Below are 217,755 nucleotides of genomic sequence, written 5' to 3'. Positions count from 1 at the left end.
GCTTTTTAAGATGCTAACAAACTATAACTCCCACAATTCTTAGGTGGTGGAGGTGGGGAACCATGCCTGTTTAGAATTTATGGTGGATGTAGTTATGCCCACAGATTTCAGTGGGTCTGCTCTGAGTATGGCCAATGCAAAATAACAGCCGTAATGCCCAAAATTGTTTATAAAACAAAAGCAGGGTACGGTTTAATATTACTCTTATGTGAGAAGGAAAGTAGCACTGAATAGGGAAAGGTTAATTTGTAAACGTCAGAACAAGAAATTGGAAGGCCATCTGCCGTGTATGATCTAGTTGGGATTCCTGCCTTGTGGGGGGTTGGGTTAATAATAATAATAATAATAATAATAATAATAATAATAATTTATTAATACCCTGCCCATCTGGCTGGGCGCCTTCCAACTCATATGCTTGATTCTATGACTCTAAATAACATGGCTATCATAACAGCGAATGTTCTCTGCAAAACTCGGTTTTATTTTTATCTTATTTTCAAGGGTGGATATAGAAAACGTCGCATGCTGGGGAATTCGAAGGGGAAAGAACCAAGCCAGGCCCCAGGGCGGTGGTTGCCCATGGCAACCTGTTACCCACGCCCCACTCAGCGGAACTACAGCCCCCGAAAGCCCTTGCGCGAAAGAGGCGGGGCGCGCCTCCCCTGACGCCGCGCGAGGAAAGGAGAACGTAACGCTCCGCCCGCTCACGTTTTTTTCCCCTTGGAGCAGCGGCCGTTCCAAAGGGGCGTGTCCTTGCCTGCCTGTCTCCGTCCCTGAACTCCAACTCCCGTGAGGCATTGCAGCAAAGGCAGTTTTAGACTTACTGGCTGCCCTGGACTGCAATTCCCATGAAGCTCCGCGACGAGGATTTAGGCTCCAATTAATGAGTTATTAATAATTGAGATAATTAATTAACATGCAGTGCCTAATATTTATTTATTATCTATTAGCACATGGACAGGGAATTGCATTTCCCCCCCTTCTCCCTGATTTTGGATGTGACTTGCCCCAAATTGCAAATCTTGGATGAGATCTTCACGTCTCGCAGCTTGAAGAAGTCACACAATATCCTGAGAGATCCCACCCATCCTGCTCACAACCTCTTTGAACTGTTGCCTTCGGGCAGAAGATACAGGACAATGAAAACACGAACCACACGCCTTCTGAATAGTTTCTATCCAAGAGCTCTGATTGCACTAAATAATGATCTCAGGGCCAGTTGTAAGAAATAGCAAGCAGTGAGTAGTAAGGAATGAGATAGGTTTTAGGTTATGCTATGCTTCTAATAGGTTGTGTTATATTCTGGATTATGTATGTTTTAATAGATTATGTCTGAAAAGGATGAGAGTGTTGGAGATACGTGCAAATGTGTATGTGAATCCGGTCTTGGGTGTTTGATTTTCGTTGTTGTGTATACTGTGTATATACGGACAATGACAATAAATTTATCTAATCTAATATTTATTTATTATTTATTAGCACATGGACAGGGAATTGCATTTCCCCCCCCTTCTCCCTGATTTTGGATGTGACTTGCCCCAAATTGCAAATCCTGTAACATTTCCCCCCCTAGGGTTAAACTCCTATGAGGGTTGATGCACATTTCCCTCCAGCTCGGACAATAAAGTGATTTTAGACGCTGGACTTAATGGTCTTCTGGGCAGGGAGGCAATATGACACTAGATGGTAATGACTGTTGCTTCTAATGTTGCAAGTCTCTCCACCTTTTTATTGGATTTATTAGGATTTCTTTACGGCTTTCATGTCCCATCCTTTAGCCAAAAAAGACTCAAAGACTGTGTATACCTCACCAGCTTAAAACACAGATAGCCAGTCTTTTTCCCTGTTTGGTTCGAAGCTGTTTTTCCGGGGGAAATGCAGGATTTCATAGAATCGTGGCTAACCTTGGTAGTGCATTTGATGCAGAGTAAAACGCAGGTGGCGCTGTGGTCTAAACCACTGAGCCTAGGGCTTGCTGATTAAGTGGGCAGTGGGGTGAGCTCCCGTTGCTTGGTCCCAGCTCCTGCCAACCTAGGAGTTCAAAAGCACGTCAAAGTGCAAGTAGATAAATAGGTAAAACTCCGGCGGGAAAGTGTTATGTACTGAAGTTCTCACCCTGGGCCAGCAGGGGGATACTGTAGATAGTTATGCAAATGAAGGATCGAAAGTGACGTTCATTGATTGGATAGTTTTAGAAAGTTGCAACAGTTACAATTGTTCCGGAGCTCTATATAAGCAGGCTGACTGAGCTCCTCAGGCAGTTCTGTTCCAGCTTGCAAATAAAGAGCTGCTTTGGAGAAATCGCTGTGTCGTCTGCTATGTCAACCCATAACTTAACAGGAAGGTAAACGGCGTTTCCGTGCACTGCTCTGGTTTGCCAGAAGTGGCTTAGTCCTGCTGGCCACATGATCCAGAAGCTGTACGCCGGCTCCCTCGGCCAGTAAACCCCAGAGTCATCCGCAACTGGACCTAACGCTCAGGGGACCCTTTACCTTTACCTTTAAATGGGCGTCATGTACACAGCCTCAGAGCAGCAGTTCCTCACTGATGTCAGTGGCAGTTCTGGTCGTTTTCCTCTTCTTAAAAAGCATCCCCACTTGAATATTGCTTATGCTGTGAAGCGCGGAAGTGTCAAAGCATTTTGGTTCATTGTAAATTAACTAGGACCTGATTTTCATATTGCAGTTCAAATTGCCACAATCATCATCATCATCATCATCATCATCCACTCTGGGCGTCTCACAGCACTTAAAAAAGCATAGTAAAATGTCAAAGATTTAAAACTTTTGGCGAATTACTGCCTCGAGTCTAGACCAACCTACCACACAGGGTTGTTGTGAGAATTAAATGATGGAGGGGGAGAACAACGTATGCCACCTTGAGCGACTTGGAGAAGAAATGTGCAATTAATAATAATATTAATAACAACAATAACAATAATTTACTACTTGCACCCTGCATAACTGGGTTGCCCTAGATGCTCTGGACGGCTTGCTTCCAACAAAATATAAAAGGAAACACGATATATATACATATATATATGCAGGTTTTGGACACCAAAACCTGCATTCCTGTACCCGTGAAAATCTACGAAAGCATATATATATATATATATATATATATATATATATATATACACATACACATATATATATACACATATATATACATATATACATACATATATATACACAGACATACACATGCAATATTTTAATCTATTCTTTAGATGGTATATCTATCTGTTGGCCACCCTGGGCAGCTTCTAGCCTCCCAGAGAGGAACAGTGGGGGTGGGCTTTTCAGAGGCTGTTGGACTGCATCTCCCATCTCCCCTCAGCAGCCCGCCTGGTAGGCAATGATCACCTGGGCCGATGAGCATGATGGGAGCTGTAGTCCATCAACCCCTGGAAAAGCCGCCGCTACCATACAACCACCCTTCCTGGGACTACATCTCCCATGATCCCCGCCCTCCTCGCCTTTTCCCTTGGCTTGGCCAAGGGAACCACACAGGCTACTGCTGTTGTTTAGTTGCGTCCAACTCTTCATGACCCCCTGGACCTGAACACGCCAGGCACTCCTGTCTTCCACTGCCTCCCGCAGTTTGGTCAAACTCATGCTGGTCTCTTCGAGAACACTGTCCCACCATCTCGTCCTCTGGCGTCCCCTTCTCGTTGTGCCCTCCATCTTTCCCAGCATCAGGGTCTTTTCCAGGGAGTCTTCTCTTCTCAGGAGGTGGCCAAAGTCTTGGAGCCTCAGCTTCACGATCTGTCCTTCCAGTGAGCACTCAGGGCTGATTTCCTTCAGAATGGAGAGGTTAGATATTCTTGCAGTCCATGGGACTCTTAAGAATCTCCCCCAGTACCAGAATTCAAAAGCATTGATTCTTCGGCGATCAGCCTTCTTTATGGTCCAGCTCTCACTTCCATACATCACTACTGGGAAAACCATAGCTTTAACCTTTGTTGGCAAGGTGATGTCTCTGCTTTTTCAGATGCTGTCATCATTTTCTCCCAAGAAGCAGGTGTCTTTTAATATCATGACTGCTGTCACCATCTGCAGTGATCATGGAACCCAAGAAGGTAAAATCTCTCACTGCCTCCATTTCTTCCCCTTCTATTTGCCAGGAGGTGATGGGACCAGTGGCCATGATCTTGGTTTTTTTGATGTTGAGCTTCAGACCATATTTTGCGCTCTCTTCTTTCACCCTCATTAAAAGATTCTTTGATTCCTCCTCACTTTCTGCCATCAAAGTTGTGTCATCTGCATATCTGAGGTTGTTGATATTTCTTCCGGCAATCTTAATTCCGGCTTGGGAGTCATCCAGCCCAGCCTTTTGCATGATGAATTCCGCATATAAGTTAAATAAGCAGGGAGGCAATATACAGCCTTGTCGTACTCCTTTCCCAATTTTGAACCAATCAGTTTTTCCATATCCAGTTCGAACTGTAGCTTCTTGTCCCACATAGAGATTTCTCAGGAGACAGATGAGGTGATCAGGCACTCCCATTTCTTTAAGAACTTGCCATAGTTTGCTGTGGTCGACACAGTCAAACACTTTTGCATAGTCAATGAAGCAGAAATAGATTTCTTTGTGGAACTCTCTAGCTTTTTCCATAATCCAGCGCATGTTTGCAATTTGGTCTCTGGTTCCTCTGCCTCTTCTAAATCCAGCTTGCACTTCTGGGAGTTCTCGGTCCACATACTGCTTAAGCCTGCCTTGTAGAATTTTAAGCATAACCTTGCTAGCGTGTGAAATGAGTGCAATTGTGCGGTAGTTGGAGCATTCATTGGCGCTGCCCTTCTTTGGGATTGGGATGTAGACTGATCTTCTCCAGTCCTCTGGCCACTGCTGAGTTTTCCAAACTTGCTGGCATATTGAGTGTAACACCTTAACAGCATCATCTTTTAAAATTTTAAATAGTTCAGCTGGAATGTCATCACTTCCACTGGCCTTGTTATTTGCAGTGCTTTCTAAGGCCCATTTGACTTCACTCTAACTAGACCAGAGTTTTCCCAAACTTGGGTCTCCAGCTGTTTTTTTTTTTTTTGGACTACAACTCCCATCACCCCTAGCTACCGGGACCAGTGGTGAGGGATGATGGGAACTGTAGTCCTAAAAAAAAAAAAGCAGCTGGCGCCCGACGTTCGGGTGTAGGATGTGTGCGTGGAATCGGCTCGCCCGCTTCTGCGCATGCGTCCTCGTGCGTGCGTGCGTGCGTGCGGCGGCGCCTACGGAAGCCGGCGAGCCGGGAAGGAGGCGGCGGCCGAGGGCGGCCAGAGAGGGAGAAGGGGGCGTGGCCGGTCGCGTGACGGCGCTCGCTCGCGCTCTCCGGGGGGGGGGGCGGGGAGCCGCGGCGGCGTCTTGCTCGCGCCAAGATGGCGGACGAGGGGAGCGAGGGGCTGCCGCGCTCCGTCCTGCCGGGCCCGCTGAGGGGCGGCAGCTCCGGGGGAGGAGGCGGCGGAGGCGGCTCGGGCTCCTTGTCGTCGTCGTCGTCGTCGGCAGCAGCAGCGGCGGCGGCGCCGGCTCCCTCCTCCTCCTCCTCCGTCGCCACCCCCCCCACGGCTCCCCCCCCTCCGCCGCCTCCTCCTCCGCCGCCTCCCGGCCCCCCGGCGGGGCCCCGCGTGGTCCGCATCGTCAAGTCGGAATCCGGCTACGGGTTCAACGTGCGCGGGCAAGTGAGCGAGGGCGGGCAGCTGCGCAGCATCAACGGGGAGCTCTACGCGCCGCTGCAGCACGTCAGCGCCGTCCTGGGCGGGGGGGCGGCCGAGCGCGCCGGGGTGCGCAAAGGGGACCGCATCCTCGAGGTGTGAGTACGGGGGGGCGGGGACGGGGAGCGGAGGGAGGGAGGGAGCGGAGGGAGGGTCCCCCATCCCACCCACCCCCCAGAAACACACGCACCTGCAGCTCCCCCCTTTCCCCACACGCGTGTGCGTGGGTACACACCGACACGTGTGCTGCGTGAGGCTGGGCACCCCGGAGTTTTATTTGCGTGCGTGCATGCATCTGTATGTCCACCCATGCATGCATATGATTCAGAGCATCCTCTCCCCCCTTTCTCCACACGTACACACCGACACGTGTGCAGCATGAGGCTAGACACCCCGGAGTTTTATTTGCGTGCATGCGTGTGTGTGTATATGTATGCATCTGTATGTACACCCATGCATGCATATGATTCAGAGCATCCTCTCCCCCCTTTCTCCACACGTACACACCGACACGTGTGCAGCGTGAGGCTGGGCACCCCGGAGTTTTATTTGCATGCTTGTGTGGATATGCATATGTATATACACCCATGCAAAGGGGACAGCATCCTCGAGGTGTGAGTATGGGGGGGGCGGGCCCCCCAAAACACACACCTGCAGCTCCCCTCTTTCTCCACATGCGTGTGTGTGTGTGTACACACCAACACGTGTGCTACGTGAGGCTGTGCACCCCGGAGTTTTATTTGCGTGCGTGCATGCATCTGTATATACACCCATGCATGCATATGATTCAGAGCATCCTCTCCCCCCTTTCTCCACACGTACACACCAACACGTGTGCAGCGTGAGGCTAGACACCCCGGAGTTTTATTTGCGTGCATGCGTGTGTGTGTGTGTGTGTGTGTATATATGTATGCATCTGTATATACACCCATGCATGCATATAATTCAGAGCATCCTCTCCCCCCTTTCTCCACACGTACACACAAACACGTGTGCAGCGTGAGGCTGGGCACCCCAGAGTTTTATTTGCATGCTTGTGTGGATATGCATATGTATATACACCCATGCAAAGGGGACAGCATCCTCGAGGTGTGAGTATGGGGGGGGCGGGCCCCCCAAAACACACACCTGCAGCTCCCCTCTTTCTCCACATGCGTGTGTGTGTGTGTACACACCAACACGTGTGCTGCGTGAGGCTGTACACCCCGGAGTTTTATTTGCGTGCGTGCATGCATCTGTATGTCCACCCATGCATGCATATGATTCAGAGCATCCTCTCCCCCCTTTCTCCACACGTACACACCAACACGTGTGCAGCGTGAGGCTAGACACCCCGGAGTTTTATTTGCGTGCATGCGTGTGTGTGTGTGTGTGTGTGTATATATGTATGCATCTGTATATACACCCATGCATGCATATAATTCAGAGCATCCTCTCCCCCCTTTCTCCACACGTACACACAAACACGTGTGCAGCGTGAGGCTGGGCACCCCAGAGTTTTATTTGCATGCTTGTGTGGATATGCATATGTATATACACCCATGCAAAGGGGACAGCATCCTCGAGGTGTGAGTATGGGGGGGGCGGGCCCCCCAAAACACACACCTGCAGCTCCCCTCTTTCTCCACATGCGTGTGTGTGTGTGTACACACCAACACGTGTGCTGCGTGAGGCTGTACACCCCGGAGTTTTATTTGCGTGCGTGCATGCATCTGTATGTCCACCCATGCATGCATATGATTCAGAGCATCCTCTCCCCCCTTTCTCCACACGTACACACAAACACGTGTGCAGCGTGAGGCTGGGCACCCCAGAGTTTTATTTGCATGCTTGTGTGGATATGCATATGTATATACACCCATGCAAAGGGGACAGCATCCTCGAGGTGTGAGTATGGGGGGGGCGGCCCCCCAAACACACACCTGCAGCTCCCCTCTTTCTCCACATGCGTGTGTGTGTGTGTACACACCAACACATGTGCAGCGTGAGGCTGTACACCCCAGAGTTTTATTTGTGTGTGTATATAGATAGATAGATAGATCCACAGTATGCATCTGTATATACACCCATGCATGCATATAATTCAGAGCATCCTCTCCCCCCTTTCTCCACACACGTGTGCAGCGTGAGGTTGTATACCCCGGAATTTTATTTGCATATGTCTGTATGGATAGATAGATAGATAGATAGATACACAGTATGCATATGTATATACACCCATGCATGCATAGAATTCACTTCTCTTCTTCAAACTCATCAAATGCCACAGCTGATGCCTCTAACCCCAGCTACCTGCAAATCCCAATTTTAGATCTCTTCCCTGTTTTTTCCCTTTGGGTCTGTGGCTCCTGAGTTTATGCATAGGTTCTGTTGTGTTGATAAGACTCTGCCTTATCACTAGCACTGTCCTTTCGCAGCGCCCACACAAGCACACATGTGTAGAGGGAGTATATGTTTATGCCTGAGTTGATGTCTATATATTCATCTGTGTTTTGATGCTGAAGATGGTGCTGCTTCTTAGTATCACAGCCCCATTCAAGATTTGCACCACAGGTGAGGGGATGCATTTAGTGTTTGTAACCTGCCACCATTATTTATTGTTTGTTGATTTCACCAAATTTATATACTGCTTGGTTGTAATAAAATCTCCAAGTGGCTTATAGTTCTGTAGTCATGTTCTTCATATATCTATATATGTATCTGTGTGCATGTACTCCCAGAGCATATATATATATAATACATTTTACTTTATATATATATGTATGTTAGGGGTGTGTGCACTATGGCCCCCCCTCACACACAGTTGCATTTTGCTAAGTTATACGTAGAGTAGGCCCATTGAAATCATATGGACTCAAATTAGCATTGATGTCAGTAGGTTTGCACTGAGGATGACTTAGCCAGATACAGCCCATATACAGACATGCAGAAAGAGTCTTGTGAAACATTGAAGGCCAATAAATTTATTAAGACATAAGTCTTAATGGGCTTCATTAGGGGCATCTGATGCAGTGGACCGAAGCCTAGCAAAGCTTATACCGTACGTCCCAATAAGCCAGCTTTCAAATTCCACAATACTTTTTTTTTTTTTAAAAAACTTATTCTATAGGAAGCCAGCACAGCTAACCCTCTGGGAAACATATCTAGTTTCAGAGTAAATAATAGATCATACTACATTTGTTTTTTCACTACAGCTGAGATTTGTTGGGCAGGCGGTAGATTGTTCCCACCACATCATATGCACACTATTTTTATAACCCATTTCAAATTATGTAATCATATTCTCTCTTTTTCTGTTTTAAAAAATTACATTCTTGCAGTACACCATATAGCTCACACTCCTTCTTTATATTCAAGATTTCCTTTAAAGGTGAGGGGATATGTGGAGCTCCCCATCCTCTTGGGGGGCAACCCATCTACAATTATATAGAAATGTTCCTCACATATTGGAGGATACCATATTGTGCTGCTACTTGCACCCTGGCCTGTTCAAGGTTTTCACTATAGTTGAGGGGGTACTTGGGGGAAGGGACACCCACTCAGAAGTTTTATTGCATTATTCCCTCTTTAGAAATGAAAAAAGTGTGATAGAGTATTCTCAGATTATATCAGGCTGAGCAAAGGAATGTTTAGGTTGTGGGGGAAGAGTTCTCTACTTATGGTTTATGTAGCAATATTCTCCCTGTTAAAGGCAATGTGTAAGGGTTTTTTCAGGTTACATCATTGCTGCTTTAAACTTTCTTCTTCATTTCGCTTTGGTATAAACCACCCACAATTCTTATAGCAAAATTCTAAAGTTGCTTTATTACCTCCCCGGAGGACAGCATACAGCCCTCTCCCTTGTATATCTAGGATTTCCCTATAACTGCAAGGAGAGATATGGGGAGCCCCCCTCCCCATTCCTCCACCAACAGTTAACAATGTGATATCTTGCATCAGAGATAATGCTACTCTTTAGAATGGCTGGTTCAAGACTGGCTACAGCTGTAGGAGATGGTTATTATTAAGATACAGTATTATTATTTTGCTTAATTGTTTTTCATGGCCTATTCAAGGCTTTGTTTTAGCTTCAGGCTTTTAGTCATTTCCAGGTCCCTCTTTCCCTGCATGTTAATGAAAGAAAAGTGAGTGTAATGTTATAAAATGTAGGGAGTTGGTTTTTTTAAATCCCACCTTTCTTCCATCATGGAACCCAAGGCAATGGGGTGCATGGGGGTCCCAGGGAGTCTTCTGTTAAAAGACTGCTCCAACCCAGGCCTGGTTAGTGGTAGCCCCCTGTGCCTTCAGACCATACCCTATGTGGGATCCTCCACTTGGAGACACCTTACTCGCTCACCTGTTCTCATAAGCACCTCTCTTTTCTCTGTTAGACAGGTAAAAAGATTTGAAAGTCCGCAGGCAGGGTTGGAATATATGCCTGTGTGTGGCCTTCCTTCCCCAAAGGGATGATTGAGGGGGTATTGAATACAGATGAAAACTGGGAGTCCCTTATTATTTTCCCCCAGTTATAAGTTGGAGAAGCTTGGTTTTGATTTATTTATTTTTTAACCACCCTGTGTAACTGACTTTAGTTTCTGCTGAACGTAATGTTTTTTGTTCTGCTGTGGCTGATTCCCCTCCTCCTCTCCTAGAAGATGGTTTTGTTGCTACTGGGACTTTATGAAGCGTAAGCTGCCTTCAGAATTTCACGTTAATAAGATAAAATTTGGGGGGGTACAAGATTTTTGGGGGCCATGTCTTCTCTTAGAGGCAATGCCCCCCCCTAGGTATCATGGGCAATCTCTGCCTTCTTGAATATACTAGTATTGGTTGCTATTTTCATTAAGTAGGGTTGCTTTTTTAAAAATGAAAATAACCAATCTATTCTACTGACGTTGGCTGCCATACGTTCGGATTTTCCCAGACATTTCAGCGATTTCTGCCCGGACACTGCTTAAGGGGGCTGAATACCAGACATACGGCAACCCTACATTAAAAAGCTCTTAGTTCAGTCTATTCCTTCCCAAGCTGTCCCCTCAAACATCATCTCCATGAAGATGGAATAGAGAGGAGGACTTGTGTCCAGGAAGTGTCTTTATCTCCTAGCAGGTTATCCATGAAACTGTTGCATTGAAATGGTCCTGCTTCATAAAGCCTGATATTCCCTGACAAAAGAAGCAGAAAATGTTTCTCAGTATTCTTTGGATTGGAGACAGTTCTCCCAACCTGGTGGTTTTTTTTGGGTTGCAGCCAACCAAGTTCTACTTAGAGAAGACGAGTTGAAATTAGTGGACTTATGTTAGTTGTGTGGATTTCAATGAGAGTTTGTTCATGACTAGGAGTAGCACCTCTTCCAACACTTGGGAGCGGATTTATTGGGTGTGGGTGCAATAATTAGAAACAAGATGGAAGCACTTCTGTTGCTCTCTGACCAGTGTCTTGTTAGGACTGGTGTACAAGTCAGCTGGTCTTTTTCTGTTTCTTCCCCTGTTCAGAGCAAACCAGTTCCTAAGAACGTCTGTTTCATTTAAACGTTTTTTGTTGAACACCGACAAAGAGTGTCTATTTACTAGAAGAAAATGAAGAGTTTTGTAGCAGTTGGAAGGATGCATTGGACGTGCTGAGTTTGGATTCCCTTACTGGCTCCGTGAATTAAAATGTTTTGGTCCATGGGATGGCTAAAAAAATTGCCTACAGGGCCAGCTTCTCTGCAAGACCAGTTACCCTCCCTACTAGTGGGTGCTTTGAGTTTTCTGTGCTGAGTGAGTTTGGGAGATGTCAGCAGAAGGGGAAAAAATGTGTCCTCGTTTTAGTCTTGTTAGTTGGGCAATGTTCCCATGAGCTGGAGAAAAAGTCACTGGTTTTTCCATTGCATGAATGAAACCCAGCATGGACAACTTTCTTAGTCAACCCTGGGTGGGGATTTTCGTTTTGCATGCTGCTGGCTTGGCGGACGATTTGTTCCGGTGCTTGGCAGTGGCATAAGGTTGCAGTGTCTGCGTGGAATAGGGTCACTTCCATTTAAGAAGGAGAAGAGGTGGTTTGTGCTGTAAAATGAGGAATTAGGTCAATGCAAGGTTGCCACTAACGTGGCCTAGAACAGCAATCTAGCAACTTCTGGGATGGGGTTGTGGGGAAACGAAAAATGATATTGGACCCTTCATATCTTCCGGGATTCTGCACCAGACCAAACACATTTGGCATTTAAATTTCCGTGGACGCACAAATTGGGTCTTATTAAACTCACCATGGGGATCAAAACAGGACTCTTTCTTATGCGTTGGAAGTGTCGAATATACTCCCTATTTTGGTCATACTGGTAGTTTACAGACATTACTGAATCTTTCTGGGTAGAAAACCTTTTTTTTAACTTGTCATCCTTCTCTGAGGAACACCTTAGAAGGACTTTGTTGCTGTCTCTCTGAATATTTGCACATGCAACCGAGCATGTATGGCTTGAAAACATTTTGCTTGTTCTGTGGTTTATTCTGTGTAGCATTAATCCGTGTAGCATTAAAGATTGTGAACCCCTTGGCACAATGAGAGGTTGGTCATTTGCAGGACACCACCTGTTTGATACTCTTTAGGTTCTTGTGAATAAGCTCAGCAAGGGGTGTGCCTTGGCTGCAGCTCCTCCATTTTCTAGGCATGTGCAATCTCTTCCCATCCCCATGGAGAATTCTGTGAGTCCTATTTCATGTTGCAAGTCAACCCTGCCCTTAATTTTGCCCAATCCCTCTCCACGGTCTGTAATAGGAACATGCTACTGGTTCCCTACCTTAACAGTGTTGCTGGGTTAGGGCAGTGGCCTATCTAGTCTGACATTCTGTTCTCACAGTGGCCAACCAGATGCCCTTGGAAGGCCTGCAAGTAGGTCCTGAGCGCAACAGCACACTGCCCACCAGTGATTCCCAGCAAAGTGGTATTCAGAGGCATGCTGCCTCTGAGTCTAAACTGAATCACGCCATATAAATGCTCTTACAATGATGATTTAAGCTAGCCCTGGGAAAGATAAGACTCCGTTTACTGGTACTGAAAGGTGAATATGAGCCTTTTTGTGTATTTTAAAGTTGTACTTAAAATATCTAAAGCCTTCCCAGGAAATGTAGCCCTGATTTCTTATTATACAAGTGAAACAGCACAGAGTTGAAGCTGGCATACTTTTACACTGGATGTAATTTCGCCTCTCCTGGTATGCCCCACGGAGGACCTTGAGGTCCACAAATGACATCATTTTGGAGGTCCCAAGTCATAAGGTGCTTAGGTTAGTCTTAACTAGGGCCAGGGCCTTTTCAGTAATGGCCCCGACTTGGTGGAATTCTCTGTCACAAGAGATTAGGGCCCTGCGGGACTTGACATCTTTCCGCAGGGCCTGCAAGACAGAGCTGTTCCGCCTCGCCTTTGGTTTGGACTCAGTCTGACCCTTATGTTTCCCTCCCCTTTATGGTTTTGACTGCATTTTACATTGCATTTTAAGTTGTATTTTAAATTGTTCTTTTTCTTTTTTCTTATTATGTTTTTACTGAAATTTTATTGGTGTTATCTGCCCTGAGCCCGGCTCTGGCCAGGGAGTGTGGGGTATAAATAAAATTTATTATTATTCTTTAAATCACTGAGGTAGTGGTGGTCAGAGGGAGAATGGCTCCCCCTCTCACACCTTGCATGCCATGTTTAGAGGGCTGTGGGTAATGTGGCATGATCTTGACTTTGGAGGATGAAGCTTGTGAGCTGTACCCAATGCTAGTCCTACTGGTGGTCGACCCAATGAAAATGATGGTCTTGGGCCCATGAATTACAGTGGGTCTCCTCTAGAACTTAGTTGGAGACAAAGCCTGTGGATTTCACGAAGGGCCTCCAGCCTTTCCTGCCCACCTCCCATCCCATTTTGAATACTATTTAGGTCCAAATCCTTCAGGTATTATGGTCATGATCTGGCCCTATTCTTTAAGCTTGGGTGTGGGAGCGAGTCAAGCCCTTATTTCATGAGAGGAAGTGATGTAGGGCTCTGTGTGCAGGGCCAACCCACCCATGAGGCAAGATGGGATGACCGCCTCAGGCAGCAGGGTCCATCTGGCCTCCAGGGAATGCATCTCTTGCAGCTGTTGCAGCAGAGGTGGCTGGTGCATGCTCCTCAGAGGCTGGATCTGCCGCTTCCTCGGCAGCCCTCCCAGTGCCCCCTCCACAGTGGCCGCTTGGCAAACAGGCACTGCTGCTGGTCTCCTCCCACCCCTAGGGAGGAAATGGCAGGGGCTGCCCTCTGGAGTCCCCAGGGCTCTGCTCGGTGTGATTCAGGGCCCTCTCCTCCCTTGTTCTCGATGTAGATCTTGATTCCCCGCTTGTTCCCTGTGTAGATCTTCACTGACCCCTTCTTCCTCATCAGGCGGGGGACAGGATGGAACGAGATGCCCCTTTGTGGTTTGCCTCAGGTGCCAAACTGTCTTGGACCAAATTATGCGTTGTATCCAGCTAGGTTATCCTCTACGGATATCAGGGGCCCCAAGTTAGCCACGTCCTTTAATCTCAGTGGGTCCACACTGTGCTTGACTAACCCTAGGAGTCAGAGTCCAGGAAACTTAAATAAACACAAGAGTTTTAAAGATTGTTCCTGCTTCTGCCTCACAAATTCCTACCCAGTTGGGGAAGTCAGATGCTTGTGTGCCCTGTTTACAGGCTTGCTAAAGGTATCTGGCTGGCCACATCTGCAAGCAAGTAGGCAGGGCTAAGAGAGATCTTTGGCCTTGTCTACCAATGCATTTCTTGATATACACATTTTTAAAAATCAAAGTTTTAAATTTCCTGTCCTGGGAAATTTGCAGCAACAAATGTCATCTAATCCAGTGGCTGTCAACAAACAGTTTAGAGAATGAGTTGTTCTTTTTAGTAGTGTGTGGTGGAAAGTACTGGATATTTAGGATGCGCTTGAGAACAAGATAGTTTTTGTTTAGCAGCTTGGGATATGTCAGGATTAGGCAACCGATGTACAGACCAACAGGTGTTTCTTGGAGGAAACAAGAACAAACTTTCATGTTGACTAGTATTCATCGAAGAGGCACTATTCAGTGATCAAGACCTATATATTTTAGATCAGAGGTGGAAAATCTTCGGCCCCCCCTTGCAAATGTGGCCCTCAATGCCTCTCTGTCTGGTCCTCTGGACTTCCTCCAGGTCATGAATCTCCCTGACTTAGTGCCTTCCTCAAGTGCTTTTGCCTAGCTGGAATGCGTCCTTCAAAAGCTTGCCTGGATGAAAGACAGAAGTGTGTGGGAACTTCTGCTTTTCCATGGCCGGAATGCACCTTGCTGCACAAAGGTTAGAGTCACCTTGATTCCCTGTCTGGGGGAAAAGGTGAGAAACGAATGAATGAATGAATGAATGAATGATACAATAGGTTGCTTATGAGGTAATGTGACCCTGAGGCTGGAAAAAAGTTATTTGCTTTAGAGGAAAAACCCTGGAATTATGATTCACAATCAATATCCGTAAGCGTAGGAATGATTTCTTTTTTTACAACAAGCGTTATAATTTCAGCACCACTGATGGTGTTTTGCCACGTCAACAGGTGTCATTGTGCTATTAATTTCTGAGTTGCAGAAGTTAACAAAAGTTCACGCTACGTGACATAAAATCTACTGAGGACACTTTTCTTGCTTTCCTTTGCCCCAGTTTCATTCTGGTTATTGTGACCGTTCTGCTAGGTTCTGTGCCTCGTTCCCAAGAGCCATGTGCCCCACTTCTAAGAAACCAGACTGAGGAGTTTGCTTTCCCAGAAGTCTTGTTTCCAGCTGCTAAAGAGTCTGCTGCTCTTCTGTGTCTTCTAAGCTGAAGGTGGGATGGTGCTTTGCAGTGGGCCAGGAGGAAACAAGTCGTTTCCCCTGGTAGGGTGGAGACACATAGGGATGCAGTTAGGCAAGGTAAAGGTAAAGGGACCCCTGACCATTAGGTCCAGTCGTGGACGACTCTGGGGTTGCGGCGCTCATCTCGCTTAACTGGCCGAGGGAGCCGGCGTACAGCTTCCGGGTCATGTGGCCAGCAGGACTAAGCCGCTTCTGGCGAACCAGAGCAGCGCAAGGAAACGCCGTTTACCTTCCCGTGGGAGCGGTACCTATTTATCTACTTGCACTTTGACGTGCTTTCGAACTGCTAGGTTGGCAGGAGCAGGGACCGAGCAAGGGGAGCTCACCCCGTCGCGGGGATTTGAACCGCCGAGCTTCTGATTGGCAAATCCTAGGCTCTGTGGTTTAACCCACAGCACCGCCCGCGTCCCTACAGTTAGGCAAAGTGGTGAATAATTGTTACCTAGCATCGTAATCCTCATCCCCAAAATCCATAACTTGCAAAAGTGCCTAAAGTATTCTGGGCCCTGGACAGGAAGAAGACATACTGGTCCCTTCATACAGCAGAGAGAAAGTGCTGACTTAACCCAAGCCAGACCCTTGGTCCATCTAGCTTAGTTTTGTCTACACTGACTGGCAGCAGCTCTCTAGTGTTTCAGAGAGCTACACGGAGCTCACCCTACACGGAGATGCCTGGGATCAAACCTGGGTGCCACCTCTTTGTGCATTTGCAGTCTAAAAAAATAAAATTTAGAGAGAAGAGGGGATTTGGAGGGGGGGGACCTTTGCACTAGAGGGGGCAGAGTGTTTCTTTTAAAGTAGAACCTTTGTAATAATTAACCCGTGGGGAGGAAAAGGAATTGCCTCAGAAGGAAAAACAAAAGTTTTGAGTCACTTTGTAAAGCGGAGCAAAGGAGGTGAAGAGAGGGAAGGAGGCCAGGACAGGTGTGGGAGGAGCCTTGGCTGAACTACAACTCCCATCATCCCTGCTTGGTAGGGCCAATTGATGTTGTAGTCCACTAACAGTGGGGCGGAGACAAAGGCAGAGCAAAGTCTCCAGAGTTCACATTCTGCATGCAGGAAGTCCCCTGGCATCTCCAGGTTGTTGAAAGCCTTTGCCCTTGGACATTGGAGTAGATTACACATGCCAGGCCAGCCTTCCCCAGTAGCTGACTGGGGGCTGTTGGGAGTCATAGTCCAAGACATCTGGAGGGCACCAGGTTGGGGAACACAGGGCTAGGGGACCAGTGGCCTGCCTGATAAGACAGCTTCCCACCCCCATAAGCTTCCAGACAAGGAGCCTTCCTGCCCCCCCCCCTCCAGAGATGATTGAACTGCCCTGGCAGCCAGAATATTGAACCCTCCTGCTTGAAAGCCCCTTTGCTTCCCATCCCGTCCTTGATGCACACAGCGAATCATGAGGTCACCCGCTTGCCTGTGCAACAGAACAAAAGCTAAACTCTTTATCATGCAGTACAAAGATACCAGTCCTTTAAAGGCTGGTTTTTAATTTTGCCGGAGCTGCTGCCGGGAGCATACAAAGTGGAGGGTCTCTGTTCTTTCGGAGTCGCTTCTGATAACAGAACTTGCCCTTCGGTGCACTGTGGAGGGATCTAGTTAGGTTCCCCACTAGATAGAATGACGATATTCCCTCGCAGTCCTGCTCGGTGGCTCTGCCATTACTGGAGTGGCATTGGCAGCAGCAGCAGCAGCCCCCCTGCTCCCACACCCGTGCCAGTAAATGTGACTCGGCTCATAAATCCTGGCCGCTCTCCTCCTTCCCCTTCCTGGTCTCTCTTTCTTTTTTTACTGTTCCGCTATCAGCCGAAAGCCCTTGAGGGAGGATCGTAAACCATTCCTGCGTTCTGGGCATCACCTCCTTGTAGAGTGGATAGGTTACTTAATAGGAGGGTGTCAGGCACCTTGAAAAAGTTATTGCCTGGGCAAAGCTACTTGAGGCAAGATGACGCTTTCCTTTTCCTCCACCGCCAGTGCCCAAGACCTGGGAAACCTGGATCCTCGCCCCAGCAGAGGTCCCTTACTGTCCTATGTAGGATTTGTGACAGTGATTGCATCTTTAAGGCCACACCGCCCTGATTTGAGGAGGAGGAGGAGAAGGTTGAATAGTGCAGCTGCTCAGGCCCATATTAATAATAATAATAATAATAATAATAATAATACTACAGTGGTACCTCGGGTTAAGTACTTAATTCATTCCGGAGGTCCGTACTTAACCTGAAACTGTTCTTAACCTGAAGCACAACTTTAGCTGATGGGGCCTCCTGCTGCCGCCGTGCCGCCGGAGCGCGATTTCTTATCCTGAAGCAAAGTTCTTAACCTGAAGCACTATTTCTGGGTTAGCGGAGTCTGTAACCTGAAGTGTCTTTAACCTGAAGCGTATGTAACCCGAGGTACCACTGTAGTAATAATAATAATAATTAATTCATTATTTATACCCCGTCCATCTGGCTAGGTCTGCCCAGCCACCCTGGGCAGCTTCCAACAAAGTATTAAAATACAGTGGTCTGTTAAACATTAAAAGCTTCCCTAAACGGGGCTGCCTTCAGATGTCTTCTGAAGGTTCCCTGGGCATGGTTTTAGGATTGGGCGGAGAGGATTGGACAAAGTCGCAAGGGAGAAGGCTGTCAGTGGCTGCTAGCCACAGAGGCTATTCTCTGCCTCCACGGTCAGAGGCAGCTACGCTCCTGAACATCTGAATGCTTTGCAACATCTGCCTGATGCATTCAGCCGGACAGGAAGTGAGTGTTACTTGCAAGTAAAGCCTGCTGAGGATGGCAGCCTTTAGTTACCTGCTTTCTCCACGGTCTCAGTGAGCCGAGGGGAATGCAAAGCTTGGCGAAGGCATAGAATCGGTCTCTGAAAGCAAGGCGGTGTCCCATCTACGTTGGGATATATTCACAGTGCTCGAGCTTGGGAGAGGGTGCCAGAAAATGGCTTGGTGAAGGGATCGGCAGAGTGAGCAAGGCCAAAATATTTCTGTCTTGTGGGTTGTCTTAGCACTTAAAAAAACAACAACAGCTGCGGGATTCTGTGTTAGGATAGGGTGTTTTGTGGGTGCTTCTGTACTTGCTCAGGAAGCGGAGTGTTGGACTCTCTCCCCCCCCCCCCCCGCCCGAGAAGCTCACAAATAGTGTATGAAGGGTGGTAAAAGGTAAAGGGACCCCTGACCATTAGGTCCAGTTGTGACCGACTCTGGGGTTGCAGCGCTCATCTCGCTTTATTGGCCGAGGGAGCCGGCGTACAGCTTCCGGGTCATGTGGCCAGCAGGACTAAGCCGCTTCTGGCGAACCAGAGCAGCGCACGGAAACGCCATTTACCTTCCCGCCGGAGCAGTACCTATTTATCTACTTGCACTGGCGTGCTTTCGAACTGCTAGGTTGGCAGGAGCTGGGACTGAACATCGGGAGCTCACCCCATTGCAGGGATTCGAACTGCTGACCTTCTGATCGGCAAGCCCAAGTAGCTCAGTGGTTTAAACCACAGCGCCATCCGTGTCCCTATGAAGGGTGGTAGCCCTCCCTTATTGTTAATTCCCTGCATCTGGTAGTCAGAGATAGACTGTCCCTAAACCCAGAGGCTCTATAAAGTCATCACCTTTTTAGCTCTGCTGTCTAAATTTGTGGCCTTAGATAAATTTCACAGCTTAATTAATGGGTTTTAAGAAGTACCCTTCCTTTTGTGGACTTACTGCCATTCAGCTTCTTTGGGTGATCCACAACTCTCGTATTCAGTGAGGGAAAGACTGCTTCCTTATACTGTTTAATAATGATACGAACCTCTTTCCTACCTATCTAGCCGTTAGACGCTTTTATAAGAAAAAGAAAGAAACGGCCCCCAATGTTAGCCTTTCCCCAGTGGAGAAACGGCTCTGTCCTTTGATAATTTTTGTTACCCTTTTCTGCACCTCTTCTAGCTCTACTGTATCCTCTTTGGGATGAGGGGGGCGGTATGCTGAGTTCTGGCCAATCACGAAATGCCTTGGGTAGGGCTAGTTAGTCAAAGTGTTCTTTCCTGGCCTCCTACACCCCATCTGTGAAATGGGCATAATAGAGTCTGCCCTAAACGATTTGAGCCACAAGTATACGAAAGAGTGCCTCCTTCCGTACAGACTAGCCTGGGGGTTATGGTCGGTGAAAAAGACCCTCCTGGTGGTTCTGTTGCCCTCAGACATTTGAAGGGTGGGAGTGGCTCTTGAGAGGGCCTCCTCGGTGGTGGCCGCAAGAATGCAGAACTCGCCGCCCATAAAGATATGCCTGGCAGCATCTCTCTATAGTTTTGGTGGTTGATGCTTTCAAGTGCTTCAAAGCACTGGCTGTTTAAAATTAATATTTCAATACAAACCATCATATTAATGTTTTTAACACTCTTAAAACAGTTTCACAACTATGTTCTTTTGTTCTCATTTAATTTCCGAAACCACCTTCAGCATGACCCCATAACGTTTGCAGTGTGGTTTAGTGGCTGAAGCTCTTCCCAAAAGAGCAAAGACTGTGTTCCTTTGTTGCAGACTTCCTAATTGAAACAAAACAAATTACGCGAAAGCATGCGAGAGGAAAGCAGTGCGGGCAAATCCCTCGCGGGGCTCTTGCTCCATTACTTGGACTGCTTCCAGGCTGTTGCCCCAAAGGAAATAGCTGGCAGGGCTTGGCCTGCGCTGGAAGGGGCCTCGCCAGCACCAGGCGTCTTTAGGAGGCTTGTTAAATTGAAATTCCCCCGTGCTGAGAATTCTGGATCTGCCGGAGCCGAAGCAAATGTGCTTGTGTGAGATCTGGCTGGAGTGCAGTTTCTTTGGGAGCACATTTTTTGCTGTGCCTCAGTTTCCCCAGACAAGGCGCTGCATTGGGCGGCTGTGTGGGGAAGAGGAGATGTCTGGAGGGAACCATCTTTTCAGAGCATAGCTGCAGCTCTTAGCTCATTTGCCTTCCCGACCGGTGGTGGCTGGTGCCCACTGGGAGAGTTGGGTTTTGTCCCCCATCCTCCTGCTGCATTCAACAATATTGATGCTAAGGAGGAGACTTGCATGCCAGCCGTGTTAGCAAGAAGGCAGGCCGGTGGGCTTGGAGGAGGCTGGTGCGGCAGTGCCCCATTGGTGTCATAGACCAGCCTCCCCTGCTCCCCACAACCTTGAGAAGTACACCAGTGCACTTGAAAGAATTTATACCTGTGACAAAAGATTTGTGCTGGCTGTCTATTAGTTACTGAACCAAAGTCAGTGCTTTGCTGCTGCCATTCCTCCGCCTCCTCCTCCTTTTATTTATTTATTTTTATACATCCCACCTTCCCCCCGAGAACCAGGACTCAAGGCTGCTCACAGAAATGAAAACTGATAAAACACACTTTCTGCCTAAAATGCAGATGGGGGGAAAAAGGTACCACCTGCACAACTTGGCAGTGATGAAAGCTATGCCCATTGAAGGGAGCCTTTTTGTACATCGTGGCAGAGCCCGCCCGCTGTTTCCGTTCCTCAGCTCAGTCTCAGGGTGGGTCATGAACCAGTGACCTCAAGGGTGTTCGGCTGCCCAAAGGCCAGCCACCTTTCACCAAGGGGTGGGGAAATTTGCAGAGAGAAAAGAGAAGCGAGGGGCCCTTGGCTCCATAGGCCAAAGCAAATCGAGCGGCAGCCACCGGTCCGGCACTGGGCCTGCCTGATAGCCAGTGTCTTGGCGGTCGGTCGGTGGCTAATGTTCTGAACAGGAGAGCAAGCAAGCAGGATGTTCTGCTGTGCTGCAACCGGGCAAGGGCGGGCGGGAAAACAGAGCCTGCCAAATTCTCATTATTTATACCAGGCCTGTCCAGTCCACCTGCCTTACCCTCCTCGCTGATTGCAAGAGTTGATCTTGTGCACCTATGCCTGGGGAGGGATAGATAGAGCACCCCCCCATCCCCTGACAGCATGTATGTTTTAAACAGATGTCATATATTTAGATAATTTTAGTTCTACCAGTGTTTAATTGTATTTTTAACGATTGAAAAATTCTGTGTTTTTAGCAGTTCTTGTTTTTATCCGTAAGCTCCCTAGAGTCCTGCCAGGGGGAAAAAGGCGGGTTATAAATAAATATAATAACAATGATGATAATGTCCAAGCTCTGCTGATAGATAGATAGATAGATAGATAGATAGATAGATAGATAAAATAAATAAAGAAGAAATCCACAGATCTGCTTGGCTTGGCCTCAGTTTGGAATCGCTCTCCTTCTCCAAACAATCCTCCCTGGGGACAGGGCAGGTCTGCTGCAACAACAAGAGGTTCCTTGTGGGAAGGGACAGATTTCAGGTCCCAGGGGCCACAACCAGGAAATGTCCCCGAGATTCAGATCGTGGCAACTCCCTGGCGCTTGTTTTCCCTTTCTTCCATAAGAAGGAAGAGAATCGAAGCACAACAAAACCCGAACAATTAATTCATTCACTAAAAAAAGAGGCAGCGGTAGCACCAGCGGCCGCTGGCCATCTCTTCCCTCTGTGCTTCTCCGTTTTGCAGATCTGCAGCTTTTGGCTTTCGCTGCTGGTTGTTCCCAGCTGGGTTGCCATGGAGACCTGACTGCAAAAGGTCCTAGCCTTTCGGTCCCCTCTGGTGTGGCATGTGGAGATGCCATGGGAGGGTCGGGAGCCAAATTGGGGCCAGGGACCAGCAGCTTCATCCCCAGGGTCGAAGGTACAGTTGTACCTTCTTAATAGCCATGCATGCACCCAATGACTCTTTCATTCTGCCAAGGTGAGCTCCAGGGAACTGGTCCTGTGTTCATCTCTCCCTGCCTGGCCCAAGTGCTGTCCTGGGGGGGGGGCGGTCTTCCCTGCCCCTGGTTCTGACCCTCATCGTGGCTGCAGCTGACGTAGCAAAGGCACTGTTATGTAGTTAGTTCCTTCACTCTACAAAGTGTGACTTTGGTTGCTGCTCCCAGCTGACTGCTGCAGAGATTGGCTTTGCTCATGTTCGCCTCCACGTTTTAGCTGTGCATGTCAACGCAGGAACAAGGAGTTTAGCTGCAAAAAGGGAGAGAAAGGAGGGTACAGGTTGCATCTAGGTCCTAGCAGAGGCAGCCGGGAGTTTACAGACGGGCCGCATTCCCAGCAGTGCCCCATTGACGACCCTGATGGACCCATTGGCTCCCCTGCTGTCACCCACCATGCCTGCAGCAGCTTCGCTTCAGTACGGTTGCAAAAGCCCCATGTACCTTCAGACTGTAGCATAAAGGTTAAACTGTCTGCTTAGATAAATGGCAGCAAAACAAGGCAGAGCAATTTTTAAAAAAACTGACTACAGGTGGGAGTTGGAATCCTGCAACATTGGAAGGACCACGGAGTCCAATCTCCCCACTGCTGGCTAATCCAGCCTCCCTTAGAAGGCAATTGCGTCATCCTGGTGCTGCCACTGAGAGAGACCCATCTCCCACACAGCCTCCCCTGTCTCACCTGGAGCATGGTCTCCAGTCATGAGCTGAACTCACATTCTGCAATGGTTTTAGGTTTCCAAGTGCTCTTTAGGAGCAACCCTTGCTGAGTGTTGTTATAGTAGCCTAACGTGGCCATAACCTGGGGGATGAGCGACAGCTAAGTCATTTCAGTGGCAATTTGTTCAGATTGTAGGCTATTTTACTCTTTTGAAATGAACTTGCCCTGGCACGGCCCTTGAAGTAAAACACAAATTTGGATCTCTAGTTCATGGGCAGGCAGTTTTCCTTGTGATGGATGAGGCCTGGGATTGGCTCACACCTTGATTTTTATTTTAATTTTAATTTTATTTCAGCAGCAGATAATGTCCATTAAGCCGGGATGTTGCTGGCGTGGGAGCCAGGACACCCACCACTCTTTAAACTGTTGAATAAACTATTTTAGATGCCTTTAGCCAACAATCTTGCCAACCGAATAAACACTTCTAAATTTAGTTCTGTAGCGGGAAAAGAAAGCCAGTGCTCCTCCTTGGAGGTCTGTGAGGGAACTGTGGTCAGGGTGTGCGCCCAATGTGCTGGCAGACGTGAGCCTTTTGAAAACAGGCTCGCTTGTTGTGGTCAGTTTTCTCGGGCCTGTGTGGTCAAGACCAGATTTGACAGCCTCCTCCCCACTGCATCCTGCAGCTGTGACTTTAAAGGTGAAGATTCCTGCATTAATCCTACTACTACTACTGTACTAAGGGACGCGGGTGGCACTGTGGGTTAAACCACAGAACCTAGGGCTTGCCGATCAGAAGGTCGGCGGTTCGAATCCCCGCGACGGGGTGTGAGCTCCCATTGTTCGGTCCCTGCTCCTGCCAACCTAGCACTTCGAAAGCACGCCAAAGTACTGGTAGCAGATGTCCAAGAGAACAACAACTACCAGACTTTTAGAAGACATCTGAAGGCAGCCCTGTTTAGGGAAGCTTTTAATGTTTGATGTATTACAGTATTTTAATATTTTTTTGGAAGCCGCCCAGAGTGGCTGGGGAAGCCCAGCCAGATGGGCGGGGTATAAATAGTAATAATAATAATAACAACTAATAATAAATAATAATTATTATTATTTTGTGTGCATGATGCACAAAAGGGAGAATGTTATTCACTTTCCCTTCCAGTTGCAGACCCCTGTGCCTCAGGAGCCCATCCACAATCTTCCCAGGGGGCTGCCACTGCCACTGAAAAAGGAACATCCTATCCTCCTTCCTGCCCTCAAACCGCCCCCCCCCCCCGGCCGAAGGCAAAGCCTCTTCTGGACGACCATATATCCCCATTGTCTAGCAGATAACATAGGAAACTGCCTTTCGCTGAGCCAGACACTTGATCCCTCTTGTTCAGTGTTGTTTACACTGACTGGTAGCAGCTCCCCAGGGTTTCGGCTGGAGGGTCTCTCCCAGCCGAGCTTGGAGAGGGCGCCAGGGATTGAACCTTCTGCATGCAAAGCAGGTACTCTGCCACTGAGCCCATCGCCCCACCTTGTCCGCCTTTGAGATTGTGAGCCCTCTGGGGGCAAAGACTGTCAGTGCCATGTTCCGCACAGTGCCTGGCACAGTGCCAGTTCTTAACTACAGATCAGTGCTCTCCTTCCAAGCTGTTGGCGAGATAACAGTAGCATCTTCAGGATTCCCAGGGGTCTCTTTCATGCCTGTTCCACCCAGAGAGCAGCAGAGGTCAAGGTAGCCAATGGGGTATGTGGAGCAGTGGTAAAGGTAAATGGACCACTGACCTTTAGGTCCAATTGTGACCGACTCTGGGATTGTGGCGCTCATCTTGCTTTATTGGCCGAGGGAGCCGGCATACAGCTTCCGGGTCATGTGGCCAGCATGGCTAAGCCACTTCTGGCAAACCAGAGCAGTGCATGGAACCGCCGTTTACCTTCCCACCAGAGCGGTACCTATTTATCAACTTGCACTTGACGTGCTTTCGAACTGCTAGGTTGGCAGGAGCAGGGACCGAGCAACGGGAGCCCACCCCGTCGCGGGGATTCGAACCGCCGACCTTCTGATCGGCAAATCCTAGGCTCTGTGGTTTAACCCACAGCGCCATCCGTGTCCCATGGAGCAGTGGTACATGGACACTTCTGGCTCGGGGGGATCTAGGGAAGGCCCCTGAGATGCTGGCACCTACTGTCCACATCTTCTGCTCCTGTCCCCTCCAGTATTCTTAGTTGTGAACTGGGGAGGGGATGGAAGAAGATAAGCAGTAAAGCAGATGATTCCTCCCACGATGCTTTGCTGTCTTCCATACTGCCGTTCTCCAAGGGGGTTGAGAGATTCTGCCCCCCCCCCCCGCCATCTCACTTAGCAAGCCTTGGTGGTGGCGGTAGAGCAGCCTCTTAAGCATGCAAAGGCCTGGAGGAAATGTCTCTGCCTCCCCCCCTGTTGTTTATTTGGGTGGCCTTCACATCTTTAGAAACCTCCCTGCATTGTGGTTAATTAGTTAATCATTTGCATCCCACTTTTTTTCCGCCAAAGAGCTTGAGGCGGCATGCGTGAATCCCACCCTCATTTAATCCCCGCAACAGCCCTGAAAGGGAGCTTAGATGGAGAGGCAGTGACTGGCCAAAGGTCACTCCCAGTGGGCTTCATGTTCAAGTGGAGATTCGAACCCTGGTCTCTCCGAGGGTCTAGTCTGACTCCCTTTAACTGCCACACCACATTTGCTCTCTGACAATGGTTGTCTGTTTTCCTTGGAAGTCTCCCCCTTCCACACCTCCTGTTCTTCATTTGGCCTTGCATTGGTGAATTGGACTCTTAATATACAGAGCTGGGGAATGGCTCTCTTGCTATCCTGCAGATGACCCCCCCTCCACTGGCGAGGGGCACATGGACGACCTGTCTGTTCTCTTGGTCGCTCTGGAGGGAGACCAAGAGCCACAGATGTGCAGGGACTCAGTGCTTCTAATTAACAATTTTACGCACAGTCTAGTAGCTGCTGTAAGATACAGGCTTCTAATCTGCTTATTGCTTTGTTGTTGTTGTTGTTGTTGTTGTTGTTGTTGTTGTTGTTGTTTTGAAGATAAATGTCTCAGGCTCCCCGTGGGTGATTTTTCCCTCAAGCTTAATGTTCTCTCTGAATTCCGGCTCGCCCAAGCTCCTCTGGACTTTTGAGGCATTGTTCTCTGCAAGTAAAAGTCCCCCGAGAAGGAAATTCCTCTCTATTGGGGGAAGTGTGTGTGTGTGTGTTGCGTTTTCAAGAGCCAGAAAGTTGCCTTCCCCGCACGGCTCTGTTTACAAAACATTTCCTTCCCAAGTTCCCAAATGATTTTGCCCGCGTGCGCCTTAAACGGGATGTGACAGGCTCCTGTCGAGTTTGTAAATGGCATTGAACAGGGCGGCAGGGGGCAAGTTCTGCAGCCTTAGTAACTAGTCTGAGCTGCAAGGTGTCTGCTGAAGAATTGCTGCTCCCATCATTGTGTGTGTGTGTGTGTGTGTGTGTGTGTAAGAGAGAGAGAGAAGTCAGGTTGCTCTAAATGCACCTCCTCCCCATAGACATCACTTTCCAAATATTTCCACCAAATCGTCTTTACTGCATAGGTTTCTGGGCTAGTGTCTCAGTGGCTTAGAGAAGAAGTTAAGAATGAGAGCAAAGGACATCTAGCAGCCCTCAACGGGAGGCTTATTTATAATATTTGTTAGTTGCATTTCTCACGGAGTGCCACAGATCAACTTGCATTGAAACCAGTTACGAACATCCAGCAACAGTCTAAAAACACAGCTAAACAGATAAGACAGATCAGGACGTACTCATCCCACCCCACTCAGAGAGGCCACAGTACCACCATTCAAATCAAGGGCCGAAAGCCGAGGCAAAGAGAAAAGTCTTTGCTTGGAGCCTCCAAAAGATGGTGCCAGGCGAGACTTCCTGGGGAGAGCACCCCACAAGTATAGAAAGGCCTGATCTCATGTGGCCACCCTCCTTTTATTTCCTAGTGGAAGCTTGTAAAAAAGGAGTCTGCGCAGCTTGCAGACTCCTTGATCATCTTGAAATCCACACACCACCCAGGTTATTATTAAATGATGTTGGCAAGCAATAGCTAGGCACACTTCTTTTTTGTAATGGAGATTTTTATTAAAGTTTTTCATAATACGATAAAATAGCTGCTACAAAAAATAGAAATAGAATAGGTAGAATACGGAGTCTCTCTTAAAAGTAATTCTTATTCCTTACCACTCACAAAAGATAGTAGCTCATCCTAACTCTGGCCTGGGATTGTTCCTATCTCTTCCCAGCCTTTTACACGTCTTAAGAGGGGCCTGTTACACCAGACGTAAGGCAGCAGGGAAAGTCCTGAATTTTAACACCCCCTGTCCCTTTATTTTCCTCTGATTTTCAAATCCTAGAGCTGTTCTGTCGCTTCAGTTTCTGCACCCGTTTTTATTTGCTAATACTGACTCCAATAACGTTGGCGCCTGCCTCAAGCTTGTGGAACAACCGTCTCCCCCTTCTCCTCTGCCAGGAACGGCGTGAACGTCGAAGGGGCGACGCACAAGCAAGTGGTGGACCTGATCCGGGCGGGGGAGAAGGAGCTGATCCTGACGGTTCTTTCGGTGCCCCCCCACGAGGCTGACAACCTCGACCCGAGCGACGACTCTCTGGGCCAGTCGTTCTACGACTACACTGAGAAGCAGGCCGTGCCCATCTCCATCCCCACCTACAAGCATGTGGAACAGAATGGTGAGAAGTTTGTGGTGAGTACCAGCCCGGCTGGGGGGGTCCCTCTTGGATGCCTGTGCCTCGTGACGGAGGGCTTTGCAATGCTCTGGCATGTCTTTCTGCTCCCCGACTGTTATAGAGTCCGGCTAGCAAATGTTTGGGCAAAAGAGAGTGTTGGCCTTCAGTGTTTCCCCGTACGCAACTCTCCTGTCTGTCTCCCCCTCTTTGGGAGAGGAACGGGATTCCTCTTGTTTTCTAATGTGAAGGAGGGAAAAAAACAGCAGGAGTCCCCTTTTCTCCAAACTGCTTGTGCAAGTCTTTGGCAACTCCACGCCTCATCCCCGAGCTTTCCGGCAAGCAGAAAGAACTCAAAGACACCACACATGACTGTGATGTCATTTTTCAGCAGCCATGGCTTTGCTCCCTAAGGATTCTGGGTGCTGTAGTTTTTTAAGGGTGCTGTGACCTGTTAGGAGACACACACCCTTTTCCCTAGGAGCTACAATTCCCAGAGTTCCCTCTGAAAGATTGATTGTTTGTTAAACCACTACAGTGGTACCTCGGGTTACAAACACCTTGGGTTACAAATACTTCGAGTTACAAACTCCGCTAACCCGGAAGTAGTACCTTGGGTTAAGAATGTTGCCCCAGGGTGAGAACAGAAATCGTGTGGTGGTGGCAGCGGGAGGCCCCATTAGCTAAAGTGGTACCTCAGGCTAAGAACGGTGTCAGGTTAAGAACGGACCTCCAGAACGCATTAAGTTCGTAACCAGAGGTACCACTGTATAGGAATTGTGGCTATGGGAGGAGACTAGGGACCTCTTGACAACTCTCAACACTCCCAGACTCCCAGAATTGGCCTGGGTATGGCTCTTGCTGCATCTTCCGATGTCCAAGTCTCCATTCAAGCAAGGCCACTGTTGCTCAGTGGTAGACTTTGCACATGGCGAGTCCCAGGTTCAGTCCTTCAAGGCATCTCCAGCTAGGGCTGCACAGGTCCCCTGCCTGAAACCCTGGAGAGCCTCTTCCTGTTGGTGCAGACAACCCTAAGCAGGATGGATTGAGAGGCAGAGCCTCCTCTTGGCAGGCAGTGGTTCCAGGTTCAGCCCACAGCACAGGAACACCAGAAGAAGCTTGATGGGTCAATGCAGCGTCCTGCCCATGCAGCTGCCAACCAGGTGTCTCTGGGAAGCCCACAAGCAAGACCTGAGGGCAACGGCCATTCTCCCTGCATTCTGCCTCCGACAGGGGAGGGTAGAACATAGTCATTTTGGCTAGTAGCCACAGGTAGCCTTATCCTTCATGACTTTTTCTAAGGGTAAGGCTGGGAAATTGCCAACAAACAGATGAATCCAAAACGATAAAAAGGCTGTTTTGTTGTCGCTTGACAAAATGGCAACCGATTTCATCAGGATAAGAGCAGGCCGTGCGCGCACACTGGGCAAATGGTTTGCGAAAGGCATTCCACAACCCGTTTAGCTGCCATTGGCCTCACCTCTGAAGGAGAGGGCAGCTGGAGCAAATTCTACTCTGACCCGACCTGGTGAAGGAAGCTTGGTGATGCATGTTGCACCTCTGAGATTCCTCTTTTGGTGATGGAAAGGAAGTCAACCTCACTTTGGCCACATCCACAGAAAACATATTTAAAGCTTCCCCTGAAGAAGCCTGGGAACTGTAGTTTAAGGGTGCTGGGGATTGTGGCTTTGTGCAGGGGTAAACTATGCTCTTAAAAAGCATCTTAAAAAGTAGAGACATCACCTTGCCAACAAAGGTCCGTATAGTAAAAGCTATGGTTTTCCCAGTAGTGATGTATGGGAGTGAGAGCTGGACCATAAAGAAGGCTGATCGCCAAAGAATGGATGCTTTTGAATTCTGGTGCTGGAGGAGACTCTGGAGAGTCCCATGGACTGCAAGAAGATCCAACCTCTCCATTCTGAAGGAAATCAGCCCTGAGTGCTCACTGGAAGGACAGATCCTGAAGCTGAGGCTCCAATACTTTGGCCACCTCCTGAGAAGAGAAGACTCCCTGGAAAAGACCCTGATGTTGGGAAAGATGGAGGGCACAAGGAGAAGGGGACGACAGAGGAGAAGATGGTGGGACAGGTACTCATGTACCAGCATGAGTTTGACCAAACTACGGGAGGCAGTGAAAGACAGAAGTGCCTGGCGTGCTGTGGTCCAGGGGGTCACAAAGAGTCGGACACGACTAAACAACTAAACAACAACAACAAAATATGCTCCCAGGATTCTTTGGGGGAAGCGATGTCCTTTCAGTGTGTGGCATGAAGGCGACCTAGGTGCAGCAAAACGTGTTATCTGCATGGCCACTCCAGGGGGACTTCTTTGCCATTGGATTCCCCTCTGTGAAAACCACCGGCTGTCCTTATCCTGCTATGCACTGAGTAAAGTAGCCAGGATAAGGTGATTCTGTTGCAGAGGACACTCTGTCCGACTGCTTCTTCTGCCCAGGAGGAACCAAGGACGTCCCATCCCCATTCCAGAGCTGCTCCACGCCGCCTCTTTCAAACGTTCTCCAAAACATAGCTCACCCCTCGTGGGTCTTTCGGTAGCCATTGAAAAGCGGAGTTATTCCTGGTCGTGTGCCAGCCCTGCAGGAGTGGGGCGTGTGCCCATCTGCTGTGCCGGCCTGTTCCAAAGCAGCCTGCTGCCCACGAACTCCCAAAGGACCCAGTGAAGCCTTCAGATCCCATCTGGTCTTGTGGGGTTTGGGACCTTTTAGCCTGTGCCAGTTTGAAAGTGTGTGTGTGGCTATAAATTACTCATCAGTAACTGGAATGAGACAGCTTATTTACGGGCTCTGAGTACAGTGGGGAAGTTTGCTCACTGAACGGGCAAGACGGATGTTGCATTGATTTCCACCCTCTTCCTCTCCCCGCCCCCACTTGTGAAACAGGAACTATATTTCCAAGGAGAGGCAAAGTGCTTGTTTAGAAAGGATCATGTGCTAAATTGGAGTGTGTGTGTTGATGACTTAGGGGTCTCCACATTTTTTTTTATTTTTTTTTTTGCAAAATCTCAAAAAATATATATGAAGTTTTTGAACTCTTTTTAAGGAAATCTAGACTTCCAACATTGGTTGCCATAAATCTGGATTTTCCCGGACATTTCAGCGATTTCTGCCCGGGCACTCCTTCTGACTGCAGTATTCCGGCTGTGTCTAGAAAATTCTGGACGTATGGCAACCCTACCATATACAGTGGTGCCTCGCAAGACGAAATTAATTCGTTCCGCAAGTTTTTTCTTCTTGCGAGTTTTTCGTCTTGCGAAGCACGGTTTCCCATAGGAATGCATTGAAAATCAATCAATGCGTTCCTATGGAGACCGTCCGGGGACAGAGGGGAAGCGCCGCGCGCCTTCCCCTCTGTCCCCGGACCTGTTTTAAAGCAAGGGAAGGGGCAGCGGGGAGAATTGCTTCTCCCCGTTGCCGCCCCTTGGTTCAAAAGGGGTCCGGGGACAGCGGGGAAGGTGCGCACGCCTTCCCCTCTGTCCCCGGAGATTGCGGGGCAGGCAATGGGGAGAAGCAATCTTCTCCCCGCCGCCCCTTGCTTCAAAAGAGGTCCGGGGACAGCGAGGAAGACGCGCTGCGCTTCCCCGCTATCCCCGGAGCTTGCGGGGCAAGCTTCGTTTTGCGAAGCAAGCCCATAGGGAAATGCGTCTTGCGAAGTGGCTAAGAAAACGGAAAACTCCTTTGTCTAGCGAGTTTTTCGTCTTCCGAGGCGTTTGTCTTGTGGGGCACCACTGTAACGTACTGGAGGGAGATCTGATTTTCGGACAGAATTAGAGGTTTGTTTTCGGCAGTGGTTAATTGATGTTTTCTTTGTAACTGTTTTATGGTTTTATCATATGTTTGCAACACACGGACTCACCTTAACCTTGCTTCCCCCCCCCCCGCCCTTTTCCTGCCTCCCTCCCAGGTCTACAACGTTTACATGGCAGGCCGGCAGCTGTGTTCCAAGCGGTACCGCGAGTTCGCCATCCTGCACCAGAACTTGAAGCGGGAGTTTGCCAGCTTCACTTTCCCCCGCCTGCCGGGCAAGTGGCCCTTCTCCTTGTCAGAGCAGCAGCTGGATGCCAGGCGGCGGGGGCTGGAGGAATACCTTGAAAAGGGTATGCGGAGAAGAGCCTGTGTGTCAGGGAGGGGGCCGTTGGCATATTCTCCACCGACAGCCGATTCATCTGAACAAAGCACCGTTTGGTCAGCTCCTTCCTTAGAAGTGGAGCTGAAACAAAAGGTTTCAGAAAGGCTAATAATTTGATTTTTAAAAGTACCCCTGCAGTGAATTACGCCACAGATTTTGCATGCATTTATTTTATTATTTAGTTCCGAAACATTTATACAGTGGTACCTCGGGTTACATACGCTTCAGGTTACAGACTCCGCTAACCCAGAAATAGTGCTTCAGGTTAAGAACTTTGCTTCAGGATGACAACAGAAATCGGGCTCCCGCGGTGCAGCGGCAGCAGGAGGCCCCATTAGCTAAAGTGGTGCTTCAGGTTAAGAACAGTTTCAGGTTAAGAATGGACCTCCGGAACGAATTAAGTACTTAACCCGAGGTACCACTGTACACGACTTGATTGTATGAAGCAAACAAACCTACCCAGCCATTCTCAAAGAGGCTTATATATGTATAAAACCCAATAAAACTGTCAATAAGAGAAAACTAGCACCAGTAATTTAAGATTAAAAAATTTGAGCAACAGAACCTGTTTTCAGGGCAAGATAACAAGTCATGCTCTTAAAAGAGGCATTCTTTATAAGGCTTGGCGGGAGTTACGAGAATAAGCAGATACATGCAGATGCATTAAATCATGCAACTGGTTAAACCTCATTCAATCGATCACCTGGGAAATGTCGGTGGCCCCGCCCAGATGTGGCTGGACTCCAAGTCCCAGCAGCCGCAGAAGCCAGCATGGGCAAATGACGATAGGAGTTGTAGTCCCAAGAGCATCCAGAAGGCCTCTCAGGCTGCCCATCTCTGGCCCTGACAGTTCCTTAATCGAGCCTCAGGCTGCCCTGGAAGCTTTGAGAATTGAGGTCGACAGGAAACAGCCTTTGCCTCCTGTCCAGGCCTTCAGATTCCTCCTCTGGCATGGAAGTCTGGGTAAGGCAGAAGGTGCAAATATTATCCTGGGAGACCCAGTCCTGTAGCTAAGGAGGTGTGCATTTGATCAGTACTGGATGGGGGGGGCACTCCCTCCCTCTCCCTCCCCACATAAATTTCATTAGCAGCCCACCTGGCAAGCACATAATACAGTCCCCTCCCCAGTTTTTTACAGGCTAAATGTTCTGGGGTGGCCTTGGAATAAGCCGGTGGGGGTCTGTGCTTGGCAGTGGGGCAGACCCACCACTCTCCGAAGAGCCTTGAAAACGATCCAGGGACCGACACCTCCTCTTGTCCTGCCAATGCCCTCTTCCTGCCCGTTAACTTAAAAAAAATTTTTTAATTTTTTTTTACCAACAACCAAAACACAAACAGTGAAACCCCCCCAGGTGCCTGATACATTGGGTATAAATAATAAATAATAACATATTCAAATCAACCATATGTACAATTTTATATACGTTAACACTCCTCCATCCACAAGGTTTATTTAACTTTTAACATTTTAATTGCCCCAAATTGTTCAAACCTACCCAAATAATTCAATATCTTCTCAAGCCAATCCTCCTCTTTCTCACGGACCTTAAACCCTTTCATTCTGTGTATCTTCTCAGTTAGATATTATAATATTAGATATTATAGTTAGATATTATAATAAATTATAATATTATTCAGTTTTTTCCTCCATTGGTTCACCTCTAACTCTTCTGCATTTTTCCAATTTCTCGCTATAATCTGTCTGGCTGCAGTTACCATCAATTTTATCCATTTACATTCCTCTTTTGTTTTTATGTCGGTGCTACTCAGACTAATAAGAACCATTAATTTAGATATTCCCACCATCCTACCCACAGTTCCCGATATTTCTATACCAATCTGTTTCCAAAATTCATTAACTAACGGACAATCCCACCACATATGACTGTACTTTCCCATCACTCCACATTTCCTCCAACAATTCTTACTTCCAGATTCTGTAATACAGTGGTGCCTCACAAGACGAAATTAATCCGTTCCGCGAGTCTCTTCGTCTAGCGGTTTTTTCGTCTTGCGAAGCAAGCCCATTGACGGCTTAGCTGCTTAGCGCTATTAGCGGCTTTTAGCGGCTTATCGGCTTATCGGATAAGCAGATAAGCGGCTTAGCGGCTTAGAAAAAGGGGGGGGGGAAAGGAAAAAAACAACGCAGGAACTCGCAAGACATTTTCGTCTTGCGAAGCAAGCCCATAGGAAATTCGTTTTGCGAAGCACCTCCAAAACGGAAAACCCTTTCGTCTAGCGGGTTTTCCGTCTTGCGAGGCATTCGTCTTGCGGGGCACCACTGTATGATATAACCTTACAGATGTATAATACCATTTTTGTACCAACTTCCCTCCTGTTAACTGAGCCGTTCTCCTTCCCTCTGCAGTGTGTTCCATCCGGGTCATCGGGGAGAGCGACATCATGCAGGAGTTCTTGTCAGAGTCAGATGAGGTAGGCGAGCAAAAAACCGGACTCTTCAAGGGAGGTGCCAGAGCATGTGCAGTTGATGCTTAAAGTATGCCCTAGAGTGTTGGAGAGGGACCTGGGTGGCGCTGTGGTCTAAACCACTGAGCCTAGGACTTGCCGATCAGAAGGTCGGCGGTTCGAATCCCCGCAACGCGGTGAGCTCCCGTTGCTCTGTCCCTGCTCCTGCCAACCTAGCAGTTCGAAAGCACGTCAGAGTGCAAGTAGATAAATAGGTACCACTCTGGCGGGAAGGTAAACGCTGTTTCCGTGCACTGCTCTGGTTCGCCAGAAGCCGCTTAGTCCTGCTGGCCCCATGACCTGGAAGCTGTACGCCGACTCCAATAAAGCGAGATGAGCGCCGCAACCCCAGAGTCGGCCACGACTGGATCTCATGGTCAGGGGTCCCTTTACCTTTAGGGTGTTGGACTAAGTCCTTGGAGACCAGGGTTCAAATCCCCACTTGCCCATGAAACTCAGTGGGTGACCTTAGGCCAGTCGCTGCCTCTCAGCCTCACCTACTTCACAGGATTGTTATGGGGATTAAATGATGAGGGACAGAACCATGCGCACCATCTTGAGCTCTTTGCAGAAAATGGTGGGCTATCAGTGCAACCCCCCCCCCAATAAATAATTAACAAAAGTCTGTAGGTTCAATCCCTGGCTTCTCTCATCAAGTTGTTTAGAGCTCTGAGAAGCTCAGCAATGACTTTTCCTGCCAGGCATTTCAGGAGAGTTGGGAAATCATGTGTATTTTGAGTTCTTAGTTGTTGTTTTTCAAAAACTCACACCCACACTCCTGCTTTCTGTTTAAGTGGATTGGCCCGTCACATTTCATTTCATTTTTATGAGCGGCATACTTTGAGCCTCTTTGCGGAGGACATAGTTGGCAGAAGAGCGGGACATGCATCTCAACAAACGGGAAAGGCAGAACAAGGTGTCCTGGGGGAAAGGCCCCCCCCTGTACATGCATAGCTAGCCTCCTTTGTGGGTGTAGATAGAAGCTGCCCTTGGCCCTTCAGGCAAAGAGCCTTCTGAGCCATGGGGCTTGGGGACCCAGGCGTCTCAAAGAGCACCTTCCTCTGTATCAACCATCTCAGGTCCAGCCATCAGCAGGTGGGTGGTGCTACTGCCACGGGGGGCTGCCTGACCTGTCACAGGGGTTTTTTTTAGTGGTAGTTCCTCATTTGTGGGGAAGACACCCACCCACCCACCCCTGTTCATGCAGGCATTTGATAGCTGAAAGTTCCCTTCCTGGAAATTCTGAAATTATTTTAAGGACAAGTGATGGCTTTTATGAGTTTTAAATCATTTTTTTAGAAGGTTGTATTGAACCTGTTTAAATAAGTCTTAGTTGTATTAGTATCGATCCTTTTGCTGCCCCGGGCTCCTTTGGAGCAAGGTATACTTCTAAAAGTATAAGGGACGCGGGTGGTGCTGTGGGTTAAACCACAGAGCCTAGGACTTGCCAATCAGAAGGTCATGGTTCGAATCCCCGCGACGGGGTGAGCTCCCGTTGCTCGGTCCCTGCTCCTGCCAACCTAGCAGTTCGAAAGCACGTCAAAGTGCAAGTAGATTAATAGGTACCGCTCCGGCAGGAAGGTAAACGGCGTTTCCGTGCGCTGCTCTGGTTCGCCAGAAGCGGCTTAGTCCTGCTGGCCACATGACCCGGAAGCTGTACTCCGGCTCCCTCGGCCAAAGCTCTCCTCCCTCCCCCTAAACGGTCTCAGTCCAGTATATCTGAAGGAGCGTCTCCACCTCCATCGTTCTGCCTGGACACTGAGGTCCAATGCCGAGGGCCTTCTGGCAGTTCCCTCCCTGCGAGAAGCCAAGTTATAGGGAACCAGGCAGAGGGCCTTTTTGGTGGTGGCACCCGCCCTGTGGAACGCCCTCCCACCAGATGTCAAAGAGAACAACAACTACCAGACTTTTAGAAGACATCTGAAGGCAGCCCTGCTTAGGGAAGCTTTTAATGTTTGGTGTATTACTGTATTTTAATCTTTTGTTGGAAGCCGCCCAGAGTGGCTGGGGAAACCCAGCCGGATGGGCGGGGTATAAATAATAAATTACTATTATTATTATTGGCTCCCCTCTCTTTCCCTCTCTCTTTGCGACATCGCTCCTCATAGCTGAAGATCCTTTCCTTACGCCCTGGAAAAACCAGCCTTAAAAACCTGGGACTGGAGCGTGAGAGGCATACTTTAAACAAAAACAATAAATCCTGGCTTTATCTTCCTGCCCTTGTACCCTAGAACTACAACGGCGTGTCAGACGTGGAGCTCAGAGTGGCGCTTCCAGACATCACAACAGTGACCGTCAGGGTCAAAAAGAACAGCACCACGGACCAGGTGTATCAGGTGAGGAGGGCAGGGCGGCATCTAGGGATGTGATTCCTCACTGGCAACAGAGAAAGAAAGAAAGAAAGAAAGAAAGAAAGAAAGAAAGAGGCTCGGATTTCTTTACTCTATGCGCTGTTTTTAAGGAAGACTCTGTAGACTTTGAGAAATGTGAGAAGCTGCCTTATACCGAGCCCAGACTCTTGCTCCATCCAGCTCAGCATTGTCTGCACAGGCAGGCAGCAGCTGTCTCGGGTTTCAGACAGAGGGTATCTCCAGGCTTAACTTCACATTCTGCACGTGACACACTGAGTCGTTTCTGTGGGAAAACTCCACCCTGAGAGACACGAAAAGGGAAGTGTGGGGCACCCTTCGTGGCTGTCTGCACTGGGGTGTGCCATTATGAGTGGCTCTTTGCCTGCCTTCAGTAGCAGAATGAGGCCTTGGCAGGCTCTCCGCGCCAAGCAGAGGAAGCTAGAAGGCCAGGCCATTGTCGCCAGCCTTTCCCACCCCTGCTCAGTTCAGAGCCCCGGCCCTTTCCTCCTCCTCTCACACCTCCCCCACCGCCTTAATATTGGGAATTGAAACTGGCTGAATTGCAAAGAGCTGACCTAACTGTCTCCAAAGCCTGAATCACTTTGCAAGAAGAAGCTGCACTCAGTCCTTGCTCTAAAACAGCCTTTCTCAACCTGTGGGTCCCCAGATGTTGTTGGACTACAACTCCCATGACCCCTAGCTAGCAAGGCCAGAGCTCAGGGATGATGGGAGTTGTAGTCCAACAACATCTGGGGACCCACAGGTTGAGAACCGCTGCTCTAAAATAACAAGCAGATGTGGGGGTTGGGTCAGGCTTCATGCCTCTGGCCTCAGAGTCTGGCTTGAGAATTAGCAGCTCACCCACTTTTCATTATTATTATTATTATTATTATTATTATTATTATTATTATTATTACTGCTACTATTACTGTTGTAACATAAGAACCTTTACAAACAGCCCTAAGGTACAGTGGAACCTATTATGATTATTACTTAGAAACATAGAATCATAGAATCATAGAGTTGGAAGAGACCACAAGGGCCATCGAGTCCAACCCCCTGCCAAGCAGGAAACACCATCAGAGCACTCCTGACATATGGTTGTCAAGCCTCTGCTTAAAGACCTCCAAAGAAGGAGACTCCACCACACTACAACTCGCATCATCCCTAGCTAGCAGGACTAGTGGCCAGGGATGATGGGAATTGTAGTCCCAAAACAGCTGGAGACCCAAAGTTGGGAAACACTGCTCCAAGGTGCCAGGGTGGGCCACAGCATTAAAAGCAAATGAAAACATCTTGGCTAACAGAGTGAGCCCCTGTCTGCATTCAGCCCTGTCACTTGGTCAGCATGACAGAATGTAGAGAATTGACACATATAATGTAATCTACCAGTGTGTGTATATATATAGATAAATACTGACTTGAGAGGGGTTTTTTATTCATGTTTTTATTGTAACATAATGACCTTTACTAACAACCCAAAGGTGCAACAGCAGGGTATTTCATCACACTGTGTCCAAACCATAAGAAATAAAGTCCCACCAGCTGACATAAAAGCGTTCTGAGTCCTCTGTCCTTCTGGAGGTATGCAATTGATGTTATTTCCCCCTGCTATAGCCAAAGTCCATACGTTCGTATATGACACAAAGACAGAGGTAGATTTTCTGAAAGCTTTTCCACTGCTGGGCGGTTGAAATCCCAGCTGCAGCTAACGGCTGTAGACTGACTTGCTTTCACATTATCAGCCCGCGTACTCAGTGGCGACAGTTGTGGGAAGGCCTGAACAGGCGATTTGAGCTATTTGAGCTGTTTATTGATATAATTTGAGATATTTATTGATATGCTTGAGACCAGAATAACGAAACCCAAGGGCACGAAAGATGGAAGAATGTTCTGCAAGTGACAACCCTGCCAGCCGTTCTGTGTGTGTATTAGCATCCCTTGAAGGGATAGTCGTGTGCCCAGAGGCAGCCCTGCTGTGCCTTGCACTGTCCCAGGGATTAACCACTGCCCCCCCCCAGTTTGTCTGATGCTTATTCTTTCTCTTCTCCCTCTTCTTGCCCTCCAGGCTGTTGCTGCCAAAGTTGGGATGGACAGCACAACCGCCAACTACTTTGCCTTGTTTGAAGTGATCAATCACTCATTTGGTGAGGCCTGAAGCCGGGTGGGAGGTTCAGAGTGTGTGGGGTGTGTGTCTGTCTTCTGCATGTTCAGAGATTTCCTTGAGCCCCTTCCCTAGGAGGGAAAAGCTCAAGCAGCAGACAAAATCCAGAAAAAACGAGAAACTGCTAAGTGGGGGGAAATGCATGATACCTTTATAAGATTCTACGCGTTGCGGAGGAAGTACCATGTTTTTCGCTCCATAAGACGCACCTGACCATAAGACGCACCTAGTTTTTGGAGAAGGAAAACAAGAAAAAAAATATTCTGAATCCCAGAAGTCAGAACAGCAAGAGGGAGTGCTGCGCAGCGATCCCTCTTGCTGTTCTGGCTTCTGGGATAGCCGCACAGCCTGCATTTGCTCCATAAGACGCACACACATTTCCCCTTACTTTTTAGGAGGGAAAAAGTGCGTCTTACAGAGTGAAAAATACGGTAAATCAGCTTTTCTCTCTCCCCACAACCCAGAATATTGTAATTCAGGGCCACCCACTGGAATTAGGCAGTGAAATAGTTTAAAAGGATCTGGTTTGAGTTTAGGCATCTTTGTCTATGGGTCCGTGGGCGGAGCGGGGAGTTAAATGAGCACCCTCTGCATATGTGGTACCAATCCTTCACTTCCTCCTCCTCCTCCTCCCCTTCACATTTCTGCATTCCCCCACCACCACCACACAGTGCGGAAGCTGGCGCCCAACGAGTTTCCCCACAAGCTCTACGTGCAGAACTACACCTCGGCTGTGCCAGGGACCTGCCTGACGATCCGGAAGTGGCTCTTCACCACGGAGGAGGAGGTCCTTCTGAACGACAACGACCTGGCGGTCACCTATTTCTTCCACCAGGTGGGCGCCCTCGGGTGGTCTCTGTACTCACACGGTCTTTGTGTATGTGTGTCCGTCCGTCTCCTCGCAGGCTCTTCTTTTTGAAGGCGCCCCCAGATTGCAGAGGGTCTCACGCGCACAGTGCCTGTAGAGACACGAGAGGACCATATGTGACATGTCAGTTGCAATCTTTCCAGGGAGCGGGAGAAGGAGGTAAAAGGCAGCTGGGGTAGCATGAAGTGCTTAAAATTATACATGGCATAGTGACAGTGGGCAGAGAGGTTTTCCTCCCTCTTTCAGAATACAGTCAATACCTCGGGTTACAGACTCTTCAGGTTGCTTTTTTCCAGGTTATGGACGCGCCGAAACCTGGAAGTACCGGAACGGGTTACTTCTGGGTTTTGGCGGTCGCGCATGTGCAGAAGCGCTAAATTGCACTTTGCGCATGCGCAGAAGCGTCGAATCGCAACCCGTGTGTGTGCAGACGCAGCACTGCGGGTTGCGAACCCTGTGGGTTGCGAACGTGCCTCTTGCACGGATCACGTTCGCAACCCGAGCGTCCACTGTACTACAAGTGACTCGCATCTTACACAGGGGTTTATGTCCCTGCTTACTGCGCATATGAGCAAAATTGTGCAAAGCCAGGAACCCCTGGAACCGGGCCCACTCACTGCAAGGGTGCAGGGCTGCTTGCTTGCCTTTGGGGAGGAGGTGGCAGGGCCAGAAGTCCAGCACCTTGCTCACCTGGCTTTGGGAAGGTGGCATGGGGACTCGGGGTGCTGCCATTGCATATTAGTGCAGGTGTTTGTGTGTGTGTGTGTGTGTGTGTGTGTGTGTGTGTAATAAATAAATGCAGAGTGGATTTCCTCCACTCTCCATTTATTTATTTATTACGCCCCACCCCCACAAAGCTGCAATTGCAAACGTAAAATGTAAGTAAATTGCAAGTTACCTGAACTTCGCTTTCTTTACAGGCAGTCAGCAGACCATTAAAACATTCTATAACAATCAGCAGTTACCTTTGATAAAACTAATAACAGTGCAGATTAATAAAGCTGACAGACACAGAATCAAAATGCTAGACTGTATGTCAGGCGGTCGTAGGATGCCTGTTAAAAATACCTTTATATAATAATAATAATAATAGTAATAATTTATTATTTATACCCCACCCATCTGGCTGGGCTTCCCCAGCCACTCTGGGCAGCTTCCAACACAATATTAAAATACAGTAATGCATCAAACTGCCTTCAGATGCCTTCAGATGTTGTCTAGAAGTCTGGTAGTTGTTGTACTCTCTGACATCTGGTGGGAGGGCGTTCCACAGGGCAAGCGCCACCACCGAGAAGGCCCTCTGCCTGGTTCCCTGTAACTTGGCTTCTCGCAGGGAGGAAACCGCCAGAAGGCCCTTGAAGCTGGACCTCAGTGTCCGGGCAGAACGATGGGGGTGGATACGCTCCTTTAGATATACTGGACCAAGGCCGTTTAGGGCTTTAAGCATAAGGACTAGAAACTTGGAAGTCCTAATGACAGGACGTCAGGAGCTGGCGTGGCGTTTGAAGCAAAACACGGAGATCGACAGTGGAGTGGAATGGAGGGTGATCAAAACTGGTCTAGGCACACCCGGGTGATATTGTGGTAGCCGAGCCAAGGAGAAACAAAAAATACTGGCGTTGGCCCTAGTCGAAGAACCAGGCCGGTCTCTGAATGCTTCTTATGTCATCCAGGCTGTTGATGACGTGAAGAAGGGGTACATTAAAGCCGAGGAGAAGTCCTACCAGCTGCAGAAGCTCTGTGAGCAACGGAAGATGGTCATGGTAAGGGAAGGCCCCCTACCCCCCCCCATTCGGAGAAAGGCATTCTGGGATGTGGGCTTTGCTGTTCCTGGGCTGCTGGGCTGTAGCGCCTGGAAGCAGCGAAATGCCTTTCCTATATCGTATGCGGAATTTTGTAACTTGAGTTTTTAAGATCCTTTCCCTCTCCTTTGATTGGTATTTCATGTTTAGAATTGATCACATTGACTGCATCGAGTTAATAAAGTTTTAATCTTGGCGATGGATGGGATTGGATCGGAAATCAAAAGAGCGGCATCATCTGCAAATAAACTGATTTCATGTTGTGCGTTTCATAGCCCTTAATGTCTGAAAACCTCCCTCGCTGCTGTTCCCGGAGGTTCCCTAGTAATGAATAGCCAAGAGCAGCAGTGAGAGAGGACAGCCTCGTTTTGTGCCTTTACCAATTTTAACGTTGGCGTTTTCAAAGACGTTTAGTCTAATGCTGGTTATGCTTTCCTAATATAGTCTAACTTTTTATTGATTTTGATCTATTAAAAGAGAAGGGTAAGTAGGAAGCCGATAAAGGAAAAAGGGGGAGAGAACTGTACACAAAAAATTACTTTTAGATAGGAGAGTTAAAATTGAGTGAAATGAATTACAAGCCGATACGCCGTTAATTATTTTACTGTTCCAGTATTGGATGGGCAGGGTTGGGAAGCATTTTATCGAGGCTTTTAAATCCTCTTAAATGAGCAAATAAATGCGCAAGCGTCACTTTATAATTAACCCTAAGAAGCGGGATGTGGGAGCAGCGCTGACTGTGCTTGATTGGCTGGCCTTTCAGCCAATCAGATTAGAAAGCAGGGAGGGTGCATCATCCTCTATCCCCCCTCACTTCCTGCGGCCTCCTCCCCTGCAGTACCTGAACATGCTGCGGACCTGCGAGGGTTACAACGAGATCATCTTCCCGCACTGCTCCTGCGACTCGCGGCGGAAGGGTCACGTGATCACAGCCATCAGCATCAAGCACTTTAAACTCCATGCCTGCACCGAGGAGGGCCAGCTAGAGGTCAGCCGCCAGGGGTCCCTGGCTGGGGCGGTTGGGGTGGGTCTCCGCAGTGGGGCAAGAGCGGCTGAAAGGCCCCCACACCCATGGAGGTCTTCGTTCCTTCTCGATGACACCTCTGCCCGCTCTCCGCTCTCCCAGAACCAGGTAATAGCCTTCGAATGGGACGAGATGCAGCGATGGGACACCGACGAGGAAGGCATGGCGTTCTGCTTCGAATACGCGCGGGGGGAAAAGAAGCCACGCTGGGTGAAGATCTTCACCCCTTACGTGAGTGTGGGCCGACGGGGGAGACAGCGAGGCATCGGGGAGGCGGCAGGGGCACGGAATATCTAGCGATGCTTTTGGAGCTGCCACCAGGGGGCACCAGCCTCTGACCTTTTGGGGGGAAGAGGCGTCTGGTCGGTTCAGCTGCGGCTGGGATGGCGGAGCCGGATGAGAGGTGCAAACCCTCAGCCCTGAGAGATGGTTGTGTTTTCTCTTTCTCTCTCTCCCACCCCATTGCAGTTTAACTACATGCACGAATGTTTTGAGCGAGTGTTCTGCGAGCTCAAGTGGCGGAAAGAGGTGAGGAGTCCCGTTTGGCGTCATTTATGGTGATGCAAAGCGTGTTTTTGCCTTCCACAAGGAGATATCTTCCCTACGGTTCTCAGTGTGCAAGACTGGCAAAACTTGTCTGCCAGGTTGGGAAAGGGTTTTGCAAAGTGGTTCTGCAGCAGCCACTAAGAGATGCTCCTTTCGCAAGAGGGCAGAGACCCTGTTCATGTCTATCGCTGTCTTGTGCTTGGCTGGTTCCTGCTTGCAGGCTTCCTATTAGAGCAGCGGTTCTCCACTTGTGGGTCCCCAGATATTGTTGGACTACAACTCCCATCATCCCTGAGCTCTGGCCTTGCTAGCTAGGGGTGATGGGAGTTGTACTTCAACAACATCTGGGGACCTACAGGTTGAGAAAGGCTGTACTAGAGCATCTGGTTGGCTATTTTGCGAACAGGATGCTGGACTAGGTGGTCCCTCTTTGGCCTGATCCGGTAGGGCTTGTCTTATGAGTAACATTGTGGAGGGCTCTTGCCTTCATCATCATCATCATCATCAAAATATTTTTTTATTTATATCCTGCCCTTCCCAGTTCAAAAACCAGGCTCAGGGCGGCTAACAACAAATTTAAAACACTTAATTGTAAAAGCAGCATAAAATGCAGTATAAAAACATGAATAACAATAAAAATCCAAAATCAATTTAGGGGAAATAAGCACTGGATAATCCCCAGGGCTAGCTGGCTGAATTGGTCCTACTTGGGCCAGCGAGGAGGCCAGGGGAGAATTAGCTGTGGGGTCTCAGAGCGGATGATCTTCATAAAAGGGGAGGGGGAGGGAAGAGAAGGGAAATAAAAGATCAGGCTGAATTCAAATTAAAAGCTAGGTGGAATAGCTCTGTCTTACAGGCCCAACGGAAGGAGGTTAAATCCTGCAGGGCCCTGGTCTCATGGGACAGAGCATTCCACCAGGTCGGAGCCATCACTGAGAAGGCCCTGGCCCTGGGGGAGGATAGTCTGGCCTCCTTAGGGCCCGGGACCTCTAAGCTATGGTTATTCATGGACCTTAAGGTCCTTTGCGGGGCAGACCAGGAGAGGCAGTCCCGTAATTATGAGGGCCCTAAGCCCCACCTGTGGACTTGCTGGAAGAATCTGTTTCCCCCCCGTGAGAAAGAAGCTGTTGAATTAGAAGAGCCCGTTGGCCTCATCTAGCTTCAGGGCTCTTATGTGGCACGTGCAAGCCAAGAACTGGAAGAGCTGGCATTTTTATTATTGCTGGGAGCCAGTGGAATGCTGCCTCCAAATTCCTGGTTGCCTCCTTAGTCTTCCCACCCCACCTAGTGCACCTCCAGATGTTTCGGACTCCCACAATCCCCTGCTGACCTAGCCATGTGACGTTGGGGCTGGCAGGAACAGTGCAGGTGGTCAAAGCCCATTTGGAGGTGCACCTGGTTTGGGGAAGACAAGCGATCTGTCAAGGTGGACCTCAAGAGGTTTGATTGGAAGGGTGGAGGAAGAGGCGGGGCTGACACCTCTGCTCCTGGAGCTGATTGGCCACCGCTCGCTTCCATACCTCCTCTTAAAACAATCCTGTCCTTTCAAAGGTGGAGGAAGAGGCGACAGACAAGGATAACAAGAACTGCAGTAAAGACAACATGTGCAGCAAGGTAAGGGGATGAGGACCCTCCCAAGCCCCCAGTTTTCTAGCGCAAGTGCAGGATAAGAGCTCTGCTTCTTTTCCGTGTTGTGCGGAACGTGTTTGAGGTTGGGAAGAGCTAACCCCACTCTCTGGTCTGCTTCAAAGAGGCGCCCCGTTTCAAACTGGGCCGAGACGTCTTCCAAGACTTGATCTGGCTCAAAACAGCAGTTTCTGAGTGTTGCTAATAATATTAATAGGGACACGGGTGGCGCTGTGGTCTAAACCACAGAGCCTAGGGCTTGCTGATCAGAAGGTCGGCGGTTCGAATCCCCGCGACGCGGTGAGCTCCCGTTGCTCGGTCCCTGCTCCTGCCAACCTAGCAGTTTGAAAGCACGTCAAAGTGCAAGTAGATCAGTAGGTCTGGTGGGAAGGTAAACGGCGTTTCCGTGCGCTGCTCTGGTTCGCCAGAAGCGGCTTAGTTCTGCTGGCCACATGACCCGGAAGCTGTACGCCGGCTCCCTCGGCCAGTAAAGCGAGGTGAGCGCCGCAACCCCAGAGTCGGTCACGACTGGACCTAATAGTCAGGGGTCCCTTTACCTTTAATATTATTAATAAAGTTAAGCCTGCAGCTTACTGCGGGAGTTCGTTCCATTCTGGGGATTGCGCCTAAGGCCAAAACTGCAAACAGCCAAAGCAGGTTGGGTTCATTGGTGGGTGGGGTTGCCAAAGTCATTTCCCCCAGAACCCTGCTCTCTTTCCGCCCCCCTTTATTTATATATTTCCTGCCATACATGTCAAGCTGAATGCGCACGAGTTTCACGTGCATACATTGTGGGCTTAGCATAATAATAATTTGCAGTTGAAGTGGTAATTGGCGTGGCGCAGTGGTCAAGGATTTGGGAATCCCAACATCATCTGTGCACCACGGGTGGTCCTCCCCCAATCCCTGCTTTGAAAGTGCTCTTCTGAGCATGCCCAGTATCACTCTTCCTGCTTGAAATCTTGGGATTTGTAGTTTCTTTGCCTGGGGAAACTGACTTTCCATCACTCTAGGGCAAGGCGGTGTGTGCTTGAGCCCAAGGACCTTGGGTCTGCTGGCTGTCCGGCCAGCCAACCTCCTTTTATTAACTTTTGCCTCCTGCTGTTCCCCCGCCACTGAAGGTGCCCATGAAAGCCCCTTCCGAGGATTTTGTCAGCGTTCACCAGGAATGCTTTCGCAACCCTGGCAGCATTTAAGGCAGATTTTGTGGGGAGGGTCTGTGTCCGTAGATCACTTTTTCCATTGCTTCTCTTGGTATCTCAGCCGTCGTTCTCTCTCTTTTGGTCTCCCTTCCAGAACATCTTTCAGATGATGCGGACACAGCACAGAGACATTACGACTTAGCCTCGCGGCCGCCATGGACAAAAACAGACAACCACACACAGACACACACACACAGACGGACAAACCGAGAAGCAAAACGTATTATCCCTTTCCCCGCCCCTCCTTCCTGAAAATTAACACTTTTAAAAACGAAAAAGAGAGAGGGGAAAATGGTTTATTGTATTAAAGCCCTTAAAACTAAATATTAATAATACCATTTGTGAATTTCATGTTAAATCAACTGGGGGTGGGGGGGGCAGGCAGAGATCCAGCCAAGCTGTTGGAAGCAGGAAGGGTGGGAAGCGAGGGAGGTGGGAGCGGGGAATCCCGTTTCTTACCACCGAAAATTATGGGGGGGGGTCTTCTCCCCCCCATAGTTTGCCCCCCTTCCTGTTGTTCAAAGATGGACTCTGCTGGGGGTTTTTTTCCTGTTCTTTCCTTTTCCTTTTTTTTTTTAAACAAACTGGATATAGAAATGTACATCCATTTGCACTGTTTGGACATATATATGTATGTATGTAAAAAAAAAAAATTATATATACAAACTATCACACACGTATATACATATATATATAATTTCATCTCGGCGGCCATTTAACTTTTAGAACGCTTACACTTCTACACGGAGTTTTCCTTCCTCCGGAATTTGTCATGGTGGTGCTTCTTTTTCCTCTTGTAAAAAATAAATAAATCTGGAACCAGGAAGAGAGGGGGCGGGAATGGAAAACAGCATTAAAGGAGCTTCCTTTGCTCTCATTCATAGGAATTAACTGGAGCCGAAACAAATTTCAAATGCCATCATCGTCCAATCCCACATTCTGAAACCATGAAAGAAGTTTGAATTTCAATGCTTGAAGCCCCGTTTAAATGTGTGTGTGTAAGAGAGAGAATTTCTTCCCCCTGTTTTTGTGGCTGCGTTTTGGGATGTCGGCAGGGGAAGTGGGGGGAAGTCTCTGGACAAAGCATTTCAGGAAAAACACTTTTGGTTCCAACTGGATTGAAACATCCAAGTTGCGTTTGTAATTCTGGAATTTCAGCTTGAAGATTTTGTTGGGGTTTATTTGTGGGGGGCGGTGTTTAAATTTAATAATTGCATCTGGGTGCCTTGGATATTCCGGGCTTATAACACCTACTCCCTCTGTCACCCCCCACCCTTGTGGCATTTGAGATTTTGTCAGTGTCACTGTCATGCATTTAAAATTGAGCAAAGAGGGGCTGGATGAGAAGAGGAGGTGAAAGAAAATTCCACCCTCCCTCCTTACAAGATTAGAAGCCACCATCATGGAAACATGGTTGTTGCTTGAACTGCTATCCAGCACAGCCATGATCGGCAGCTGGAGAGTTCTGCCCTATTCCCCTCCCAGAACTACAATTTCCAGGGTGTTTTAACAGTCAGTCCCTCTTCCCAAGGCACTGCGGAAATCGCTGCTTCCCAGGATTCTTTGGGAGGGGGAACCGTGACTGTTTAAAGCATAGCTGTCAACGTTTCCCTTTTTCAAAGGGAAATTCCCTTATTCCGAATAGGATTCTTCGCAAGAAGAGGGGAAAGTTGACAGCTTTGGTTTAAAGTGGTATCATAGCGCTTTGAATGTGTGGTGCAAATGTGGCCAAGGCGAGGAGAAGCCGTGTCTTTCCCACCCCCTTTCTTTCAAAGCATTTGTGGCTCCAGATTTCCTGCAAGGAGGCGTACCAAGAGTGGTGGAGCTGGGTCAATTGCAGGCCAGTTTCCAGCCTCCAAAACAACATGGGAGATGATGGCCGAGCAAGCTGGAGTGGTGGCCCGTTCTCAGCCAGGCTTCCAGAGCAGGGAAAGCAGGGTGGTGTGTGTGCATTTGCCCAGTGTCTGGAGAAGTCTGGTCCTATGGTCACAGCTTTGAGGAGCATACTGTAGGCAGAGGAGCTACCCGTATTTTTTGCTCCATAAGACACACCTGACCATAAGACGCATCTAGTTTTTAGAGGAGGAAAGGAGGAAAGCCCCGTTTTTTGAGGATCAGCTCATAGTTGTGCAGCTTCTTTTGCAAAGGGGGAAAGCCCTGTTTTTTTAAGGATCAGCTCACAGTTGTGCAACTTCTTTAGGAAAGGAAAGGGAGCCGTTTTTACATCTTCCAGACAGATACCTGACCATAAGACACAACTAGTTTTTAGAGGAGGAAAGGAGGAAAGCTCCCTTTTTTAGGGGGATCAGCTCATAGTTGTACAACTTCTTTAGGCAAGGAAAGAGAGCCGTTTTTACAGTTTCCAGACAGATAATCTAATCAGCCAATCACATGTCGCTGTGGAAACAAATAGCCTCCATCTGCAGAACATTCAACAATGAAGGCCTGGGCAAGGGGCCGTGGCCGGAAAGGGAGCCAGCGATTGACCACACATCCGCTCCATAAGACGCACAGACATTTCCCCTTACTTTTTAGGAGGGAAAAAGTGCATCTTATGGAGCGAAAAATACGGTAAATCATTTGCCTACGTGTTAGAAGTAGGGGCTGCAGTTGGGCTTAATGGAAAAGTAGGGTGGGAGATCATGCCCAAGCAGGTGTTGACTTCACTGCCCCTGGACATACACTTGGATGCTTTTCCGAGGCTTTCCCCACAAGTTCAAGAGTCAACACCTGACTTGAGAGTGTAAGAAAAGCCCTTCAGAGCAGGGCTAAAGGCCCATCGAGCCCTGTATCTCGCTCTCCCACTGTGGCCAGCCAGGAGCAGCAGGGCAAGAAATCCTTAGTTGTAGTTTCCAAGTCACCTTCAAAGGTAGCCCCACATAGAGCGCATTGCAGTAGTCCAAGCAGGAGATAACTAGAGCATGCACCACTCTGGCGAGACAGTCCGCGGGCAGGGAGGGTCTCATCCTGCATACCAGATGGAGCTGGGAGACAGCTGCCCTGGACACAGAATTGGCCTGCGCCTCCATGGACATCTGTGAGTCCAGAGAGTAGGAAGCTACAGTGTATCTGCCAGGGAAGGATCTTTGCTCAAAGAGTGAGCATGTCAAAGGTCTCAGGTTCCATCCTCAACATCTCCAGATACGACTGGAAGAGATCCCTGCCTGAAACCCTGCAGAGCTGGTTGTTGTGGATGTCAGCATCGCCCTTGAGCCAGTGTACCAACTGGACTCATGCACTTCAGCCCTGACTGGGCTGGGCGAGCTGGGTAGCACTCCCAGAGACTACCTTCTGCACAGGAAACAGGTCAAAGTTCTGTGGACTCACAGCTTACAGTTGTGAGCACCGGATTCACTTCCACAAGAAGACAGTCGTTGCACAGCAGAGTATAGCAGAGTCTAGCAGTGTATAAACGACTCGGAGAGCAGCTCTGTAGAATATCTTCTTTTATTCTATAACTACTATAATACAAAACTATATACAGAGCTAAATAGGTCTAAGCATAAATGAATGCTGCACTGAGTGTCTGCAGCTGCTCTTAGCAGCAACCTTATCTCTACACACGATCTCTAACACTCAGTCTCTCTCTCTCTTTCCGACACACTGACTGACTTGGTGCTGGAGCTGAATAAATAGAAAGCAGAACACTGCTCCTCCTCTCTGGAGAATCAGCAGACTCATCAGGAGATTCTTGGATATGGGAGGGGTGAAATCTCCTCAGTGGACAGTCCTGAGCTACATTGTCCAGTGGCCTGTCTTGCTCTAAGGCAGCATCTTACATCCTTGCTTAAACTTGCCTTACTCAGAACCATGAGGACTGGAATGGTGTTCTGTTTCAAGGGCAAAGGCCGCAGCTCATATGGGAGAGCGGCCAGAAGGTCCCTGGTCTCCTTCCTGGTAGAGCTGAGAACGTCCTTTACCTGAAACTTGGAGGATCTCTGCAAGTCAGTGTGGGCTTTGCTGAGCTGGAGGGACCCCAATGGTTTGCCTTCCTTGGTTGCTAAGGCAGCAGCCTCAAGCTGTGACCTGGAGGAAACTGGGCAGGGAGGTGAAATTGTAGCCTTATTGGACTTTACCAATTGGTAGGGTGAGCGTTGCTCCTGGATGGGAGGAAGGAAGTCAAATGACACCGAGGGTTGGTTCAGAGAAAGAGTTTATTCTGCTCTCCGGATAGCAGAAGGCACTTGCGTGGTCCGCAAGTCCAAAGAAATGAGAAATTTCATGCAGTATATATATCCTCTAGGCACCCTCTCCCCACTTCCCCAGGAATCCAGCCACATCAGCTTATACATGCAGGTTGACATCACAGGTGTTCCTGCTCCGGTACTTTTAACCATAAAAGGTTGTTCCTCTTCCTGTACTCTTGACCATATAAGGGTATTCCTGTTCCGGCACTCTTATCTTGGGGTAAAAAGGTCACCAACTCTCCTGGCGCTGTTCCCGGACTAGGTCTATGTGTCAGAGTGTGGTCAGGATGTAAGATAAGACCCAGACGTGCCATCCCTGCTCCACTGGAACAGTCAAGGCCATACATTGCCGTCATGGACTGATAAAGGAGAGCGCTTTGTTTATACAGATGGGTTCCTGTTATGCATTTGCTCAACAGCACAAGTTAATGCATTTTAGAAATGCTCCCTTGCAGAAGGAAAAATGCGGATTTTGGGGCCCGTTCCAGACTGACTACACAGTCAGGTTTTTAGATTTGGGAAACCCATTCCTTCAAAATGACCCCCTCTAATGCCTCAAACATCTATGGGGTGTCTCTTCCTTCAGGCTTGAAGCAGAGTTTGGCTCCAACTTTTTCAGGGTGCAGACTGCAGCTGAAGGGAATCCTCCCATGTAGAATAAGAATTGCCTCCAAACTGTTGGCCCCGTAGGGTGGCCAGCGCTGGCAATGGGAAGATTGTGAGAAAGATCTTGTCTCTCTCTCTGTCTCTCTCTCTCTCCAGGTCTTAAGGTAAGGCTTCATCTGTGTTTGAGGCTAGGATTCCCTCCTGGGGCGGGCAGTGTGCCATGTGCCTTCTGAGCTGGCGCAGAGCGCTTTCCCTGGCCGAGTGACTCCAGGCAGCCTCTGTTCCCCTCTCTTTGTAGAAGAAGTTCAAACATGGAAGTCACGCAGAACTCTCTAGCCAGTCAACTTATTTCCTCAACTTATCGCATCATTCCAGGCAAGGTGGGCCTCACCTCTGCTTTTCAGTGGTTCCTCCTCTTCAAGAGAGTGCTTTCAGGAGCTGGTTCAAACCTGAGTAGCTGCAGGCACCAGCCGCAGCCAGAGAAGCGTTAGAAAGAAATTGAGTTCATCTTGTTTGCCGGAGCTTCAGGAAGTTCAAACTTCTTCTTTTTTTTTTTGTTTTTGGGGAGAGGGCATGTGAGTTTTCCAGGGGATTTTCCAGCTGGGGATTTCTGGTGGCCTGAAACATCCCTAGAGGAGCAGAAAGGAGTATTTATAATGGCTGATAAAATGGAACTATTGAGTGAATGTGCCTATTCCTGCATTGTCGGGGGCTGTGGAGACTTCTATTAACAACCCTGACCTTGGGTATGGGGAACCTCTGGCCCTCCAGGAGCCTCCGAGCCACAGCTCCCGTGACTGACCATGCAGAGGTTCAGCCAATGTTCCCCATCCCTCTCTTAACTTCTCAAACGTGTATCTCCCAAGACACAGTTATTACACGGAGGTTTGTTACAGTCTATTATGCATTCAGTTTATCAGTCGCACAACACAGAAGGGGTCTCTGAGCAGATTGCAAAATGTTTAAAACATGATGCGTGACATGAAATCGGGGAGTGAGGAGAGCAGTGCGTCGCAGTAGCTAGAGGTTGTCCTCTTGAGGAATTTGAAACAATCACATGTTCATTCAGAATCCAATTGAAGCTAGCTTAATTTGACAAAACCGAACTTGATCCGGTGATGTCAGCTTCTCAAAGTCTCGAGAGAGGCATCAACACCTCTGGCAACCCCCTCCTTGCCGCTTAGTGCCCCCTTCCAAAGCCACCCCACCATTCACTTTGGGAACCTCTAACAGTTGAAAACCTTATTCCACCCAGTGATCACAGGGTTGCAACAGGGGCATTTTCAACTTCCTCAAATGTCATAAAGATGGAGACAGATACATCGCACTGGGGGGACATTGTGCAACCAGGGGACCACCACCCAGAAGGCCCTGCCATGGGTCAGTGCCAACAAGGCATCACTGCTGTTATAAGCAGATATTTCTCCTCTCCATAGAAGTCCCTGCAATGTGCTCTTACATCTTCAACTTGATTCGCAGCAGTTTTGACCTTGGTTTTAAAACGTTGGCGTTTACCTTCGTTGATGTGGCTGTGGTTCTGATGTTGCTCTTTCCGGTAAGAACTTGCAGGAGAATTTGGGGCAGAGCCCCGTCAGGGTACCCAACTTGGCCTCGTCCGGGTGCTGTTGAACTCCCATCATCACCATCCTTGACCATCGGCCTTGCTGGCTGCAACTGGGAGCTGGACTCCGGGGACGTCCAGAGGGCGACCATGTTTGCTGCTCCTGCATTAGGGAGAAAAGTTTTTGGCGTGATGGTCTCAGCCCTGGGAATCGCCCCCTTTTGCCTGCCAGAGCAACTCGGGAGTCTTAGCAAAGGTCCATTGGCCACCAGGAAGCCCACGCTTGGGGTGTGAAAGCCCAGTGGGCCTGCTCCACCACTTGGCATTAGGAGGTAGACTGCCTCTGACACTGGAGGTTCTGTAACCGTTATGACCAGTTGTTACCAACACGCCTCCCCATTTAAAGCCATCTAAATTAGTGGCGCGCTCCGCACTTTATGGCCGCAGATTCACCAACACCTTGCAGGGTGTTGGTGTGTGAGAGGAAGGGGCCAGCGAGTTGTGTAGCCTTGCGCACATTCTGAAATCCAGAACCTTGCCACCTGCCGGCAGCTGGTCCCCACCCAGCCCAGAAACACGGCAGTAGGAGAACCATGAGGAATCCTGGGAGCGACTCGCAAGTAAAATGGAAAGGAGACAGTGTGCTGAGAGGTGAGAGTTTATGCTCTGAGCACAGATTCGTTCCTGGGCAAAGCTTCAACCCTCTGGGCCCTTGACAGCAAGAACCCAGAACTCATCAAAACCCAAGTGGCAAAGCTTGGACTGGGCTGCTTTAGGTGGCGGTGGGAGCTGTGTGATTGCTCTTCTAAAGAACATTACAATGAAACTTCCTGTATGTGGAAATCTAGCATGCAAGGCTGAAGCCTAGCTGTCTCCTTGACATGCTAGAATCCTCTGTTAGGGAATAATAAAAAAAACCCCCTATAAATCAGAGTAACTCGAGAGCCCCAAATAGACTGCCAAGTCGCCTTCTCCCTTTGCGCCCTGAATATAAGCTTGGTCGTTTCTTTGCAATTGGAAGATGTTATTTATTTTTATTTTTAGCTATGCACAGACCAGTTTTGCGGAAAAGCAAATATCTGTGGCCCCCAGGGGAAAGAACAGCCTGCCTCTCAATTCTCCTGAATTTATGAGCTGCATCACTTGAAAGTAGAACTCCGGTCCTTTGCCCTAGGCAAGATTCCCCCCCCCTCCCTCACTAATCGGCTCTCTGGCAATCCAGATTAAATCCGTCAAGTGCGTGGAAACATGAATGCCTTCCATATGCATTGCACCTGTTTTTCTCTTGCTTCTCACGCTCCACTCCTCCCTGACTTTCCCTCCTGCTTTGCAAGCGACATGTAGGTGTTTTTTTTTTTTTTAAAAAAAGGCATCCCTTCTGGCTTCCTTTAACGCATCTTCATTTTCTGAGCTGGTGACTTCTCTTCCTTTTTTTTTTTTTTTAAGGCATTACTCACAAAGCCATCCCTGGCGGCAACTCCAACGCGCCATGTAAGCTAAGCAGGAATTTATTTCCCCCCCTAAATGGGTCAGGGTGTTTGTGTTTTTGTACAACAGCTCGGTGCATTCCTAATTTGAATATTCAGGAGCTACATTTTCTTTTTTTTTTTGATGGAGAGGCTATTCTTAGCATCCGTAACAGGATAAAGCTCCCAAGCAGCCGTGAGGCTATGCCGGGTGATGTCAAAAGCAAATGTTTGTGGGGTACGTGTCGGCAACTGGCTGCTTCCAATTGGGGGCACAGTTTGGCCCCTGTGTTGCATCTGGGACCTGCATGGCCTTCGTGGGCTCGTGCCAAAGCCAGGAACAGCATCCTTAAGGAGAATTCGTTGGCTTATTGGTGCCTTTCTGGGATGCGGGTGGCGCTGTGGGTTAAACCACAGAGCCTAGGACTTGCCGATCAGAAGGTGGGCGGTTCGAATCCCTGTGACGGGGTGAGCTCCTGTTGCTCGGTCTCTGCTCCTGCCAACCTACCAGTTCGAAAGCACATCAAAGTGCAAGTAGATAAATAGGTACCACTCTGGCGGGAAGGTAAACGGCATTTCTGTGTGCTGCTCTGTTTCGCCAGAAGTGGCTTAGTCATGCTGGCCACATGACCTGGAAGCTATACGCCGGCTCCCTTGGCCAGTAAAGCGAGATGAGCGCCGCAACCCCAGAGTCGGCCACGACTGGACCTAACGGTCAGGGGTCCCTTTACCTTTTTTTACTGCAATTCCGTACTTAAGGAGTGGGGAACCTGAGGGCTGAATGTGGCCCTTCAGCTGTTTCCACCCGGCCCTCGGAGCTTTCATGAGTCTACGCCCCCCACCAGCCTTGCATTCATTGCTCCACCCACTTTTGGCCCCGCCCACACCTGACATGTGACCCCCCAGAAGAGTCACAAGAAGTCCGAACATCAGACTTCGCCAACCCCTGCTCCACCGAAGTAATTGGGGCTTGCTTCTGAGTCAGCCTGCCTCATCCTGCATTGCACACAACTTTTAAAAATTGAGTTTTAATAGGCAGGGGGTCTCCACTTTGTGCTGAAAGATCTCCAGCAAGGCAACACGAACCCTACAACTGCTTTTTGAACAAAGAAAAGCCTTTGGTTCCATTATCCTTGCAGTTCCCCGGGAGCATTCCATGCGTTACGTAACACAGGTTTCTAACACCTTTTGGGCATGAGAGAGAGAAAGAGAAAAAGCCTCTGAAAGTGACTGTTGTCGAACGCAAGAGCCTCAAGTTTTGGACAAATACCTAGATCACACACCCCCCCCTGAACAAAACACTAGAATGGCCAGAGTCCGTCACTATGCTTTAGCTAAGCCAGCATGTTGTTGTTTAGTCGTTTAGTCATGTCCACCTCTTCATGACCCCCTGGACGATCTCCCAGGTTAATCATTGCACCACACTCCCTCTGCTTTAAGGGAGCGGTGGGGGAACCTCAAATGCAGCCCCAAAGCATCAATTCTTTGGCGATCAGCCTTCTTTATGGTCCAGCTCTCACTTCCATACATCACTACTGGGAAAAGCAGAGCTTTTACTATATGGACCTTTGTTGGCAAGGCCAGCATGGTGCCCTGTTTTGCAGCTTGCCTTGTGCGCGCTCAGGGGTCCTGAGGTTAGATGCCCCCCCACAAAACCTGCTGGTGATTCTTGCCGCCATAGCTTCTGACATTTAATCAGGTGTTGGGCATTTTAACGCTTTCCCCCGAGCTTGAGGACTAGCACCTTATATTCAAAGGAAAAAGAAAAGCCCTGAGGTAGTCAGAACACCAAATTCTATGCCCAATTGCAGATTCAGTCATCTTGCACTCGCCCTGTGCCGCAAAAAGAGGATATCGGGCCAAGTAAATTAACCCTCTGCAAGGACCAAATGGAGAAACCGTTCTTTTTTTAGTAGCCTGACTCCCCCAGGCACAGACTCTTCAAACGGCTTTCTTCAGACTGCTTAACCTGTCAGCGAGAAGGAGGAAGCCAACAGTGGCGTATTAAGAGCATATTTCAGATTCTGGACTGCCAAAGCCTCTTCCCAACAGCTGTCAGTCTTTCTACACTCAGGGGCTGGGGGGGGGGGATGTCCTTCGGGGAGCAGAGCAGCCGCCTTTGCATGCAGAAAGAGTCCCAGGTTCATTCCCGACACCTTTTAAAAAGTACCATAGTTTTCACCCTATAGGACGCACTTTTCCCCCTCCAAAAATGAAGGGGAAATGGGGTCCTATGGGGTGAATGCAGGCTTTTGCTGAAGCCTGGAGAGCGAGAGGCGTAGGTGTGCACCGACCCCTCTCACCCCCACTTTAAATCCTGAACAGCTGCTGCCAGTCAGTGCAGACAGCACTGAGTCAGATGAACCAGTGGCCTGACTCTGCATAAGGCAGCTTCCTATATACCTGGAATTAGCCTAAACATCTGCCCCTGCTCCTCCCTGATGCTGCTTCTTAAAACAACAACAACAACAACTTTATTTATACCCCGCACTCCCCAGCCAGAGCCGGGCTCAGGGCAGCTAACACCCATAAAATCACAGTAAAAACATAAACAAAACACAGAAAAAACAGGAAAAAAAGGAGAAAAAGAGGGGGGGGGAGAAGGCAAAAAAAAAATACAGTTTAAAATGCGATTGTATTTTTTTGTTGCACTTTCAGGATGTGGAGGAGAAAACAGATTCTTTTTGTGGGGGTGGGGGTGGGGGTGGGGAAGCAAAGGGTAAAAAAAAGGAAAACACAAAATCGTTCTCCACTTTCCTGCAGTGTTTCATACTTCATTTTCTTTAGAGCTAACCACTCTTAAAATTTTGTTCGGTAAAAGTCAATTAGTGTAACTAATTGTAACATACTCTTTTGAATAAATAGATTCATTGATGAAATGTCTAAGCTTTCAGCTGGTCTTTTCTCGGGGCGGGGGCGCGGTGTGAAATTTATACTGGAGACACGTTTCTTAAACGAGTCTGTACATACTCAGAGTTTGCATTAAAACAAAAACACATCTTGTTGCAAGAGCACCTAGATCCTGCAACAGCTATAGCAGACGAAGGGAACCTCACGCCCAGAGGCGAAATGCAGCCCCCAGGACCTTTATATCTGGTCCTTGGAACCCTGTCCAGGCCACAAACCCTCCTGATAGATTCTGGCAATGCCTCCTGCTTGTTTGCTGGAGGATGGAGGGGTGTGGGTGTATTGAAACCACCCTCCAGCCCAACAACAACAACAACAACAACAACAACAATTTATTATTTATACCCTGCCCATCTGGCTGGGCTTCCCCAGCCACTCTGGGCGGCTTCCAACAGAATATTAAAATACAGGGACGTGGGTGGCACTGTGGGTTAAACCACAGAGCCTAGGGCTTGCCGATCAGAAGGTCGGCTGTTCGAATCCCCGTGACGGGGTGAGCTCCCGTTGCTCGGTCCCAGCTCCTGCCCACCTAGCAGTTCGAAAGAACGTCAAAGTGCAAGTAGATAAATAGGTACCGCTCCGGCGGGAAGGTAAACAGCGTTTCCGTGCACTGCTCTGGTTTGCCAGAAGCGGCTTAGTCCTGCTGGCCACATGACTGTACGCCGGCTCCCTCGGCCAGTAAAACAAGATGAGCGCCGCAACCCCAGAGTCGGCCACGACTGGACCTAATAGTCAGGGGTCCCTTTACATTTACCTTTACCTCCCCAAGTCCTAGCCTGATGCTCTTAACCACTACACCCCCCTGGCTCTCTTACTTGGGAGTTGTAAGCATGACCATTTCAAAGGCTTGAGATCTAGAAACCTGCTCAGTGCACCTCCCTGGAAACCTGGCCTCTTCAAAGTGGATGTGGGATTCTTGGGGAGCCAGATTCTGCTCCAAGACCCATTGCTGCCTTTGCCAGGAATGGCGTTTAGACTGCCTGCTCTGCTGGTGGCAAGATTTTTGCAAGCAGAACCACCTTCCCAGCTTTCCAAAAGCATCCTTTCTTTGGTGGCGCGATGGGGAGGCGTGGGAGAGATTATTTAGGGTGTCAGAACTCCCCGGGCTGCTTACAGATAGTCACCAAACGGAAATAAATTTCCCTTCCTCTCTCTAGAGATTTAGCGGCGCCACGGACGACTCCGACAGCTTTCAGCTACGACTATGTGGGTCAAATCAATAAATGTTCCCTAGGGGGAAATAGGTGGAAGAAAAGAGGAAGAATCTCTGCTAAATGCAGCCTGGGGTTGAAAAAAGAAGCAGCTTTGGAAGGAGGTGAAAACAAAAAGGCTTTTTAAGTATTTATGATCCTAGTACTGATGGCATCTTTTCTCAAGATGCAGGTTCCAGTGTTTTAAAGAGCCCGGCGGGGCTTGGAGCAATTCACCAACATCCCAGGGAGATTTCAAGGCCAGCGAGGAAAGATACTTGTTTGTTTATTTATTACCTTTTCTTCCAAGGAGCTCAAGGTGGTGAGTCTTGTTGTTGTTAGAATCATAGAATCATAGAATCATAGAATCCTTGAGTTGGAAGAGACCACAAGGGCCATCGAGTCCAACCCCCTGCCAAGCAGGAAACACCATCAGAGCACTCCTGACATATGGTTGTCAAGCCTCTGCTTAAAGACCTCCAAAGAAGGAGACTCCACCACACTCCTTGGCAGCAAATTCCACTGTCGAACAGCTCTTACTGTCTGGAAGTTCTTCCTAATGTTTAGGTGGAATCTTCTTTCTTGTAGTTTGGAACTATTGCTCCGTGTCCGCTTCTCTGGAGCAGCAGAAAACAACCTTTCTCCCTCCTCTATGTGACATCCTTTTATATATTTGAACATGGCTATCATATCACCCCTTAACCTCCTCTTCTCCAGGCTAAACATGCCCAGCTCCCTTAGCCGTTCCTCATAAGGCATCGTTTCCAGGCCTTGGACCATTTTGGTTGCCCTCCTCTGGACACGTTGTTGTTTAGTCATTTACTCGTGTCCGCCTCTTCATGACCCCCTGGACGAGAGCACGCCAGGCACTCCTGTCTTCCACTGCTTCCTGCAGTTTGATCAAACTCATGCTGGTAGCTTCGAGAACACTATCCAACCATCTCGTCCTCTGTCGTCCCCTTCTCCTTGCGCCCTCCATCTTTCCCAACATCAGGGTCTTTTCCAGGGAGTCTTCTCTTCTCATGAGGTAGCTAAAGTCTTGGAGCCTCAGCTTCAGGATCTGTCCTTCCAGTGAGCACTCAGGGCTGATTTCCTTCAGAAAGGATCGGTTTGATCTTCTTGCAGTCCATGGGACTCTCAAGGGTCTCCTCCAGCACCATAACTCAAAAGCATCAATTCTTTGGCGATCAGCCTTCTTGATGGTCCAGCTCTCACTTCCAGACATCACGACTGGGAAAACCAGAGCTTTAACTATACGGACCTTTGTTGGCAAGGTGGTATCTCTGCTTTTTAAGATGCTGCTGGTGAGTCTTGTTCTCCCTATTTTATCCTCCCAACAACCCTGTGAGGTAGGTTAGACTGAGAAGAGGTCACTGGCCCAAGGCTGCCCAGTGAGTTTTATACCCGAGTGAGGAGTCAGACCCAGATCTCCCAGGTTAATCATTGCACCACACTCCCTCTGCTTTAAGGGAGCGGTGGGGGAACCTCAAATGCAGCCCCTTGGCCCTCTTTCTCTGGCCCTCAGAACCTTCCCCAGGCCCCACCCCTCTCTGGTCCTGCTCTGCATCCTCTTGGCTGGGCTGCATCCCTGATGATGATGATGATGATGACGACGACGACAATAATAATAATAATAATAATAATAATAATAATAATAATAATAATATTTATACCCCACCCATCTGACTGGGCTCCCCCAGCCACTCTGGGCGGCTTCCAACAAAATATTAAAATACAGTAATGCTTCAAACATTAAAAGCTTCCCTAAACAGGGCTGCCTTCAGATGTCTTCTAAGCATCAGATAGTTGTTTATTTCCTTGACATCTGGTGGGAGGGTGTTCCACAGGGCAGATGCCACCACCGAGAAGGCCCTCTGCCTGGCTCCCTGTAACTTGGTTTCTCGTAATGAGGGAACCACCAGAAGGCCCTCGGAGCTGGACCTCAGCGTCCAGGCTGAACGATGGGGGTGGAGACGCTCCTTCAGGGATACTGGACTGAGGCCGTTTAGGGCTTTAAAGGTCAGCACCAACACTTTGAATTGTGCTCATGCCTGGATGGGGGATAGAGGGTTGTGTGTCTGTGCAAAGGTAAAAAGTTACCTTCATTGCTCTTCCCACTTTTCCTCTGCCCCCCCCCGACATGTGGCCCTTAAAACATTACCTGAAAGGAAATGGGGCCTTCAGGTTGGAACAATCTCCTGGTTCCTTGCCGAACCGGTTGCTGAGCAAGGACCAAGCCGGTCACATCCTAACAATCATCACTGGCGAAGCACAGATCACGCAGCTACCTCCTTTCAACTTTTTAATTTTTATCTTTTCCTCATTCTCCTCCTGCCCGCCCGCTGCAGGCTGCCAAGTTTCGGATGGCAAAATAAAGCCTGAGTCCTCATCTCTCCCCATTCCCAGCTTTGGGAAAAAGGAGACCTTTCTCTTCTTTTTGCTTACATGGGCATTTATATCGCGCACACCCCTCGCCCTCGTGCCAAGAGCCTGATTTCAATTAGAGCTTTGGCCCTGCTGGTTTTTGCAGTGGCGGCGGCAGCGGCACGATTTATGGCTCCCACCGCATTACAGGGCCTGGAGGTGGACCTAGATGCTGCAGAGCGGAGCTGCAACAGTGTGGCCAAGTAGAGATGCGGATGCTGCAGTTTGGGAGGCGAGATGGGGCCGGACCCTGGCAGGGCGAGGAGACGAGATCGGGACCATTGCTGCGAATGGTATACCAGGTGTGCATCTTCCTTTCCAAAAATGGAGCAAAGAGGGTGTGCGAGGGAGCGTGTGTCTAAACTAGCCCATGCCATGAAAGTAAATTTGATATTCATGTCTCCGACCCTTCCGCAGGAGAATTGACCGTGTTGTTCAGCAGCACACATCTGTTTCTCAACGGCCTGGCAGGCTAGGAAACCGTCCAGAGCAGCAAGGAAGCGCAACAGACTCTTTTCAGACTTCAGGATTCCCCAACACGGTGCCCTTGTGGTCTTCCCCTGGTGTCCTGAAAGCCTTTGAGATGCCCGCCTGCAACTCACTGCTTCCTTGGGCTGGAGGTTAAGAGGGTGATTGAAAGGAAAAACTCCAGCAGCATTGAAGAATAACAAAAGGGTGTTTATTGCTAGCAATAAAGGCTCAGTGGGATTACTCCCCAAAAGCTCAGCAAAGCCCCCAAAGGGTGGGGCCTCCTTAATATACATAAAGGTAAAGGGACCCCTGACTGTTAGGTCCAGTTGTGGCCGACTCTGGGGTTGTGGCGCTCATCTCGCTTTACTGGCCGAGGGAGCCGGCGTACAGCTTCCGGGTCATGTGGCCAGCAGGCAGGGACGCGGACTTATAAAAAATATTGGGGGGGCCCGGGAAAGCTCATGAATAATAAATAAGCTCATGAATATGCAAATAAAGTGGCGCTGCCTCCTCGTGAGCGAATAGGGGAGAGCGTGCTGCGCCTATTAATCAGCTCCAAAGGAAATTGGGTGGAGCTTTTGCTCGGGAGGGAGGGCAGGAGGCATGCAGCCCGCCCCTCCCTGTGCATTTTGGGCTGGGGGAGGGGCGGCGATGGCGCTCTGCTGGAGGGGCGCCGGAGATTATTGGGGGGGCGGAGCCCCCCCAAACGAATTTTTGAGGGGGCTCGGGCCCCCTCAAGCCCCATGGAGTCGGCGCCTATGCCAGCAGGACTAAGCCGCTTCTGGCGAACCAGAGCAGCGCACGGAAACGCCGTTTACCTTCCTGCCGGAGCGGTACCTATTTATCTACTTGCACTTTGACGTGCTTTCGAACTGCTAGGTTGGCAGGAGCAGGGACCGAGCAACGGGAACTCACCCCGTTGCGGGGATTCGAACCGCCGACCTTCTGATCAGCAAGCCCTAGGCTCTGTGGTTTAACCCACAGAACCACCTGTGTCCCATTTAATATACATAGCTATTATCTATTAAAGCAATACATATGCATGAACTTCCTCCAATCTAAAGTTACAACACAATACAGTGGTACCTCGGGTTAAGTATTTAATTCATCTCAGAGGTCTGTTTTTAACCCGAAACTGTTTTTAACCCGAAGCACCACTTTAGCCAATGGGGCCTCCTGCTGCTGCCGCACCGCTGGAACATGATTTCAGTTCTTATCCTGAAGCAAAGTTCTTAACCCGAGGTACTATTTCTGGGTTAGCGGAGTCTGTAACCTGAAGCGTATGTAACTTGAGGTACCACTGTACTAATTATACATGTATGGTCTTTCCTTTGTTACCTATTCATTGAGCACGTGATCTCTTTGCATTCCTTTCTGTCTGAGGGGGCTAGAACCAGAACCAGCCCATGAGCTGCCCCCGAACCTTGCTGACCGTTCGGCGAGTCCACGGTGCCAGAAATCGCGTCTGCACATGCTCAGATGCCGAAAATCGCTTCTGCGCAGATGCCAACGCCGGAAATCATGTCTGCACAGACGCCGGAAATCGCAGCCATGCACGAGATCCGGCCCACGGAGGGATCACAGACGCTTCAGGTTACAGACTCTACTAACCCAGAAATAGTACCTCGGGTTAAGAACTTTGCTTCAGGATGAGCAGTGGCGTAGCGTGGGTTGTCAGCACCCGGGGCAAGGCAAGTAATTTGCGCCCCCTAACCCGTGGATTTGCACCCCCTAACACTAACCCTCAGATGTTGCGCCCGGTGCGACCGGCCCCCCCTGCACCCCCCACGCTACGCCACTGAGGATGAGAACAGAAATTGTGTGGCGGCAGCAGGAGGCCCCATTAGCTAAAGTGGTACTCAGGTTAAGAACAGTTTCAGGATAAGAATGGACCTCCGGAACGAAAAAAACACCTGGATGTACATGTCCAGAATACAAAATACAGTGGTACTTCGGGTTACAGACACTTCAGGTTACAGACGCTTCAGGTTACAGACTCCGCTAACCCAGAAATAGTACCTCGGGTTAAGAACTTTGCTTCAGGATGAGCAGTGGCGTAGCGTGGGTTGTCAGCACCCGGGGCAAGGCAAGTAATTTGCGCCCCCTAACCCGTGGATTTGCACCCCCTAACACTAACCCTCAGATGTTGCGCCCGGTGCGACCGGCCCCCCCTGCACCCCCCACGCTACGCCACTGAGGATGAGAACAGAAATTGTGTGGCGGCAGCAGGAGGCCCCATTAGCTAAAGTGGTACTCAGGTTAAGAACAGTTTCAGGATAAGAATGGACCTCCGGAACGAAAAAAACACCTGGATGTACATGTCCAGAATACAAAATACAGTGGTACTTCGGGTTACAGACACTTCAGGTTACAGACGCTTCAGGTTACAGACTCCGCTAACCCAGAAATAGTACCTCGGGTTAAGAACTTTGCTTCAGGATGAGAACAGAAATCGTGCTCCAGTGGCGCGGTGGCAGCAGGAGGCCCGATTAGCTAAAGTGGTGCTTCAGGTTAAGAGCAGTTTCAGGTTAAGAACGGACCTCCAGAACGAATTAAGTTCTTAACCCGAGGTACCACTGTATTGCTCTTGTCAGCTCAATCTTTGACTCCCTCAGTCAAAGCCATGGCCCAGGGTGCGGTCGCTGTTATGCGCTGGTCCGAATCTTTCTCCCGGTGTCTAATCTGTCTTATCTCTCCAGGGTATCTGCTCATCAATCTGGCTCCCTTGCGTATCTATTAGTGACAAGGGGGATAAATTGAATTCAGTTCGTGCTTAAAGGCGAAATTGCCTGATTTTGCACTTTATGAAACAATGCACGAACCGAAACTCTGCCGTCCCTCGAAATTCGTACTTCCCCGAATTTTTGCAGCGCAGCCGTCCAGCCAAGTGCTGTGATTAAAAAATGCACCAACTGGGACTAAGTGTGCATAAAAACGTGTATATTGGTGAAGATAACATGCAGAAGTGCAGCAAATCCCTGGAAGTTGATTAGTAAAATAATAATAATAATAAAAATGTCCCTAATAGGAGAAGATGAGTATCGGCAAATGCACATATGGATAAATGAGCCCTGAAATGTTGATGTCTTTTTGCGAGGAATAAAACCAGGAGACCGTGTGAAAATGTGGAGAAACGAACTTGAGATAGGGGGAAAAAACTGAGCAACGCCGGAGAAACCGAAACGGACAGATTCATTCATCCCTGATACCCATCTGTAAGATTCTGTTGATTTAAGTTCACAATTATTGCCGGGAAATCAGCTCCTTTCTGAACTTCCTTTGGCGTATACATCTACACGACTGCACTGCAAATCTACTCTACCTGCCTCTCTCTTTCAATCTCTCCTTCATCTCCTGTTTGCCTAATCTCTAATGGTCTTTTAATGTGTGTGTGTGTGTGTGTGAGAGAGAGAGAGAGAGAGGGAGAGAGATGCCATGAAATTAATGCCCCTTCTAAGTCCCATTAACGCTGACCTTCTAAAGAGCTCATGTGGCTCTTAAAATCTCTCCAGCCAAAACAGCACTGAAATGATTGAATTAATGAGAGCTGAAAAGCGTCTAGTGGGCAATGATGATGCTTCATTCTCCTCTTTCCTTCCCCTCCCCAGCCTCTTCTAAATAAAGATTCTCGCTGTTTCCCTCGGTGAGTGAGCTGCGCGTCCTCCGCTGAGCCAGTACAGAGCGCGATGAGGAAAGCAGACTAGTTGGCACCAGCTTGGAGGGGGGGTCTCCCGTTGCCCCCTTTCCTTTCCGCGATCCGGTTGCGGACATGGAACCCTCTGCCCGGATTTGTGCCCTGAGCATCTTCCTTCTCTTCCAAGGTAACTTCCTCTCTTTATTTTCTGTGCCCCCATTTCTCTTCCCCCTCCACCGCTCCCCTGACCAGGTATGCCAAAAATACCCCTTATTTCTTTTCCCTGCCATGAAAGACAAGAAACCGAAAACCTCAGAAAAAGGCAGAGAGAAGCATATCTCCAGCTGTTTTCGAGAAGGATTTTGCAGGATGGATTGGATGAGAGATAAAAAGCAAGCCTGGAACATTTTCAAATCTCCCAGGGCTTTGAAACAGGTCTGGTGTTTTTCTAAAAGGAAAGCTTCTGTCTTCCCCCCTATAAACTGCGAGATCTTTTAGCGTTTTAGGACTAGATGATCTCCCAAGATGTCAGGAAAAAACCCACTTTCTGCCCTAAGATTTCGAGCCGGAGTCAGGACGAAACCCCTCTCTGCTTTCTGTCCTTACAGAGGGAGAAGAATTGGGGCCTGGGTTGGTTTTTCCCCTCCTATAAAACCTCCTTTTCCCCTTTTTCTCCTCGGCTTTTACGCTTTGCAGGAATAAAAGCAAATTGGACTGGGTCGTCTAGCTTTTCCAACTCCCCCCCTTCCCCTTTACCCCCACTACCACTGCTTAGCTTATTTCATGCTTGCTGAGTTTAATTTCATACATAGCCTCCGTTTCTTCTGAAGGTGGGAGAATGGACAGGCTGCCTTGTCAGTTTCGTTTAGGGTCTCAGGTTAAAAGGGGGGTCCATCTCCTCATCCTTTTTCCACCCGCCTCCCTCTGTCTTGTTCCAGGATGGATCTGGCCGGTTTGTGTGTGTGTGTGTGTGTTGTTGTTGTGTCAATAGTGGGTGTGTGGGAAACTGCACAGCAAGGCTGTTTCTTCCATCCCAACCTCTCACAAGACAGTGGTACCTCAGGTTACAGACACTTCAGGTTACAGATGCTTCAGGTTACAGACTCCGCTAACCCAGAAATAGTACCTCGGGTTAAGAACTTTGCTTAGCCTTAAGCAAAGTTAAGCAAAACACCTGGATGTACATTTCCAGAATACAAGATACAGTGGTACCTCAGGTTACATACGCTTCAGGTTACATATGCTTCAGGTTACAGACTCCTCTAACCCAGAAATATTACCTCGGGTTAAGAACTTTGCTTCAGGATGAGAATAGAAATTGTGCTCCGGCGGCACAGCAGCAGTGGGAGGCCCCATTAGCTAAAGTGGTACCTCAGTTTAAGAACAGTTTCAGGATATGAACGGACCTCCAGAATGAAAAAAACAGCTGGATGTACATTTCTAGAATACAAGATACAGTGGTACCTCAGGTTACAGACTCTTCAGGTTACAGACTCCGCGAACCCAGAAATATTACCTCGACTTAAGAACTTTGCTTCAGGATGAGAACAGAAATCTCGTAGCAGCGGCAGCAGGAGGCCCCATTAGCTAAAGTGGTACCTCGGGTTAAGAACAGTTTCAGGTTAAGAACAGACCTCCGGAACGAATTCAGTTCTTAACCCGAGGTACCACTGTACTGGAGGTTTGCGTTTTCTGAAATTGGCAGGAAGGTAGATTCCGAATGCAGGAGGAATGGAGATTGCTTCAGCCTCAGCGGCGCTTAATTTATTTATGGGATTTGCAGGTTCTGGCGGCCGAGGGACTGAGACGCCTTTCAGACGGGATCAGGGAAAGGCGTATGAAGAGGAAAGGGGCCTGTCAACACCTCTTTATCCCTGGAGCATCCATGTTCAGAGGCAGTGAACCCTCTGGCTCCCAGGGGTGCTGGAGGCAATCCACAGGGGGGAGACTGTCCCCTTCCTGGGATCATAAGCACATCGCAAGCCTTCCTTCTGTGTCCCGCTTCCTTGGGTGTCCGTGGGGCTGTGAGGGAAGGAGAGAAGCTTTACCCACTTTCTCTTTGATTTATTTATTTAGAATTTTATTTATTTATTAAAGTTCTTACGTCACATCGGTAAACATCATCATATTACATCACAAGGCTTATTTTACTATAATTTTCAACATGTATACAAAGTTTATATACTAAAAGAAGGGGAAAAAGGGCAAAAAACTATTCCAAAATCATATCTATACCAACACTTTGGACTTCCTGTCTATCAAATGAATGTAATCTTATTATTGCATATTTCTTTACATTTTATCTAATACATTCCTGTATCAATATGTACCCTTGGTCTTCTTTCTCAGCTCAGTCTCTCTCCAACGTCAGTCGAATGCCAGCGTAGATAGCAAACCTTACTGTATTTTTGAACATATATCTTATACCTATCCCACTTTTCCATAAATTTTTGTTTTGAATTGCCTCTCAGGCTATTTGTCAACTGCACCATTTCAGCAAATTTTTGTAGCTTGTACTGCCAGTCCGCTATTGTCGGGGCTTCTTCTTCCTTCCACCCCTTTGCCACCAAATTCTGAGCTGCAGCCGCTGCATATAAAAATACCTCCCTAAAGGCATTCGGGGTGTCCCTGCCAACAATACTTAACAGAATTGCCTTTGGTCTTTTTAGAAAGGTTATTCCAAACATTATTTTTTTAAATAACCTTTGGAATAACCTTTCTAGAAAGCTTTCCCACTTTCTCTGTGCCATGTGTAATTTTATATGCTTTTATCGTGCCACCACTTAACATTTTCTCTAAAAAGTTGGAAGGGTCCTTGAGGGTCATCTAGTCCAACCCTCCTTCAACACAGGAATCTCAAGTATTCCATCCGTGACAGACGGCCGCCCAACCTCTGTTTAAAAACTTCCAAGGAAGGAGTCTGCAGCTACCTGAGGGAGACCGTTTCCACACCCTCCAATATTTCTCCAATGAAAATAGGGACATTCCATTCCATAATGATAATTTTACTATTTATACCCCACACATCTTATTGGGTTGCCCCAGCCACTCTGGGCAGCTTCCAATATATTAAAAAACATAATAAAACATTAAACATTTTTTAAAAACTTCCCCACGGACGATTGCCTTCAGATAGCTCCGTGGTCAGATATCTCCATCCCCTCCAATATTTCTCCAAGGGAAATAGGGATGTCCTAAGGAAAAGCAGTGAACACCTCTTTATCCCTGGAGGCAGTGAGAGATTTTACTTTCTTGGGCTCCATGATCACTGCAGATGGTAACAGCAGTCACGAAATTAAAAGACGCCTGCTTCTTGGGAGAAAATGATGACAAACCTAGACAGCATCTTAAAAAGCAGAGACATCACCTTACCAACAAAGGTCCGTATAGTTAAAGCCATGGTTTTCCCAGTAGTGATGTATGGAAGTGAGAGCTGGACCATAAAGAAGGCTGATCACCGAAGAATGGATGCTTTTGAATTATGGTGCTGCGGGAGACTCTTGAGAGTCCCATGGACTGCAAGAAGATCCAACCTCTCCATTAGGAAGGAAATCAGCCCTGAGTGCTCACTGGAAGGACAGATCCTGAAGCTGAGGCTCCAAGACTTTGGCCACCTCATGAGAAGAGAAGACTCCCTGGAAAAGACCCTGGAAAAGACCCTGATGTTGGGAAAGATGGAGGGCACAAGGAGAAGGGGATGACAGAGGACGAGATGGTTGGATAGTGTTCTTGAAGCTACCAGCATGAGTTTGACCAAACTGCGGGAGGCAGTGGAAGACAGGAGTGCCTGGCGTGCTCTGGTCCAGGGGGTCATGAAGAGTCGGACACGACTAAATGACTAAACAACAACAACAAAAGGTAAAGGGACCCCTGCCCATTAGGTCCAGCCGTGTCCGACTCTGCAGCGCTTGTCTTGCTTTATTGGCCAAGGGAGCTGGCGTACAGCTTCTGGGTCATGTGGCCAGCAGGACTAAGCCGCTTCTGGCGAACCAGAGCAGTGCACGGAAACGCCGTTTACCTTCCCGCCTGAGCGGTACCTATTTATCTACTTGCACTTTTGATGTGCTTTCGAACTGCTAGGTTGGCAGGAGCAAGGACCAAGCAATGGGTGCTCACCCCGTTGCGGGGATTCGAACCGCCGACCTTCTGGTCAACAAGCCCTAGGCTCTGTGGTTTAACCCACAGCACCACCCGCGTCTAAGACACACATTTGAGAGTAATCCCCGCTTATTCCAGGTAACCATGTGTAGAGGGGTCACGGCTTTTGGAAAGCGAAATGAATAGTTGAATTAGAAACAAAACAATAACAGTGGCGACAACGATGGGATCGGAGGCGAGTTTTGAACCAGGGTCTTCCTGAGCTTCCGAGCTCATTGCCTGTTCTAAACGAAGCAGCAATCCAGGCTTTCAGCTCCACGGTTTTCGCAGCCTCCAATCTTTGGCTTCGTTTAAAGCTTCAGGCCCAAAGAGGCTCGTTCGCTGCTGCGGCAGCTTCAAGACTCTGCTAGCAGCGAATGACAAGCAGAGAAGCTCACGGAGGCGCTGCAGCCATCGCCCAAGGCAGTGAAAATTCGGAGCCAGGCGGAGATGGAAGAAGCAGCCCCGGGAGACAGGACTCACAACACCCCTGTCGCCCCAAGGAAGGAAGAAAAAACGTGAACCAGTAAAATGGACAAAACGACTTAACCAGACGCACACGAGAGGTGGAAACAGGAGCAGACTCGTGCGTTTGAAACACTCCTGTTTTCACAAGGGTCGCTGTCTCAGCATAAATGCTCGCTCTGCTGCATTTGGAACTGAAATAAAAAAATGAAGGTCTTATATATATAATAAATGTTCATAAATGTACCAAGCAAACACGTACATAAATATATAAACCGCATGTCTGAAGCAGCACAGGAAAAGAGCCCTGGAACCATTTTTGACTCCCAAACTGACCAAATGGAAGGAAAAGGAAAGCCTTTTCCTTCACAAATCCTGTCTTAAGGGTATGTCTGTATATGAATAGGGTGAGCCTGTGACCTGGCTCAGGAACTAAGTATTTATCATTACAAAGGACTGGCCAGGCTCCCCAGGGTATCCAATCAAGTAAGCAATAAGAGGTAACCTGCCAGACAGGAGATAAACAATGCACTCAGATTTCTGCTGTAGAACGCCCTTTCTGTTATGTAGGTGTGATGTATCTGAGGGGTGGTCTTGAGCTCTAGGGCAGGGAATTTAAAATGTCTATATAAGGTCGGGCACACCTTTGTTCTGGGTCCTCCTCCTTTCCTGCGTGTGAGGGGAGACCCTGTTGCAACAGTTCAATAAAGATCAGGCTTACTAGCTGCTTTGCTTCTCAATATTCTCTGGCTGGCCTCTATAATTTTCTCCTACCGATGGAGAACCTACAAAAGACTCTATAAGGGCTCTTGTGTCCCCCATAAGGGAATAAGGGCAGGATTTTTGTTTATTACAGTACATTTTTCAACAGCCTGTCCTACAATGAACTAACAGTGAAAGGGATCCTCTTCATTCTCTTTGGTTGAAGATATACCAGGTCCCCATCAGCGCCATGCATTTAAAACCACAACCGTACCCCTTTAAATAGTCATGGCTTCCCCCCCAAAGGATACTGGGATTTGTAGTTTAAGGGTGCTGAGAGTTATTAAGAGGCTTCTAGTTCCCTGGGAAGGAGGGATTGGCAAACCACTCTGGGAAGTGGAGAGGGCTGTCGATGCCTAACAGCCACCATGGCTGAGGTCTGTGTCCAAATGGGGCAGCAATGCTTCTAAAGGCCAGATGCTGGAAGGGAGAGTGGATGCTCAGGAAGGGAGAGTGGATCTTGTGTTCAAATCCTGCTTGCCGGTTTCCCACAGGCAATCTGGTTGGCCACTGTGAGAACAGGACACTGGACTGGACAGGCCTGAAAGATCGTCATTGGCTCCCAGTACGTTTCTGAGCACAATTCAAAGTGTTGGATTGGATTGGATTGGATTGGATTGGTATGAAACTGTCGTGTGATGGGCCAATGGCCGTAATAAAGATCAATCCAATTCAAAGTGTTGGTGCTGACCTTGAAAGCCCTAAACGGCCTCGGTCCAGTATATCTGAAGGAACATCTCCACCTCCATCGTTCTGCCCGGACGCTGAGGTCCAGCACCAAGGACCTTCTGGTGGTTCCCTCACTACAAGAAGCCAAGTTACAGGGAACCAGGCAGAGGGCCTTCTTGGTGGTGGCACCCGCCCTGTGGAACGCCCTCCCGCCAGATGTCAAAGAGAAAAACAACTACCAGACTTTTAGAAGACATCTGAAGGCAGCCCTGTTTCGGGAAGTTTTTCATGTTTAATAGACTATTGTATTTTAATATTCTGTTGGAAGCCGCCCAGAGTGGCAGGGGAAGCCCAGCCAGATGGGCGGGGTGTAAATAATAATAATAATAATAATAATCCTGTTGAAACCCACAAGTCGGATGTCAAGGCAATAAACAACTACCGTATTTTTCGCTCTATAAGACGCACCAGACCACAAGACACACGCAGGAGGAAAACAAGAAAAAATATATATTCTGAATCTCAGAAGCCAGAACAACAAGAGGGATCACTGCGCAGTGAAAGCAGCGATCCCTCTTGCTGTTCTGGCTTCTGGGATAGCTGCGCAGCCTGCATTCACTCCATAAGACGCACACACATTTCCCCTTACTTTTTTGGAGGGAAAAAGTGAGTCCTATAGAACAAACAATATGGTATTTTACTTTTAAAAGACAACTGCAGGCAGCCCTGTTTTTAATGTCTGGTGCTGTATTGTTTTTAATATTCGGTTGGATATTCAGTTGGAGGCCCAGCCAGATGGGAGGGGTATAAATAATAAATTATTATTATTATTATTTTCTCATGCCCCTGTGTGATTTGCAGGCTCTCAAGGAGGCGTCTACCAGCGGCAGCTACTGAAAGCCTTGATGGAGAATTATACCCCGCTGGAAAGGCCGGTGGGGGATGACGCACAGCCCATAACCGTCCACTTCACCCTGAGCCTCATGCAGATCATGGATGTGGTAAAATCCTGAGCCTGGGCAGGCTTATATGGAAACAATGCACTACGAATATATCACTTTCCCCTCCCCTGTCCATCTTGGGGTTTTCCGTGGGGACCTGTACATTATGCACTAGAAATCTTTCCCTCCTTATTTGCCCTCTGAAGTTCCTTAATGCCTCGTTCCTGAGCCTTTAACATTTCCCTCCCCCTTTTTTTTGCAGGATGAGAAAAACCAAGTTTTGACCACCAATGTCTGGCTCCAGATGGTAAGGTCATGGCTTACGGGGGGCAGAGAAACCAGACGTACCTGTTGTAGCGCGGCATCGACTGCGTTGTATCAGTAGCCCTGCTTCTGATCTTAGCAGCTGAGCTCTTGCAAAGCTCACTTTGCTTGCTACTTTTGTTTGTTGCAGCTGAGCTCTTGCAAAGCTCACTTTGCTTCCCTGCCAAGTAGTGGTAACTATTGCGATGCATCGTGTTGCTTCAGATGAAGCTCATCTGGGGTGGGAGGACAAACGGGCCCTTAAATATTGGCAACTTTGCCTTGAACAACAGCAGCAACACCCTAACCCTATCCCTAACCGAACTAAACATTGGCAGGGTCCCATCAACACTGCTTTTTCTCACCTCCCCAGTACTGGTACGACCATTACTTGCAGTGGAATGAATCGGAATACCCCGGCGTGAAGACCCTGCGGTTCGCCGCTAACCAAGTCTGGAAGCCCGACATCCTTTTGTACAACAGGTGGGAGAAGCTTGTAGCTGGGATATTTGGTGGTGTTCGCTGGGTGGGTAATAAGTTGGGCTTCTACAAGAGCCAGGTGGCCACGTCAACCAGTGGTCAAGGAACTCAGAAAGGCAGCTGGACCACAGCTCTGACCATCCCTGGCTGGGCTTGCTAGGGCCGCTGGGAGCTGCAGTTCAGCGTTTGGAGAGCACCATGTTGGCGACCCCTGAGCTAGAGAATGAAACCTTTGCAAGGACTTGTAAGGAGCAATCTCTTTTCGGAGCGCTCCCACCAACACAAACCTTCCTGGACTCACAGATGGATGCCCCCTTCTGAGGGAGGTCCAGAGGGTGGCACCAAGGTGGCAGGGCCTTTTTGGTGTTGGCTCCAGCTTTGCAGAACGCTCTCCCCAGTGAAGCCTGCCTGGTACCAGCTTATCCCTGGAAGGAGATGAAGAGAATTTCATTCCTCAAGAGGCTTTGTGCCTAGACTTCGGTCCTAGCACAGGACTGTCACACAAGCCTTTACGTCAGGGGTCAGCAAACTTTTTCCGCAGGGGGCCGGTCCACTGTCCCTCAGACCTTGTGGGGGGCCGGACTATGTTTTTTGGGGGGGAAATGAACGAATTCCTGTGCCCCACAAATAACCCGGAGATGCATTTTAAATAAAAGGACACATTCTACTCATGTAAAAACATGCTGATTCCCACGGGTCGGACTGAGAAGGCGATTGGGCTGGATCCGGCCCCCGGGCCTTAGTTCGCCTGCCCCTGCTTTACGTGCTCTGATGGGTCAGTTGAAGCAAAGAGAAAGAAATCTGATTTAACATGCTTAACATAGAAAATTGAAGGAAAACTACGTGAAGGTGATCTCTAGATGATACTTGATGCCAAGTAAACTAGCAAAAATGTATGTCAGAGTCAGGTACGTGCTGGAAATGTAAAGGAAATGTAAAAATGGGAAGGTAGATTTTATCACATGTTGTTGGACGTGTAGAGTAGCTAAGGGGTTTGGGGGCGATGATATATAAAGGAATGAAATCTGATTTCACTGAGCTTCTTCAGCTCTTCCCCTCCCCTTATCCTTTCCCTCCCCAGTGCCAATGAAGAGTTTGACTCCACGTTCCACACCAACATCTTGGTCAACTCCAGCGGCTACTGCCAGTGGCTCCCCCCAGGTGAGAGGCGGACGGAAAGATCCAGAGGCAGATTTGGTGCCACATAGCAGGAAAGTGGTGTCTTTTGCCAAAGGCAAGGTGGTTCTTTTAAAACGAGATTCAGAAGTCACACAAAACACAAGGGAGTGAGAAGATGAAGGATTTTATTCTAAACAGGAAGCAAATATATACATACCAAGCGAGCGCTTCAATCTGCTACTTGGAAGCCCCCCAAAAGCGGCAAAATGTAGCCTCAGTTTGTGGTCAATCAGTCCATGCAGGAACTTCAAATAAACACTTCCCACAACTATCCAATTTATGGCTAGCCAGCCCTTATGCATAGCTGTCAAGCGTCCCTTATTTGGCGGGGCAGTCCCTTATCCCAGCGCCATGTCCCGATGCTGTCCCTTATGGATGATGGGATGATGTCCCTTAAATAAGCTCCTGAAGGTAATGGGGCCCTTTATATGTCCAGCTGTCCTTAGTCAACAACAAATTGTTGCTGTTTTTTTTGTGTTGAATATGTGCTATATGGTAACTGATAGACCTAAAAGGTATCTAAAGCCATTTGCATGCAGCAAAGTATGTATTTTATCAAAGTAATTGTTGATCCCTTATTTTGGCTGCTGATCCCTTATTTTCAAATCTGTAAGTTGACAGCTATGCCCTTATAGCTTGCCCAACTGGCTACGTGCAGATCATTCAGGGCTGGATTTAGGCTGGATGAGGCCCTCAGCTTCTGACGGTAATGGGCCTTTTATATGTCCAGCTGTCCTTTGTCAACAACAAATGTCGCTTTTTTGTTTTGTTTTTTTGAATATATGCTATATGGTCATTTATGGATCTAATAGGTATCTAGAGCCATTTGCACATCACAAAATATGTATTTTATCAACATACCATGCTTTTCTGTGTATAAGACTATGTTTTTTTACTCTAAACTAATGTTCAAAATCTGGGCTCGTCTTATACACTGATAGTATCTCCCCCCATTTTCTTAAATGGGAGTCCCACAAAATAGGGGGCGTCTTATACATAGGGGTGTCTTATAGAGGGGAAAATATGGCAACTGTTGAACTGAAATACAATTAAAAAGAAGTATATTAATAGTGAAATAATTATTAAGCTCTAACTTAAAATGATTGGGGGCCCATGACTTACATCATAGGAGCCTATACAACACAAAACACTGTTGCTGTATGTAGGTTTTAGTTTATTTGTTTTTTAACTTATCATTTGGAAATGTACACCCAGCCCCTCCCCATTCCCGAGGGTCTGAATCCCTATTCAGAAATCTCCAAAATACTGGGGGGCTTTGAAGCATTTATGTCGCCGATTACAACAGTTACGGTAAATGTTAAATTAGAGCTCCCCCTGCTGACGACTTCTAGGTTTTTTGTAGCAGGTCAAAACCAGCATGTCAAAATTCCATTTTGGGGGCCTAATCTGGCCCGCCGGTCGATTTAATCCGGCCCCCGTGGCACTATATGTCCTGGGGTAAAATCCTAAAAAAACTCAGCAACTTTAATCCTTAAAAAAAGTTCAACAACTTTTGGGTGAAATTATAAAAAGTTTGGGCACCCTGTCATAAGTCCTTGTTTCAGCCTGTCTTTTCCGTTGCATTTTGGCTACGTATATAATTTCTGTTGGTAACAACAACAACAACAACAACAACAACAACAACAACAACAACAACAACCTTGGTGTGGCTCATTTGGCACCTTCCCCCTGCCCCAGGCATCTTGAAAAGCACCTGTCGAATCGACGTCCGCTGGTTCCCCTTCGACACCCAGAAGTGTGACCTCAAGTTTGGCTCCTGGACGTACGACGGCTGGCTGCTTGACCTGCGCATGCTGGAGACTGACACCTCTGGCTACGTGGCCAATGGCGAGTGGGACCTCATGGGTAAGGGGGAACCTCCAGCAAACCCAGCGCCAAGCTCCTAGCCCTCATGAGGTTGGGTTTATTATTATTTTAAACAATAGGGCTCCTGCGAAACCTGGGGGCATCTTAAGAAGAGAGCAATTCTGTAACTGTGTTTTGTTGTGGAATGTCATTTTTAAGTGCTTGTCAGAAACAAATGTATTTAAACAGTATGTATAGGCAATCGTTTGTTTTTAGGTTTGACTAGCTTGGACCAAGAACAGTGGTGGATTTTTATTTGCCTTACCTTTCATTTAATAATAATAATAATACTAATGGACTTCAAAAACATGTTTTGCTAAATTACCTGTGAACATGTAAAATATTATTATTTTTGTTTAGGACTTATTACACTAATGACAAATTTAAGAAATAAAATGCTTTATTTCTGCAAAAAATAAAAATAAAAAACAGGGAGCCTGCGGCTAGGGCTGGGGGAAGGAATTCAGCTTTGTTCTCATTTAAAGGCATACCTGCCTCATTCACACTTTTTGAAAAACAGTGCAAACTGGAACGCAGCTATCTTTCTGAATTTGCACTTAGCAGGGCAGTTTTACAGCCAAGTCGGGAGCACAAAATTGCATCTGCCTGCGTAAAACATGCACATAAATGCATATATATGAAACCTGGTGCAAAGGAAGTCGTGGGCCTTGCAGACTTGAGTGAATGAGAGGGGTGTCAGTTGGGACAGATTTCTTAGACTGGCACGACCAAATCATACTTGTGAAAATTCCCTGTAAAGGGTACCAGAGGCCAATGGACCTCATCCTGCACACAGATCTCTGGAATGCCGTTAGACCATCTACTGTTGCTCAGCAACTCCGAAATGGGGGGAGAAATTCAATTGATCTCTCATTTAAACCCAAACTGACCAAATCCACACTTTCCAAGCCAATACATGAATTAAACAAAGCCACCCTCCCAAATTCACACTTCTCTGAATTTTGAAATGCGCTTCTCCAGCTGAGCGATATTTATGATATTTATGCATATACTGCGGTGAAGCGTGCATAGAAACGCATATAATGTGGAAAAAAAATGTATTAGAAAATCGCTTTGTAAAAATGGTGTGCGGCAGGACTTCTGAAAATGCAAGTATGCAAACTGATGTGGGCATGTGGAGGAGAATGGGACCTCAGGCTGGGGGGCAAAAAAAACCAACCCCATGAGAAACAGGAAGAAACCAAAACGGATTGATTCTCTGGCGTACGCTGACTCCCTCTTCCTCCTCACCTGCTACAGGTGTGCCTGGCAGTCAGAACAAAGTGTTCTACGAATGCTGCCGGGAGCCCTACCTGGACGTCACCTTTGCGGTCACCATGAGGCGCCGAACGCTTTATTACGCCCTCAACATGCTGGTTCCTTGCCTTCTCCTCTCGGCCATGACCTTCCTGGTCTTTCTTCTGCCAGCCGATTCTGGAGAGAAGATTTCCCTGGGTAAGCAGAACAATTCAAGCCGAACAATTATGCTAACTATTGCCTGTGTGGTTCCCCCCTTCCGCTACCTAGCGCTTTTGTTGTTGTTAAAATTAAGCAGTGACAGATTAAAGATCAACATGTTGGGATTGTTGTTGTTGTTGTTTAGTCGTTTAGTCATGTCCGCCTCTTCGTGACCCCCTGGACCAGAGCACGCCAGGCACTCCTGTCTTCCACTGCCTCCCTCATGCTGGTAGTTTCGAGAACACTGTCCAACCGCCTCGTCTTCTGTGGTCCCCTTCTCCTTGCGCCCTCCATCTTTCCCAACATCAGGGTCTTTTCCAAGGAGTCTTCTCTTCTCATGAGGTGGCCAAAGTCTTGGAGCCTCAGCTTCAGGATCTGTCCTTCCAGTGAGCACTCAGGGCTGATTTCCTTCAGAATGGAGAGGTTGGATCTTCTTGCAGTCCATGGGACTCTCAAGAGTCTCCTCCAGCACCAGAATTCAAAAGCGTCAATTCTTTTGATTCTGGTTATCTCCCGCTTGGACTACTGCAATGTGCTCTATGTGGGGCTACCTTTGAAGGTGACCTGGAAACTACAACTAATTCAGAATGTGGCAGCTAGACTGGTGACTGGGAGCGGCCGCCGAGACCATATAACACCGGTCTTGAAAGGCCTACATTGGCTCCCAGTACGTTTCCGAGCACAATTCAAAGTGTTGGTGCTGACCTTGAAAGCCCTAAACGGCCTCGGCCCAGTATGCCTGAAGGAGCGTCTCCACCCCCATCGTTCTACCCGGACACTGAGGTCCAGCTCTGAGGGCCTTCTGGTGGTTCCCTCACTGCGAGAAGCCAAGTTACAGGGAACCAGGCAGAGGGCCTTCTTGGTGGTGGCACCCGCCCTGTGGAACGCCCTCCCACCAGATGTCAAAGAGAAAAACAACTACCAGACTTTTAGAAGACATCTGGAGGCAGCCCTGTTTAGGGAAGCTTTTAATGTTTGATGTATTACTGTATTTTTATATTTGGTTGGAAGCCGCCCAGAGTGGCTGGGGAAGCCCAGCCAGATAGGCAGGGTTTAAATAATAAATTATTATTATTATTATTATTATTATTATTATTATTATTATTATTTGGTGATCAGCCTTCTTTATGGTCCAGCTCTCACTTCCATACATCACTACTGGGAAAACCATAGCTTTAACTAGACGGACCTTTGTTTGCAAGGCGATGTCTCTAGGTTTGTCATTGCTTTTCTCCCAAGAAGCAGGCGTCTTTTAATTTCGTGGCTGCTGTCACCATCTGCAGTGATCATGGAGCCCAAGAAAGAAAAGTCTCTCACTGCCTCCATTTCTTCCCCTTCTATTTGCCAGGAGGTGATGGGCCCAGTGGCCAGGCACCCCCAAACTCGGCCTTCCAGCTGTTTTGGGACTACAATTCCCACCAACCCTGACCACTGGTCCTGTTAGCTAGGGATGATGGGAGTTGTAGTCCCAAAACAGCTGGAGGGCCGAGTTTGGGGGTGCCTGACCTAGCAGAAGCCCTGGCGTTCGAAGCCCTTTGCAGATATTATCTGAGTGGATTCTCACAACAGCCCCACGAGGAAGGTCGGTGTTTGTTGTACCCATATTGCAGAAGGAAGGACTGAGGCAGAGAAGTGTGGACAAGGCAGCTGAGCCTCCTGGCAGATTTTCCTTGGGTTGTTGTTGGTTTTTGCCTCTCTCACTTAGACGCTCCTCCAATCCCCGTGGAATAACAGCCTGTTTTCCCCCATGACAGGCATCACCGTTCTTCTCTCGCTCACTGTCTTCATGCTTCTCGTGGCGGAGGTTATGCCGGCCACCTCTGACTCCATTCCGCTCATAGGTATGTACGGGGGGGGGGGGAGATTGGGAGATGGATTGGTTTGCCCAGGGATGGGCCGACCTTAATTGTGCTCTCTGCTCCTAAATGTGACGGAGCCAAACAATTAAACCCCTGTGTTGCAAACAATTATCAGTAATACCCAAGGCAACCTGATGACCAAGTACGACAATGCAATATCAATATAAACTCTTTATATAATCTATACGGAACATAGAACAATATGAAAAACCAAATAAACAGAATCTCATAAATCTCTGAAAGTAAGTCTTATAAGTCTTGTTATGTTACATAACTGTATGACCACTGCTCTATAGATATTGTTGTTATACAATTCCATTCGCCATATATACCGTATTTTTTGCTGTATGACTCACTTTTTCCCTCCCAAAAAGTAAGGGGAAATGTGTGTGCGTCTTATGGAGCGAATGCAGGCTGCGCAGCTATCCCAGAAGCCAGAACAGCAAGAGGGATTGCTGCTTTTACTGCACAGCGATCCCTCTTGCTGTTCTGGCTTATGAGATTCAGAATATTTTTTTTCTTGTTTTCCTCCTCCAAAAACTAGGTGCGTCTTGTGGTCTGGTGCGTCTTATAGAGAGAAAAATACGGTAGATGGGTTTATGAAGCATTTCTGTATCCTTCTGCTGTGCTGAAGAAGAATTCTACAAAACATATCTGGAATTACTGTTCACTGCATCTGTTTGCGGACCACTTTGGCAGCGTTGGACGTCATAAAACAAAGCTATAACGGCTTGTTTTCATCAGATAAAAATCTGACCCATTGCTTCTCTCAGAGACTTGCATAGTCTACAAAGACTTTCACAGACTTATAAGACTTGCTTTCAGAGATTTATGAGATTCTGTTTATTTGGTTTTTCATATTGTTCTGTATTCCGCATAGGTTATATAAAGAGTTTATATTGATATTGCATTGTTGTACTTGGTCATCGTGTTGCCTTAGATATTACTGATTATTACTGCTCCTAACGTGGGTGGCGCTGTGGGTTAAACCACAGAGCCTAGGACTTGCCGATCAGAAGGTCGGCGGTTCGAATCCTCGCAACGGGATGAGCTCCCGTTGCTCGGTCCCTGCTCCTGCCAACCTAGCAGTTCGAAAGCACATCAAAGTGCAAGTAGATAAATAGGTACCGCTCCAGCGGGAAGGTAAACGGCATTTCCGTGCGCTGCTCTGGTTCGCCAGAAGCGGCTTAGTCCTGCTGGCCACATGACCGGAAGCTGTACGCCGGCTCCCTTGGCCAATTAAGCGAGATGAGCGCCGCAACCCCAGAGTTGGCCACGACTGGACCTAATGGTCAGGAGTCCCTTAACCTTTACCTTACTGCTCCTAAATGTGATGGAGACAGGTTGCCATGGGCACTTTGTACAGGTTTAGAGATCATATAATCATCAAACTGTAGAGTTGGAAGGGACCATGAGGGTTGACTCTACCCCTTTGCAATGCAAAAACCCCCTGATCCCTGAGATATACTGCTCCTGTACCTGGAAGTTCCATTTAAGCCTCACATCTGTCAATACACCTGTCCCCCCATGGACTTATTCATTCTTAGTTGCGTGCCAGCAGAAGGCAGGCAAATCTTATAGAAACAATAATTAGGATATCACTGCTAGGTAAAAAAGGTAAAGGGACTCCTGACCATTAGGTCCAGTCGTGGCCAACTCTGGGGTTGCGGCGCTCATCTTACTTTACTAACCAAGGGAGCCGGCGTACAGTTTCCGGGTCATGTGGCCAGCATGACTAAGCCGCTTCTGGTGAACCAGAGCAGCGCACGGAAACACCGTTTACCTTCCCGCCGGAGAGGTACCTATTTATCTACTTGCGCTTTGACGTGCTTTCGAACTGCTAGGTTGGCAGGAGCAGGGACCGAGCAACGGGAGCTCACCCCGTCGTGGGGATTCGAACCGCTGACCTTCTGATCGGCAAGTCCTAGGCTCTGTGGTTTAACCCACAGCGCCAAACCTGTCAATTCCAGTTTCTCATTTTCCAGTTTTCAGCTTTCCATTGTGTCGTTCTTGGTTTTTAAAAAGGAAGCACAAATCAATTTTTTTGCTGCGCATCTTTGAATATACGCAATTGTCAGGGGCTCAGGAGCAGAGACACAGGGGAGAGAGGAAACGGAGAGCGAAGGGGAGGAATCTGAGGGCAGCGTAGGGGAGTATGACAGTGGCCCGAGAGATTCCATGAGCTTCTCCAGCGATTCAGAAGATTCCCAGAGGGGGGCGCCGATGGCCAGGGCAAGGGGGGTCCCAGGGGGGACACACCAGAAGCAAGGGGTCAGCGGGGACTCCCAAAGCAGCAGCGGGAGATCAGGACCAGTTCCCCCACCAGAGCGTAGTGGGGGGGAAGAGTCCCATGAATCAGGGCCAGCGTCTTCTCCAGTAGGGAGAGAGGATGAGTCAGGGGTGGCCACGCCTCCATCGGAGAGTGAGGGAACGGAGGGGAAGTCAGGTCCAGCTACCCCCCCCCCGAGGGGGGAAGCAGTGACAGGAGCAGTGAAACGGTCAGAAGGAAGGTTGCCGGCTGGGCGCGCGCGCCAAGTTCAAATGTACAGGCGCGCGGGACAGCAGAAAACCCGGATTGGGAACCAGGTCCTAAAGCCCGCCGGAGGGAGGGGGAAGACTCAGGGGACTCAGCGTCAGAAGAGTCCAGAAAGGGCAAGACCCCAGCGGACAGGAGGACCCAGAGGAGGAAAGAGCAAAGGAAGAGGTGGAGCAAGGCTAGAGTCTTAAACTGGTGTCTGGGGGGAGGAGATTCAGACGGAGCTTCAGAGGTCTAGAATTGAGACGTAGAGCTGCGCGCCGCGGCTTTGAAATCGAAACTGAACTTCAATAAAGACTTTTGTATATAACAACGAACTGGCGTTGGTCCTTTGTGAGCTGGGACCTTGGGCAGCTCTGACAGCAATTTTGCAAGCAAATTCCCCCAACCCGTTGCATTTTTGTATGCTGTTCTGAGAAAAATGTATTCCTTTTCCTGCAACTTTTCCCCTAACATATGCATTTTCGTACATATTTTGTTTGCAAGAAGTTTCGGGCGATTTGCTGGTTAGCGTTTTGATTCAGGAAGTGTGAATCAGGCAGGGTGTGATCCTGCAAGATCTGCCCACCCTTCCTGATGTCAACTTCAGAATCCTCTGAGCCCTTTCTCTCTGCCTCTAGGACAATACTTTGCCAGTACGATGGGCATGGTAAGCCTCTCTGTGGTCGCGACAGTCTTTGTGCTCCAGTACCACCATCACGACCCAGACGGCGGCTGCATGCCGAGATGGGTAAGCGCTTTTAAAAATCCGTTTTCAGAATCGCTGCTTTGTTTATCACGTGGCGCCTTGTATCCAGCGTAGGCAAACATTCACAGCATTCCTTTTATGTTTGTTAAATCATTTTTATTAATTTTCTAATAAAAAACATCCAGTTAACATATCAAACCATAATCCAATAAAAATAAAGAACTAAAATAAAAAAAGACCAAATTATCATCCAAATTATAATTATTAATTTTTCGGGGATTCTCATAATCTGGACCAAACCTCAATCCTGCTTCTCCTCATTGTTTCCATATTTTCCACATCTCGATTTTAACACTTTAAACTTCTCCTTCTCTGGCTCTGCGGCATTCCTTTTAAAGCACTAGGATCCCACCATAAACACTGTCATGGCTTCCCCCAGAGAATCATGGGAGGGTCCACAAGGGAAGGGAAGGTCAACAACAACTCGGAAACCAATAAATGCTATTGGGCCAAGTTCCCACCATACCTCTGAAGCACTAGGATACCATTTGGCTTCTCCCAAAGAATTCTGGGAACTGTCCTTTGTTAACGGTGCTGTGAGTTGGTTGGATGAGCTACAGTTCCCAGAATCCCCTGGAAAGAGGGGTGGGTGGTTTCATTTTTTGTAATAAATTGCTATTAAATTTTCAAAAATTTGACATGCACGCTTCCATACGTAAGACATTTTTCCAGCTTCCCATCCCATATTCCATGGTGTTTTTATTTCTCCCCTTCTGCCTCACAAAACCTTTTCTCTTTTATACCATCCCATCCATACTGCATTCTCCAATTCCTCCCGTTGCTCATATTTCAAATCCTGCTTGTGAAGTTCATCATGAGTTAAATACAGTCATACCTTGGGTTGAAGTTGCTTCAGGTTGAGCGTTTTCGGGTTGCGCTCCATGGCGACACGGAAGTAACAAAACGTGTTACTTCCGGGTTTTGCCGCTCGTGCATGCACTCAAAATGACGTCAGACACATGTGCAGAAGTGACAAATCGCGACCCGCACAGATTCAGGTTGTGTTTATTTCAGGATGCGAACAGGGCTCCAGAACGGATTCCGTTCATATCCAGAGATACCACTGTAGTCCAAAAAGTGTTTCCGGCCTTCCACAAAGCGATCATCGCTAGATTCTCTTAATCTGTTCTACATCATCCATCACCTCACTTCCCCATTCTTTGGTGGGATCTTCCATTTTTGTGCGTAGTGAATCCTAGCCGCTGTTGTTACATACGTGAGAAAAGAGGGATGAATGATTAACCACTCTTGGAATTGTAGCTCTCTGAGGGGAATAGGGTCTCCTAGCAACCAGTCTCAGCACCCGTCACAAACTCTTAATCTGGCTGTTAAACTTGGCCAGCTCTTTCTTCCCTTCCCTTGTGGACCCTCCCTCCTTTCTTCGTCCTGTAATAAACGGGGTCCCTTTTTCCCCTCGCCTGTAAACTCCATTCCCTCTCCCTTATCGTCTTGCTGTTTCCACGCAGGTCCAGGTGGTGGTGCTGCAGTGGGGAGCCTGGCTTCTGCGCATGCGCCAACCCGGTGAGGACCCAGTGGGGCGGCCGCACTGCGCCCCCAGCCTGCTGAGTTGCAGCTCGGACAGCAGCGACGGCAGCGGCACGCCGACCCGGCAGGCCCGTCTCCCCGTGGCGCTGGCCAACGGCAACCTCGCCTACCCCGCGGCGCTGCTCCCGGCCAAGCCCCCCGATGTGCCACGCCCGTTCCTCCCATCACCGGAGCTGCCGTCCTCCAGCCCCGAGGAACTGCTTGCTGCCCCCGAGCTGGGCCACATCCTGGAGGAACTGCACTATGTGGCTCAGTGTTTTCGGGGCCGCGACGCCGCCCAGGCCGCCTGCAGCCAGTGGAAGTTTGCGGCGGCCGTCCTGGACCGGCTGTGCCTGGTTACCTTCGCTCTGGTCCACATCGTCTGCTCCATCGGCATCCTTATGGCCGCGCCCAACTTCCCCGAGGCCATCACAAAGGACTTCCTGTGACCTTAAGCCCACAAAATGGCAGGTTTTCCCGACGCCTAGGTTTTGGCGTCCTCCCCTGGCAGCAGGACAGGTGTTTCTAACATGGCTTCTCTCCCTAGCGGCAGGATGTTGCTAGGGGCTTCCGGCGAGGAGTATCCAGGACAATTGAGGACAACCGGCCAGGACTTCCGACCCACTTGTGAACTCTGTCCTGCCGAGTTCTGTGTGCTCATCAGGAGGACCAAACGGACACCGTACCGACACCCCTGTCCCACATGCCAAGTCCGTAACACTTACCCTGAAGGATTTCAGATCATAGCTGTCAACTTACAGATTTGAAAATAAGGGGCCAGCAGCCTCAAAAATAAGGGATCAGCAGCCAAAATAAGGGATTTTCCCAGCACAGGTATGTTCAGCTTCTGAGCCCTCCGAGCCAAAGGCAGAAAACCCAGCCAGAAGCCAAACGAAGCCTCAAGTGGTGGTTCCCACAGCGCAGCAACCCGGCAAAGGGGACGCAGCAAGGGAAACCACCGTCCCCTCTCCGCTGGGAAGCGCTGAGCAAAGGCAAGTCCCCAGGCAACGCGGCAGATTTGATCGGCACAAGGCATGCAAGCCTCACCCCCCAGTCGTTCTTAGACTCCTTATTGGGTGAGCAACGCAGCCAAGCAACACAGTTGGGGCCTCCCACCTCCCTGGCCGGCAGGGAGGGAGGGAGGGAGAGGAGCTGCTTCCTTTGAAACCTGGGAAATTTAAGGGACATCATCAATAAGGGACAGCAGAGGGACACAGCGCTGGGATAAGGGACTTTCCCGCCAAATAAGGGACGGTTGACAGCTATGTTTCAGATTCAAACTTCCTCTAGAATTTACCACTCATTGTTTTTCTGAGAGGGGCCTATTTGAGCCTGAACGCCACGGATGTCAAAAAGGCCTCATTCTCTGTCCTGCCCCATTGCTGCCGCACGCAGCGCCGTTTCCCTTCTGCTGCAGTTCGTCTTCCGCCAAAGAATTGGTTATCTGTCTCGCTGCCTGCTGTGGCGAAATTACATAATATATGTAATGAATTACCCCGGCGTTATGTTACGCAAAGCCCTGTGCATTTCGGTGAAAATGAAACACAGAGCAAATGGTGTGTTAATCGGTCTTGTGTCGTTTGCAGACCAAGAGCAGCAGCAGCAAATTCCAATTGCATTTGCTGTCTCCATTTCCCTTCCGTTCTTGGGACAACCAAGCAAACATGGGCCACTTCCTGGAACTCCCAAATCAGTTTGGGAGCCCTGGCCTGGTTTATAAACCCCGGAGGAGGTTTTCGTAGAGACCCTTTTATAGCAAAGGAAACTAAATCAATTCACATGTCTTTGTGTGTACACATCCTGCGCTGGATCGTGGCCAGGGATTCAAGCCCTGCCCCAGCAGCCTTGAGCCAAGGCCACATGGTCACTCTCTTTGCCTCAGTTTTCCTAGGCTGTAAAATGGGAACATGCCAAGCTACCCTCTTGCCAGGGTCTGCTATGAAGTCAAAGGATGCAATGAAGTTTATGAAAGTGTTTTTGCAACGGACGAGGTTCAGATTCACTGAATGTGGGAATGTTTTTATTGTGTCATACAGTACCAATCTTCTCACTTGGAAAGGCAATGCTATGAACATTCGCATGTTCACAGTTTTGTGTATGTTAACAAGACATTGCTAAATGTCGTGCCAAAAGGAAGAGGGGGGTATCTTTCCATTTTGATGGTTTATTTGTGATCTTTCTGACCCCCCCCCCCCCGTATAGTGTGTTACCATTTATGGTGGCAAATATATAAATGTATTTTTTTTTAACACTTGCCTTCCCAGGAGGACAGCGAATGTTAGCCAAATCTAGTACACCTTTTCTCTCCTCTTTTCACAACTTTTCGTAACTACTACAGTACCTCTAAGTGAGGGCAACATAGATTGGATTTGCTTTTCATTTAATTTTATTTAGACAGAAAAAATTAAATTATTAAAAGTGGCAATAAATAATCAATAACTTAAGCATTGATATTGTCTGAAACATATAATCCAACTCTTCGTTTTTCTTAAAATTCCTCATTACTAAAAGTTCTTCTGATTTTGGGGGTTCCCCCCTTCTTTATTTTTCCCCTCATTTTTTCCCTTTTCTCCTTCTAAATAAAATGTCCAAGTAGTAAACCCACCTCCCACCTCCCTAGAAGGGAAAAAGAAAAGAAAAAGAGAGAGGGACAGAGAGAGAAAGAGAAAGAAAGAAAGAAAGAAAGAAAGAAAGAAAGAAAGAAAGATTAAAAAATCCTCTAAAATCAGAAAAGTTAACATGGTGATGGATAGGAAACCCTTTTTTAAAATTTAATTGCAGCTAATCGCAATGGAATTATTTACAATTACTGGATCAGCAAAAGAGACTTGTAAACATATATTTCTTTTTTCTTCTCTTTCCTTCCTCATGGTATATAACCTTGATTTCAGAGCGCTTGTGAGCATGAGAGGTTTCTGAGCACGGAGGGAGAGAGAGAGATTATGGTTTGATATCCCCAGCCCTCCATCCTTAGGGGAGACATAGGTAAAAATAAAGACAAGGAGGGACAAAGACCTTCTGTTTTGCAGTGGGGGCAGGAGGAAGAGTCATGAGTAGGTTTTGGTCTCTGGGCTTGTTGGGTTAACTTTACACACACCAAACTACTCAAGAGGGGAGAGTGAGCGTGGGGTGTGTTTAAGCAGAAAGGGAAGAGAAGTATTTTGGGTCTGGGGTCTGATAGAGCAGAAAGATAAGGAATGGATAATTCAGTCAGTACCGAGAATGGGGAATTTCTGGTAAGCAAGGAGCTTAACTTAGGAAGAGACACCCTGTGTTTGGAGATCCAGCTTTGGTGAGAATCCTTTGACTTGCCCTCTTGGCGAGCATTGAGTCCGTTCCGTGCCCTCGGATCACCACCCAAACAAACAAGGTCTGGACAGCAGCTCTGTGTTACGGCCCTGCACGACAACCGGGTGTATAAAACTGCAGTTGGCCCTCCTCACATGTTTGGATATGGAGATACGAAGGCTAAGGTCTGGTTTCTCTAGAGATTTTTTATTTGCCTTTCTTTCGCCCTCTCCGAGAAACCAAAGAATGGATTCGCATGGCGGGAGGGGGATGAGCGGAAAGATTAGCTGTGAAACAGCTGGCAGAAAATGTGGTCAATCCAAAAGATCTCTTGGCCGAAATGGACGCAGGTGGCTTCAGGAATGCTGGGAAGTTTTGGCAGCAACCTCGCGGCTGATTTGGAGAGGTGGGGCTGATTTGGAGAGGTGGGCAAACCAGAGATCTTGCAGCCAGCCTCTTTATGGGGCATAGGCTGCATCCAGTCTGTCTCTGCTCATCTTGTGAGGGATATGCTGAATGACAACGGGAAGGAGTATCGCATTTTCATTGCCCTCCAGTTCTGGCTGGCCGGATACTCAAAGTCCAGGTGTTTCCATTTTCCCCACTGGGTGGTTTTTGGTGTCCTGCTTTGAAACGCTCTCCTACATCAGCCAGACTGTGTTGCCCAAAGGGAAGCTGGCAGGAAACGGTGGCCAAAAGAGTTCGGGTTTAATTTCAGGTTTGCATGTGGCTCTTCCTCCAGAAAGGCCCTCTCCTAACACAACCAGAAAAGCCTTCAAGTTTTTGTTTCTCTGTCTTAATCACTTCATCTGGGGTCCCCGGAGCCTCACATGCCATCTTAGGCTCAAAACAAAAAGTTTGCTCGTCCAGTTGTTGGGTTATTTTGACCCCCTCCTTCCTCTTTGAGGTTTCCTCCATCCTCGAAGCATTTCTGGATCCCTGAATGGCAATACCAAGATACTTGGGGGGTGGAGGAGAGGCACATTTCCCTTTGATATGAAAAAATATAAGTTTCTGCTCTGATCCATCCACCCCAAACGCCGATACGACGGGTGGTGATAAAGTTTCCAGGAGAAGAGAACAGGGAGAGCGGTTTTGGGGTTGTTGTTTCTGGGGGTGGGGGAATATAATGACATGCTCTTTCAAAGCCCGGTGGGGAGAGAGGGTCTGGACAGGCTGTTTCTTTAGGGTGAGGACGGCTGCATTTCCACCAGTGCTCCTGTGGCTTTAAACAGCAGCGTATCTGCAAAATACCGGCACTGACCCATTTAATCTGCATTGTATGATTAAAGGTTTCCACTCCTAAATGGTGGGCAGGTTGCTGATATTTGCAGCGGCAAGTATCCAACAGAACCCCCCACCTCTCCCAAAAAAGCTACTTGCAGGGGAGGCTGCCTTGTTGCACCCCTGTATGAGGCCCTGGTCTGAGATTTCCTGAGGAGGCACTCTCAGGGCAGCGACTTGTGCAGAGCTCCTTTGGGCTTGGGTTGTTTTACACTGGCCTGCGTGGTTCCAAAAAATCAAGCTCTCACCTCCTGAGAGGTTGCCTGGATTGGTGTAAGAAATTGGGTGGAGAGTGGATTATCGGAGGCCCACAAGCTGCCCGCAAACCCCTATATTGGCCCATTCCTTAGCCCCCCCAAGTCCCTAGGTTGCTGCACCCTAACAGTGCAAGAGCAAAAGGGCTGAGGATCCCAAAGGTGAGGCTGGGTTCCTCTCCGGTTTGGTCCTGAGTCCATCTGTCTTGGTGTTTCTTCTGTCCAAGCTTGCCTTGTCCTAAATTTCCTTCCGCCTTGAATCTTGCTTTTTAAATTATTATTCTAAGCAGGGCTTTCTTGAGCTGCATGTCTTGGTGACTTCGGTTCCCACAATGCAGTTCTTCTTGGCTGGGTTGGGGGGAGGGAGGGGGCAAGGATTGGAGTGGATGGAGTGGGGAGTGGGGAAAGCCCTGTGGCTGGCAGAAGGGGAGATATATATATAGAGAGAGAGATATATAGTGAGCCCGTCTCATCACTCATCCCATCCTCAAAGAGGGGCTTGGTTGGCGCAGCTGAAGGGGGATCTTCCGGGTCTCCGGCCAGTGAGGAAATCGGTGCCCCTCGATCTCAGAGAGCCAGTGGCTTTCCTATTATCTACGAGGAGGAAGAAGAGCAGAGGAAGAGAGGAAGGGGGCAGGAGGGAAGGGGGAGACATCAAGGGGGCTTTGTTCCTCCAGTAAGCTCCAGACCTGGAAAAAGAGAGAGAGAAGGGGAAACAAACAACAGAAAAAGAACAGAGATATATATATTAAACGTCTTTCTTTCCAGCTAAAGCCAGTGGGTCACAGAGAATCTGAGGTGCCCAGAAGCCTAGGACATGCAGACAGAGGAGGGTGGTTTGCGTGGAGTCCTGGGATCGAAATCTTCCCCTCGATTTCTGCCCAACCTGGGTGAGGCGGCCATGTTTGAATAGGCTGCGTCTTCTGCAGCTCCTTCCCACTTGGGGGGCCACAGAAGAGGCTCCCCTGGCCTCCAGAGTCCTCGTCCCCCCTTGACTGTGCCAGAGGATGTATGTCAATAAATCTCGTTTTGAGGGTGTGTCGTGATTCCTTCCCTGGCTGAACAACGCAGCCACGATTAAAACATCTAGTAAATTTTGAGCGGTCAAGTAAGGATGGATGGATCCGACCAATTATGCTCCATCACTTTCTCATTTCCCCCAGTCTTAAATTCAGTTATCCACGTGTTCCTCAGCAATTTGCAAATTCTTTATTTCTTTTAGAGAAAGCCTTGCAAAAATTCGTGTTGGGAGTGAATTTTTCATTGTGCACACATTGTTGTGCGAGGTTTGGAATAACAACGGGCACATCTTTGCAAGCGATTTCCACGAATCGGATGCATTTGTTTGTGTGTGATTCACACTAAAGTTTGCATCTTGGTGCACACTACTATCTAGTAATATATGCTTTTTTTGGACACGGCTGGAGAATTTTGCACTGTAAAGTTTGGAGAAGCACGAATTTTTGTAGGATTGCTGCGTTTCGGTTCGCGTCTCATTTCGGACGGTGCGAATTGGGTGGATTTGCATTCAAAAATGCCAACAAAACCCCCAGGGTGAAGGCAGCTGGTCTGCGCTCCGCAAATGTATATTAATAATAGTAATAAGAACCTTTTAGGAATAGCCACAGAAAAAACGCCTGTGGTTAGATTTGCAGGACGAGGCAATGGCGCTCATGGTGAGTCAGATCGTCTCTCTTACTCCTTTCTGTCTCTCTGCCTCCACCCCACAAAGCAGGGCAAATTTCCCTCTGTTCCCCGCCAACACCGTCCCAAGATTCCAGCAGACAGAGCCCCCTCTAGCACAAAGCACCCGCTTAGGACCATCCAATTAGCTCTGTTCTGCCATTTTGCCGTGTCTCCAAAGGCCACGGAGAATGGCAAGATGGCAGCCGACGAGGAACCTGATCCCATTAGGGGACTTTCCGGAGTTTTGGCTTTTTATGGAGAGTGGTGGGCCGAACCCTGCTCTCAGGTTGTCATATTCCACCCCTCCTGCATCTCTGGAGGAGACAGTTGGCTCCTATAAATTGTGGTCAGGGAAGATTCCCCCCTTTTCTTAACCTCTGCCCCGAACTCTGTTTTGGTCTTAAAGATAACCCTCGTGTTATTCTACCTTTCCCCCTGCCTTGGGCTTTAAAATAATAATAATAATAATAATATTTATACCCCGCCCATCTGGCTGAGTTTCCCCAGCCACTCTGGGGTGCTTCCAATCAAGTGTTAAAAACAATACAGCATTAAATATTATGGGGTTTTGACTCTCTTTGGCTTCCCCCCATCTTAAAACCCTGGGTTGTAGCCACGATAATCCACTCAAGAAAGTTCTTTAAAGAATGTTGCAGTCATGGGAGCGGTGGAAGCAGAAAACGACCCTCCTTTTTTGGGTGGGTGGGTCTGTCGTGTCTGGTGGTTTGAAATGACTGGGATGATGGGCCTCGCTCCCCACCCCCGTTGAGACGCCGCCCTGTGGAGCCCATCACTGGGGGGGTCCGGCCTCCACACAGCCTTGGCCACGAGCCCCACTCCACGATGCTTTATTTTTTAGCAACTAGAAATACAGACACACACACACACACACACACCAACGACGACGACAAAAAGAAAGAAAGCAAACACACGGGAAGAACCCACGACGACAATAAAGAACGACGACGAGAAAAGAAAAGGTAGAGGGCTTTTTTTGGAAGCTGGGGATTCTCATGGACAAGAACAGCCCGGCTGGCCAAGCACAACAACACATCGGGATGTGAGATTCCGCAGGCGGCAACGGTTGCCGTGGAACAGCCAATCAGGAATCTCCGGGATGGATGTATGGCAGTGGTACCCAATAGGTTTGCAGAAGGGAGTGATGAATAATAGGGGGCCAGGGGGGAGAGAAAGAAGTTCATGCAGCAGGTCAAAGAGATGGAGACGGGGTAGGGCGGTGGGTCAGGCAGGCAGGCAGTCTAAAGGGGGTCAGGATGGGGAAGAGGAACATGAGTGTTGAGGGGGTGGGTGAATTGTGAGCACAGCCCACAGGGTGTTTTTTTGGGGGGGGAGGGTTGGGGGAGAGAATCACCTTTGCCACACAAGAGTGTTGACTTGTGTCTGTTCCCTTTGCCCCAAACTAATGTATGCAATTTGGGGAGGGGCACGAACTTGTGGAATATGATGCAACCCCCCTTTTTCTGCTGTTCTCAGACCTGTGCTCCAAATCACTAGGGTTGCAAGCCCTCCTGCAAAACCCTTGTTTGTGATGGGAACAGCTCCTGACCTGTTTCACTGGGTACCGTATTTTTCGCTCTATAAGATGCATTTTTCCCCTCCTGGAAAGTAAGGGGAAATGTGTGTGCATCTTATGGAGCGAATGCAGGCTGCGCGGCTATCCCAGAAGCCAGAACAGCAAGAGGGATCGCTGCGCAGCGCTCCCTCTCGCTGTTCTAGCTTCTGGCTTAGCCCCTCAGTCCCTTCCCACACCTCCCGGAAAAGCCCCCAAGAGCCTGCAAGCGCCGCACACACGCTCCTCGCGGCTTGTAAAAGGGAGCGCTGAGCAGAACCTGGGATGCCTACAGGCTCTGCTCAGCGCTCCCTTTAAAGAATATTTTTTTCTTGCATTCCCCCTCTAAAAATAGGTGAGTCTTATGGTCTTATGGAGCGGAAAATACGGTACTTATTCTGCAGTCCTCAAATCGGCACTATGTACCTAAACCCAGTGGGCAAGGGTACCCAGTCTTGGCCTGCCTTGGGTGTGTGTGCCCAAGTTGGCCTCCAAAGTGGTTTTATTCAGACCACACCTGCCTGTCAACCAGCTGGTGTCACTGTGGGCAATACGCTGGCAAATCAGACCCCTGCAGCTGGCAGGATTGAACCCTGTTTGTCAGTTGGTGAGCAGAATGTTCCTGTTCAGATTGCAGGCGGCCAAAATACAGGGTGCGGTTTCTTTGCTTCCACGTAGCTCTGTGCTATGCTTTGCAGTCCCAACAAAACGCTTCAAAATGCAGCGTCTTGTAATGTCACTGCGATTAACCAAACAATTTAACCCCTGTGTTGCAAACAATAGTCAGTAACATTGAAGGCAACAGGATGACCAAATACAATGAGACGATATCAATATACACTCTTTGTATAATATGAAATATATGAAATCACATAAACAGAAAACTTATGAATCTCTGAAAGTCACAAAATATGCATTCTTAATGGATTTCAATGATACGATATCAATATACACTCTTTATATACCGTATTTTTCTCTCTATAAGACACACTTTCCCCCCTTCAAAAATTAAGGGGAAATGTGTGTGCATCTTATGGAGCGAATGCAGGCTCCATGGCTTCAGCAAAAGCAACGCGAAGCCTCCGAAGCGCAGCGGGAGCGCTTCCGCCGCACTCCGGAGGCTTCGCGTTGCTTTTGCTGAAGCCTGGAGAGCGAGAGGGGTCGGTGTGCACTGATTCCTCTTGCTCTCCTGGCTTCGCTTCGCTGGAGAGGCACTGCAAAGTTTTCCCTCTCTGCGCAGCGCCCCTTCAGCGAAGCGGGAGGAGAAATGGAAGGGGCTCCATTTCTCCTGCCGCTTCGCTGAAGGGGCGCTGAGCAGAGAGGGAGAGAATTTTTTTTTCTTGTTCTCCCCCTCTAAAACAAGGTGTGTCCTATGGTCAGGTGAGTCCTATAGAGCGAAAAATTCGGTGATATGAAATCACATAAACAGAAAACTTATGAATCTCTGAAAGTCACAAAATATGCACTCTTAATGGATTTCATATATTTCATATTATATAAAGAGTGTATATTGATATCGTATCATTGTATTTGGTCAGCCTGTTGCCTTGGATGTCACTGCAATTGACAGCTGTGTGGCCCCACCTTCCTATCCAATTTACACACCCCTGGGTGGGAAGGTTGGGATCTGGTCCGGTGGACCAGTTTACAGGTACAAAATGTGTGTCGAGTGCGCCTGAGACCCCATGTAGCAAAGGTGGAAGGTGGGGTTTTTTTTGGGGGGGGGAGAGAGAGACAGGATCAGGGAGTGGGTGGGAGAGGAAAGGAAAACTTTTTAATTTTTATTTTTTTTACATTCGCCCGCAGAACAAAAAGCACAAACCAATTGCACAGAGCCACCAGCCAAATGCGTCTGAGAGATTAAGAAACAACCGTACAGACAGGCAAAAAAAAACCAAAACAAAACAAAACAAAACACACACAGCACAGGCAAGAAAATCATAGAAAAGAACAGGCCACAGCGATATGGTGACGACAGCGGTAGAAAAGGTGACCGAAACCAAATACAGGTAAATTGGAGGGTGAGGCAGTGTTCTCAGGTGGGGCAGCTTGGAGTATTAAGGGATGGAAGGGGCAGAGGTGGTGCCCAGTTCAAAATCGAATTGAGACTCTCTTTTTGGAGTTTGGGGGCAGAGACGGGGGGACGTGTGGGTGCAGGGGGCCGTGTGTGTGTGTGTGTGTGTGTGTGTGTGGTGGAGGGGGTCTTGCTGTGCATGGGGAGGCATAGGGAGGGGGGGAAAGGAGGGAGGGGGAGATAAGTTCACCAAACGAAAACTACGTTCCAGAAACTCACGGCACATCCAGTAAACGCTAAACCACGCAGACGTCATGCAAAAAGAGTGCAGCTCGGATCACATGACGTTTTTGTTTGTTTGTTCTTTCCAAATAATAAAGAATAATAATAACAATCACTTTTCTTTTGTTCATTCCAGAGGATGCAACTTACAAGGGGGGGCGGAGCTACGTCTCTCGCGACAGGCGAAGGGGTTGGCTTAGCAACAGAGTCGTCTCAAGATATGATTGCAACACCCTGTCGGAGGGAGGGGGGAGGGAGGGGGTGGGTGTGGTTTCGAGCAGCAAAGAAAAAAAACGGGAATTTGGTTTTCTTTTTGTTTGTTTTTGTGTGTGTGTGTGCGCGCGTGGAAAAACGAACGGTTCTTTAAATTTGTTTTTTTGCAACTTCACCGATAAGAAAAGGGTTTTCTAAAAAATAAAATAAAAAGGACATTTAGTCAAAGGAAAACGACACTGCTTACTGACACATGGAAAGAAGACACGAGACAGGGAGGTTTCGACTCTTGTCACTTGTAAACTCCCAGCATGCATTGGGAAGAAAATGTACGAAATGCGTTGTCACAACTTTCATTTTTAAAGAAAAATTGTCCCTTGATTCTTTTAGGACAGGTGTGGGGGAACCAGTCCCAGTCCCTGCAAGGGAGATTAGACTCCCCCCCCCCCCTTGGCTTAAAAAAACCCCAAAGCACAACCCACAACTGACAATGGTCCTTAAGTGAGACTGGTGGCGAGGCACAATCTAATATGACTAATTATACAAATCCACTATTCAAAAAATAATGTTCTTTTCCACTGCACCTTTCTCAATTTCATCAAGCTGCCTGGCAAACAGATCTACAAATGTTTTTAATCTTTGTTTGTTCCCTTAAAAAAAACTAAACGAAAAAATGATCCCCACCTGTCCAAACTCGTTTCTGACAGTACAGTGGTGCCCCGCAAGACGAATGCCTCGCAAGACGGAAAACTTGCTAGACGAAAGAGTTTTCCGTTTTAGAGGCGCTTCGCAAAACGAATTTCCTATGGGCTTGCTTCGCAAGACGAAAATGTCTTGCGAGTTCCTGCGGATTTCCCCCCCTTTCCCGCCCTTTTTCTAAGCCGCTAAGCCGCTTATCCGCTAAGCCGCTAATAGCGCTAATCCGCTAAGCCGTCAATGGGCTTGCTTCGCAAGACGAAAAAACCGCTAGACGAAGAGAATCGCGGAACAGATTCATTTCGTCTTGCGAGACACCACTGTATTCTGAAACCCAACCACTGGAGATGATCCTTACTTGCCCTGGGCAACTAGGCCAAGATGGCTGTCTGCAATCCAGCTTACCAAAGCCTCTGTTGAACTTTTTGCCAATTCCTTGGGTTAAAAAGAATGAATTTGTAACACTCCAGAATGGAAAGTGGGCCATAACTGATTGAGGGTGGGTGTTGGAGGAGACAACATCCCAGAACTGACTTCTGAAATTTAAACATACCAGGGGGAGAAAACACGCGTGCTCACAAGATTTCCTTGATTTGAAAACAACCACCCAGAAGGGTCACCTGGGGCGATGCCCTGCAAAACAGGGAAACCCCCACCTGTCACACCTGACAAAGAAGCTTCACACCTGGAGAGATTTATCTGTAGGTGGGGAAATGTGAACGAGAGCAAAGGCATGGTGTGACAGGTTCTAATAATATTATTTTTTTATTTGTACCCCGCCCATCTGGCTGGGTTTCCCCAGCCACTCTGGGCGGCTTCCAACAAAGATTAAAAATACATTAAAATGTCACACATTAAAAGCTTCCCTAAGCAGGGCTGCCTTCAGATGTCTTCTAACCATCAGATAGTTGTTTATTTCCTTGACATCTGATGGGAGGGTGTTCCACAGGGCAGGCGCCACCACCGGGAAGGCCCTATACCTGGTTCCCTGTAGCTTTGCTTCTCGCAATGAGGGAACGGCCAGAAGACCCTCGGAGCTGGACCTCAGTGTCCGGGCTGAACGATGGGGGTGGATGTCATGCCACACCTAGACACTAGTGAGTCCTGTCCTCTCTCCCCGAACCCTCCTCACATGCAGGTCTCTATTGAGCCTCCACCCTAAAATATACATCCGCAACGGCTGGGATTGGACTGTCCAATTGCTCTTGATGCCTTTAGAGGAGGCTGTGCGTGGTCTCTCTTAGGGGCGCTGACTTGAGCCCCAGGTTATGGGTGCCCAATGGTGACATAACATGACATCATGGCGTCACGGCACTTCCGAGGGCTGCCAGGGTCTCCAACGTTGTCTGGTAGGAACCAGAAGTCGCGTCACAGTCCTGCACTGCGGGTGCTAAACACCCACGATTCTTTTTTGTGTGTGGGTGCCCTGTCACCCTGGGATCCCTAGACCTGGTGCCCAGACCAGGGACTCGTGCAGAATCACAACAGCAGCAGCAGGCCCAGCAGCCTCAGAGAAGGCACCCTGTGGCCAGCGCTGACCTCTTTCCCGAAAATTGCAAACCTTTGCAAAGGTGCAGAGCTCAGCCACAGCGAGGCAAAGAGAAGTATCACCAGAGGCATTCTGGGTAAATAAAGATGGCTCTGGCGACAGCCTCTTCAGCACTGTTAGCTGTTTCTGCTGCTGCCCCCCCCAGTGCCCCCACACTTGTCCAGGCTACCCCTTACTCTCAAATGCAAGAGCACAAATGCTTAATTTGAGATCTTGCCAACTCTGCTCTGCTAAGGCTGGCTGAACGTCACCCTGCTCTCTTCGTATTTAGAACTGGTTGAACATAGATTTAAAGATTGCCTTCTCTGCCCCCTCCACCTTGAAACATCTTCCACCCCCCCAAAAAAAATATGACCAGGACTGTGTCGCCCCCTAGTGGCTGGGTGGACACTGTGCAGAATAATGTCAGCCAGAACATACAGCACAGCGAAGGAGCAATCTGTGGCCCCCAAACTCAGATGTTGCTGGACTACAACTCCCAACAGCCCCAGCGGCCAGCGTGGCCCCCCCAATGGGCAGGGATGGTGATGGAAGTTGTAGCCCGGCTGTCTCTGGAGGTCGCAGGTTCCTCTCCCCAAGTCTTGGTGCTCTCCTGCAGACTAGGGCAAAACCCCCACTCCCCCAGCCAAAACATGACAGCGGATTGCAACATGGGCTTGCAGCAACTGGTGCAATTGTGTAAAGAGAGATATTTTGCATTTTGAGCTCTCTGGGCCTGTTGGGTCCTGCATCAACATGTCTCTCACAGAACGGGCAGAGGCTACTCCACCAGGAAGGCGTTGGGGTCAATGGGCCAGGAGTTAAGGAAAACAAGCTTTCTCGGAAGAGATTTCACGCTGCAATTTCCCTCTCGGATCCTTGCAACCGGCCAATCAATGCATTTCGAGGGACTTCCGGGGTGCGGGGGTCAGGTGTTGAGGCGCGGTGGTGCCCTCCCTCCAACCCTCCAATGATGCCCGATATGCCCATCTGCTCCAGCGGTGTCTCCTAATCTCCCTCGCTTTGGAAGGGGGGGCACCCACCTGATGGGCAGCCGGTTCAGTAGGGCCGGTTGGCGTCTTTAGGCCTCTTGAGCTGGACTTTGAGACGCTTCATCCCAATCTGGAAACCGTTCATGGCCTGGATGGCAGCCTGAGCGCTGGCAGGATTGTCAAAACTTACGAATCCTGCAAAAGGCAGAGGGGAAACGGACAAGGAGAAGGGAGGATGGGGTAGGCGAGGGCCTGCTGTGACCTCACAGCATGCAGACGGAGACCGTCCCCCCCTCCGTAGAACCCACCCCTTGCTTGGTTTGGTTTCTAAAGCAAAGGTTTAAGTTGATAGTCCCTATGAGGGAGGTGAAGAAGGCACGCTGGGGGGATGTTTCTCTCTCTGCGTGCCGAGTGCGAGGTTTTTAGCCTCTGCGGATTGCGGTCCCCCATGATTTAGGGGACCCTATTCTCTCCCCCCAGAACCCTGCTGGGCTATCCCTACCGAAACATTTGCTCTGATTGGTGGCCCGGTCCACAAAGACTTTGGCGGAGATGACGTTTCCGAAGGGAAGGAACATCTGCAAGATCTCGGAGTCTGTGAACTCCTGCGGCAGGTGGTAGATGAAGATGTTACAGCCCTCGGGACCTGGGAGAGGACGGCCATGTTTCGGGATAAAGTAAGGCGGGAGGGAGGGAGGAGAGAGAGAGAATTGTTTGTTGAGAACATGCTGGAACACAGAGGGAGCTGGCTGTGCAATCCACACACCCCGTAACATTTAGATGGAAGGAGGTACAGGGTTATAAAGAGCAGGACTAGCCGCCTGAGAAACAGTTTCTATCCAAATGCGATTTTGGTTTTAAATGCAGTGTAAGGAGTCTCTGGGACACGGGTGGCACTGTGGGTTAAACCACAGAGCCTAGGACTTGCTGATCAGAAGGTTGGCGGTTCGAATCCGCACGACGGGGTGAAATCCTGTTGCTCGGTCCCTGCTCCTGCCAACCTAGCAGTTTGAAAGCACGTCAAAATGCAAATAGATAAATAGGTACCACTCTGGTGGGAAGGTAAACGGCGTTTCCATGCGCTGCTCTGGTTCGCCAGAAGCGGCTCAGTCATGCTGGCCACATGACCCAGAAGCTGTACGCCGGCTCCCTCGGCCAGTAAAGCGAGATGAGCGCCGCAACCCCAGAGTCGGCCATGACTGGACCTAATGGTCAGGGGTCCCTTTACCTTTACCTAAGGACTCTCTATGGGAGTATATTGTATTTAATTGTCGGGTACCAGAGTTTTTAGGGGGCTAACCAGGCTGGGATAGCTGGGATAGCAGGCTTATTGATTTTTGAATGTCTGATGTAGATTTTTTCAATTTCGTTGTTCTGTATGGGACAATGACAATGAAGATTATCGTATCGAAAGCGAGACATTGCCGGTGCCTCAGGACCTCCGCTGAGGAAGCGGCGGACCGGATTCCAGAATGTTCCAATGGAAATAATGACTACAAGTCAACGGCAGCTGTGGGGTGGGTGGGGAAAGGGGCTTGGTGACCCACCTACCTTCCCGCTGTTGCTGCTGCTGCTGTTGTGGAGGCGGCTGCTGGGCGATGATGGTGGCTGGCTGTTGCGGGAAGGCCGGGCTGACCAGTCCGTAGGCAGCAGGGTAGGCGGCTGTGGGGGCAAGCGGGGCAGAGTGAAGCCTAAGCTCCTCACATTGGCCGAGCAACGGGCAGAGAGAGAGCGACAGGCCTGCAGTGTTGCCCAACCCGCGGAAGAACACGTTGCGGGCACTGCCCAGGCAGAAAGGCTTAAGGCGCAGAGCGGGCACTGTGCCCTTCTAGGAATGGACAAAACCACCAGCGTTCCTAATCTTGTGTATTTCTGAACCATTTTTTTGCTTGCCAGCATTTTATCCTAAGGTACACATTTTTACATACAGGTATCCTTAACACACATTTTTAAAAAACCAGCAGTTTACCCCATTCTTGGGAGAATTTCTGCATGTGGTTTTCACCAATACATGCATATACTGTATTTTTCTGTGTATAAGACGAGGTTTTCCCCCTAAAAAATAATGTGAAAAATTAGGGGGGAGCGTCTTATACATAGATATCTTTCCCTCCATTTTCTTAAATCTGAGTCCCCCAAAATAGGGGGCATCTTATACATGGGGGCGTCTTACAGATGGAAAAATATGGTATATTTTTTTTGAAAAACATGCACTTTCCTCTAATGTGCTGGGGGGGGGGGGTTGTGTTTGGAGAACTGCATGGTAAAATTTGAAGCGGTGCAAACTTTGAAGGACAGCTGTGTTTCAGTTCCCATCATTATTCCAAGAAGTAGGCATGAGGGAGCTTTGCGAACCAAACCAAATTCCTCTCTCCTCTCTGGACCCTTCCCAGATCTCGCTGGACCACAAACCCCGCAGTTCCTGAGCGCCACTAGCCTGTGGAGCGCCAGAGACATTCCCCATCCCCGACGTAATAGATGTGGCATTCTGGGAAAGCCAATGAGCCAACATCCCTGGCGCCATCTTGGCCATAGAGCAGGGACCAGGTCTCTGGTGTTGCCTGGGCAACGAGGCCTTGGCAAAAGGAGATATATGGTCCCAGAATCCTATAGATGCCCATTCCCCACCCCATACCTGTATAGTGTTGCATCCCAGCGTACGCCTGCTGCAATGGGTCCACGGGGGCTGCTGGGCTCTGTGCTGTGTCAGGGGACGAAGAGGAAAGAGTGCGCATTTATGAGACGATAATGGCCTGCTTCACACACACAAAGCAAAACAAAATCTCCAAGTCGGCATGCCAGTCCTGGTTTTGTTTCCTAAGAACCAACCACATCGTGCAGCCATGGTTTGTTGCTGAATAATTGGGTGCCCTCTTCCCACCTTGGATCAAATCTATGCTTCCAGGTGCCATAGGAAAGCTGCAGAGATAGTGCAGGATAGTGCGCACCCCGGAAATGATCTCTTTCAGCTTCTGCCTTCTGGAAGAAGGTAAAGGGTTTGATGTATTACAGTATGTCTGGTGTATTACAGTATTTTAATATTTTGTTCTAAGCCGCCCAGAGTGGCCAGGGAAGCCTAGCCAGATGGGTGGGGTATAAATAATAAATTATTATTATTACTATTATTATAAAGACCAGGACTAGCCGCCTGAGAAACAGTGTTTATCCAAATGCGATTTTGGTTTTAAACGCAGTGTAAGGTAGTCTCTGTGGGAGTATATTGTATTTAATTCTGGGGTATCAGAGTTTTAAGGGGGCTAACCAGGCTGGGATAGCTGGGATAGCAGGCTTGTTAGTTTTTGAATGTCTGATGTAGTTTTTTTCAATTTCATTGTTCTGTATGGGACACTGACAATAAAAATTATTGTATCGTATCGTGTTGTACGGTTTTTTAAAGCTGCGGTTTAGCATTGCGTCGGAATCCAACCATCCTTTTCTTTGGCTGCCTGGTCCCAGGCTCTATATCTGGGGCAGGGAGCCACGCTCTGCAGAAATGAGCAGTGCCATCTGGGACACAACTCGAGGCTTCTTAGGCAAACCATGGTTAAAGCAAACGGCAGCTGAGTGTTATGTGTACCGTATTTTTCGCCCTATAGGACGCACTTTTTCCCCTCCAAAAATGAAGGGGAAATGTGTGTGTGTCCTATGGGGTGAATGCAGGCTTCCGCTGAAGCCTGGAGAGCGAGGGGGGTCGGTGTGCACCGACCCCTCTCACTCTCCAGGCTTCAGGCAGCTATCCGCTAGCCGTGGGAGACCCAGCTCTCCCAGGGCTAGCGGAGAGGTTGCCTGCACCCAGAAGCTTGGGGCGCGCTGAGCTCAGCACGCCCCAAGCTTTGGGATTAGCGCAGCGCACCTGGGGGAAAATAATCCCCCCCCAAAAAAAACTGGGTGCGTCCTATGGGCCGGTGTGTCCTATGGGGTGAAAAATACGGTAAACACAGCCAATGCTATTTCAGATTCCTCAAGCTCCGGCAGCCATCAGATCTGGAGCCCAGGTAACCCTCCAGTGGGACATGAAGCAATTTCCCTCCACGCTTGTCTGCCCACAGTGCAGAATCCTGCTCCTGTACATGGAGGCTCCATCACTAGATACTCTGACAGCTAATAAGCGTACCAGAGGAGCCCTGGTGATTCAGGTGAAAGGTCTACAACTTAGAGCAGCAGTTCTCAACCTGTGGGTTGGCAAGCCCTAGGCTCTGTAGTTTAACCCACAGCACCACCCGCGTCCCTAATATAGGATTACAGGGGTGCATTTGTGTGTGCATTTGTGTGTGCGTGTGCGTGTAGATCTAGGTGGTCTCAAGGACTTGGGTGTCCAGGAAAGAAAGACCGAAAAACGGGGGACGGGGTTTGTGTGATCAGAGGGAGATGGAGACCCCGGGAAGCCTCAGATACCTGGGTATGGGTGGACGCCGTTTGTGTAGATGGCCTCGGAGGCCGGCTGCCCCGTGCTCTGCGTGGGAACGGGGCTGTAGCCGTTGACGCTGAGGGTGGCCGGGATGGCAGACACTGGCGTGGCGGCAATGGCAGGTGGCGTGCTGGTCCCTGTTGGAAGAAGGCAGCGGAAGGTTGGCGGGGCACCAGAAACCTCACCAGGCCTCCGTGGCGGAGCCGCTCGTCTCCATAAACTCCATAGCTCTGCCCTTCTTGAAATCACACATGCGCCAAAGTTTACTCCTCTAAGCATCTCAGGCTGTCAGATCCGCGTGCAAAGACTCAGTGGGAATAAACGGTGCCAGGCTTTGCATAATACATTGTGCGTATTTTCGGCTGCTTTGCATAAACTATTCTGGCTAGAATTTCACTGCTCACCAAGTTTCAAGGGTGTCATAAGGACCGGAAGCTGGATTTGGAAAAAGAACAAACCGGGACCCCCTCCTATTTTGGACTCTGGTTGAATTGTGCCCAGGTTTCTTCTCATAGCCCGATCTTAAGATGAGCTCTGACTACCCCCATTTGAACTTTCCTTCTTAATAACAAGAAGGTTGTGAGTGGATATGTGAGTGGAGGTTTGAGCAGGAAGTCAGGGGAACTGAATTCCCTTTTAAAAATCAAATACCATGTTTTTCGCTCTATAAGACGCACTTTTCCCTCCTAAAAAGTAAGGGGAAATGTGTGTGCGTCTTATGGAGCAAATGCAGGCTGCGCAGCTATCCCAGAAGCCAGAACAGCGAGAGGGATCGCTGCGCTGTCCTAGCTTAGCCGCACGAAGCCTCTTCACACCACGGGGAGCCTTCATCCCGCTGCGCTGAGGAGGCTTCGCGGGGCTATCAATGGCTTTTGCAGGAGGCGGGGGAAGGGACAAAGGGGCTGCCCTCTGTCCCTTCCCCCACCTCCCGGAAAAGCCCGCAAGAGCTGCGCTCCCTTTAAAGAGCCGTGCGGAGCATGTTTGCAGCTTTTGGGGGCTTTCCCCCGAGGAGGGCCGAGGGCAGCCCGTCGGGGAAAAGCCTGCAAGCGCCACACACACGATCCGTGTGGCTCATGTAAGGGAGCGCTAAGCAGAGCCTGCATGCATCCCAGAATATATTTTTTCTTGCATTCCCCCTCTAAAAACTAGGTGCGGCTTATGGTCAGGTGTGTCTTATGGAGCGAAAAATACGGTAATTAATATATTTTTTTTGTCTGGGGGGCTGGAATGGCTACGCCTGAGCCAAAAATCCACCTATATCTGTAATCAGTAAAGTTGTGGCCATTTCCAATGCAGATCATTGTCTGCTTGAGTTTATTAATCACGTCTTAAATTTAGCCACTGCCCGGGGGAGTGGCACTGTGACTTGGACCACAACAAACAAACAAACAAACAAACAAACAAACAAACAGACAAACAAGGAAACAAACAAACTTCTTGGTGAATCCCCCCCCCCACTTTTTCTCCCAGGAAAAAACAGCACATATTGGGAGTGGGAAACATTTCGGATGCCTTCCAGAAAACCCTGGTTGGTCATGGTGCCAATCGTGCGTTTGTGTGCCCTGTGAGGGAGGCAGAGCCCACGCCCCCCCCCATTTCCTGGCTGGGCCTCCTTGCCCCCCCCCTTACCTGAGGAGGTTGTGATGGGGGTGATGGGGGTGGCAATGAGGCCGTTGGGGTTGATGGTGGCCATTTGCTGCAGTTGCACGGCGGCCATCGTCGCCATGGGGTTGAGGTAGGCGGAGTGCGTGGCAACAAGAGCTGCCTGTTGCTGCATTAGCTGAGGGCAGAAAAGCGGGGAAAGGGGGCAGGAGAGAGAGGGGTCAATAATAATAATAATAACAACAATTTGTTATTTATACCCCGCCCATCTGGCTGGGCTTCCCCAGCCACTCTGGGCGGCTTCCAAAAAAATATTAAAATACCGTAATGCATCAAACATTAGAAGCTTCCCTAAACAGGGCTGCCTTCAGATGTCTTCTAAAAGTCTGGTAGTTGTTTTTCTCTTTGACGTCTGGTAGGAGGGTGTTCCACAGGGCGGGTGCCACCACCGAGAAGGCCCGCTGCCTGGTTCCCTGTAACTTGGCTTCTCGCAGGGAGGGAACTGCCAGAAGGCCCTCAGATCTGGACCTCAGTGTCCGGGCTGAACGATGGGGGTGGAGACGCTCCTTCAGTAAATATAAAGCACCATGGATTTCCACAGAGTCTGTCCCTACAGCCCCATCAGCATCCTGTTATGTGACTGTCCTGCATCTCCTTCCAAGCAGGGGCCAGAGTATTGTCTCGCCAGAGTGGCGCATGCTCTGGTTATCTCTCGCTTGGACTACTGCAATGTGCTCTATGTGGGGCCGCCTTTGAAGGCGACCTGGAAACTACAACTAATCCAGAATGAGGCAGCTAGACTGGTGACTGGGACCACATAACACCGGTCTTGAAAGACCTACACTGGCTCCCAGGACATTTCCGAGCACAATTCAAAGTGTTGGTGCTGACCTTGAAAGCCCTAAATGGCCTCGGCCCAGTAGATCTGAAGGAGCGTCTCCACCCCCATTGTTCTGCCCAGGCACTGAAGTCCAGTGCCGAGGGCCTTCTGGAGGTTCCTGCGAGAAGTGAGGTTACAGGGAACCAGACAGAGGGCCTTCTTGGTGGTGGCGCCCGCCCTGTAGAACGTCCTCCCGTCAGATGCCAAGGCTTCACCCCCCAAAAAAGGCCAACAACTTTAGCTTCCCAGCCCTCCCTTCATGGTTAGATCACTTCCAGAATTTTTATACTGGGAGTAGATCACAGTCTCTTGTGAGTTGGATGTGACTGCTCTCGGCTATCTGAAAACTCTGCGTCCACCTTCCCTTTCTCTGGAGGAGTGCTCGAAATGGGCTTCATACGAAGGCAAATCATTATTATTTTGGTGACGGCCACCTCAAAAAAGATCCGCCCTCATCCTGTTTTCAGCAGACTCCCAACAAAGCAAGAGATGGAAAGCTCATTTTTATTGCATTTTGTTGTTGTTTAGTCGTTTAGTCGTGTCCTACTCTTCGCGACCCCCTGGACCAGAGCATGCCAGGCCCTCCTGTCTTCCACTGCCTCCTGCAGTTTGGTCAAACTCATGCTGGTCGCTCTGAGAACACTGTCCCACCATCTCGTCCTCCGTTGTCCCCTTCTCCTTGTGCCCTCCACCTTTCCCAACATCAGGGTCTTTTCCAGGGAGTCTTCTCGTCTCATGAGGAGGCCAAAGTCTTGGAGCCTCAGCTTCAGGATCTGTCCTTCCAGTGAGCACTCAGGGCCGATTTCCTTCAGAATGGAGAGGTTTGATCTTCTTGCAGTCCATGGGACTCTCCAGAGTCTCCTCCAGCACCACAATTCAAAAGCATCCATTCTTTGGCAATCAGCCTTCTTTATGGCCCAGCTCTCACTTCCATACATCACTACTGGGAAAACCAGAGCTTTAACTATACGGACCTTTGTTGACAAGGTGATGTCTCTGCTTTTTAAGATGCTGTCTAGGTTTGTCGTTGCTTTTAAGGTTGCAAAATCTTAGAAGGGCATCGGGAGTGAGGCAGCATGGAATGGCTTTCACAAAAAGGAACCTCCACTTCTAAATTTACTCCCGCACATAAGGTAAGGCTCTTCCTTTTAAAAAATAAAATAAAATCCCTGCATGTAGAAGATTAGCATCTCAGGGTGAATAGTTCTTGTCCTTCCTTCTTCTTGGTGTGCCAGTTATCTATAATGCAGCTTTTTCGGGGGGTGTTAATGGAAAGCTAGCGTCTGAAGGATAAGGGCCATAGCCTAGCTTACACCCTGACATGCTAGCTTTCTAGATGCGGTGAGATGATCTTAAGGAAGTGTGTGCACACATCAGCGTTCCTGTTTGTGTACTGAGCCGGGAAACGCCTCCCCCCCCCCAAAAAAACCCCACAGCCGGCACCGTCCCCCTCCCCACAACTCCAGGCTCCTAGAGCGAAGGGGAGCCTCTTACTGCTTGGGTGTAGGCACTGTACACCCCAAACTGCAGGGCGATGGGGCTGAACATGCCCAGCTGGTTTGCCACTTTGCTGCATTCGGCGGAGACCCCTCTCCTTCTCCGTGTCGGCAAATTTCACCACGAGGCTGGACGAGGCGCCCTGGAAGGAAGAGGGAGAAATTGAGGTCTCCAAACAGAGCAACTTTGCTGAAACTCAGGAAGTCTTTCCCAAGCTGTTACCCTCCAGAGAGACAGTGTGGTGCAATGGTTAGCGTGCTGGGTTACAACCCGGGAGATAACAGGTTAATAATAATAATAATAATAATAATAATAATAATAATAATAATTTATTATTTATACCCCGCCCATCTGGCTGGGCTTCCCCAGCCGCTCTGGGCAGCTTACAACAGAATATTGAAATACAATAATCTATTAAACATTAAAAGCTTCCCTAAACAGGGCTGCCTTTAGAAGTCTTCTAAAAGTCTGGTAGTTGTTGCTCTCTTTGACGACTGGTGGGAGGGCGTTCCACAGGGTGGGTGCCACCACCAAGAAGGCCCCGAGATATCCCCACTCATACAGGGGTCAGTCACTCTCTCCCACCCTATCCTACACCACAAGGTTGCGAGATGTGAGGTTACAGGGAACCAGGCAGAGGGCCTTCTTGGTGTTGGCACCCGCCCTGTGGAACGCCCTCCCATCAGATGTCAGGGAGATAAACAACTATTTTACTTTTAAAAGACAAAGGCAGCCCTTTTTAGGGAAGTTTTTAATGCCTGATGCTGTATTGTTTTTAATATTCGGTTGGAAGCTGCCCCGAATGGCTGGGAAAACCCAGCCAGATGAGCGGGGTATAAATAATAATAATAATAATAATAATAATAATAATAATAATTATTATTATTATTATGGGTCAGTGGAATAGTGATGGCACTTGAAGACACCTGTTTAGATAAGTGTTTCTCCTGATCTCCTGTCTTCAACACCCAAATTCTTCTTTTAACTGTTATGCTCTGGTTAATGGGCTTTGCTCATGACATACTTCAATCTCAGATGTTTTCATATACAGTCGTATCTTGGAGTCGAACGGAATCCATTCCAGAAGTCCATTCGACTTCCAAAATGTTTGAAAAATAAAATCGCTGCTTCCGATTGGCTGCAGGAAGCTCCTGCAGCCAATCGGAAGCCACGAAAGCCCGTGAGACGTTCGGCTTCTAAAAGAACATTCAAAACCCGGAACATTCACTTCCGGGTTGCGATCGTTCAGGAGCCAAAACGTTCGAAAACTAGGCAGTTCGACTTCCAAGGTATGACTGTGGTTGTTTTGCTACGTGTTGTCAGACAACAGCTCATGTCAGCCCCTTATCCAGGGATGATGGAAATCATGTTAACTTGTGGACAGCACCAGCTTGCGGGAACGTCTAGAGTTTTCTCAAAAATGCATATTATTAGGGGGAAGTGTCAGTTAAATGCATACGTTTATGAAAGTACCATTAAAAACGCATTATTCTTTGGGAAATTTGCTTGCAAATACGGGTGCACAAGGGGGAATTGTGTACAAAGATTTGTACATTAAAGAGAAAATGAAGATTTATTTATTTATTTTTTTAAAAAATATAAACTGGTGCAGAAACGCGGAGAATTGAAGTTGAGATTGGAAAAACTAGAAACGGAGAAGAACCCAAAAAGGATTGATTTGTGCCCTATTTGCCGCCCCCTGATCGCTGCTATCTTAAGTCGTGCGTGAATGCATAGCATCGGAGGGTAGCTTGAGAAGTTGGCAACCCCCTGATTCAAACAGCTATTTAATTCACAAAGCAAATTGCTGGATCTCTTTTCTGGACCCTCGGCAAATCTTTTTTTTAAAAAGTTGACAAATGTATAGCCGGCAAATCTTTTGGACTACAGTGGTACCTTGGGTTAAGTACTTAATTCGTTCCGGAGGTCCGTACTTAGCCTGAAACTGTTCTTAACCTGAAGCACCACTTTAGCTAATGGGGCCTCTTGCTGCCGCCGCACGATTTCTGTTCTCATCCTGAAGCAAAGTTCTTAACCTGAAGCACTATTTCTGGGTTAGTGGAGTCTGTAACCTGAAGCATATGTAACCTGAAGTGTATGTAACCCGAGGTACCACTGTACACTTTTGGGAAAGCGGGACAGAGGACGTTTGTCCGCTAGGAGGTAGCAGAGCCCACTGAAGATTTCTCCCCTCTCCCTCCTCGCTCACTTGCTGAAGGCGGAGCCTCAAAATGAAAGGACTTAATGGAAGGCAGGAGGAATTTAGCAAGACAACCTTTTTCCTCCTCCTCCTCCTCTGGCCCCCCCACAGCCCCTGGCTCTCCCTGCCCCCCACCAAGGCAGAAGTTGTGGGTCTCACCGGTAACGTGCGGGCTTCCGTGCAACGTATTGATGGCAGCTTGTGCTTCTGCATGCGTCTGGAACTTCACAAAGGCGCAGCCTGGCAGAGGGGAGAGAAAGGGAAAGATTCAGAGGCAGAAAAAGGAAGAGCTTGGCCAATCTGATGCATCACTAGGAAGCTGTCAAATGCTGGTGGGGGTTGCTCGTGAGTAACCAGGCAGGACTCCGACCTGGCTTTTACAGGTTTTATTGTGCAAACTATTTACAGTGCAGAGCTAAAAAGTTCATGTCCGTCTCAGTCACTTGCAGAATCTGGTAGTGGCCCCTTCCGGCTTCTCCCCCAACATAAGAACTTTGGCACCCCAAGCCGCCTCCTCCTGCCCTCCTTGCGTTTCACCCTCCAGTGGCGTGCATCCCTCCTGGCCAGCCCATAGCTGTCAACTTACAGATTGAAAATAAGGGACCAGCAGCCAAAATAAGGGATCAACAATTACTTTGATAAAATACATATTTTGTTGCCTGCAAATGGCTTTAGATACCTATTAGGTCCATAAATTACCATATAGCATATATTCAACACAAAAAAACAGCAACAATTTGTTGTTGACAAAGGACAGCTGGACATAGAAAGGGCCCCTTTACCTTCAGTAGGAAAAATTTAAGGGACATCATCAATAAGGGACAGCAGTGGGACATGGCGCTGGGATAAGGGACAGTCCCGCCAAATAAGGGACGCTTGACAGCTATGGGCCAGCCTGGCCAGGTGAGGTGCTGGGGCTCTCAGCAGCATCCTTGAGCCCTTCCCTCGCTTGGCTGCCCCCTTCCCTCTCTTCTCCACTGGAGGTTTGGCTTTTCCCATCACTGGAAGAGGAACTGCTCCTCAGGAGTTTCGGAGGCTCTCTATATCACAACGACCCCCCTGCCTTCCTCCCCTGTTCTGATGGCAGCCCCCTGACAGAAGCCCACAAGCAGGAGCCCTCTGCTCTCCTGTGGTTTCCAGCGACGGGCATTCGGAAGCACCGCTGACTCTGACCGCAGAGGCATCTCCTCCACGAATTGGTCAAATTCTCTTCAAAAGCCGCCCGAGTCGCTGGCCATCGCTACATTTTGTTGCAGTAGCCATTCGCCAGCCGCCCCCTCCCCACCAAGCCGCCCTTGTTTCTCCCAGGTTGTGCTCAGGATCGCAAAACCAACTGTGTGTGTGTTTTGAGCTATGCCTAGCTCTGATTGGCTGGGACCTGTGCCGTCATGAACCCAGCTCACCCATTTTAAACCTCTGAAAGGCGGGCAGCCCATGGAGCTGGGGGTGTGGAGGAGGACCCACTGAAACAGGGTCTGATTGGCTGTTTGGTATGTCGGCTGCCTGCCTTCTAGATGCAGGAGGGAGCCAGAGCTAGGGCCGTCTTAAGCATATCCAGCGCCGTGGTGCAAAGCTTCCTCTGGCCAACCCCACCCCTCCGTTTTCCAGAGCTTTTTTAGGGAGGACAGCGCTGCCGGTGGGGCTGGAGGAGGCGGGCAGCGGCTGGAGGGCAGCTCCTCCGGTGGGGAAGAGGCGGAGGCCGGACGTGGTGCCTCCCGGTTCAGCTGGCTGCTTCGTGCCACGGTGGCCATGGCAGCAGAGACCCCAGGCGCTGCTTCAGCACGGCATGGTGGGCAAGGGTGGTGAGCTGATGACGGGCGGTGCCACGTCCAGCCTCTGCCTCTTCCCTGGCGCCCTCCAGAACTCGGTGCCCTGGCACCCTGCGCCACTAGCCTCTATGGGTAAGACGGCCCTGGACAAAGACACCTGTCTGATGACCAATGCTTTGTAAGGACGTAAGATCAGGCCAACGTTAGCTCGCTGTGCCTCATCGCTTTTTAAAACAGGCCTGCATGAATCAGGCCTGGCACACCCACGAGGCAAGGGGAAGCAGCTGCCTTGGATGGGCACTCTTCCACTCTTCCACCTCTGGCACTGGCAGAGAAGTGGTGCCAACTTCAGGGCCAATTCCCGGCGAGATCTTGCTGGAAATCACTAGTAATCTGCCACTGGTTTCTCCAGCAGTGGAAGTGGCAAAGCGAGGCAGCACTTCCTGTCTGGCATCGATCAGGCAGCAAAAAGTGATGTGCCCATTCCGCGCATGCGTACAAAATGTTCTTACATAAAAGGGCCCCCTTAGTCACTTCCCAGAGCAGCAACTCTCTCCAGATGTTGTTGGACTACGACTCCCCTCCCTAGCCGTTGGCCAAGCTGGTACTGATGGGAGTTATAGTCCGAGGGCACCTGCTCAGGGGCAACCTTCTGATGGCAGCAGTGGGTGGCCGCCCTCCCTTCTCCACTCACCTTTGCTCGTGCTGTCGGGACCCCGCAGTACCGTGCACTCGTCAATGTTCCCGAAGGGCTCAAACATTTTCCGGACGTCCTCGTCTGTCTGCTGCTTACCCAACATTCCCACAAAGAGCTTCCTGTCTTCTGGAAGGAGGAGAAAGGAGGTTGATCAGATAAAGGCCGTCCTGGGGGAGCCCAGACTGCGCCATAAATATGCCCCCCTCCGTTCAGAAAGCTGGCACGAGTTTTAATTTGTTTCCGGTCTACTTTAACTTTTTTGGATTATTGTTGCTATTTCTCTTAGTGGCGATTATGTCTTTTAGGGTTGTTTTTTTTGACAATCAAGCAGTATATAAATTCCACAAAATAAAAAATATACCATATTTTTCGCTCTATAGGACGCACCCGACCATAGGACGCACCTTGTTTTAGAGGGGGAGAATAATAAAAAAAATTTCTCCCCCTCTCTGCTCAGCGCCCCTTCAGCGAAGCGGCAGGAGAAATCTTGATTTCCTGGCTTCAGCGAAAGCAACCCAAAGCCTTCGGAGCGCAGCGCGAGTTCCCACTGTGCCCTTAAGGCTTCAGGTTCCTTTCGCTGAAGCCAGGAGAGTCTATCCCTGAAGCCTGGAGAGCGAGAGGGGTCGGTGCGCACCGAACCCTCTCGCTCTCCAGGCTTCAGCGAAAGCAACACAAAGCCTCCGGAGCGTGGAGGGAGCACTCCCTCTGCGCTTCGGAGGCTTCACGTTGCTATCGCTGAAGCCAAGGAGCCTGCATTTGCTCCATAAGATGCACACACATTTCCCCTTAACTTTTGGAGAGGAAAAGTACGTCCTATAGAGCAAAAAATATGGTACATACACACACATCCCCCCCAGGGAAAAAACCTGGGGGGATTGCACCGAAAAACAATGGAAGGATAACAACAAGAAGAATAAAATTTCCTCTTGCGTGCCAACATAATATGGATTTGTTAAGCACGATGGGAAAGTCCCACGTCAGTGACAGTGACGATAAGAAGGGGTTCACATTGGACCAATGATATTGGGAATAAACAACAGAGAAAAGGCCGGAACAAAAATAAAAGACTTTCTCCAGACCAGCCAGAACATGGGAAGTGCCAAAAAATTAATTAATTCAGAATGTATAAATGGCATATATATATATATATATATATATATATATATATATATATATATAAAATTGGATATGATGTGGCAAGATTAATGAAAAAATTAATAAAAAATTATTTTAAAAAAGGGGGGGGGAACCCTGGAACAGTGTATATGTGGGGGTGAAACTTATTAGCTCTCCACCACCTTCGCCAAAATGGACCCCTCCAGAAGCTTTGGACTACAACTCCCAGTTGGCTGGCACTGATGGGAGTTGTAGTCTAAAAGATCCGGGGTGTGTGTGTGTGTTTCAGGGTGGAGAAGGCTGTATAGTCATACCTCTTCTTACATTTGCTTCATGATACATTTTTCACGTTGTTTCCCACAGTGACGTGGAAGTACTGGAAAGGGTTACTTCCGGGTTTCGCTGCTCGCGCATGCGCAAAATGACGTCCAGCGCATGTGCAGAAGCGGCGACTTGCGCAGACGTGCCACTGTGGGTTGCGTTCCTTTCAGGTTGCGAACGGGGCTCCGGAATGGATCCCGTTTGCAACTAGAGGTACCACTGTATTATTAAGGGAATCAAACCTGTCCAGAATGTGGAGGCCAGCTCCTCCAAAGACACCAGGTGAGCAGGCAAGCTGCTCTCTGAACCGCCCAGCATCCCAGAGACAGACTTTACCTCCTCTGCTTTCGCTGTCCGCTGGCTTCACCTGGATTGGTCGGTTCATCTGGAACGAGAAGGAGACAGAGGCTGTGGATCCAGACCCAGAGGGGTGAGGTGGGGCAAAGGCCATCATCATCATCATCATCATCATCATTTATTATTTATACCCCGCCCATCTGACTGGGTCTCTCCAGCCACTCTGGGCGGCTTCCAACCGAATATTAAAAAGAATACAGCATCAGACATTAAAAACTTCCCTAAACAGGGCCGCCTTCAGGTGTCTTTTAAAAGTAAAATAGTTGTTTATTGCCTTGACATCTGCTGGGAGGGCGTTCCACAGGGCAGGTGTCACTACAGAGAAGGCCCTCTGCCTGGTTCCCTGTAACCTCACTTTCGCAGGGAGGGAACCGCCAGAAGGCCCTTGGCGCTGGACCTCAGTGTCCGGGCTGGACGATGGGGGTGGAGACGCTCCTTCGGGAATACTGGACCAAAGCCATTTAGGGCTTTAAAGGTCAACACCAACACTTTGAATTGTGCTCGGAAATGGACTGGGAGCCATTGCAGATCCCCTAGGACTGGTGTTATGTGGTCCCAGCAGCCACTCCCAGTCACCAATCTAGCTGCCGCATTCTGGGTTAATTGCAGTTTCTGGGTCACCTTCAAAGGTAGAGCACATTGCAGTAGTCCAAGTGGGAGATAACCAGAGCATGCACCACTCTGGCAAGACAGTCCGCGGGCAGGGAGGGTCTCATCCTGCGTACCAGGACACAGAATTGACCTGCGCCTCCATGGAGAGCTGTGAGTCCAAAATGACTCCCAGGCTGCGCACCTGGTCCTTCGGGGGCACAGTTGCCCCACTCAGGACCAGGAAGTCCTCCTTACCCACCCGCCCCTGCCCCCCAAGAACAGTACTTCCATCTTGTCATGATTCAATCTCAATCCATTAGCTGCCATCCATCCTCCAACCGCCTCCAGGCACTCACACAGGACCTTGATAGACTACAACTCCCATCCTCTCCCCTGAGTGTTTGCCATCCTGGCTAAAGCGATGACGGGAGCTGACAACATCTGCATATGTTCCCCTTCTGCCTGCTTCTCACATCCGGGGTTAGAAATTAGGAAATGCAATACTGGGGCAGGTGCAACTCCAGCTTCTTAGAAGAATAGTGTTTAAAAAACATTGCTGTTTCAATTTACAGATTGTTCCCTATTGAAGGAGAATTACATGAAGACGATGTACAGATGGTACACAACACCAGTGCGGTTAGGGAAAATGTACAAACCTAGTTCAAATATATGTTGGAAGTGTAAGGAAAAGGAGGGGACATTTTATCATATGTGGTGGGATTGTAAAGTAATTAAAAAAAATTGGGAAATGATTTACAACGAATTGAAGAAAATGTTCCCTTTACTGGTAACATTTGTTAAAAAACCCGAGGCATTTTTGTTGGGGATTGTAGGGAAAGACCTGCCCAAAAAGTTGAAAAACATCTTCATGTATGCGACAACGGCCGCGAGAGTTCTGGTAGCACAAGGATGGAATACTGAAGAAATCCCAACTAAAGAATCATGGCAAGAAAAATTGATGGACTATGCAGAAGTGGCAAAATTGACATATAAGCTACAGGACAAGGATAACTGTGACTTTAAGGATGAATGGGAACCCTTTACAAAGTATCTGAAGACGCAGCAAAGCAAACTGGACTCCTTGGCAGGTTTTGAATAAACATTCACAAACTTTTTATTGATAAGAGTCAGCTAAATAGTTTGAGGATCTATAGAACTTTCTAACATGCAGAAAACAGCATTTTTAGAGAAACCAAAGACTGGAACTGAGGGAAGTCGGGTGTGCGTGTGTGTGTGTGTGTGTGCAGGAGGTCGGGGGGAGGGAGGAAAAATGGGGGGGGGGAATAAGGATGATATGTTTCTGGATAATATGTCTTGTTATAATTTTGAATAAAAAAACCCCAAAAACCACATTGCTGTTTCATTCCTCTTTTGTATGGCTCCTTTCCTGCAAGGAGTTCAAGGCAGCATTTATCACCCCCCCAAACCACCTCCCCACTGCATCCTTGCGACAACTCTGCAAGGTAGCTTTAGGCTAAGAGCCCGGGGTCACACTCGCAGATCTTCGCCATGCCATTTTTAAACAGCCAGGGAATTCTGGGAGCTGTAGTTTGCGATGGGTGCCGAGAGACCCCCCCCCCCATAGAGTTAAAATTTCCCCACAGTTCCCCAGGAAGAGGGGTTGGTTGCTAAACCACTCTGGGAATTGTAGTTCCTCCGGGAGGGGAATGGGGGGGTCTCCTAACGACTCTCAGCGCCTTCAAACTACAGTTCCCAGGATTCTCCCACAACTGTTTTAAGATTATATAACCATGCTTTAATGGCAGATGTAGATGACGGACTATATGGAACTTGCCGAACTGACCGGGAGACTCCGAGACCAGAGAGAAGAGACGTTGGAAAAAGACTGGAAGAAGATTAAAGAATATTTGGGGGGGGATTAATATTTAAATCTCTGAATAGCTTTGGAAGTGGATATAGGCTGTAGGGTTAGAAGTAGAAGATAGTCTGTATTATTTTCAAGTGATAAAATGTGAAGTTATTTTAAGTGTAATAAAAATAAAAAAGATGGTTAGAAACTATGATATATGTAAACTGCTAAAGATGAAGTAAAATGAAAATCAGATAGGTGGGACTTGGGGAAAGTCCACTTAATGTTTAGAAAAATAAGGATATGACAAGAATTGGTTTGGTGTTTTTTTTGTTTGTGTTCTTTATTTGTGTTATAAAATGAATAAAAAAATTAGGGAAAAAATTTATATAACCATGCTTTAAAGATGCAATGTCAGCCTTTGGGTGAGGATCAGAACCCTGCCCCCCCCCAGATCCTAGCCCCCTAAACCCCAAATGCCGCAGCACATGGACACCTTATATGTGCTATGGGTCGTATAAAGAAATAAAAAGATGCGCGGCTCTCTCTCCCCCCCTCGTACGGTCCGCACAACGACCCTGCGGGGTGGGTTAGGCTGGAAGAGATAGTCCAAGGTCAAGTAAGGCTTTGAGGCCGGGTCTCCTAGGTCTTAACCTGACACTCTAACCACTACGCCACACTGCCTCTTGTTTTACAAAGGAAATTGCACAGACACACAAAGCCCCTGGCAGCCTCGGGAGGGTTAAGTCCCTGATGGAGAGCACTCTCCCCAGCCTTCGGGATTAGAAAGAGCTAGATTATTCCAGCAGGCAGCTGGGGCCTTTTTTCTGTAAAAGCTGTTGTAATCACATTAAAGGAAAGCAGGCCTTGCGGAGGCGAACGAGGCCTTTGAAAGGTCTGGGAGCAGGGAAAGAAGAGAGAGAGAAAGGGAGATTTCGCTGGGCTTGTCGGCGAGGCTCCATCTTGCCTCCCTGAAACTGCTGCTGTGGTGGCAAGCTCTAGTGGGCCACCGAGTTCGGTACTGCTCACTCTGACTGGCAACTGCTGTCCAGGGTTTCGGACTCAAGGGCCATTCCCGAACCTAATGGGAGATGCCTAGGACCTTCTGCGTGCAAACTGGGTGCCCTGCCCCTGAGCCGCAGCTCTTTCCTTCAAAATCAAAGGTTCTAGTCCTCATGGTTCTGGAAAAGGAAGGACTTAGATAGCAACACGGGAAGAGACATTTGACTGGGCCATCTTGCTCAATATGGCCTCCACTGGCTGGCAGCAGCTCTTCAGGCAGCCCTGGGGATTGAACCTGCGACCTTCTGCATGCAAAGCAGGTGTTCCACTAGTAGCATAGCGGGACATTGTGAAGTGCAGCAGGAGGGCATCACGGCAGCCCCTGTATCAAACGAAGTGCAAGGAGGTTGAATGTTCAAGCTACTGGCATGAAGCAGGAACCCCAGCAAAGAAAAGGAAAGACGTAGCTAGCCTTGTTTCCTCTGGCTTCCCACATGCTAATCTGTCAGAAAGAACAGCTTGAGAGCTTCGGCGGCACCTCACTCCTTTGCCAGAGCAAGGGATCTTTGTGTCTATCCACGACCCAGGCACTGCCAGTCAGTGACAGCAATAAGAGTTTGATGGGGAAAAGGTCTGGCCTGGTATCAGGAAGCTTCCTAATCTATACCAGCAAATAATACACAAGAGCAAAAACAGCTTGAAAACATTAAATGTTTGGGATTATGCAGTTTCAAACAAGCTAACAGCCACCCCACAATAAACACATCATCCGTTAAAATCCTTAAGAGTGATTATTCCTTCATTGCAGCAGGTCCCTCCCAACTCTACGCTTCTATGACCATTATATGCATGTGATCCTGGCAACAAGCACAGTGAGATTTACTTCTGAGTGAACACAGATGATTATAATAATAATTATTTATTTATACCCCGCCCATCTGGCTGGGCTTCCCCAGCCACTCTGGGCGGCTTCCAACAGAATATTAAAATACAGTAATGCATCAAACATTAAAAGCTTCCCTGAACAGGGCTGCCTTCAGATGTCTTCTACATGTCAGGTAGTTGTTCTTCTCTTTGATATCTGATGGGAGGGCGTTCCACAGGGCGGGCGCCACCACTGCAAAGGCCCTCTGCCTGGTTCCCTGTAACTTGGCTTCTCGCAGGGAGGGAACCGCCAGAAGGCCCTCAGGAGAGGGACCCCGGTGTCCGGGGTGAAGACGCTCCTTCAGGTATACTGGACCAAGGCCGTTTAGGGCTTTCAAGGTCAGCACCAACACTTTGAATTGGGCCCGGAAACGTACTGGGATCCAATGTAGGTCTTTCAAGACCGGATAGGATTGTGCTGTTGAGACGCTCGGATACTGTGGTTGTGTTTTCTGAAAGTTAAGGACTTAGGTTTTCATGCTCTTGACTACTACAATGCCCTTTACATTGTGCTGCCCTTTGAAGCAGTTCAGAAAATTCAGCTTTTCCAGGATGCAACAACCCACACGGCCTCATGCAGAGTGAATCCTTTTCAGTGCTTGATGCTTCGGAGTCAAATTCGCAACATTGGGTTTTTCTTTTTCCTTAAACTGCCCCCCCCCCAAGTCAGAATGTGAGTTATTTCTTACAAAGCGTGCTTCCCCCTCCCTGTGAAATAAGATAAATTGGTGGCATTGTGTGTGCCGCAGGTGCAGACGGCCTCTCCTAATGAGGTAATCCTGGACCAAAAATAGGGCGCAGAGCGAAGTGGTGCCAGATTATGGGACTCCTTCACGACGGAGCTTGATTTCGCCGAGGTTTGCAGCTGGCCGTTCAGAACGCATCTTTCTCTGGGGAGCCTTCTGCGAGCAAAACCGAGCTCATTGGCGGATAGGCTTTCTTGTGAGCCGCCGTGGTGCTTTCGCCCAAGCTGCTGTGAGGACGTCAGTGATATAACACTTGTTTTTCATGCTCTAGCTGCTCAATCTCAGAAAATAAAATAAAATAAGAGGATTTCGTGGAGCTGGAATAACGGGGGCAGAGCATCTCCTCTCCCAGGAGAGATGAAAGTATTTGGGGCTTTTAAAATGTGGATGGATCTGAGAGAGAAATTCAATCGAGGTCACATCTAAAGGCGAATTCTACTTAATTTGCACGTTCCAAAACAATGCATGAACAACAACAACAAAATGGCCATCCTTTGAAATTTTCACTCCCTGAATTTTGCACTACTGTTCTCCAGCAGGGTATTGTTTACAAAACAAAACATACAAACATACATACTGGGCAAAGTGTGCCAAAAAAACTGCCTATATTGTTGGAAACAGCATACAAAAATACATTATACAGAGGGAAATCGCATTGCAAAAAAAAATGTGCAAGTTAAGCAAAACGGTGTAAGAAAATGTGCAGGAGAGAATTCGCACTGAAATGTTCGCGAGGATTTGTTTTTATTTTTCTAATTCACAAATTGCAGCAGAAATGTGGAGAACAGGATTTAAGATAAGGAAATGGGGAGAAACCAGAATGGGCAGATCCATCCACTCCCGACTCTGGGGACGGGGTGTGCAGGCCGAACAGGCTTTTATGAAGTTATGCCCAGTGTAGAGAAAGTGGAGGCTGTAGCAGAAGGTGAGGAATTCTGCCTCTTCTTAAACCATTTCCATTCTAGCTGGTCATCCTAAAAATTAATTAAGAACTGGCAGCTGACTTTGCTTTCTTCCCCCCTTGATATATCACATATTTTAGACTGCAAGCCTGAAGATTGATTTCATTCCATTCCTCACCCGTGGCACTAGAACTCGGAGTTAACTGACAAAACTGATGGGTAGGAAATTAAGTAGAGAACAAAAGGATAGGATTTCTTCACCCAACACATTCTTATGGAACTCCCTGCCACATGATATAACAAGGAACACTGCCTTGGAATACTTTAGGGGAGCATTAGACTAATCTACGGGTCTGCTAACAGCTTGTTGTGGTTGTTTAGTCGTTTAGTCGTGTCCGCCTCTTCGTGACCCCCTGGACCAGAGCACACCAGGGACTCCTGTCTTCCACTGCCTCCCACAGTTTGGTCAAACTCATGCTGATAGCTTCGAGAACACTGTCCCACCATCTCGTCCTCCGTCGTCCCCTTCTCCTTGTGCCCACCATCTTTCTCAGCATCAGGGTCTTTTCCAGGGAGTCTTCTCTTCTCATGAGGTGGCCAAAGTGGCCAAAGTCTTGGAGCCTCAGCTTCAGGATCTTTCCTTCCAGTGAGCACTCAGGGCTGATTTCCTTCAGAATGGATCGGTTTGATCTTCTTGCAGTCCATGGGACTCTCAAGAGTCTCCTCCAGCACCAGAATTCAAAAGCATCCATTCTTCGGCGATCAGCCTTCTTGATGGTCCATCTCTCACTTCCATACATCATGACTGGGAAAACCAGAGCTTGAACTATATGGACCTTTGTTAACAGCTACTAGCTGGCAAATATCTGAAAAGTATCCCCCCAGCTCAGAAAGTGTCTACCTGTGAAAACTGAGGACAAAGGATGGTGGGAGGGAGGGGAAGCTATTATAAACACCCCCAAGAAATTGGGAACTATGGGTGCTGGAGATTCTAGGTCTGTTAGGGGCAAGTTCCCAGGAGTCTTTTGAGCGAGCAATCTGCTTTAAATGCATGGCATGCTTAGAGCCACCAATTATAGTTCCCTGGATTCTCCGCTTTGTGGGGGAAGGAAGCTGTAACTGGTATAAATAAATCTGTGGTGCAGAATTTCTTCAAGTCCCAGGTGTGCCTGCTTCTCTAAAGATCACAAAGGGGGAACCTTCTTCCTTTCTTATTATGGAACGGTTAATAGGGTTTTTTAATTATTGATTCCAAGATGCTAGGAGTGTACCTTGATGGCCAAAGAGCCAGCAGCGTATTGAATTCAACTATAAATATAAATAAGAATCGATAGCGAGAGGTGCAAGGAGAAGAGGGTGCCAAGTTCCTCACTCGTGAGGTGCAGTAATGGAGAAGATTGGTGAGCAACAGAAACGACGTCTGCACTAGCCCTCCCCACCCCCCAAAAAACAGCAGATTCCCTGCAAAGAAGGATTGTGTGACTAAACCAGATTTAAGTCTGCAAGTGTAGACAGAGCCTTGTACGCAGGGGCTCATTCCTTCCCAAGCCCGTCGCTGCAATGAGAATAATTTCATTTATGGATTGCATTTATTTCCCACCTTTTCTTCCAAGGAGCTCAAGGTCCTCCCAGCTCTCCATTTTATCCCTACAAAACAACCTTGCGAGGTAAGTTTAGGCTTAGAGGCAGTGACTGGCCCAAGTGAGCTTCCTGGCTCTGTGGCAATTCGAACCCTGGTCTCTCCCAGGCAGGGACTAGACCAGCACTCTAAGCACACTGGCTTTGTGGTGGAGATGGGTTCCTTTTTGGAAGAAAGGCTGGATAAATTTTTTAATAATAATAATAATAATACCAACTCTCTTCGCTGTTCCATCACTAGATCCCACTGACCTCCAACCACCTCTCTCACCCCCCTCCTCGCCCTCCGGCGCTGAAGTTGGGGGGGGGGTGCTGCAAACCGAGCGATCAGCGTAATGAACGCTCTGCTAATTGACCCGCTGATCGATGGCTATCGCTAATGTACTGCGGGCGGGGGCTCTGCCGATCAAATAGGGGCAGCCTGCAGCAAAAGTGGGGTGTGCTGGATACGCAGCGCAGCCAGCTAAGGCAAGGAAGGGAGATTTTACAACACGTACCCGGATATGTCGCCATGGGTCTGAGTAGGGCCGAGACACAGAAATTCATGTTTTAATTCTCATTTGTGGATCAGCGATGTAACGGGCCCAAATGAGACTATCATCCCTTGATAACTGCTGACCATCAGCAAAGGGCAGGTCCTCTGATCACGTGCAGAGTGCCTTTCCCTCCCCACGGAGGCCTGAAACCCTGACAGGGTCAGACTCTCCAAATGTCCCTATTTGCCAAGGACAGTCCGGGATTTAAAGAAACTGGATTTTGGCAACCCCAAAAGGCCACTGTGTTTCAGGGACGACACCAGCCCCGGCCTTATAAGATGGTTCCCTTCGCACTGGGGTGGAGGAACAACCCCCCCTCTCCTCCCCATCATCACAAACCACCCCCTAAAGCTGCTCGCAGGGATTGGGATCTGGTTGCCATGGCGCCCGAGGCCGGGGTACCATTCTTCCTCATCGTCTCCTTTGCCTCTCGTTGCCACAGCAACCGGCGCAGCCAAGTAGTTGGGGATGGGAGGGGAAACTGACCAGTTTCCCTCTTTCTAGTATTATTATTATTATTCCTCACCGATAACGCACCACTCCCAGTTTTTATTTTCCCCCTCCTCCTCCTGTTGTGTTCCTGCCACTTAAAATTAGAATGGGAGGACACAGTCATCACCGGGAATTAAAGCGAGAGAGACGCAGGCGTACGGTCCTTTCATTGGGACTTTGATAAGGTGGAGCAGGGAGAAAATAAAATGTCTCTTGCTGGTTTGTGTATTTGTGTGTGTGTGTGTGTTGCATTTATTCAACTCAGGCCTGCAAGATGCCCCATTCCTAAAGAGAATATACATCTCTGCCAGGAGACCGTTTGTGGGTTACAAACCCTTCCATGTCACAATTTTAATGCAAGGGTTATACAGGTGAAACTCGAAAAATTAGAATATTGTGGAAAAGTTCCTTGATTTCAGGAATTCAACTTAAAAGGTGAAACTAATATATGAGATCGACTCATGACATGCAAAGCGAGATCTGCTTCTACTTCTCAGAGGTCCAATCTTGCTCGATTTGCAATCCTTGTTTTGCTGATTTCCTTGTATATTCTAATTTCCTGAGATGGTTAATTTGGGGTTTTCATAAGCTGTTCGCCATGATCATCGCAATGATAACAAATCAAGGCTTGACATATCTCGCTTTGCATGCCACGAGCCTATCTCATATATTAGTTTCACCTTTCAAGTTGAATCATGGAAATCAAGGAACTTTTCCATGATATTCTAATTTTTTGAGTTTCACCTATAGTTTTAGGATTTGCAGCTAATGGGTTGTGTAGGCCCATTGGGATGAATGGGTCCAGCTTAGGCATATCCATTCTCAGGTTAACCTACCTTACAGGATCGTTGTGAGAATTAAAGGAGTAGCAAACGAGGCCTTTTAAGAGCAAGCAACCCATTGCTTTTGCAGTCCGGGTTAAGGACGGATCTCTCTGTCCATCCTTCAAACGTGTTACAGGGGTCCCAAAGGGACACATCTAATCCATTGCTCGATTGCTAATTACTCCTGCTCGTGGGACGAGCCAAAGAGTATTTAAAAACTATATTTTTCAGTACTGACATTTAAACTGGGAGCTGACAGGCAGTTAAGCTGGCTGGGGGCTGGCGGGAGTTTCAGTCGAAAACATCTTTATTATTTCCATCATCATCACCGTTGAAAATAATAAAGATCTTTTGGACTGAAACTCTCATCAGCCCCCCAGCCAGCTAACTGCCCAATTTGTTGTTAATTACTACTACTTAATAACAGTAGTTCTATAGGATGGCATGCAACTCAAGTTCTGCTCAAAACAGGCCCATGGAAATTAATTAATTGACCGTACATCTAAAGCACTATGATGCTACTTTAAGAACCGTCTTGGCTTCCCCCAAAGAATCCTGGGAGATGTAGTTTGTTAAAGGCACTGAGAGGCAATAATTTGCCTCTTGCAGCTGCTGTTTCCTGAATTCCCAGTGAAGAGGAAATAGCTTTTTAAACCACTCTGAGAATTGCAGTTTGGGGAGGGGAAATGGGGAGTGGGAATCTCCTAGCAACTCTCAGCAGCACTCCTAATGAACTACATTTCCCAGACTTCCCTGGGAGATACCACGGCTGTTTAAAGTGGTATCAAACGGCTTTAAATGTAGGGTGCGAACGTGGCCTGTCTTAGGTCCATTCATTTCTACTGCCTCCCTTTCCAATAATAGGCCCGGTCTTACACATTGATTTTAAACCATTCTGGGGAACCAGAAACCGTTATGCAACTTCAATGGGTCTACTCTAGGTAGGGCTGACGTTGGACCCATAGAGGTGGTAACAAATAATGGGAAAGGTAAAGGTAAGGGACCCCTGACCGTTAGGTCCAGTCGTGGCCGACTCTGGGGTTGCGGTGCTCATCTCGCTTTACTGGCCGAGGGAGCCAGCGTACAGCTTCTGGGTCACGTGGCCAGCATGACTAAGCCGCTTCTGGCGAACCAGAGCAGCGCACGGAAACGCCGTTTACCTTCCCGCCGGAGTGGTACCTATTTATCTACTTGCACTTTGACGTGCTTTCGAGCTGCTAGGTTGTCAGGAGCAGGGACCGAGCAACGGGAGCTCACCCAGTTGCGGGGATTCGAACCGCTGACCTGATCGGCAAGTCCTAGGTTCTGTGGTTTAACCCACAGTGCCACCCGCGTCCCAATAATGGGAAAGAGGGAAGCTAAAACTTGACATCAGAAAGGGAAATAGTGGAAGGGAAAGAAAGAAAGAAAGAAAGAAAGAAAGAAAGAAAGAAAGAAAGAAAGAAAGAAAGAAAGAAAGAATATGCATTAATTTCAATACAAGAGGAGAACTCCTTGCCCAAAGCAGCTCCCATTTGAAAGCTGAATGGAGGGGAGGGGTGAAGCTGAAAAAAACTGGTGAAAAATTAGCATTTATTTCAGCTGCAAGCCACATTTCAAGAGAGGGACTGGCTCTAAGGGGTGGTGTCAGATATGAACTCATCAATGTGCATGGGGTTTTTTTTTTTTTTTTTGGAACAAACCACCCCATTTCCATTAGCATTCACAGCGTATTTTATTTTATTTTTTAAAATCTTGGCCCTTTCCATCCGATTCAACCCAACACAGGACCGTATCCCATTTTTACCAAGGCAAAGGGTTCCGTGCTGTGTATTCATTCCCAACACCGTTCCCTCAGATGTGGATGATTCCAGAAAGGATCGCATCAGGAAATTGCTGATACCCACCTCCCCCCCGCCACCCAACCGCCAGTCATTTATGCTATCGAAATCACAAGTGGAGGGGGACAGGAGAGAAAGAGAAAGAAAGAAAGAAAGAAAGAAAGAAAGAAAGAAAGAGGGAGCAGGTGCTTTGTAACGATGGCAACGGAAGAATATACTCCATGGTAACCACCCACTCATCTCCAATTTACCCATCGGGTTGCCATGGGAACATGCGCTGACATCATAACTTATCTCTATAAACAATGACCTGGAGACTTTGGCAAAGGGAAGGAGAAAATAGAAGGGGGTGGGAAGGAAAGGTGTGTGTTTTTTGCGGGGAGAGGAAGGAAATGTTCATAACAAAAGGTGAACCAGCAAGGTATTTGCAGAAGATGATGTGTGTGCGTGGGTTTGTTTGTTTGTGTTTCACAAAAATCGGGAGAGATCAGCTCGCAAAAACAAATTTGCTCTTAAGCCTCCGCTCCACCCCTCCAAAAAAAAAAAACCATTTGGTTTTTATCCACGCTGATATGCCGCACAAGTTTTGATCGGGCAAAGCCAGCTTCCACCCGCCAGTCCTGTTGTGTGTGCAGATGACACGGTGTGGCAGAAGCGTGGGCCCTATAGGAGAATCCCCAGCCCCATGGGAGACGCTGTTCCACAGCCCTGGGTTTGTTTTGCTGATTTGGGGAATGGAGCGGCGGTACCATGGCTAAGTGCGACAGCCCCAGTTTGGGGGAAACACGAGCTGAGCTGAGAGGTTCGCATGCAGCCAGCTCTGGGGTGGAGCAGAGGGGCCCTAATGACTGAGCAAGGAGGTCCCTGCTGTGGGGCCAGCTCCTAGTGCTTGCGGAAAGGGGGCTTATATCTTGGGTGCGAGCTGGGTACCCTCGGGGTCGTCGCTCGCATCTCCCATTTCTTCCTGAGGGGGCCTCTGGCGTCAGAAAAGACTCATGGGCATGGGTAGGCAAACTAAGGCCTGGGGGCCGGATCTGGCCCAATCACCTTCTATTATTTTATTTTTAAAAATATTTTTATTAGGGATTCCAACATAACAATCTTAACAAAAATACATCATCCACATTATTTCCCTCCCATTCCCCCCCCTAAAAAAGAAAAGAAAAATTTTGTCTGCATGTGATAAAATTGTAAAGATCCTCAGTTTATCTATCTATATATTACCAATAAAGAATTTGTGAATGTTTATTCAAATGGCCCAATCACCTTCTAAATCCGGCCTGCGAACGGTCCGGGAATGAGTGTGTTTTTACATGAGTAGAATGTGTGCTTTTAGACTTCGTTCTTTTTTTTTTTCCATCTTCAAAATATAGTCTGGCCCCCCACAAGGTCTGAGGGACAGTGGACCGGCCCCCTGCTGAAAAAGTTTGCTGACCCCTGCTCTTGGGAGCTCAACAAACAGCAACTCGCATCTAGAAGGTCCCAGGTTCGGTCCCTGGTGCTCTTAAAAGCAGAATCAGGAAAGGTCCCCCACAATCGGAGACTTTGCAAAGCCTTTGCTGGATGAGCCAGCAGTTGAAGGCAGATTCCTGGGAGGTGGCCTCCCCACTTGCAGTTGGGTAGGATGCGATGGGCAAATAAAACGGGCCCTCGCTGCGTTTCGCCAAGAGCCAAACGCTCTCGCCCCATCGCTGGCAAGCGCAGCAGCCGGGGGTCTCGACAAAAGACGGCAGGAGCTGAGAGCCACGAGGGGCTCAGGGAAATGGCAAGGATGCTGAAGCTCTGTTTGGTACTCAGGAGAGGCAAGTATGTGTCTGTGTGTGAATAGAAGAATACAGGAAGTGTGGCGACAAGAAGAGAAGACTCCCTGGGAAAGACCCTGATGTTGGGAAAGATGGAGGGCACAAGGAGAAGGGGACGACGGAGGACGAGATGGTGGGACAGTGTTCTCGAAGCTACGAACATGAGTTTGACCAAGATGTGGGAGGCAGTGGAAGACAGGAGTGCCTGGCGTGCTCTGGTCCAGGGGGCCACAAAGAGGCGGACACAACTAAACAACAACAACAACAACAACCATGTTCCGAACCAAACCCTCGATCCGTGTACCTCAGTATGGTCTACACGAGGCATGTCCAACTCCCAAGAGAATGTGATCTGAAGGTAAAAGGTAAAGGGACCATTAGGTCCAGTCGTGGCCGACTCTGGGGTTGCGGCGCTCATCTCGCTTTATTGGCCGAGGGAGCTGGCGTACAGCTTCCAGGTCATGTGGCCAGCATGACTAAGCCGCTTCTGGAGAACCAGAGCAGCGCACGGAAACGCCGTTTACCTTCACGCCGGAGCGGTACCTACTTATCTACTTGCACTTTGACGTGCTTTCGAACTGCTAGGTTGGCAGGAGCAGGGACCGAGCAACGGGAGCTCACCCTGTCGTGGGGGTTCGAACCGCCGAGCTTCTGATCGGCAAGTCCTAGACTCTGTGGTTTAACCTACGTCCGACTGCGATCTACTTCCACTATAAAAAAAACTGGCAGTGATCTACCCATTGGAATGAAGCTATTGTTCTTCCCATCAGGAAAAAAAAAAACCAAGCACCTAGACCTCATGGTTTTGAATAAGTTAGGTGCCTACTCAGGGCCAGATTAAGCGATCTTGCATGGTGCTCCAAAACACATGTTTTTGAGCGTTGTGTCCAAAAAAAAAGCACTTTTTTGTGCCCCCCCCAATCATGTTGGAAGATATGCTACATCCATGCACCCGTGAAAATTTCCTCTTTGAAATACTACTTATTTTTATAATTAATGTCTGGAAGTATGTATGTACAGCTGTGTCACAAAAAGTCCCAAAGCAGTTTACAGCTATAAAACAGAAAAAACCCCATAAATTAGAAACCCTAAAAAAGAACTTTAAAACGTACAACATTTCAGAAAGGTGTGTTCAGAAAGGTTTTCAGCAGGCGTTTCAAAGTGGTCCCTGAAGGTCCCTGCATGCCCCTAATTCTGGTTCCTGGACAGGGCAGGCTCCAGATTTATTGAGCCAAACCCACACAGAAAGGGAAGAAAACGAAAGTCCATCGTCGTCCCCCCGACAGTTGTCTCCGCTGCTTGGAGACCCCCCTCCTGCCGGTGCCTCCGTGGGGGAGATTAAGGCACGGATTACCCGCATAGAGACACAGGTTTAATTTTCTTTGGCCATCTGTAGCTGACATGCAACACATTCCCTTTCTAGCAAGATGTGCGCATTATTTCACCCTTTATTCCCAGAAGCGAGGCAGAGGGAGATTTGGGGCAGGTGGGTGGGAAGGAATCTGCTACTAAGACACACACTAACTTTCTATTTATATTAATTTTGTTTATGGAGTTTCTTTGTTCACTTTTCTTCAGCTGCCACGCTAGCAGTTTTCCTGATTTATTGGCATACGCAAAATATTTTTGTTTCATTCTTTTTATTTTCCAACTGATTTCCTCATTAGGAACCTGTAGCACTCCTGATGCTATTGGACACCAACTTTCACACGCACACCCGGCCAGCATGTCCAATGGTCAAGGAGGTGGAGCCTGTTGAGATCCAAAGGGACACCACTTCTCCGCCACGGGTGTAAAGTCTTCCTTAGGCATAAAATCCTGTCCCCCAAGAAAATAAGTAGGACTTTATTCTGAGCTTCTCTCTCCCCCTGACCTGTCCAAAACTGTAACAAACAAATAAATCCGAGGGCAAAATGTTCCTGCGCATGCACAGATGGCTTTGGGCTGTTTCCAATCACATTCATAGTAGATCCATCGATATTAATGGAAAAGTAGAGACATCACCTTGCCAACAAAGGTCCGTATAGTAAAAGCTCTGGTTTTCCCAGTAGTGATGTATGGAAGTGAGAGCTGGACCATCAAGAAGGCTGATCACCGAAGAATGGATGCTTTTGAATTCTGGTGCTGGAGGAGACTCTTGAGAGTCCCATGGACTGCAAGAAGATCCAACCTCTCCATTCTGAAGGAAATCAGCCCTGAGTGCTCACTGGAAGGACAGATCCTGAAGCTGAGGCCCCAAGACTTTGGCCACCTCATGAGAAGAGAAGACTCCCTGGAAAAGACCCTGATGTTGGGAAAGATGGAGGGCACAAGGAGAAGGGGACGACAGAGAACCAGATGGTGGGACAGTGTTCTTGAAGCTACCAGCATGAGGGAGGCAGTGGAAGACAGGAGTGCCTGGCGTGCTCTGGTCCAGGGGGTCACAAAGAGGCGGACACAACTAAACGACTAAACAACAACAATGGAACAACGTTGGAACAGCAAATGTCCCATATGGTCCAGCCTCCTGCGAACCAGATGGCTCGTGGGGGAGAACCTGCAAGCGGGACCCGAGTGCGAGAGCACCCTCTTCCTCCAGGAAATGGTACTGTGAAGCAGCTCAAACTGTGGAACTCACTGCTGCAGTAGGCCATTGATGGCCATCCAACTCATATCCCACCTTTCTCTCCTGAGGAGTAAATAGTTCACTCCCTTCCTCGGTTAATCCCTACAACGACCCTGCAAGGTAGGTTAAGACGAGCAGGCATAGGCAAACTCAGCCCTTCAGATGTTTTTTGGGACTACAACTCCCATCATCCCTGACCACTGGTCCTGTTAGCTAGGGATGATGGGAGTTGTAGTCCCAAAACATCTGGAGGGCCGAGTTTGCCCATGCTTGGTTAAGAGGCTATGACTGACTCCATGGTCACGCAGTGAGCTTCCTGACTGAGGGAAGATTTGAACCCGGACCTCCCAGGTCCTAGTCCAACGCTCTAACCGCAAGCCACATGGGCTTCCTAGAGTACTTCTGCTGCGGGGCAGCTATATAAATTAAGGAGGTTAATAAATACAGGGAAAGCACTTAGAGAAGCATCTCAAATATTTCCCTGGATTGTTTTATTTCATGTGTTGTAAACCACTTTGAGATTTTTCCTTTGAAATATATAGCAGCATAGAAATTAATAAATAATAATAATAATAATAATAATGTTTTAAGAGACGATTAGACAAATGCACTGAGGATACTATTAGGCACGATGGCTCCACAGTGCCGACCAGATGCCTTTGGGAAACATGGAAACAGGATCAGAGCCCAAAAGCACCTCAACTTCCTGCCTGCCAACTTCGAAATTCACACTTCACCAGATTTTGCAATGCAAAGATCTCCAGCTGCTGGGCAATGTGTTCAAGAATTCATATAATAGGACAAAAATGTGCACAAAAGTACACACATGGCTGAAAAGAACATGGGGAAATGTATTGCATTGGAGGAGGGGATGACTATGCAAAAGATGCATGTCCTGGGCAAAGTTGCATAACACCTCCCCCCCCCAAAAAAGGTGTGTATTAGAATAAGTTCACACGGAAAAGCTGGTGAATTCTCACGAGGAGCTACGATTCGCAAACTGATGTGGAAACCAGGAGAAGTGAAGGCGAATTTGGAGAAGTGAGAAATGGAGAAAATCCGATGTTGACAGATCCACCCGTTCCCAGCTATAATATAAATATAATGGAAATAAACAGGGCTGCTTCTTGCTCCAGAGAAATCCCAAATGATTAGTTGGAGGGATTGTGGGGTTGGAACACCTCCCTGAAGGAGAAGGCAGACCCATTTGGGACCTTGCTTAGCGATCCTTGGGATCGCTGCATGAAAGGAACTCAGAAATAAGAGAGGGGGGTTGGGAGGCCTAGAGGTCTGCTGCCGGTCAGAGTCTAGCACTGCAAGTCCAGATGACCGGGACTAAGGGCAGCCTCACAGATATTCAAATTATTTCCTCCTGGACCTTCCTCTGCCATCCCCCCCCCTTAAAGAATAGCAAACATCACAGCTCCCATTTTTGCCACGGAGGCTCCAAATCGATCTGGCTGGGTCTTTAAGCTCTGGGATCGCTTGATCCCTGGATATTTTCAGTGCGGTGACCTGTCACCTCTCTCCCTCTCCGGAGCCGTTTACCTCGAATGGCGTATCGCCCTCCCTCGGCCACCGATACTAAACAAACAGCAGGATGCTCATCCCCCACCAACACAGCCCACAGTAATGCGCCGGCCATGCACAGCATTCTGGGATCTAAGGAGATTTGGGATTGGGTTGGATAATCCCTGGATTTAGGCCTGGCGGAGCTGAGGCAAAGCGTGTTGCATTGGGGGCAGGGAGGGGCCCGGGAAGCCGGCTTAGAGCGGTTGGCACCCAGATAAATGCCTTCTGATCTCAGGCGAGAGTGCCGTGCCCTTCCTTCGAAGCGAAGAGACGGGAAACGAGAGCGAAAATCTCACCCACCACTTTCTTGCGCGGGGAGTGAGACCTTGCGCAAGGAGCGCTGTTCGAGGTGAATCAGGGCCAACGAGGGCTGAGCCCAGGCCTTGACAAGGGACACAATTTCTTTTCTTTTTCTTTCTTTTTTTTAAGCATAAAATGGTCCTGGTTTTAATGGTCCTCAGTGGTGCTGTGGGTTAAACCACAGAGCCTAGGACTTGCTGATCGGAAGGTCAGCAGTTCGAATCCCCGTGACGGGGTGAGCTCCCTTTGCTCGGTCCCAGCTCCTGTCCACCTAGCAGTTCGAAAGCACGCCAAAGTGCAAGTAGATAAATAGGTACCGCTCCAGCGGGAAGGTAAACGGTGTTTCTGTGCACTGCTCTGGTTCGCCAGAAGCGGCTTAGTCATGCTGGCCACATGACCTGGAAGCTGTACGCCGGCTCCCTCGGCCAGTAAAGTGAGATGAGCACCGCAACCCCAGAGTCGGCCATGACTGGACCTAATAGTCAGGGGTCCCTTTACCTTTTATTGTTTAAATGAGTTAATTTGGTTGTGATAGTCATGCTAGTTGTTTCAACCTTCAAAAAGTGGAAAGTTGGAAAGGGGAGATTGTGGTAGCTGACCTGCTTCTTGGGAGAAAAGCAACGACAAACCTAGACAGCATCTTAAAAAGCAGAGACATCACCTTGCCGACAAAGGTCCATATAGTTAAAGCTCTGGTTTTCCCCAGTAGTGATGTATGGAAGTGAGAGCTGGACCATAAAGAAGGCTGATCGCCGAAGAATGGATGCTTTTGAATTATGGTGCTGCGGGAGACTCTTGAGAGTCCCATGGACTGCAAGAAGATCCAACCTCTCCATTCGGAAGGAAATCAGCCCTGAGTGCTCACTGGAAGGACAGATCCTGAAGCTGAGGCTCCAAGACTTTGGCCACCTCATGAGAAGAGAAGATTCCCTGGAAAAGACCCACCCGTTCGAGTTGAACTGGGGCCAACGAGGGCTGAGTTCAGGCCTTGACAAGGGAGACAATTTCATCCACCAAATCAGAACCAAATTTCACCCCAAGTGACATTTCAAAGCTGGTTTGGTGGTTCCTAATGAAGAGGTCCAATCAAGAGCTTCCAATGACAACAGAAAGGTTTTCGCTAATAATAATAATAATAATAATAATAATAATAATAATAATAATTTATTATTTGTACCCCAACCATCTGGCTGGGTTTCCCCAGCCACTCTGGGCGGCTTCCAACAAAGATTAAAAATACGTTAAAATGTCACACGTTAAAAACTTCCCTGAACTGGGCTGCCTTCAGATGTCTTCTAAAAGTTTGGTAGTTGTTTATCACTTTGACATCTGACGGGAGGGCATTCCACAGGGCAGGTGCCACCACCGAGAAGGCCCTCTGCCTGGTTCCCTGTAACTTGGCTTCTCACAGGGAGGGAACCGCCAGAAGGCCCTCAGCGCTGGACCTCAGGGTCCAGGCAGAACGATGGGGGTGGAGATGCTCCTTCAGGTTTACTAGACAGAGGCCGTTTAGGGCTTTCAAGGTCAGCACCAACACTTTGAATTGTGCTCGGAAACATACTTCTGAAATCTTCCAACGTTCAGCTCGGATGCCCGCGAGTTGCAAGAGCGGGAGACAAGCAAAAGCCCTCTTTCCCCACTCTGCGTGGATAAACTGCAGCCACCAGAATTCTCCCCTCCTGCAAAACCGCTAACCCCAAAGAGGCCTGAGTGGGGTGGAGAGATATGGGGTGTGGGGGGAAGCAGAGCTCTCGCCTTCTGTCCCTGGTTCCTAAGGAAAACAGACGCGGATATCAACCCAGACACAAAACCCTTCTGGGACATGGATGCTATTCCCACAAGGCAGAAGGCAGACGCATCGCCACTGCTTCTCCCGGCGGACCCTCCTGCTATTGTCAGCTCAGCCACCCACAGCTCGGCACACCTGCCCCCCTTTTCCATCCCCCCTCTCCACCCCCCTTCTTCCCTGCCATGAGCCGCCCTGGACGGTGTTTACCTGGCAACGGTGCTTTCTCGAGCTGCCGGTTTCCTAGCAACCGAGCAGCCAGGTGACGCCGCCGTACCAGGAGCAAAGTGGGAGATATTTATAACAGATGTTTCCAGATAAGTCCCTGAACAAAAGCGAGGACCGGGAGGGAGATGGAAAGCAAGGAAGCCAGACCAGGGTGCCAGATATATATATATTTCTACAGTTCCACAGAAATAAATAATTCCCCCCCCCCCCCGTTAAATTCTGCCACCAGTTATCATTTGCACGGCTTTCATCCTGAAATCGACGTACTGTGAGGGGGCGACGCTTGTCAATTTCAGTTTCTATCCATTTCTCACACACACCCCATCTGAAGTTTGCTTCGCCACTTTTCCGCCTCATTTGGCGCTTCTTCTTTTAATTTTAAAAGTCAGCATTTCTGTTTCTCCTCACATGCCCTTTTCCGAATGCAGTTTTGCTTAACGTATACATTTCCTTTTTTGCAGGCGGTCTCCTTTCACAGAGAGCGTCGTCATAATTTTTCACTCGCAGCTGCATTTCTGTGCACGCTGCCTGCTAACAATATTCATATTTTGTGTCTGTGTGTATTGGAGAACTGCATCACAATCTGGAAAAGCGCAAATTTCACAGGCTTTCGGTTCTCGCCTTCTCTGGAGAAGGGGATTAAAATGCAAGGAGAGTCCTGCTAAATGAGGCGAGTGACCCATCTAGTCCAGCACTCACAGGGGCCAGCCAGGGGCCCCAGTGGGCAGCCTGAGCAGGGCCCAAGTGCGAAAACAGCCCTCTCCCCTCCTGTGGTTTCCACCAAGGGGTATTCAGAAGCGTCGCTGCCTCCGACCGTGGAGGGCGGGGGGCTGTAGCCATCGTCGGAGAAACAAAAAGTTGGGAAGAGCTGTTGCCAAACTTGCCTTGCTTTTGGGCTTCCCAGAGGCATTTGATTGGCCAACTATAGGGAAGAGGAAACTGGACTAGATGAAGATTTCTGGTCTGAGCCATAAGGCTTCTTCGCTGGAAGGGGTGCCTGAGGGCTGCTTTGTCCTCTTAGCCAACCCTCCAGGGAGTGGGAGGTGGGGTGCAGTGGGTGCATGGCAGTGGAGGGCACATGGCCAAGATAAATATGGGCACAGCCACCTACACGAGCACAATTCAAAGTGTTGGTGCTGACCTTGAAAGCCCTAAATGGCCTCGGTCCAGTATACCTGAAGGAGCGTCTCCACCCCCATCGTCCAGCCCAGACACTGAGGTCCAGCGCTGAGCGCCTTCTGGCGGTTCCCTCCCTGCAAGAAGCCAAGTTATAGGGAACCAGGCAGAGGGCCTTCTCGGTGGTGGCGCCCACCCTATGGAACGCCCTCCCACCAGATGCGAAGGAAATAAACAACTATCTGACTTTTAGAAGACATCTGAAGGCAGCCCTGTTTAGGGAAGTTTTTAATGTGATGCTGTATTGTTTTTAATACAGTGGTACCTCGGGTTATATACACTTCAGGTTACAGACTCCGCTAACCCAGAAATAGTACCTCGGGTTAAGAACTTTGCTTCAGGATGAGAACAGAAATCGTGCCCTGGGGGCGCGGCGGCAGCAGGAGGCCCCATTAGCTAAAGTGGTGCTTCAGGTTAAGAACAGTTTCAGGTTAAGAACGGACCTCCGGAACGAATTAAGTACTTAACCCGAGGTACCACTGTATTCAGTTGGAAGCCGCCCAGAGTGGCTGGGGAAACCCAGCCAGATGGGCGGGGTATGACTAAATAAAATTATTATTATTATTATTATTATTATTATTATTATTACTACTACTACTACTACACACACACCTGTGGGGCAGATGGAGAGGCTCTGGTGCCTGCTTGTGACCTGTGGGTCAGCAGTCTCTCCTCTCCGGTGGAAAGGCCGGAGTACAGCTAGCCAACGCTATGCCCTCCCCTTGTTGTCGGACTACAACTCCCATCATCCCTGATCACCGGTCAAATCAGGTGGTGCTGATGGAAGTTCAGAGTCCAACAATGACTTGAGGGCACCACAGGGACTAGAAAACTTGCTGCGTTGAAAGCTTACAAACTGAAGCCTCTACCACGTTCCGCACTGTCCCTGTATACAGACATTTGGGGTCTAATAAATCTGTCAGTTTCGAGTTTCTGTTTCTCACTTTTCCTATCTTTAAATCCGGCTCTTCCCATTTCCACAGCGATTTGCACTGAAGAAAATCTTCATGAAAACTCGCCATAGCTTTAGTGTGGTTTCCTCCCAATAAACACATTTTTGAAGGGAGCTCTGACTAACGTACACCATTCTATGAGCCATTTCCCCACGTGTAACACATTTTTTATAATACATTCAATATTTTCACCGACACACCCGTTTTTATAATAGATGCATTTTTGTGTAAAAGCTGCTTGGCTGGAGAACGGTGATGTAAAATCTGCCCTTTGTGTTGAGGGAAGGGGCAGGGATTTTTGGTTTTGTCCTGTTCTTATTTTTATTACAAATTTTGTGCTTTTCTCTTGTAATTTTATGTTGTGAGCTGCCCTGAGATGAAGGGCGGTATGTAAACTTTAATAATAATAATAATAATAATAATAATAATAATAATAATAGATTTTGAAGGATGGTTCTTCATTGTTTCACAAAGTGTGAACGTGATAAACACATCACAGGATAGGAACCAAAGATAATTTCCTTCAGCAGCTCTCACACACCTTAGAAAGGAATATAAGCTCTTTTTATATGCAATAACAGCAGCAAGAATATTAGTGGGCCAAAAATGGAAGCAAGAAGAATTACCGACGATTGAAGAATGGAGGATGAAGTTAATGGACTATGCAGAATTAGATAAACTAACAGGAAGGATTTGAAACCGGCGGGACCATAAATTCACAGAAGACTGGAGTAAATTTACGGACTATTTGAAATGTATTTGTGAAGATCAGACGACGTTTGTAGGTTTGGAAGAAGTTTTGTGAGGAGTATGATTGGAAGTTATGAATTCTGGTGCTGGAGGAGACTCTTGAGAGTCCCATGGACTGCAAGAAGACCAAACCTCTCCATTCTGAAGGAAATCAGCCCTGAGTGCTCACTGGAAGGACAGATCCTGAAGCTGAGGCTCCAATATTTTGGCCACCTCATGAGAAGAGAAGACTCCCTGGAAAAGACCCTGATGTTGGGAAAGATGGAGGGCACAAAGAGAAGGGGACGACGGAGGATGAGATGGTTGGACAGTGTTCTCGAAGCTACCAGCATGAGTTTGACCCAACTGCGGGAGGCAGTGGAAGACAGGAGGGCCTGGCGTGCTCTGGTCCAGGGGGTCACGAAGAGGCGGACACGACTAAATGACTAAACAACAACAATGATTGGAAGTATTGCAAAAATGGAGAAGGGGGAGGATGATTTGTTAAGAGATGTAAAGGCAAGATAAACTTAAGAAATGCATAAGAAGTGGTTAAAATGGTGGATCATCAGAGGTGGCTGATGGAAGTCTAAAATGATGGTATAAGTGATAAGTTTTGTGGTACATTTTATAATTTATATGTTAAAATCAATAAAAATTATATATTTTTTTAAAAAAAGCAGCTCTCACACACCTGTAACCGTAGCTGAAAGGATGGGCAGAGGTGAAAAGCAAGAGACAGGTGACTGCTATGGTCAGGGCCTCAGGCCCCGCCAGAACAAAGGTAGCAACTGTAGCTCCTATTCAGACATTAGTCGAAACACCTGCCCTTTGAACGTGTTACTGTTCTGCCTCCTCCCTCGCTTAGCAGGTGCTACAAAACCAGGTGTAAGGGAGATAGATGGAAAAGCAAGTGTCGTCTCCCATCCCCCCCCCCAAATAAATAAGACAAGGTGTGCAGAGGCAGAGCTGGAACCCACAAACGCATAAAACACCTGCTGTTTTGCCAACGCGTAAAGAACAAAAGGCTGCGAAAGAGAAAAACCCGTTGATACGAGTTCAGGCCTGAAGACTGTGATGCAGAGAGGGTATCCTTGTGCATGTGCAGAGCGCCTTCCCTGCATTAGTGGAAAATGCTATACAAAATGCAATTGCTATATTAATTTTATTAACAGAGTTCCTTTGTTCACTTTTCTTCAACGGCCATGCTAGCTGTTTTCCTGATTTATTGGCATGCTAGTAATATTTTTGTTTCATTCTTTTTATTTTCCAGCTGAGTCCCTCATTCATTATGATAGAATATTGAGTTTGTAATGTTCTAGTTGCCTGTTTAACTGACTCCTTATTTGCTTTCTTTGACAGTTGTTTCTCTTTTTCTGCAATCTCTTTTAAAATCTCTTTTTTGCCTTTTTCCTTTCTTTTTAAATGAATTCTGTTGTTACGTTATGCTGTTGTTATGTTGTTATGTTGAAACTGTTAATAAAAATTTATAAAAAAACAAAACAAAATGCAATTGCTAAATAATAATAATAATATTTCTGTACGTAAGGGAAAAATTGTGTCAAAAATGTACAGTGGTACCTCGGTTTAAGAATGATTTGGTTTACAAACTTCACAAAACCGGAAGTAGTCCCGGTTTGAGAACTTTGCCTCGGTTTCAGAACGGTTTCGGTTTAAAAACGGTCTCCTGGAATGGATTAAGTTCGTAAACTGAGGTACCACTGTATCCCTTACGAGACCTGACAAAAAAATTTGAGGAGTTGTTCCAAATAAACGACAGAAATGTAGCAAATGTAGAAAGATTGGAAAAAGGAGAAAATGGAACCAGGAGGACTGGAATCTTATTGGGTCTTTGGGAAGGGGCCGTAGCTCTGCTATGCATGCAGAAGGTCCTGGGTTCGAATCTCGGCATTTCCAGGGAGAGCTGACAATAATGTCCCCTGCCTAAAACCCTGGAGAGCTGCTGCCAGTCTGGGCAGACAATACTGAACTAGATGGACCAATGTTCTGACTCCATATAAGGCAGCTACCTATTTAAAGCGTCCCTTTCCTCTGAATCATGAGGACTGGAATCTTAACTTTATTTTTAAGGGAAGGGGGATAACTCAGAGGATAGAGAGCCTGTGATCCACTGCCTGAAAACCTGGACAGCTGCTGCCAGCCAGTGTAGACAATACTAAACTATACAGTGAAAGTCAGCTTGCTATAGTCTGCTCAGAACCACATTTCTCCTTCAGAACTTCCCATATCCAGTGAGCAAAACTGGAAAAACACGAGGTGGTCTGTGGTGAGGAGCAGACATTTCTGACCAGCACACTATCCCCCACCCCACTCCCCAAAATTAAAAATAAAAACCACTAGCAACAACAAGCATTTTACTGAAGGAAGAACTCTGGAAAGTGAAAGCAGGTGGTGGGTGGGGGCTGGAGGGGGCAGAAGGGGGGGGGTAATAAATAAATAAATTTGGCCCCACAGACAAAGAGAGAAACATCTGCTCTGCAACACCCACAAGGGAAGCAAAGAAGGGAATCTTTAGGTTTCCCACCATTTTAATTCTGCTGTTGTGCATTTGGCTATGGATGGGGTGAAGAAGAGAAAGAGGATGGAGAAGGGGATATTTTTTTGGGGGGGGGGGCAACAAAATGAAAAGAAGATCCTTAAGGGTTGTTGTTGTTGTTGTTTAGTCGTTTAGTCGTGTCCGCCTCTTTGTGACCCCCTGGACCAGAGCACACCAGGCCCTCCTGTCTTCCACTGCCTCCCGCAGTTTGGTCAAACTCATGCTGGTAGCTTCGAGAACACTGTCCCACCATCTCGTCCTCTGTCGTCCCCTTCTCCTTGCGCCCTCCATCTTTCCCAACACCAGGGTCTTTTCCAGGGAGTCTTCTCTTCTCATGAGGTGGCCAAAGTCTTGGAGCCTCAGCTTCAGGATCTGTCCTTCCAGTGAGCACTCAGGGATGATTTCCTCAAGAATGGAGAGGTTGGATCTTCTTGCAGTCCATGGGATTCTCAAGAGTCTCCTCCAGCACCAGAATTCAAAAGCATCAATTTTTTGGCAATCAGCCTCCTTTATGGTCCAGCTTTCACTTCCATACATCACTACATCCTTAAGGATACTGGGGTTTTTTGTTTCCTTTTCTTTCTTTTTTTGGGAAGGGGTGTTTCTCTGATTGAGGTGATGGATGGGGGAGATATTGGAGCCAGTTTGCACATGAATTCACACTTTTTGAAATAAGGCGTGAACCAAAATGCAGCCATCGCCTTGGAAATTTGCACTTCTCTGAATTTTGCAATGCCGTTCTCCAGTCGTGTATGAATAGCATGTACGCATCCGTAGGGTTAAAGTGTGAAAACAACATATCAGAATGCATCACAGAATCATAGAACTGTTGGTTTGGGACCCCCTGGGTCATCTAGTCCAACCGACTGCAATGCAGGAATATCAGCTAAAGCAGCCCTGAGCCCGGTTTTTGAACCAGGAAAGGTGGGGTATAAATAAATTATTATTATTATTATTATTATTATTATTATTATTATTATTATTATCCTGTCGCTTGAGGTGTGGCTATATACACACCAAGAGGCAGAAATCTGGGCCTCTCCCGCTAAACGCCCTTGCAAACGCCCCTGTTTACAAGATCTGGTGGCGAGTTCCCAGGATCTGCACTGAGCCAAGTTGGCCTTCTGCTGGTTGCTAATTTTTCCCTCAGCCTGGCTCCTCCCTCAGAATCTGTTTTCCCATGAAACAATCAGCCACACCCCCCCCCCTCAGGCCTGCATCTAAGAGGGGAGATTGCTTTGCAAAAATTGTGTACAGTGCAAAATATGGTCTGAAGCTCAACATTAAAAAAACCCAAAGATCATGGCCACTGGGCCCATCACCTCCTGGCAAATAGAAGGGGAAGAAATGGAGGCAGTGAGAGATTTTACTTTCTTGGGCTCCATGATCACTGCAGATGGTGACAGCAGTCATGAAATTAAAAGACGCCTGCTCCTTGGGAGAAAAGCAATGACAAACCTAGACAGCATCTTAAAAAGCAGAGACATGACCTTGCCGACAAAGGTCTGTATAGTTATAGCTCTGGTTTTCCCCGTAGGGATGTATGGAAGTGAGAGCTGGACCATCAAGAAGGCTGATCGCCAAAGAATGGATGCTTTTGAATTCTGGTGCTGGAGGAGACTCTTGAGAGTCCCATGGACTGCAAGAAGAGCAAACCGATCCATTCTGAAGGAAATCAGCCCTGAGTGCTCACTGGAAGGACAGATCCTGAAGCTGAGGCTCGAAGACTTTGGCCACCTCATGAAAAGAGAAGACTCCCTGGAAACGACCCTGACGTTGGGAAAGATGGAGGGCACAAGGAGAAGGGGACGCCAGAGGACAAGATGGCTGGACAGTGTTCTCGAAGCTACCAGCATGAGGGAGGCAGTGGAAGACAGGAGGGCCTGGCATGCTCTGGTCCAGGGGGTCACGAAGAGTTGGACAAGACTAAACGACTAAACAACAACAACAAGGGGAGATCGCAGACAAAAGCTAGGCATATTATAAGAAATTTGCATTCAAATGCAGTTGAATGTTCACGAGGGCTTCTAAAGAAAATCATAAACTGGCAGTGGAAATTTGGAGAACCGAACTTAACCCTGGGAAAGTGAGAGAAAATGAAATTGACCAATTTGCCCGTTCCTAGAACTTCCATTTGCCAGAATCCTTGCTTTAAAAATAATAATAAAAAAAACCCATTACTGATTATTAATGTTTTATCAGGTGTGTTTGATGAGGCTTCACTGGCTAACTGCTTTCATTTTCAGTCTCCTTAGTTATTTGGGCTTTTAAAAATAATAATGGAAAAAACGCCCAACAACCCAATATCTTGATGAGTTTTATTATTCTTAGCTGCCTCGGGGGATGTACAGAACAGAGGGTAAACATCTTTCCCTAAGGAATAAAAATCACTGTTTATTATTTATAAAGGTGCCTAAAGTCACTAAGTGCTGCCAAGAAATTAAACATAAAACAGGGTCCTGTCTGCAGGTTTGCAATCTAAGGGGAAGCGTCACAGCCCAGTGACAAAGCACCTGCTTTTCATGTAGGTCTTGGGTTCAAGTCCCTGGCATCTCTATGTAGAGATGGGAATGTCCCCAGCCCAAAACCCTGGAGAGCTGTTGCCAGTCCATGTAGACAATATTGAGCTTGATGGACCAATGGCCTGATTCATTTTAAGGCAGCTTCCTAGGTTCCTGTGATTAAAATCCCACCCTTCCTCTCCTCTGCCCCGTAAAGGTAAAGGTAAAGGGACCCCTGACCATTAGGTCCAGTCGTGGCCGACTCTGGGGTTTCAGCGCTCATCTCGCTTTACTGGCCGAGGGAGCCGGCGTACAGCTTCCGGATCATGTGGCCAGCATGACTAAGCCACTTCTGGCGAGCCAGAGCAGCGCACGGAAACGCCATTTACCTTCCCGCCAGAGCGGTACCTATTTATCTACTTGCACTTTGACGTGCTTTCAGACTGCTAGGTTGGCAGGAGCAGGGACCGAGCAACGGGAGCTCACCCTGTCGCGGGGATTTGAATCGCCGGCCTTCTGATCGGCAAGTCCTAGGGTCTGTGGTTTAGACCACAGCGCCACCCGTGTCCCTTACCTCTGCCCCGAGATCTCTGCAAATTCTGCCCAGACGAACCTTTCCTGGCATCTGAAATGTTGCTGGACATCGGCAAAGATTATCCTCTTTACTTCTGACGCCGCGTGTGTTTGCCAGTTTGAGCCTTGGAACTCTGGAACCAGGCACTACAAAAAGCCACTGGCGATTCAGACTAACGTCTGTACAAGGTAATATGCAACTAACTAACTTTATAACTTAAACCGCAACCAAACAAAGGCAGGATTTCTAAGGACCGCGTTCCCGCAGAACTTCTCCTTGTCTAAGCAAAGAGATCTCTGTGTGAGACAAGGAGTGAGGGAAAGAGAGAGGGTTTGAGTTGTCTTTCGAGGGAGACAACTGAGCCGGAGTGCAGGGGCGAAATCTCAGGGAGAGTCCATTTCCCCCACTGGCTCCACACAGAGAAAAACGGCCATGTGGTTATTGCAAGAGGGACAGACAGACAGAGTGACCAGGAAGGTGTGTGTTTGTGTGCATAGGGCATAGCTGTCAACTTACAGATTTGAAAATCAGGGACCAGCAGCCTTGAAAATAAGGGATCAGCAGCCAAAATAAGGGATTTCCCAAGGGGCACAGGTATGTTCAACTTCTGATCCCCTCCGAGCCAAAGGCAGAAAGCCCAGCCAGCAGCCAAACAAAGCCTCATCCATAAGGGACAGCAGTGGGACATGGCGCTGGGATAAGGGACTGTCCCGCCAAATAAGGGACGCTTGACAGCTATGGCATAGGGGATGGACGGAAAGGTGAATCAGCAAACAGCACAAACAACTTACCCCGGGTAGCGTCTTCTGCTCGTGGAGAGCACTTTGGGCCTTGAGAGCTGACTCGCGGGCACAGTAGGTCAGGAAGGCGCATCCTGGAAGAAAAAGAGGTGGGAATGTAATCTTCAGATTGTGGCATTTGTTCCGGAAAGAGGTAGCAGCCGCCACTGGCTTTAACAGGGGATTATAGTGGTACCTCGGGTTACAGATGCTTCAGGTTACAGACGCTTCAGGTTACAGACCCAGAAATAGTACCTCGGGTTAAGAACTTTGCTTCAGGATGAGAACAGAAATCGCGTGGCGGCTGCAGGAGGCCCCATTAGCTAAAGTGGTACCTCAGGTTAAGAACAGTTTCAGGTTAGGAACGGACCTCCGGAACGAAAACAACACCTGGATGTACATTTCCAGAATACAAGAAACAGTGGTACCTTGGGATATAGATGCTTCAGGTTACAGAAATATTACCCCGGGTTAAGAACTTTGCTTCAGGATGAGAACAGAAATCTCGTGGTGGCAGCAGGAGGCCCCATTAGCTAAAGTGGTACCCCAGCTTAAGAACAGTTTCAGGTTAAGAACGGACCTTCAGAACGAATTAAATTCTTAAGCCGAGGTACCACTGTAGACAAACTGTTGGAGGAGAAGGAGAAGGCTGCCATGGGCTACTTCTAGCCCACGATGGCTCGGTGATTGTCGGAGGCAGCTTGCCTCTTGAATCCTACTCACTAGTAAACCAGGGAGGGGAAGGAGAGGTGCTGCACTGAGGTCCTGTTCGGGCGCTTCCCATCAAGGCATCTAAGTGGCCCCTGTAAGAAGAGGACATTGGGTCTAGGTGGGTCCCATTTGGACTGATTCACCCACAAGGCTCTTATTATGTACTAATGCTATCAAAGGCCTGCGGTGGGTGCTAGGCATTGCGCGCACACCAATAACAACAACAACAATAATAATAAATTTTATTTATGCCCCACCCTCCCTAGCCAGAGCTGGGCTCAGGGCAGCTAACACCAGTAAAATTACAGTAAAAACATAATGGGGGGGGGACCAATTTAAAATACAGGTTAAAATGCAATTTAAAATGCAGCCTCATTTTAAAAGTAGCCCATAGATCAAAACCGTAAGGGGAAGGAAGACATAAGGGTCAGACTGAGTCCAAACCAAAGGCCAGGCGGAACAGCTCTGTCTTGCAGGCCCTGCAGAAAGATGTCAAGTCCCACAGGGCCCTGGTCTCATGAGACAGAGCGTTCCACCAAGTCGGGGCCAGTGCTGAAAAGGCCCTGGCCCTAGTTGAGACCAATCTAACCACCTTGCGACCTGGGACCTCCAAAGTGTTGTCATTTGTGGACCTTAAGGTCCTCCGTGGGGCATACCGGGAGAGGCGGTCCCGTAGGTACATGGGTTCTAGGCTGCGTAGGGCTTTAAAGGTCAAAACCAGCACCTTAAACCTGACCCTGTACTCCACCGTATCTGTCTTTATCCATATGTAAACAACCTACAATCTCAGAAGCAGAGGTTGGCACAACCAGTCAGCGAGCCACAAAATCTACTGATCCATCCATCTATCTAATTTATATATGGCCCGTCGGCTGAAGATCTCAGGGCGGTTCACAAGATAAAAATGCAAGATAAACACACATATAAATAGTTAAAACAAAGACCATTAGGAATGCTGGCACGGGGAGTTGGATTCCAGCAGAAACTGGGAGGGCCTCACATTGTCCTCCCGTCTCCCAACTTCCCCTCCAATGCTCTGATGCCTCACTTTGCTGCCATTGCAAACTCCACAGTCACACATTGTTTACTTCTTTTTATTGCTTTTAATCTAATTTTTATTGCAGCAATAAAGTATAAAAACCAGCAACACCATACAGTTATCTGAAAAACCACCTTATGCAGCGTTGCACAATATATATATATACAGGTGCAACATCGTGTTTTATGGTTTTCAATCGTTTGCAAACTCCTGTTTCTCAACAAACCTATGCAGTGAGCGTCTTCCTTTGACTCTCATGTCCAGAACAAGATGAGACAGCAAAGCTCCTGCCCAAAGATGTTCGTGCCAGTTACGTCCTGAAGGCAGCCACTGCAAAAAGGCATTGCAATCTCCTGCCATCCTCTGAGGCGTGGGTTTCGTTTCAATGGCAGAGTGTCAAACTATCACCTGGGGCACCAGGGTTGAAATTCTCACTCAGCCATGAAGGTCACTGGGTGACTCTGGGCCAGATCCTGCCTTTCTCAGCCTGACCTACCTCATAGACGTGTTGTGAGGTGGAAAGAGGGGTGGGCAGAGCTGTGTACTCCACCTCAAGCTCTTCGAAGGAAAGGCGGGGTACAAAAGTAACATGACTTGGGTCTGGGTTACCTGAAAAAATTATCTCCCCCAAAAAACCTGCCCAGGTGCTAAGATCCTTGGGTATACTGATCCCATCAGTATTCAAGGCATGGGTGGTGGTCACACAAGAGAAAGAGAAAGAGAGAGAGAAAAAAAAAAGAGGGGGGGAGAGAGCGGGGGAGAGGGGAGAGAGAGAGAGAGAGAGAGAGGAAGAGAGAGAGGGGGGAGAGAGAGGGGGGGAGAGGGGAGAGAGAGAGAGAGGAAGAGAGAGGGGGTGAGAGGGGAGAGAGAGAGAGAGAGAGAGAGAGAGGGGGGAAGAGAGAGAGGGGGTGAGGGGGGGAGAGAGAGAGAGAGAGAGAGGAAGAGAGAGGGGGTGAGAGGGGTATGAGAGAAAGAGAGAGAGAGGGGGGGGAGGAAGAGAGAGGGGGTGAGAGGGGGAGAGAGAGGGGGTGAGAGAAAGAGAGAGAGGGGGGAAGAGAGAGAGGAAGAGAGAGAGGGGGGTGAGAGGGGGTGAGAGAGAAAAGAGAGAGGGGGGGTGAGAGGGGGGTGAGAGAGAAAAGAGAGAGAGAGAGGAAGAGAGAGGGGGGTGAGAGGGGGAGAGAGAGGGGTGTGTGAGAGGGGGGTGAGAGGGAGAGAGGAAGAGAGAGGAAGAGAGAGAGTGTTGTTTCTGTGACTGCTCCCAGGTTGTGGAATTCCCTCCCCAAAGATGTCAGACTGTCTCCCTCTTTGTTATTTTTCCGCCTGCTGGCTAAAACCTCCCTGTCCAGACAGGCCTTTGGAAATTAGGCTTCTGTCAGGTCAAACTGGATTTTAATTGCTGGTTCTAAAAACGTTTTAACTACAGTCATACCTCAGGTTAAATATGCTTCAGGTTGAGTGTTTTCAGGTTACGCTCTGCGGCAACCCGGAAGTAACGGAATGCGTTACTTCCAGGTTTTGCCGCTTGCGCATGCATATGCGCTCAAAATGACGTCACACGCATGCACGGAAGCGGCGAATCACTACCCACGCAGACATGGGTTATGTTCGCTTCAGGATGCGAACGGGGCTCTGGAACGGATCCTGTTCGCATCCAGAGGTACCACTGTATTGTTTTTAACCAGTTTGTTTGTCTTTTTGAACCATGCTTTCAAAACGTCGTAAGCTGCCTTGAATCCCAGCTCGGGAGAAAGGTAGGATCCAAACTCATTAAGCAAGCAAGCAAGCAAGCAAGCCAGCCAGCCAGCCAGCCAGCCATATCATTTATATACCCCACCTTTTGACTCTCAAAGGGATGCACCTTTCGCACCCCACGCCCAGGACAGTTCAAAATGTTCCAGTCAAAGAAACGGGAAACCCATTTTAGCAGGCAATAACTTGAAAAGGAAAAGGAATTGTGAAAGGATTTTGAAACCAGGCTGAAAGCTGACATTGTGCCTTCTCAAAGTCCCGTTCAACATCTCAGAGAAGAAAACGGGGACATTTTGAAAACGCCCCCATTGTGGCAGCGAGCAATGCTCCCTGGGTTATTATTATTATTATTATTGCACACTGACGAAGCCTTTGCTCTCTCCCTCTCTCTCTCTGCTATAGTCGTTTGTAGGGCGACAGCTTATCCTTTGCCAATTTAAAAGAGCGAAGGAGGTATTCTTTCTTGGGGGAGTTAGAAGTAAAACCTACGGGGAACCAGATTTGTATCCCATACAGCGCGGTTGGAATGCGCTCAGACTAGAGGCAGTGAGGGCCACCAAACGGGATGGCTTTTGAGAGAGGAGAGACATCACCTTGCCAACATAGGTCCGTATAGTTCAAGCTCTGGTTTTCCCAGTAGTGACGGATGGAAGTGAGAGCTGGACCATCAAGAAGGCTGATCGCCGAAGAATGGATGCTTTTGAATTCTGGTGCTGGAGGAGACTCTTGAGAGTCCCATGGACTGCAAGAAGATCAAGCCTCTCCATTCTGAAGGAAACCAGCCCTGAGTGCTCACTGGAAGGACAGATCCTGAAGCTGAGGCTCCAAGACTTTGGCCACCTCAGGAGAAGAGAAGACTCCCTGGAAAAGACCCTGATGTTGGGAAAGATGGAGGGCGCAAGGAGAAGGGGAACGACGGAGGACGAGATGGCTGGACAGTGTTCTCGAAGCTACCAGCATGAGTTTGACCAAACTGCGGGAGGCAGTGGAAGACAGAAGTGCCTGACATGCTCTGGTCTAGGGGGTCACGAAGAGGCGGACACGACTAAACAACTAAACAACAGCAACAGGCAGATTCACGAGGCCATTGTGGCTTCTTGCCATGGCGGCCACATCCCGCCTCTCCTTTCATATGCATTGGGTCCTACCTGTAGACTTCCCTTTGAGGCATCTGGTTATCCACTGAGAACACAAGAGGAGCATGCAGGATCAGGCCAGTGGTCCATCTACTCCAGCATTCTGTTCTCACAGTGGCCAACCAGCTGCCTAACGGGAAGCCTGTGTAATAAACAAAAACCTGCCCTTATTCCCTTATGGGGGACACAAGAGCCCTTGTAGAGTCCTTTGCAGGTTCTCCATCAGTCGGAGAAAATAACACAGGCCAACCAGAGAATATTGAGAAGCAAAGCAGCTAGTAAGCCTGATCTTTATTGAGCTGTTGCAACAGGGTGCTCCCCTCACACGCAGGAAAGGAGGAGGACCCAGAACAAAGGTGTGCCTGCCCTTATAGAGAGAATTTAAATTCCCTGCCCTGGAGCTCAAAACCACCCCTCAGATACATCATACCTACATCACAGAAAAGGCGGTCTACAGCAGAAATCTGAGTGCGTTGTTTATCTCATCTGATAGGTTACCTGTTAATGCTCACTTGATCGGATACCCTGGGGAGCCTGGCCAGTCTTTTGTAATGATAAATACTTAGTTCCTGAGCCAGGTCACAGGCTCACCCTATTCAAACACAGACATACCCTTAAGACAGGATTTGTGAAGGAAAAGAAAACGGGGAGGCTTTTCCATTTTCCTTGACCTTGCAGGGAAATCGTTTGGTCAGTTTGGGAGTCAAAATGGTTTTCCTGTGCTGCTTCAGACATGTGGTATATATATTTATGTATGTGTTTGCTTGGTACAGTTACGAACATTTATTATATCTATAAGACCTTATTTTTTTTATTTCACCTGCAAGCAGAATTCGAACTCAAGAGCATCCCCACACATGTGGTTTACAGCAGCTGGATTTTCAGAAACATCGATGCCTCACAACTTTGTGGACAGAGCACAGCCAATATCATTTTTTATTATTTACTGAATTTGTATATCACCCTATACCCATAGATCTCAGGGCATTTCACAACATAAAATCACAATATATATTTTTTAAAAACCTACACAAAATACTAATAAAAACAAAAACAACCTAATAATCCCCGCCTTCCACAATGAATTTTAAAAGGGCATCGGATGTCAATCAGCAAAAAGCCTGGTCAAAGAGAAACATTTTCGCCAGGTTTTAGTAGCTACTGATAAAGCCTCATTCTCCCCATTTCTAGATCAGCTTGCAATCGGATTTTATAAAAGTGCTCCTGAAAATTCGTCAGTGTTTTAAGAAAATTTCTCCCAATGGACATATTATTCTTTTTTTTTTTTTACTTACAATTTTGCAAAAGGTGCAGATCTGCCTCAGTTATGAGTGGCACTTAGAAGGGAGGCTGTGTGGCCCTCGGAAGGCCACTCAGAATGTAATGTGGCCTCTGAGAGGGAAGAGTTTTCCCTTCTCTGGCATACGAAGGCTGGGACTGTAAAAAGAATTTGGGGCCACTAGATAATGGGGTGGAAATTCAAGTCACCCCACCTCGATTGCTGTCTCCCAACTCCAAATCTTTTTTTTAAAATCATTTTTATTAAGTTTCCCATTTTAACAATCCAATCCAATCACATTTAATGTTCCAAATTATACAAACTCCAAATCTTTCAATTCCAACTTAATAGATTCTTTCAAATAAAACCACACACCCAAAACGATATGATTTCTCACCTGGGCGCCAGATCGTCTTAACATCTTTCCAGCAGCCCGAAAGAAAAAAAGCTAAAAATATATCTGTTGATGCAGAGCGTGAGACAGAAACGCAGGGACTTCCCTGAAGATATTCTCGCAGGAGAATTTTCCACATGGATCGAACACTCGCCGGCGTCGCCCGAAGCGCAGAACACGTTTCGAAACCACAGGAATCGGGGCCACCGTGAAGTTGGAAATTCATCCAAACTGAGGGAAGGGGGGTCGGATTTATAAAGGGACCCCGCGGGTGATCTAGTCCAACCCCCTGCAATGAAGGAATCTTTTGCCCAACGTGGGAATCGAACCCACAAACCTGAGATTGAGCATCTCATGCTCAACTGACTGAGCTATCCTAGGCTTACCTGCCTGCTCTATTTCTCACAACCCATCCATGGGACAACTCTGCTTGCCAACTTCCTCCTCCTCACTTTTGGTGTTCCCCTTGCAGAATTTAGCACAGGGGGGAAGGATAAGGAGAAAACTGGAATGAGTTGGCTCCGCCTTTCCTTGGCTTTGGCTCCGCCTCTCTTTGGCTCTGGCTCCGCCTCTCCATGGCTCTGGCTCCACCTACTGCCAAGTTCTCTGCCTTGCGCCCTGCCAGGCCCAATGGGCACCAGCCGCCACTGGGTGGCAGGCAGAAATGGTGAGACACTGTGGTGTCAGACTAGGCCCTGGGAAACCAGGGTTCAAGACCCCGCTTGACCAGTCCAGCTGCCCCGATGGGAAGCCTGTGTAATAAACAAAAATCTGCCCTTATTCCCTTATGGGGGACACAAGAGCCCTTATAGAGTCCTTTGCAGGTTCTCCATCGGTCGGAGAAAAGAGGCCAACCAGAGAATATTGAGAAGCAAAGCAGCTCGTAAGCCTGATCTTTATTGAACTGTTGCAACAGGGTGCTCCCCTCACACGCAGGAGAAGGAGGGTGTGTCCGCCCTTATATAGACATTTTAAATTGCCCGCCCTGGAGTCCAAGACCACCCACAGAAACATCATACCTACATCACAGAAAAGGCGGTCTACAGCAGAAATCTGAGTGCGTTGTTTATCTCCTGTCTGGACCAGCAAGCTCACTGGGTGGCCTTGGGGTGGCTATAGTCTCTCAGCCAAGCCTACCTCACAGGGTCATTGTGAGGATAAAATGGAGGCAGAGGAGAACCACGCAGGCCTCTTTGAGCTCCTTGCAGCAAAGGTGGGGTATAAATATAATACAGTGGTACCTCTGGTTGTGAACGGGATCCGTTCCGGAGGCCCATTTGCAACAGGAAAAGAGTGCAACCCGCAGCGGCGCGTCTGCGCAAGAGCGGGTTGTGAGTTGCCGCTTCTGCGCATGCGCATGACGTCATTTTGCACTTCTGCGCATGCAGGAGCGGCAAAACCTGGAAGCAACCCTTTCCGGTACTTCCGGGTTGCCACGGGACATAACTTGAAAGAACATAACATGAAGCAGACGTAACATGAGGTATGACTGTACTGAAATAAGAAATTTTGTAATTATTACCAGCAGATGTTGTGAAACCTAAACACCCCTGATCCCTTGCACCTTGGCTCTGAAATAATCATGCACTTGAGAGTCCCATGGACTGCAAGAAGAGCAAACCGATCCATTCTGAAGGAAATCAGCCCTGAGTGCTCACTGGAAGGACAGATCCTGAAGCTGAGGCTCCAAGACTTTGGCCACCTCAGGAGAAGAGAAGACTCCCTGGAAAAGACCCTGATGTTGGGAAAGATGGAGGGCACAAGGAGAAGGGGACAACAGAGGACGAGATGGTGGGACAGTGTTCTCGAAGCTACCAGCATGAGTTTGACCAAACTGCGGGAGGCAGTGGAAGACAGGAGTGCCTGGCAAAGCTCTGGTCTAGGGGGTCACGAAGAGGCGGACACGACTAAACAACAACAACAATTGATTGTACTGGATTGTAGATTTTTACAAAAGTAGCTCATAAAGTTCACCGAAAAAAGTAGAAGACCCAGTGGATCAGTTCATTCTCTAATCAGTTTATGCATAAGGTCCATATATGTGAAAGTGTCTATTCCACCTGTCTGTTCATAGAGTCCAACATTCCACATGAAAGGTTGTTGCAGTTCCACAGAATCCTTTCACAGAGTCTAAGACAAGGATTTGTTCAAATCTACAATTCAATACAGGGACGCAGGTGGCGCTGTGGGTTAAACCACAGAGCCTAGGACTTGCTGATTGGAAGGTTGGCGGTTCGAATCCCCGCAATGACGGGGTGAGCTCCCGTTGCTCGGTCCCTGCTCCTGCCAACCTAGCAGTTCCAAAGCACGTCAAAGTGCAAGTAGATAAATAGGTACCGCTCTGTTGGGAAGGTAAACGGTGTTTTTGTGCGCTGCTCTGGTTGTCCAGAAGCGGCTTAGTCATGCTGGCCACAAGACCTGGAAGCTGTATGCCGGCTCCCTCGGCCAGTAAAGCGAGATGAGCGCCGCAACCCCAGAGTCGTCCGCGACTGGACCTAATGGTCAAGGGTCCCTTTACCTTTACCTTACAGTTCAATACAATGAATAGTATATATTATTTTTTCAAACTTACAGCTGGTTACGTCTTGGGAACCATCAGAGGGCAAGACTCAGAGGGGCTCCTTAGTCCAGCAGGAAATATAAGGTAGCGTTCGGGTTTATGTTTGGGCTTTATGACTTCTGCCGGTTTATTTGCCAGACGGTTTATTTCTATTCTTAGAAACACTAATGATTAAACAGCACCATGCATGTTGTAAAGTGTCTCCAGGTGACAGAGAGATAGCAAATAGGCAGGGACCTTCATTGCTTCATTGAATATTCCTGAACTGCAGGACTATTTAAACAGGATCAAAGAGGGTGGGGTGGGAAAACCCCAATCAGTGTTTCACTTGTGGGTTTTACTAACTGGGCATCTCGCATTCCCCGCAATGAAACTGAGTCTGTTTATTTAAATGGTAATCCTTCCCCACAATGAAAACAGGCCTGTGGATTTCTACGCATATCAAAGGCATGGATCTTTTTTCAAAGAGGGATGTCATGTAATGAAGGTATCTCTGAGTCTTCGCCTCACCACTGATCACTTTGCTATCCTACACATGGAACCACTTTATTGACGCTTTTGCATGCACTTCAGGATAGATAATGTTAAAGCTATTTTTGGTCATCTGAATACTATCCCTTGCTTTTTCCTGTAGGACTAATTGCAGTCATTGACAGCAGTCAACAGGTTTACCATACCCATTGAGTCAATCAGGCATCTCTTACTACCCTTCTGAGAAAAAACCCCACCCCATCCTCCCTCTATATATAAGGGTCTAGTGACTTGCACCACTCTGGTGAGACAGTCTGCGGGCAGGTAGGGTCTCATCCTGCGTACCAGATGAAGCTGGTAGACAGCAGCCCTGGACGCAGAATTAACCTGCACCTCCATGGAGAGCTGTGAGTCCAGAATGACTCCCAGGCTGTGCACTTGGTCCTTCAGAGGCACAGTTACCCCATTCAGGACCAGGGAGTCCCCCACACCCACCTGCCCCCTGTCCCCCCAAAACAGTACTTCTGTCTTGTCAGGATTCAACCTCAAAATGATCACAGGCCCAGAGCTGTTTCTCTAGCAGGGTGGGGAATTTTCCAGCCCATGGACCAGTCTTGGTCCACCAGAAGGGTGGAAAGGGAGCCCAGTTTGGCCAATGAGGCCATTTCCCCAAACCACACCCACCAGTCAATCAACTGACATCACCAGCCGATGGGCAGGGTTCAGTCCTGCTGCTTTGCCAGTGTATTCCTTGCAGAGAACGGCCTGGAAAAAGCAGGATTCCTGCAGAGAGCCAGACTGAACTCTCCACTTATCAGCTCAGCTTCTGCTTGCGGGGTGTGGGGTGTGTGGGGCTTCCCACCGGTTGGCCCTGTTAGAATTCCTGCTCCACGATTGCAGTCATGGGATCCCTAATATCTGTTGCCATCGGTCGCTGTGATGTTCGGGCAGAAGAAAGCTTTTGAAGCTCCCGAATGATCGACCAGGAGGGAGAGAACATGCCAGTTGGGCATGTGTCTCTGCCAGGGTCCTACTCGAGCGTAGGACGAGCTCCTGACAGCCCCCCGTGAGAACAGGACACAGGACTAGATCGCTAGTTAGATTCCACAGAGACATTTATTCTTTTTACAGGCGGAAGCATTTTGGGCGGCTAGGCAAAGAGGAGCCGCGCACAAGAGATCCGACCTATATACAGAAGAAAAACCCACATTGCACAGCCCTATGGCGAACCGAGGGCCAGGACAGGCGATCACGTTTCCCTGGGGATCCTTGTCCTTCCAACAAGCTCGCCACTGCGGAGTTCATGCACAGTTTGAAAAGGCGGAAAAACTTGCTCTGGTGTGATTCTGTTTGCCCCCATTCCCTCCCGCCGCCACCCTTCCTCAAAAATTCATGAGCAAAATATGTTCCTTTTCTTCCGAGCTGCAGTGCTGAGTTCTATATTTAGATTCCCTGCCAGCGAGCCTGTCGCAAGGAGCAGCGAGGCGGAAAAGCAAAAGCCGTCACACTCCAGCGGGCCCATCTTGCGGCGCCACGTCAGCTGAGCGGACAAGCCGCCGGCAGTAGCTTTTCCTGGGAGAGAGGGGGAGGGGTGTGGGACAAGAAGATGGCTCCGTGCAGCCTCGTCCGTTGCTGCTCCCCTGGGCTCAGTAAGAAAAAAACCTGCCTGCAAATGACCAGGCCATTGGCAAGAGGTGGATCGGTCCCCGTCCCTCCGCTAACTAGCGCGCTGCAAACTGAAATGTGGAAAGGGGCAAAACCACAACAAAACAAAACCCACCATGGACTAGAAAGTTGAGGATTTGGGTCAGACCGGTAAGCAGCAAGTCTGGAAGCCCCCACTTCAAAATTCACCCCGGCGATAAATCATACAGAGATGCAACAGGCGCAGTCCTCTCCACGGACAGGACTTGATCCGAGTCTCTGCGCCAGAAGTGAACGAAGGCAAAAGTCGCGCCCAGTGTAGAGGTGTAGCAGAAACTTCTGCCCTCCTGCAGAGGCTGATGGGAAGGAGGGACACCTAGAACAAGGACTCATCCAGAGAGGCAGCGGGCAGCCCTCCTCTCTGAATACTGCATTTTTCACTCTATAGGACACACCTTTTCCCCTCCCAAAATGAAGGGGAAATGTGTGTGTGTCCTATGGAGTGAATGCAGGCTTTCGCTGAAGCCTGGAGAGGGAGAGGGGTGGGTGCGCACTGACCCCTCTCCCTCTCCAGGCAGCCATCCGTAAGCCTTCTGAGCGCGGCGGGACTTCCTGCTGCACTCAGAAGGCTGGCGGATAGCTGCCTGTTCTGGGGGGTGGGGTCAGGGAAAGCTTGGGCTTCCCCGCCCTTAGCCCCCAGCCCCGCAAGCTCCGGGAGTGGCGGCGAGGTTGCGCGCAATCTTGCCGCCGCTCCTGGACCGGGGGGGAATAATATTTTTTTCTTTATTCCCCCCCTAAAAACTAGGTGCGCCCTATGGTCCGGTGCGCCCTATGGAGCGAAAAATATGGTAGGCACTTTTGAGCTCCATGGCTTTATTGCTGTATGGTTTTTAATACTCGATTGGGAGCCGTCCAGAGTGGCTGGGGAAACTCAGCCAGATGGGCGGGGAATAAATAAATAAATAAATAAATAAATAATAATTATTATTATTATTATTCGGGGGTTTCCCCCCAGAGACACCCCAACACTTCTCTAATGCTGCTCAGGTCTCTAAGATCCTGATTCTTAAGCCTTGTTTTAAGAACACCCATAAAGGGCTTGCAACGCTCCCCACCCCCCCAAAAGAGGGAGGGGAATAAATCTTTCACACCAAAGACATGGGTAAGAAGAAATTTCAATTAATAAAATACAAACAACTTATCAACCTGATAATTTTTTAAAGTCCACCGTCCAACAGACAAGCACAGCGCATGTGGGGCTCAAGGGATTAAGATGAGTTCAACGAAGGGAGGGACTGTGGGTGACCGTCGCCCTGGCTAATAGAGAAAATGAATTTTAAAAACCCTGCGCCGATAAACGGCAGAGTTTGTCGCTTGCATGAATTATGCAAATGGGCTGCTCTTTGCATAATCTATTCCGTTTCTTCCTCCACCAGGAAACCTCAGTTGCTGGAACATGAGTGCTCAGACGCTACAAAGACTTGAAAGGCAGCCCTGAGGGGGAAAACACACTTTGTACGCGCACAGAGTGAGGCCTCTATGATTGCTCCTTCCTATTTTCCATGGTGGAATCCTGACATTCAGGAAACAGATGCTTAAGCCCTGCTAGGCCCTTACTTAGAGGGTGTGCAGAGCAGACGGAAATTCAACCGGTGCACTGGCCCTATAGCTGCCTGTCAAATTTTATTTTATTTGGGGCTTGTCGTGACTCTGGTATAAGGAATAGAAAAAGAGATCTCCAACCTTCCGGAAGCCCCTTTGGAAATCTAAGGAACAGCCATGGGCACCACAAAACCGATTTCAAAGAAGAAAAAAGTGATCACACTTAGGAATCACCTACATGCATCTGAAAATAAATGCAACGTGGACAAAAAAGGAGGTGATGCCCACTCAAAAATAGGCAAAACGGCCCCTGCCCCACAGCCAGCAAACAGACAAAAAAAATCTGGGGCACCCATGTTAGCTGAAGAGGCACTAGAATTTATCTGACTGAGTTCTACTCAGACTAGACGCATTGAAGGCACTGAACCAGGGGTAGGCAAACTAAGGCCGGGGGCTGGATCTGGCCCAATCGCCTTCTCAATCCGGCCCATGAACGGTCCGGGAATCAGCGTGTTTTTACATGAGTAGAATGTGTCCTTTTATTTAAAATGCACCTCTGGGTTATTTGTGGGGCCTGCCTGGTGTTTTTACATGAGAAGAATGTGTGTGTTATGTACTGAGTTGAATAGGATCCAAAAGGCAGCAGTCTGATTGGTCCTAGAATAATAAGATCCAAAAGGCAGCAGTCTGACTGGTCCTAGAACAAAAGGATCCAGAATGCAGCAGTCTGATTGGTCCACAGGAGCCACCCAATCCAACTCCACGTGGAAGTGAATCTGCAACCTGATTGGCCTACAGGAAAATCCTGGAATTAGCCAGTCACGTGGGGCCCATTGTGTAAATAATGTATATAAAGCAGACATTTCGGGGGAACTTCCATTCCTCCTCACCACTATGAGCTGAATAAAGAGCATGAAATCCACACTCGACTCAGAGTATATTTCAGTGTGCTTTTATTTAAAATGCACCTCTGAGTTATATGTGGGGCATAGAAATTCGTTTATTTCAACCCCCCTTCAAAATACCGTCTGCCCCCCTCCCCACAAGCTCTGAGGGACAGTGGACAGGCCCCCTGCTGAAAAAGTTTGCTGACCCCTTGTATAACTGACCCTAAGTTAGTCCGATGCATTGGAGTAAGACTGAAAGAAAGAAGTGCATTGGAAGGCAGCTAAAAGGAACTATTTCACACATCACATAATGATAATAATAATGATAATAATGATGATGATGATGATGATGATGATGATATCATTATTTATTATTTATACCCCGCCCATCTGCTCAATCTCGGTTGCGGGTTCGAGTCCCACGTTGGGCAAAAGATTACTCCATTGCAGGGGGTTGGACTAGATGACCCTCGGGTCCCTTCCAGCTCATGCTTCTACTCTCTGTTTCTTACAACCATGGGGTGACCCTGCTTGCCAGCCTCCTCCTCCTCCTCCCTCTTGGTGTTGCCCCTTGCAGAACGTAGCACAGGGGGGAGGATAGGGAAAAAATTGTGTGGCTTCCAACAAAATATTAAAATACAATAACCTATTAAACCTTAAAAGCTTCCCTAAACAGGGCTGCCTTCAGATGTCTTCTACAAATCTGGTAGTTATTTTTCTCTTTGACATCTGGTGGCAGGGAGTTCCACAGGGTGGGTGCCACCACCGACAAGGCCCTGTAACATCACTTCTTGCAGGGAGGGAACCGCCAGAAGGCCCTTGGTGCTGGACCTATGGAACTCACTGCCTCAGGAGGGGAGCACCAGCTTGGAAGGCCTAAAAGAGGATTGTTGGGCAAATTCGTGGAGGAAAAGTCTGCTGATGGCTCCTAGCCAGGATGGCTCGGCTCTGCCTCCACTGAATGCTAGTTCCTGGAAACCGCAGAAGGGGAAAATGCTCGGATCCTGACAGACATCTGGTCAGCCACTGTGAGAACAGGAATCTAGGCTAGATGGTCCAGATCTCTGATGTTCTGATGCCATTGATTTGAAACCTGGTCAGGATTCGCACTGGATACAATTCAAAGTGGGGAAAGACCAGGCAAGGCAGTGGAGTGGGGTGTCTGGAGAGCTGAGCCCCAATTTCCAGCCCCACCCATGATTAAAAAGGAAGGTGGCAAAGGCGATCAATATATACCGTATTTTTCGCTCCATAGGACGCACTTTTCCCCTCTTAAAAACTAAGGGGGAAAGTCTGTGCATCCTATGGAGCGAATGCAGGGGGGGCAGGCAGGAAAAGCCCCCAAGAGCCACACACAAGCTTCGGGTGGCTCTTGCGGGCTTTTCCCCAAGAGGGAGAAGGGACCGCCGCTCCCCGACCTGTTCTGGGGTCAGGGGAAGCTTGGGCTTCCCCTGCCCCTGCCCCGTGGCTAAAAAGGAGAAGCCTGAAGCCCCCGGAGTGCAGCGCGAACTGCCGCTGCGCTCCGGGGGCTTCAGGCAGCTATCCGCAAGCCTTCGGAGCGCATCAGGAGTTCCCGCTGCGCTCCGAAGGCTTGTGGATAGCTGCCTGAAGCCTGGAGAGTGAGAGGGGTCAGTGTTTTCCCTCTCTGCGCAGTGCCCCTTCAGGGAAGCAGGAGGAGAAATGGAAGGGACTCCGTTTCTCCTGCCGCTTTGCTGAAGGGGTGCTGAGCAGAGAGGGGGAGAATTTTTTCCCCCTGTTCTCCCCCTCCTATGGTCCGGTGCGTCCTATAGAGCGAAAAATACAGTATATGTGTGTGTGTCCCCAAAACAAACCCTACTCCCCAGATTCCCAGCTTTCCCTCCCTCCCCCCCTTCCTTCCTTCCTTCCTTCCTTCCTTCCTTCTTTCCTTCCTTCCTTCTTTCCTTTCTTTCTTTCTTTCCTTTCTTTCCTTCCTTCCTTCTTTTCTTTCTTTCTTTCTTTCTTTCTTTCTTTCTTTCTTTCTTTCTTTAAGAGCAAGAGCATTTGAAGAACCTGAGATGTACCGAACATATTTTTATATCTCACTCTAAACAGGAATTTGCAGTCTTGGAAACTGCTTCACACCTAGGATGAGGCGGTTTTCGTTTGGGAGACCAAAAAGCACACACATTTGCATGTGAATTTCTGCCTAAAACAGAGGAGATTTTGTGTTTGAAAGAGGGACAATTCGCTTTAGTATAGGAGGGGCAAAACACCCCTTTGAAATGAAAATAATGCCCAAGGCTGTTTTTTCGTTTTTAAGATGACGGTTTCACTGCTTTATTCTTTTCGAGAACTGCTTTGAGGTTGTTGTGCTGTTGTTTTTAACAAGCAGTATTTATTTATATTTTTTTAAATGAAATAAACAAGCAAATATGAAACAAAATCCGTAGGCCCTATCCTTCTCATTTTGGGGTGAGAAACTAGTCTGCTTCACCTTACTCCAGAAAAGGTGTGTGTTTGCGTGTATTAGGGTTGCCGGGTCAACAGCATCCTAGACCCTGAAATTTGAGAGCCCAAACCTGAGACACAGAGGCGGCCCCTGGTGATATTCCAGGGGCCGTTCCTGGAGATGGAAGTTAATTAGGAAAGGAGAGCTCCAGCACCCTGAATCTCTATGCTATAATTTGCAATCAGCTCCTGCCAGACTGAAGCTTGCAAGCTTCATGCAATCTCCTTAATAATTTCTTCCTTAAAATAAATTTATTTATTTCATAGACAAACAAACAATGATTATTCCCACCGACAAAAATACATATATTAACCCCAAAAAGAAAAGCCGAGAAAGAGAAAAGAGAGAATAATAATATTAGTGCGCCCATGTGACTTAACTTCTCCAATACTCATCATCCCTTAAATTTTAAGTTCTTATTTACATTGCATCTTATACATCTCGTCTTTAATGTTCTAAATATAGTCATACCTCGGGGTACAGACACTTCAGGTTGGGTTTTTTTGGGTTACGGACCGCCAAAACCCGGAAGTACTGGAATGGGTTACTTCCGGGTTTTGGCGGCCGCGCATGTGCAGAAGCACTAAATTGCGCTTTGTGCATGCGCAGAGGCGCCGAATCACAATCGGGTTGTGAACGCGCATCTCACACAGATCACATTCGCAACCCAAGCATCCACTGTATATTATTTTTTCCTAGGTCAACTTTACAATCTTAATCTAAACATACCAACACGCTTTCTTCAGAACAGTGTTGACTCACATACTCTTCAAAACATTGCTATTGTTGATTTCTTATTGTTATTATTCAAGTTACAGATAGGTAGCCGTGTTGGTCTGCCATAGTCAAAACAAAATAACAAAATTCCTTCCAGTAGCACCTTAAAGACCAACTAAGTTAGTTCTTGGTATGAGCTTTCGTGTGCATGCACACTTCTTCAGATACTTCTGTTTCAGTTAAAGAATGATCGAACATTTTTTATGTATGCAACAACAGCAGCAAGGATACTTGTAGCTAAATATTGGAAAACTCAAGATTTGCCCACGCTGGAAGAATGGCAGATGCAACTGATGGACTACATGGAGATGGCAGAAATGACTGGCAGAATCCGAGACCTGGGAGAAGAAGCAGTGGAGGAGGATTGGAAGAAATTCAAGGACTATTTACAAAAACACTGTAAACTATATGAGTGTTAAGAAGGATGAGAGATTCTAAAACAACAGGGCACCATAAAGTTAGTTGAAAAGATTATGAAAATGAGTGAATTGTATGAGAATAATAAATTTTGAATAAATACTATGTTAAAATTAGGTATTTAAGATTTAGATAAAATATTCAAAGTTAGGGACAAACTATTGAAAATGTGTATAATAAGAATGGAAATAAGGTGATAAATTGCTGGCTAAAGTTTTATTAATGTGGAATGCAGGAGCGGGAGATGTGAGGAAGCCCAAAAATGAAGAAAAGTTGGTTATTACACGATGCCAAATATTATGTTTGTTTTTCTTTTCTGTCTGTTTTTTGCTTATGCTGTTTTTTCTTTCTATTGTATTTTTTTAAAAAAACCTTAATAAAATTTTAAAAAAAAGGAAAGAAGTGTGCATGCACACGAAAGCTCATACCAAGAACTAACTTAGTTGGTCTTTAAGGTGCTACTGGAAGGAATTTTGTTATTTTGTTATTATTCAAGACCTTTTCACCAACCTGAAGTCCTCTACCTGCCGCCTGGAGGTGGGACCAGGTGGGACCTGGAGACCCAGGAAACCCTAATATACATGATCCCTCTATGTTTTCCCTGATTGTTTGGGTTTTAATTCGTAGTCCCTTTGGGCCTGTCTGCATCCAGCAAGGCAGTTGGAACAGCAAGGATCTTTCTATTGGCTTCTAAGCCTCCATCTCAACCCTGCCTTCACCACAAACTTCCACTTCTATCCCTGAACACCAGAATCTTTTGCTGACAACGCTTGTCTTTTTGCAAAACACAATTTCTTTCTTTGTTTCAAATGGTAGTTGCATCTACATTATGGTTACCAGATTTTTTTCTATGAATCCGGGGACACTTTTTTTGAAGCTGAGTAGTAATAGGAAGTCAGTAGTGGGGATGGTGAAGCAAAAGACCCTAGGCCCAAGCACACATGCATATTGTAAGGTAAAGGGATACCTGACCATTAGGTCCAGTCGTGGACGACTCTGGGGTTGCGGCGCTCATCTCGCTTTATTGGCCAAGGGAGCCAACATACAGCTTCTGGGTCATGTGGCCAGCATGACTAAGCCACTTCTGGCGAACCAGAGCAGCGCACGGAAATGCTGTTTACCTTCCCGCCAAAGCAGTACCTGTTTATCTACTTGCACTTTGAGGTGCTTTCGAACTGCTAGGTTGGCAGGAGCAGGGACCGAGCAACGGGAGCTCACCCCGTCGCAGGGATTCGAACCGCCGACCTTCTGATCAACAAGTCCTAGGCTCTGTGGTTTAACCCACAGCGCCACCCGCATCCCATGAATATTGTATAAAGGTGCAAAAACCTTCTTTAGCACCCTGTGAAACATAAATGCGCAGAGTTTTCAAAACATTGGGCAAGGGCCGCCCGCCCGCGACTCTTGAGCCTCCCCCGATCAGTCAAAACAAAGGAGGAAGCGGACAGGAGATTGCACAAGACACATCCTATGCGCACAAGACACGTCATATGGGGACTTCCAGCGAGGAAAAATGACGGGTGCCACGGCAGCGAGCAACTCCTGAAGCCAGCCAGAGCCAACTGCGCTACCAGGCTGGCTCCGGGCTGCTAATGCCACGTTTCCCAGGGACAAATTTGCAAATCTGGGAACTGTCCCTGGGAACCGTGGACGTCTGGTAACCCTAATCTACATATCTGTTTGCAAAGCCAGCTCAGGGTACTCTTTGGGGGGACTAACTAAGGTCAGAGAGGGGGAGACAAATGAGGTATCGGATGAAATCACAGAGCATGGCAAAATAGCAGGTAAAAAAAATGCACTTTTGCCCATTCGTCCCCTAAATCAGATCAACTGAACAAAAGAAGAAACACACAGAGATATACAAACCCTCTGCAGCCATAGCCTGTAAGAGCTCTCTGGTTTCAATGAAATCAGATTCACATGGTTCAACTCACAAAAGGATAGATCATCTCAGTAAACTTCACAGCAGGTGGGCCTCTAGTCTTGTATCCTCATAGCAAAATTTAATTATCCAGTTGACGGCTAGTCTTCCTGCAGCTCAAAGCAGCAGCCCCCATGCATTAAGAGAGAGGTAGTTGCAGGCTTGGGGGAACTCTAAGAAATTTAATGTATAAAAAACCCACTTGCAGGGAAGACCAAAAAGTGTGTGTGTTGAGGGGGGCAGAAAAACTTGAAAAAAACAAGCAAGAGGGGGAACAAAATAGAGTATCTTGGCCAACTGGAAGCCTTGGCAGGAGTGTTCCATGCTGCAACATTTTGTTGCAGACCCCATTTGTTACCCATATATTACAATTTTTGGGAGGGTTGGGCAGATGTGTCCATTTTCAGTTCTTCATTTTCCCAATCTAAAGTTCAGTTCTCCACACGTCCACCTCAGGTTGCAAATCCTTTTTTTTTAAAGGTCCTCAAGAAAATTCACCCGTATTTTAGTGCAATTTTCTTCTAATATCCACACGCTTGCATGCAGTTTTAGCCTATGACACATATTTTAGCAAAGCAGTTCCCCCTAATACAACATGCATTTGTACATTATATGCATTCTTATGCACACTTTACCACAGTATATGCATTTATGTACACACCACTTGGGTGGGGAACTGCATTGCAAAATTCGAAGGGGTGTGAGTTTTGCAGCAGGGCTGCATTTCGGTCCATTAATTGTTTCGGAAAGTTTGTATTTAGTAGGTTTTTGCCTTTAAATGAGAACTCTGTCGAATTTCTCCCCCTATCCCATGGTTGCTGAGTGACAGCAAATTATCTAGAGTCATTCCAAAGATTTCTGCGTGCAGGATGAGGTCCATTGGCCATTGGCCTCTGGTACCATTTTACAGGGAATTTTCACAAGTTTGATTTTGTCACTCCAGTCTAAGAAATCTGTCCCAACTGACGCCTCTCTCATTTACTCAAGTCTGCAAGGCCCAGGACTAACCTAGCCCCCGTCTCTCAGACGAGGGGATGCCAACTGACCATGAAGAACCCAGGCTAGTCTGCTCCTGCGCCCATTTCAACAGGCTGATTTGCAGGAAACTAGGAAGTGAAACCATTGGCAGCATGGAAATAATGTAGGGTCAGCCCAAGCTCTGCTTTTCTGTTACTTCAAGCCTCAGGAGCGAGAGGCCAGTCCAAGAAGCTGGCGAGCCTGTCGAGGTGAGATTTAAACCAGACACACTTTAAACCACACCCTGAATCTCTGTGTTACATCAGTTGTCTGACGGGTAGCAAACCACTGTATGCGGTTGGAGGATGGATGGCGGCTAACAGATTGAGGTTGAACCCTGACGAGACAGAAGTACTGTTCTTGGAGGACAGGGTGTGGGTGGGTGTGGGGGACTCCCTGGTCCTGGATGGGGCAACTGTGCCCCTGAAGGACCAGGTGCGCAGCCTGGGAGTCATTCTGGACTCACAGCTGTCCATGGAGGCGCAGGTCAATTCTGTGTCCAGGGCAGCTATTTACCAATTCCATCTGGTACGCAGGATGAGACCCTACCTGCCCGCGGACTGTCTCGCCAGAGTGGTGCATGCTCTGGTTATCTCCCTCTTGGACTACTGCCATGCACTCTACATGGGGCTACCTTTGAAGGTGACCCGGAAACTACAACTAATCTAGAATGTAGCAGCCAGACTGGTGACTGGGAGTAGCTGCCGAGACCACATAACCCCGGTCTTGAAAGACCTTCATTGGCTCCCAGTACGTTTCCGAGCACAATTCAAAGTGTTGGTGCTGACCTTGAAAGCCCTAAACGGCCTCGATCCAGTATACCTGAAGGAGCGTCTCCACCCCCATCATTCTACCAGGACACTGAGGTCCCGCTCCGAGGGCCTTCTGGCGGTTCCCTCACTACGAGAAGCCAAGTTACAGGGAACCAGGCAGAGGGCCTTCTCGGTGGTGGCACCCGCCCTGTAGAATGCCCTCCCATCAGATGGGGGGTCTGGCAACTTATTCCATCGTGTCTTTATATAACTTGCAATATTTTAAACAACTCAAGGGTCAAAGTCAGTCTCCTTTTCCAGGAGGATCTGGATAGCTGTCCTTGGTGTGCCGTGATAAATCAACCGTTCCTCATAAGGCTTGGTTTCCAGACCCTTGACCATTTTGGTCTCCCTCTTCTGCACATGTTCCAGCTTGTCCATATCCTTCTTAAATTGTGGCACCCAGAACTGGACACAGATTCCAGGCGCGGTCTCATCAAGGCAGAAGAGAATGGCATTATTAGTTCCCTTGATCTGACACTGTACAGTGGTGCCCCGCAAGACGAATGCCTTGCAAGACGAAAAACTCACTAGACGAAAGGGTTTTCCGTTTTTCGAGGTGCTTCGCAAGACGAATTTCCCTATGGGCTTGCTTCGCAAGATGAAAACGTCTTGCGAGTCTTGCGAGTTTTTTCGTCCCCCCTCTTTTTCTAAGCCGCTAAGCTGCTAATAGCCGTGCTTCACAAGACGAAAAAACCGCAAGACGAAGAGACTCGCGGAACGAATTAATTTCGTCTTGCGAGGCACCACTGTACTTCTGTTGGTGCAGCCTATAATAGCATTAGCTTGTTAGCATTTTGGGGGGAGGTTTTTTGTGTGGTTTTTTTGCAGAGCACGGCTCCCAAACTTCTAATCAGATTCCATGTTTTGGCAGAGGGTCCTGGCTAGGTCTTTGGGAACATTGTTTTGGGTCTTTTTCTTTTTTCAATCAAGTGGTACATAAAGCTTAAGAAATAAGTAAAAGAAATAGTTCACAAAGCCCTAAGCAACTTGGTTCTAAAGTTACTAGGGGACTGCCTGATTCTACCTCGATCACCAAGATCGTCTGGTGGTTCTCCCTAGGCTCCAGGGCTTCGGCTGGCCTTAGGACCCTGACCATTAGGTCCAGTCATGGACGACTCTGGGGTTGCGGCGCTCATCTCGCTTTACTGGCCGAGGGAGCCGGCGTACAGCTTCTGGGTCATGTGGCCAGCAGGACTAAGCTGCTTCTGGTGAACCAGAGCAGTGCACGGAAACAGTGTTTACCTTCCCACCGGAGTGGTACCTATTTATCTACTTGCACTTTTGACGTGCTTTCGAACTGCTAGGTGGGCAGGAGCAGGGACCGAGCAACGGGAGCTCACCCCGTTGCAGGGATTCGAACCGCCGACCTTCTGATTGGCAAGTCCTAGGCTCTGTGGTTTAACCCACAGCGCCACCCGCGTCCCTTTCAACTGGCCTTAACTGACCCTTTAATGCAGCGGGCTCTGCCCTGTGGAACTCCCTGCCTCTAGAAGTTCAGATGGAACCACCCCTGACTTCTTTCAGGTGTCTTTCGAAAACCGAATGCTGCTTAGGAAAGGCCTTCCCAAGACGAGCTTCTCCTTTCCACCATCCACCGAGGTTCTATTGACATTTCCAAATAATTTTTTACAGATATTTATAAATGTGGCGTTTTCGACATGTTGTAAGCCACCTTGAAAAAGTGGATTATAAATCGGCAAATAAATGAACGAATAAAATGCTAGTTGTGGCGGAAGAGGCAATGGGGGCAGGATCCTTTTGGCTTCCCGGAAGGATCCAGCTTTCCGTTGCAACGGAAACAGTGTGTTGGGTCTAAATGGGCATCCCTTGGGCTTGATCCAGCAGGGTCCGCCGTCAGAGCCAAGAGAGAGGGGGGAGGCCTTTCTTTCTTCAAGCCCATCTACCTGTCCCTCCTTTCCTTATTTGCTTAGTTAGTTAATATGCTCCTACATTATAATGAGCCATTCCCGTTGGGGCAATTAAGAGATTAAATTTGGCAGCTGTTCCTGTTCGCTCTGATTTGGCAATTTCCGTATCCCTCCCTCACCCCCAGCCCCAAATTGGGGGTTGAGCGGAACCAGCTATCACAGCTGCCCTGGGCAAAATTAATTTCATATCTATCCCCCCCCCCAAAGCCCCTCTTCCTCAGATCTTGCTGTACCAAACTCAACCTAAGCAACAAAGAGCAGCAGAGTTGAATCTTCTGCACCGGTTTTATGGATTGAGAGAGAAATGGGCTGATGGGGGGGGGCAGGAGACCAGGCACGAGAGCTCCCCCTGGCTTGGGAGTATTTGTCCTGAGAGGGGTGGGGTTCTTCTCCCCCTAAGTTTTCCTTACTAGCTAGGCACCCCTGAGATTCTGCTGCACACCCCCACACCACAAGCAACCACCTGAACTAGCAAAATAAAGGCCTCCTTCATCATTTCCCAAAGACCCTTCTCAAAGAGTTACTGTATTTTTCGCTCCATAAGACACACTTTTTTCCTCCTAAAAAGTAAGGGGAAATGTCTGTGCATCTTATGGAGCGAATGCGTGGTCCCTGGAGCCGAATTGCCCAGGGGTGAAAAGTAGATCGTGCTTTTTTTTTTTTTTAGAAAGAGGGAAGGGGGTGTTGAAACAAAGCCACTGAGCAGCTGATCGGCAAGCGATCGGGAGGGAGATAAGGGACTCTAGCTATAAAGGAGGCTGCCTGGGAGGGCGGAGGTAAAAGCACATGGATCCTCAGGATTATTGCATTGGGTCACCCCAAATTCACCATCAGATCACATAGCATGTCCATGGCTACAGTCTGCACCAAAAAAACGCACACACGTTCACTGTTTCGTGGGGCCGCAATGGTGCAAAAACGTGGTTACAAAGCACGGATCCACATGGATTCTCAGGATTTTTGCATTGGGTCACCCCAAATTCACCGTCAAATCACATATCATGTCTGTGGCCACAGAATGAACCACAAAAATCATACATCCACTCTTTCGTTCAGAATATTTTTTTTTCCTTGTTTTCCTCCTCTAAAAACTAGGTGCGTCTTATGGAGCAAAAAATACGTATCTAAAAGCGTGCAATGTTGCACAGCTGGCTGGCTGGGGCTAATAGGAATTGTGGACCAAAACACTTAGAGGGCTCTGGTTTGGCAAAGCCTGGCCTATCTTTCCTTTAAAAGAAAACCACCATCAGCTGTGCTTTAAGGGGTGTTTCCCTTAGTTTGGGGGGTGTATACAGACAGACCGAGGAAATAAAAGCCCCACAATCATTCCAGATTTTATTTTTGATTTATCTCGGCACACGCTGTTCAAATCTTCCTGGAAAAGGAGGTTGAGTTTGCCCCTTGAATTGTTTAAAATATAGCAAGTTATATAAAAGACAGGGTGGAATAAGTTGCCAGACCCCTGCTGTCCTATCTCCCTGCCTGGAACCTGGAGCTGTTTGCTATTGATTTCGGCATTTTGTGATCAGACAAGACCGGCAGGTAGATCCTAAGCATTATGGAGGCTCCCTGCCTTCTGACTTTCAACCAGCTTGTGGTTTGGTCCTCCCTGTCATCTTCCTAGCCCTAAGCTTCAATTTTGTCCTAGCAGAACGCAGCAGGGAGGAGGTTGGGGGCAATGGAGAATTTGTTGGCTCCACCCATCGTTGACTCTGGCTCCGCCCACTGTGGGTCTCCTTGCCTTCCACCCCACCGTCTCCATGGGCACCAACCACCAGTGTCTAAAGATTAAGGGTGCAAGACAGAAGGAGACCCTCGTGAGTGTGTTTACTCAGAAGCAAGCCTCTCAGGTTCTGGCGAAGCTCGCTTCAGAGTAAGCACAGTTTAGGAATGTCAACTGGGAGCACCATCCCACGCAGGTTGACTCAGAAGGAAGTCCTACTGCGTTCAACAGCGCTTGTTCCCAGGTAAGTGTAGAATGGATTTCAACCTCCCTTGTGTCCCTGTATCATGGAAAGTGAGAGGCCATTCAGTTCTGGGTTATGTAAACAATGACTTGTTGGGTATCCTTCATCTCTGGAGATTAGGCTTTTGGAAATTGGTGAGCAGGGAAGGAGAAGGCAAACTCATTGCCAAAGCTTTGGGGTTTTTAAAGGCAAAGGTAAACGGGACCCCTGACCATTAGGTCCAGTCGCGGATGACTCTGGGGTTGCGGCGCTCATCTCGCTTTATTGGCCGAGGGAGCCGGCGTACAGCTTCCGGGTCATGTGGCCAGGCATGACTAAGCCGCTTCTGGCGAACCAGAGCAGCGCACGGAAACGCCGTTTACCTTACCGCCAGAGCGGTACCTATTTATCTACTTGCACTTTGATGTGCTTTCGAACTGCTATGTTGGCAGGAGCTGGGACCGAGCAACGGGAGCTCACCCCGTCGCGGGGATTCGAACCACCGACCTTCTGATCAGAAAGCCCAAGGCTCAGTGGTTTAGACCACAGTGCCAGCCGCGTCCCTTTGTGGTTGTTAGGTGGATATTATATAGACGTACCAACTTCTTTTACTTCTATGCCAGGGGTGGGGAACATGGCTGATCTGGCCATCAGACCAGATCTTTCACTCCCCACCCCTGCCAGGCCAAATTTGACAGGTGGGTGGGACCAATCACCTGTCAATCACCTGACATCACTTTGACACCACTGTGCCACGACGGTCAGGACTTCAAAATGCAGCACGGGCTGTTTCAAAAGCACATTAGCAAGCAGCCCTTTGCTGCTCTTTAAACTTCAAAAAACTTAGTTATACTGAAGGGCAGGCTTCCTCAACCTTGGCCTTCCAGATGTTTTGGGACTACAATTCCCATCATCCCTGACCACTGGTCCTGCTAGCTAGGGATCATGGGAGTTGTAGGCCAAAAACATCTAGAGGGCTGAGGTTGAGGAAGCCTGATGAAGGGTCTTCTCCACCTGGTTTGATCCACCAGCTCCGCTGAAATCCTGTCAATTTAAAAGCCACAGAGGTGTTTAGTTCTTTAGATTAGGATGGTGGTGGGTTAGGATCATTCTTCCTAGAGCAGGATGTGTGAAATGGGAACCTAACACCTTAGCACTCATGTGCGCCAAAGCAATGAGGTGCATTTGTTTTCCCATGGAGAGATTTCGCTTCTGAAGATTCCTTGGCGGGGTCAGGGGTGCTTGGACTCTGCTACAAACTCACACTAGCTAATTATTATTATCCAGAATGCGGCAGCTAGACTGGTGACTGGGAGTGGCCGCCGAGACCACATAACACCGGTCTTGAAAGACCTACATTGGCTCCCAGTACGTTTCCGAGCACAATTCAAAGTGTTGGTGCTGACCTTGAAAGCCCTAAACGGCCTCGGCCCAGTATGCCTGAAGGAGCGTCTCCACCCCCATCATTCTGCCTGGACACTGAGGTCCAGCACTGAGGGCCTTCTGGCGGTTCCCTCCCTGCGAGAAGCCAAGTTACAGAGAACCAGGCAGAGGGCCTTCTCAGTGGTGGCGCCTGTCCTGTGGAATGCCCTCCCATCAGAGATAAACAACTACCTGACATTCAGAAGACATCTGGGAAGTTCGGGGAAGTTTTTAATGTGTGACATTTTAGTGTATTTTTGGTCTTTGTTGGAAGCTGCCCAGAGTGGCTGGGGACGCCCAGCCAGATGGGCGGGTACAAATAATAAATTATTATTATTATTATTATTGATTATTGATTATGTTTATTACCCACCTTTCTCCAAAGAGTTCAAGGCAGCGTATATGGTTCTCCCTCTCCCTGTTTTACCCGCACAACAACCCTGTGAGGGAGGTTAATCTGAGAAACAAAGAATGGGCCCAAAGTCATACCCAGTGGCTGAATGGAGTTTTCGGACCCTAGCTTACCACCACAACTGGCTCAAGGCAACCACAAACGTGAAGAAAAAGTACTGGGGGAGCAAGGAGGGACAACAATTTGCCTGGGGCAAGGGCCAGGAATGCAGAATGTGCTCAGGAAACTGAGGACTCATCCTGCCTCCATTGGAATAGCCATTGCGGCCAGCAGCCAATCATAACCCTGTCCCTCTGATCATAAGCCTGATTCTCTGAGCAAGGGTAGCCATGTGGTGCCCTTGCTAGACTACAATTCCCATCTTCCTTGCCTGTTGCTGCACTGGGTGTGAGGGTCCAAGGACCCCCCTGAGAGGGTTGGTCAGATGTGGTGAGGGGGAAAACAACCACACACTGATCCAAAACGGCTTCTCCACAGAACACCCAACCTTTTCCCTTGTTCAGCTACAGAGAAACTGAGGCTACTCAATGAATTCTAAACAAAAAAAAATATTCAAACTGCATCATATTGCAGATTTAGAATATCCTTGTGTTTTTCCAGACCTGGAGGTTTATCCCCCGCCCCCAAGGCTTGCATGCAAAATCTGAGGGAATTGGTTCGTTAACTGATCTTATTTTATTGCCAGTGTTTTGCAACGCCAAACATCCAATACCACCAAACATGAAACTTTAACTCCTGCTCAAACATCCTGTTTATTATATTTTTTTATGGGGGGGGGGATATCCCACACCCTGCAACTTCCAACATACTCAGACTCTAGGCCTCAATCTCGACTCATTTCCCTTCTTACAAAGCTTGCCAATTCCTTTTTCTGCCCTTGCTCCTCCGCCTTTAATAGCATCTCAATTCATTGGAACTTGGGGGTGGCGTGGCTGGTGTGTGTTGGGGAAAGAGATATTTTTTTCATGGCACTGGAGATAAACATGGTCCCCTTATAAACACTCGTCAGCTGAACCCTTGTCCGAGTCGTGGAAGCACAGGCTGATCACAAAAAGCTGGCAACTTCCTTGTCTGCACGAAACCTACCAAATACCATTTGCAATAAAACGAAGAGAAACAAACAAACCCAAGAGCCTCACACCTGGTTATTGTGTTCCCAGCTGGCCTGATGGGTGATCAGTTCTCTTTTCCTAGACTTCAAAGACAAGAGCAGCTTCAAATGGGCTCAGCAAATGTTACTTCTTTCTCTTATTGCCCCCTCTCCCAGCAGTTTACGAAGCCAAAACCATTTTTCACGGAACGGTGCCGCAAATACCTGCCAAACAACGTCCATTAATCAGGGTTTTGGATCAGCAAGCCCAGACACATACGAGACGCCTCTATCGGTTGCCAAAATTTGGATGCTGATGAAATCTCAGAAATTAAGCAAAGCTGGACCTCATGAATTTTTGCCACTTTAAAAAAGACCCCAAAAAACCCCCAAACCCCTTAATGTTCTTAATTATACTCTGTTCCCTTCCTTGTGTTCCTTCAGGGTGTACTAAATGGATTTTGCTTGCTTTCTCTTCCCTCTGAATCAGCACCTGAGGGCAGAGCCGTGTTTACCAGTCGGCATCACAGGGAAAAATAATAATAATAATAATAATAATAATAATCTTATATTGCAACTTTTCCTGCCACTCACCTACAAAAGTTTGATGCATCTTGAAATGTGGTTTCAAATACAATTTAAACAAAACAATTTCAGAGGTGGCTACTCTCCTACACAGCTGAGAATAAAGGCCTGGGAAGGGGGGGCAGCGACAATGAGGGGCAGTTTTGCTGGGGAATCTGGAGGGGGAATGACCCGGCAAAAATAATAAAAACCACCCAAGAAAGACGAAAGCTTTCTTGTTCTGAAAACCAAGAGGTCTCCAGAGTTCTGTTGGAACAGGCATGATTAAACCTGGAAATCGTTCCAGGGGCTGCAATTGTGTCACCCAACACTGGGCTTCAGCTAAAATCACACATTGTTTCCTCTTCAAGAAGGTGGTTTTAATTTCCTTTTTAAAAAAAAAAGAAAAGGCAAAACTTGATAAGCGATTAGGTTACAAAAATCCAGGAGCTCTGCCGTCACAGGTGAAAAAAAACCAAACAACCGTGGATTTATTTAGCGACACTTTGAGAGGAGAGGCATCACTGAAGCCCTTTCTGAAAGGGGGGCTGGACCCTCCCTCTTTCCTACTCCAAAAGGAAAACATAAAAGAGGAAATGAACTGGAGAAAGGATCTGAAATCTTTTGCTCCCTCCTCTCTCTCTCTCTCTCTCTCTCTCTCACACACACACACACCCCAAGCTCAAAGTCAGTGCAAATCTGCTCAAAACACCCTCGCTGCTAAACGATTCCTGCTCCCCCCCCTGCTAAGTTAGGGTCCTCTTGCTTCCGAACCTTACTCCACATGACTCCCAGAAATCAGAATCTAGATGCCCACCCTCCGTCCTATTGACGGGCGAGTCTCTAACCCCACCCTGTGGGTGGTTAGACATCCAGGGTTCTATTCATGGTGCCCTTTTGCGGTGGGGGGGGGGGGAAGGCGAGAGAAATCTACTGGCTCTCTACCTCCGGCCATCTGTTACCATCTCCCAACCCCCCCTCCCTCTCCTCCTGGAAAAACCGCTTACCCTCAAATGCCTTGCTCTGACAGCCCCCCCCCCCAAGCCTACAAACTCCGCGCGTAACGCTCGCCAGTGACGAGCCGGGCGGTGCTTTCAGAACGACGAATTCATCTGCTCGTTTTTTTGTGCGCCCCCTCCTCCAGCCGGGTAGTGTAATTCCAGGCGATACTTTGGGCTCAGAATTCTCCTTCTTCTTCTCTCTCCCCCCGCATCACCCCCAGTACTGTCCCCCCCGGCTTTGTTGTTCTTCGCCCGTTTCTATTCCATCCCACCGCTGCCACCAGCGCATCCGACGCGCGAGGGTACCCAGAGCGCAGCGCTTGGTCTCTGCGCGTAACGCGCGCCTTACCTTTATGCATGCCGGTGTATTTATCCTTAATGACTGTCAACTCGTAGATTTTGCCGAACTGCTCGAAGATAGGCTTAAGGTCCTTCTCCTCTAAATTCCGGGGGATTTGTCCAATGAAAAGTTTGATGGCGTCTGGTTCCTTCATTGGTTCAAAAAGGAGCAAGCTGGAGCGAGCCTCGAATTCAGAATGTTCACCAAAAAGAAAGAAAAAATAAAGGAAGGGGGGGGGGACCACGCCGGAACAAAACAGAAAAAAAGAAAAGGAAAAAAAAAAAAGAGCAGAAAATCCCAAGCTGGACTTGGTCGTCTTCGTCGTGTGTGCGTGGAAACAAAGAGATCAAAAGCCGCCAGCAGTTTGGGAGACAAAATTTCCCTCCAATCTCGCTTTAATTGAACGGCATTTCCGTCTGCCTCGCTTCTCTCCCAAATCCTTCAATTATTATTATTTTCTTTTTTTTTAAATAAAAGGATGAGGAAGTGTGGTAGGGGAACGAGAAAGAGAGGGACAGAGAGATTTCCTTTCCTTTTTCCCCCCCACGGGTGCAAAAAAATACAATAAAATTCCTATTGAAAAGATAAAAATAAAATAACAATTCTTCTTTTAGAAATATTGCAAAGAGCTCTACGATTCGGCCTTATCCCAGGGTCGTGGGCAGCCCCCAGACCCTCATTCTAATTCTTCTGATCAAACAATTACAAAGCTTGCAAGCAGTTAATTAGTTTATTGATTAACTTTCCGTGGCGCGGTTGAGATTCTGGGCTTTCTTGTGATTTTTTTCCTTCTTCTTCTCCTCCTCCTCCTCCTCCTTCCCCCTTCTCTTTTCTTCACTTATTGATTCATTTTCGCACCCTGACGGCTCTTTCCCTCCCTCCCACCCCTTTAAAATTTCCTTCCTTCCCTCCCCCCCAGCCCCACCTCAAGAGCGCGATTTCGGCTGCTTTTTCAGGTTTGACGGTCCCTTCCTTTAATGGATCTTGAGCTCTGTTTCAAATCTTTTTCTTTACCAACAAAACCTCCAGCAGCACACACAGCCCTGGCGGCCCCTCCTCCTCCCCCCCCCCCGACTAATAATCATGTCAGAGTTAGGGACCGGCAACAAATTACCGGCTCGAGAGAGACGAGAGCAGCGCGCGGGCTGAGAGGGGAGCCGTGCAAACAATCCTAAACCCTGAGAAAGGAGCCCTTTACCTGCTTTCAAAGAGTGACCTGGAAACTTTGCAGAACCACCTGGGGGCAAATAACGCCTCCCTCCCAGGGCCCACCTTATTTCTGCGGGATACTGGGAGGAGATATTGCTTAGGGGCTGATTTGATTTTGGAGATGCTCATTTTCCTGTTATCCATACTCATTTGTTGTATCTTGTTGCATTTTTAGATCTTTGGTAATAACCTTTATTGGGATTTTAATTAAAGTGATTTTTATTAGAGTGCCTGGCGTGCTCTGGTCCATGGAGTCACGAAGAGTCGGACACGACTAAACGACTAAACAACAACAACGTTAAAGTGATACAAAACAGTACCAAGAACAATGCAATAAATAAATAAACATAATAATCTCCCTGCTCTGCTGGTTTCTTTTGGTCTCCATCCTAATCCAATCAGGTTTCACTGTGTTTTTAGATTTTATTATAACTCACGTGGGGGTTGTTTAATTTCCCTGTGTATGTTTTGGTACGTTTTTTTATTTACTGCTTATGACTACTTTTGTTACACTTTTGTAATTACGTAAATCTTCTCACTTTGCAAGCTGCCTTTCCAAGCGGCCCCCTGGTGTCATAATGATTGACAGGTGGGTGGCCCCAGCCAGGCAGAAGGCCGGAGGGGTAAAGAACTGGCTGGATCCAAGTCCCAACCCCTCCGCCAAAACATGGACAGAATAAAAAACCAGGCAATCAAACCATTCCATTTAAACAACAACTCAATGGTTCTGATGGAGAGATCAGGGGAAAGACGTCTGTGAAGCCGGTGACTCAAAATGGCCCTCTGTATACATCTTGCGGTCGTGAAATCCACAAGTTATTTTTATCCCTTGTGTACGACATAGGACTTCCCCGTCTAATTCGCTCCCTGTAGGCATAAGAACCAAGGAAGGGTTTTCTGGGTTAGGCCAGTGGTCCACCTAGTCCAGCATCCCATTCTCACAATGGCCACCCAGATCCTTGCAGGATACACAAAAGCAGGATTCGAACACAAGAGCCCTAGGCAACCTAAGGCCCGGGGGCCGAATGCGGCCCAATCGCCTTCTCAATCCGGCCCACTGATGGTCCGGGAATCAGCGTCTTTTTACATGAGTAGAATATTTCCTTTTATTTAAAATGCATCTCTGGGTTACTTGTGGGGCCTGCCTGGTGTTTTTACATGAGTAGAATGTGTGCTTTTATTTAAAATGCATCTCTGATAATAATAAATTAAAAAATTTATTTATACCCTGCCCTCCCCAGCAAAGACCGGGCTCAGGGCAGCTAAAAAACAATAATAAAACAAGTTGATTGAAATACAACTTAAAAAACAAGATTAAAATGCAATATTAAAACATTAAAATGCAGCCTCATCACAGGAGGAGAAAAAAAAAGAAAGAGGGGGAGGGAATCAAACTGACTCCAAGCCAAAGGCCAGGCAGAACAACTCTGTCTTACAGGCCCTGCGGAAAGAAATCAGATCCTGCAGGGCCCTGGTCTCATAGAATCATAGAATCCTAGAGTTGGAAGAGACCACAAGGGCCATCGAATCCAACCCCCTGCCAAGCAGGAAACACCATCAGAGCACTCCTGACATATGGTTGTCAAGCCTCTGCTTAAAGACCTCCAAAGAAGGAGACTCCACCACACTCCTTGGCAGCAAATTCCACTGTCGAACAGCTCTTACTGTCAGGAAGTTCTTCCTAATGTTTAGGTGGAATCTTCTTTCTTGTAGTTTGGATCCATTGCTCCGTGTCCGCTTCTCTGGAGCAGCAGAAAACAACCTTTCTCCCTCCTCTATGTGACATCCTTTTATATATTTGAACATGGCTATCATATCACCCCTTAACCTCCTCTTCTCCAGGCTAAACATGCCCAGCTCCCTTAGCCGTTCCTCATAAGGCATCGTTTCCAAGGCCTTTAACCATTTTGGGTGCCCTCCTCTGGACACGTTCCAGTTTGTCAGTGTCCTTCTTGAACTGTGGTGCCCAGAACTGGACACAGTACTCCAGGTGAGGTCTGACCAGAGCAGAATACAGTGGCACTATTACTTCCCTTGATCTAGATGCTATACTCCTATTGATGCAACCCAGAATTGCATTGGCTTTTTTAGCTGCCGTGTCACACTGTTGGCTCATGTCAAGTTTGTGGTCAACCAAGACTCCTAGATCCTTTTCACATGTACTGCTCTCAAGCCAGGTGTCACCCATCTTGTATTTGTGCCTCTCATTTTTTTTTGCCCAAGTGCAATACTTTACATTTCTCCCTGTTAAAATTCATCTTGTTTGTTTTGGCCCAGTTCTCTAATCTGTCAAGGTCATTTTGAAGTGTGATCCTGTCCTCTGGGGTGTTAGCCACCCCTCCCAGTTTGGTGTCATCTGCAAATTTGATCAGGATGCCCTTGAGTCCATGAGACAGAGCGTTCCACCAGGCTGGAGCCAACAATGAGAAGGCCCTGGCTCTGGTTGAGGCTAATCTAACTTCCTTCTCTGGGTTATTTGTGGGGCATAGGAATTCGTTCTCCCCCCCAAAAAAAATATAGTCTGGCCCACCGCATGGTCTGAGGGGCAGTGGACTGGTCCATTGCTGAAAAAGGTTGCTGACCGCTGCCCTACACAAATACAGAGTGGAGCCCCTGAGACGGTTGAATGTCGTCCTGTACTCCTGCAGCCAAGTTGGTGCCAAAGTATTGCTCTGCCTTCCTTTGGACCTCACTGGTGAGACCGGCGGGTGTCTTGTCATCTGGGCAGCTCAGGACCTCCATGCACACTGCCCAGGCTTGCCCCCCAGAGGGGTCACTGTTGCTGCTAACACAGCAAAAACAACGCAGGAGACAGGGGTTTATGGGTTACTGGTCTCTGCAGCCAGAGCAGGCGCCGTGATTCTTCAGCCGTTTGCCTTCACCCCAAGAGGCACACTCCATTGTCCCTCAAGACAAATGGATGGCAAAAACTATTGGCTCTGTCCATGGTGCCAGAGCATAGTCGTTGTGGCTAGTAGCATTCACTGGCCATGAATTTGTGCAATCTTATTTGAAAGCCATCTAAGCTAGCCACCCCAGAAACCCAAAGATTGGAAACACATCACTTGATGTTTTGGGGAACCTCCTGAAGATGTGTTAACCCTCAGGATGCTTTCCCCATTTTTATTTTATTTGCAAATTGGGAAATCTCAAAAAAGAGCTGTTTTTCTTCACCTCTCTGGCTTACAGAAAGGGGCTGGATAACCCCCCTTTTGTCCTCGGATCTTATAGAAAGATTGTCACAAACCTTTATAAGCAACAAGAATCTGACACTAGGTTAATGAACCCAAAACTCTTTGGGTTGGTATCCAGCTAAACAATGTGCAAAGTGGACCCACACTGAAATAACTGGATCGACGTTAGTCATGCCCATGAATGTCAGTGGGTTGTACTAAGTTATCATCAGAGTAGACCCACTGAAATTAATGAGCCTACGTTAGCCTTGCCCATGAGTTTCAATGGCTGTGCTCTGCGTAGGCCTAGCAATGGATACAATCCTTTGTTATTGCAGCATAGGTTAACAAGGGATAATGTCTGTCATTCAAATATGTCAAGGGAGCCCAAAATGCATGCATCCAATCCAGCTTAGGAGTGCTAATTACTCCTGCTCATGGGATGAGCAAAGGAGTGATTAAAATCAGGGTTTCATTGGGGACATCCTGGTCCCAGAACTTATTTTCAGTGCTGATGTTTAAACTGGAAATTGGCAGGCATTTAGCTGGCTGAGGGGCTGGTGGGCATCAAGTTGGGGATGGACTGGGTCAGGAAGACAGATATAAATACAGTTACACACACACACACACACACACACACACACACACACACACTGCAATGAACACACACATGCCCATCAGATCCACTAAGTGCAGCTCACCCTAACAGCCCTTAGTAAAAAATTAATTGGCTTACGCAGAGGTTTTAAAACCTTAAGAACATCAGAAGGGCCTGGCTGCTGGATGAGGCCCAAAGGCACATCTAGTGCAGCACATGGTTCTCACAGTGGCCAACCAGACGGCCCAGTGAGAAGCCCACAAATGGGACCTGGGTGCGAAATCAGCTCTCCCCAGCTGCAGCTCCCAGCAACCAGCATTCAGAAGCATTTAAGCCTCTGGTTGTGGAGGCAGCATGGCCAATAGCCACAGATAGCCCATTCCTCCATCGATGTGTCTAATCCTGTTTTCAAACCATCCAGGTTGCTAGACCTGCCTTCAACTTCTGGGAGGGAATTCCAAAGTTTAGACTATGCGCTTTGTGAAGAGGTATTTCCCTTGTGAGACAGCATCTTAAAAAGTAGACATCACTTTGCCAACAAAGGTCCGTATAGTAAAAGCTCTGGTTTTCCCAGTCGTGATGTATGGAAGTGAGAGCTGGACCATAAAGAAGGCTGATTACCAAAGAACGGATGCTTTTGAATTCTGGTGCTGGAGGAGACTCTTGAGAGTCCCATGGACTGCAAGAAGAACAAACCTCTCCATTGTGAAGGAAATCAGCCCTGAGTGCTCACTGGAAGGACAGATCCTGAAGCTGAGGCTCCAAGACTTTGGCCACCTCATGAGAAGAGAAGACTCCCTGGAAAAGACCCTGATGTTGGGAAAGATGGAGGGCGCAAGGAGAAGGGGACGACGAAGGATGAGATGGTGGGACAGTGTTCTCGAAGCTACCAGCATGAGTTTGACCAAACTGCGGGAGGCAGTGGAAGACAGGAGTGCCTGGTGTGCTCTGGTCCAGGGGGTCACAAAGAGTCGGACACGACTAAATGACTAAACAACAACAACAACAACATCTCCCTTGTATGAGTCCTGTCTCTCCTAACATTGCTTAAGAACATAAGAGGACAAGAAGAAGAAGAAGAGTTTGGATTTGATATCCCGCCTTTCACTCCCTTTAAGGAGTCTCAAAGCAGCTAACATTCTCCTTGCCTTCCTCCCCCACAACAAACACTCTGTGACTTCAAAGAAGTGTGATTGGCCCAAGGTCACCCAGCAGCTGCATGTGGAGGAGCGGAGACGCGAACCCGGTTCACCAGATTACGAGACTACCGCTCTTAACCACTACACCACACTCTCTCACCACACAGGAGAGCCCACTGGATCAGGCCAAGGGCCCATCTGGGCCCGCATCCTGTTCTCACAGGGCCCCCCTAAGTGCCTCTTCTGGGAAGCCTACATGCCTACAAGAATCTGAGTGCAAGAGTGCTCTCTCCTGTTGTGGCTTCCAGAAACGGGTATTGAAAAGCAATGCTTCTTCTTTGTTTGATGGCCCTGAGTTCAAGTATCATAGAATCACCGAACTGTAGATTTGGAAGGGACCCCAAGAGCATAGCTGTCAACTTTGCCCTTTTCTTGCGAGGAATCCTATTCGGAATAAGGGAATTTCCCTTTAAAAAGGGGGAAACGTTGACAGCTATGCCCAAGAGTCATCTAGTCTAATCCCTGGATGGGCTAGAACCACCAACCTTCAACAGAGACACACACTGACCCATTGCACCACCAGTACTATGAACGAAGAGGAAAGCGTCTCCTCATTCAATTTACAATTTGTTTGTTTTTTATATATATAAATTTTTATTAAGATTTTAAAGGTTATTCAATTTACAATTTGATGCAGAACAGATTTCCTGTATTCAAGCTCTTTCCCCCCAGAATTTTCAATAGGAAAACATACGCACAAAGCTTTTAAACATCTTCTTGATAAATGTCTCTGAGATTTGGCTCAGTTCTAACGCACGGCGACTGGATGCTCTGCCCAAAATTTCAGACCATTTGGAGAACAGCATTTCATTAGCATTTAAAGAACGCTCAGACCCTGGAGGCTGGTTCGTTAGGGTGAATGGGGCCGTGCCCTGCCAAACTCACGTCTGCTGTCTGCCAGTCACCACCTGTCTGCCTTCTTGCAACCCATCCAGCGGGTGGTGACCTTGGCCGCCATCTTCCTCCTCCTTGATCTCAGTGTTGCCCGTTTAGAATTGAGCAGGGAGGAGGAGGAAGGCAGAACCAGAATGAGTTGGCTCTGCCTTCCGTTAGCTCTGGCGCCTCCTGCTGTTGGGCTCCCTGCATTCCACCCAGTGGGTGCCTTCCATCGCTCTGCTCAGTGTTCACAATGATGCCCAACCTCTTCCATCCTTACAGGCAACCTGCCTGTGTCTGTATATTATAAGACAATGGGGGCATTCAAATACACTGCAGGGGAAAAGAACCCACCGTAGAAATTCAGAACCAAATAGGTGAATCTGTGCATAGACAGTGCGAACTTGATCCACAATGTTTTAAAAGAAAGTACTTTTTTGCACAGCGTCTACTGTGGAACGCACTTCCGCACGAGACATTCATGGCCACCATCTTGGATGGCTTTAAATGTGGACTGGACAAATTCATGGAAGATAAGGCTATAGAGCCAGTGTGGTTAAGTGGTGAGAGAGAGAGCTGGACTAGGACCCTGGGAAAGAACAGGGTTCAGATCCACACTTGAATCCATGAAGATCACCGGGTGTGGCTTTGGGCCAGTCCTTGCCTCTCAGCCTAACCTACCTCACATGATAAAAAAATTCCTTCCAGTAGCACCTTAGAGACCAACTAAGTTTGTTATTGGTATGCAAAGGTCCGTATAGTTAAAGCTATGGTTTTCCCAGTAGTGATGTATGGAAGTGAGAGCTGGACCATAAAGAAGGCTGATTGCCGAAGAATGGATGCTTTTGAATTCTGGTGCTGGAGGAGACTCTGGAGAGTCCCATGGACTGCAAGAAGATCAAACCTCTCCATTCGGAAGGAAATCAGCCCTGAGTGCTCACTGGAAGGACAGATCCTGAAGCTGAGGCTCCAAGGCTTTGGTCACCTCATGAGAAGAGAAGACTCCCTGGAAAAGACCCTGATGTTGGGAAAGATGGAGGGCACAAGGAGAAGGGGACGACAGAGGACGAGATGGTGGGACAGTGTTCTCGAAGCTACAAACATGAGTTTGACCAAACTGCAGGAGGCAGTAGAAGACAGGAGTGCCTGGCGTGCTCTGGTCCAGGGGGTCACAAAGAGGCGGACACGACTAAACAACAACAACAACAACAAGGTGCTACCGGAAGGAATTTTTAAATTTTGTTTCGACTATGGTAGACCAACACGGCTACCTACCTGTAACTACCTCACAGGGTTGCTGTGGAGAATAAATGAGAAATTTTAGAAGAGCTGGCTGGATCAGGCCAATAGCCCATCTAGTCCAGCATCCCTGTTCTCAAACTGGCCAAGCAGATGCCCCCATGGGAGAATTTGAGCACAGCAACACTTTCCTCTCCTGCCGTTTTCTGATATTTGGAACCACGCAGCACTGCTCCCTTTGGCAGCGAGTTCAACTATGCTCTGTAGGCATACAACCATGTGCACCACTTCAAGCCCCTTGAAGAACAAGGTGGACTAGAAATAAAAATAATAATAAGTAAGTAATTTATTATTTGTACCCCGCCCATCTGGCTGGGTCTCCCCAGCCACTCTGGGCAGCTTCAAACAAAGATTAAAAATACATTAAAATGTCACACATTAAAAACTTCCCTGAAAAGTGCTGCCTTCAGATGTCTTCTGAATGTCAGGTAGTTGTTTATCTCCTTGACATCTGATGGGAGGGCGTTCCACAGGGCTGGCGCCACCACCAAGAAGGCCCTCTAACTGGTTCCCTGTAGCTTTGCTTCTTGCAATGAGGGAACTGCCAGAAGGCCCTCGGCGCTGGACCTCAGTGTCTGGGCAGAATGATGGAGGTGGAGACGCTCCTTCAGGTATACTGGACCAAGGCTGTTGAGGGCTTTCAAGGTCAGCACCAACACTGGGAATGTACTGGGAGCCAGTGTAGGTCTTTCAGGACTGGTGTTATGTGGTCTCAGCGGCCGCTCCCAGTCACCAGTCTAGATGCCGCATTCTGGATTAGTTACAGTTTCCGGGTCACCTTCAAAGGTAGCCCCACATTGCAGTAGTCCAAGCGGGAGATAACCAGAGCATGTGCCACTCTGGCAAGACAGTCTGTGGGCAGGTATATAATAAATACAGTGGTACCTCGGGTTAAGTACTTAATTCGTTCCGGAGGTTCGTTCTTAGCCTGAAACTGTTCTTAACCTGAAGCACCACTTTAGCTAATGGGGCCTCCTGCTGCCGCACGATTTCTGTTCTCAGCCTGAAGCAAAGTTCTCAACCTGAGGTACTATTTCTGGGTTGGCGGAGTCTGTAACCTGAAGTGTATGTAACCCGAGGTACCACTGTAAGCTTCAGCACAAGGCCCATTTCCCTTTAGTCCCTGGAGGATGCCCGGACATGGACAACCAGACCCGCGCCAGGAAGTGGGAGAAAGCGCCCCCCCCTCTTCCTACCCCGCCCTGCATTCAACTGACTTGCCTAGAGTTTTCTTCTCCTTTGCTGCCGGCTAGGAATTTGTTGAGCATCCCTAAGCCAGGCTCCCTCGCGCTGCCCCATTGTTCGGCTATGGAGCTGTCCTCGGTGCTGAAACACAGCTGGCCAGATCACAATTAGAAGAAAGGCCTACCTCGGGGAGGACGGGCAGGAAATGGACCGGAGGGAGGGGGCTGGAGCAACCCCCCCCCCTCGCTCGCCATGGAGGGAGGGAGGGAGGGAGGGAGAGAAGAAGAAAGAGGGGCGGAGGGAGGGGGAGAGAAGGCTGTGCCAGCAGCCAAACCTCTACCCACCTCTTCTCTCTCATATGCATACGATATTCGCACTGGCAGGAGGCTTGGGGCGTAACCGGCTCCTGTGCTCACCCTGGAACCTTCCCCCACCCCCAGGATATATGTACAAAGAGAGTGCCTCTGAGCATATGCAGAGAGGCTTGCTTCCAAAAAGCAGCCAGCCTTAGGCTTCAGGGATCTGGAAGGGCTGGGAGAGACCCCTGCCTTAAACCCAGGAGAGCCGCTGTCAAATGATGATAACAATAACAATAACAATATCCCACCTTTCCCCCAGACAGGGTCTCAAGGCAGCTTGCAAAGATTAAAGCGTAGACCAAAAAAAAAATAAAAAAAAATGATAATTATAAAGTAGTTAAACTCTAGTAGAATTAGGACAATAAAAAAACCTACCCAAATACAGAATCAAAAGTTTCAATTAGTGTTGACCATACTGAGCTACATGGACCCCAATGGCTGACTCAGTACAGAGGCAGATTCTGTGGTTCCTAAGGTAGGTTTTCAAGGCAGCCAGTCACACAAAGAAGGACAACAACAACAAATCAGCCAGAAGAAATCCAAAATCTACATTAAGGCAATCTTTTAGAAAATTATGAGCAAGTTCCTGGGTCCTTCCGTCTAGAATGGTGGAAGAGTTGTGGGTGCTTAAAAGCTTACATATTGTTTTTAAGCAACGCAGGTGGCGCTGTGGTCTAGACCACAGAGCCTAGGACTTGCCGATCAGAGCTCCCGTTGCTCGGTCCCTGCTCCTGCCAACCTAGCAGTTCAAAAGCACGTCAAAGTGCAAGTAGATAAATAGGTACCGCTCTGGCGGGAAGGTAAACGGCGTTTCTGTGCGCTGATCTGGTTTCGCCAGAAGCGGCTTAGTCCTGCTGGCCACACGACCCGGAAAAACTGTCTGCGGACAAACGCCGGCTCCCTCGGCCAATAAAGCGAGATGAGCACACAACCCCAGAGTCGTCTGCAACTGGACTTAACTGTCAGGGGTCCTTTATGGTTTTTATGGTTTTTAAAAATTTGGTGGCACAGTTAGTGTGACTTTTACAAGTCCTGACATCTCTTTTTCTTTTAGAAAATATGTCCAACTATTGTTCTCAGTTGCCCTCTCCTTGTATAAGGATTTCTCTATGGCATTTCATGTTTGCACGACTCCCCAGGCCTCTAATTTGAAAACCACCTTGGAAGGTAGGCCATCCACCTGCCTGTTGTATATCAAGATTAGAAGACTGGCCTGCACCTGGCCTGCAAGAATAGGGTAAAGCCTTTGGGTCTTGGGTGATGGTGGGGATATACAGTTATATGAGAAAACCCAATATATTTTTGGTCTGGAGACATAAAACCAAAACAGCTTCCTGTGGCCCAGAAACTCCAGCGGGTACAGAATGCTGCAGCGAGGCTCCTCACGGGGTCTCTGCCATGGGAGCATATTCATCCAGTGCTTTTCCAGTTGCACTGGCTCCCGGTGGAGGACAGGGTCAGATTTAAGGTGCTGGTTTTGACCTTTAAAGCCCTTCACGGCCTAGGACCCTCGTACCTATGGGACTGCCTCTCCTGGTATGCCCCACGGAGAGCCTCAAGGTCCATAAATAGCAACACCCTAGAGGTCCCGGACCTTAAGGAAGTTAGGAAGGAAGTCACCAAGGCCAACTATCCAGACTGGTCCTATGTGGGCCAGAAAAAAGCCATGGAAGTCCCAAAATAGGAGTTCCATCACAGAAGGAGAAAGGAAAAAAGAAAGAGGGGAAGAGGATCAAGTGGATTCCAAGCCAAACTCTGTCTTACAGGCCCTGTGGAAAGAAATCAGACCCTGCAGGGCCCTGGTCTCATGAGGCAGAGCATTCCACCAGGCCGGAGCCAGTGGAAGGCCCTGGCTCTGGTTGAGGCTAATCTGACTTCCTTAGGGCCCAGGACCTCTAGGGTGTTGCTATTTATGGACCTTGAGGCTCTCTGTGGGGCATACCGGGAGATGCCTCTAGCGGAGCCCTCAAGCAGGGCAGAAGGCCTGAGCTGCCCCCCGGCACTTGAATTTCAGGGGCACACTGCACCTATATGTGGGTGTTCCGTTCCTAAAGATCATGCCAATAAGAGAAGAAGGAGAGACCTGCTTAATCAGAACAGATAGCCACCTCCAGTACCAGCTTCCTGCTTCCAGCAGAGGACAGCCAGAAAATCTCTGAAAAGGCCACAAGAGGAACAGGATGTGCCGAGGGCCTTCTGGAGGCTCCCTCATTGCGAGAAGTGAGGTTACAGGGAACCAGACAGAGGGCCTTCTCGGTAGTGGCGCCCGCCCTGTGGAACGCCCTCCCACCAGATGTCAAGGAAATAAGCAGCTATCTTATTTTTCAAAGACACCTGAAGGCATCCCTGTTTAGGGAAGTTTTTAATGTTTAATGCTGTATTGTTTTTAACACTTGATTGGGAGCCACCCAGAGGGTCTGGGGAAACTCAGCCAAATAATAAATTTGTTGTTGTTTAGTCATTTAGTCGTGTCCAACTCTTGGTCCCCCTGGACCAGAGCATACCAGGCCCTCCTGTCTTCCACTGCCTCCCGCAGTTTGGTCAAACTCAAGCTGGTAGCTTCGAGAACACTGTCCCACCATCTCGTCCTCTGTCATCCCCTTCTCCTTGCACCCTCCATCTTTCCCAACATCAGGGTCTTTTCCAGGGAGTCTTCTCTTCTCATGAGGTGGCCAAAGTATTGGAGCCTCAGCTTCAGGATCTGTCCTTCCAGTGAGCACTCAGGGCTGATTTCCTTCCGAACGGATTGGTTTGGTCTTCTTGCAGTCCATGGGAATCTCAAGAGTCTCCTCCAGCACCAGAATTCAAAAGCACCAATTCTTCGGCGATCAGCCTTCTTTATGGTCCAGCTCTCACTTCCATACATCACTACAGGGAAAACCAGAGCTTATTATTATTATTATTATTAGCATACCTTCCAGTGCATGCCACCTTTTTGCAATGGCTCTAGGTTTGAGGGGGAGCACCCCCAGAGCAAGAGCCCCCCTTCTCTCCTGTCTGTCTGTCTGTCTGTCTATCTGCCAAATCTGTACCAGTGTCCAGCATGATAGAGGAGGGTTTGGGGTGGTTTTGTTGTTGCAAAGGAGGAGCAATCGGAGCAGCCACAGCAGAGACAAGGCCCAGTGCCCCTCTGCCACACACAGGTCTCAGCCAATGCCCCACGCTGCTGCTGCTTCTCCCTGGTGCCTTCCAAGGCTGGTGATTCCCTTCCCATCTCACCCCCACCCCACCTCATGGCTAATAGCCTCAGCGCCGCCACCTCCAAAGTGTTAGACTTGCGGAACCTCCTCTCTCGTAAGAGGCCCTCGGTGCCTCGGCGTGGGGATGGGCGAGATGCCCGCCCGTGTAATATATATTGGCATCTGTCGAGGAGCGTGCACTGTTTGTTGATATTGGAGATGACAAGATGATTTAAGAATTTGCTCGTTTCCACGATGATCTCATTCGTGCTTGGGGGGGGGGGGCGTGCAGAAGAATGAACTCTCCTCTTTCCCTCTCTTTCCCTCTGTCTGTGTAACACACACACACACACACACACACACACACACACACACACACCACTCGTCTTATGCTAGCAGCCTGGTTCTGAGATACTCCCCACCCTCCCAGAGGCCAGTATTTAATTTTTCAAAACGAACGGTGTTTTGCTCAGCTGTAATTCGTTTTGACCTGGATTACGGTGGATCAAATCAAGCAGAGAGGCAGTAGATCTAGAGCGCAGGAAAAGGTGTGCTTAAAAAGGGAGGCAGGCGGACAGCCCTCAAGACTCTCAGGGAGCCAGAGTTGGAAGGATCATCTAGTCCACCCCCCCCCAAAGCAGGAATCACAACGAAAGAATCCCTGACAGTTGTTCTCTTGCAAAAGCATTCCTACATTTTCTGGGGGTGATGCCCTGTAACCAGAAAGGTCCATCGCTGGAGAGCTCTAAGCAAAAAAGGGCTGTGTACCCTTTGGTGGGGGTAGAATCAGATTTGCAGGGAAAGTGTTTTCCAGGCAAGGCGGTGGAGTCTGGTGCTGCTCAGTTAACTCCAATGCAGTCTAACCAAAGCTTGTCCAGGTGGATTGATGCTTTAATTCTAGAGCATTTTAGTCCAAAAGCAGGTTATAAGTCAAGGACCAAAGGTGCCCTTCAGGTAGGGTTACCAGATGTCCACGTTTTCCAGGGACAGTCCCCGGATTTGTGAATAAGTCCCCGGACAAATTCCATCCCCGGAATGTCCCCGGATTTCATCTAATGTCCCTGGGAAGCATAGCAGCAGCACCTCAGCAACCCGGAGCAGTTGGCTCTGGCTGGCTTCAGGAGCTGCAGATGGGCGGGGTACATATGGTGGTGGTGAAGGGGCTCAAAGACGCAGCTTCCGGGCTGCCTCCACCTTCCCTGACCCCAGCAACTAAGCTGTGAAGGGAGGCTTCATGCTGCCAATCAGAGCTTGCGTGCAAGCGGGAGGGGGCAGGGATTTCTCATTTAGGCAATTGGAAGCCTCCCTTCCCAGCTGAGGGATCCCTGCCCCCTCCTGCTTGCAATCAAGTAGGAATGGGATTGGGGCTGCTCCAATGGGAAGGGGGCATTGCGCTGCCTGAGAGATCCCTGCCCCCTCTTGCTTGCACACAAGTAGGAGTTGGGATGGGGCTGCTTCTCAATGTGTAGTAGTTATTTATTTATTTATTTAAAGTGTCCATGGATTCATTGGGGGGGGGGGTGGAAATCTGGTAATTTTACCTGGGCTTCAAGTGCTGTTGAACTCCCAGCTCCCATCAGTCCCAGGCCTTAGATGTCAGACTATCCTCCCCCAGGACCAGGGCCTTCTCAGTGGTGGCTCCGACCTGGTGGAATGCTCTGTCCCAGGAGACCAGAGCCCTGCAAGATTTAACTTCCTTCCGCAGGGCCTGTAAACCAGAGCTATTCCGCCTGGCTTTCAATTTGAACTCAGCCTGATCTTTTATTCCCCTTCCTTCCCTTTTTATGAAGATTCCCCGCTCTGGGACCCCACAGCTAATTCTCCCCTGGTCTCCTCGCTGGACCAAATAGGACTAATTTAGCCAGCTAGCCCTGATGATCATATAATGTTTATTGGATGGATTTTGCCCCTAAATTGATTTTTGAATTCTGAATTTATCGTTATTCATGTTTTATACTGTATTTTAAGCTGTTTTTTGTTGTGTTTTAAATTAAGTGTTTTAAATTTATTGCTAGCCGCCCTGAGCCCGGTTTTCTGAACCCGTAAAGGCGGGGTATAAATAAAAAATTATCAGAATTTAAAGACCCATTCTAGCTAGGAATGATAGTAATAAAATGAATGTAGGCTAATCTGGGCTGGGGAGAATCCCAAGGGCCAGAAAGACAGGGCAGGGGGCCACATCCCCCAAATCTGCTCAAATAGTTTTGGTTTTGAGAGCCCGTTTAAACCTGGGAAGGGGTGCAGAATGTGCTTTCCTCGACAGCTTTGTTATCAGTCAGCTTTGTACCAAAGAGGGGGGGAAGCTGGTTGGATGGAAGGAACATGCACGGGGGGGGGGGGGCGTCGTCAAGGCGAGCCTGAACAGCTTGCGCCCTCCATGCCAGGGGGTGGAGGGGAAGGAGCAGAGAAAGTGGGTCAGGAGGCAGCCCGTGGCTTAGAGAGACAAAACAGCTGCTGGAGACGGAGGAGGGCAAAAGGCAGGTTCGGCGGAGGGGCGAGAGCAGAGGGGGTGTCCCTCCATCCTGATTTGGACACCTGCCAAGGTGAGTCTTGGCTAGAGTTGGGGGGGGAGGGCTGCTGGGAATGGCCTGCCCTTTCCTGGATGAGCTGACAGGTTTCCCCCAGCTGATTTCTGACCGTGAGGGGTGATAGACGTCTCTGCACCCCAAGACTTAAACCAGCTTTTATACAGTCACAGATAACAGGGAACACAGGGAACTGCCTCGTGTTTGGTTAGGCCATAGGTCCATCTAGATTAGTACTGCAGACACTGACTGGCAGAAGCTGTTCAGGGTTTCAGGTCTTTCTTGGCCTTGTGTTGGGAGATCTCATTGGAAGGACAGATCGTGAAGCCGAGGCTCCAAGACTTTGGCCAACTCAGGAGAAGACTCCCTGGAAAAGACCCTGATGCTGGGAAAGATGGAGGGCACAAGGAGAAGGGGACGACAGAGGACGAGATGGTGGGACAGTGTTCTCGAAGCTACCAGGATGAGTTTGACCAAAATGCGGGAGGCAGTGGAAGACAGGAGTGCCTGGCGTGCTCTGGTCCAGGGGGTCACAAAGAGGTGGACACGACTAAACAACAACAACAACAACAATTGGGAGATGTTGGGGGTTGAACTTGGAAGCTTGAGTGTGCAAAACAGGCGTGTATGTGATAAAGGGGAGCCATACCGGGGTGAAGGTGTCTTCTTCTATTTGTCCCCGTGTCAGTTTCAGTTTTTGGGACGCGGGTGGCGCTGTGGGTTAAACCACAAAGCCTAGGACTTGCCAATCAGAAGGTCGGTGGTTTGAATCCCCGCGACGCTGCTCGGTCCCTGCTCCTGCCAACCTAGCAGTTCGAAAGCACATCAAAGTGCAAGTAGATAAATAGGTACCGCTCTGGCGGGAAGGTAAATGGTGTTTCTGTGCGCTGCTCTGATTTGCCAGAACTTAGTCCTGCTGGCCACATGACCCGGAAGCTGTACGCCGGCTCCATCGGCCAATAAAGCGAGATGAGTGTCGCAACCCCAGAGTCATCTGCGACTGGACCTAATGGTCAGGGGTCCCTTTACCTTTACAGTTTCAGTTTATTGGTTAATTTTTCTAGTAGGGCTGTTTCCCATACTATTTGGTACCACAGTGCCCCAGTTCACACAGGATTTTGCTCCCAAAGTTAAGACAAGGTCAGTTTCTGCTGTTTGGAAGAGCTGGGAGCCAAAACTCAGAAAGAAATTCAAATTTCAGCAGTATCTCCAGTTAATTCCAGGGAAACCTCAAATGCAAGGACGACCCAGGGGGATTGGGATGGAGATGAGAAATTGCACCTTCTGAGACAATATGCGCCTATCCCTTGAGATTTGTACTTATTTAAATGTTGTGATGCTGTTCTCCAGCAACAACAAAAGTGTACAGAAATGCTTATATTACTAGGGTAAAGCATGCATAAGGACACATATATTAGTGAGAACAACTGCCAAAATAAATTAGAGGAAACTGCAAATCCTCATACTGAAATCCTCACTTTCCACAAATTTTGCGATGCAGTTCTCCAGCCAAGTTACGGCACAAAAATGCATATATTGTACTGGGATACAAGTATGCATATAAACATATATATTAGGGGAAGTTGCTTTGCAAAAATATATATGTGTGTGTACGTTGGGCCAGACAGCATTAAAAAAATGTGTATATTGGGAGTAATTTGCACTAAACCACTGGAGATTTTTTGCATGGACTTTTTAAACAACAACAAAAATTTACAAACTGATGGGGAATGTGAACGGAACTTAAGACTGTGGAAAAATGAGAAACCGGAATTGAGCGGCTTAGTCCTGCTGGCCACATGACCTGTACGCCGGCCCCCTTGGTCTATAGAGCAAGATTAGCGCCGCAACCCCAGAGTCGGCCACGACTGGACCTAATGGTCAGGGGTACCTTTACCTAAACAAGAGGGAAGGGAGTGCTGAAAGGAAACTGCTGATTGGTGGGATCGGGAGAGAGATAAGGGACGCTAGCGATAAAGGAGGTTGCCTGGGAGGGGGGAGGTAAAAGCCCATGGATCCTCAGGATTTTTACATTGGGTCACCCCGAATTCACCCCAAATTCACCATCAGATCACATAGCATGTCCAGGCTATAGCCTGCACCAAAAAAATCACACACCTACTGTTGCCTGGGGCTGCAATGGTGAAAAATGTGGTTACAAAGCACGGATTCACATGGATCCTCAGGATTCTTGCATTGGGTCACCCCAAATTCACCATCAGATCACATGTCTGTGGCCACAGCATGAACCACAAAAATCATACATCCACTGTTGCGTTCAGAATATTTTTTTTCTTGATTTCCTCCTCTAAAAACTAGGTGCGTCTTCTGGAGCGAAAAATATGGCGAATAGCTGAGCTCAGGGTTGAGGAAGAACCATTTCCAGACAATGGGTCCAAGTTAGCCAAATCCCTTAATCTTAATGGGTATACTCAGAGTAGGACCAACACTGGCAGCAACCCTAGCCAGATTTCTACATGTGCTCCTCTCTATCCAAGGAAGGAAGGAGCACAGCTGGAGTCCGAGGGCCCAATCCGACCAGGCAAAAACACTCCAGGAGAGGGTGCAATGCAGGGTTGCAGAAGAGTGCAGCCTGGGCTTTTATAGAGAGGACTTGACGGTCGCATTCAGCCCCTGGCTTTGCCTTTCCAACCAAGGAAATGGAAAAACCACGACCCGCCCCCTCCTGACTTTGCACCCCTAACCAATGCCTCCCTTGCCAAGCTCGGCCTGACCTGGAGTGCTCTTGCCAGCTGCCTCCCTCCCTCCTGCTGGGACGAGGGAGAGCAGCTGGGGCACCTCCTACGGCAAAACATGGAAGGACCACGGGAAGCCGCTTTCTTCACGACTATTATCTGCTCCCCACAGAGAGAGGGGAGGAAGGAGGAGAAAGGGGGGGCACAGAGGCGGGGCTACAGAAGGGACCTGTCTGAAAAGCTGCGGAATGGGTGGGGGTGGATGGGAGATGCTGCCTTCCCAGCGGGGGGCCCTGAACACGTCATCTCTTGCAGAAAGAGAACCGGGCAGATTCAGCTCCAGTGACTTCTGGGAAGGCCTGGGCCTTATTAAGCATATCGGGTGCCGTGGTGCAAAGATCCCTCTGAAGCACCCCCCTGACAACTCCAGAACAAGGGGGTGGTGGTGGTGGAAAATGTCCTCTGCCTCCCCCACTGCCCCGATCCCCTGGCGTGGTGGCAGTGATCAAGCAGGAAAACGTGCTGGCGGACATGCTCTCTGGCGTTGGGGCACCCTGGAAGGTTGCGCGCCGCCTTTTGCCAGGAAGTAGGAGGAGGACGACAGCGACCGGGATCAGGGCCGTCTTTAGTAGATGAAGAGGCCTCTGAGGGGATCGCTCTCCTCCCGAGGAGGCTTGGGAAGGAAGGTGTCCGCCTGCCCGCCATATACCGTACTTTTCGCTCCATAAGGCGCACCTGACCGTAAGGCGCACCTACTTTTTTGGGGGGGGGGTTCAAGGGGGGAAAATGCGGCTCTTGGGGGCTTTTGTGGGAGGTGGGGGAAGTGAGAGAGCCTTGCTCTGTCCCTTTCCCCACCTCCCGCAAAAGCCAGGGATAGCCACGCGAAGCCTTCCCAGGGCAGCAGGATGAAGCCTTCCCGCTGCTCCCCAGGGCTGGCGGTGGGAGGAGCACGGCTTTTCCTCACTTCCAGCCCCACAAGCTGGGGAGCAGCCTTTCCGCTGCTCCCTGCGCTTGTGGGGCTGGCGAGGGAAGCCCGGGTCCCCCCCCCCCAGCTCCAGGGACCACACATTCGCTCCATAAGACGCACAGACATTCCCCCTTAGATTTTAAGAGGAAAGAATTGCGTCTTATGGAGCAAAACATACGGTGGTTGGGGGGGGGCGCAGCTGGCGTGCGTGCAGGGAAAGGGGAGTCTGTCGGCAAAGCCGCGCAGCCTCCCCTCTCGCTGGGGCGCCCCTGAGTGGCGGGCGCCCTGGCACAACGTACCACTAACACCAATGGGAAAGACGGCTCTGGGGACGGCAGAACCGGCTCCTTTCTAAAGGCGGCCACAGGGCTCCTGTTTCCCAATATGCCAGGGGCCGACCCTCCTCACCCACCCGCTGCCTGGTCGCCTTCACAGTAACAGAGAAAGCGACTATATAAGAGGCAGCGTGGCCTAATGGTCAGAGTGTTGGACTAGGACCTGGGAGGCTGGGATTCGAATCCTTGCTCAGCCATTAAGCTCTTCTGGGTGGTCCAGCCACTGCCTCTCCCCCCAGTGGGGGCTCTTTCCCTTAGAATAGGGATGGAAGAACTGTTAAGGGCGTACACACTGAATTGAAGAAGATATTAAAGTACACGTTCATAAAGAAACCAGAAATCTTTCTTCTAGGGATATTAGGACAAGAGATAAAAAAGGAAGATCGCAGATTGGTATACTATGCGGTTACGGCAGCAAGGGTAGTATTAGCCCAGAAGTGGAAACTACGGGAAACCCCAACGGTGGAGGAGTGGAGATCTAAGCTGTCGGATTACGCAGAGTTGGATAGACTAACAGGAAAAGTTAGATACATAAGAGACCAAGTGTTCACCAAAGATTGGGAAAAGTATGTAGATTATCTGGAATGTATTAGTGAAGGGCAAATAACGCTAAAGGGATTTAGAGACGCACTGTGAAAAACTAAGAGTTATTGTGCAAAGCAAACAGGAATTAGGAATCGGTATAATGACAATATAAGTAATGAAACATGTAATTTTATTTATTGCTTCGAATGATTTACGGACAGGCTGAAGGAAGTCCCGTAAGAGACGACTATGTTATATGGATGATATGGAAATGATAATTGCTGTTTATTATTTTTAATTTTTCTTTTCTGTGTATTTTCTTTGTTTTTGTGTGTTACCTTGTGTTCTTTTTGGAAATAACTAATAAAAAAGAATGAGAGAAAAAAAGGAAGAACTGTTAAGGGCACTGGGAAAGGGTAGCTCTGTGAGGGGGGAGGCTCCTAACAATTCTCAGCACCCTGAGCAGCCTACATTTCCTTGGGGGGAAGCCATGACTGTTTGAAACAGCACAATAGTGGTTTAAGAGCACAGTGTGGGTGCAGCCTAGCTTCAGATATTGTTGAACCAATATGGCATACCAGATGACAGAGGATGAGATGGTGGGACAGTGTTCTCGAAGCTACCAGCATGAGTTTGACCAAACTGCGGGAGGCAGTGGAAGACAGGAGTGGCTGGCGTGCTCTGGTCCAGGGGGTCACAAAGAGGCGGACACAACTAAACGACTAAACAACAACAATATGAGATTTGGAAGGACCCAAGCCAGGAAAGCTGCCTGCTGCATTTTGGACCAGCTGAGGTTCCTGAGCAGTCTTCAAGGGCAGCCCCACATAAGGGACATTGTAAACAATCAAATGCAGGCAAAAAGGATCTATCTCTCTCTCTCTCTCTCTCTCTCTCTCTCTCTCTCTCTCTCTCTCTCTCTCTCTCTCTCTGTGTGTGTGTGTGTGTGTGACATCAGATTGATTGCCCGATTCTTTGCCAGGTTGCAGAAAGAGGCCCGTGGGCTGCTGATTGCCCTTCAAGGAGCAAATGTGCAAACGACTGTGTTTAGCGATGCCACGGCCGCCTCCGCTCGTCAGGAGATAATTGTAATTATCCTGCCAGGCCAGCTTCCTACCACTGGCAGCGCCGTGTGCAGCAGCCTCTGTGAAGTGACGGGAGGCGGCGAGGAGAGGAGAGCCCGTCCTCTCAATTGGCAGGGCTTAATTTGCAGCGAGGCAGCCTGCAGATCAGTTTCCAGTTGCCATGCTCATGAGAACGTAAGTGGAGCCTGTTACATTAGACCAGGGGTAGGCAAACTAAGGCCCGGGGGCCGGATCTGGCCCACTCGCCTTCTCAATCCGGCCCACGGACGGTCCGGGAATCAGTGTGCTTTTTCATGAGTAGAATGTGTCCTTTTATTTAAAACGCATCTCTGGGTTATTTGTGGGGCACAGGAATTCGTTCATTATTTTTTTTCTTCAAAAATATAGTCCGGCCCCCCACAAGGTCTGAGGGACAGTGGACCGGCCCCCTGCTGAAAAAGTTCACTGAGCCCTGGATTAGACCAAAGGCCCATCTAGTCCAGCAACCTGGTCACACAGTGGCCAAATATCCCTAAAAATCTAGGAATCTAGATAGACTCCCCCTGGAGCTGGAGGTTTTATAAAACAACCCTGGCTGAATCAGGCCAGGGGCTCTCCATCTAGCGCAGAATCCTGTTCTCACAGGTCATTGCCACTAGTCCTTTGTGCAACAAAGCACATCCTTTGGCACTCAAAGCATCTCTCTCCATCTCTCTCTGTGCCAGTTTCTCCTTCCCTCCTTCCCAAAGGTCGCTGCTCTACCCAGAAATCTCAAACCAAAAGTCATCTTGGCGCAAAATATCGACTCTGGAGTGTGTGGCCTTCTTGCAGGCAGCTATTTCGGGCCCTCCTCGTTTTCCCAATTTCCCTCTTTTAATTAGAACCTGGAGTGGAAACGCCTCTCTCCATCCCCCTCTCTTCCCTTCCCCATTCCTCCATCTGACATTCACTTGAAAGAAAATCTTCCCTACAGGTTAAAAAAAAAACAAAACCACAGGGGGAGGACATTAATATATCCAGGAGAGTGAATTTGGCAATGCTTGCCAAACCACCCCCCCCCCCGACTCCACCTGCCCAGAGATGCTGGCTGGTTTGTGAGAATTTCTTCTTGAAAACTCACTAGATGGAGGCCTTGCTTACACACCCTTGCCAAACCCCACGACGCTCCAGGGGGCAGCCGTTGCCAGCTCCTAGCCTTGCTACAGGGAACCAGGCAGAGGGCCTTCTCGGTGGTGGCGCCCACCCTGTGGAACGCCCTCCCACCAGATGTCAAAGAGATAAACAACTACCAGACATTTAGAAGACGTCTGAAGGCAGCCCTGTTCAGCGAAGTTTTTAATGTGTGACATATTAATGTATTCTTAATCTTTGTTGGAAGCCGCCCAGAGTGGCTGGGGAAACCCAGCCAGATGGGCGGGGTACAAATGAATTATTATTAACTATTATTATATTAACCCTAACCCCCCAAACTTGAAGCATGGGAAGTCCCAACAAAAAAATTATAATTTAGGCAGAATATTTGGACTATTTGAAACGTATTTGTAACATTCAATGTGATTTGATTGGATTGTTAAAATGGGAAACTTAATAAAAATGTTTTTTTTAAAAAAACAAAAAATTATTATTAATTATTATTAATTATTATTAATTATTATTAACTATTATTAATTATTATTAATTATTATTAATTATTATTAATTATTATTATTGCTGTAGTGCCTTGGTGCTGTCCTTACCTCTTTACCTGCCCTGCTCGGAGCATTGCAAGAACGCAGCCTCAGTTTCCCTTACGGTCTCCTCTCTGGGCAGTAAGGCAGCTCAGGGGCAGAGGGCATGGCTTTGGAGCGAACTCCTGGTGGGGCACGAACCCCAACAAAAAGCCTGTCGGAAGATGAGATGCGATAGAGAAGGGAAGCTTCTGAGCATGGGCAGAGTGCCCACCTCGCCAAAGGGCAAGAATGAGTTGCTGGGTCGGCCTGCACCACAATACCGTGCTCACTCTTTCTGTCTCGTTTTTGTTTACCTTAATTAACCAACGCTGATATCCCGTTCAATTTTCGTGCCCTTGGTGTGGGGAGAGAACTTTGGAAGGTTGGTTTTAACCTTTCTGCCACCATCAAACCATTTTGCTGCAAGTTTCTCTTCTCATTTTGCCCCCCCACCCCACCTGCACTCCCGCTCCTTGGCCATTTTCAAGGGAGGACTTGCAGTCGCTCGGAGAAAATAAATAAATCTATTTATACAACCGCACAGCGAAACGAAAGAGGCTTCAGATAGGACTGGGAGGCTGCCAAGGCCCTGAGGGCTGGGGAGGCTTAAGATAAACTCACGGGTCAAAACACTAACTGGCAGTGCCTGCCCAACACCCTGGAGGCTCACGTGCCTTTCCCAGCTGCACATTCAGGCAGAAATCCAACTGGTGAAGCTCTCTCTCCCCCCCCAACTGCACCTGAAGAATTCCTGCCTGTGTTAAAGGCACAGTGCTTGTGCCAGCTCTGCTGATCATGTTTACTTCTTCACCTTATTTATTTGTCGACTTTCTTACCCTTTGTCATCTCTCAACCTCAGCTGCCTCACAAGGTTGTTGTGTGAGTGCAGAATAGGCAAGGAAGTGGGAGAGAGAGCCAGGTATGGCACACCTTGAGCTCCTTGGAAGAAAGGTGGGATATAAATGAAATCCCTTATTTTCCGCTCCATAAGACGCATCTGACCATAAGACGCACCTAGTTTTTAGAGGAGGAAAACAAGAAAAAAAATATTCTGAACGAAACAGTGGGTGTATGATTTGTGTGGTTCATGCTGTGGCCACAGACATGTGATTTACGGTGAGTTTGGGGTAGCCGGATGCAAAAATCACGAGAATCCATGTGGATCCATGATTTGTAACCACATTTTTGTGCCATTGAGGCCCCAGGCAACAGTGGGTGCGTGGGTTTTTTGGTGCAGACTGTAGCCATGGACATGCTATGTGATCTGATGGTGAATTTGGGGTGACCCAGTGTAAAAATCCTGAGGATCCATGGGCTTTTATCTACCCCCTCCCAGGCAGCCTCTGCTAGCCTCCCTTATCTCTCTCCCGATCCCACCGATCAGCTGTTTCCTTTCAACATTCCCTTCCCTCTTGTTTGCCTTAGTGTCTTTTCCTTAGCTGGAGCAGTTTTTTGCTCCTCCTTTTCTTCTAATTTCTCTCCTCGTTGCTTTTGTCTTCCTGTTTCCCCCCTTTGCAAGTTTGCTGTCTTTACCTCCCCCCTCCCAGGCAGCCTCCTTTATTGCTAGTGTCCCTTATCTTGCTCCCGATCGCTTGCCGATCAGCGGCTTTGTTTCAACACCCACTTCCCTCTTTAAAAAAAGAGAGCACGATCTGCTTTTTGCCCCTGGACAATTTGGCTCCAGGGACCACACATTCGCTCCATAAGACACACAGACACTTCCCCTTACTTTTTAGGAAGAAAAAAGTGTGTCTTATGGAGCGAAAAATATGGTAAATATTACTAAATAAAGAATAATTTCCCCTGTCTGCAATCAATTGGTGGTTAAGAAGCCCAGGAAATCTGGGGTCTAGGATTTCTCTCTCTCTCTCTAGGTTCTCTTTTGTGGATTCTCCCATATAGAGAGGGTATATTATTGAAACTGCATTTACTGCCTGAGGTATAAACAGTGCATACCCTGAAGGAAGGAAGGAAGGAAGGAAGGAAGGAAGGAAGGAAGGAAGGAAGGAAGGAAGGAGAAGGGGGGGTGGAGAGAGAGAGATAGAAGGAAGAAAGAAAGGAGGAGAAGGGGAGAGAGAAAGATGGAAGGAAGAAAGAAAGGAGAATGGGAGAGAGAGAGAGAGAGATGGAAGGAAGGAAGGAAGGAAGGAAGGAGGAGAAGGAGGAGAAGGAGGGAGAGAGGGAGAGAGAGAGATAGATAGAGTGCCTGCCTCCCGAGGAATCTGGCGGGGATCCTGGCATGCGTCTCTGTGTGTCTCTGTCCCCATGGCAACGCCAGCCGCCTGCCTGCCTGCCTGCCTGAGCATGGCGCTCCGTGATATGGTGGACTTGGACTCCGGCCTGCAAGGCCAGGACTGGGGGGCCCTCCACCCAGAGCAGCAGATCAAGCTCTCCCACTTCAAGGTGGGTCAAGGGGAGGAGAGGGGGGGTGTACGGGGGGGTCCCTTAGAAAAGACCCACAAAGCTCGGCACTGTGGCTCCGCTTTCCCAAGGCATGCTGGGAGTCTGGTTCATGCTCCCTGCAAAGGGGCTTCTCTTGTGGTTCGGGAGGGGCAAAGTGGGTTTGGAGAAGATTCCATAAGGCAGCTGGGCAAGAAATAAAGCGGATGAAAGGTGCGAAGATGGGGAGCACGGGGAAATAGGCAGTTTAGTTTTGGGGTATGCAAAAGTCACAGCCCCCTGGAGAAGTTGCTTAGCATAATCACATTGTGGTTATGATTATGATTACTATTATTAAACTTGTTTCTTTCAGAACAGAGTTTTAAATAACTGCCTGCTTCGCGTTGGTTTCTTTTTGTTGTTCTCTCTATCTGTCTGTCTAATCTCTCTCTCTAGTATCTATCTATCATCTATCTATCTATCTATCTATCTATCTATCTATCATCTATCTTATCTCTCTCTCTCTCTCTGTCTAATCTAATCTATCTATATCTATCTATCTATCTATCTATCTATCTATCTATCTATCTATCTAATCTCTCTCTCTCTCTCTCTCTCTGTCTGTCTAATCTATCTATCTCTATCTATCTATCTATCTATCTATCTATCTATCTATCTATCTCTATCTTCTATATCTATCTATCTATCTATCTATCTATCTATCTATCTATCTATCTATCATCTATCTATATCTATCTATCATCTTTCTTTTTTTTTTATGTGATGGCGCAATTTGGAGCGGGATTGACTTTATTTTTCCAGTGCAAAAGCTTCCAGTATTTGTCCATTTTGGGCGAGCCTCTGGGGCTGGCGTTAGCGATGGCTGCAAACTTGGATGGGTTTTAAAGAGGACTAGGCCTGCTCACAGAGGATATAGCTCTCGGGGGGGGGGGGGCTGGCTGCAAGTGCTCATCAGCACTCTACACATGCTCAGAGGTACTTACTTTGCACTCAAAACACTTGCCTCCAATTAATGGTGATCTTTGCAGGTTGGGCTGTGCTGCTACATGGCTGCTGCTGAGATACGACAAGCAGCCGTTACCTGTACTTTCCGGAAACAATCGAATACATTTTTATTTTATTTCCAAACTGGATAAAAAGATCTCTGCTTTGGCTTTTCTTTGCTTACCATCTTCAAAACTCTCTCTCTCTCTCTCTTTTTTTAACGATACGACGGCAAATCGCCTTGAGACATGAATGTAAAAGCAGATTCGTAAATTAATAAATCATCGCCATCCTTTTAAGTAGACGCCCTCCCCGGTTTGCAACTGCATCGGGATTGTTTTGAGATATTTTAATTGCTTTCTCGTTTGTGCAGTTGCTGCCCTGGGCTCCTCTGGGAGGAAGGGTGGGATATAAATTTAATAAAATAAAACAAAAACACCACAACCACCATAAAAGCTAACCGAGGCCGTATTTTAACTGTGACACGTCCCGGTGAGGGTAGCCTAGAGTTACGTCTCGATTCAGCCAACACGGGGGAAAAGAGGAGCGCCATCAAGACAAAACAGATTTATTGTGGCAGACAGTTTCATGGACTGGAGCCCAGCACATCAGGCGCATCCAGTCCGCGAACGTTTATGCCACAATAAATCTGCTAGTCTTTAAAGGTGCCACATGGATCTTTGTTGTACATTTTAATGGGCCTCTCTGCAAGCTAAAGGTGTCTATATTATTATCGGAGTGGGTGGGGAGGATCCCTGTGGTCCTGATTTTCTGGGTAGTCTATCCCCTACCCATATTCTTCCCTTTAAGGAATGTATTACTAAAATGGCTCATGCGGACTACAAGCACCATCGTCCCTGACCATTGGCTCTGCTGGCTGGGTGCTGATGGGCATTGGAGTCGGAGAACATTGCTGAACTATAATTCACACCCCTTGGCCGCTGGCCATGCTTGGGGCTGTAGTAAGTTACCTCCCACTGATTCTTCAACATCAACTTTGTTGCGCTGGTCATGTTGTGCGGAAGCCTGATGATTGTCTTCCAAAGCAACTACAGTGGTGCCCCGCAAGACGAATGCCTCGCAAGATGAAAAACCCGCAAGACGAAAGGGTTTTCCGTTTTTCGAGGCGCTTCGCAAGACGAATTTCCCTATGGGCTTGCTTCGCAAGAAGAAAGCCCATAGGGAAATCTCCGGGGACCTCTTTTAAATGCTGGCGGTGGGGAGCAAAGCCTTCCCCCCCCCGGCCTTCAGAAGAGGTCCAGGAAGGCCGGTGGGGGCCGAAAGGCTTTGCTCCCCACCGCCAGCATTTTAAAAGCGGTCCGGGATAGCAGGGAAGCGCTTCCCGCTATCCCAGACGGCTTTTGAAGGCAGGCGGGGGGGGAGCAAAACTTTCGCCCCCCGCCGGCCTTCAGAAGAGGTCCAGGACCTCTTCTGAAGGCCGGCGGGTGGCGAAAGTCTTTGCTCCCCCCCGCCTGCCTTCCCGGGGGCTTTAAAATCGCCCCGGGACAGCAGAGAAGTCCGCTGTCCGGGGCGATCTTAAAATGCTGGCGGGCGGCAGCGCTGCCGCCCGGGGTTTTTTAAAATGCTGGGGGTGGGAAGAAAAGCCCTTGTCCCCCCCCCAGCCTTCAGAAGAGGTCGGGGGACAGACTGTCCCCGGACCTGGTCTGAAGGCGGTTTCCATAGGAACGCATTGATTGATTTTCAATGCATTCCTATGGGAAACCGTGCTTCGCAAGACGAAAAACTCGCAAGACGAAAAAACTTGCGGAACGAATTAATTTCGTTTTGCGAGGCACCACTGTACTCTGTTCCGAACTAAAAAATGGAAAGCGTAATGCTAGTGGTCAACAAAAGAGGTTCAAAGACTCTCTCAAGGCAAATCTAAAAAAATGTAGTATAAACACCGACAACTGGGAAACACTGGCCTGCGAGAAATGGGTTGTGAACAGTCTCCTTCAACAGCTACCAGGCTTTTAGCCATAGCCTGCAATAAGATTTGGAACTGGGAAAAACCTCGCCTCCAAGTCAGGACAAATGTGCTTAGATGCTCAGATTTTAGCTTCTTCATGACCCTTTCCTCCCCCCCAGATAAACACCAGGATCGCTAATGAGAAATACCTTCGTGCACACAAGGAAGTGGAAATGCTGCTGTCAGGATTTCTCAGGTAAGTTTTTCGACTTCTATGATTGGCGGCGGCAGCGGGGTGGTGGTGCAAATCAGCCTTGGAAGAATCAGCTGGCGACCCACCATTTCACTGAAAAAGTTCTTTTAATTTACAAGGTGCCCAGAGTATTTCTTGCGAGGCTGCAGTTCACCCTCACGGAAAAAAAAGTTTGGCAATTTCCCCCCACCCCGCTTTCCTAGCTGCCTTGCTAATTGCTTTATCGATTCCCAATGAAGGAACCGTTGTAATTACGAAGAGGTCTTCTTAATTGTTATAAATATTTCCTCGGCCCTGTGACGGTTGTATGTTCTTGTTTCTTGTTTTTAATATAAAACTCCATCTCTCACACACACCCCCAAAGGTGAATGCAGATGTAAATTAAACGTTTCTCCCCGGTTGCTAATTGGCTTATCGATTCCCAATAAGGAAAGAGTGATTTACCAATTTGTCTTGCGTACTTTTGACAAGGACTTACAAAATCAACAGTGAGGAGAAAGGGGGAGAAAACACACACAATTAACTGCTTAAAAAATTCCCTTTTAAAAGTCTTTTTTCCCCCTGTCCACCTCTCTCTCCCATTCTCCATGTTTCCAGGGAAGTTCTGCTGCAAAGACCAAATAATATACGAGAGTTTGCTGCTGGTAAGAGTTCCATTTCCTAGCCTTACATATTGAGAGATTTTACTTTTTCACATACCAGTTGTTGGAAGGAACTGGAGGGGAGTATTTTCTTGCGCTCAAATCACGCAGGTTTCCCGCAGGCATGTGGTTGCACTCAGGATGTTCAAACAGAAGGGCCGATGGCCTGATCCTGCAAATGCTGCCTATGCTATTAAGAGCAGGTAGCACAGGAGTGTCTGGCGATGGGGTACCTGCAGCCCTCTGGAGGCTGTTGGGACTCCCAGCATCCCCTCACCCTTGGGCACCCATAGGTGTCCTCCCCCCATCCCCGGCCTCATGCATGCAACACCTGTGCAAAAGATTGTGGAGTCCGCCGCTGGCCATTACCTCCACAGCTGGCAGGACCAGTTTATGTGAGATGGCACTGGGTGTCACGGAACGCTCACAGACATTTCAACTGTGCAGGGGAGAGAACTGTCCCGGTCCGGTTCACGGGCGGTCGAAGTCCTGGCTGGGGATGTCGGGACCGGGGGCAAGATGGCGGGGTGGGAGCAGGAACGGGGGGTCCAGAAGCCAGGAGGTCTTTAAGCAGAGGCTTGACAGCCATATGTCAGGAGTGCTCTGATGGTGTTTCCTGCTTGGCAGGGGGTTGGACTCGATGGCCCTTGTGGTCTCTTCCAACTCTAGGATTCTATGATTCTATGAGTCAGGAAGTCAAGACTCCGAGGTTTCAGAGAGCCCAGGAGTCAAGAAGTCAAGGGTTCAAGGGTCAGGTAGCAAGGAGTCACAAAGTCAGGAGTCCGAGGGTCAGGAAGCAAGGAGTCACAAAGTCAGGGGTCCGAGGATCAAGTAGCAAGGAGTCGCGAGTCAAGGGTCCGAGGATCAAGGAGTCAAGGAACCAAACGCAGCAAGGCAGGGAATGTGTTGCTGTGGCCAAGAGCCGAAGGGAAATGCTAACCTTATATCCCTTCCCAGCACTTGCCACCAGGTGCTGTGAGTTACTAATTGGCCTCACCTGTGCGGCCGCACCTTGCCTCTCCAGAACAAACTTAGGAAGGCCCCAGTCCTGGTCACAGGGCCTGGCTCCTGCACACACACCTGACAAGAACCAAGCGCACCTGAATGTTTCTGCGCGGAGACGATGTCCGCTTGAGCTTCTGCCGTGTACCAAGGAGGGTCCCACCTTCCCGATTCCTGTCCCTTGTAGATCAGCACCCCTGCTTTCCCCTTTCGAGAACGTCCAGTCAAAATTTAGCTAAGAGTGACCAGCACTGTTCTCCCTTCAGGGAACCCAACCCGTGGCCCTCTGAAGGCTGCTGGATTCCAGTTCCCACCAGCCCCAACCACAGGACTGATGGGAACTGTAGTCCCAAGAACAGGCGAGGAGCCACAGTTTCCCCTGGAGTGCCTTTCCCTCACGGCGACGCAGGACTCACCTGAAAAATCAAGTTTTTTGAAAGAGGAAGGGGGCTCTCAAAGCACAAGGGGCGCCCAACTAACAACCCAGCCCCGTCAGAAATCAAATATCAGGAGGAAGACACGGCTTGCAGAAGGAATATAAACCGAAGTCATTCCAACAAGGGCTGATGGGCTGGTCCCCTGGGTTTCCGTGAGGCATAGTCTGAGTCCAGTCCAAGGTCGAGGCCGTCCGTCAAAGCTGAAGCTGGGTCCAAGGCAGGGAGTTGGGCGAGGTCAGGAGGTCCAGCGGGACAAGGTGCAGGCAGGAACTGGCTACCAACAATGTTGCTCCCACAACCTGGGACTGGGCTGGCTGGCTTTTATCTGCCCTGAGGCATAGGGCGGCCCCAGTCCACAGGTGACTCACCTCTCCTGGACTGGAGGCGAGCACTCCTTGTGCAGGAACTTAGTTCCCTCTGCCTCTCTGCCCTGAGCCTCTACAACTCAGGAGAGGCTGGAGGGTGACCAGACCCAGAGGCAACCTCAGATTCCTCTGATGCGGCTGAGAGTGGAGCACCTGCAGGCAATGGGTCCTCCATCACCTCAGGGGCCAGAGCAGACTCAGCTGGTGCCTGCACCTGAGGACCCAGCACAGGTGAGGACCCTTCAGGCTCAGGCCTCAGCTCAGCTGGTTCTGGAGGCAGGGAATCCTGTGCAGGCTGGGATTCCTTAGGTTCAGCCTGCAAGTCCGAATCCCAGGCCATCACAGCTGATGCTCTGGCACTGGGAGTGGCGCTCAGGAATGGCCAGTGAGTGTAATACTCTTTGCTGTCAGGTCTGTGACAAACAGATGTGGCCATTTGGTCATGGCTGGGGTGGGTGGAAAGACAACAGGAAGCTGAAGCCTTGCTGTCCCTTTCTACTCTGTGTCCTTTTGCTTTTATGGAGGATGAATGGATGAGGCAGGCAGATCAGCACCAGGTGTGCCTGGGGGCTCAATGCGGCCCCCAAACCACTCTCCCTGGCCCTTGGGAGCTCTCGCCAGGCCATGTCCCTCACCAGCCCTGCCCCACAGATTCCTTGCTTCTTTTTCTCTGGTTGGGATGTGCCCTCTAGGGCAAAGCGTGGGGAACGTCAGGAGCCAGGTGTGGCCCTCCAGACCTCTCCGTCTGGCCCCCGAGAGTCTCCCCAGGCAACGCTTCCCTTCCACAGCCACACAGTGCTTTTGCTTGGCTGGGATATGCCCTTGAATTCTTGAGGACGCCTTGAAGGTCCTCGGTGTGCCTTAGAGATGCAATAAATCTGCGGCACCCAGCTTCCCTCTCCCTTTGGCTAACCCTCTCACCTTCCTTCGTCCTCTCCTGCCAGACTACTTCACCAACCCGGAACTCCCCAAGAAGATCCAGCAGCAGATGATGGAGAAACTCAACGAGGCTGTCTAAGCGATGCCTCGCACTCGGGCCCCTCTTGGAGGAAAAGGCAAACTCTTCGCTTTGGGACTTCCCATCACAAATGAACAGACCTTCCCCTGGAAATGGGTTGTTTGCGACTCGCTTCTGCTCAAGAGGAAAACCTCTGAAACCAACGTCCACCAATTCCAGTGGGTCTCCTCAGAGCAGGAGTGCAGAGCAGACAACCCAACTCTTTTACTCTTTTGCATTTTCATTTAACCTCTTCTCCTCCGGGTCCAGAGGGGAAGAGAATAAAGCTGAACTTCCAAAACAAGGGTGATGTTGACTTCATTTGCCACGACAATTATTTGCTTGGGGATTAAAGGTGTAAGGCAGAGAGTACCCACGAACGGTTAGAGCAGGGGTCAGCAAACTTTTTCAGCGGGGGGGGGGGGGGCTACTGTCCCTCAGACCTTGTGGGGAGCCGGACTATATTTTGAAGGGGGGGGAAAATAAACGAATTCCTATGCCCCACAAATAACCCAGAGATGTATTTTAAATAAAAGCACACATTCTACTCATGTAAAAACACGCTGATTCCTGGACCGTCCACAGGCCGGATTTAGAAGGTGATTGGGCTGGATCTGGCCCCTGGGCCTTAGTTTGCCTACGCATGGGTTAGAAGGTAGACCTTTGTAAAAGGAAGTATGCCATCCTAAGTAGCCTTTCTTGGGAGTAAGGCCACATTTACTTTAAACAGCAATACCACCAATACTTTAAACATACCATTTACTTTAAACAGCAATACCTCCAGTGTATCTGAAGAAGTGTGCATGCACACGAAAGCTCATACCAAGAACACGAAAGCTCATACCAAGAACTGACTTAGTTGGTCTTTAAGGTGCTACTGGAAGGAATTTGTTTTGTTTTGACTATGGCAGACCAACACGGCTACCTATCTGTAACAGCAATACCACTGTCATGGCTACCCCCCCAAAAATTCTGGGAGCTGCTTTTTGCACCCTAGTCAGAGATCCCAGTTCACCTCACGGAGCTACAACTCCCAGAACTACTCTGGGAATTGTAGAATGAAGCTGCATGCCGGTTCCCTGCTCAGTCCACTCTTGCCCAGCGTGGATCCGGAGTTAAAAAAAACCCCTCTCGTTTCCTCTTTGGTTCATCTAGCTGGTGCCTGTATACCCAATGAACCCTCTGCTATTTGTGAGGCATGTTCTTTGAGGGATGTGCTTTGATAGCAGGCTCAAGGGACAGCAGGGCCTGGGCAGGGAGGGCAGGGCCTTTAGGATACCTGCAGGATACCTGTGCCGCAAGGACGTTAGTTACGAAAACAAGGTAGTGTTGGGGAAATGGGTGGCGAGAGGCAGAATTCGCTTAGCGGTTCGAGGAGTCGAGGGCAGGATGAGGGCAGACAAGACAGGGGAACGCCCTCGTAAATCACCCAGAGGTGTGATTCGGCTGCCACCTGGTGGTGCCAAACAGGAAGGGGGGGGGGAATTTACGTTGTCAGGGCTGTAAAATGAATAAAAATAGCAGCCAAACTGTAGGGAGGCAGACACCAACAAAAAAAGGGGAGGTGAATCTCTGCTTCATTAGTGCAGATTGCGCTTCCCCTCTGCTCACAGCTCCCCAAGACTCCTAAGATAATAATAATAATAATAATGATAATAATAATAATAATAATAATAATAATAATTTTATTACTTATACCCCATTTGGCTGGGTTGCCCCAGCTACTCTTGTGTCTAGGCCCTGAGCTCTCACTAGGGTCCCAGATGGCATTTGTTTCATTATTTGCCGTATTTTTTGCTCTATAAGACTCACTTTTTCCCTCCTAAAAAGTAAGGGGAAATGTGTGTGCATCTTATGGAGCGAAAGCAGGCTGCGCAACTATCCCAGAAGCCAGAACAGCAAGAGGGATTGCTGCTTTCACTGTGCAGCGATCCCTCTTGCTGTTCTGGCTTCTGAGATTCAGAATATTTTTTCTTCTTGTTTTCCTCCTCCAAAAACTAGGTGCGTCTTGTGGTCTGGTGCATCTTATAGAGCGAAAAATACAGTATATCCTGCTTTCCTATTGGAACAAAGCTGCTCAGAATTTAAGAAAGGGGAGAGGGCAATGGTGACCAAGAACTGGTGGCCACCCCTCTGGTTCCACTGGTCAACCTCTGGAAGAGCCGGTGTAGCAGTGTAGCAGTGCCAGGCCAGGACTCTGAGTGACGAGGGTTCAAATCTACACTTGGTCATGAAGTTCACTGGGTGCAAGCCTTTGGCCCTATCTGAAGGAGCGTCTCCACCTCCATCGTTCTGCCCGGACACTGCGGTCCAGCGCCGAGGGCCTTCTGGTGGTTCCCTCACTGCGAGAAGCCAAGTTACAGGGAACCAGGCAGAGGGCCTTCTCAGTGGTGGCTCCCGCCCTGTGGAACGCTCTCCCATCAGATGTCAAAGAGAACAACAACTACCAGACTTTTAGAAGACATCTGAATGTTTGATGCATTAAAAAGGTAAAGGTAAAGGGTCCCCTGACCATTAGGTCCAGTCGTGACCGACTCTGGGGTTGCGGCGCTCATCTCGCTTTATTGGCCGAGGGAGCCGGCGTACAGCTTCCGGGTCATGTGGCCAGCATGATTAAGCCACTTCTGGCAAACCAGAGCAGCGCACGGAAACGCCGTTTACCTTCCCGCCGGAGCGGTACCTATTTATCTACTTGCACTTGGACATGCTTTCGAACTGCTAGGTGGGCAGGAGCAGGGACCGAGCAACGGGAGCTCACCCCGTTGCGGGGATTCGAACCGCCGACCTTCTGATCGGCAAGCCCTAGGCTCTGTGGTTTAACCCCCAGCGCCTTTAATGTTTTGTTGGAGGCCACCCAGAGTGGCTGGGGAAGCCCAGCCAGATGGGTGGGGTATCAATAATAAATTATTATTATTATCACTTCGTCTCAGCCTGACCTACCTTGCAGGTGGTTGGGGGCACTACAGAGAAGGGGGAGAGCCCTGCATATGCTGCATCGAGCTCCTTGGAGAGAAAAAAGGTGGGGAAGACATTCAATAAATAAATGCTAAACGGCTGGGGAGTATCTACAGGAGATGGGGCTGAGGCAGTAGGCCACACAATGGCAGGAGAAGACTGCAAGGGCAGCTAGTATGGGTTCTTCCAGATATTGTTGCCAATGGCCAGGGATGCTGCTAGCCACAATGGCTGTGCCCTTTCTCTACAGTCGGAGGAAGCAATGCTTCTGAAAATTGGTACGTTTCCGAGCACAATTCAAAGTGTTGGCACTGACCTTGAAAGCCCTAAACGGCCTCGGCCCAGTATACCTGAAGGAGCGTCTCCACCTCCATCATTCTGCCCGGACACTGAGGTCCCGCTCCGAGGGCCTTCTGGTGGTTCCCTCCCTGCGAGAAGCCAAGTTACAGGGAACCAGGCAGAGGGCCTTCTCGGTAGTGGCACCTGCCCTGTGGAACACCCTCCCATCAGATGTCAAAGAGATAAACAACTACCTGACATTTAGAAGACATCTGAAGGCAGCCCTGTTTAGGGAAGTTTTTAATGTGTGACATTTTGATGTATTTTTAATATTTTGTTGGAAGCTGCCCAGAGTGGCTGGGGAAACCCAGCCAGATGGGCAGGGTATAAATAAATTATTATTATTATTATTATTGCTGGAAACCACAGGAGGGGAGACAGTGCTCTCAGGCTCGGGTCCCATTTGCACGCTTTCCTTTGGGGCGACTGGTTGGCCACTGTCAGAACAGGAGGCTGGACCAGATGGGCCATTGGCCTGATCCATGAAGGCTCCTCCTGTGTTCCTGTGCTGATGGGAGTCTGGCAAGATCTGGAGGACCAAGCATTAAGGAGCCCCTGAGCTACCCGAGGACGGGTGTCTATAGACTGTGGAACGGACTCTCTCAGAAGGCAGCGGACTCTCCTTCGCTGGACGTTTTTCAGCAGAGGCTGGATGGCCGTCTGTCAGGAATTCTTGGGCTGCGAGGGGATTGGACTGTATGACCCCTGGGGTCCCTTCTGTGCTGGGCTCAGGGGTAACCCGGGTAACATGGTCCAGGTCCGGTCCTAAATCCAAGTGTGCCGCGAGGAGTCAGTCCGCCAGGACACGAGGCAGAAAACCAGGCAAGGCCAGGCACCGGATCTCAGGCAGGTTCTGGCAAACAGCAATGTTGCTCCTGCAACCTGGGGCGGGGTCCGACCACCTTTTATCTCTGTCAGGATAACGGCCGGTCCTGATCCCCCGGCGACTCACCTCCCTGTTTCACCCGAAGGCGAGCACTCCTCCTGCGAGTACTCAGGTCTTTCCTTCTCTCAGACCTCAGTCTCTGCAGCTCGGGAGACGTCGGTGGGTTACTAGACCCAGGGGCTGCCTCAGCCTCTCCTGACCCAGCTGGTAGTGGAGCAGCTGTAAGTGATGGCCCAGCTGGAGGCAACGAGGGAATCCCCGCATCTGGAGCCAGGGCAGGCTCAGGCCCTTGACTCGGCCCAGCTGGTGCTTGTTGCAGGGAAACCGGTGCAGACTGGGGCTCTTCAGAATCAGGCCCGACTAGGTTCAGATGCTGCCTGGGGCAAATGATCCAGTGCAGACTGAGACTCCTCTGGCTCCGAGTCCCAGGTCATCACTCCTCCCAACTCTACCATTCTATGACCTTCCAGGTGCTGTTGGGATTCCCATCTCCCACCAAGAGCGACGGAACCACATCTGGATCGCACCACGCTGACCGACTGCGCTTTGCAGCAAAACCAGTGTGTGTCTTTACTCGCTAGCGGATGGCCAGATATTTGCATCCCAGCTGGGAGATCAACTTCCCACATCCGCCCCATTAAAGGACGAGACAGGGGTCACCGCGCCACACCCTCTCCCTCCACCAGCCCCCCCGTCCTCTGAGGCGCCTTCCCCTCCCTAGCTTGGAAGAATCATCCTCTGACATTATCTCGGGAGTCACCTTGACGAGGTGGGACGTCAGCCTCGCCATAACTGATGGGCCTTCTGCGGCAAAGGGCCGAGCGCCTCTGTGAATATTCATGGCTGTGTTCCGTCTCCCACCGGCAGAGAGAGCCCCTCCGCCGGCCCACGTAAGGGGCTTAATGACACTTTTGGCAGCTTCCCCTGCTTTGCTTTTAAGAGGGAGGAGAGGAGGACGAAATAAAAAGCTTTCCCGGCTATCTTCCCCGCTGGGAGGACGCAGCAGCACGCCCACACTTTCTTCCTGCCTGGGCCGCTCCAAGCGCTTCGCGGCTAAAGTGAGCGAAAGCTTGTGCTTCCCCTCTTGGGAGGGAGGGAGGTTTTTTTAAAAAAGGAGGAGGCAGAGGGCCCCATCCATCATCTGAAGGGCTGGCTCCGAAGGCACACCACCCCAGGCGTGAATTATTCCAGGGCTCGCTTCAAATGCCATTGTTCATGCCGAAGGTGTGCAATGCTGTAATTAATGGCTGTGGAGGAGGAGAGACACAGACCCGAATGGGCGAAAGTCCACAGGCTGGGCCGCCAGGTGTCGTCCAGGATGGAGCCATCGGCTCCGTCTCCTTTTGCACGACCCGGGGAAGGGGTTGCCAAGGCGGCAAAGTCTCCTTGGTGGCGGGACACACCGCAGAGGGAGATGGGTCGCTGCCGCAAGTCCTTCCAAGAGCTCTGTTCTCGAAAGGTTCAAAACTTCAGCTGGGACACAGCTCAACCCACGCAGACTGCCAGCAGCTCTCCAAGGTCTCATTCAAGGATCCCAGCCCTATCTGGAGGTATCATGACACAATGACCCTAGCACCTTCTGTATTGCACTGAGCGATGGTGCTTCCTTTAAAAATAAAGCAAGATCCCAATTCTCACAACTCTGGAAACATGATTCTGATGATGCATGGCTTTCTCCAATCCACAAGCGCCTCTTCTCTAAAAGGTAAAGGGACCCCTGACAGTTAAGTCCCGTCGTGAACGACTCTGGGGTTGAGGTGCTCATCTCGCTTTACTGGCCAAGCGAGCCGGCGTTTGTCCGCAGACAGTTTTCCCGGGTCATGTGGCCAGCAGGACTAAGCCGTTTCTGGCAAAGCAGAGCAATGCACGGAAACACCGTTTACCTTCCCACTGGAGCGGTACCTACTTATCTACTTACACTGGTGTGCTTTCGAACTGCTAGGTTGGCAGGAGCAGGGACCGAGCAACAGGAGCTCACCCCATCGCGGGGATTCGAACCGCCAACCTTCTGATCGGCAAGCCCTAGGCTCTGTGGTTTAGACCACAGCGCCCCTCCTCTAGCCTGCTCCTTTTCCTGGGTTTCTGCCCTCGCAACTCGTCCTCCTCCTGACCGTCTCCCTGTTTCCCCTGGGATCTCTCCCTCTTCAAACCTTCCCGTTCAAGCCTTCTTCCACCTCTTTGCTGGGATATTCTGCCAGCCCCACCCCTCTAGAGGAAACCGGGGGCAACTCAGCCAATGGCCATTGACAACTGCCTCAGCGTCAGGGCAAGCTCGGCCAATGGCAAATCCGTAACCTTTAGGGTCAGAGCAAGGCTTGGCCGAAGGCAGATCAGCGGCTCCCTTCCATCTCCACACCCTGCGACCGAGGCAATCAATGGAGGCCAACTCCTCCATTGCCATCACAAAACCCTTTCAGCGCTTTACTATCCAGATGCCCTTGGACATTAAGAGAGAAGAGACGCAGAGTGCTTCAGCGGCTGATCTCCCTCCGACTCTCCTTCCCGGTCCACAGGGGATCTTGGCCAAATTACTCACTGCAACCTGGAAGAGTTTCTGATTTTGAAACATTTTTATTCGTAAGAGTCTCGACATCCTGTTGCTCCTCAGGAGAGGAGAGGAATCATAGAACTTTAGTTGGTGTTTTACTCGAGAGAAACGTGTCCGTCAGAGATGCCTTTGAACGTTTAGGACAGGAGTACACCCCCCCCCCCAAATCTCCCACTAATCTGATGAAGATCTTGTCCAAACCCGATCTGATGAAGGTCCCTGGATCTCCTGAGCTGTGCAGGCAAGCTGGGTGGCCCCCAGGCTCCGTCGCTTGTTTTGAGAGCCCCTGCTGCTCCCTTCTCCTCCTGGGGTGGGGCGGACTTCAGTGATATTGCTGAGGAGCGTCTTCCGGCTGAGCCAGCCAGACCCTGTAGCTTTCGGGCTTGGGTTCTGCAAACTGCACCACGGAAAGAGGGACCCGGACGGTGTCAAGGTCGTTCACCTGCAAAAGGAGGGCAGATGTCGGACAGGGGGCCCAGGTGTGTCCCCCAAAGCCAAGACGATGACGACGGTCAATCGAAAGAGGAGATGGGGAAGACGTTTAAACTCCCCTGCTGAGACTAGGACTGCCTTTCCCCATCCCTGGCAAGCTGGTCCCTTTCAGGCACGACGGCTCAACCATGGACTCTAACATCCAGGCTGGATTATCGCCCCCGCAGGAGGCAGTGATGGCCTCATCCAGCAGACACTTCTTAAGCTTTCATTATTACTGCCATGCGCTCTATGTGGGGCTGCCCTTGGAGATAATTCAGAAACTTCAACAGGTCCCAAACATTACTAGCTGGGGTTCCATTTACAGTGGTGCCCCGCAAGACGAATGCCTCGCAAGACAAAAAACCCGCTAGACAAAAGGGTTTTCCGTTTTTGAGGGGCATCGCAAGACGAATTTCCCTATGGGCTTGCTTCGCAAGACGAAAACGTCTTGCGAGTCTTGCGATTTTTTTCCGCCCCCCCCCCTTTCTAAGCTGCTAATATCCGCTTTGCCGCTAATAGCGCTAATCCGCTAATACAGTTGCTTTGCAAGACGAAAAAACCGCTAGACGAAGAGACTCGCGGAACGGATTCTTTTCGTCTTGCGAGGCACCACTGTAGATGAAATGAAATGAAATACTTTATTGTCACTTGTACAACTTGTATACAGTGAGATTACACGAGCACCCCCCCCCCCTCAGCTCTCTTAGTCTTAATTTAATCTTAATTAATCTCTTAGTCTCATATGATGCCACCGTTTTAAAACAGCTGCTTGGGCTGCCAGTTTGTTTCCAGGCCCAAATTAAGGTGCTCACTTTAGAGTTTGAAAGCCCTAAATGACTTGGGCCCCAAATATTTGAAATATCATCTCCCTGTACTCCACAGACACTCTCAGGTGCTAGGATCAGTCGAGGGGTCCCTCTTGGCAGTTCCAACACCCTCAGAAAATTTGGGGAATGTCCCTTGGCCTGGGGAGGGGGGTCTTCTCTGTGGCAACCCCCTAACCTGCGAAATTTCCTCTCCTGGCACCATATAGAGCTTCTGTCGTATGCAGAAGACGCGCTTCTTTCCTGAGATATATTTTTTTAAGACCGGCCCTAATCTTGCTCCTATAACTTGTTTTGAACTGGCTTTCATATTGTACTTCTTAAATTGCTGGGACGTTGTGGTGGAAGAGTGGGCAAAAAAATTGGAATAAACAAAAAAACGTATTTTACACAATACATGCATCATCGACCCTGGGATTTTGGAGAAAAAGCAGGCACAATTTTCCTATTACAAATATCCTATACATTGACCTGCGCCAACGTACAGGAGGTGAACTTACCGTAACTTCGCACCAATATTCCCCCAATTCTGTGATGGGCTCGTCCGGAAGCTTCAAGGTATGCGGCAGAACCACGACCCCGAGCTGGAAGGACCAGGGCACAGCGTTATCAGAGCAACCCACTTCAAGCGGGGCAGGGGCACGTTGTCTGAAACCTCTGCATCCCCTATAAAAACACCTCCTCTCCCCTCAACCCTACCTGCAAGGATATATGCTGCCGAGAGCCCACCCTTATCAGGTAGAGATCAACTCAACGAAATGCTCTTAAAACCCTCCGTTGCCATACCTCACCACCCCGTAACTCATTAGGGCTCTCACCCAAACATCCTTGCCTTTCTTTTTTTGCAAATGGAAAAACGCTGTCACAAAACAACAACAAACCTCTGGTTACGCGAAACATTCAATAAGCACACAAGACATAACTGGCTGTACGTTTGAAAAAAATAATATGTACTATTCATTGTATTAAATTGTAGGTTACAACAGAAGTAGCTCAAAGTTCAATGAAAAAAGTAGAAGACCCAATGGATCAGTTCATTCTCTAATCGGTTTAGGCATAAGGTCCATATATGTGAAAGTGTCTATTCCACCTGTCTGTTCATAGAGTCCAACAATCCACACGAAAGGTTGTTGCAGTTCCACAGAATCCTTTCACAGAGTCTAAGATGAGGATTTCCAGAATATTAGCCTTGTTTCACCGTCCTAGGCTTCATCAGTAGTACAAACTCTAGGTAATGCAAATAAATACAGTATCGTAATCTCACACCTTTTTACAGCAAAAGTAATATAATGACCATACATACCATATATGATATCACAGGACAGTGGATCTTATAGCAGCAACTTTTACAGAGTGGAGTTATATGGACAAGCACAATATTGATTCGTGTTGGCAATCAACAGATATAAAATTTCTTTCTTAAAGTGACCCATATGGCACAGCAGAAGTAAAACAAACTTAATCCATGCTCAGATGTTATAAACAGTAATGCAACTCATACAAAAATGTAATCAAATATCAGAAGATATTATTTTTTCAAACGTACAGCCGGTTACGTCTTGTGTGCTTATTGAGCAAATCTAATGGGCAGCGTGGCCATTTTGGCCGCTGATTCCCATCAGCCCCCTGCCAGGACGGCCATTTTTTTTTTACTATGGCTCCCATCAGCCAGCCCAGGACTGTGTCGGCTGGGACTGAGAGGACCCGGCCAGATCCCCTCCGTTCCCCACACCAGGAAGGCAGGACGCCAACGGCCGCGCAGGCGGGTCTCACGTTTCTCAGGAAGTGCCGTGCCACGATCTCGTGGGTCAGCTCAAACTGCTCGCAGTCGTTCACTCCGACTTCCAGGGTGCACTTGCGCAGGAACCGGACGGTCTGAAAACCGGGAGAGGAACAACAGAAACCCTCAAGAAAAGAAGCCCTCCAAAAAAACTACACCCGGAAGATCGTCTTTCGCCCATGGCAGAACACCTGCTTTGAATGCAAAAGGTCCCAAGTTCAATCCCAGCATGTGGGCCTGGGGGAGACCCCCCCCAAATAAAACCCCTGGAGAACTTCTGCCCATCAGTGTAAATGCGGAGCTGGATAGGCCAGAGGTCTGGCTCGTGTGAGGCAACTTCCTCTGTTCCTATTTATCAGCCCTTCGTTCAGAACAATGAGGACTAGCCGCTTGCTTTTCTTTCAGGGGAAAGGCATAGCTCAGCAGACAAAGCAGAAGGCGCCAGGTTCAATGGAGAATGGGAATGGAGTTGAGAGATGACCCACCTGGGGAGAAAACAGCCAAGACCTGATGAAGAGAGCACAGCAAAGGTTCTATTTTCTGAGAATCCTCCGGGAAAACAATCTCTCAAAGGACCTGTTGATGGCATTTTACCATTGTACTGTGTAGAATGTATTAACTTATGGTCTGTGTGTGTGGTTTGGGAGCTGCACGGCCAGGGAAAAAACAATGCTGTCCAGGGTTGTAAAGACTGCGGAGAGAATAATTGGGTGCACTCTTCCCACCTTGGATCAAATCTACAGTGGTGCCTCGCAAGACGAAAATAATCCGTTCCACGAGTCTCTTCATCTAGCGGGTTTTTTGTCTTGCGAAGCATCCCTATTAGCGGCTTAGCGCTATTAGCGGCTTAGCGGCTATTAGCGGCTTAGAAAAAGGGGGGGAAAGGGAAAAAACTCGCAAGACTCGCAAGACTCGCAAGACGTTTTGGTCTTGTGAAGCAAGCCCATAGGGAAATTCGTCTTGCGAAGCGCCTCGAAAAACGGAAAACCCTTTTGTCTAGCGGGTTTTTCATCTTGCGAGGCATTCATCTTGCGGGGCACCACTGTATGCTTCCAGGTGTCATAAGAAAGCTGCAGAGATAGCGCAGGATAGTGCGCACCCCGGAAATGATCTCTTTCAGCTTCTGCTTTTTGGAAGAAGGTACAGGGTTATAAAGACTAGGACCAGCCGCCTGAGAAAGTTTCTACCCAAATGCAATTCTGGTTTTAAACGCAGTATAAGGAGTCTCTGGTGGATGATAGTCTGACTTCCTTAGGGCCTGGGACCTCTAAACTATGGTTATTCGTGGACCTTAAGGTCCTCTGCGGGGCAGACCAGGAGAGGCGGTCCCGTAAATACGAGGGCCCTAAGCCACAAAGGGCTTTAAAGGTCAAGACCAGCACCTTGAACCTGACCCTATACTCCACCGGGAGCCAGTGCAACTGTTGTATTCAATGTACAAGATGTATTCAATGTATAAAGGGAGGTTAAGGATCCGGCCTGCTAGCTATCTCCAGCTCCCTACCCCTCACCCCCGCCCGGGAATCCATGATTTAGGAACTCTCACAAGATTTGCAACGTTCACGAAAGCGGCAAGCACTCAGCCACATGTGTTGCCATTGATCTGGTACTGCCAGGTTCTCCCTCTTGTGCCAGGCAGGGAACTTGAAGAGTTTTAGTAAACTTCACTTCCCAGCATTAGATTTTTGTGCTCAATTCCTGCTTTCAGGTTTCTCAATGGACACTGTCCTACCAAAAAACTGCATTTACACACACGCCGCAGATCGACATCAGTTTACCTTTTCGCCAGTGTGGGTCTGCAGCCTCGGCAGTTTCCCTTCCTGACGTAACTAAGGGGCAAAAAAACAGAAGAGAAGTCAAGGGCGAGCGAGACAGCTTCCATATTGTCCCACTCAGCCCAGGTGGACCAAGGCTACAGGCATACACATATCAATATTGAGGAGGGGTGTAAAAAAAATAAAATCATGCGCTTTCAGGAGAAAGCGGATAATATTTTCTCCCTCGCATATAATACAAGAGCCCGGAGCCATGCAATGAAGCCAGATAACGGAAGATTCAGGGCAGAACAAAGCACCTTTTCATACAACAAATAATTAAATGATGCTGCCACAGAGAGTATGTTGATGTTGTTATCTTCGCAGGCATGCACCATCCTCAAATCCACCTTTTTGTACACAATTCTGGCCAACAGACATTTTTGTTTTGTTTTTGCAATCTGTAGAGACATAGAGGTTTCTCTCACTCTCTTATCATAACTAGAAGTTGGGGACATCCAATGATGATGATGATAATAATAATAATAATAATTTATGTATACCCTGCCCATCTGGCTGGGTCTCCCCAGCCACTCTGGGTGGCTTCCAACCAAAGAACAAAAACAATACAGCGTCAGACATTAAAAACTTCCCTAAAGAGGGCTGCCTTCAGATGTCTTCTAAAAGTCTGTAGTTGTTCTTCTCTTTGACATCTACTGGGTGGGTGCCACTACCGAGTTGTTCTACTCTTTGACATCTACAGGGTGGGTGCCACTACCGAGAAGGCCCTCTGCCTGGTTCCCTGTAACCTCGCTTCTCGCAGCCTGGGAACCACCAGAAGGTCCTCGGCGCTGGACCTCAGTGTCCAGGCTGAACGATGGGCGTGGAGACGCTCCTTCAGGTATACAGGACCAAGGCCGTTTAGGGCTTTCAAGGTCAGCACCAGCACTTTGAAATGTGCTCGGAAACGTACTGAGCTTCAGAGATTCAGTCCAGGCAAAGGGAAAGATCTCTTCACACAGTGTGGTTAAATTGTGACATCAATCCCACGAGAGGCATCGAAGGCCCCCAACTTGGAAGGCTTCCGGAGAGAATTGGACAAATCCATAGAGGAGAAGCCTATCAATGGCTCTGCTCTGCTGTCACTGTCAGAAACTGCAGGAGATGATGCTGTTGTGCTTGTGGGGCACCTGGCACACCTGGTTGGCTGCTGTGAAAACAGGATGCTGGACTATGATGAGCCCCTCCCCCGGCCTGATCCAGCAGCTAAGGTCTTCCAGTGTTCTTACAGCACTCACCCGGTTTTCCTCCTCAAATATCTTCTTGTTTTCCGGAGAGGCGTAAACGGCTTTGTTCTGGTTGAGGAGACGGCTGCGGCCGAAAGATTTGGGCACCAGGACCGTGTCACCTCGGCTTCCCACATCTGTGAACAAGAAACGTGGAATGTTTTCGTCTGCAAAGCGGGGTAGGAACTAAAGCACTCTCCCAAACCACAGGGCAAGAGAGAGAGAGAGAGAGAGAGAATATGCTCTCTTTACAAAACACACCCGGTGTATAGTTCCTTCCTGGAAATCCCAGCTCAATTTTAAAATAAAAATTAAGGCAGGAGAGAAGTTTCCAGTCTGTATCACAACAGTTCCTAACCTGATGCTCTCCAAATAGGTTTCGGACTACCCCCTACTAAAGATACTTGCATATATATTTAACTGCACTATCCTAGCATCTTATGTTTGAAGATGCGATTTAGAGAACATGAAGAAATAAATGCGTGGTCCCTGGAGCCGAATTGCCCAGAGGCGAAAAGCAGATCATGCTTTTTTCTTTCTTTTTTCTGAAAGAGGGAAGTGGGTGTTGAAAGCAACCAGCTGATCGGCAAGCGATCAGGGAGCCTAGAGATAAAGGAGGCTGCCTGGGAGCGGGGAGGTAAAAGCCCATGGATCCTCAGGATTTTTGCATTGGGTCACCCCAAATTCACCATCAGGTCACACAGCATGTCCATGGGCTACAGCCTGCACCACAAAAACCATACATCCACTGTTTCGTTCAGAATATTTTTTTTCTTGTTTTCCTCCTCTAAAAACTAGGTGAGTCTTATGGAGCGAAAAATACGGTAAATTCAGATTAGCATGGGCTTCTGCATCTTCTGCAGAACGGCACTGGATGTGCAAGTAAGATGAGGAGCTACGTACCGTCCACGGTTTGGGTGAGGATGAGCTCCAGAGGCTCCTTGGGTTTGTGTTTGGTGTCCTCCACCAAGCGGTAGACCTTATACCGGCGGTGCTTAATCCGAGGCTCCCGGCCCACCTTGCTCAAAGGCACCTTCCACCAACGCTCCACGATGCACGTTTCCTGAGCAGCGGAGACAGAGAACTTGGGATAAATCACCAACACCTCCGCTCTGACACAGCCGCTCGGACTGCCTCCTCGCCACTCCCTGTTAGGAGGCCCCCTCTCTAAAAACAAGGGTTCTAGTCCTCATGGTTCAAAGACAAGCACAGGGAGCTGCCTTGAGCCGAAAGCAAGTTCCTTTTTTTAAAAAAAATATTTGCTATATACTTATTACATACATACAAAAAGGAATACAATTACATAAATTATAAAATTAAAATTCCAAAAATACAAAAAACCCCCCAAACCATACAAAAATTCCAGAAATACGAAGTGGAAAACGAAAATAAAAAGAATAAGGATATACAAGAAAGAAAGAAAGAAATAAAGAAAGGGAAAGAAAAGAAAAAAGGTTGACTTCCTTCGGCCACTATACCGGTTCTCTAATCTCATATTTGGGTTGTCTGTAATCATTTTTTACTTTGCAAAGAGGCAATTTGTTTACCTGTGAAAAATGGTGATTTTCTTGAGTAAAAATGAGAGTACCCCTAAACATTTTTTTAGAAGAAAAGCACTGGGGACACACACACATATATATACACATATACATATATATACATATACAGTGGTACTTTGGGTTAAGTACTTAATTCGTTCCGGAGGTCCATTCTTAACATGAAACTGTTCTTAACCTGAAGACCACTTTTGCTAATGGGGTCTCTGGCTGCTGCCGCATGATTTCTGTTCTCATCCTGAAGCAAAGTTCTTAATCCGAGGTACTATTTCTGGTTTAGCAGAGTCTGTAACCTGAAGCGTATGTAACCTGAGGTACCACTGTGTCTCTGTGTGTGTGTGTGTGTGTACACGCACGCGCGTGCGCGCACACACACAACACACAACACACAACACACAACACACACACACACACACACACACACACACACACTGGTACCTCTAAGATACCGGAACGGATCCCCATTCACATCTAGAAGCAAACGTAACTAGCGAAGGCACATCTGCGCGCGCACGCATCGCTTTTCGCCGCTTCTGCGCATGCACATGACGTCATTTTGAGCATCGGCGCCTGCGGCGAAACCCGGAAGTAATGCAAGTAAAACCGGCGGGACCAGAAATTCATGGAAAATTCGTTAAAGTTGTAAAGTGATGCGATATGTATTTTTTCTTGATGAAAATTAATAAAAATAAAATAAATAAATAAATAAATAAATAATAAAAATGCATTTTTTGTTTAAAAAAAGAGACTCCCCAAAAAGCGACCCCCGAGAGACACCCCCCGCCATGTAATTTCTCTGAAATGACCCCCAACTAGCTAGTGGAGTATTGGGAAAGTATAAGTGATAATGAAATAACGTTAGTGGCATTTAAAGAAGCTCTGTAAGAGCCTAAGAAATATTGTAAAAAAGAAAAACAGGTATGAAAGGGTCTACTAAAAGGCAGTAGTAAATTCAGGAAAGGTGTAATTAAAAAGTTTAATCTGGATGATTATCAGAGAGGCTGAAGGAAGTCCCAAAACGAGAAAATTTGTGAAAGTTGGAATGTGGTGCGATATGTACTTTTTCTTGATGAAAATTAATAAAAATTAATAAAATAAAATAAATAAATAAAAATGTATTTTTTTTTAAAAAAGAGACTCCCCAAAAAGCGACCCCCAGAGACAC

At 48.6% G+C, this 217,755-nt stretch overlaps 5 protein-coding genes and 1 long non-coding RNA gene across 8 annotated transcripts in view; 3 read left to right on the top strand and 3 right to left on the bottom strand.

Annotated features, from left to right (window-relative positions):
- Positions 1–5,363: 5,363 nt before the first annotated feature.
- Positions 5,364–46,160, top strand: SNX27 (sorting nexin 27). 2 transcript variants are annotated; one of them, XM_081841053.1, is made up of 13 exons: positions 5,364–5,674; positions 27,431–27,662; positions 31,563–31,755; positions 34,156–34,220; positions 36,485–36,589; positions 38,673–38,751; positions 39,440–39,603; positions 41,310–41,399; positions 42,277–42,426; positions 42,565–42,693; positions 42,931–42,990; positions 44,560–44,622; positions 45,931–46,160. In XM_081841053.1, exons 1-13 carry the CDS (start codon positions 5,379–5,381, stop codon positions 45,976–45,978), a joined length of 1,674 nt encoding a protein of 557 aa, XP_081697179.1. In that variant the 5' UTR covers positions 5,364–5,378; the 3' UTR covers positions 45,979–46,160. The 2 variants fall into 2 exon arrangements, with proteins under 2 accessions (XP_081697179.1, XP_081697178.1); XM_081841052.1 differs by having other exon boundaries at positions 5,364–5,809.
- LOC309330183 lies at positions 42,909–80,754 on the bottom strand. Its single transcript, XR_014151353.1, has 2 exons — positions 80,469–80,754; positions 42,909–43,972 (listed from the first exon to the last, which is right to left on the bottom strand). It is a non-coding gene; the product is annotated as an uncharacterized lncRNA (long non-coding RNA).
- Positions 64,066–85,653, top strand: LOC309329892 (neuronal acetylcholine receptor subunit alpha-7-like). Its single transcript, XM_081841104.1, has 10 exons — positions 64,066–64,469; positions 71,177–71,316; positions 71,519–71,563; positions 71,933–72,042; positions 73,121–73,200; positions 74,917–75,084; positions 76,345–76,539; positions 78,297–78,383; positions 81,558–81,667; positions 83,152–85,653. The coding sequence occupies exons 1-10, from the start codon at positions 64,418–64,420 to the stop codon at positions 83,656–83,658; spliced, it is 1,494 nt and encodes a 497-aa protein (XP_081697230.1). The 5' UTR covers positions 64,066–64,417; the 3' UTR covers positions 83,659–85,653.
- A 2,375-nt stretch (positions 85,654–88,028) lies between these two features.
- CELF3 (CUGBP Elav-like family member 3) lies at positions 88,029–171,185 on the bottom strand. Its single transcript, XM_081841121.1, is given in 15 exon segments — positions 88,029–88,724; positions 97,068–97,211; positions 97,519–97,662; positions 98,568–98,678; positions 99,652–99,717; positions 101,412–101,561; positions 103,054–103,204; positions 105,401–105,472; positions 105,474–105,545; positions 107,763–107,774; positions 107,776–107,843; positions 110,067–110,195; positions 111,843–111,891; positions 140,723–140,805; positions 170,312–171,185. Coding segments are annotated over 14 exon segments (1,380 nt in total). The 5' UTR covers positions 170,457–171,185; the 3' UTR covers positions 88,029–88,724; positions 97,068–97,083.
- A 24,261-nt stretch (positions 171,186–195,446) lies between these two features.
- Positions 195,447–202,493, top strand: RIIAD1 (regulatory subunit of type II PKA R-subunit domain containing 1). The gene is made up of 4 exons (XM_081841488.1): positions 195,447–195,603; positions 198,673–198,749; positions 199,344–199,390; positions 202,136–202,493. The coding sequence occupies exons 1-4, from the start codon at positions 195,466–195,468 to the stop codon at positions 202,207–202,209; spliced, it is 336 nt and encodes a 111-aa protein (XP_081697614.1). The 5' UTR covers positions 195,447–195,465; the 3' UTR covers positions 202,210–202,493.
- A 6,426-nt stretch (positions 202,494–208,919) lies between these two features.
- MRPL9 (mitochondrial ribosomal protein L9) overlaps positions 208,920–217,755 on the bottom strand; it is a 91,510-nt gene continuing 82,674 nt past the window's right edge. For both annotated transcript variants that reach the window (XM_081841397.1, XM_081841396.1), the window contains 6 exons: positions 215,938–216,097; positions 215,047–215,171; positions 213,773–213,823; positions 211,988–212,089; positions 210,715–210,798; positions 208,920–209,358 (listed from right to left, as the gene is read on the bottom strand). In XM_081841397.1, the coding sequence (XP_081697523.1) occupies positions 209,239–209,358; positions 210,715–210,798; positions 211,988–212,089; positions 213,773–213,823; positions 215,047–215,171; positions 215,938–216,097 (642 nt within the window). In that variant the 3' untranslated portion in view covers positions 208,920–209,238. The remainder of the gene's footprint in view (positions 209,359–210,714; positions 210,799–211,987; positions 212,090–213,772; positions 213,824–215,046; positions 215,172–215,937; positions 216,098–217,755) is intronic.

This window comes from Podarcis erhardii, assembly GCF_964252035.2.
Source record: "Podarcis erhardii genome assembly, chromosome: 15".
Taxonomy (NCBI): domain Eukaryota; kingdom Metazoa; phylum Chordata; class Lepidosauria; order Squamata; family Lacertidae; genus Podarcis; species Podarcis erhardii.
This window is presented reverse-complemented; position numbering and strand designations above follow the sequence as displayed.

What these genes read in the sequence shown, in the direction of transcription:
- RIIAD1 (XM_081841488.1), top strand. Translation starts at nt 195,466, where the DNA reads ATGGCAACGCCAGCCGCCTGCCTGCCTGCCTGCCTGAGCATGGCGCTC. An exon ending in CTGCTGTCAGGATTTCTCAG is followed by an intron (nt 198,750 to 199,343) that starts GTAAGTTTTTCG and finishes CCATGTTTCCAG; the next exon opens with GGAAGTTCTGCTGCAAAGAC. An exon ending in TATACGAGAGTTTGCTGCTG is followed by an intron (nt 199,391 to 202,135) that starts GTAAGAGTTCCA and finishes CTCTCCTGCCAG; the next exon opens with ACTACTTCACCAACCCGGAA.
- LOC309329892 (XM_081841104.1), top strand. Translation starts at nt 64,418, where the DNA reads ATGGAACCCTCTGCCCGGATTTGTGCCCTGAGCATCTTCCTTCTCTTC. An exon ending in CATCTTCCTTCTCTTCCAAG is followed by an intron (nt 64,470 to 71,176) that starts GTAACTTCCTCT and finishes TGTGATTTGCAG; the next exon opens with GCTCTCAAGGAGGCGTCTAC. An exon ending in TCATGCAGATCATGGATGTG is followed by an intron (nt 71,317 to 71,518) that starts GTAAAATCCTGA and finishes TTTTTTTTGCAG; the next exon opens with GATGAGAAAAACCAAGTTTT.
- SNX27 (XM_081841052.1), top strand. Translation starts at nt 5,379, where the DNA reads ATGGCGGACGAGGGGAGCGAGGGGCTGCCGCGCTCCGTCCTGCCGGGC. An exon ending in GGAGGAATACCTTGAAAAGG is followed by an intron (nt 31,756 to 34,155) that starts GTATGCGGAGAA and finishes TTCCCTCTGCAG; the next exon opens with TGTGTTCCATCCGGGTCATC. An exon ending in CCACGGACCAGGTGTATCAG is followed by an intron (nt 36,590 to 38,672) that starts GTGAGGAGGGCA and finishes CTTGCCCTCCAG; the next exon opens with GCTGTTGCTGCCAAAGTTGG.